We start from the raw sequence: 223,644 nt of genomic DNA on the forward strand, positions 1-223,644 counted from the left end.
GCGTAGCAAAACGATTTTCTGAGATTTTTTTTGTGGTGCTTGGAACAAAATGTTGTTGTGCTACGTGACACTGTTTATTTTTGTGCTGCACTGCACACATTTCTGCTGAGCTTCTTGGAAGGAATGGCGGTTACCTGAATGATAATAAAGAGTTTGCTTTGAAAACAGCACGTTGCATATCCTATTGCCAAAGCATTGCATAATACAGACATGATAATCTTTTATCAGATAAAGACATATTTTAGACCTCAAAGGCCATTTGCGTGATAAAAAGATTGAAATTGCTGCTGGAAAGTTTGTTTTGATCTCTACTGTACACTTTCCCTTCATTCTTTTACAGTGGAGATCAGAAGAAACTTTCAAAAGTCAATTTCAAACTTTTTTTTTTAATTTCAACCTTTTTTTAATCTTTTTTTTTTTTTTATTTGAACAAATAATCTTTGATTTGGCCTATGCTATTTTCCTTAATTGCTAAAATATTTTTGTTCCCAGCTGCTTATGAGGCGATAAATCCTGCTGACATACATCGATTTTCAATTCTTTCCAAGCAGCTCAACACAAATATATTGTCATGCAGCACAAAAAAATTTGTGCCCAGCAGCACGCAAAAAATTGTTCCCTACAGCACAAATGAAAGCGATAACTTTTGTCATTTTTGTGACAGTTTCATAAACCCTGTGAGACTGGGTGGATAATCAGTTGCTTAGTTTTTTTCTTCTTTTGGCCTGTTGATAATGTGCAAAGAGAGAAAACTTAATAAAGTCAGTCAGACAATAATGACCACAGAGTTCCGTGAGTTCACTTTCCCAAGATGTTAAACATTAACTTCTAAAGTTCACCCATGTGTGGCAGAAGGAAGTGTACGCTCACGTGAAAGTAAACACAGTGGTGTTGTATCTAAAGCTGCAAATAAACAACTGCTTTCCTTATATGTCAGTATGTTTAGTAAATAGGTTAACAACACTAGCCATAGCTAAACTAATGCTGAGCTGTGACTGTACAGAGTTGGACTTTGAACAATGAGTAAGTCACCTACAACATGACCACAACACACCTGTGTGCCAACACACACACACACACAAATTGTCCCTGCGATAGCAATAATTAACTAGGAATGCAAAGTCTAAGTGTTAATCATCTTTGTTTTTCAAGGGGAAATCTAATGTGGAAACTGTCAGAAGAAATTACATTTGAAATGTAAAAAAAGAAAGAAAAGAGTTTGGCTGTAATCAAAATGGCATACTCCGTACTATGCAATACAAACTCAATGACTATATACTGTCTACTATAAGTATGGTTAGGATAATTATGATGAAGACTGTTCCCACTGAAGTATACTGTACTTCCATGTTTCCCAAGAGGCATTTCAAACCTACGACAAAAACCTGAAGCACAATGAAACAAAATATCTCTTGATATCTTGATTCGCCACTTTCGAAATTTTTTAAAGCGTTTTAAGTGAGAAAGTGACCAAGCAGAATATCAACATCTGGTCATTTGATCTATGAAACTCACGGAAACACATTTCATGCAGACATTTTGGAGCATTTCGTGCTAATGACAAAACTTCTGGTTAACTTCAAAAACAAGAGCCCTTTTTACAAAAGCGTTAAAAAACTAATGGGAAACAAGAATAGATGCTTTTGTTTTGAAAAGGAATGTTTGACTTTCAGCTTGAAGTCTGTACCAGGATGATTTTACGTTCCGCTCGCAATGTATGATGGGGTGGTTGAGTATGTGCCCACCATGCATACTTCAAAAATGTTCGATTTAGTATACATCCGGGTATTTCTCGCATAATCAATCTTTACATGCTATCTAATGTGAATGCACTACATACTAACTTTGATGTCAGACTTAGTATGAGTAGTACTCCATCATAGGAATGGGATCCACACAAGGTTCCTGCTGCTTAACAGAAGGTTTTCCTTGCCTCCATGATGAATTAATGCTGGGTGTGGGATACATATGTATGTGTATATACGTATATATGCATATGTGTGTATCCATAAAATGAAGAGTCCGTCCTTAAGACTGCTCTACTGTAAAGTGTCTTGAGATACCATTGGTTATGATTTGGCGCTATACAAATAAAAGATTGATTGATTGATTGATGCTATTTCAAACATCCTTTTGGTTCCTTCACAAGACGTGGAAAAAAGAAGAGTAAAGTTCAGAGGAACTAATCTCACCTGCAGAGCTCTCTCTCTTGTGCAGGACTCACTGTCACCTTCGCTTTCTGTCTCTAAGTCTTCGTCCTCTCCAGAGTTCAGTGACGACACACCTGAATAAGATGCACCATCGCATTCAGACAGACCTGCTCCTTTTCCTGAACATTCCTGTTGTTCTCGATCTTTTAAAAACGGACAGGTGTTTCTTGAGGTGCTGAAGTTGTTGTGCAGCTTCGGGCCTTCCTGAGAGGAGTCTGCATCTAGAGCTGGCTCCTTGTTTTGATCCTGGGGGAGTTCATTTTTCATTGTGTTTCTTTCTTTGGTTTTATCTTCGGATATTGCCATTATCTCTGTTTTGCCTTTTCGGCAGGTCTTTGCAAACCTTTTTTCTTGTGTTTCTGCCACTTTGTCTGTTTTTGGATGAATAGGGACAGGGACTGGTTCACCAGGGTCACATGATTTTTTGTCTTCTTCAAAGTCTGTGACAAATATTTCCTGCCCAGGTGACCTGGTGAGAGCAGGACTCTCATATTGGTGGGATATTAACTGTGCAGACATGTCACCAAGCATTGGCTTTGGGGAGACATTGCATTGGTCCATGTCCTTCTCAATCTTTATCCAGTTGACCCCTGTGTCCTGATTCATGTTATCTCCATCTGCAATTTCTTGATGTGTCATAATCATCTCAACATCTCCCTGTGTGGTTATATTCTCTGTTTTCATGTCATTTATCTCAGCCTGATCATTACTGGCTTTGCTTTTGTGGCTAGTCCATGAGTTCATATTTTCCGATGTATGAGTGTTGTTGGTGGATGTTGAACAGGACAGAAGGCAGTAATGACTGATAGCTGCCATGCTCTCTTTTCCACACGCTAGCTGAAACTTGCGATACTTCGGGCACTGCATAAATGTGGCGTGTGTTGTCGTTTCAAGTAAAGGTGTGAGCGATTCCGCATTGCTTTGAATTCCACTTGTTTCCTTCTGCTTTTTTTCACAGTCCCAATTCACATCCGGCTGAAACGATGAGTCAGAAACAGGTTTTACTTCTTCTTCATCCAATATCACGTCATGAGCGTCTGGACCGCTGTGTTTCTCCCACAGCTTTCTGTGGCATTTCTTCTTACAGTGCTTCCTTTTTTGAACAAAATCCTTGCTTTCGGACATGAATTTAGGAAGAAGGAACTCAAAGCAGGCATCGTCAAGATCTCTGAAACCAAGGATGGAAGCTGCATTTCGTATTTCGTGGATATTGTCTTTTCCACAGAGCAGTTTGGAAGTGTAGGCAAAGTTCAGCAACTGCTCAAAGCCATTAACTGTTATCTGTAAAAGAAGATCAATGACACACAGAGTTATTATCTGTGTTTTGCTGCACTTTTTAATTAAAACTAGTTAAAACCTTGCCCTACACATTCTGAATACCTCCTACATGATTACTCAAAATTACTGAAACCTGTGTGACTTAGTTTTGAGCTACATTTTTTAATAGGGATTTGCAAAATTGTGACTTTTCCATAAGAAAAAAAACAACTAAACATTGACAACAAACTGGTAAAGCTTTCTGTCCCTAATCTAAATTTGTTCCAATATCAAAAAAAGATAACCAGGCAAAATATTAGCCAATTTTATAATTGTTTATAGGGTCCACTAAAAAATACCCACCAATAATAACAGAACATAAGAAAACATCAATTACAAATTACAACTGTTTACGATTGTCCATACAAATACAAATATGTATACGGTTTATGGACAAATGAATGGCTATATAATAATGAACCATATTAAACTGTCTATCATACTGTTCTTTTACACCTTATTGACACCGGCCTATTTCTGGAGATTGTAGATGGGTCGGACTTCCATTTACGGAGGTTTGGTTTAGCCTTCCTGTCCACTACTGGTAGTACATCCTGGTAGTGTTCCTCGTCTTTGGATGCCATGACTTTTCAGTCATTGACAACAAACTGGTAAAGCATTGAATTAACCAACAATACCCACCAGTCTGTTTTTAGATTTCTGTCAATGTCAGAAAAAAAACCCAGCATATTTGTACCTACAGGGACATTATACTGTATGTCATGTTTTCTTTGTTGTGATTTTGCCATCTCGTACAGGGGAAGTACAGTGTACTCTCCATATCTCACTTCACTTTTTGCTGTCATGTGTTCCCATTTTCTATCTCATGAAGTGACATATCTCACCTGTTCGGGCAGGACGATGACGGCTCCCTGCTGTGTGAGGTTAGAGAGCCTGTGTGTGAAATACTCGCTGCATGAAGCCAGCACTGAACAATGAGCTCTGAAACTCTGACCTTCCACAAGCACGGTAACATCACACAACATGTCTCTGCGACGCTGCTCGTCCAGACACTGCAGCACATGGAGGGAATGCACTGTCGACTCAAATGTAAACACAGACGACCGGGGAGCAGCCATGGTCCATCAGAAGCGTCTGTTTACACACAAGACATTAATCATTTACAACATTCTTAAACTGTAAATAAAAAAAATAACCAACACAAAGTTATGCCTACCTTATAAATCTAATTGTGTACGTCCACATATCTCAGAGTGCTAACAAAAGTCCCAGCAGTAGAGATGACATGGCTATTTGTATATGGAATGTTGTTGAACAAGGCTGTTTCCCAGAAAGCCAGATCTCAACCAGGCAACAAACTAAAAACTGAGCTTGACTCAGTCTTAAGGCTCGTGTGTGAGCATGAGAGCGAAGGAGAGACACAGTGTGACTGACGTGTGTTTTTGTCTGACGTGTATGTGTGTGTGTGTGTCTGTCTGTGTGTGTGTGTGTGTGTGTGTGTTGGAACAGCTCAGATTGTAACTAAGTGACGCTGACTCATGCACTCTTGCTGATAAAGGATGAGCAAGCATGTATTCCACACTAATCCCACCCCTGGATGTTTCTGGTAAACTAACAAGCCCTTACCATAAAATCCCTGTAAAGATTCACCGTGAACCCATTTCTGGGATTGAGGTAAAGTCTTACTTTTTGTCTCTTGTGTGTCTTTAGCTTTAAAAACTGAAAACCATAGAGAAGACTTTTGTTTTTCTTGTGTCTGCATTTGTCATTATATGTAAAAATAAATAAATACATAAACTCATATGTTCATTATATTGCATAATTGTGAAAGTCACCAGCCCTCCCCTGAGAAAAGGTTGAAACTTGTGTTATACCTGAGTGATGATGGGCAGAATTACAAGGGTAAAAAAAAGGTCAGTAAAACTGCTATTGTGAAGAGGAGTGGAATCAGCTGTAATGATATTAGGGGAAAATTTCCCTTTGCTCAGATACTGTGAATATAAGAGTGAACAGAGGGAGTGAGTGTGTGCTTACAAGTGTGGCAGAGCTGTTTGTTGAGGAAAGTGTTTCTAAGTTATTTATTTCTTTTATTTTTTTTATGAATTCTTGTGCATTTAAAATCTGTGTGGTTTACTTGTGTTCTTACTGATGCTCATAGCTTTAGCCAGTCTGTTGATCTTGTAAAGCAACCTAGAAGACTAGTTATCCCCCCCCCCCCCCCCTCCAAAAAAAAGCAGATGAAAAATGGAGCAGAACTAGTTAAAGTATTGCATGCACAGTTCCTAACTGAAGCTACTACTCCTGACAAAATTTTACTAGATGAAACATATGCCTCATAGGTCAATGAATCACTAAATTTCACTATACTTGTATTATATTTTCCTGGAGGTGTGCACTTATTATATTTAATTAACAGTTTTTTATTTACTTATGTATATTTTCTTTTCTATATTTTAGTGTTTCTTCTTTTCATTCAAAATAATTCTGGAGCATTTGTAAAAAAAAAAAAAAAAAAAAAAAAAAAAAGAAAGAAAATTTCCCCCTGGGACAAATACAGTATTTCTGATTGTGAATCAAAATCAAAAAGTAGTAAGAATGAAGTTAAAACACTTCTATGTATCTGTTTATGGGACTCCACATCCCACAATGCAATGTATGAAAATGTCAAACAAGAGTGTTTAGGGTGAAAATGAAAACATTTTGACGTCTTTCATTTCTTTTTAGAATAAATTATGTTTGAGTCACTGATCAATGAGGCATACACTATTATTTTACCTTTAAAAAATGCATCAGGATACCTTTAATGACACCTTATTTCTGCTTATTTGTTACTCTTTTTTGTTCATTATTGGCCAATTGGACTTTCATTTTCTAAGAAATTCATGTTTGTTTTTAAAGTAACTCTAGCTTGTGTCACATGATTTGTAAAAAGACAGAAGTCTGCTCTTGGCAGACCGTTCAATCAGGTGACGAACATCTCATATTTCCGGGATGAAGTAATCCTGCAGTTAATAGAAAGGCTTTAGTTCCTCTTCTTCTTTCTGTGTAAATCCAGCAGCGAGGAGGCCATACAGCACATGAAAACACCAACAAAACCACAGGCTTTAAAAAAAATGAAACAGAGGAGGGCGCGCTTGTGTTACACTTGGACACAATTTATTACGAGATAATAATAATAAACATCACTTATGTTGCTTTTTTTCCTAAACAAAAACATGCTAGCTAGCGAAACAAAATGTACACCTCTTAAAATGTCATGATGCAGCTACTGGTAAATGGTTAATTGTGTTTTTCAGACACACTCATAGAGCAAGTCATACACTCTTCCTGAAATACACATGGACCACATGGAAGCATTTTTTTTTAGCTTCCTCATATAAGAGTTTAGTCTCTACGGGACCTGAGGCCGATATCAGCGTATCTGTTCACATTCACAGCAGATGGCACGATAACATTTACCACCGGGTGTTGCAACTGCAGCCGAAAGTGTGGTAACATGTTGTATCTCTGTTGAATCACCATGACACCATCACTGTGATTACTCAGCATGCACCTTCCTGTGCACTAAGCATTCACACACAGTGACATTGTGCAGCATTAGCTGGTTTAGCTGACCCCATTATTTCTGCTTCCAGGCCCGGTGTCCGATAATGTCATGATGTGGTCTCAGGTACCGGCGGAGTCCAGAGGTCACGAGGAGTCTTGCCTCGTCCGATTGGTCAGGTAGAGCGTCTCCAGCTGCTGAGAGCGCTCGCTGTGGACCGTCACCAAGGTGCGGTTCTCGTCTGTTAGACGTCGGAACTCGTCCTCGAGACGGGCGATTTCCATGGCAACCTTTTCATCCTCTACCAGCTCAGCCAATAACTTACGCCTGGATGAATGAGATTTAAAAACCAGTGCGTCGGTTAGTTTTAATTTTGTACTTTTTGTAATGTAACTTTTAAAAAAGGGATCCTCCACTATGTTCACAAATGTGGCCTAAAATCTTTGAAATAAATAGAAGATATATGTTTAACAAAATGCATTATGCACCATATTCGTTTTATTAACTTTTAAAAGATGGGACTACTTTAACGTTTTAAAAACTGTGTTCCACCAATCATGTGATTGAAGACGTCACATACTGTACACCCAGTTGCCTGTAAACATCCTATTGTTTTCTATTGGAGTGAAGCATTCAGCCTGCTTTTTCAGGTTATTTAACAGCTTTTTCAATCAAAATAATTTGTGCTGCTTCTGGTTGCCCTAAAAATCAGGAAAAGTTAAAGATTTTGATGTAAACCTCTGTTGTTTACCGAAAGAGGATAAAAACAGTTTTGACCCGAAACATAATCTATGATTGCAGGGGATGACAGTTCCAACTGTGGTTTGGTAGTAGACAATGAAGCAGAGAAGAAGAGCTCTCCAAAGGGACTTTTAAAGGCTTGTTATACTTTGCAGACAGCGCGCGCACTCCACAGGAGCGCATTGGTGTTTATACTTGGTGCATTCACCATTGAAATACCGGCAGCCAAGACAGGGGGCGGTAGAGAAAATTCTACAGGAAGTAGTAGCAGTACAGGACTGTACTAAAGAAGAAAAGCCCGCGAAAGGAAGTAAAACATCAACGATGGCGGCAGCAAGTCAGGCTCGTAGAAGGGAGCAGGAATTGCTATGTTTGTGGTTGTTGGCTGCTCTTGCAGTGAGACATGACCTGAAATCTTATTTCATGACAGGTCTTGTGCCCTGGCAGGACACAGTGATTAGGAGATGGTGTTTGAACTAATGTGAAATAAATAATAAAATAAATAAATAATAAATAATAAAATCACCAAACTTGAGTACACTGTTTCCATTGATTTTTTTTATTTATTTATTTTTATAAAATACAAACACACAAATAAGAAACAAGCAAAGTCAATAAAAAATAAAGCAATAAAATAAACAAGCATAATGTTACAAACAGAATACACAACTGCTGTTTAGGAGTTCTTTGGAAGTGTTTTGAGTGCCTCTAAAAGCACCCTGTGCACTTGAAATTGCACCTCAGTTTTCCTTTAATGGTGTCCATTTTGAAATAAGTGAGAACCGCGCACGACAAGTTTGAAATAGTGGAGGAACACAACCAGGTGCTTAAAGTGTGGGGTGCGCGGTGACGTCATTTTTGGCGCAGGCATCCCGCACAGTCCCGCGCCCGTCAAGCATCAACCAGGCTTTACGCCCCCTTAAACAGTGCACGGCTGACACTGGTGGCTGAAGTTAGAGTGTACATCACAGACTGTTGAAGGACTCCCACCCAAAAGCACTTCTGTCCTCAGGGTTTGTGCGTCTTCAATCACGTGATTTCAAGATGGCGGAATACAGGTTTTAAAATGGTAAAGTAGACTCATTGCAAAATAAAACATTTTGTTAGGGATAGACCCTCTAAGAATGACTTTTGAAAGATTTTAGGCCACATTTGTAAAGACAGTGGAGCCGTCACAAGGACAATGCACTGGGTACTTTGCAGACAGGATATCTGAATAGGAAACTTTCAACAGGACTCAACAGATACACTTTTACTACTAAACCAATCACTGTAAAGTTGTGGTTTTTTGTTGAGCTGTGAATTTTGTTGATGTATGGTGACAAAAGAAAAAACTGAAACAATTTAATATTAAGTTTAAAAATTCAATAAATGTTTATGTAGATATGTACCTTCTTGTGTCCCCAAGAGTACAACTTTGAAAACCAGAAATAGCAAAAACATTGAAAACATTTCAAATTAGAAGTTTCTGAACTGTAAATAAAATTTAAAAACACATGTTATTATAAACATAACAGATTGTATATCTATAATTAAATAGATAAACACTTCCAAAATGGTACAGGTAAGTTTACTGTTGGAAAAAAAAAAGGTGTGTTCCGCATTTGTTACGAAATGAACAAAGGCTCACAAAACACTGTAATTATTTGCCGGTGATACTTAAAACATTGAAACTTGTTTATTCGTCATGCAGAATTTCTAGAAAAACCTCTTTGTTTCTCCAACCATTTTCTTACTTCTATGTTGGTCACGTGCACCAATGATGCATTTAACTTTGTGTGAGGATCAGTGGATCATAGCACAACTGCAAGTATTAAATACCAAGATTTACTTCCACACTGACTCATCGTGTTCTCATTCAAGGCTGCACTAATCAATGTGCCTCGCTGCTCCTTATTTAGAGTCTGTGTATGTGTGTGTATGTGTGTTAGCGTGTGAGTACATGATTGTGTGTGTGTAGTGGGGAAACAGCAAGGCTGCAAGGGCCTCCAAAATCCCACTGCTAAGACTAGTCACAGCTGCCGAGGGCACAGGGGACGTGTGTGTGTGTGTGTGTTTCATATTGTCCTTTACTTAGTTTTGTTAAGAGAATAATTCACACAAACGAGTGAAAAAAAACCTGAATGATTGACATTCTGCTCGACTGTGATTATGTGGGCGGATATAGTGTAAGCACAAGTATTAGCTATTAAAAATGTGCCATCTGGTGGATATTTTAATCCAATACGCTTTACATTCTGCTACATCTAAGTATGTCAGTCAATAGTATACCATTATCTATAAAAAGATCAGCTAATGTTCTGCATATATGAGCTAATATGTGTTTATTTTCAGCCCAGCTTCAAGAAATTCATGACAGTCACTAAATGAACTTTCACTAATTCTTTGCGTGCAACAACACATTTTTCCCATATTTTACGCACTGCAGGGAATGATATAAATATATTTGTGTCACGCAGCACATAGAGTACATGTTTTTTGTTCAGGCTGCGCATCATGTTAGTGCTTCCTGGTGGGGATTGCAAAGTGATGCAATTTAATCACAACCATAACCATAACCCTGACTGAAGTGTTGTAAGGAAGCGGATTAGTGCCAATTATGATGAAGAAAATAATTTTGAGAATAAAGTTGAAATGTAAAAATGTAGGTCAAAAAATGATATTAAAATCAACTGTCTGCTAATGAAGTCAAAGCTATGGAAGCTGACAAGGGCCAATTCACCATATATTACAACAAACAGCAGAGCGTGGTGTCTACAAAATTGTCATAGGGTGAATTGGCCCTAGTCCGCTTCCGTAGATTTTGACTTTAATAGCAATCTTTCATCTTTTGTCAAAATATTGTATTTTGAGTTTATTTTCTAAATTTAGACTTTAATCTAATTTTTCCGACTTTAATCTAGACATTATATTTAAACTTTATTCTCAAATTTTTAACTTTGTTCTTGATTTGGCCAAAATAATTTTATCCATCAAAATTGGCCCTAATCCGCTTCTGTAGTGTTGTAATAATTCATTACAGCCCAAAAAAACTTCCAATCGAACACATTGACTTGAAAAGTTGTGTTTGCAAAAAGAGAAATTATTATTTTCGTGACAGTGTCACATTTCCCTGTGAGATTGTGTTGTTATTTTATGTTTATATGCAACACAGTGTATGGTAATGAATGCACTGGTTTGAAATCCAATCTGTTTTAATGGCATCTCTACGTTTTTGTGAGACTATGCCATTTTCACGATGCGGGTGTTTTCTTAGGACCTTACTTTTGATCTTCCAGCACAGCGATCTCATGTTTGACCTGGTGGAACTCCCGTGCCATCCTGCAGTGTTCCTTGTAGACCTGAACGCTCTCCCTCATAGACACACAAGGAGGCACTGGCTGTAATTTGTCAAACAAGAAAAATACTTCTGACTCATCAAAGACAGTATGGGTTTTTGATCTGTTGAACATGTTCTGATGCTAAGCAACTGTATTATTGTATTTTTTCAGGAAATTTACTTTGATCTCCTGACTTGTTTCGACTGTCAACTGTCAGTCTTCCTCAGAGGCATCTGCTGATCACTTTGATGCGTCCTTATGAGTAATTTTTGGGCATGGCCAACTTGACAGTTCTGTCAGGCTGGCCACGCCCACTGTCGCCCGATGGTCTCTGGAGAAGAGAGTCCGAGGTGTGGGAGAGTGAAAATGTTCCCTCATAAGGACACATCAAAGCGATCAGTAGACACCTTTGAGGAAGACTGGCAGTTGACAAACGAAACATGTCAGGAGATCAAAGTAAATTTCCTGAAAAAAGTTGTCTGAATAAATGAAACCTTAACATTTTATTCAAAAAGACGACAAAATTAACTTGCTGGAATTATATTATTGTAATTCTCTCTTTACAGTAGCCATATGATCTTCTAATCAGTGCACAGATTGAGTTTAAGACATTATTTTAATGTGCAAACATCATTTTAAAAGCAGTATTGTTCTTATTTACAATAAACATTAAACATTTGCAACAGTCTGTGATTATACAGTGAGTGTAGAAGGATGTACTTTATGTACCTGCAAGCGATGCTCAAGATCTGGGAAAGTCTGTGAGAGGTCCTCCACATCATTTACATCTGTACGAACAAAATACACAACAACAGTCCGCGCTTTAATTTGAATGCACTCGATTTTATACAAACAAGTGCACATCAATGAATGAGCTCATTTCTTTTTATTAATCCATTATGCTGCTGACTAGTAGGTTTGTTTTTTTGTGCTGATAAATGTTGATGGATTTTGTTTATTGTTGTTTTATAATTTTATAGTTTGACCCGCTTATAGTTAGAAAGGTAATTTTGATATTAAATCATTGCGCAACAAACACAATCAAAAGATAATCAAGTGGAAAAAGTTCACAGTTTTAAGTTAAGCAGTTCTTTTAGTTGTATGTTGTCCTATGAAAGCATAGGAAATTAACAGGAATTATTGCATACATTTGAATTAATTTTACTTGTGTTAACAAAAATTAAAAAAGCATAATGAATAATTTCAGCTGAAAAAAAAATAAAAAAAATTGAAAGACTAAAGCCAGGGTAGAGCTTTTACTGACTGTAATTCTCTCACATTAAAAACACGTAAATGTTCTATTATTACCAACTATTTTTCAGTGTAAGGTTACAGCGTGTTGCCATTGGGGAGGAGTTAATTTACAGCATGTTATTTTCTATAAAAAGACTGACTGTTTTAGAGAAAAAATGTGTTATTCTTTTGAAACGTGTTGCAAAAATGTTTCCATGGAAAATAAAATGTACTCAAATAATACAGTGAGTTTTGTTTACTGTATGACTAGTCAATAAGCGCATCAGACAGCTGTTTTAATACTTTTCTCTGCCTCATAAAATGTCCCCGAATGAAATTCAATCGGGGTGCTTGTGTGACACCGCTGCATAGTAACACAGTGTGACACTTATAAGACATGTCGTCCTACTGAACAGAACAGCAGCAGCGATCTGTTGGCTTTGAAAGACACGCAGGGTAAAGAGTGAGAATAAAGATGGACAACTATGCAGCAGACACACAAACAAAGAGTGCAGAATGCGACTCAGACAGACATGCAGCCATGCAGACACAAACACACACTGGGCTCTGCCTCGACAGCAATGCCCCCCTGGAGTTGTGGAACACATGTGGAGAATCCTGGGGTGATGCAACTTTCTAAAAGTGGGAGTATTAGTGGCTCAGCCTTCAGTCGAGGGGCCAATTATAATGTTGGATAAATACAGTTCTCATGCTTGGGATTGACACAGTGTGTGGTTATGACAGGCATGAAGTCATGAAGCTGGAGCAGGATGAAGAACCCCGGATGGAGCACAGAGCCCCCCCTTCCTGTTGAGAAACATTAAAGGAGACTAAACTAAAAGTTTGCTTAATAATCTAAACTCATTTTAGTTCAGGGGCCAAATATGGACCAGTTTGACCTCAAGTGGGCCGTAGATTTTACGTGATAAGGTGAACTTTTACATTATTGTGCTAGAGGAGTTTTGTCCAATTGTTCGTGAGAAATTGCGCAATTTTTGGAAAATTTTGGTAAAGCTTGAACTTTTATAAATAAGGCTGACATTACGCTGTTAACCAAACCCTAACCCTACCAAACACAATAGATCCCTCCACCTAGCCCAAAAAATGCTAACATAGCTCCAAAGGTGTCATAATTTAGCGAACAACACTTAATGACTTATTTGGTCATTCAAACAACAATTCATGTTTTCTGTCATTTTTACTTTCTCCTGAGGGTTGAATTGGATGCTCTAAAGCTCCAGATTTGGCCCTCGGGTCTTGAATTTGACACGTGCTATAGATGGTGAGATTCAGATGTGCATTAAAGGCTCTGAATGTGAAACCAAAATTAAAACATGAAAATCCTGCAGGGACTACAGTGATCCTTGGGCTTTAGGGTTAATATGATGAAAGGATAAAAAAAGGAGAAACTTTTATACAGTAAAGAGGAGGGATTAAAAGATGTAAAATAATCAGAGGTGAAAGTAAAGAATTACAAATGCTCATTTTACTGTAATTGCTTTTATGGGTACTTGTACTTTTTGAGTATATTACTTAAGTACATGTTAAAAGTAGTAAAGTCATGTGTTACATTACATTGTTACACTAAATGATCAACAGACATTGTGAAACTACAAAACATTACATCAAATGCATCACATCATAGCCGACCAACCAGATTAAACATAATGCACCGTGCCAAAACAGCATTGAATGGAGGTTATTTCCTCAGTTTTAGAGTTCATAAATGTAGCTATACTTGATAATTATTTTTTTTATTTGGAATTGAATTAATTGGTGTTATTTTATTCTTAAAATCATTTTATACAGATGTCTTTGTGGAAAATAAATTCAGTTCCATTTGTGCAAGATTAGGTCTTTTCCTTTTTAAGTTTATACATGAAATGTTTACTGTATGTAAGGGAACCGCGGAAATATTTTATTACCAAAAAACATGGGGGTGTAAAAGTAACTCGTAACTTTTAATTTGAGTATTATTTATTGAGCTACTTTTTAACTTGTACTTGAGTGTTTTATGTATGACTTTCGTGTACTTGTACTTGAGTACAATTTCAATCAAGTAACAGTACTTCTACTTGAGTAGAATGTAGCACCTCTGAAAATAATAAATATGTATACTGTATTTCCAGGCCTTTTTCTTAATGCACTATTAGAGTTGAGTGTGTCCTTTATCTCACTTCCTGGGAGAAATATGGCAGTAAGGGCATGAGGTCAGAGCTGGGTGGAGAAGGACTGGAAGTGTTAACTGCTTATATATATAGGCCAGTGTTCTAAAAGTTGAACGGTGAATCAGGCAGCAGGACAGTGTTAGTATTAGAAAGGAAACCTGAATCTTCCATTGCAATGAGGCAGCTGCTCTCCCACTGCTTGGCCCCTCTGCAGTAAAACATCCTGACAGACGTAGCTGCCATGCATCAATGATGTGTGTGATGACGCGGGTGCTTTTAATTGAAAGTAACGTGAAATATTAAGCAGGAGCGTGCAATAATGTGCATTTTGCATGAGCGCAGCTGTGCATACACATTACGCACACATGCTGTGCTTTGTTTATTCTTACAGAAATAGAGAAAGCAGCACAGCGAGGTTAAAGTGATATGGTGTGAGGCAGCAGGGGTGATTGTGTCAACTGGTCTGTACTGGTGGGAAGAATGTCGAACACGTTTTGCATACTGGGAACGCAGAGAGAGTAGAAATCCAGACTTCATGCGGCGTTACATGATCTGTTGCTGCAACTAATCTGAAAATAAACTGCATTATTTTTAATACCCAAAGAAAAAAAAAAAAAGAACAAGTTGTCAGTGAGTGTGTGATACTACCTGATGTGTCGCCAAGGCTGAAGGCAATTCTTACTTCAGATTTATCAGGGGACACTCTTCTGGTTGAGGTGATCATTTATCCCTTCATGGGGCCACAGGGACGAAACACAGGCATTAACACAGTGGAGTGAAGAAACTCAAGACAGTAACAATCATTTTTACAAAGCCCCAGGCATGACATGGTAGAAAAAAACGTAATATGGGGATGAATTATAGCTTCGACGTTCACACGAAAGTTGTACCTATGAAACCATACTCACAATAACGATACAAAACCATATTTTTGGAAAGGGGGAATAAAAAAAACGCCAAAAAAGTTTGAAAAATAACCATGCTTTATTTGACTAATTCTAGGCATATTTGCATTTTATACTGGAAGGGTGTAAAAAAAAAAATCGATTCTGCGATACTTCACGATATTTCACCGCAATTATCATATCAATGCAAAAAAACGTAGAATTTGATTTTTTAAAATCATTTTTTAAACGAAAAAAAAAAAAAAACATTTAATTGCGCTAACATATGCATAGCACGTAAACACCCGGTCACTAGGTGTCAGTGAACCACATCAGACCTTGTTAAAACAACCTCACTCCTCAATGCATTTTAGCTTGAAAGTTGATTTATTTTCATAAAACATGTATGTGGTTACTTTGGTTAAGAAATTAAGAACTTAACATTATCAGAATCTGTTGTAGAAGCAAAAATGTCACTTTTTTGAAAAATGTAAATTAACAGTTTGATAAACACATCACTTGTTTTTGATATTGGTATGTGAATTACAGTTAGCTACCATTTACTTTAATTTAAAGAAATGAAATAAATTGTATTTCATACCACTTTGTACTTGTAAAAGGTGAAATTTGTAATTACTGATCACAATGTATATTGTATTGTTAGAGTCAGGATAGATCGGGATATATCTTATTGTAACATGCAAATTGTATCGTATCGTCAGAATCGTGGCAATGCACACCCTTATTATACTCTGAGAATATAGAATACAAAATAAACAATAATTTAAATAGGACAATTTTTTCCACTTTAACGTGCAAAAAGTTTCACTACGTAAATAAATGCAAAATATCACAGTATTGTACTTGCAATATTGCAATAGTGTGGCATCACAATATTGCAATATTACACTTACAAACAACTTATACGTTTTAATATCGTTATAGCTTGTCGCACGATATATCGTCCCAAACTTGTTTATTGCAACACTTTTCAGAATGTCACATTTTTTGTAGCTCAACACCAACATAAAGTTCCGTCATACTATCCCTGTCCATATTATTATGATAATATCACTATAGTGTTTTGTGTGCATGGTCTCACTAATTCTTGGCCACAATTTAATTTTTGACTTTGACCATGTCATTTCTGGACACCTCTTTAAAGCTCTTTCCATATTTGGAGTGTATTGTTTTATATCTTACCTAAATATACAATCATCTGTCAGTCACACTTTGTCCTATAAAGTTAATGAAATAAATAAATAGGATCAAGTTTTCCAGGAACACTTCACACACTGTTAATTTCACTAAACCTTGATCTTGATCAGCTGCTAAAACCAGAGTTCCATTCCCTGATTAGATCTTTATTCGTTTTCCAACCCACTTAAGTGTTTATTCCTTAGGGGAGCACGATATTTGATTTCAATCAGCGATAACTAAATACTGAGCTCAGCAGTTGATGTGTTGGTTTGGAATGAAAGCCGACAGACTCTTTGATATAAAGCATGTGATGAAATGCTCCATGGATGCGCACAGACACCAGTTTAATCACGCGTTTAGAGCAGCAGTGGGTTTAAATAATTATAGAATTATAAAGCAGACAAAGACTCTAGGTTTTCTCTAAGCTTTTTTTTTTTATATATTAGAGCATTTGCCATGGTAACACATTCTGTGATCTTCTGGTATAAATTCAATATTTTCCCCAAAATAGATTTGTATTTGGATCAAGGACACCTACATTTAATAGATCCCTCACCGAAACATACATTAGATATTTTAATAACTATACCAACGTGAAGTTACAACAATAATAAATCAATACATGACAGATGGAAGTGTTGAATCAAGCACTTTTTTTTTTAAACAGTCGTAAAGCAGACGCGTGTGGCAACAGGACAGTGTTTGTTACCTAAAGCAGAACGATCTCCGTCTTGAAAAAAAAAAAAATCCTTGAAGTGAAGTTCAAACTCAGGCTGCGGTTTGTCCTCAGTTTGAGTCTTTGTTCGTTTCACCGTCAGAACAAAGTTGAAGTCTCCCCGGAGAAGTGCGCTTGGGTCTCAGCCGCCGCGCCTTTGCGCAAATCCGGCCAAAATGGCACAGCTACAGGTAGACTTTCTATATCATGAGAATATATACAGACACTTAAAAATAATCTGGATTCTTGTCAGGGGAAAAAAAAGACGTTTTCTCTGAGAATAAAAACAAAGGTGAGTCAGCTTTGCGTGGATTTAACGGCCTCCAGGTTTACGCACGGAGCGCAGCCATGTGGAGAGGAGCAGCAGACAGAGCGCAATCGGCGCAGGAATGCTGTCCTCTGTCCCCCACCGCGGCCCGGGCCCAATTAAATGTCTCAGATGACATGACTTTAGGCCGAAAAAATGCCCACAGCCACTGCGCGCGCGCGCACGCGCACACACACACACACACACACACACACACACACACACACACACACACACACACACACACACACACACACACACACACACACACACACACACACACACACACACACACACACACACACACACACACACACACACACACACACACACACACACACTAATCTGTAGCTTGTGATATGATACCCTCAACAGTCTGATATTGTTCCGCAATATATCAGAAAAATGTTATTTAAAAAAGAAACAAAAAAAAAAAAACGAATCATTTTTGGTCTCCAAAAATTCTGAAATTTCAACCAATTGTTTCTTAGTTATTCAGTTGGCACACTGCAGATTTTTAATTTGATCAGATGAACACTTTCTGAGATATGGCCAATTTAGTGAGGGGGGCATGTGTTTATTTTCACTTGTCCTTATTTTTCTTCCATTTTCAGCTTCCAATATCTCAGGAACTACATCACATTGGAAACTGAAATTTGGTACAGGAATACAGCCTCACCTACTCTCTCAGGTACATTTAGGGACAAAAATGCACTATCCTATCTGGACATGCCAGCTCCTCTAAATTGGAAAAAAAATTTGTTGGGGTTTTGGAACGCAAAAATTGACACATTCCCCTAAATTGGCCATATCTCAACAAGTATGAATACAATCAAATGAAAATAAAAAATAAAAAATACAGTCTGCCTATTGAATAATTAAGGAACAATCGGTCAACGTTTCAGAATTATTTGAATCCAAAGTGCGTGGGATGTCCTGAGAATTTATTTATGAAATGACTCATGACTGAAATATCTACATTTTCTGGCAGCATTTGAGACCTTAGGACATTGACAATCTTCTGCAGTTGAAAAGACATCTGGGGGTGTTTTCCCCTAATATTCTTACATGTCACTAACTGGAGCAACACACTTGTCTTTCTTTGTACTGTCCTCCCTAATTCCTTTACCCCTCACTCAGGTGCAACATTGCCCTCTATTTTATATCTTTCCCCATATTAAAGTAGAATCTATTCCTTTGGGAGGGCTGGTCACAATCATGCAATAGAACACATGTACAGTATATTATCTTACTTTTTTGCTAGAATGAAAAAATGTAAAAATATTGCACTGACGACATACAGTATGTAGACGGGGATGTGGGAGAGGTTTGGAGATCTTTATCCCCAGTGGACCACTTCACATGTACACCAGCAGATGACAGCATCCACCCTGAATTAACAGCAGCCAAGGCATCAGATGGATGAGAGAGAAGGCACATCAGGGAAATACATGGTTAGACAGAGATAAATGATCAAGCTTTGCACTTAATCCTCCGTGTGGGAACGACATTGTAATAAAGCATATTTTCCTTTCTGCTTTAGGCGACCTTTACTCACGACCTCTGAATCATAACCTATATGTGGCCAGAGGAGCAGACCTGAACCCAGCTTCATCCAGCAGTGTTCGGAGTCCTCCCTCCTCGTTTATCTTCACTGACAGGCTGTTGACACAGACAGCACTTACCAGCCTCAAAGGCTGCTCATTTCATTTTGATGGATGGTGCAAACTCAAAGTCTGCCACCAGATATTCACCCTATGTACAGCTGAGAACCTATACATCAGGATCTAGGCTTTGACAATGTGGAATTACTTATGCAAGTAAGCTTTTAGTAATAAATGGAATCCTTTGAGTATCTGTTTTTCTTCTTTGTTTTCTGACAAGACAAGTACAAATAGTGGTCTATATCACACGTGTCAAACTCGAGGCCCGGCGGCCGAATACGGCCATTCAGAGCATCCGATTCGGCCCACAGCAGAAAGTGATAAATGACAGAGAAAACATGAATCATTGTGTAAATTACCAAATAATTCAATTGTAAGAAGTCAAAAATTTTCCGAAAGCGTGAAATTTTTCTCGAATTATTTCACAAAATCTCCCCATTTTAAAGAAAAATTTGTCAAAGAATCAAAGAACTATATAAGTATATATCACTGAGATATTGTTGATGCCTTACATACTCAATGTCTAATTTATAATTGGAAGTGCAAAGTTGGGCACATTAATGGGGAAATTGTTAATTTTTCCGCTTAAAACCTGTGGCCTACTTTTGATCCGTATTTGGTCCTTGAACTAAAATGAGTTTGACACTCCAGCAAATTCGGCCTGCAGCAGAATGCAAAAAGAGTCAGAAACCATGAATCCTTGTGCAAATTACCAACTAATTCATCTAGATATCTCCAAATCAATACACAAATTGAATGAAACTCCACAATATTAGCAGAGCTCATGCTTATATTTACATGGTGACATTTTTAATCTCAAATTTTTAAAACAAAAACATTTAAAATTATTCCACAAAAGCTCCCCCAATTACATAAAAATGGGTCACAAAATCATCTAAATTAAAAGTGAAGAACCTGCAGGGAGTGATATCGTCACTTATTGCTTTGATAATATCAGTACCGTACATATTTTATAATTTATTTACACACTGAAGTGAAAACTAGAGCATAATAATGAATAAATTACTAATTTTCTCACCTACACTGTTCTGTATTTGGCCCCTGAACTAAAATGAGTGACACCCCCGTTCTAAATATTCTTTAGTCATTCATTTGGATCTCTATAAAGTTGTTGTCTGAGTGACCATTGGGAAAATTAAACACAGATGACTCCAGTAACACGATAAAACCTCAGTGTCAAGGCTATCATAGACTAGCATGCCAGACAGGAGTCCTGAATGCCAAGGTCAGAGATGTAATCCATGGCCTCATTCATGATGGATTAGAAGAAAAAAAAGGAAAAACTGTCTTCATTTTTGATTAAGATTTATGGGGTTAGGGGGATTAAATACAACCAAACAGTATTACATTGGACTGAGCTCAATCCCAGAATTAATCTAAATACTAAAAACGGTAGAAGGGGGAAAAAAGGAGAGAAATCATTACATGAGATTATGAAAAGCTTAGCTATATTGGGCACTCAGACCATCCGACACAGTCCACTGAGGAAAACCTTTAGTTGTGTTCTTTATGGACTCTATAAATTATTTGACGCCCTTTCCTTTAAAGTGTCATTAGCTGGATAATCTAAAACCGTTCAAATAAATTGCAGAAGATTGCCCATGTTCTGTTATATGTACCAACATGTTACTTTTGTACTCGATGCTCTATTTTGAAGAGTAGATTACTAAAGTCAGAGTTTGAGATTTTTAAAGTTGAGGGCAGTTTCAAAGTTAGAAGAAAGGTGTCAGAATAAAGAGAACTTTGAGATATCAGAGATAAGCATACAGTATTGTAAATAGAGTGTTTTGGTATGCGTCAACAAAGTTGATTTATGCATGTTTAGATGGTGGAGGAAACCAGAGTGTCCAGAGGAAAACTTCATTCGGAGAAGATGAATCGTAACAGCCAGGTCAAACCTTTTTGGAGTCAGGCAAGTTTAACCACTAAAGCAGGCGTGCGAAACTCATTTCAGTTCAAAGGCCAGATATGGAGCAGTTTGATCTCAAGAGGGACACATATTTGATGCTAGAAAATACATTATCGTGCACTAGTATGTACATAAAATACAAAATATATAAGAAACTGACAATAAGTAATACTGTAAGTGACAGATATCAGTCCCAACAGGGTCTTTACTTTAAATTTCCTAGATTTGTGACCAATTTCTATATAATTAAGGGAACATGTTGTGTACTATTGTAAAGAAAAATTTAAATATTTTGTAAGAATTTTGGAAATTGAACATTAAAAATGACTGCAATCATGCGATATAACCACCGGGAAAACAATGAGCCGCTGCAAATGTTGAGTTTCATTTAACAATAATTTGTTCATCATTACTTTCTCCTGGGGCCAAATTGGATGCCTCAAAGGGCCGGATTTGACCCCTGGGCCTTGAGTTTGACATGTACTCTAAAACAATATCTCGCCAAGGATGAATTGGATTACTGACTGAATACATTTGATCCTAAAGGATTACAAAACAAACAGAAAGTACACAATTGCCTGCATGTGTCTATTGTTTATTACCTTTTTTCCATACGCTGTATGTTTACCTATAAAATATTAAATATGATAACGTCTTTGAATAATAAAAGATTATTCATGAGTTGGCAGGTTTAAATAATATATTATCAATTATAAATGTTATGTGAATAAATTCTACAGCCTTTTTCCTTTCTTTGATTTACATATTTGAATTTAACAGCAGCAGCAGCAACACTTTTATACAATGGCCAAACTTTTGACATGACTTACATTCTGATGTGAAAACATCCATCCAAAATATGAATGACAGGAAGAAATGACCTCCCCGAGCACATTATCTGTGAATAAAATATTTCCATTTCAATCCCTTAAGTTATCATTAGAAAATTCCTTTCAAACCTTTTTTTTTTTGTGGCAGAGTAGCATCTTATTGTTTCTACAATATATTGTAATTGAAGAAATATTTTGTATTTCAAAATAAAAGGGTAGATGTTAAATAGGTTTTTGTCTAGATTGTTATTGTCCCAAGCTTTCACAGATTAATGAGGAAAGATGTGCAACGTGAAGTTTGCAAAGGTTCTTTTCAAATACATTCATCAACATGAGATCCACTGTCACCACTAGGAGACAAGATCTCCCTTCAGGGCATAATATTTCACAAATATAAGCGGATTAAAAAAAAAAAAAAAAAAAATCACTGCTACTCTTGATAGCATAAGAAAATTCAATTTTTGTCTTAAAATCCTTTCCTCATTCGGTCGTTCCCTTCCATAGAATCTATTTATTGATGCACAAACAGCAATAGTTTAGGATCCAAATCATTCATGAATCATCATGCTGCATGTTCCCAGAGTGTCTCGTCATGTGTTTGTACAGATTGAGGCCTATTCTTTTTATGTATTTATCTTTTTTCTAGTTATAGCACGAGGAAGAAGAAAAAAAAAAAAACAGCAACACAACAGCTTACAAAAAATGCAAAAAAAGAACAAATTTATTCTGAAAATTTGTCAAGTTGTTCAACATTTACACAACAGGAAAATCTGTGAACACAGCCAGCTAAAGTACAATAACAAGAAGAGCTATAGATGTGTGGCCAAGGGAGTGATGCTCACCTCTGGAATCTGATTGGACACCACAGTTGATTGACACAACCAAGTTTCTGTCACGCATGGAATGAAAGACTACAGGCAGCTGAGAAAGGGGGGATATCATTTACAACATTTAACAATTTGATATTTTTTATTTTGTAGGGATTTTCCTGCATTTTTGTAGTCTAATTTCCCCTACTCACATCCTCCTGTGTCTACCAATGTAGAACATATTTAAGTACATCATTTGGAAGTAGGTTTCATGTTTGCTGTTGTTGTAAAACTTATAATTCAACTGCAGGTGTAGAAGAAATCAGATTTTTTATCTAAAGTGCAATATAATATTCACCTTGCATTAAAATCAAGTTCTACCAGTGAACACGAATGGATTACGATATAAAGTGTTGATAACTGTTGTTATTTTAACATACATTTTGCCTATGCAAGGTTAAGATGCTGTAAACTAGACTTTTAGGGCCTGTACTACGAGGCTGGATAAGTTTATCTGGGATATCTCTCAGTTAGCAGGCTTCACCTAACCAAACACAGAGCAGCTGTGCTACAAAGCGGGATATGAACATGTTCACTTAACCCAGGTGATTTCAGCCTGGCTAGGGTTAGGGTTAGCGTGGAGAAAGTGTGTAGAGCAACATACATCACAGTTAAATAATTATTTCAAAAATATAACAAAAAAACAACAGTGTTGCTGCAGAAAAAGCAGAAAGGAACACAGGCAGGAAGCTGCCGACACTGTTAACGCGTAAAAGCATGAGATTATACAATACATTATTAATCCATGGGATGATAAACTCACAGCACTTTGATCAGTTTCACTTTCCAGATGTAAATCTATACCTTTCCTAAGGGATGCCATGGTTAAATGAAATGATTGCATTTACCCATTAACATTCTTTATTTCTTTCCTAAACACAGCTGTCAGATCTGCACCAACCAGGGTCTTCTAACAATGAGCAGGTGGTTTTCCAAGAGAACTGACTGGTCAGGAGGCGGGGCTTTTGTACTCGCTCCCATCTGATCCGGAACAGAAGCTACTTCCGACCAGATTAGGTGTCAGCCTAAGTTACCACGGTGATTTAGCCTGATAAGAAGTTAGCCAGCGTCGTAGTACACACACCAAATAAATCCCGGAAGTTAGCGTGATAAGAGGAAATCCAGCTTCGTAGTACAGGCCCCTAATGTTGTGTTTATCATCCTATCTAATTTAAAAACAGGGTCAATGAGAAAATATAATTTCAACTGGTGTTGTATTTAAAAAATAATAATAATAATACAGGGTTCAAGTGCCGGAGTCTCGTCGCTCTCCCACCTTCTTTGCAACAGTTCTCGGTTGACACAAGACGCACGGTGACCTCGCTCCTGGTGGTGGTGGTGGTCTGGACCTTCTCCGGGCACCTTTGTAACACTGCATGGAAAGGCCCAGCTCCTCCATCACAGCACTAAACGACACACACTGTCAAAAGATTAAAAAAAATTAAAAAACAATGTAAATAAAGGTCACCTTAAACAAATTATATGCATTTCAGGCAGGCTATGAATATAAAGACTGTTTACCAAGTAATTCAACTTCATGAACAAAATAGTATCTTCTAGCAGAAAAACATGACAAGAAAGTCAGCTGACCAGAAACTAAGTGACAAACTGTTTAAAGCCTGTTGTCTTTGTCCTCAAATCTAATCTTAATCATTGTACTCAACACCAGAGATGCTACAAAAGGGTTTGTGTGTTTTAAAGTCATTTTGTAATTTTTCTCTCATTTTCTTTTATTGTTGTCATTCTGTATATTGTTTGGCTATTTGTGTTTAGTATTGTGTTTTGCTCTGCACCGTATTTTTCGGACTATAAGGCGCACTTAAAATCCTTTAATTTTCTCAAAAATCAACAGTGCGCCTTATAATCAGGTGCGCCTTATGTATGACATTAACTACTGTGCTTCAACATACTGAACTGAAAAAGTGAGTGTATTGTTCTGTATTTTATGTGTTAAACCTGAACAATGTTGAGAGTTATTGTTAATGAGTTGAATAAAGTTTGACTTATCTGACTATTTTATTTCGCTTAATGCGTCTTTATAATAATAATAATAATAATAATAACAACAACAAACCGGTGCGCCTTATAGTCCGGTGCGCCTTATGTATGAAAATAGACCCAGTCAGACCCATTCATTTATAGTGCGCCTTATAATCCGGTGCACCTTATAGTCCGAAAAATACGGTAATTTTGTATGTTTTATGGAGTCATTTTGATTTTCACTCGTGTTTGTGTCGACATTGTTTTTTTTTATTGTTTTGTAGTTTTGTGTAATTTTCTGCATAATTTAGCATCTGTCTGATCATGCAAGTTTGATAAGTTTTTCTTAACACCTGTCAGGGTTTAATAAAAGAGATGCTGTAACTAATGTTATTTATGAGACTTGTGAGTGTTTGATGAATAGTTTGTTGAACTCAGCACTAAATGTTAAAGTCAAATAAACAGAGGAGCAGCTCAGCGGTGCTATGTGCGCTGCTGAAGGTCACGTTTAACACTGCAGACGCTTCAGGTGCAGCTGAGCACTGAGCACATCCCCAAAAGCAATAGTGTATTTTTGTCCCTAAACAGCCTCTCTCTCTCTCTGTATTCAAAGCGTTCTCATTATTAATCCTTGATCAATAAATAAATGGACCTTTGTACCATGAGGTAAATGGAGGCGATGGATTTGATTCTATCGTGATTTAAAATCATATTTAAACATTTACCATGATATCTCTGTTTATTTCCTTTAAAAATACCGTATTAAAGCAGTATTTGAAAAAAAAAGTTTTTTTGACTCCTTTTTCCTTTTGTAGATATTGGTTGAGTATTTTAAAGCATCACTAAATGACTTCTTTAATAATGATGACGTGGTTTCATGAGAGTGCGTCTGCAGCTTAAGCCAAGCCTGCTGCTTAAACCTGGTCAGGAGCAGGTTTGACCCACGGTCTGTGTTACTATGGTAACTAAGGTGTCTTTGATGAAACCGCCGTTCCTGTTAGAACCTGGCTTAACGGAGCCAGACTCTCAGGTTAAACCTGGATTTAACACTGAGCTGGGTTTGATGAAATATCCCTCAGGGGTCCATGTGGGGGTCTTCTGATTTTTCTCCTCTAAGTTTAATAACAGAGCCTTTTATTTTCTGCATAAAAGTTTCAAATCACAAAACCAATGCTGTTTTTGTAGTCATTTACATGTTCTCCAAAAGGTTTAAGTACAGCATCAAAATGAAATTGGGTTAGGGTGGTTATGAAAATAAATAAAAAGCTTAAGTCTCACAACTACTCACCTATAAACCTTAAAATTAAAATCCTATTTAAGCAAAAACACAATTAACTTTTTACAGGGAAGTGCTGGGACCAGGTTTGAGGGTCACAGTGGTTCCAGTGAACAGGTTTAGTTACTGGTATGGACTCGGAGGATTCTGACTGGGACACAGAGGGAGGGGCACTCGGTTACACACCCAGTGTGAAGTGTGAAGCTATTCTGTGTCATCCCCAAGAAGCTTGCCACTCTCCAGATCTGTAGATAGAGAGGTGCCTGAGGAGGAGGTGGAGCCGCGTCGCTGAGACTGGCGGGACTGCACCCCGTAAAAGAAACAAAACGCCTGATGCAAAAAAAACAAAGCGAAAAAAAAGGGTGTGGTGGGGAAAACATCAAAACAAATGGATGAACAACTAGAATGTTAAAATAAGAAGGAAATAAGTAGAAAAACTTAAAAAAATAAGGCAAAAATAAATAATGAGTGACTTTGAATGCACATAAAATGAAAGCGTCAAATGCTAAATAAATATATTACGTTTGTATTGAAAGCCATTGTAACCAAAAAGTAAGTAAAACTTTTCTTTTCTATTTGTCAGACACTGAGTGGTTATGAATTTTCATAATGAAACTGCTTGTTTAAACATCCAACATAATAACAAGTATTAATCAATTTAAATAAATTCAGTGAGAAAGCAAATAATTAACGTGAATAAAATGTATAGACAGAAACAATCTGAATTCATTCCAAACAGTACAGTCAGAGTAGTGAGCCTCCATCATCCCTCACTCACCTCCTCTATGTCAGCATTCCTGCGGGCCTTGTAGATAAACTCTCCAATGGCCACGAACACAGAGAGAACCAGCCCTGCAGCCAAAACAATGAAAATGCCCCCGATGTTCTCCACACCCAGGGCGTTGGCCTCTTTGTTGTCCTCCTCTGGACAACCGTTTCCTCTCCACCACTTCTCTTTCATCATGTGAAGCTTTCCCTCCTCCTGCAGCTGGAGGATGGCGATGGTCACTTTATCCCTGTACGGTGAGCCTGGTAGGATAGGATGGAGAAAAGAGACGAACATCGCTGAGCAAGTATCGTGTCTGAGAAACGTTATAATGATAGAATAAGAGATGACGACAGTCTTCCTTAAACATTTCCTTAAGTCAACATCCTTCACCAGAATCAACACTATTGACGAGAACCATTAATGCATTTGATTTTTAAAATGCAGTGCAAGTAACTTGATCAGTTTAAAGCTGCGAGAGCCAATTAATTTTTTTAGATAAAGATAGTCAAGGCCAGGGGTTCTCACCCTGGGACTCACATTTTGCCACGATCATTAAATGGAATTAAAGCAACCAAATTCAGTTTTTCAAAAATATCTGTTGAAAACACATATAGTCTATATATAGTCTATATATATTCCTGTGCCACATGCATTTCACAGCATGCCTGTCCAACATGAGAGTATTTAATTATTTTTTTACCAACTGTCCGTGACCTGCCCAGTATAGGTCCGTACCCACTTTTGGTTCCTGACCCACCACCTGAGAATCGTTGGTTTAGATTAATAAATCCAAGATTATTTGGTCAAAGAAAAGATTAAAAAGGTTTGAACTGCTGCTCAAAAGTTTGTTTTAACATCTACTGTAAATACTCTTAATAATGATAAACTTTATTTAAAAAACACTTAAATATGAGACAAACCGAGAGACATAGCCAAATTATAACAAAACATTTAAGACAATAAGAGTGAAAATAAAGAATAAAGATAAAGAGTTGATTAGTGGGATGTGGAGTCCTGTAGAAGTGTTTTTAACGGTACATCCTTTTTCCCTCGTCTTTATCTGATAAAATATTTTTTGTCTCCAGCAGCTTTAAACAGTCACTTTTCAGCTCTATCAAAGCAAAGCTGCATCTGCCCATTACTGGTCAGAGAGGATTAGCCTTAGCTAGCTAAAGCAGTGTGTGGCTCAGCAGAGTTCACGTTGTTAAATACAATTAAAGCCTCAAACTTTAGTTCTACAAACATTCTGTCAAACATAAAGTACCGAGCAGCAAAATGATCCACACACATCACGCCAGAGGTTTCTATCTTTCCTGTTCATTTCCTGCAGGTGTTCACTTTTTTAAACTGACAGATGATAATCTGTATTTCATGGTTGGGTCAGCCTGTGATATTTCAGTATCCAAAAGGTAGGAAACCCCCTAAAGGGTCGAAGGACATATCCAGCAAGGACTGTGACATTTCTAGCTTAATAGACTTTATAAAATAATAAATTTCACATCCTCACAAACATTAAATACGGAATAACATCATAGTTCAGCAAACATTAAGATACCATATTATAGTGTAACAGGTATGATTGTGAATTGCAGTGGTAATACCTATTTTGGCTTCAAATTTGACTGAAATATTGTATATTAAAATAGAATGTATGGTGGATTTTTAAGCAAATAAAATACAACGAGTCGAGCAATACGTTAAACGTAGCCATAGCCCACGGGACTATGGTTACGGCCGATGACGTTATTTCTGGGTTAAGGTTAGGGTTAGGTTTAGAAATAGGGTTAGGATTAGAATAAAAGGGTTAACGGGGTAGCTAAAAATAAATATGAGCTAAAATACAACTGACAGAACATTAAGTCACATGGTGCACTTGACGTGACCTAAACTGGCCAATGAGGGGCGCTGTGTATGCATAGAGTGGCAGTCTATGGATACATTTAATGGCCAATAAAATACATGTAGCATTGGAATTAGCTAGTAAAGTAGAGGTATGTTTATGTAATAAATTAGTAAAGTCACTCCACACACTGTGCATTGAACAGACTTAAAATAGAATAGTTTGTACGGTATTGTTTGATTAGCTGTATGTGTATGAAAACAAAGAAAGTCATGCACAATTTTGAGAATTTAAAAAAAGTGCCAAAGTGGACTAGGCTGTCTGCACTATAAAAACAAAATATGTAACTATAAAATATAATTGTTTATAAAATAAAAATGAAGAGTCAAATGGACTTTCCTCGACTGACCATTGGTGTTTGTTTTGTTGTTTTTTTAAAATCCACCTCCTCCATCTGTTGGGTATTAAATAACGTAATCTTTATCAAGCCCACAGTAACCTTACACACCCTTAAATGCCTTTAGCTCAGTTTTGTGCTTTCATTTCACAGCTTTATCAAATACATTTACTAAACCTTTCTGCCATTTTCCTCGTACCATTGAACTAATCACAGAAAGAGTATGTTAACATGACTCTAGGGGAAAGTTGTAGTTTAGTGCTGTTATATGGGCTATAAACTTTTTCTATTTATTAAAATCCTTGGGCAGTGAGTACATTCAGTGAAAAAGATGTGAAAAAAGCTTAAACACTTTATAAACATTCAATGCTTGCCTTGCCTTCCAAGTAACCTTGGAGCAAGTTGAAATTGCGACTCATCTGTTTAACTATTCTACAGTTCCGGTTGTTGCGTTTGCACATTCTTGATCTAAGCAAACCCAACTTTAAGCGACTTTTGCAGGCATACAGTGTGTTTTTGACATACACAGATGGTGTTCACCAAAGTAACAGTGATATAAAAAAGGCAGACATGGGAATTCAACGGTACTGTCTAATTTAGTTTCCATATTAGTGAAACAGCTGAACATGCACGGCACTTGATGATTAAACAAATGAGTATAATTTTTCTTTTAATTTGAATACATTTAAGGGTAACAGTTTGATTTAATTAAAACACATGATCTTCATAGTAGGGTTTGTAAAGCCTTGTCTGTTGTCGGTGTAAGATTGTGTAATGCTCAACAGAATTATTTGAAGGTTTGTACAAATATGTCAATTCAAAAAAATGTATAGGGAAAAATAAATCTGCCAACATGCTTTAGATAGTTGACTTGTGAGGTGATTTGTAAATTTTGATTGGTCATTTTTAAGTTATTTGAGAATAGTGAAAATTGTGTGGACTGTTTATGTTGGTGGGGTCATCAATTATGTATTAAGTTAACTTTATTATCCTTACTGCTCCTTTCCAATCATGAAAATGTTTAATTTGGACTGTGATATTATTTAATGTCAATAAGGAATCTATGTTGGTTTGCATTTTCATAAAAGGAACAAATAGATAAATAAAGTCTTCAGTGTGCACATGTCTGTTTTTTAACTGAAAAATTGAGAAAGTCAAATGAATTAATAATGAACAAGAGCACTCAGTAAAACGTCCGCCAAGCATCAACTATCCTCTTTGCCAGATATTGGTAGAAATTTCCATCCCTGTTAACAATGATGCAGTAGATCCAAATGTACGGGCCCCAACATTTTATTTGGGAAAATTACGATAAAATGCACAATCTGGATCTGATCTGGATAAAACTCTGTGGGGTAATTGAGGAACCAACTTTACATAATCGAGTCAAATTTCATAAAAATCGGTCAATTGCAAACCAAGATATGAATGAATGAATGTTGAGATTTTTTGATTTTTCAAACTGATCCAAAATCCTTATATTAATTCTGGTCCCCTCCAAAATATAATGGAATCTTCCATTGCGTAAGGTTCCATAATGCTGCTAACAGACAAACAAATAAACACCCGGAAATAATTCTCCGTGGCGGAAGTAATAAATACAATAACTGAACCAACAGCTGTGATATGATTGATTAAGTGATCTGTCTGTTTCTGTGCGATCCTTCTTACCAATAGGTGTTCCTACTCCGTAGCCCTTAGAGTCGATAAGACCCCCAATCTGTGTGAGGTTGCAGTTCCTCTGGCTGATGTACTCAATGCTGGTGGACTCCATCAGCATGGCGTAGTCAGTCGTCAGAACTCGAGTGATGCCCTCACGATTATTCTTAACCAATGCTGTGTTTTTCCTGCTGCTCATGAAGGCCCACATCTTCTCATAGGTGGAGATTTTGGATTTCTGTGAAAACAAAATGAAAAACAAATTAAGATGATATGTAATGTGCTTATGAACACACTTCACACAAATGTTACTTAAGTTAAGCTACATTTCAAATGTTATCATCAACATGGGTGTACCAGCAGCATGTGTGGTAGCGTGTGTTCTCTTTGTTTGTGTTTGAATGTGCGACTTCTTTCTCAGTCAGAAATAGGGACAGCTGTGCACTAAATCTGTTCCATCTGATTCAATTTGTTGAAGCCATCAACATGGCTTGCTTCTTCCTATTCAGTCAGTCATAATCACCGGCTGCAATCTGGGAGGATAAAGCCCCGTGCAGATCAACTCGCACTGAGACAAAGGACGCATGGAGAATTGAAAGTTATGAGGCAAGGAAAACCAGGACACCTTTCAATAGAGAGATCATGTTATATGAACTAGCTCACAACAAATGCTTGATCCATCACTTTAGCTCTCTACCAACATAGATATCTAAAAGAGTGATGTACCAAAATTCCTGCCACCGAAAATTTTCGGCCTAAAATGTCCCAAAAGTGCATTTTCGGTTTTCAGAAATGCACTTTTGAAGCACTTAGCGATGCACATGCTCTGTTACTTCAATGGACTTTGTGTTTTAATGAGAGAACATATTTAATTTGACTCTCTTTCAACAGCCCAGTCAGTTATAGGCATGTAGATTATTATTTAATGTATGAGTGGTAGTGTTGTGGTAGTCGAGACCGGTCTTGGTCTCGAGACCAAATTTTGAAGGTCTCGGTCTCGTCTCGGACACTGAAGCATTTTGACTTGGTCTTGTCTCGGACTCGGGATTTTCTTTCAAGACCGTTCGAGACCAGCACTAATTCCTGCCATTTTAAAACTTTTTTATAATGTGATAATAACACGGAGAAGAACGGGATAAGACAATCCTTTATTCATTATTTAATCCACCCTGTATAATGACCGAAACCTTCCTTAATGTGACTGAGTGATGTGTGTGACACACTCGTGTGTGTGTGTGTGTGTGTGTGTGTGTGTGTGTGTGTGTGTGTGTGTGTCTGGCAACGGTGTCAGTTTGGACCGTTTGGAGTGCAAGGGAGATATAAACTAATCACCGGTAAAAAAATCCCAGTAAAACTCCAGAAAACAATCACCATGAATAAATATCATCTCCCTGGTAAAGACAGTAGCACTAATAACAGGTAAAATGATTAACTGATGATATTACAGCCTGTGAATGCAGGACAGGAGACGCATTTGATCCGCCTCTGGGTCCTCGTGCCAGCCGTCCGGTGCAGCCTGTTCCGTTTACCGTGTTTACCTAGGTCCGTGTGTGTTTAATAAGTCTGTGTGTGTCTGTGTGAAAGTTTGCATGTTTATGTGTCTGTCCATCCACTCTTCATTATATCCATATCTTTTAAGGCTTTTATTACATAGCGTTGGCTGTCGTCCGGGCCGCCGCCATCTTGGATTATGTCGTCACCAGCGCGTAATCACCGCAAGCCTCATAGCGCAGAATGACTCAAATAACTGTAAAGAGGTCTTATTAGTCTATTTTCTTTTTTAAGTGGTGTTTTTTTGTGTCTTTAGACTCCAATTATATTTATGTATATAATATGTTCCCTACAATATAAACAGGTTCACAATATGACTATTTTTTATAGTTTCTGTTTCCACTGTATCCAGAATAATAATTCTCAACAAGAACTATAAATTGATTTGTTACATGACTGTTCCAGGGTTTGAGTTTGTTTTATTTAGTTTCACATCTACCTGTAGCTCTTTGTTTTTTAGACTGATGACAACTTGTTGGTAGTTTTATTTCAGAAAGTTTCGCTTTTACAGTTACAGCTGGAAACCTTTGTTAATTGAATATCCTAGTTACATTACATTGTCATAAGTTTATTTATTTATAGATTTTTTTTTAAATTGAAAAAAAAAAATGTTTAGGGTCTTGATTCGGTCTCGGCTCCCGAAAGTCTTGGTCTTGTCTTGGTCTCGGTGCATTCTGGTCTCGGGCAAGTCTTGGTCTTGGATAGTGTGGTCTTGAACACAACACTAATGAGTGGGGACAAGTTGAACATTTTATTTTATATTGTGCATTGTTGAAATGTCAGTGCTTAATGCTTTGGAGCATTAATATTATTTTATACAATTGCAATGTTTTGGATTTAGTGAAGTTAGTAGACATTTCGAGCTATAAATGCAATGGGACTTGCATCATTTATTTTGGTGTTTTGGTTTTTGACCTTGGTTTTCTCAAGAATTTTCATTTCGGTGCATCCCTAATCTAAACTTTTTTTGGTTACAGTTGGAAATGTCCAACAACTTCAAGCAAAATCCCTTAACCATTGCGACAACATAAGCAGTTATGCTCTTTGACAGAAATTTACTAACCTTTTGATAATAGATATAAACGCCATCATTCAGCACTGTAGTTTTGATATACAATTCAACAAGATATTTTTCAGACCAGATTGGATTAACCTTAAAAAACGTCATGGTGGATCCATCGCGCACTGCCCCGTATTCAATCCTCGTCTGTTTGGCCAAGTCATCGGCCGAGTCGATGGGTGCGTCCATTCGTTCCACAGTGAGGAAAGCAGCCAAGTTGGCCGTGTAGGAAGAGATGATGATTAGGGTAAAGAACCACCAAATCCCTCCAACTATACGTGTGGACAAAGCCTTTGGCATCAACTCGGATCCTGAAAGAGTGACAGACAAAAGAGACTGACTGAGGACTTCTAAGAGTTTTCTCGTCACAGCTCTGTATCATGTTCCATTTCATCCCTGCTGACCACCAGAGACGGTGCTTAAAGCACTGAATGTTCCCCTCGCGCATGCGCAGTTTGAGTATGCATACCAACGATGTCACCTATAACCCATGGGTGACCCAAGAAAGGTAATAAGTTCCAGTGTCACCCGAGGATTTTTTTTCCTTCTCGTATGCCACGCATACCGCTGTGTAGATAGCAACAGTAGAAGCTCAAAGGAATAGTCTACCTGTGGTGGAGGGCGTAAACGAGGGACAGCAAAGGGACCTTTGGGCCGGCCGTTGGTTCTTTTTCCTCCCAGCAGCTCAGTCACTGGGCTGCTCATGCTTCGGTCCCATGGGTGGCCTCCACCTTGACTCGTGTACGAGCTTCAGTTCTGATACCGGAGCTACTCAAAGCTACTGTCATCAGCGACCTGGAAAAGCCTTAGCACTGGACCAGGAGCTGTCCGCCGTCTTGGCCCAGAAGGCAATAGAGGAGGTAGATCCTCTGTCACACTCCGGAGGCTTCTACTCCACGTACTTCCTCGTGAGTAAAAAAAAAAAAAAAAAACAGGGATTACCTGTTGAGAGGCGTCTCATTGGGTGTAGCCCCAGGCCGCCGCAAAACCAACACCACCGATGCCAACCTCTGCCGTCTGGCAGCAGAGGACAGTTAAAGGACAGTGGTCTGAGCAGAAAAGCACCGATCACATCAATGTGCTGGAACTGCGAGCAGTGCACCTGGCTCTCAAGAACTTTTTGCCATACCTGAGGGGAAGACACATACTCGTGCGGTCAGACAACACCTCAACTGTCTTCCACATAAACCACCAAGGGGGGACCAGGTCTTCCCAACTGTTGCAAGTCTCATCATCTTCTCAGGTGGGCTACTCCCGTCTGGTCAGTCTGCGGGTCATGTGTATCTACCGGGGAGCTGAACCAGCTTGCCGATTCCCTCTCCTGCCAAAAGCCTGCACCAGGAGAGTGGTGACTGCACCCAGAGGGGGTGCGCATGATTTTGAATCTTAGCCTTGAAGGAATCTTAGCCTTGAAGGAATCACCCCACTGTTTCCTCTGGTTTTCCCTGAGGGAAACCACCAGTACTCTGGGCCAAGATGCGCTGCCGCAGCCTTGGCCAAAGGGCCTCCTTTACACTTTTTCACCACTACCTCTGATTTTGCAGACACTTCAGAGAGTTCTTCAGGAGGGCCACATGTTGTTGTTGGTGGCCCCCTTCCGGCCAGCTCGGACATGATTCCTCCTGCTGCAAAAACTCTGTTTCAGCGATCCATGTTGTCTCCCCAACAGTAAAGATCTGTTGTCCCAGCAGGGGGGTCAGGTTTGGCATCCCAATCCTCACCGCCTTCGCATTGGGTATTTGGTCACTGAAAGGCCCGAATCAATACTGAGCAAATCTGCGGAACCTGTCAGGCAAACCATCCTCAATGCCAGAGCGCAGTCCACTCGGCTACAGTATGCCAACAGGCAGAAGTTGTTTGTAGAGTGGTGCGAAAACCATGCAGAGGACCCAGTACGTTGCTCAGTACTTAAGGTTCTGGAGTTCTTGCAGTCTCTCCTGGATAAGGGTCGGGCTCCATCCACCTTAAAAGTCAATGTGGCTGCAATATCGGACCAACATGCTAGAATCGACAATAGCAAAGTGGAGGGCCACAACCTTGTGGCTTTGTTTCTCAAGAGGGCTCCGAGACTTCACCCCCTCGAGAGCCCCACGAGCCCCTGCACTTAGTGCTGAAATGCCTGTGTCAGCCTCCCTTTGAGCCCCTGGCAAGGGCAGAGCCACAGTGGGTGTCGCGTAAAACTGTGTTTTTACTCGCCATCATCTTGGCAAAACATGTCAGTGAGTTGCATGCATTGTCGGTCAGCTCATTGTGTCTGAAGTGGCACCCAGAGGGTGCAGGTGTCACGTTATGGCTGAACACTGCATTTATTCCCAAGGTGCTGTCCAGTTCAAATTTTAATCAGCCTACAGTATAAGGCTTGCGCGATGTGATCGCCCATTGGGAGAAGATGGGACCAGATCAAAGCTCTTGTGTCCGGGTGTGCGCTGTCATTATACCAGGAGTGTGTCTACATCTTGGGCTGCCCTTAAGAGAGTGCCCCTGGGGGGAAATATGTGCTGATGCCCCATGGATGACCCACTGCACATTCTCCAGGTTCTACAATGTGGATGCCGCTACTCTTCATCCACTGGGCGTGGTTGTTCAATCTTCGGAGGCTTCTCAGTAAGGTTGGTAATCTGGATTTCTCGTGACTACTCTAACATAAGTCATTCAGTGCTCTAAGCACTGCCTCTGGCGGTTAGCAGGGATGAAACAGAACGAAAGTCGCGAATGTAATTATGGTTCTATGAATCCTGAATGACCACCAGAGCGTCATGTCACTGGGAATCCTTGTGTTCCCGCGAGAACATTCTGTAGGAAACAAACCTCGGGTGACACCGGAACTTATTACTTTTCTTGGGTCACAGGTAACATCGTTGGTGTGCATACTCAAACTGCGCATGCGTGAAGGGAACATTCAGTGCTTTAAGCAGTGCCTCTGGCGGTCATTTGGGATTCATAGAACCGTAGTTACATTTGTAACTTTTGTTTTAAAAAAGATGAATAGAGACAAGCCAATTAGACAAAATATCAGCACAATGCAGTTTGTGTATTCTTGTCCTTTTTGTTTACAATTTTCTTCTTTTAGTGACTTATATAAAAAGTGTCGCTTGTGGCTATCTGCCATTTATTTGTGGAATGGTGTTGTCAGATTTTTTTATCTGGTCATTCAATCAGCTTTGTCAGTTTTAGATGGACAAAATCTGCTGTCTTAAGACTCAAGCCTCCATGAAGTGCAACCTTAATCTTACATCAGGGATTGGTTGATGCTCGTAAAAACTGGATTCTAGCTCCATGGAGTGCTGGAACAATTTGGATTAAGGACAAAATTTGGGTTACTGGTTTGATTCAATCCTCCAACTCAATATTATAGCCTTTTGTTTTAACTTAAACAAGTTTTTTGTTCAGCTGATACGTAGAGTCTTTGTAAAGCTGGTTTTATCTCTGACAAACTGAAACCTGAATCTGAAACCCAATGACACTAATTTCCTTTCAAATGATGATGGCGTTTTGCAGAAAAAGTAATTAAAGCAATATCAAAAGAGGGTGATGACACGAAATAATAGTCAAAAAAGAGCACTCAAAGAGCAAGGGAAAAAAGAGAAAAATCTGGATCAGTGATCCTCATCATGGCACCATGATCAGTCACACTTTAATTTATGAAATTTCACCAATTATGAAAAAAAGGGATTTTGGTAACAATTCAGAATCAGTATATTGACTCTAATCCCCTCCAAATTTGAATGGAATCTTCAATGGCATAAGGTCTATCTTTGGTTCAAAAAACCATCCACAATTGACCACAATTTTGTCATTAATGAGAATTTTTTGAGTAACAAAAACAGAACAAAAACAACATGGAGCTCTTTGATAGGCTCAAACAGACAATAAATTTGTATCAGGAAAAAGGTGTTTTAATGAGTGGGGTCAGATTGATGTGTCAAAGTTAGGTGTAGTGGATTATACACCGCTTATTAGGACGACATTTACGTGCAAAAAACAAAACACAAAACAAGCTAAATACCTTGTCGCATTAGAGCTCCGATGCCAAACCAGAAACTGTTGAGTAAAGTGAAATTGTTCTGTATTAAAGTCGAGGAGGGGTTACATGGATGTGGGTTGTACCACTCATAGGGAGTAAACCTGCAGAGAAATAAAACCAGAAGGAGTGAGAGATTAAAGAGGATTCAAACACCTCAGATTCTATTCATAACATTAATCTTATTGTCACAAGCATCAGTTCAAACTCCATCTTCCATCTTCTTACCGGGCGATGACAAACAGCACACAACTGACGCCTGTGCAGGCCAGCAGCACATACATCCAGATGTCCGGCGACAGTGGATTAAGGAAGGAAAACACGCCTGGATTGGTGCCGTTGGGTTTACGGTACAGGATACTGATGCCTAAGGTCATAAAGGGCTTTGAAAAGTCAATGACTTTCTCTCTTACGTAGGTAATGGTCAGTGGTGCCACAGCAAGATCTGCAACCTGAAAAAGGAGAATTAAATCTATAAATCTATAAAACAAGCACGTATAGTAAGAAAAACAGCAAGTTCAAAGCAAAATTACATGCTTTTAATGGGTTTCTTTTTGCGAGATGTTTCAAAAAAAAAAAAAAGAAAAAAAATTGGAAGTATCCCAATCTGCATGAAGATCTTTTGTTTCATTTTGTAAAGTTTTAAATCTGTCAGTATTATTCTTAATAAACAGACAATACCTTGCATCCTGAGGCAGAAGAATGGTTGACTGTACAGTATATTGTCGTTGCTTTTATTTATTCAATAACTCACATGGTCAATTAGCTCTCGGACCATTCCATTCCACTCTCCTTTGTCATTTTGAGCTCCATATTTCCCATCAGCCACCAGTCTGACTTCATACGTAAAACCGAGGATGTTGGACAGTTCTTTCAACAGATCCAGACAGTAGCCTTCGTAGCGATCATTCCCAACAAGCTCCTTATCTGACTTTTTTACCATAACGTATGGATTTTCCTAAACAAGAAAAACACCTGGTTTAAATCAGAAGGAAACATGTTCAAATAAAATGACGCTCATCTGACTTTATATATTCCACTCTGTAATTTGCCCCTCTGTCCCCTCAGGTTGCCCACTACTTGACCCTCCTGCTTCTTACTCACCTGTATGGTAGTGACTATAAGAGTCCTGTTAGCCAGAGAGTCGGTTACATTGTTATTCTTCTCTCGGTGGGACTCGGTGAGATTCATGCCCCTGTACGAGTTCCACACAGCGATCTGCAAAGGCAAACATGGCTTCAGACTTAAACACATTTGCTGATTTTATTGAAGGGAAGAACAAAAAGACCTCATGTGCTTCCAAGATCTTCTTAGAGAAAAATACAGTAATACATCAAACTGACGGAACATACACAGTAAAGTCGAGTGTTGCCCATTTTACTATGTTTAGGTTGCTTGTGATTACATGGTGCTACAGGTTAAAGGTGGATTAAGTCCAAAAATCTAAACAGAGAAGAAGTCAATTGTGTCATGAAAATAATGTTTCACTCCTATACAGTAACAGCTAGCTCATTTTCAGTCAGTGTCAATCTTTTTTGACTAAAAGATTTACGTTTCACTATCTTTTTAAAAAAAAAAAAAAAAAAAAAACAAAAAAAAAACAATGATGAGACTGACTACTTAAAAAATGTGTGTGAACAAAATTTATATCAAAATATATTGATTGATACTTTCGTTATCTAATAAAAACCAAACTATAATGTTCACATAAATCCAATCAGATCAGAGTTCCTTGTTTTAAAAGGTATGGCTCATGTAGATTTTCCGATTCTATCAAATCAAATCCGTCTCTATATATGTACAAACAATATCATCCAATATCAGGCTGATCAATGGTATGTAAATATTGTTTGAAATGCATAAACTTGTATTTACATTTTTGTCGACTATATCTATAACAGTTGACTTAAACGATACACTATAACGGAAATAGTCCTGATGAATATACACTGTGACTCAAACGATGTTGCATTTCAGTCAAAAGACCATGACTAAATCTAAATCAAAATATGCTCTCAAAACACTGTTTTCAGGCCTCCCTCATTCACCAATAAAACCATATTTGAACGCTTACTTTTGCTCAAATTTAATCAAACAATTCTTTGCAAAGTGCTGAGAACTTCACTACATGCAGAAGTAAATTCAAAGTTTTCTCCAGAGTGAGTGACAGCGTGGGTATGACAATAAATCACATCATTGGGAACAGTTTGAATAGAAGAGGGTGGGATCAGAGACGGACGGCTGGGGAATAGACAGCAGCGTGGTGTTTGTTAGTCATCAAAGCTGTCACAGTTACTGTGAATGGGATTGTCCGGTTTGTCAGTCCCAGCGCTATAATCCAGACACTTATCAGATTATAGCAGACGCCTGGCAGCTGGACTCTGACCACTTCAAATCCAATAACTGTTAAAGGGTCTAGCAAAGGCCAATGAGCTTAGACATGGACACAATGAAGTTAAGAGCATTAATCAATACTTCAAATCAATATAAAATACAATTTTTTTTCAGTTTTATTCATTAGAGCTTTAAAGAGTATCACTGATGTAATTCTAGTTGGTAAGAATGCTCTGCTCATTTATTTTCAGTGTACATGTGATAGTTTTTAACATCTTGGGATTTTGTCAAGTATAAGGCAACATTGGAGTACCTGCTTCAAAAAGAAGACTAATGAACTTGCTGGATTTATGAATACTTCCTTTTTTTTTTTTAATAGTAGGTTATAGTTTTCTTTTATTCAGACAACTTTTTTCAGGTAATTTACTTTAAACCTTTGACATGTTTTGACTGTCAGCTGCCAGTCTTCCTCAGAGGCATTTGCTGATCGCTTTGATGTGTCTGAAACACCTGACTGAACTGTCAAGTTAGACACGCCGAGAAAAAAAAGACACATCAAAGCGATCAGCAGACGCCTCTGAGGAAGACTGGCAGTGTACAGTCAAAACATGTCAGGAGATGAAAGTACATTTTTGCAATAAAGTTAACTGAATAAAAGAAAACCTTAACATATTAGGAAGCATTCAACTCTCTACAGGTAAAAATTGATCAAATTGTTATATCACTGCAGTTTCCTATCTACAGTGTTCAAATACAATTAATTTCAAATTAGGGCACATCTAAGTCTTAAAGCAGAAGTAACTTTTTCACCTTAATAAATCCTTCTCGTAGTCCATCTGAGGTTAATACAAGTGTTTATGGGGTGATCGGGGGTCTTTCATCCCCTCTGCTGTCTCTGGCCAGAAAACAGCACTTGCAACTTTCCCTGTCGCCGACCCAGTGGCAGTCTCGCAGCTCTGTTCTCGCAACAACACGTACTGCTTAACGACAGCCCAATACACACTAAAGGTGCGTTTACACCGAACGCGACTGTAGCCGCTTCAATCGCCCGTGATGTGTGGCTAGAACACAGTGGTGCTTTCTGGTCACTCCATCTCTTCATCGTACCAGTGACGTCATTACCAGGGAACTTGTGTGTGTGTGTCTGCGCAGCAGGGTGACAGGGGACACAACTGGCTGATTACTTCCCTCATCATAAACAGTGCTGTTTTTAACGGAATAAATAGTAAACTTACTGAGTTACTAGAGGATGAATTCACTCAGAATGTAGGCTTATTCAGGATTAACTGCTTTAATTTTGCCCTGGTACGTTTAGGAGGCCTCCCGCTGTTCATCTCACTGAAGCGGGAGGGAGGAGCTGCTGCCTTGGGGGGCTGCAAAAAATTCAGAAAAACTATGAATCCTTGTGTCAACTAGTCTGCGACACTCGGATGGTCTATCTCTCTATCCTGTTCCCAACCAGTCGAGGCAGATGGCTGCCACCTCTGAACCTGGTTCTGCTGGAGATTTCTTCCTGTTAAAAGAAAAGCTGTTAGAGTTGAGTTTTTTCCTCCCACTGTCGCTTATACTTGTTCATGGACTGAATCATAACATAACCTAACCCCTAGAGCCAACATGGGCTCGTCTGTAAACGGTCGCATTTACTGGTTCAATAAACAGGAAGAGATTCAAATTCTGATGTAGCTGGTTATGATTTACAGTCCCCATAAACAGGACTGAATCATAACATAACCTAACCACTAGAGTGAACACGGGCTTGTCTGTGAACGGTCGCATTTACAGACCTTGGAGTCGCTGTTAGCTTACGGGAAGAGATTCGTCACCTATATCATAAATGCTGACTAGACCACTAAGAGTGAGGCCCAAGGCCAAGGCAGGCTGACTTGATAATATTGTATCATGTTTTTCTGCAGTCAGTGCCTTCTCCTCACCCTCCTCTCTCTGCTCTGTTTCAGGTGTTGTGAAGCTGATGATGGCAGTTCCTGATCTGTGGTTCACGGCTCAACTAGTCTGTGACACTCTGATGTTATATCTCTCTATCCTGTTCTGTTGATCCTTCTGTCCACTAACCCCAACCACTAAAAAAATAAAGTTGAATTTAATTGAAATTGTTCATGTAGATTTGTTGGGTTTTTCCTTTTTATTACACATTTTATATTTTGAAAGTGCTTTGAGATGACAACTAAATTACCAACTAATTCAATTGAAGATATCTCAAAATCAATACACATATTCAATGAAACTCCACAATATTAGCAGGGTTCACATTTTCCCCACGCTTATCTCACATGACAGTCATTTTTAATCTACATTTTTTCAATAACTAAATTATTTTCCAAATTGTCCAATTGTCTTAAAATTATTCCACAAAATCTCCCCAAATTACATACAAATGGGCCACAAAATCATCTAAATTAAAAGTGAAGATCCTGCAGGCACTATCTGTCACTTATTGCTTTGATATACAAGTGTCATACATATTTTATAATTTATTTATACATTGACGTGCAAACTAGAGCACAATAATGATTAAATTAATTAATCTGCAGCCCACTTAAGATACATTTCTCCATATTTGGCCCCTGAACAAAAATTAGTTTGACACAGGTTTTAGCTGGTGATTAATTTTGGAACCAATTCCAATTTGTCTTCTCTATACAGCTGCTGTGTTTGATAATATTACACAAGTCAACTGGAATATGTTTCGTCAAACACATCAGGGAAGCTAACAATCCAAAAGTGTGCCGTACAAACTAAGAGGAAAGCTATCCGATATGCAAAAATCTAATGAATCCTCAAGATCATTCTCATCCAAGACCAAATCACACAGGAGCTCTTTTTTCCACCGATCAGACACAGTTAATCAGCCAACCGGTGCAAAGGGAGTATTTCTCAACTATTCTAGGAAAAACCTGTTCTATCTTCAGGGACTTTGTCACTTTGTTTAGTCTCAACTTGCTCATTAGAGTTCTTTATACTCCAGCGCCCAAAAGCTGCATTTAGCTGATAATTTCACAACCGCATTATCAGCCATTTCATATTGATGTGTACCAACTATTAAGTATGATTCCTCTGAGAAGGAAGCTTTTGATAGCTAAATGTGCCATGTAGAATTAAAAGTGCTGCATAAATTACTGTCTCTACTCCCACACAGAGGCTACAGGCTGCGAATTCTGTTAAAAAAAAAACGAGGCAGTGAGAACAAAGTTTTGAAGCTACTAATGATATGAAAATAAATTAATGAAGGTTTGTAATAGGTACGCAAGGATACAAAGCAGATGAAATACTCAATGTTGCCTTAGCTGACCAGTGACAGTTAATCTCTATGGGGATTTGTCATTTCAGAATGCAATCAACAGTGGATGATTGCTACAAGATATTGCAATGGATAATTTAATACTTTCTAATACAAATTGTGAAAATTTGAGTTGATAGTGTATCTGGATGTAAATTTTGACTTTTTATTTTAAAATACACATTTCACTAAATGCACAAATGTGACATTTACTCTGAGTTTGGTAAACGGAATGGCAAAGTGCATGACTGATTTTTGTATTTTTATAATTGAAGAGCCTTTCTCTCTAATAGAGATTATTCACCCTTTTATGCACTCATTACTTATCTTTCTTAAATGTGAAAAAGTAAGTACCTCAGATATAGAAACATAATTTTTTCCTATATTTTTATTACTAAATGTGTTTGTCATTGCTATCATTATTGCAATTAAATAAATACATGTATTTTATTGCATAATTGTGACCACCACTAGCCATCCATAAGGAAGGGTGAAAAACCCTATTAAAGGGAGAATATACAAAGAGAGGGCAGAATTACACTTTGGTGAGGGTGAAGAGAACAGGGCAAATGGTGTCAAGGTAGGACAATTGAAAGTCTGGTGACAAGTGCAGAGAAAGTTTTCTTTTTAACTCTTCTAAACAATCTGACAAGCAATGTGATGTCAACATTGTTGTACACAAAATCATTGAAGAGGAACAAGGTTGACAGGGCAGAGTGCGAACACAGGGAGGATGGGAAACAATACACAAGTGCCCTGCGATGCCACAAACCTTGATCCACCTTTTTGTGAGGCGACTTCCACCCGACATGACTCCCTTTTGAAAAAGTGAAGAGGGCAAACAAAGAAGCACAGACAGCATGAAGAGAAATGAAAATCAGAAGTTGCAAGCTTCTTAAAGGAAGACAAATATGAACCGGGGGAGTGTGCGGATGGATCAAACTAGCCAAGTCTTTTCTCGGCTTCTCTTTCGCAACCAATGTTCCCCACACACATTACGCACAGTCCTCTATGGAATAAATCAGTGAGCATGGAGGAATGAGCATGGGAATGGTATAATTGGCTGTTTCAAGCCTCTCAGCTCACCCTGGCAGTGCCATCCTCTTTGAGGCTGATGATGTCCAAATCAAAGTCTTTCCTCAAGCCATCTGTCTTATTCAGAACAATGTGACCTGTCAGTCCGTCCCACTGAGCCTGGCGAAAAAAAAAAGAAGAGAAGCAGAGAGGAACAGAGAAATGAGAGACCATCGGAGTTCTTTAAAACTCCTCCTCTGGAGGAGAAGAATTCCACCAGGAAGTGGAGACAGAACGGTATTGAATGACCCACAGGGAGATACAACAGAAACTACAATCTGTTCAATGGTATAATCTTAAAAGACATTGCATTTTATAATCAGCCTAGACAAGACATTAATATGCATATTTTAGGAACAGTCATTCATCAGATAAAGACATAGTGTAGGACTCACAGATCAATACTTCAAAGATAATTTGCTTGTGGAAAAAAAAAAAAAAGATTTAAAAAAATGTTGAAATTGCAGCTTTTGTTTGTTATGATCTCAACTGTAAATACTGTTTTACAAACAAAAAGTTTCACGCACTGCATTGTGGGATGTGGAGTGTATGCATCTGTGTAAAATGTAAAGAGCAGAGATGCTTGAGCAGTTGTCCTGCATGCTTTAGGTACCGCCCTATCCCTACACACCTAAATTTAATGATTGTATCATCATACAGCTAGACATTGGCTTTTAAAACACAAGTATACTAGTGTAAATTCATATGCTTAAGATATTTCATTTTTTTACTATGTTATCCCATCATGTTCATAAAAAACAAAAATAATCCAGAAATGCAGTTTGCTGCATCACAGTGAAGTTAGTTAAATTAGCCTAAATGCTATATTTATTTTTGTCTTTGCAAAAAAATACAAATAATCAAATAAATGTTTACAAAACATTATGAAAATCTGCAACTGAATTTATTCACTACTGTTTAACATTTTAGCTTCAAAAGCCATTTCTTAATAAAAAAAATATAAATGTGCTTTTGCAAGTCACAGCTAATACAGACTGGAGCACCGGCTTCTTTTAGGGAGCAAACTCAAAATCTTATTAGCGAAAAGAAAAAAGTTTCATCTCTAGTTCTTTTAGAAAACAGAAGCTCACATTGCATTGCTGATGGTGGTTGGACCATTGTAAGAAAAAAATACTTTTTCCCTTTTGTTGATGCACCGTTTCAATTCCAAACAATGTCTTTAAACAAAAGTGTAGAGTTGGCAACATGTGCACGTGGTACACCACTTTGCATCCTGTGTGAGATGAGTCTATTGTCCTGCGATCTCAAACATGTACAACAACAGAACAATGGATGCTAGAATGGGTGAAAGAAAACTAATCAAATAACTGCAGAATGAACAAACTTAAAACCCCTTTGAAACACTAGATCTTACAAACCATCTCCAAATATATCAGTAGATATTTCATCAAGGAGTTTAACTATAAATTAGGCTTTTCTATTGATCGCATTGTGTTCTGCTTCATTATTTACCAACTATTTAAAACACCCTTCTGTCTGGGTTTTTCATTGTTTGGTAATGTATACTTGAAAATATGTCCTTTAATGCTAAACCTGGTCCACTGATACGCTAATGAAAAGCACAACTGAACAAAACATGCAGAATGAAGTGGACCACTGCAATATCGGCCACTAAAATGAAGAACGTGTGCTTATATTCTGAACTCTGTCAGAAAGGGTTTTTTAATTGAGTGTTGCCAGAGACAGATTACTGCCTCACGCAATCAAAAAGGCTTTTATGGTGATGAATGGCTCAGGAGGACAGATGTTTCCAAGGTAAGGCAGCAGCAAATGGAATGACGAGGAGGAAACAGAAAGAAAGTGTGAGGGAGACACAGATGCAAAACAAAAGAGAAAGATGGAGGAGCTAAGTGGGAGCGAGGGTTGCTAATGTTCCCTCTGTAGAGCAGACGAGAGCACTTGGTTATACTCCAGACAATTTCTGTATCAAAGACCTCTTTTCTGTGGATCACATGCTGGTAAATGTTTCATTCGTGTGCCTAAGGAAATTATAATTAACAGAACCGAACAGTAAATAACCTCTAGTTTGTAAAAAAATAAAATGTCTTTAAGCCACTACAAGAACATCGGTGCTGTGAATTAGCACAAGCTATGCATCTGATTTCTCCAATGTAATTGGGATGTAAACATTAAAAAATAAGTAAATAACTGTTATGCATTGTTGTTGAACAAAGAAGAAATGACAGTTTTAACTTACCTCTTTGAAAAGGTTCATGAAGCGAGGTCCAAATCGCCAGGGTTTATGGCGATGACACTGCAGGGAGCTGACGGTCATCTGAGTCGCTCGCTGGGACGCAACAGCCACCATGAACACAGCGTCGTACATTAAAGCTGCGTCGGTCTAAAAAAGAAACATTTGACACTGTGGACCATAACATTTTGTTGCACAGATTGCAAATGTGGGTTGGACTAAATGGAAAAGTAATGCAATGGTTTAAATCCTACTTGGAGGATCGAATTTATTTTTTTTTAAGTATTAGAAACATTGAATCTGACAGATTAAAAATGTCCAGTGAGGTTCCTCGGGCTCTGTTATTGGAGCCCTTCTGGTTAGCCTTTATAGGATTCCTTTAGGACAAATTCTACAGAACTGTATGGGTGATTATCAGAGCTATGCAGACAACAACTATATCTATCACTGAACCCTGATGACTATGGTCCCATTGAGGTGTTGTGTGACTGCTTATAAAAATAAACTGCTGGATGAGTGAAAACTTCCTTCAACTAAATCATGACAAGATGGTGGTGATTGTCTTTGGTAACAAGGAAAAGAGGACTGCTGTCAGCGAGTACTTTGAGTCTCGATCTTTAAAAGTTAAAGACCAAGTCAAAAACCTTGGTGTTCTGATTGACTCTGATCTGACATTCAGCAGTCAGATCTCCAGAATGAAAGGTTTAATGACTCAGAAAGATCAGGAGAAACTGGTCCATGCTTTTATATCCAGCAGACTGGACTATTGTAATGGTCTTCTGACAGGAATCCCCCAAAAGAGCATCAAACATCTACAGCTGGTTCAGAACGCTGCAGCTCAGGTCTTTTTCTCTACTGCGTATAACTGAGGGGGAGATTTTTAATGTTCAATTTAATACTTTTACTGCTGATTTGAATGTTTTCTGTTGTACTTTTTAAAATCATGTAAAGCACATTGAATTGCCCTGTGTGTGAAATACGCAATACAAATAAATGTCTTTAGTATTTTTTTTAATATTTCTTCTTCTGTGCACACAAAAAAATATGTAAACGTTTCAAAGGATCACTCTAGTTTTGGTGTATAAATTAACTTTTTTTTTTAAGTTAAAAGTTTTGTTTGAGTATGTTCAATACTAGGTAACCAAAGATGATACACGAACATAACTTACAGTCATGACTCCATCCATCAGACCACTCTCTGGTTTGGGACCCTGCAGTCTCTCCATGGCCCATTTGTCCATCGTGGAAGAAACAAATGGGTCATCAATGTTCAGCAGACGGAAACCCGTCATGTTGACCCCACTGTAGCGATATGGCTCCAAATCCAGAGCAAACAAATCCTACATTGAGAGAGTAGGGGTGGCAGATTATGAGTCGCTAGAAGAAAAAGTATTAAATGTATCTGAAAATTAATCACTGGCTCAAGTGAGGCAAAAGCTTTACTCACCAACGTTGTGAAGAAGAAATGGTAATACTCAGTCATCATTCCCATTGATGAAAGCTGCAACATCACAGAAAGAAATGTAAATGAAATCTGATTAATTATCTTTTTACTGACATGAAACAAACAATGAGAACACATTTTGGATGATACATTACCTACAAAATAATTAAAAAATCTGAATTTATTGGAGACAGTTTTATTGATTGAGATTCTTTGCAGAAAATGACAAAAAAACAAGCAGCCTTTCATTGAATTGCTCTTCTTGCATTATCCGATCTAATCCCCTCTTAATTCTCTCATTAAGTCTTGTGCAATGGATTAATCTGTTGCATAACACTAATCAAAATATAAACCAATTACTTTTTTTTTTTTTTACGTCAGAGACTTTTGAAGTCGTGCTTGGGTTGTTGCTAGTTTAATGATACATTCTTGAAGCACAGCAGCTTGTATAAGAAAACGAGCACCTTTTCACTGTACTGACTGATTTTTCTTTAAAAGGTAAGATGAAAGGTAAAAAAAAAAAAATTGTGTTTTGATAATGAGGCCATCTTGTGTTGACACCTTGCATGGTCGAAACCAAGCATTTTACAAGCTGAAAGTTGTCATCCTAACTTTTCACTTTTTTGCCCCCCTACTTTAAAGCTTTGCTTTAATGGCACACTAGCACTTTCTCAATCATGTTCGACCATAGAATATATCTAGGTCTTAATAAGCGACTTAGTCTCTCACAAAGTTTTACACCTGTGTGATCTGAATCTAAATGGGCCTGGAACCTAATCCAGTTTATTTATGAGATGGAAAAGAAGTAGATCAATGACTCCTCCAGAAATTGAAATGAAGCATTTTTAAATTTCCATATAGAGCTGTATATTTTAACAGTTGTCATTCAAACACAAGAAAATTTGATTTTTGACAAAACAGATGTTTTCTGCATGTGTTGTGCAGTTTGTGGATCAAACCTGCTTCAGGAGCTCTGCAGCCATGCGGTAGGAGCAGTCAAAGAGGATGAAAAACTCCTTGTCTTTCTTCAGCTCCTTAAGAAGCGGGCGAGCGTCCTGGTTACCCGGAATCAGCTGGCGGATCTTGATTTTCAAGTTGAACTTTGCCGGTGCCTTGATCAACTCCTGCATCCGCATTAGACCTAAGAACATGACATATGACATATACAACATAACCCTTTCGCCTCCTCAGCTGTCGGAAAATCGTTGGTCCAAGTCAGCTGTGAAATACATGTTACACAGGAAAATACATATATTTATGTTTTTAAAAAGATTATATATATGTGTGTGTGTTTTCAATAGCTATTTTTGAAAAAAAATGTAATTTGGTTGGTTGAATTTTCCTGATTTAATGACCGTGGCAAAATGTGGGTCCCAGGGTGAGACCAGTTGAGAACCCCTGGTTTAAGTGATATTACTCAAACAGAAAACTCAGCAACAGCAACAAAAACTGACCCATTTGTTATTAACCAATGGGTTACGTACATTTTAACCTGAAACATGAGAATATTCCACAATTATATAAAAAATGAAATATAAATATGAAATACAATCAATAATAAATAAGACCACCATGAAAAATAACTTCAACAAACTCAATAAGAACAATATTTATTAGATCAGAGATTTTAGATTCCATATTGGACCAATATAAAATACATTGCATTCCTGAAATGAGAAGTCTGTAATGTCCTGAGCCCCATAAGACCACCTTTTGTTATAAGTTTTGTTCGTCCGTGTACAATATATGGGGTCACAATATTGTGCATCATCTGTGCAGGTATGACTTCATGTGACATTTCAGAAAAAGTATTTTGTTTCTGACAAAAAAAGGTGAAAGAAAATCTATAAACTTGACATTTTAATGGCAGAACTTCATATTCTAAAGGTCGTGGAGTGGGATTCACACGGTGGACCACTAAATCTGAGGCCATGTGTTTCTGTTTGGCTCTCCGATGTATGGACACAGAGGGATATTGGCAGCTGCTTGATACCAGGCACTGGTGCCCCGTCACAGATTGGGTTCACTGGGCAGCATGGAAGACGAGACCCAGCTCAGCAGAGTAGAAAAATGTAATTATAACCATGACATATGAACAGAATCTACACTGTTTCAGCAGTAACCCAAAGTTCTGAGTGAGTTTCATTTAGATTTCGGTTTTAATAAAGGCAATCTACATTTGTGGAGTTTATGAACTTGGAATTATACTGTATGTTGTTCCAGCAGTACAAGAAAATTATAATAGAAGAAATATCAGTCAAAAAAGATAATCTGATTTTGAATTTTGTTTTATATCTTCAGTCAACTTAAACTTGTAATCTTACAAACTGAAATTTGTTGCGCCAGGAAGGGCATCAGATGTAAAAACCTATGACAAACTAATTAAACAGTATCAGGTTAGAAAGGAGCAGAATTTTACTTTTAGGTTCTACAAATTGAGTTGGAATAACTAAAAACTTTAAGTTCAGTTGTCTTCGTTTGAGTATTCCCAATGCAAAACATTTGAGAACACTTAAATTACTGAGTACATGTGAAATCAATTGTTTTAATTTAACTTATTAACTTCATTTAAAGCAGAACTAAGTAAATTTTTCACCTTAATAAAGCCTTCTCATAGTCCCTGTGAGGGAAATGCAACTGTTTATGGGGTGATTGGGGGGGGTCTTGCTGTCTCTGGCCAGAAAACCGCACTTGCAACTTTCCCTGCCTCCGACCCGGTGGCAAGGCGTACTGTTTCATGGCTGCCCAATGCAAGCTAATACTAGATTATGACCAGCCTCGTGGCTGCACACGGTTGTCTACAAATTCACTTTTCTCAAACTTATATAATGGCAGAGCCAGAAAAAAAAGCCAGAGAAGGTCTTTGTCCGAGGAACAGAGAAACTACATGCAGTGACAGCTCAGCAGCAACACACACATTCGCAACCCAGCGCTACATCAGGCAGCGCACACACAAATATCCATCCATCTATCATCAGAGCCGCTTTGCCAGCACACAAACATACATCACACACATTTCCACACTCCCTTCCGTATTACTCCCACATCATTCATTTATTTTACTTGTCTCTCTTCCTCATACTGTTCACATGATCACATGGGATTATGTGTGAAAACACCCTTAGTGTCACTGTTGTATTAGCATTTTATTTTTCAAAGATCGGTTGCTATTGTCTTGGGAGAGCATGTAGCTTTGGGGCGAGGCAGGCGGCTGGGGGTGCAGTGTTTACGACAGTGACATAACCAAAAGGGACCTTTAGGGGGAGCGCTAAGCACAAGTTACTTAGTTCTGCTTTAATAGAAGTTCATTCATTTAGGTGATACCAACTGAAACGTTTCAATTAAAATGGTACAGGATACACAAAATGACAGTTGGGATTATTCCTTCCTCAGATTAAATATATTAACTTTAAATGTTACAACCAGCATAACAAAAATAACAATCAATGAATATATATATATATATATATATATATATATATATATATATATATATATATATATATATATATATATTCATTGATATAGTTCATCTATTACTCAATAAAATGATGTATTTACTGTGCGGCTGAAGAGTTGCACCACAAGAGTTGTCTCTTAATTTGGTTGTACCTTGAGTATAATAACAATTAAAAGTATTTGGTTCAATTCTATTCTGAGAAGAACATACCTGTGCTGTCTTCATAGACCACGGTTAACTTTCGCCACTTAAAGAACGTCACTACGTCGAGGATAGCCCTGGCGATAGCCGTGTACTCAGGGTACAGGTTGATGAAGAAGGTGTCTTTGTTATCGACTGACGGATGTTTCCAGCGAGTTTGGATGTGAGGGACTTCCAGAGCGTTGCAGATGGACTGAACGGCGCTGACAGAGGAGCTGTGAGACGGACCAAAGACTGCAACCACTCCAAGAGCCAGCTGGTCACATACTGGGAGGATGGGACATCGGAGAAAAAGTTTAGTTTATTTTATTAATTTTATATGGGGAACAACATCTATGAGCCATTTGATGTCTACGCACACCTTAGTTTAAACAACTCAAATGTTTTAAAGACAAAACCGTTGGCTTCGGAATCACAATTTGGCAAAAGGAAGTACGAAAGACAATCAATTTAAGTAACTGAGAGAAAGAAAATAACACTAACCTCTCCTTGAAGCCTCAAAGCCATCATAGAGGTTGATTCTCTGAATATCGTAGGTAAGGGTCGTGTTGGGCATCAGCGTCTTGTTGCGGTTTATGTTGTTCACAGCAAATTTAAAAGCCAGTTCATCCATACTCACTAACTCACTTTCCCGGGTCTCGAAAATCCCACCTGGACACAGACATGGAGGAGAACCAGGAAGTTCATATCGTATAATTATCCAAATAAAAGTTTCATGTTCACTTCATAAAAAGCTTGCACCGTTTGTTTCCAATTTGTAATGTGAGAGAAGTGAGATCAAATATAGAGGCCTCAAGGAAATAAAGTAAATTATCAGTATTATAGTTTAAACACTTATTTAATCAGGTGGGAATTATGTGTATAATTTAAATTAGGGGTGTCCCGATCCGATAGATATTGTCGATTTTTTGCAATTTATTTTTTATTTATTTTATTCAATTGTAGAATACTGTAGATCTGTCGAAGGTTAAAATATATATATAAATAAAAGGGTTAGTTTTTCTCATACCTACTGTTGCTGACTATTGTTCTCTGAGTAACATCACTTGATCAAGCCTTTTCTCACATTCCACACTACAAAACCAGTAATTATTTTTTTATTAAAAAAAAGAAAAATGTATGATTCATGCCGATATTAGATCAATGTCGGCCGATATGCAAGGCTGCACAATCTGTATCATATCGGAAATGAAAAAGTTGCATCGGGACATCCCTAATTTAAATTTATTTCAAAGGGACGTTATAAAACACTACACCCTGCAACATGGGACTACGGATGGAAATGAGCTTTTAGCTAAATCTGATGTATCTACAACTTCGGCTGTACATTAATACATACTGTCCCACTCAAATAAACAATAAAATAAATAAACAGAGTTTTCAACAATCACATTTATTGAATTGACATCAAGAAAAGCGTAGAAACAAAAGAAGAAAATAGGTCATAAATACACGTATGATTAAAAAAATAACTGTATTTCCCTTTGGAATAGTTGTACAAAGCTCATGATATGACGATACTGCGATTATCGATATATTCGTCAGAAATCAATCGACAATAATCTATGACATAAAGAAAAAAAAAAGATTAAGTGAAAAAATTAAATTTTTATTTTTATATCTCTGAAAGACAATAAATTGAAAAAGTGTCCTATGAACAGTGACACTATTATAGTGCAACATTTCTGTAAATAAATGTAAACGCATAAGTATCTCCAATAGTGCTTTCTGTAAACAAAAAGTAGGGTATTTCTTACCAGTGACACCATTATAGTGTAATATTCCAGTAAACAATATATTGTTCCTTCAACAACAGTGACAACATTTCTGTGAAGACCTACCTGCACATTTCAGTGAAAAAGCAGAAAAGGTTTTGAAATTTTTAAAAAAAATTTAAAAAAAAAAAAAAAAAAAAAAAAAAAAAAAAACGATACTTAGCGGTAGCATATCGATAGTGCGAAAAAATATTGCGATACATCGCCGTATCAAGATATCGTCACACTCCTACCTCTGGCTGTGTATTATGTATAATTTTTTTTTTTAAATCACACATTCTTCATTTTGAAATTTAAATAGGCTAAACACATATGGAAAAAAAAAAATAAAGCCAAAAAAATAATTTTAGTTTCTTCTGCTTAACACTCTAGAATGCTCATATGAGATGGATGTCACTCCTTCTAGAGTTTTCTATAAGGTGTCAAACTGGTAGACGATATAAACACTATTGTCAGCTCCTTGCTTCAGATGCAACTGTTGTATTTCTTCCATTGTTCTGTGGTGTGGATCCAATACTAGAGGGACCAAAGCTTCACAGAGCAGCTGTTGACTGTTGAGACAGGACTTCAAAAAAACGTCTTTTCTACATTCTGACATTTTTGTGCAGAAGACGTGAAGTTTATATTCAACAGCCAGATGTAATATAATTGGTTTCAATGTGCCAAAGATTGTTTGATGGCTTGAAAAATGGCTTCTGTAAAGCACATGGGTTTTTTTTTTTAAGTAATTACATGGTATCAGGCTCTGATTTTGGTACGTGTTTTTATGGAATTGACAGCATATAATAGTTCTTTTTCAGTCCTTATTGCTTTAAAAATGTCAATATTTTAGTGTGAAAAAGTGGAAATTTTTTATTGCTTTAACAGTAAGTTGATGACAAAAAATAATTTCTTGCATTAAGAATTTCCTTTGTGCATAATAGTTTGTATTTTTTTTAAAATCATGCCAATGGAAGTAAAACAGGTTGTGAGTTTGTTAGTCAAATAATTAAAAAGACATTCAATTGTTACGGAAACTGCTTCTTGTCAAGTAGAAAAGACAGCAAAGAGTGTCATGTAAATATCAAGATATACCATTTTAATGTAACATCTGTCTTCGGTGTGTTTCATGGCGTTTGAATTTGACAGAAAATCTGACCAACAAATATCAAATCAGTGTCTTGCAGTACTACGTTTCACACAGTAGAAATTTTCAAGTTTCTTTTTTTTTTTTTTTTAATCACATAAAAACACCGATGTGATCTCTTGCTCAACATGTAAAAGAAATTTCTGCTTGATCATGTTACTGAAATTCAAAAAGGGGAACTACTAACAGGAAATTACTTTAAAGGATTCCTGAATATGATAAACCTCAGCAGCCCTTTTTCCAATCCGATAGAAAAACTAACATTTTGAAGCAGCCAAAAAACCCTTAGTGGACCATCTTTACACACTACATTCACCTCAGTACTACAAAACCGGACGCTATAGTCACTTCTTTTACTTCCACCAAGTACGTTATATGTTTATCAGTGTTTTTTCATTTCTTTGTTATCACAGGATTACGTCCAAGTATTTTTGCCAAAATTTGCCAACTATAAATGTTTCCGACAACTCAGTTGTGTGCTGCATTGTGGGCTTGTTATAAGAGATTAGAGATCTTAATAATTTTATGCACTGGAGCATACCATTGCTTGAAGAATTTTTCAAAGAAAATGGGTTGACATTTAATGGCAAGTGAAAGGATGAACTTGTAGCACTTTGATGTGCAGCCGGAGACCAAAAGTGGTCAATTTAATTTAATTTTTAGCAGTTTGAAAGTGACATCTGTGCAGAAAGAGGATTTAACAGAAGGGAATGCAACAGAATCTGTCGCTAACAAGACTGCTGACCGCCGACGTCCGTATTGATTGTATTTCTCCAGTTTTTATTTCCAGAGAGCAGAAATACTAGTACAGTCCGTAATGGCAATGTTTGCCAGGCATGATGGTTTACAGCAGGGGTCACCAACCTTTCTGAAACTACGAGCAACTTCAAAGTTTACTGAATAATCCGAAGGGCTACTGGTTTGATATCTTAAAGGGGACATATCATGCTAAATCTACTTTTTCAGCCCTTAAATGCATTTTGTTGTATATTTAGAGTGTTTAGAAGTACATAAAAAAAATCAAATTAGTCTCTTCAGGTGCTCCGTAGATATCTTTATATTCTGTTTTGCTCATATTTTTCAATCTGTTTCGATTTTTCTATTCTCTATCACGTTTTTTGAACTATTACATCACAGTATTTGCAGCGGAACTGCCAAATTAGTACATCAACTCCAGGCCCAACACTTCAAGCAATCCGCCATTTTTATTTCTCGCTTTTATTTTGTTGTCCAAGCTCCAGGATGCCGAAGTTACGAGAGGATAAGTCAAAATGTTGGGTTGTTGGATGTAGTAACCCACACGCTTCATTACACCGTTTCCCAGCATCAGAACCTTTTCAAAGTGCCTGGTTGAGTTTTATTTTTCACAGAAATGTACCCACATCTGTGGGTAAGGTCATTTTTGTGTGCGCGCAGCACTTCAAGGATGACTGCTTCTGCAACCTCCGCCAGTATAAAGAAGTTTTTGCTGAAAGACTTTGTCTGATTGAGGGTTCAAATCCTTCTATCTTTGGAGACGACGAACAGAGCACTTTGGTAAGCTGTAAATAACGCTAAAAAGTGTGACGATAAGACGTCCCTGTCATTGTTTTGTTAGCATTAGCAGTTGCACCATCTTCAGACTTCATATGTTAGCGCTGTGTGCTCGTTTTAGATCCTTGATAATATGGCCTACGTGATTTAATTTAAGTCATAAGTTTTCATTAGTCATTTCATTTTGCCGTTTTTGTCTCTGAAAAGACTGTATTAAAATGCATTTTGTGACGTTAGCTTGGCGCTAGCGTTAGCTCGGTGCTTGTGTTAGCTCACTTGTTAGGGTTCTGCAGGTTCATCATCTTCATTTTCATCTCGCTCCGCTGGGTCAGACTCTGGCTCGAACATGTAAGGCTGGATGGACAAGTCTTCTGTTGTTGACATTTTCTAAATAACCTCTGAATAAAAAGTTTCTGCGCCGCTACATAGCCGTATCTCTTCTATCAAACTACAAAAATGGCCGAGCAGGATAGAGTTGAACCTGGAGAGGGGGCGGGGTATGAAGTGTCTCATTTGCATTTAAAGAGACAGCAATAAAACGAGTTGCTCTCAGAAGCACATCAGAAAAGTGGTAGAAAAGGGGTGGAGCTATAATAATGAGGAATTCAGACCCAAGCATTGCAGTTCCGCATTATATAGACCACAACTGTATGATTTATATGTAAAAAGGAAGGATTTAAAACCATGATATGTCCCCTTTAAATACTAAAATTAAAAGATAAGGAAAACTAGCCTAAATTGTACAATTCTACACATATGTAGTTACCAGTTATTAAAATATGTTTCATACCTAGCTTTCCCACATTTAAAAAAAAATTATTGAGTGGTACACTGAAACAAAAAAGGCTTAGATACCCACACCAAAAAATATTAGAACCAGGTCCTATATGTTCATTGATTAGGAAGCCTAACAATAGATAGGATAGAAAATAGATGATAGTTTTTTGCGTATTTTACAGCTGATTTAGGACCTGTTATCGTAAGAGATGCTAACAGAAAGCTAACACAAGAGGAAGGGTAACTTTTATTAGGTTATTTATTTCAGGCTCAGAAATTGTGATCAATTGAATTTTAGTAATTGAGAAAGTAAATGTAATTGACATACTGAGGATGAAAAATAATCATAATTGAATTGTAAAAATGCTGGTCACTGTTACTGTAATTGAACATGGGTTATTGAAAACGTAATTCAAATCACCACTGGTAGGACTGATTGACTAGTGTGAATGAATAGTACAGTATGTTTTGAGGGTACACGAAAAAAGCGCTATATAAAGCTAAGCCATTATCATTAAATGTACAATTTAAATATCACAAAGATCCAATGCTAATAGCTTTACCATTGATGTGGATAAACAATTAGTAACTTTTCCAAAGAGGGATTGTACAGCAGGTTCTCTGAGGAATAGAACTCTGTTTTATTCCTAGCGCGTTATGACTTTGCACAGGAATCCTGTGGTTTGTAATAACTGGCTCTGCAGTCGGCTATACTTCAGTTTCTCACTTCCACACAGAGTGATAAAAATCCAGGGAGTCGCTTAAAATATCCTGAACTACTGAGCTGTTCAAACAAAAAGTGCGTTAGACCTTTATTTTCTTGTGGCTTTAAAGACAAAACACTGGGAGGGAAGACGTTAGGATTGTTGTGCAAACAGCTGCTGTTTGACATTTACTCAGTGACCATAAACAGAACATGAATGAATCTGCATCTTAACTTAGCCTTTATGTTTGTAAATAATTTAATCAAATAGCTAATAAATGGAATTATTAGATAACACCATGAGCTTTATCTAATTAGTATGATTTGCATGTTTCACACCATCTATCCTTCACGTCATTGTTTAATTACAAATAATTATGTTTAATATCAGTCATTTGTCATTCTTGGAGCAGCTTAAACAGAGAGAGAGGATTGTAAATGCACGAGTCATAGAAAAGGTTGTTATTCCATGAAAGTTTTTTTTCTTTTTTCTCTTCTGTGCAGGTGAATTAATGCACCTCAGCACTAAAAGCCTTCATTTAGCTCTGAAATTATGGGCAACGATTCGCCACGGGAACGCTTGTCCATCTGCCACAAAAGACCTGAACGATGACGTTAAAATGCACCAAAGAACCCTCAAAATTCTGCAAGTGCACTTTAACAGGTGGTGTTTAAAGGTAGATTTAATCAGCAAATAATAAAAGACACTCAAAATTAACCAAAGAAGCCTAAAACGGACTGTGGTTAAACAGAGGATGGAAATGTTTTTCATTTCTTCTTAATTGCTGCTTTTTAAATTTGATGGTGAATAAAGCTTCTAAACATAAAGTAGCTAAAAGAAAAATAAATAAATACATTTGTTTTGTGTTCATTTGTCCTTTAAAAGCAGAAGAGTTCAGTGTTTTGCATAATGCTTTCTACCTCTATCATACGTCTGTAAAAGTGTTGAAAATTCATAATCACTTTTTCAAAGAATCACTTCACTTTTTTCCGGCCAAAAGATTTCAATGAACACCAAGCTCAAGCAACGCAGATTCAAAATCTGATCAATTATTAAAGATGAAGCCTAAGGTACATTAGCATGCAGGTTTTCGCTTTCCTAAATATTCCATCGCTGTGTTAAGCTGAGACTTGTTCTTAACTTTAGCTGACCTCTTCTTGGCGATCAACACGCCGAGTCATCTTTTATTTAACGCCGCGGGTCACATATGAAAAAAAAAACCTATGCAAAACAGTAAAAGAAATCTACATTTGTGACAGAACGAGACAGAAGAGTGTGAAAAACATTTCAAAAGTGGTCCCCCAGTGTCAAACATGTCACTGCGCCTCGTTTTTCTGGCCTCAGACAACACAGGGGAAGTATTTTTTTATTTTTTTATTTTTTTTCCACCAAAACTGCAAACCAAGGGAGCGACACAGATGGAAAAACAGGGCAATAAAACGATCAAGAGAGCGACGAAAAGTAGAGAGAGACAGACAAAAATAACTGAGAATGACGTCAAAGGCCCAAACAGACAAGAGGTACCTGAATGTAATCATGTGCTCACTCCAAAAACAATTGGAAAAGTAAAGAAAAAATAATAATAAAAAGTTATTGTGACTAAGTTTTGACTACTTTTTATTACCTTGAGTTTTGCAATTTTGTAAAAAAAAAAAAAACAAAAATAAATATTCTGAAAAACTAATATCAGCGATAAACCCCATGTGAGAAAACCAAAAGAGGCTCCGACTCACCACTTCTGACGCCGACAGAAAATCACTATAGATACAAATGAAGGTGTGTTTTTAATCAATTTAGTGCTTAATTTGTATAATCTGGCTCCTTTGTACTCAAGTCCCTAGTTTCAGCCACTATGATAAATGGTCACAAACGCACACAAAGTGACTTTCCCCAAAATCAAGCTGTTTGGCAACAACATGAACTAATGCATAAAATTAAGGAGGTACTTCTCTAAATGTAGATTATAGCTCTAGCGTTAGTTAGCTAAGTATGGCGCAGCGCTGACTGAAAGCCAAACTTTGCAGGTCTGGGACACATTTATCTTGTGTGCGCTCCATTGCAAACACATTTTGAGGCCTGAGTTCATTGAGAGTCCTAATGAAGCTGAATATATTTGGTTTTCAAGCCAGAGAACTGCCTTAAAGAAGAAAGACTGCAGAAAAAAAACAGACTGTATAATATTAAGACTCAGAAGGCCATGTTTTTTCTTCTTTACAGTCATGTTTCCTTGTCACAGAAACTGACACATAAATCATTTCTTCCAGTTACTTTAAAATAAACTTACTCAATTGTATTTCATTTTTATTGTTTTTCTTTTTATTAATTACTCTTGAACTGTTATATGCATTGAGGTTTTTTGGTATACAAAAGTGGTTTAATGCCATTTCAAATGAAGAAAAAAAAAAAAAAAAAAAAAACACCCCATAAATGAGTATCAATTGATTCAAAGTAAATATGTATAGAGATATTTACCTGCATGTCATTTACTGTAATCCTTGATTTAAAAGAAAATGCTATTTACTTTAGGTTTAAAGTTGTTTTTACATACCTAATTACTAAGGCTGAATGATTAATTGCATTTGTGACATAAAACGCAATTTTCTAATCGCAAAGGCTGCAATTTTTATTTTATTTTATTTTTTCCCTTTGTCTGCACATGCTGTCAAAGGTCGTTGGGAGTTTGACTTACCTAAGAAATGTCTAATTGGTTAAAGCAAATATTAGTTCTTACTTTTCCTGCACTTTGTGTGATGTTACTGACTGGATATTAGTAAGTTTATATATGCTGTATATATATATATATATATATAATATGTTTAATTTATTTATAGACTGTCCTGTTAAGTTCAGAGATTGTTTAATAAGCGCAGTCCACATGTTTCATGACACGTGAAGTTAGATATGTTGAAGAGGTAAAGCCACAGATTTGTTTGCTTTATTGTTGTAATCTGTGCTTTAAAATGTTTATTTTTTATTTATTTTAAGTTTAAATACATCTGAAATTGTTTATTATAAAACAGATTGATGATACATGACAAGAGGCCCTTGAAAAAATAATTGCATATTAAATCGCAATTGCAATATTGAGGAAAAAAGAAATCGCAATTAGATTATTTTCCAAAATCATTCAACCCTACTAATTACACACAAACCCACCATAACGTGACGACAACCTGCCAAATATTGTGTTGGCGCTGCTAATTAAGAATCAGTTGATGGTTCCTGTTTACACGTTTGTGGACGAGACCCAACAGATGAGATTACACTCACTGTTACACTTCATTGATTCCCTCAATCATTAGTCAGAGGGTGATCTGCTCCTTTCTTACTGCAGGGTGAGCCCAAACGCCTCACTCCAATTTGATGACGAATTTGACGCGGCACTGAGCTGGAGAAGCCACGCCTCCAGGAAGCTCTCTGCCGTGATTGACATGTAAACAGACACGCCCACGAAGGTGAGCATTTCAGCGTCCGTCGAGCAGTGCTATGTATGTATTTTCTACAGTCTATATGTACCAGTGAACGCCCCGCCCCCACGCTCTGTCTCGTGTTTATAAAGCAGCATGAGCTCGGCTACGGAGTGGGTGGGCCCACTCATGAATATGCATCAGTGGGACACAAATTAGCCCGTTTGGGTAGAGGTGCTCAGAAAGTGACTTTTCAGAGGCTAAAACTCTGGAAAACAGGCGAGTTTGGGATTAAAAAAATAAATAAATGAAATACTATGTTTTTGGGGTTCTTAGAACAAATGGAGATGGGTGAAAAATAGCATGACATGGGACCTTTAAAGCATCTATAGTACTGTAGGGGTGTCCCAATCCTAATACAACTTTTTCACTTTCAATATGATATCAATACCGATATTGGCCCCATATGATATCAGCACAAATCATACATACTTTTCTTACTCATTTTTTTGTGTGAAACGTTAGAAAATGCTAAATTTTAACCTTTAAACAGAACATTCTTCAAATGAATACAATAAATAAGAAATAATATAGAAGACACAGATAAATAACCTTAATAAATCTAATAAAAAAATATATTGAATATTTTAGATGCAGGTTGATATAATCTAATGCTCATCTTTTTTTTTCTGTAAACACTCTATACAAAACCCATGACTATTTTCAACTAAACAGTGTCCAAAACACAAATAAACTGTATATGCTGTGAAAATTAAATATAGGTAGCAGCAGTGGTAGAAGTACTATATGATATACATCCCAAATCCTACGCCCACTGCTAAACAAACGTGTGACACGTTTTAGAACATTTATAATATATTGCCTGTAGCTTAATGTTCAGTCTAATATAAAGAATTATCTGAATGTCCTATACTTTTTAAAGAGCCAAGAACAGATTGCTGTGCAATAGATAAATTCCTGCTAAATTCAAAGCCCTCAGGGAGAGAGTGATAATGACCAAAGCCCTCAGAGCTCAGCAGCCTTTTTCTAATCAAATCAGAACTAATCAGTCTGACTCTTTTTACCTCTGCTAAAGGCTGGTGGAGAATATTTAAAAATGGGGGAAAAAAGAGGAAAGGAATGGACCAAAATACAATATATGAAAGAATCAGCCTAAGACTTTTGGATTCTATATAAAAATGTGCTATAACAGACTCAAATATGGGTACAGATACAAAATGGGTCTTTAAATACCAAATTTGCAATTTTTTAAACCTATTTTGACACATTTTTTGATGAAATAGAACACTTCCATATGAGGAGGTTAATACTTTACAGAAGCTGGACTGTTGTCAGAATGCAAACTGAATATATTAATTCAAAAGCTAAATTATGTCATAAAGTCACGTCATATATTTCCTAAAACCTTAAAAAGGGAAATAAAGAAAAAAAAAAACAGTTAAAGGAATGAGGATATAGGTTAAGTTTAGAATCATACACACAATTCAGACAAAAAAGATATCTGATCAACACACAAATACTTGATATTCTGTCTGAAATCGACTCACGCCTTTAACGCATCCGTGCGTAAAAACACTCACTCACCTATTCTGAGGACTTGCGTGGAGCTCCCAGAAAGCTGCAACAGAAAGACAAAGACACAGAAAAGTCTCTTTCTTTCCTCCATGGTGCTCTGGGCGAACTTAGGGCGAGTATTTGGACCACAGCAGAAAGAAACATCCTCCATCCTCCGAACACGGAGACGAGTGACGCGCCATGCCAGCATAGACGCGCAACGCAACTTTCACAACCAGCGATGTCTGATCACTCTGCATCATTACAGCGGGAAGAAATGGGAACTAATAGGCGTCTAAATTATACAAATAAAAGCAAAGTCACGTATTATCCACAAAGAGGTGAGCCAGGACGGAACGGTCCACCTGTCTGAGCGCCTCAAGGGGATGAAACCTCGAACCAAACCAACAGGGGCTCCAGAGCGGCTGTCAAGTAAGAAAAAAGACACTCAGCTTCCTGTAATCTTTTCAGAATAAAAGCAAATTCAAAAAGCTGTAGACTACAGCTACTGGGGAGAGAACTCCTAATTGGTTGGATTGAGTGAGTAATTTGAAAAACCATACTGATGATGTATTGTTAAAATAATAGTCTAATTATAGTATAGTAGTATTATCGTCAAACAAGGCTAATTAGATCACCTCTCCACATAATTGGCTTCAGGTTGTCCAATTAGGCTAATGTCCACTGCAGGTGTGTAACAAGAGACGATGAGGGATGTTATACCAAAGAAAATATCAATTCAAATTCACCTACATTGTTTGCATTTTTACCTCACCATATTTATATCATTCATTGAATAACTCAGGATGGATTAAGATTTGAAATAATAATTAAAAAATAAGATAAAATAAAAACATTGACCGGAGATGGAACTCACAACCCTGAGCATACAAACTGAAAATAATAAGCTTCTATGGGGCGCCGATTGTAAAGTTGTGCATGCTAAAATAAACAGCAACGTTTTGTATAATATAGCTACAAACCACATTTTTAAAAAATGAATGTGAATTATTTTGTATTACTTTTGACCAGATATACAGCAATATTGATGAAAGTTGTGATTTTTTTTTTTCAATTGTAAAAATATAGTCAGTGTTAACATTTATTTTTAAATTTAACATTAAAATTTTTATTTAATATTTAACATTTAGATTTAACATTTCAATTTAACACGTAGATTTAACATTGACATGTTTTTACGAGAGAAAAAAAAACATCACAAATTTCACAAATATTGCTGTTAATATGATCAAAAATAACGTTTAAAAAATCACGATCATTTTTTAAAACGTGGTTTGTTACCAAACGTTGCGAATCGGCACCCCATAAGCGTCCCCTTTTTGTAGTTTTATTTTGAAAGGAATACAATCTTGCAACAATGACTTTACACTTGTAACAAACAGTAAGTGAAGGTAAATTGGGACTTCTTTTTAAAATAATAATAATAATAATAATAATAAAACATTTGGAATTAATTATCAACTGATAATAATCAGAAGTCATTTTGTGTAGTTTTTTATGCACTTTTTTCCCCCAACTTGTCTACTTTTTTATTATAAGGACAGCGAACACATTTCCCTTTGTTGCTGTACCACCTGCAAATGTAATGAGTTATGCTATTTATTTTTTCAATAATGCTTCTCTACTCTATTATCTCTGTGGGGATAATCGAGTTCTGCTCCATCTCCATCTGAGTTTATAATGACACTTCAGCAAAAGTGAACAGTAAAGACAATTTGAGGTTGTTGTGCCTGCAAATGCATATGCAGGATGTCTGGGAAGTCATTAAAAATCTAGCAATTACAATACATTTGTTTTACTTAGGAGATGGTTTTGTCTTGTAAACACTCTCATAAAGGAACGGAGTTGCAGATATTTGGATTACAATTTAAGATTTAGTTGTTTGTTGTGATAATTCAGGGGAAAAAAACTCATTTAAGTTAAATTATACTGATCAAATAAGGTTTATTCATTTGAAAACAAATGATTTGTGTCAAATTTCTACACTTGAATGAGGTTTAAATCTGGTGGTATTGTTTGTATATAGGATGCAGGGATATATTGGTCATGATTTTCTCTCCTGGTCCTGATGAGAGAATAATCTTCAGGTTAAAGGGCAGATGTCAGATTATCTGCAAACAGAGGATGGGTTTATGTCACAGGATCGAAGGAGGATGGCAACACAACTTCATCTCATTTGAACAGGTTTTATTACCACCATGCTATAAATTACTTTACACATTCAACGTCTAAAGTAGGGGTTTTCAAACTTAGGATCAGGACCCCGTTTGGGGTCACGAGACACTGGTAGGGGGTCGCCACACATGCCTTGACGAAACTAGAAATATTTTCTGAACAATTTGATTGTTGCTTCTTTCTTTTAATCTTTTTCTGCAACTACACCAAACTTGCCATATTACAACTTATTTTCATCACCCTTTCTTGACATATTTTTGCTTTTAATGTGTTTTTGCTCCATTACTACCACTTCTCCATCCATTTTTTTTCACTTTCAAGACATGTTCAGCACCTATAAACCCTTTCCCACCTAATGTTGCATATGTTGTCACTTTTAACCTATTTTCACCACATTTTCTGTTTATTTTGGCCATTTAACAACATTCACAATTTATAATAGCCATTATTTGCCAGTTTAAACTAACTTTTCCAACATTTTTAAATTCTATTACCCACAATTTGCAACTTTCAACCAATTTCTGTGGTTTTTAAAATCCCATTTCAAAATATTTGCCATCATTTTTGGTCACTTTAAACCTATTTAATTTGTGATTAAAAATAGGATTTACATATTTGAGATGACTATGGCCCATATAAAAGTAAACTTCTGGGATTACAGTGGACATTATTCATATAAATAAGTAAATGTGGTTGAAACAAATGATTTTTGCACAATTGTGTAGGAACTCTTTAGTTTTGGATACACAATGTAAAAAAAAAAGTGACAATTTGACACAAAACTAAATTTAGAAAATTTATTTAACATACAAAACGGCAAAACTGCACAGGTATTTGTACCAAGACGTGTTTGTTTCTTTTTTTAAGTACATTGTAAATATAAAAAGGGCTCTAACAGGATTTGCCTCAATGTATAACTGAGCACAGTGACAGTAAGCTAAAATATAAATCATTGGCGTTTGAAAAATGTAACAATAATCCACATTGTGACGTAATTTAAACACACAGCACTCGGAATAAAAGTCAAAAACATGAGGTGTGCGTTTAACAGGCTACAACCATTCATTTGTGCGCGCCTGTGATGAAGACTGGTTGATATAATGGAGTGAAACAGTACAACCTGGTGGACAGATGTGATAATGCAGGAGAGGTTTAAGCAAACAAACCTGGGGAAGCAGATGTTTGGATGGCTGACAAATCTATTCTATTTCACCATCCTTAAAAACTAGGGGGAAATTCAAGTAAACAGGACTGAGTGATTTTTATTCAAACTGTGAGGTACGGAAGGGGATTAGGCCCAATTTTGAAAGAGGAAATAATTTTGGGCAAATTAAGAATAAAGTCAAAACGTGGAGAATAAAGTATAATGTTGACATTAAAATCCAAATTTCAAAAATGAGCTCAAAATACAATATTGTGATAAAAGTCAAAGATTTGCAATGAATGCGTTAAACCAGTGTTTCTCAAATTGGGGTATGTGTACCCCTAGGGATACGCAATTGCACTACAGGTGGTACTTGAAAGAGAAAGAGTGGAAAATCAACAAATAAAATGTCAGTCTTGGTCCCACCTTAGGTGTGATATGACTGGAAATTATAAAAACTATAGAATTAAATCTATTCAGGAGCCACTAAATCAGTGTTTTTCAACCTTGGGGTCGGTACCCCATGTGGAGTCGCCTGGAGTTTAAATGGGTTTGCCTAAAATTTGCGAAAAAATTAAAATAGAATTTGGAATTTTTATAATTATTCTCAAATTACTGTATTTCGATACTTTCACTTTGTGAATATAGTTCAACTAAAATGCAGCAAAAAAGCTCAAACATGATCAAAAACTAATTCTAGAAAAAAAAATGTCTTTGGGGTCGCCAGAAATTCAAAAATGTTGGGAACCACTGCACTAAATACTGCTTCTTTCCACTTATTTACAAAATGAAATTCTTTCAAATGTGCTTTATCACTCATTCATTGCCTCATTATCCTCTATAGTTGATTTTAAATAGTTTTTTAAGCAAAATGTTGTCGTAACAAAGATTCTTTCTTTTTTTAGCTCATATACAGCATTGTAATCTCTTTCAGAAGGGAAAACCAGTCAAGTTTGAACGAGGTGGAGCATTCAGTCCGTCTGTGGCTATTGAGGAACTACGGAAACAGATTAGGGCCAGTTTTGATGGAGACTGTTGTGATATGGTGAATTTGAGTTCATTCTAGACATTTTGACTTCATTCTCGATTTGCTCAAAATTATTTTCCTTCTCAAAATTGGCCCTAATCAGCTTCCGTAGTGAGGAAAGCCATGTTTTGGTATCTTATCAGTCTTTGACTAAAATTCACAAGTAACAAAGTGAAAAAATATTATGGGACATCGAATGAAAAAGGGCAAACATTCATGCGGAGTGGTTGCTTTCTTTAACACCACTCACACTGATGGTTTAAAGTGGTATTTAACATTTAAAAAAAGGATCGTATATAAACTGTAATGGTTAAAAACAACAACGAATGCTGTCTAAACTACATATTTATCTGTAAACGATTTGAGAGAAATAAAACTGGACTGTAAAATGTTTATACAAGCACATTATCGTACACCGAGAACATACAGCAAATGTGCAGCTCATATTAAGTTATTTTGTTTCTCAAAAAATTCAAATAAAATAAAAGCACAATAATAAAGCTGAATCGATCTCCGTCATCTTTTACTCAACGATCATGAAGACAAAAGCCCCTGAAGTGGAATTCAGTAACTCGCAGCCCTTACGTGATCCATTACACACACAGTCTGAAAGTTGGAAAAATAAAGCGCTCACATTCCCGTGTTGGAAAAATAGACAATATAGGCAGAAATATCACATTTTAGCATTTGTGTTTTGTTTTTTTCAATACAATGAGTGTAGTTTTACAAAAGCTGCCATAAAAATCACTGTGCCTGTGTTTATAGTATACCAATTTACACACACACACACACACACACATTTGTTTGTATACTTGCACGTACAGTACATGCAGTGATGTTTAGTTCCTATAGCTTCACATGTGTGTATTTGTGTGTGTTTCTGTGTTTGTCAAATACTAAGGACCCTCTTTATTTTTGTTAATAATTGTTGTACTTTGGGGATTGTCACTCGGAGGCAGAAACAGGTGAAGAAGGAACGAAGGACTTCTGAGAGGTTCATGAGGTTAAACACTTTCTCCACACATATTAAAAATGTTAGTTATTTAAAGCTTTTATCGTACTTTCACCCCCTCCTCCTCCTCTTGTTCTCTCATGTTTAGTAAAGGTTGGAATAATCTACCATTGTTCCCACTTTTCTTCATTTCTTTTTCCCGTTCAGAAGACGTCGCTGTTGCAGCCGTTAGCGAAGTCGTCCCGCCGTACCCAAACCACGTCGTTGTCATTGTTTGTCACCTCCTCCACGGCGCATTGTTTCAAAGGGGGGAGTTTCAGGGGTACTGCGCGGGATGGAAAAGTGTTCTCCAGTGATGATGTTTCCTCGTGGTTCGTTGGATCGTTGCCGAGCTCTCGCGTCCCACCTGTTCCTCCTTCATTCAGTTGCATGTGTTTACCCTGTAGATGAAGTCCTTCCATTTCCCCTTCCAGACTATTCGACTGCGCTGACTTGGCACGAACGGATTTGCAGTATTCGTCATCATCGCTGAGGATGTCCGTTTCCTTCAACAGCCCGATGGGAATGCCCTGGCACTGGCCCACGTAGCAGCCGAGGTTGAACTGCTCCTCCACCCAGCGGTCCGTGTCCTCTCCTGGAGCTTTGAAGGTTTGAAGTTGAGCGTCTTGGTCGGGCGTCGTGTTTGATGAAGGGTACGACTGATGGTCAAGTCCATTACTGCTGTTGTTGTTGCCGTGGAAAATCAGGTCCGTGTCGATGGTGATGCGGTTCCTCACTAGTTTCCGGCGAGGTAATGTTCGAGATGGAGCTGAAACTGAAGAAGAATTATTTTTCTTTTTTTTTAAAACATGGATATATCAAATAGTTTTAAAGCTGCTACCCACAATCATTTTTAATCCAATAACATTATTTACTCCAAAAAGAAATGAAAAATTGCCACTTGAAAGTTTTTTTCCAACTCCCACCATAAACACTCCGTTTGTTGATATTTTCTGCTTGCTTTGTGGGATATCACAGCGAACAAACTAGAGCTGGGGTCTGCAACCTGCGGCTCTGGAGCCTCATGTGGCTCTTTGAGTCCTTTGCCATGGCTCCATATAGCTTTAAAAAAATACTGAAATAAAGAGTTATTTTCTTACACAGGCTATTAATGATTAATGACAAATAAAATCATGATATAACAATTTGTTAACTTAAAAATAAATCACGTTGTGCACCTTCCTGCTTCATCTCCTGCAACATCTACAGACCATCAACTTTCCTGCACCTGTGGTTAACCTTAAGTTTTAAATCCCTGGTAAGATAATTAAACCAACAAAAACACTATTCTGGAAGAAAACAGAGATTTTAATTGTGTGGGAACAGATTCTTTTAACTACCAATGTGCAGGTTAAATATGTATGCTTTATGTGAGGCAAGAAATTAGCAATCAGCATGTGTTAACCACATGATCATGCATTAATACATTAAATACATTAACATAAAAAATATTATTTAAATAAATTGTGTTCATGTAAACTGAAATGCGTAAGAATTTGAAGATGCAAGACACGGTTTTGTTGTTATTTTTTTATGTCAATTCATTTTATTTTATTTTAAACTGTTTTTAAGTTGCCATTTACTTGATCAAATCAAATTAAATCAAACATTATTCTATATAATTTTAACTGTATAGAATTTAATACACTGTATTGTATACATTGAGGCGGTATTTTTCCGGCTCCAGGAGGACTTTATTCGGGGGGAGATGAGGTTAAATGGCTCCTTTGAGAGTAAAGGTTGCAGACCCCTGAACTAGAGGATACCCGACAGGTTGGGTTGGGTACCGTACAGCTGAAGCAGCAGCAGCAGCAGTACGCACAGCTTCAGCACTGCAGGCAGGACCATCTACTTTTGATACATTCATTTTTCTGCATAAGAGCATGGATTATCCTCAGTTTTGATACCTGGATCATGTAAATAGATCCACGGGGTCTCCTGTGCTTGTGTTTGATGTTCGCTTGTTGCCCCATGCACTGATCTGTTCTGTGGACATTAACAGTTGTTTGTTAATAAAAAGCGGGCTTACCACTGGAAAAAAAAACTGGTTTTAACTGTGGGGTTCGAATATAAATATTTGAATGTCTGTCGGGTTCGGTTTTGCTCTGTATTATGCATACACTATCATTTTATCAAATAAAAACTTATCATGGGTTGCCTTAAAGCTGCAGTTTGTAGAATCCTCTTTCTGCTCCGTTTTGAAACCGAAACCAAAACTCAACCTCCCTTGCCAGTGTCTTTGTTAGCGCTCTTAGCGACTTTTTTCTCCCTGGAAACTCGTCACAAATGTATGGACGTTATGTTGTGTTAGTGGAACTATTTCTAGTGTTTTAGAGACTCTGACATGAATGCACGTATTACTCTGTAGTTACTGTGCTGACCAGCGGCTGCTGCAGTTGGCTCGTCCCCTCCACAAGAACACACAGACAACTGTGATCTTACACCAGTGTGTGTGTGTGTGTGTGTGTGTGTGCGGCGGACCCTCCGCAGTCATGGAGGTCCGCGATGATGCAAAGCAAAAGCGATCCGTTCCTCCTCAGTGTTTGTGACTTTATTCTGTTGCTTCTCCACCTCGGTCTGCCTTTTCCCACTTGATTTGCTGTGTAGCTAGTTGTGCTTTACGCTGTTATGGGGACTTCTGCTGGAACGTTGGTCATTCCAATTTTACTACCGATGATACCTGAACACGCCTCACTTCAGTCAAACCGCCAATAGAAATGCCCAAAACAGCTCATGGAGCATACGTGTTTGTAGAGAGATTTCTGATTGGCTGACATCCAGATTCCAGGAGCATCATGTTCCTAGATTTATAAACTTAATTTACAGAGCCAAGAGAAGGAGATGAGATTCACTGTCACTGTTCAAAGATGATTGTGGATTTTTGACCAAATAATGCCAAAAAAAGTTACAAACTGCAGCTTTAAGTAATGCAAATATGGGCTGGAAAATGTCCTCCATGTGTTTTACCTGCTCTGTCCATGGATGGCCGTGCCCCTTTGAGGGCGTACAGGCGTTTTCCTCCAAACGGGACATACTGTTGGTTGAGAGGCAGAGACTCTGTCTTTAGGAGCTGCCGACGCTGCTTCTCCCTCAGGATGGAGTGAACTGCTTTCAGGAAGTCCTTTTTACTGTCTGGAGAGCTGAAAAAACACACCATATGTCTTTCAGTTTGCATTATATTCTTTTTTACATATAAAATGGGGATGGGAGGATACCTGCAGCACAACTGGAAAGTTCTTTCTGGTCTTCCCTCTGATTCAGACTTGTTGTGGACTATTTCACACACAGCTGTGCCATCAGAGTCTAGGATTGGGGCAAGGGGAAATTATCATTAACAACATTTTTTTCTAACAGGCCTAATTTTAGGTGCATTAGCCATTTTTTCAATAGACCTACTTGGAAGGGAACGGACTTGCAGAGAGTCTGTTGCGATCATGTATCGAAAAAGAAAAGGATCTTTGTCGTCACTGACAGAAGTGCGATGATGTGCACCCTGCAGAAGACAGGAATGGGAACCATTGCAATGCATCAACTTGACAACAGAGGGCGCAATAGTGTAGCTACAACTATTTGAATGCTCTGACCCATATTGGATAAAGCAATTAAAATGATTCATCCGTGAGTCTGCAGAAAAACAGTCCTTTGTCAGCATCTTGATCAGTAACTTATGGATTCTAAGTCTAATTAAAAAAAAAACATGGCACGCAGAAAATTTAAGTAAAGTTTGGGGAAAAAAGAATCAAAACTAGAGAAGATATTAACCGATAATAATAGTAGGATATTTGCCATAAAATGTAGTATTGGTCGACCTCGGTATCAGTTTTTCCACCAATATTGAAAAAGACACGTGCTGTTGTTTGAATAAGTATTGTTATTTTGGCACAGATAATGTTTATTGCCATTAAAAGTATGAGGTTAGCCTGTCATTCCATGAATTTGTATATGTGCGTGGCTACAATTGTAGCTTACCACCACTAGTGTGGCGTGAAAGAATAATGTCTTAATTCTGTAAAGCGCTTTGAGTGTCTGAATGAATGAATGCATTATTATTATATGACAATTAGGTGGAAGGGGAGGGGGTCTGTGTATTTTTTGGTATTGGTTAATATTGAAAATAAGCTAAAATCGATCAAACGTAATCAAAACAATACTTACAATTTTCTTTCTGTGCTTGGAGCCTCCTTTGTAGACAAACACAACTCCAGTTTTAAACACTGAAAGAAAGAGAAAACAGAACATATTTACCAAATTAAGACATTAATGACATTTCTATATACATATTTGAGAAAAACAAGAAAATGCATTCAGGACAAATATCTTAATTAAAATATTTTTTATCCAGTATTTTCAATATAGAGTTTAAAAAAAAAAAAAGGACAAACTGAATTTTTTCAAATAAACTCACCTGTAACAAAATAAAAACAACATTTTCTTTAGGTTTTGATTTAGAATACAATGTGGGTGGTTTTCAAATTATTTACACATGTAGAAATACAAGCCATTTTTGTTTTCCTACTTCTTAAATATATAATAATTTTAATGTCAGAAAAACGTGAACAGTTTAAATACACTAGATTCCAAAGCATCAATATTCACATCAGAAATATATTAATAACTCCTGTTAAGGTTTCTCATGTACCATGACATTATTTCTGCAGCAGATGAAATATAAGCACACACAGCCTGTACGGTAAAGAGCCACATCACTTCTCCTTTTTCGCTATTTTTGCAATAAAATTGTGATTTTTGAAACATGTTTTGGATCCAACCTTCCTCTGGAAATGGTTACAATAAAACTATTGGATTTACATAAGCTACAGTACTAAGCTTCACTAAGTTTTTTAGCATAGCATTATTCAGCTAAAGTTAGCTTTATCTTTTGTTCCATATAAGCCATGGCTGGGTTTCTGAAATGCAATTTACGAGGAAAAATGACCAAAAAGTATGTACTGTTGGGAAGTAGAAAACCATAATTCTGTACAGAAAATGTAATATTTAGTGATTATTTTATTTTATTTTTATTGATGTCAGCTATGTATTATGTAATCTGTAATCCTTCTGATTCCTCACCAAAAGCAACTAAATCAGGGTCCTTTTTGTTTTTGACCAAAGAGGGCGGAGCATTGATCCACACCACAGCAGAGTGAAGCAAAAGGTCTCCCATGGAGAGGTCCGCCACCTTACATGAATAAAAACCATAAGTAAATGTTAGAAAAAGAGAGAACTTGTTGAAAACAATCAGGTTTATGGTGAATAAAGAAGTTTGTACCTCTTTTTTCTCTGCAGCTTGTTCATTGATCAGCTGGTCAAAAACTGCTCCGTACTCTTCGTGAAGCTTCTGCATCTCGTTGATGTGGCTCGCCACTTTGTTCATGGCATTCATTGCAACTGCATTAAACAGACTCATCATCAAAAACAGCCTTAAGCTCCAAGTGTATCAATTATTTTTAGTAAAACCGTGACATCAAAAAGTTAGTTTGGATGACTTACCATCCAGGTGGTAGTGCTCCTCACTTTCAGGATCAGTGAGAGAATAGAGCTCTCTAAGTAGCAGTGGATACTTCAGGACTCTCTGGATGGGTTTGATCAGGTACGACTCCAGAGTGGATGAATGTTGCTGTCTGGGGTTCCTCTCAGCAAGGAAAGCCTTAAAATCTGGGTCCGTCTTAGCTGGGAAGCAAAAAAACAAGGGATTGTTCAGTTTTTCATTTCACATGTGAGGTTCTCAGACATGGTTTACACTATGTTTGCTAAGATTAGTGATCGAAACTGGACTTGTTTTTCAGTTCTTCAAAATAAAAAAGATATTGCACGTAACAAAACCACCATCTTCAAGAAAAAGTCTTGGGAAACAAGTTTATTTGCTCTAATGCAGGGATGTCAAACTCATAGTTCAAGGGCCAAATACGAAGGAGTTTGATCTTAAGTGGGCTGCAGATTTTAGGCGGCAAAACGAGCTATTTCAACATTAACGTCCCCAAGTTTGCTCTTTACAAGAAGTATAAATCCCGCTCTGTCATTGTTGTTGTGTCCTTGGGCAAGGCACTTTACGCACATTGCCTAGTATATATGGTTATGGATTGTGGATGAAATTTGGTGGTGGTCAGAGGGGCCGTAGGCACAAAATGGAAGCCACACTTCTGTCAGTATGTCCCAGGGCAGCTGTGGCTATATTGTAGCTTACCGCCCCTGATATGACTGATGAGTGACTGGTATGAATGAATGATGGTTTCTGTACGCGCTTTGAGTCTCGAAAAAAGCACGATATAAATCTAAGCCATTGTCATTATTATAAATGATACATTAAAGTATGTAAGGTGTTTAAAATATCCAGTAAAATAAGTGTATTTAGATTTCATCAATTTTGTGACCAATTGTTATTTTATTTGGGGAAATAATGTGAAAACATTTCAGGAAAATGTAGTTCTTTGAACAATTTGAGACTTAAACTGACTGCAGTCATGTGATAAAAGCCTGGGAAAATTGCTATCCTCCAAATATTGTGGGGTTTCATTGAATTGGTTACATTAATACAACAATTATTTAGTCATTTAGACAATAATTAAATTTTTTTTCTGTCTTTTAACTTTCTCCTGCGGGTCAAATTGGAATTGGTCTATGGGCCGGATTTGGCCCCCGGGCCCTTGAGTTGACACATATGCTTGAATGTAGCAGAAAAAAAATAAACAAAGTACTTTTAATGCAAACAAGGAAGATATATATATATATATAATATATATATATATATATATATATATATATATATATATATATATATATATCCAGTTGGTCAACAAACAAAATAACAGCACATAAAGAAAGAAAACAGTATTTAGAGATGAGTGAATTTATTTGGTGGGAATTTTTATTTTTCGTTCGTACCTTTTGCCAGGACTTTTGGGACCTTCGTGTGGCTGGCGCAGAAAGCACTGTAGATCTTGAATCGGTCGGCGTAATAAAGAAACGAGCCACCCAAAGAGAATAGCACCTTCTGTAGAAACAGAGACATTCTGCTGTTAACATGAAACACTTCTTGCTTTTGATCACAACTATGGAATTACAATAAAACGATCGACTTGCCTTAAACTGCTCCACTCTCTCCAGTCGTTCCAGATCGGGCACGAGTCGGATTCCGTCCTCCAGCGTTCGCAGAAACTCCACCTGAAACTCCACCATCTCCCCGAGGTTACCGAACAGAATGTCCAGCTGCAACATAACTTATGCAAATGCAACGTTTCAGTAACTCGCACCGTCGACAGATGACTTATGTCCTTAGAGCTCGTGAACTACTAAAACTAAAATTCACAAAACTTACCTCATCCTGCGTGAGGAAGCTCTCCTTCTGCAAAGGTGTTAAGTAGCCGCTCTATGAGGAAGCTCAGGTCCTTCAAAACAAAGATATACATTACAGATTAAAACAAACCTGAGATTGAATCATATTAAGTGGCTCACAGCTGGGTCATTCATGTCATTTAACAAATTTCCCATGCACTTCAGTTTTTTACATTTTTACCAATTGTTCTCTGATTCAATAGGCACACTACATGTTTAGTTATATCGGATGAATACTTTTTGAGATATGGTCAATAGGTTTTTCTTCCATTTTCAGCTTCAATATCTCAGGAAATGCATCACAAATGAAAAACTGAAATTTGGTATAGTAATACAGCTCTACATACTCTCTCAGAATATACAAACAGATCTGCTATAAACAACTTTACATATGCATCAGCTTTGAGCTATGTACATAGACTGTTCACATCACTAATTATTAGTCACATACATGCATTGGTTCTTGGGTGACAAGTCTCCTGAAATCCGAAAAATACTTTTTTTTCTTACTATTTTCATTGGCCCATAACTGCATGTGGGAATGTAAGAAAAAAAAATCTGATCTCTGTATTAATTCATAATATAAAGAGACTCTTTCTTGGGATATAAAACAATTATTTTTGTATTGTATTTTGTATTTGTATTGTATTTTGGACCCCAACTTTGGGTTATTTCACAACTCACGAATATTGAAAATCCTTTACATGAGGCCATTGTAGCTTTCCTACAATGACTAGTTTTTCACCCGTAACATAAAACTAAAAAAATACAGTGTGCCTATATAATAACCATGAAACAATTGGTAAAAAAAAAAAATGTCCACATCTCTTTGAGACAGAAGTGCATGGGATGTCCTGAAAATGTGTTGAAATGACAAGGAATGACCCCTGCAGCTGTTAAAAAACAAAGGCAGAGAGAGGCATAACGTACATTGACGTAGGTCTTCTCCGTCTCCACTAGTTCATTGATGACTTTGCGTAGTTTGTCTGCGTGGGACAGCTGCCTCTGAGCAGCTGCGCCTACAGTGGGAGGCAAAGCCGACACGGGGCTCGGCGATAGGGATGATGAAGATGACGAAGAGGAGGAAGACATTGGACACTCGCTGGGGTTCATGTCATGGAGACTTCGGCAGAATGCAGTCACCTGCTCCGTGTTCTAAAAGAAAGAAAAAAGACCCAGTGTGTCACTTTATATGCTTATTTATCATTCAAAAAATAATAGTGGACAATTTTTTTTTTTGCTTCATACTTTAGGACTTTTCCTAATTTGATGGGCACAACTGATTAAGCATAAAAACGTCAATCACTATGGTTCATTCTGTCTGAGTCATGAATGTGTCCCCTAAATATTTATGTATTCAACAAATAAACAAAGTGCCTGATACAAAAACTTGATCTAACATTTTCTAAAAATCATTTTCTGGAGGCAAATATCCCTGGATCAAAATGACCCAAGGGTAAAATGTGTTTGAGGATAATAGGAAAGTTAAGATATTAATAAATACAAAGGTAAATCTCAGTCATACACAGACTCGTTAAAAGAAGGAGGAGAAACCTGCATCTACAACAACACGCACAGAACATTCTTCCTAAACCTGCCATGACAACACCCTCCATCATCTCTCGTATAATAAAAAATACCAAGCATGAGCAGACGTGTCGGACTAAATTAGTAGTAGTGATGGGAAGAGGGAGGGGCTTCTTTATACTAATGTGGTTGTATTGCTGGCACAGGTAAACTATCATCAAGTTGTGTATTCATGGATGAACAAATAAGCAACAATGGATGAAGAGTGAAGGTTACCGGAACTGACACATATTACCCAACACACACACACACACACTGACTGACGTGTTGCAGCAGTGAGAGAATAAAACACAGGAACACATTCAACAGGTTCTGCCCACCTGAAGTATATTATGCATGCAGCACTGATTCCTCTCACCTTGGCTATAAATATAGATGCTTATTCAGCCCTATGTTTGATATTGGCTTTGTGCCGTATCACATATTAAACACAAAATTTCCGATTTCTGGTATTAACAGATACACACACAAACCACATCTGATTTGAAGTCACATGTTACTGGATGTATTCCACAAATAACATCATCTGTGCAAAATAAGAATATTTGTTTATTTTCCGTTATGGAAAAAGTGTTTATGTTTTTAATATGTTGTCTCAAAAAAAACTGATTTTCAACATTGCTGGAAAAAAATACAGTATATTTATCACAACCAACATTTTATTGCCAGTATCAATAATATCAACCATCTCTATTTGTAGGCCAGTGTTAATTTGGACAGCACATTTTGATTTAGTTTTAGTCATGGTCTTTAGACCAAAATGCAACTTAGATTTATTAAAAAAATGTAGTCATCAGGACTATTTCAGTTATAGTCCAGTTTTAGTCGACTAAACAACATTAAGATTTTAGTTGACAGAATCTGTTACAGATTTAGTAACATACAGGATAAGAGTTTATGTATTTTCTTAAAGATTTGATTAACATTGACCAACCTGATATGGATGGTATTAATGTTTGACCACATGATCACAAGTTCTGATTGGATTTCATCCCGTGACAAAATTATAGTTTCGTTTTTTTCCAGTCGACAAAAATATAAATATATTTTGATGTAGTTTTATTCAAAATGTACTTTTTTAAAATATGTCATAATCAAGTTATTGTCACTTAAAAAAGTCGATGAAAACTATGCCACATTTTTTTTTGTCAACAACATGAACACTGTTGCGGGTCAATTACAAGTATCACCATTGCCCGTCCTACTATAAGTGAGCAACTTATATTGATTTCACTCCTGGACTTTAGTGACAAATGATGCTTAATGTAATTCAATGATTTCCTTTCCTGCTCCATCACAGTTTCAATGCAGCTCAGAGAGACATGCGGGGGGGTAATCACAATAGAAACATTAAAGCAGTTGGTACTGTGTTTTATCTTAAATGTATAAATAAAAAACCCTTCATTTTTAAACAATGGGGTATGTGTTTATTCTCTGGCGTGTCTGTTTATACAGCAACATCAATGTATGTATAAGCAGAGAAACCCATACCGATGTACATTTTAATGGCAGATATCAGCAGATAGTATCAGTGAATAAGCTCAGCCTAGAAAGTAATATTGTTACTTCAGGGACTTATGACACTAAAGCTCCAGAATGTAATCAACATGTCCTTGTTTTTGTCTTATAGCTAAACAAGCTGCAATATAAAACATTAGTAAAGTAACTTGGTCAGACGCTGAATTGCATTAAACCAAATAGTTCTGCACAATGAATCAGGCAGAGTATAAATACTGATGCGATTGTGCTTTTAATCCCATTTTAATTGTGTTTCACTACCGTTTCTCTCTATAGTCAGGTATTGTGCTCAGTATTTGTGATCTCATGTTGCACCTGTTTTGTGTTTTGAGTAAATTTCACAGCACAGGATCAGCTGAAATGCTGGCCTGTCTTTGCTGATTGCATGGCTTGTCCCCCCCTGTGAAATGATGACAAAGACAATTTTCCATTGTGGCGTTCAAACCAGTTTTGCAACACATGCCATATTAACACGCGCACGCTCACAAGCACAGTTTTTCAAAGGACTGACATTAATAATGCCTTCAGGGATTCAGAATTACCTCTGAAAGCTGCAAATAATGTATTTAAACACCAAAAGACGCCATTTAAAATAAAAAAGAAACTAGGGAGAAAAACATCAAAGCACTCAAGAAAAAGATCAAAGCACTCGAGCAAAACACCATAAGTCACTCGTGGGTGAGGTCGTGCCCTTGACAGCCAGTGGAATTTTTTGACAGATGGGACAGTAACGGAGTCGGAAGATTGGATAAAAGAGACTGTTGAAGATCATAACCTAATGGTTAAATATATAACATGTATGAATGATTTTATATAGTTATGCAGTAGCTGATTGAGAGAGTTACGCCTCTTGGTAGCTTTCTTTGGCATAAACATCAACATAAACAACAATGTCAAACCAAACCCAAAGCCGCACTTTTCTCAACATGTGCTAACACGTTAATATTGAACTGCTACCTGAACTTAAGCCGTATAGCTTAGCGATACTGGCTCAGTAGCATGAAATAACCAGTGACCTTTTAGAGGGAACAAATCCAGCAAAACAAGCCTTTGCAGACACACAAGCACTCACACGCAGAGCAGAGTAGAGCATGTACAAGACTCACCAGCTGCAGCACCTCATAGATGGAGGATGAATTCCTGCTCCTCCTAAAACCAGACATGTCCGCTGCTAAAATAGGTTTTCAGAAAAAGTCCAGTGTTTTATGCTTGCTTTGTCCTGCATGAAGTTTTACCAAGTTAAAACAAAAAGCTGCTATTTACTGTTCAGGGTCTTTCATGGCTGCAGTTGACTAAACATGTCATTAAACTGAGTGCAATAAAAATAAATGCTTGCTCTTATGTCATCTTTATCCTACAGAATCTATCCAATCACAATCTGCCTTTCAATCCCCTGTTGCTGATGGTCTGTGTCTCAGCTCAGCAGCTCTACACTCTCCTCCTGTGCTCCATTCCTGTCACAGCGTCCTAAATCTCTCTGCCCTGGTGTCTGACGAGCACACCAGTAAAAACCCATAAGATATAACACCACACCATCATCAACAGAGGTGGAGGGCGGGAAAAAATGGGAGGACTGATGAGAGAATGAGAAGGACGAAGCAGTAGGTGGTGAAAGGCCAACAACTCAGAAAGACAACAGACAGATCCCTCTCTCTCTTTCACTTACTCACTCCATCAGTATGGGGAGCCAATTGTAATATTGCTTATGCTAAAATAAACAGCAGCTTTTTGCAACATTTAGCAACAAAACACGTTTAAAAAAACTTACTTTTTAGCAGATTTTCAGCAATATTTGTGAAATGTGGTATTTTTTTTCTCGTAAAACTGTAACGTCAATGTTAAATGTAAATGTTAAAAATAAATATAAATGTTAAATCTAAATGATAAACGTTAAATCTAAATCTTAAATCAAACTTTACATGAGGTGGAGTTTAAACAAACATTTACATCCAAGTAAAATGTCACCTTTGAAACCAGTAGTAGCATATCTAATCTGAGAGCATAGATAAGACAGATGTTACAGCTGTCATAAAGGAATGAATGAGATACAGCGTGTACCTGCAGTGTGGTTCAAACTATCTACTCTAAGCCAAAAGTAAAAAGAAATTAAGGAAAATAGAAAATTTAATATTAACTTTTAGAGACACAAAGTGAAAAAAAGTACAGTAAAGTAAAAAAATACCTTTCCTCTGGTGAGTCCAACCCATAAAACACCTAAAGCCAGAGGCATTTGCCTCTTTGCTAAAAGCAGGTCATCCCAAATCCATGCTTTAGATTCACGAGGGGAGAGAAAGAAGTACAGCAGGAGGGAGGAGCAGCAAGACAAGCACAAGCCTGCTCACTCGCATCACACCAGGCAGCAGGATAAACACAGATTACTCATATCCACATACCTGCATATAGACACTGCATGCATTCATTTATAAACAGTTATGTAATGCAATATTGACCTGCAGAAGAGAACCAGTGCTATCGTATATAGACACATTAGACATGTTACACTATCACCCCCCACCCCCCTCCAGGACTCTGGTTTTTGGAACAGGCAAGCATGGACTTGTTAATGTCAGGGAGGATCGAACATAAAGTTTCGTTGAACTGGAAATTTGGAAAACTTTAAGTTATTTACATAACCCCGGTTCTATATGAGTAATACGAGTGAGATGTCTCACTATGGGATGCACTCTACAGCCCTTAGAAGCATTTTTCTCAATCTGCCAATCCTAATTGGCTGGTGAAACGTCTCCGTCCGCCAGGGACACTCCCACCTCCTATAAGAGGCGGCAGGAGTTAGTGTTGTGGTAGTCGAGACCGGTCTTGGTCTCAAGACCAAATTTAATTCTCGTCTCGGAGCCTGTTCCGTTTACCGTGTTTACCAAGGTCCGTGTGTGTTTAATAAGTCTGTGTGTGTCCGTGTGAAAGTTTGCATGTTTATGTCTCTGTCCATCCACTATTTTCATTATATCCATGTCTTAAGGCTTTATTACATAATGTCGGCTGTAGTCCGGGCCGCCGCCATCTTGGATTATGTTGTCACCAGCGCGTCATCGCCGCAGAGTTGCACCAGCACAGAATGACCCAAATAACTGTAAAGAGGTCTTATATTAGTCTATTATCTTTTTAAAGTGGTTTTTTTTGTGTCTTTAGACTCCAATTACATTTATGTATATAATATGTTCCCTACAATATAAACAGGTTCACAATATAATTATTTTTTACAGTTTCTGTTTTCACTGTATCCAAAATAATAATAATAATTCTCAACAAGAACTATTGATTGATTTGTCACACGACTGTTCCAGGGTTTGAGTTTGTTTTATTTAGTTTCACATCTACCTGTAGCTCTATGTTTTTTACACTGATGACAACTTGTTTGTAGTTTTATTTCAGCAAGTTTCACTTTTACAGTTACAGTTGGAGACCTTTGTAATTGAATATCCTAGTTACATTACAGCAACCAAATTAAAATAAATCAACTAAGTGAATTAATAAAAATGGCTTGTGTAAAGGCTTTTTCAAACTAAAAAATTATCTTGTGAAGTCTGTGACCTGTTGACCTGCACAACTCAAAGAATCTGAATCGAGAATCATTATTTATTGGCAGAAATGCTTTTAAACACTTGCTGTACATTCAGCTGACATAAAAAAAAATTTGCAGGCACCTTCTTTGTCCGTCAAATGTATTTAAAATAAACTAAAATTAAAGAGAGAATAGTATTTAACTGTCGAACCTTGTCATAATTTTATTTATTTATAATTTTTTTTAAATTGAAAAAAAAATGTTTATGGTCTTGACTCGGTCTCGGCTCCCGGAAGTCTTGGTCTTGTCTTGGTCTCGATGCATTCTGGTCTTGGGCAAGTTTTGGTCTCGGATAGTGTGGCCTTGAACACAACACTAGCGGGAGTGCACCTTTTCTCACTCGCCCAAGTAAGATGGGTTGTCTGGTGAGACATCTCACTCATATTGCTCATAGAACCAGAATTATGTAAATAACCTAAAATTCTATTTCATAATATTTTGTGAGATGTCTCACTATGGGATGTGGTAGCTACCGTACTGCAGACATGCAGGGCAGAAGTCTGTACACTTCAGGACAGCAAAACCGGCCCTGCCATGCACGGAGCGGAGACGTCCAGCATGTAAAAGTGGACAAACGTGAGAGGCGAGGTCCAACTCACCACCGCACAAATGTCCTGAACAGACACTCTTCTGAACAAAGCCCAGGATGTGGCAAGACCCTGAGTCGAGTGTGCACACAGACCCTCAGGCGGCTGCATACCCTGACTCGTATAAGCCAAAGCAATAGCCTCCACAACCCAGTGTGACAGGCGTTCCTTAGTAATAGGCTTCCCAGGAGACGAACAGCTGATCACTCCTCCTGAGGCTCCTCGTCATGTCCATGTAAACGCGTACCGCACAAACTGACAAAAGACCAACAGGTCAATGGGAGGACATGAGCCCACCACCTTCGGCACAAAAGCCAGGTTGGGCGTCAAAGTCATCCTCACATCGCCCAGGAAGAGCTGATCGCATGACGGGTGCACCGAGAGCACATGGATGTCACTGACCCGCTTAGCTGATGCCAGAGCCAGTAACAAACAGCACGCCTTCAGAGAGGCAAACTTCAGGCTCATCTTGCTTTGAAAGGAGGAAGGTGTCATTTGCGCTTGTCAATCAGGGCCTGCGGGAATGACAAAATCACTCCCACTGCAAGGGGATGTGTCTCCTCTGGAGACACCATCCCTCAATACCCTCCACTTGCAGTCATAAAGAGATCTAGTGGAGGGGGCTTGAGCACTCTATAGTGGAAATCACACTGTGAGAGTCCCAAGGCTGACAGATTGAGCCACTCAGGGGCCAAGCCCACAGCACCAGGCGCTCTGGGTGTGAGGGGAAATTTGAGCCCCCCGCCTGCGACAGCAGGTCCCTGTGCAGCGGGAGCTGCCAGAAACGAGCACTCAGGTAAATCTCCAAAGTGGAGCCACTAGGATCAGTGCATGGCTGTGCTCCCTCACCCTGGACAGAGTGGGGGGTGTCAGGGCCACCGGGGGAATGCTTAAAGAAGTGCTGCGCAGGGAGAAAAACATTGCACACTGCGCATTTTCCCCCACGGCAAACACGTCCACCTCGGCCCATTCGTAACAGGCCCACAACTGTTGCACCACCTCCGGGTGTAACATCTATTCCCCGTATACCGGCGCGTCCCTGGACAAAAGGGCTTCGCCCATGTTCAGGACTATTGCCGCCTCTGTGCATCGCACAAACATCCTTGGGCTCAGAGAGAGGCCGAAAGAGAGCACACGGTATTCGTAACATATCCCCCGGAAAGGAAACCTCAGACACTTTCTGTGGGGAGGATATATCGGAATGTGGAAAAACGCGTCCTTGAGGTCAACAGATGTGAACCAATCGCCCTGTCGCACCAGGGAGGCATGCGTGAACCTGTATTTCCTGAGATATCTGTTTAGTGCACGTAAATCCAGAATAGTGCAAACCACCCCCCCACCTTATAGGAGGTGGGAGTCCCTGGCAGACGGACACGTTTCACCAGCCAATCAAGACTGGCAGATTGTAAAAAAATGCTTCTAGTGGCTGCAGATGGGAGTGTACCCCATTGTGAGACATCTCACAAAATATTATGAAATAGAACATGGAAAACATTAAAAGCTCTTGTAATAAAAATACAATATTGCAACTTTTTTGTAATGTAATTTGTATATGGTAAAAATAAAAGTCTGTATATGAGCAAATAATCTGTAGCTTAAAAACAAAAATACATGGATTTATTGATTTTATTTATTAAATTATTAATTTATTTAAATTAAAATGACGTATTAGTCTATACATTATGCCCAGTATGGAGGTAGCTTTGTGTATTTATTATTCAATAATAATTAAAAAAAAATGAAAAACTTTCAAAAAAGTGTTCAAATGCAAAATAAAAAAATGAGACCCAAATAATTGCATTTGAACACTTTTTCTTTGATTGAAAATGTTTATAATTATTATTATTGTTATTGAAATAAACTTTAACGATTGAAAAGATTTTTTTTTTTTTTTTCATTGGGATAAACTTTTTTTTATGATTGAAAAAGTTTTTTGTTTTGTTTTTTGTTTTTGTTTTTTTTTTAATAATAAAGACACCAATCTACCACCATAGCCCAGCAAAGATTAGTATGTGTTTTTAAATGAGTAAATCTTATTCCATTCTTGATGTTAAACCATGTTGTGCTCTCTGGTGGAAAAACCTAAAATGACATTCATGGCCGACAGAGGGCAGATGTTGCCTTATTATTCAGCAGCCAGATGTCGTTAAATAAATGAACAGAAGAAAAAAAAAAAAAAAAAAAAGGGAGCGAAAACCTTTTTGATTTTGATTGAGTAACTCCATTAACCACATTAATAAAACTACTTGGAATCATACAGGATTTGCTCAATAAAAACAATATACCTAAAAAAATAAAAATAAAAAAACACACTGCAGAGGGGGGGTCGCCAGTGGTTTATGTATTTTCCATTTCAAATGCCCTGAAGTCCAATTGACAGACATTTGTAAATTATAACCAGCTCTTTGGAGGCGAGACTGACAACACCTTGGAGACCACGAGCAATCATTTTCATCTCCATTTATCCAACCCCCACCCCTTTCCCCACCTGCCTCTCATTGGTTTATCACATTGAGGAGGCGGGTCTGTGCTTTGTCTAAAATAATGAGTATTCTTCTTCCCTGTGGCTAAGCAGACATTCGTTTATCTCCACTAAATGATGTGAAACACTGTGGAAAATGGAGTAATTAGAATTTGGGGATAATTAAAATTGTCCCATTTCGCTCCCTTTTCCCCTCACTCTTAAGTCAATGTGTGGATGAAGATTCAGGGTGAAATTATAGCAACGACAGCAGAAAAAAAATACACCCAAAGACATTCATTAGATTTCAAAACTCACTGTTTCTCTTGAATCTCATGCAGGTAAGGGTTTTTTTTTTTCCCTAAAAGAAGCTTTCTCATGTTCAAGGTGAGTGCAGGCCTCCCAGGCAGCAGGAGAGCTGGAAAAGCTGCTGGAAGCTACGTCGTGTCGTTTATGCAAATGAACGAACCACAGAGGAAACTACAGGGTTTTTACTCATGAAGAACTGCAAATGTGGACACTATAGAAGAGCGAGGAGAGATCATCAAACAATATGAAAAAGACGTCAATGACTGATAGGAGACACTCGGAAAGTAATGAAATAAAACATGTACAGTAGGTGGTGATATGCACCTATTCAAGTTGGTTGCAACACGCCAATAACCAAAGAAGAAGAAGAAGAAGATAGAAAACAAGTTGTAGCTACTAGTTGAAGGATAGTGTCAAGTTGTGTCAACATCTAAAAAGCTATAGAATAAAATAAAAAAAATACATTTAGCTATAGAAAGGTAAAATAAATATGATTTAATGAGATTAAGATCTTTGTAGTTGGTGCTGATCCCATTATAAGGCAGAGGTGTTACTCATTTTGGGGCCAAATATGAACCAGGTTGATCTCAAGTGGGCCAAAGATTTTAGGCAGGAAAACCAGCAATTTCATCATTATTGTGCCCAAAATTATATGCACATGAAGACCGTGCGACCGTGGCTCAGGTGGTAGAGGATCGTCTTCTGATCGAGAGGTTGGGGGTTCAATCCCAGTACCTGACTATGTGTCTAAGTGTCCTTGGGCAAGACACTGAACCCTAAGTTGCTCCCAGTGGTCGATTAGTGCCTTCATGGCAGTCCTGTCCCACTGGTGTGTGAATGTGAGAGTGATTGGGTGAATGAGCTGATGTGTAAAGCGCTTTGAGACTGCTTCAGTGTGGGGATAAAGCGCTATATAAATCAAGTCCATTTACCATTTATAATATCCAAGCAATAAATAACAGACCTGTAGGAATCTCACTTTAAATTTCCGTGATTTTGTGAAAATCTTTTACTTTCATTTGGAGACATTTTGTGAAATAATTTGAGTAAAATGCTTAATTTTGGAAAAAAAATGTAGTTTTTTTCAACAATTTATAGACTAAAAATGACTGCCATTGTGTAATATAAGCATAGGAAAACTATTGTGAAGTTTCAATAAATGTATCTTTTTATTTGAGGGACTGAGATGATTCATGTTTTCCCTCTGATTTTTAATCCTTGGGGCCAAATCAGAAGCTTTAAAGGGCCAGATTTGGCCCCCGGACCTTGAGTTTAACACATGTGCATCAGTAGCAGCGAGAAGAACATTAAAGTGATTGGATGAGTTCCATGACTTCCAATGGATTTGTTGAACAGTTCTTCCTACTCTGCATAAAAGTGGCTGAAAAGTATTTCACAACCTAATTCCACATCTGCACTTGGGATGTAGTCGGACACATCTGGAGATAAAATGTAGCTTTTAAAGTTTATCCAACAAGTTAATCCAAACTGCCTTCTTTTTCCTTTTTCTGTCAGACTTTTTAGGCAACAAGCCATAAATTGTAAAATCTAACATAGTGGATCCATTAATAATTGGTCACCCATCATTGAAGGATTTGAAAACTAATTCAAAACACATTACACATGAATGTACTTGACAAAAGTTCTATGAAATTATTTGAATAAATTAAATGTTTTTTGTTGAAAATATTGGGAAATATTTTATCCAACGTGATCTTAAAATCCCAGTGGCCTTTAAACGTTGCATAATGACTTTTTAAAAAGTTGAACAACTAACCGACCATTTCTAACAACTCAAACAAATCAATGAGACTTAAACAGGCCTCCCGTTCCCATGAAGCCAGTGTGGCTGCCCTCGCTGTCTGTACCGCTCTCATCTTGTGCTTCCAACTAATGAAACACATCCCAGTTACAGAACCAAAACCCAGTCTAGACTGGAGTCAAACCATAGTCTGTCCTCCTTTACAGCCTAAAGTTCACTGACACACATTTATATATGAGAAAGCCCATTGCCTCCATCTCCCTCTTTGGTTCACATCAGGACCATCAAGCAGAGGTCCACGGAATGTTTCCGGTGGTTATTGGCTATCAGACATCGCCATGGTAATGGCCGTGACAACCGTATCCAAGGGAGGGGAGGAGGGGACGCAGAGTCTCCCAGCAATCACAGCGGCAACCTTGATCCCACTCGACATGATCTTAATTAGAAAGTGATGCCGCTCACTCACTCTTTCAATCACCTGTCTATCTGTCTCGCATCCTACACACACATGTGCACATCCACAACATGCACGACACACACACACCTGATAGACCCCGTGTGCAGACCTAATAGTCCCACACATCGCACAATCCAGCTGAAAATATCACAGTTTGGCAACAGGAAATCCGCATTTTATGAAAAAACAGAAATATACGTTAGATGTAGCCATTTAATTGAAGGAGAAAATGTGTGTTTTTATTCAGAATGAGGAATCAACTGAGCATCCTCAACCATTTTATTTTTCTTTACACTTTAAAGTGTAATTACACACTAAAACCACTTCATTCTGCTCAATACATATATGATTAGGTATAAAGTAATGGACGAAGTATTTAAAATTAGTGTTTCTAGTTGTAAAATGTCGCAGTGACTGCCCTCTATGGGTTGAATGCCGCTAATGCAATTTAATTTTGCTATTGGCTGAGATTAGATCAGTGAGATCACTAACCGTCACTGTTGGCCCTAGGGCTGGGCAATAAAGACCAAAACTCATATCTCAATATTTTTTCCTCAAAATGGTGATATACGATATATTTATATATTTTGATACTTTTAAATCAAATGAAGTCTGACCAGAAAGACAATTTAGGGTTAAATTTGCAGATGCAAAATGCCACATTTATTAACAAACAGCTGCACAATATGTACCACTTTTGGCTTTTTCTCCTCTAAGGGACAGCACGTGTGAGTGAGTTCCGTAGTGTGGCTTGTTTAGGGGAAGGTCTGAGTTAGGACGCACTCAATGATCTAACTGTGCGTTAAATGCTGTTCTGAGAAGTAGTAAAAGCAGCGACTCCAGAAACAAACAAAAAAAAAAATATATATATATATATATCGATATAGGCAACATTGTCTATACTGCCAAAATATAAAACTCGATATATTTTGAATCTTGATATATCGCCTAGCCCTAGCTGGCTTCGCCCCTTCTATAAAAGATCTCACAGCCCTCATACTGTGATTTAGCCCATAATCAAGGTATTTTTTAAATTTTTATTTTCCCCCCTAGTGGCAGGTCAGCCACTAGGGGGGGAAAACTCACATAAACTGCTCTCCTCCCAATATCCTATCAGTCTATTTACATCCGATAGCCTCTGTCTGCATGAGTGCATGAATTTATAGGGTGCTCAATCCAAGGTTGTTGCGTTTTTAATTTAATGTGTTTCCAATTATTCCAATAAGTTACTTTAATTACATTTTACTGCAATAATTTTAAAACAATGAAAACAATCAACACATCTGCTTTAGTAGGTTTTTTTGGTTTATTTGTTGACATTTTTCTTCATAATGAGAGATTTACTCACTTTTGGTATGATATATTACCAAAGTACTTCTCTAAAAATGGTATAACTTGTCTTTAATAAGACTTACTTTGGGGATTTTCCCCCTAGTGGCAGATCAGTAAAAACCTTGGGGTGTACTTACACTAACAATTTCTTAGTTTCTATCTAAACATAAAATGCTGTATCTTTTCCCTCAACGACAAACTGTGGTTTAACAATAGAAAGAATTCACACCCCACGCGCTGGTCTGTGTTTTACTGTCATGACGCATCCGAGTGGGTGTGTTCCAAACTTCTTTCTCAGAATAAAGAAACTGTTAATCCTTTAATCTTTTGCTTGCACGCGTCTCTCTGAGCATGTGTCTACAGTACATATCAATAATGTATTTATTTGCGACGTCCTACCTTCAGTCTGGGGCTGAGCAAGGTTTTATCCTCGGGATGATCTCCTGGGCTTTGTGGGGTCAGCAGCATTTCTTCCACCATAGTGACATCAGGGCTGTCCAGTGTCAACCCAGGTACTTCATCAAGGATGTCCTCTACAAATTGAGTAAAATACAGATTAAAACCGTCAATGGTGCACAAAAGGAATTGGCTATGCACACAATTTTTTGTCTCATAACTAATAATTCTGAGCCTCGGAAATTCTTTGGACAACCTTGGTGTTGAATTTGCATCCCTCGTCCCTGCATTAAAAAGAAAAAAAACTTCCTTTTTTATACTCTTTTGATAAATATACGGTTAATTTGCTCATGACATCATCCGTAACCTCATCTGTCTGCTGAATAATTTGATTCTCTCTGACCCTTTGCATATGGCTCTCCTTCCAATGATGACAGCCCCCCACACAGCTCAAGGATTCATATTAATATTCATGCACTTCACAGTCCCAGAGTAAACAATCCCAGCTTGTCATCCTGTGCTCTGCGAGCCTCAGATCACTGGGAATACAAATTGTGCCCTTGCACGAATAAAAAAAAAAAAGTGCAGGTCAGAGGAAGGCTGGCAGCTCCCTGCAGGTTAAGCAACAGACAGCAAACCGTGCATAATTAGTAGCTTTCACCCTATAGGTTACTGCACAACTCTGCGGTTAATGCATTTTATTGAAACTCGTAACAAGAAATAGGCTGTGATGATTATACAAAGACAGCAGAAAAACAACAGAGACATTTGTTGCGCGTTAAGGAAAATATATCTGTTGCGCAACAGCTCGAAGTATAAGAACTGGCTGCTTTCGTAGCTCAGTTTTGTGATGCATGATGCATTGTAATTTAGCTGGGGTTTGCCCGAGCCAACATCAACACCTCATGAAGCAAAACATTTATTTTGATCTTGAAATGAAACTGGAAACAGAGCCGACATTATTTTAGAGTAGGTGAGAATATTTTGTGCTTACTTGCTCAATACACAATGGGGTCATTGCTTGTCATTTTACAAATAGCCCAAGCACTTCGCCTCAAAACATTCTGAAATTTGAACCAATTGTTCCATGGTTATCCATTAGGCACACTGTAGAGATATGGACAATTTAGTGAGAGGGGTTGGTGTCCATTTTCGCTCGTCCATATTTTTCTTCCATTTTCAGGTTCCAATATCTCAGGCACTACATCACATTGGAAACTGAAATTTGGCATAGTAATACAGCTCTACCTGCTTTCGCAGAATATACAAAAATATATGCTATACATCCTATATGATGGACATGCCAGCCCCCACAAAACTGGAAAAAAGTTAATGTGGTTTGGGTCTGGAACATGTTTGTGCCTTCAGTAAACAACTTTGCATATGCCTCAGCTCCCTGTAATTTAATCGTCTTTGAATTACGTACATAGACTGTTCACGTCACTAATGATTAGTCACAGATACGCATTGGTTCTTGGGTGACAGTCTCCTGAAATCCGAAAAAAAAAAAACTTTTTCTTTTATTATTTTCATTGGCCCACAACTGCATGTGGGAATGTAAGAACAAATCTGATCTCTGTTTTAATTTAATGTATAAAAATGACTCTTTCTTGGGAAATAAAACACTTTTTTTTTTTGGACCCCAACTTTGGGTTATTTCACCACTCGCGGATATTGAAAATCCTTTACATGAGGCCATTGTAGCTTTCCCTCTGTGTCTTACAATCATTTATTAGGTAATTTTTTTACATTCCCACTTATTTATATTGCATGGGATGTCCTGAAAATGTGTTGATGGAATGACCCAATGATTACTTTACTTATCAGGGACCTTAGGTCTTACCTTGGCTCTGTGAGAATACATCTGTGCTGTGGTTCTGATCCCCATCAGTGCGTCGGGGTGGAAGAGAGCACAGCACCCGAGGGTCCAGCTGGGGCACAGAGCTCACACTCAAGGTCAAGGCTTGGTTCACAAATGCAGCTTTCATGTCGTCGACTTGGAGAGCAGATGCAGGTTTACCGTTGAGAAGCAGGACCTCGTCCCCTTCTTTCAGACCTGGTGGAGAATGAAATGAAACCTAATTAATGCCTATGAGAAGAAACTGTTTCTCCTTCAAGTAAAATGGATTCGGAGGGAAGTGTACGGCAACAGAATGAACCGACCTGAATAAACGAAACCTCAACTTAACATAGAAGACTAAATTAATCACGCTGGAACTAGAATGAATCAATAAAACATGATGTTATTTTGTTATTTGCACAAATGATGTGAAAAAAACAAACTTTAACAGCATACTTCACAACAGCAGCTTAGTGAGACTTGATACACACACACACACATACACACTTGTGTGCACAAAGACATTAAAAATGCATCATTGATCGCTTGAGGCAAACACCAATGTTGGATGGTTTCCTTTCTATTCCCACCCTGTCATGGCGAATTTGATCAGTGTGGATCTACGTGGATAAAAACACACAGCTTCACCCTCTCTTCACCCACTTGTGCCAGACAGGTGGCGCTCAATCAACCAATCAATTAGCAGCCTTTCCTCATGAATAAGCCTGAGTGGCTGTGACAGCTGCTTAGTTTAACCTGCCCCTTCAGTCAGTGCGGCATCATTTCAACGCTGTCACAGGCGTTTTTAGCTCCTTTTTCCTCTCCTGTTGTGCCACTTCATAACGCCTCCGTCCTTGTTATCCAAACAGTAGACCTTCTGTGTTATATATAGCTTACATAAACAGACACACACACACACTGACATACAAGCTTACATAAATACACAAAAGGCAGTTAGCCGTAAGTGATGACCTAGTTTAGTTGTCTGGGATGTGAAATGTCAGCTGTGGCAGAAATCTTTATAGGACGAGAGAAATAACCCTCCAGCAAAACACTTTGTGTGTGTATAACTGTATGTGTGCGTGTGTGTTTCATGTGTGTGTGGCTGCTGAGAAAAGGAGGGGGGGGGGAAATTGCAGCGGGAGACGGAAAAAGCCCCTTTAGGGCTCCTTGTCCGGGGCTGGCCTGCTTCTACCTTGTAGAAACTGAAGCGTAATCTCTTTCATTCCCTATTGTCCTCATGCTTATTAAAGCACACATGCACAGGCTCCGAGCAGTGTGCACGCACGCAGGCCTGCTACAGCCATTCTCATATCTACTGATACTGTGATTTAGCAAAATATGGTCTAATATTGTAAAACAAGGAGTCATTTATTAGCTTTTACTTTCCATATGGACATGAATTGACTAAAGCTCAATCACACACATGAATTCCCTCTGCCATGTTAATTTCTTGACATTTCTATTGAATCCAGGGTTTAGTAAAATACAAAGATCAGGGACTGGAGGTTTGGTCTCTAGAGGCTCAGATATTCAAAGCAAAGAAAAAAGATAAAAGCCTTAAAATAAAATAAAAATTATAGTAACTGAGAGGAATCTGGCTTTTACAATAACATGGAGTAATATTTAAGGCTCTAAAAGTGTGCAATGGTATCTGGCAGCAAGACCTAAACAGCCATTTTTATTTCTTGTTGATTTTAAGGTCCAGTCTTATTGAGTAACTTGTTCATCTATCCATGAAAATGTATTTGAATCTGGATAATTTCAAGATTAAGTCAATATTTTGATTCACTATTGTCGGGATGTGTGTATATCTCTACTTCTGAACAACTGCAGCTTTGTTGTATTACACCATATGAAGCAGTACAAAGGGGCTGTAGTAGTACTTTATGCAAAATCATAAATTCAAACATAGGAGTTGCAGTTTAACACGCACATTTAAAGTGTAAGTACACCCCCACGTTTTTGCTGACCTGCCACTAGGGGGAAATTCAAAAAATGCCTGGATTATGGGTGTTGCTCCTCAAGTATTTAAAGGGGACATATCATGGTTTTAAATCCTTCCTTTTTACATATAAATCATACAGTTGTGGTCTATATAATGCGGAACTGCAATGCTTGGGTCTGAATTCCTCATTATTATAGCTCCACCCCTTTTCTACCCCTTTTCTGATGTGCTTCTAAGAGCAACTCGTTTTGGTGCGGTCTCTTTAAATGCAAATGAGACACTTCATACCCCGCCCCCTCTCGGTTCAACTCCACCCTGCTCGACCATTTTTGTAGTTTGATAGAAGAGATACGGCTATGTAGCGGCGCATAAACTTTTTATTCAGAGGTTATTTACAAAATGTCAACAACAGAAGACTTGTCCATCCAGCCTTACATGTTTGAGCCAGAGTCTGACCCAGCGGAGCGAGATGAAAATGAAGATGATGAACCTGCAGAACCCTAACAAGTGAGCTAACACAAGCACCGAGCTAACGCTAGGGCCAAGCTAACGTCACAAAATGCATTTTAATACAGTCTTTTCAAAGACAAAAACGGCAAAATGAAATGACTAATGAAAACTTTAGACTTAAATTAAATCACGTAGGCCATATCATCAAGAATCTAAAACGAGCACACAGCGCTAACATATGAAGACGGTGCAACTGCTAATGCTAACAAAACAATGACAGGGACGTCTTATCATCACACTTTTTAGCGTTATTTACAGCTTACCGAAGTGCTCTGTTCGTTGTCTCCAAAGATAGAAGGAATTGAACCCTCAATCAGACAAAGTCTTTGGCAAATCCTTCTTTATACTGGCGGAGGTTGCAGTAGCAGTCATCCTTGAAGTGCTTCGCGCACACAAAAATGACCTTACCCACAGATGTGGGTACATTTCCGTGAAAAATAAAACTCAACCAGGCACTTTGAAAAGGTTCTGATGCTGGGAGACGGTGTAAAGAAGCGTGTGGGTTACTACATCCAACAACCCAACATTTTGACTTATCCTCTCGTAACTTCGGCATCCTTGAGCTTGGACTACAAAATAAAAGCGAGAAATAAAAATGGCGGATTGCTCGAAGTGTTGGACCTGGAGTTGATGTACTAATTTGGCAGTTTCGCTGCAAATACTGTGATGTAATAGTTCAAAAAATGTAATAGAGAATAGAAAAATCAAAACAGATTGAAAAATATGAGTAAAACAGAATATGAAGATATCTACGGAGCACCTGAAGAGACTAATTTGATTTTTTCTGTACTTCTAAGCACTCTAAATATACAACAAAATGCATTTAAGGGCTAAAAAAGTGGATTTAGCATGATATGTCCCCTTTAAGACACACCCAGTTACAGCAGCTCTGCCCGCACAGCACTGCACAGTTCCACGTGGAGCTGTCAATCAATGCTCACTGAGGGCTGTGACAGGAGGAAAGGAGTCCCTCCTCCCATCTTTTTGTTCAAATCTCAATCGTACTTTGTCGAAATTTAGAAATATTGCTTTTATTTTGCGAAAATCTGTAATGGAAACCCAGGTACTGACAGTTAGAGGACAGTCGCTGACATTTTATAACTAAAATCAATAAACTACATTACTTCATACCTAATCATATATGTATTCAGCAGAAAGAAATGGTTTTAAGGTGTGCTTACATTTTAATAGTTTAAGTTGTACAATGTCATGCACATGTCAGCTAAATGTATCTAGTTATCAAAAGATTTAAAAAATCAATTTGTATTATTTTTCTCCCATTTCTGTGATATCAGTTTCGCGAGTACAAATTTTCTGAAATATATATATATATATTGTTTTTTATTTTTTTTATTTTTAAGCCTTTGTACCTTTAGCTGAAGCCATTCCTTCTGCTTTCACATCCGCGATGTGAAGATGCTGCGTCCCATCCTCATCTATGACAACCACAGAGAAACCTACACATATGGAATATCAAGGCAAGGCAAATGTATTTGTATAGTGTATTTCAGACTCAAGGCAATGCAATGTGCTTTACATGATGAAAAAGTTACAATCAGCAGTAAAAACATTTAATATCAGACACACATTTTTTTTTCCATCCTCCTTGAAGTATTTTTGACTGCAGCAGAAAAAAAACAGCACAAAAAACATCAATTAAATGCACATTAGCTCACCCTCGGTCATCCCATTCCAGTCATTAACACAGCGTGACTCGATAAAGTCCCTTATAAAATCAATTGGATATAGAATTGAAAAGTGTGTCAGTAACAGAGTGCTATTAAGAGAGAAAAGTGCGTACCGTATCCAACAGTGCAGGACTCGGCTTTGTCAAACTGGATCCTTTTAGTGGCTTTGGGGCAAATCTCAATTTCTTTGTAAATCTGGACACAAAAAAAGGGAACAACATAAATTTTTTTGGGATAGACTTTAAAACCTCTTAAGCCCCAGCCACTTTGCTCCGAAAAATCACATACCCATAACAAATAACGTTTTTCTAAGCTTCTATATGACCTACATAGCTATTTTTTGTTCAGATTGAATTAGGACCCTTAGTGGTTACATATGATGTGACATTTTAGAAATAGATGATAATGAGTGACAATGAATCATATTTTAAATACAGAAATCTGTAGTCTGGCCTAAAAAAACCTAAAGATTTACATCAAATATAAAGCCAATTCTCATTAGGGAAGGCTAAAAAATAAGCTGAAAAAATTGAACTAATGTATGGACATCAACTGCAACAAGTTTGGTGATAATAATAAACAATAGGCCAAAGATACACATATTTTGTACAAAAAAGTTCAGGCGGAAGCTCACTTTGCCACAACTGTGCAAAAGTTTTCCACGAGTTTGGAAACAAGTGTATAACTGTAATATGTCAGTCAAATTGATTCTGGAGAGGTATAGATTGTGTGATTTCATTCATTCTTTACAACATTAAGACCCGTGAGAGTCAATGAAGCTGGAGCTGCCCCCGCCGGCGGGTCCATTGAAGCTGAAGAGGTTAAAAAAGGAAGTTTTTTTTCTTTTTGAAGGATAAGGTCAAGGTACTGCTAGTGGTTGTAATAAAGAATGAATGGCCTCATGTATTATTCTCTGCTACTTAGCAGAGTGATTGCAAGTGAAGGCCGTGGGGGTCAAAATCTAGGTCAGGTCGGCAAAGCGAGTGCGCACTGCGACATGGCTTTGACCTCGCGACATAGACACAGCAGTGTGTATGTAAACGTCCACAGTGTGTAATAGACTTCAGTGAAGGAGCCATAATATTGTAATATTATAGGCTGAGGATGAAAGAGAGAGTGAAAAGAGACGCTGATCAAAGCGAGGAGATAAAACAGCTTTCGAGGAGGCGAAGCCAGTTACACAATGATGCTTTGAGAGAGATTTCAGTGTCACCTTCAAAAGCATCATCTCAAAGAGAATTTCATCAGGGGAGGGGGGGGTGGGGGGGAGGGGGGTGTCACTGCAGTTGAATAATGTAAAGGTGAACAGTGACTGTGATTGTGTATATGAATAATAAGGAAAGTCCAAACGGAGACAGAAACATAAACATACACACGTACGGGTAGTTAGCATCGCACAACAATAAAAAGGTTACATTATTCATTGCATTTGTAATAGTGTTTCTTTTGGGATTTTGTAACTAGAGTAAATTAAATTAGCAGCCAAGTCACAAAACATAAAGAAGCTCACATCTATATCGTCTGATGAAGAAACTGAAATGAATAAATAATAGGGTGACGACCTAACAATCCAGATGGGACAGCTAGCCAAACAAAAGTGCAGAAAAACATTAAAAAACTCTGAATGACTCCTGCAGTGGATTGTTTAGTATAATGGTTCTCAAACTTTTTTGCCTCCAGTATGACTTTTCTCTTATTTCTGAATCCAAGTACCCCCTTAGTCCGACTACAACATTTTGCTTAGAAAACTATTTGAAAACAACTATAGAGCAAAATGATGGAATGAATGAGTGAAAACACACACTTTAAAGAATCTCATTCTGTAAATAAGTGGAAAGAAACAGGATCTAGTTCCCAACCTTTTTTGGATTGTGACCCCATTTTAATATCAAGAATTTCTGGCGACGCCAAAGACAATTCTTTTCTAGAATTAGTTTTTGATGTTGAGCTCAGATTTTTTTTTTTTTTACTGCATTTTAGTTTAACTAGATTCATATTTCACAAAGTGAAAGTATAGAAATAATTATTTAAGAATGTGTGTTGTTTTAACTTTTTTTTTTAAAAACAAATAATCATTAAAAAATTTCAAAAGTCTATTTACATTTTTCAGAAATTTCAATCTGTGCATTAGTACAGGAAAAAAACAGAGGGTTTCTGTGAATGTGTTGTCATTTTTGTTGTTCTATGTATGTTGTATTGTAGTTTTGTGTATTTCTCTGGTCCTTTTGTATATTTCGCTGTAGTATTGGGTACTTTTTGTAGTCATTTTGCATATTTTTGTTGTCCTTTTTGTATATATTTTTTTGCGCTGTTATTTTTGTATGTATCTTGGACTAAAATTAGATTCTAGTACATGTAAGAACAGAAAAAAATTCAGACAGTTAAAAATATACAGAAACATGACATAAAAAGGTCCATCAAATGTTTTCTTTAGATCAATAAATAGATTAAAAAAAAACAAAAAACAAAATGTATACATTATTTAAGATTGGTAAAAAAAAAAAAAAAATAATGTATATTTCCAAGGTCTATCACTGATTACTGATTGGTTAAAGTGGAACCAGCTGATACTAAATAACAAGAGCGAAAACCTCTGCCAAGCAAGCACCAATGATCCTCTTTTCCAGATGTTTGCAGTTATCTGGATCATTGATCCCGATCATAGTACTGATTATTCACACTAGAAACTTCTATCCACATTAATAATAACGATATGTTGAAAAGTGGAATCTGGATCTGATCCTGATGAAACTCAGTGCGGTTATTGTGGAACCGACCTGATGTAACTGAGTCAAACTTCATAAAGATCAGTCAATTACGAACAGAGATCTGAACTATCATTATTAGCTATCGCCAATGATGAGAGATTTAAACTGATACAGAATCACTATATTGGTCTGGATCCACTCCAAACTCATTTTAATTCAAGGGCCAAATACGAAGCAGTTTAATCTCAAGCGGGCCACAGATTTTATACAAAAAAATTAGTAATTTCAACATTACTGTGCCATAGTTAGCGCTTCTACGTATACATAAAATAGTAAATGTTAAAAAAAAGACCATATCCAAGCAATAAGTGACAGATATCGGTCCCAAATTTACTAGATTTTGTGACCAATTTCTATAACATCATAATTTGAGTAAAATTGAAGGATTTTGTAAGAATTTTGAGTTTTTTCCATTGTTTAACATTAATAAAATAACTATAATCATGTGATATAAGCACTGTTTCAATTACACAATGATCCATGTTTTCTCTGACATTTTTACTTTCTCCTGTGGGCCGAATTAGTTGCTGAAAAGGGCTGGATTTCTATCTCTCTATCTTTGGTTTAAATGTTGTCAAAATCAGCTAAATACTTCAAACAGACCAAAAAACACATACACTAATGCCAGTTAAAATATACCTCCTTTAAAAAAATAACTGGCTTTATAATGGGTTTTTATTATGTAATTGAACTATTCTAGACAACATTGCTTATAGAAGATATGACAAGATGGGAAACTTTATTAAGAAACACTGTGAAACTAGTAGAACATTGTGCGTTAGGTGCTGCCTGTGATTGGTTATTGGATTGATGGATGGATGAATGAATTCAACGTTTCCTCACCAGGTCGGCGATGTCTTCTTCCAGTTTTGGAACGTAGTAAAGCATTTGGTCATCAACCCACACCTTCAAACGCAGGTAGTGTCCCGACGGCTCTAAGTTATGTGTCTGGGAGCACAAGGACAACACAGTAAGAAAACAACAGTTTAAACAACATACATTGCTGTTGAAAAATATGGTAAACAGCTTACATGTTTTACACACATTTTAAAGACTCTCATTTTGTAAATAAGTGAAATGAAACAGTATTTAGTGCCTCCAGAATAGATGTATTTCTATAGGTTTTTTTTTTTTAAATCATTTACGGTCATCTTCCTCCTGATGTGGGACCAAGACTGACCTTTGTATTTTCAGTTTATATTCTAATCAAGATCATTTATATCATCACTTTGTGTGTTTTTGATGTCATTTTTGTGTATTGCTGGTGTTAAATTATTCTCTCCCTCAGTGTGTGTGTTTTTGGTGTCGTTTGGTTGTATCTTATGTCGTTTTGTATGTTTCTCTGTTATTTTTATGTATTTTGTAGTGATCTTGTGTGCTTTTCTCTTATTTAGTGTGTCTTTGTTGTCGCTTTGTGTGTTGCTGGCAATAGTAAGTATTTTACGCTCTTAGTGCGTGTGTTTTTGGTGTCATTTTGTGTATTTTGCTGTTGTTTATCTGTTCTTTTTATTATTCAGTATATTTTCTCTTATTTTGGGTGTTTTTGTTGTCGTTTTGTGAGTTGCTGGTAATATTATTTATTATATAAACCACCATATTTTCAATACTTTCATTTGGTAATTTCTCTCTCACTCTCTCATGTACCCCCTGTAGTGCCATCGCATACCCCTGTTTGAGAAACACTGCAGTCCAGGCATCCCCTGCCCTATAGAGCTCAAACAACATAGACATGAAGCTATGTGAGTGTACCACATCTCTCGTCATGTACACACGTCAGACATGGACACTTTGAATTACACGCTCCAGCTCCTCATGACATATTTATGGCATGCATATGCGCCTGGTTTTATATATACAACACAACAGATCCCCTCGGTGACATAAAGATGGATCATTAGGCATCACCGCACTCATGTATCTTTGACTGAGACCAATTAGGGAGAGGAGGAGATCAGGAGCGGTGGTAGTTGACAAGCCTACGAACGAGGGATTGGATGTTTCAACATACCACACATAAAGTATAGAGGTTGTATGCCACAGAGGGAAAGGAAGATAAAGACTGTCTTTATCCACCATTATAAAGATAAATCTCTGAAGGAGAGTGTTTTGAAAAAAATGTAAAGGACAAACTCTACAATCACATTCTAACACGTTTCCTTTTGGGTAGCTGTTAGCGGGCCGTAAATTATGGAGCATAAATAAACGTTATCTAACTACTTGTAATGTTCTTTCTAAACTAGTTAAAGGCAGGCTTTCCAAGGTCGTGTATATATGCGCAATCCAGATCTGATCTGAATGAACCTTGGTGGGGTAATTGAGGAACCAACTCAACATAACTGAGTCAAATTTCATAAAGATCGGTCAATTACAAACCAAGATGTGAATTTTTGAAATTTTGCCAATGATGAGAAATTTGGATTTTTAGATTATTTGAACTGATCCAGAATCAGTTTATTCATCCAGATCCACGTCCAAAATTAAATGGAATCTTTCATGCTGTAAGGTCAATCAATGGTTGAAATTTTATCATTTTGATGAAATCCTGCTAACATACAAACAACAAATAATAACAAAAAAATGCCATAAAGTAGGGGTGTCAAACTCATTTTAGTTCAGGGGCCAAATATGGAATATTTTGATCATAAGTACGCCCCGGATTTTAAGCGGGAAAATAAACAATTTCAACATTAATGTGCCCAAGATTGCATTTCCAGTTTTAAATTAGATATTAAGCAATAAGTGACAATGTCCTTTGATTTATTTGTTTTCTGACCAATTTTTATTTAATTTGGGGAAAATTTTGTGGAATAATTTGAGAAAAAATGCAGGATTTTGGAAGAATGTAGAGTTCTTTCAACACCAATTTACAACTGAATGAGTCGGTAATTTACACAATGATTAATGATTTCTCTGTAATTTTTCAGTTTCTCCAGCAGGCCAAATTGGATGTTCTGAAGAGCCAGATTTGGCTCCCGGGCCTCGAGTTTGACACATATGCCATAAAGTTTTACCTCTTTGGTGGTGGTAATAATAGATGTGAACTCTTTGCATTTGTTATATATACAGACAATGGAGATAATGGAGTTACATACAAAGGGAAACAAATACACAACAGGTTTGCTCTTATATTGTGGTGTATTAAAGTACAATGACATGATGTCCCACCTTGCAGACAGAGCTCATGACTTCCAGTGGGGTCTCCCCTGGCTGCACAATGGCCAGAACGGGACGATTATTTGGCAGACACACCCATGATGGTGTTAGGTATTCTGGAGCCCAAATATCACTTTCTACATTTTGCTGAGGAACACTTTTTACAGAGCTTTCTCTCTCCGTCTGAAAAGTCAACAGCACAGGGTACAAGAATAATAAATCATACACGTAGAAAAAAACAAAAAAACAACATATTTGGTTTGCAATATTGTTTTTCTCTGCATGTACTGTACGCACCCATCACTCTTCTATTTGACCTCCTGCTGTCTGTAACACAGCCCCTCCGTATCAAATAACAGAATCTACTTCTTTATTCTTTCATTCCTCCATTGTGTGCTCCTCCCATTAATCACTGCCTTTCCTTCTGGTGCCCTTTACCCTATCAGTATATCACCCCATCTTTCATTCTCGCCACACAATCTGCTGGCAGTTAACAATCAGATCTGGCAGTCCCTGCAGAAATCACCTGAGATTGTCAGATTTGGTGTCATGTGTCTGTGTATGTGTGGGAAATTCAATAAGAAAATAAATCAGGAAGCATCAACTTAATTATTATAGACATATTTGCAATCCATAACAAATCAGTAAACAAAGCACACAATACCGACACACATGCTGAAATAAATATAGATAGACAGACGTTTTTTCAGACACACGACAGACTGGGGGGCCCGTAGCCAGTACCTCCCCCAGCTCCCTAAACTCCCTGCCCCACTTTGCACCATCTGGCTCCCCTCCTGGTCCATCTAGGATTCCTCTGCTGTTGGTGGGGGTGGAAGCTGTTCTGTAAAGATGCTGAACTCTTACGTTCTCATATTCTTGTTCATGCCAAAAAAAATGTAAACCCCATAACAAAGTAAAAGGCGAGGGACAAGAATCCCACTCATCCTTCTACTCTTATCTTGCTTGTTTTGCCTAATCATGTGCAGTATTTACAGCCCTAAAGCCGATATGATACACTATATATATCCTGTCAGATCAATGTGTAGGTGTAGGTGTGTAGGTGAAAAGAAGAGCAGGATATTCACTTATATTATGCTTGTTTCTTTCCATCAGCTGAGGTTAGATAGAGGCCTGTCTTTCCTCTCTCCCTGATACAATTTCTTATAAATAAAGCACAAACCATAAGTAATTGAATACTTTTCTTTTAGAATTTATAAATTCGAGCAATAATCAAATTATATGAACATTTCTTACGGGTTTCTCACTGGTGGAATCTTCAAATGCTTTCTCCAGAGGTTTTCTCGCAGACTGAAGACTATCCGCAAACACCTGCAACCACACAGAGCTCAGTGTGAGTTCACAACTATAACGCTCAGAAATAATCAATCAGGCAGCCATAAAGAGTAACTAAACTGCCAAAACCACTTATTTCTGCTGAAAACCAAATGTATTTAGGTGTGAAGTAGTGTTGTTGATCGATTCTGGTCCCACTCTTGACATTTTAGTCAAAGTAGTTCAATTAGGCATATTTTTTTGTAAAAATATAAGAGTGACTCCCCTCTATGGGTTAAAATCCAGCTATTACAATCAAATTTAGCTTTTTCTGTGACTTCTTATGTCCCAAACTACCAATGTTAAAGCCCGAAATATAACAAGACCCAAATCATTATAAAAACTGTAATAAAACCCAAAATGTAAAAATTATTTGTGTCTATGTTTTATATATATATATATATATATATATATATATATATATATATATATATATATATATATATAACACACACACATATTTACGCATACGCATTTGTGTATAATACTACACTGTACATTGAAGCAATAAGACCTAATCCAAAAATCATAATAATGTATCGCCAAAACTTTTTGCATTTTGGAGTTTGTTTTTTTTTAATAACAATTTGGGTCTTGTTACATTTCAGTTCGTTGTTACATATTGGGCTCTAATCTATCACGGTAAGCCCCGCCTCTCTTATGAAAACTGCATAATAAAGGCATTTTTCTAAATTTCCATCTTAGACATAAGTCAGCCCAAACCTCTGGGTTTAGTAACTCTTTAAACTCAGAGCTAATGTGAACCTAGCATAAACATGTCGACCTGTTCGACTGAAGGATATCCTTTAATCTTCCTTTTAGAAACTGTGTCCAGGCCCCAGAGAGAGGAGAAGCGGCTGCGGCGTTTACTGAAAGTACGATGCACGGCCTGGCTCCGCCTCCTGATGCTGCTCTCGGTGCGGGCTGACACCTGTGACACAGTACAGGTAAAAGTAAAGCTTTTAAAGAGACTGAGTGGATTGAAACAAAATTACAGTTTCTGAAGAACAGGTTAAAACCACTGCAACTGATTGTGCTTATTTTAATTATGACTAATATCTCTACCATGCATGGACGCAGACTTGTGAAAACACCCACTTGTGTAAAAACCACATTTTCAGCCTTATGGGATAACTATCATCACATACTAAAACCACATGAGCAAAAGACAACATCTTCTGGCATTCTAGGCAAATTCACACCCAGTTAGTGAACTATGAGCAGCTCAAACATCATTATACATTACCCCAGCACACACATGAGATGCACATACCTCAGATGCAATAGGTCAAACTGTCTTTATCGCAATTATTACATCATGTGTGCAAAAAAGCTTCGTTTTTTTCTTTATAAAACTGCCTCTTTCATTATCGCCTAACTCCAAACCATGAATCATTATAAGCCATGGCGGCGGAAGGAATTTGTTTTAATAATACATTGAGCGGGGGGGTATTAATATTTATTTTCTGACACAGTGAAAATTGCCAAGACTAGAAAGCGACGGCTCACATTTCCCAGAGGCAAGAGGAGTTACTTAAATGGATGTTTCTGAATTTCCCTCATTAAATAATTTCTAGGCTACGCTCATGAGAATTTAATTTCATTGGGTTGTTGTTGTTGTTAATGACGTACCAGAATAAAATTTAAAAAATGGCAGCAAACTGACTTCATTAAGGAACATAGAGGTAAAGAAGATGAGGTGGGAAAGAAATCCAACTGGAGACATGAGAAACTAACTGAAGATATGGAAGAAGAAGAAGAAGAAGAAGAAGAAGAAGAAGAAGAAGAAGAAGAAGAAGAAGAAGAAGAAGAAGAAGAAGAAGAAGAAGAAGAAAGAAGAAGAAGAAGAAGAAGAATAACAGAAGAAGGAAGCGATGTGGAGATACAACCCCAAGTAATGTTAGGTTAAGTGTGATTTAGGTATAAAGGGAAAGCCGGGGGTTGGTGGTTGGGATGGTTTAGGGGCAGAGAGTGTTAAGCCTGTTTGTGGGAAAGCGCCTCAGGAATGGCAGCTTACTAACCGAGTTTATATCGATCCACCAATCAGAAAAATAGAAAACACTGTCAAAGCATGATGTGTGCGCGCGTGCACGTGTATGTGCATGTGTGTCTGTGCAAATTACAGCTTGATGATACAATGCATCGTGTACATCGTTCCATCTGTGCTGGCATTTCGTTCTGTACATTGCTGCTGTGCACTCAGGATGACGGTGAATACAGTGTGAAGCACTGAGATAATCAGTTGGCTTTCAGCCAGAAGGGTACACACACACGATCACGGAATCTCAGACTGATGAATTGACAGAGTGCTTTGTTTTTAGCTTTTCTTCAGTTAAAAGAACATTGTGTATAAGAGTGAGTGTTATGAAAGAGGCTGACAGCTACATCTTCACAGTAAATGGTCTTTTAAGTAGGAAAAATTGGAGAGATTTGTTATCTCTATCCATTTTATCAAGTCATGGTTCAGCCAATGTTACATTTATATGTTAAAGCTGTGAGAAGAAACAATGAGCTATTGTTTAGATTTCCGGTCTGAATGGTTTAGGATGAGCATCAGCTTCCCATGACACCACTAACAATCATTTAGGACTATTGTCTGCACTTAAAATCAAACACAAATGGTAATCTATTTATGGTGCACAGAATTCCAGTCTTGCACTTCTTTGTCTGCTTCTCACAGATTTGCTTGAGAAGGCTATCACTAGTGTTTTTCTTAAGACTACACTGTACGAAAACAAGACTTACCCGAGTCCAGAATGCACCGAGACCATGACAAGACGAAGAATTTTGGAAGTCGAGACAGAGTCAAGACCAAGACTTTTGGGATTCGAGATCGAGTCAAGACCAAGACTTTTGGGATTCAAGATCGAGTCAAGACCAAGACTTTTGGGAGTCGACACCAAGTCAAGACCAAAAATTTTGGAGGTCGAGGCCGAGTCAAGACCAAGAATTTTGGGAATCAAGACCGAGTCAAGACCAAGACCACAAAAATCAATTATAAAAAGAGTGACAAGGTTAAACAGTTAAAGATAATTCTCTCTTAATTTTTGTTTATACAATATTTTGACAAAAACAAGGTGTCCGCAACTCTTTCAAAGTACAACAAGCAAGAGTATCTGAAAATAAGTTTATATGTTTATTCATTAGGTGAATGAGGCCTAAAATACTTTTTTTCTGACAAGAAATAAGATGGACTAATGTCTGACTTTCTGCATGTGTTTGACAGAGCAATTAATGAGCAAACAATAAATGTTTGAAGTCAGATTACAACATTCAATAATCAGGAACAGTTTCAAGTGCTTCTCCCTATTATCATTTATGAAGTTGAAGATTAGCAGCTCAAGGCTGGTCTCGAGTAGTATGGGCCAGTCCGAGACTAAGATAAGACAGAGTAAAAAATGATCCAAGACCTTCAAAATGTGGTCTTGAGACCAAGGCTGTACTCAAGTACTACAACACCAGCTATCACCAGGTTGTACAAATGTCTTTGATGGGAATGATTCCCTGTTTTTGCTTGATAACTGCAAATATGACCCTTCCTGTTCTTCAACTCCCTCTACCTGCAAAACCCATTCTTCTCAATATTTGGGGGGTGAAAACAAGTACATTTTCAGAGGTGTGCAGGGAAGGAATAAGATATGTTCAAGTTTGTTCACGAAATGCATGAAATTATGAAAACTAGCTAGTGTTAATGAATGAGAGGGACATTTCCCTGAAGTCCTTACCAGTGCATGGATGAAGAACCAGAGAAGATTCCCAGTCGTCCCATAGCCAGCTTAGTAGGACGAGATGCAAAGCCCAGGAGGCGTTTGGGATTGGGGGGTTCACTGCCCTGAAGGCTGGCCAGGTAGCAACGACACCGGAAGAGATCCATGTGGAACTGCTCCAAGTTCGTTCCCACAAGAAGATCTGACAGTGAAACAGATAAACAGTTAAGATTATGAATTTCATAACTTTTCTAATGATTTTTCAATCAAATCATGGAAGTCTTGATATTCGGCAACAGGCGAAACATTGATAAAGGAGAAGGTGGATATAATGCTTTGAAGATGACTTTGTATCAGATCATTCGGGCGAGATGAGAGATATGTAGGAGTACCACAACCTCCGTGATATGACTCAGCTTACACGTCTCCCACCAGCTGCTAACCTGCTATGTTTTGCTATGTGCAATGCATCACTGAAACCGTGGGAGGTGGCAAATAATGACACACACTCAAAAGAAAACACAAACTGGACATAACACACAGTAGGTGCTGTCTTCATCAATTTGCAAAGACTAAAATGTTTTTAGAGCTTCAGAGTCCTTCATGATTGAGTCATATAATAATAATGCATTTTAATTATTTCATTTATTTCATTATCATGATACAGCCAAAACAAGGCTATTTTATTTAAATATACATTAAAAACATTCAATTTAGATAGATAGATAGATAGATAGATAGATAGATAGATAGATAGATAGATAGATAGATAGATAGATAGATTTTTATTGTCATTGTATAAAGTAGTACAACTAAATTTGTAGCAGCTATGTATCTATAAGTATTCATTTATTTAAAATCAAAATAATTAATTTTAAAATGTTATAATAACCACATGTGACCTAAGTAATGTCCTCTATCCAAACTGCTGTTGATTGTGCAACAAGTCAAGTCCACCAGGTTCAGAAATGAATTCTTGTGTGCGTTTAGGCACATGTTCAAGATGTCTTGTACTATAGTGGAACTGCACGTTGCATTTGATGAGCGCCAGTTACAGTATTTGAAAACGAGTTGGAAAGACAAGTTTGGGAAGTGTAGCATGGGAACATTTTTGTTAGAACCTGATATTTGAAGAGACATCTCTTCATCAAAATCTTAGATTCAAGTCATGGAGTGAACACTTAGGTCCTTTCTGTGTGGAGTTTGCAAGTTGTTTGCATGTTCTCCCCTTGCTTGCGTAGGTATTTCTCTGAGTTATACTGGGTTTGAACTGCTCCACCATCTCTCCTTTGCTTTGATTATTAGAAAAACTTGATTGTATCCATACCTGCTCAAGTATAGTCTTCCTCTTCTTGCTGTCAGTGACGGTGAACAGCTGCATGTCTCCCATTTTCTTCATTTTCTCGTCCATGTCGATCTTCTGCTCCAGTTTGCGGATCTCGGTGCGCAGTAGTCGCACCGTGTCGTCCCTGTGGTGCTGTCGAGCGAGAGCGGCAGCGCACGCGGAGTGAATCGCTGTGATCCAGTTCTCCAGTTCAGTCTGGCCCGACGTCTGAGGAAAAAAAGGAGAGAAAAAGATAAGGATGCTAAATTCTCTGTCAGTTTTAACACAGCAGTGGACGCGAGTGACCAGATAAGGGTGGGATTGACAGCTGGAAGAATGAAAGCAAGAGTCGATGAAACAGCTTCAGAGACACACCGCTCAAAGTAATCCCATCATGATTTTTATCACTTTCATGGTCTGCGTGTCTCCGCTGGGAGTCGTTATGAATATAAATAGAGAGAATTAAGCATTACACAATGGCCACTGTGGTGGATCACTGTCATTATACGACTGTGTGGCCTTTAAACATGTCAAACATAAAGCAAACAGATGAATGCTGAACTGTCTTATCTCCCATGAAATGGCTAAAGGTCATTTCTAGAGTGACACACACACATGCACACACACACACATAGTCCCATTTGTCCATTGTCTTTGTCTTCAGTCTTAATACAGTTTTTAGCGACAACTTGGTGACTCTCATTATGGTTCTATGTGTCAGTCCTTGTTTTGAATAACATGTTCAATCTATGCCTGGGCAATATATCGAGAGTCAAGATATATCACAAGTTCTGTTTTGGCGAAATATAAAATTACAATATTGCCTACATCAATACATTTTTATTTTATAGCTTGTTTTTTATTAAAATACTCATTTTAGGTGTCGCTGCTTTTGCTACTTCTCAGAACAGCATGAAAAGCACAGTTTCAGGATTGCCGAGTGCATCCTAACCCAGACCTTCCCCTAAACAAGCCACACTACAGAACTCACTCACACGTGCTGTCCCTTATAGGAAAAAAAGCCAAAAGTGGCACATTTTGCGTAGCTATTTGTTAATAAATGTAGCATCAGCAAATTTAATCTAGAATTGTTTTTCTGGTCACACTATGAGTTAAAAATAACAAGATTTACATCACATATTGCTACTTTGAGAAGAAATATTGAGATATGAGTTTTGGTCCATATCGCCCAGCCCTAGTTACATCATAGAAACGCTTTAAATTCCACTGCTTTGTTTACCTGAAAAAGGAAAGCATCGCCCACAGAGTTGCTGATGCAGAAAACAAAGTCTTTCTTGGGATGTTCAGGTACAGCCTGGACGATGCTGTTTTCCACCCAGAGTGCATGTTTAGGAACGCTGTTGTGGTCGATTCCTGAACGGCAGTCCGATTCGTACAAAAACAGAGTACAGCCTGGAAGAACAGAGAGGATAAAAGAGGAGGGGTCAATTCACAAATGTGAAAAACTAAAAAACAATACATGATTATAAGACACAGAGGCAAGCTACAATGGCCTCATGTAAAGGATTTTCTAAATCTGCGAAAAATGAAGAAGTTGCATAAAGACAAATTGTTTCATATCCCAAGAAAGAACAATCTTTACACTATGAATTAAAACAGAGATCAGATATTTCTCTTACATTCCCACATGCAGTTATGGGCCAATGCAAATAGTAAAATCTTATTTTTTCAGATATCAAGAGACTGTCACCCAAGACCCAATGCATATACAGTATGTGACTAATAATCATTAGTGATTTGTACATAGCTCAAAGCTGATCAAATTTCAGGTACCTGAGGCACACGCAAGTTTTCTACTGAAAGCCCAAACATGTTTGAGCCCAAAACCCCGACAAACTTTTTTCCAATTTTGAAGAGCTGGCATGTCCATCAAATAGGATGTATAGCAGATATTTTTAAATGTTCAGAGAGAGTAGGTGGAGCTGTATTACTATACCAAATTTCAGTTTCCTATGTGATATAGTTCCTGAGATATTGGAAGCCGAAAATGGAAGAAAAATAAGGATGCACGAAAATCTCCCCTCACTCAATTGTCCATATCTCAAAAAGTATTAATCCGATCAAACAAAAAAATTACAGTGTGCTAATTGAATTACATGTAATGACCCGAAGGAAACAGTGAGTTTTCAGCTAATAATATTTGGATTTTATATAAAGAAAGAACAATAAACAACATGTACCAATAGAACTGAACAAAATAAAATTAAATGCTTCTAATATTTTTCTAATTAAATGGCTAAGGCAACATGTGCCAAAAGGCCAAGATGGTTTAATATACTTTGTGGGTGTTGGACAGCGGAGAAAGGACATGATTGCATTTGTAGATGCTGTGACTTGTGCATTTGGAAAAGGATGAGATTGGATTAGACACAGATCTCTGAGGGAAATTAAATTGTGATGAGACTCAGGACAGAAAATGTGAGGCCACACAGAGCACTGTGACAGAAAATGGTACGGTGACAACCAAGGGGGATGTGATTAGAGTCTAACAGCCGACACAACGGAAGAATGGGACAGCGGGAGAAGGTTAGTCAGGTACAGATGCTTATCTCAATGTCACATTTCAAGTTGTTGTTTTTGATGGAAGATTTAATCATATTTCTACTTCATGCTGGGCAAAGAAGGTGGCATATTTTACCATGTAAATTAATACATATATTTTCATTCTGAGACTAATTTTGGGCATTGAATTGAAACCTGTATCTCCAGGGTCAAAAAGGATATTTAAAGAGATCCTCTACTGCAGACATGGGCAACTGGTGGCCCGGGGGCCACATGCGGCCCTCAAGACAAATTCACAAAAAAATGTAATTCAAGAAATTGGAAGCAATATGAAGCCCAACATAATGCAAAAAATAACTCAGAAAACACACAAGACCATAGCAAAATGCACAAAATGTCAACAAAAATACATAAAGCAACAACAAAAACACAAAGGTTTCCAAAAATGAACAAAAATGAATCATAAAACATACAAAGGGAGATCAGAAACACAAAACAACCACCTAAACACACAAAACGACAACAACACATGCAACATGCAAACAAAATGATTGTAGAGACGCACACAATGCAACACAATTACACAAATTGTGCACAGATTTGGAACAAACATTCTGAAAGATAAACACAATGCAAACACAACACACAAGAAATAACAAAAAGACATATGACTCGTAAAATACTCAAAATGCCAGGGGAAATAACAGATATACACAAAATTACTACAAGAACACACAAGATGACTAAAAACTCAGTAAACAACAACAAAATTACACAAAAAAGTGAACAAACAATGATAAAACCCTTCTTTCCTGTGTTGATGCTCAGATTATTATTGTAAATACTGACACGAATGTTGATAATGTGACAATCAGATCAGACAATCACATTTTTGTGGCCCCAGCTATGATGAAAGTTGCCCATCTCTGCTCTACTGTTTTTACAAATGTGGCCTAAAACCTTTGACATATCCTTATTAGAAGATTTATGCCTAACAAAATGCATTATTTTGCACCATATTCATTTTATTGCCTTTTAAAAATGGGACTACTTTACCAGTTTAGAACCTGTATTCCACTATCTTGAAATCAAGTGATTGAAGATGTCACACAGTCCCATTTGCCTGTAAAAATCTGATTGTTTTCTATTAGAGTGAAGCATTCAGCCTGCTTTTTTTTAGATCACTTAAGCTTTTTTGGTTAAAATGCCAATTTGTGCTGCTTTTGGTTGCTCTAAATCAGGGATTCTCAAATGGTGGGTCGGGACCGAAAAGGGGGTCACAGAACAGTACTGGGTGGGTCGCGGACAGCTGGTCAAAAATAAATAAATACATAATGTCGGACTTGTGCTTTATTTTGAAAGAAAATGGCATGCTGTGAAATACATATTGCACACGAAAATGTATAGATTTATCTATTTTTGAAAAACTAAATTTGGTCTGAAGAATTCTAAAAAAAAAGTGGGCCGCGAATAATGTGGTTCCCAGGGTGAAACCAGTTGAGAACCCCTGCTCTAAATAATCCAGAAAAGTCAAAAATTTTGATGTAAACCTCTTTTGTTTACAAAAAGAGAATAAAAACAGATTATACCTCAAAAAAAATCTATGACCGCAGTGGTTGACAATTCATACTCTGCAGTTTGGTAGAAAACAATGAAGCAGAGAAGAAGAGCTCTCCTAAGGAACCTTTACTCTCCCTTAAACAATGCACAGCTGACGCTCTGGTGGCTGAAGTTAGCGAGTAACTCACGCACAAACCCTGAGGATAGAAATCTTTTTGGGTTGGAGTAATAAAGTAGTCCCATTTTTAAAAGTTAATAAAAACAAATATTGTGCAAAATAACATGTTTGTTAGGCGTAGATCTTCTAATAAGGACATTTCAAAGGTTTTAGGCCACATTTGTAAAAACAGTGTAGGATCCCTTTGATAGAAATAAATGAAAAGTATCCTTTTCTGAACAGAAAAACATACGCTGAACTTCCAGGTTGTTGTTATTTGTTTTTATAATCAGTAAAATAAAGACCGCCGCACCTTTCAGAGAAACCCAGTACTGCTTCCACTTGCGCTTTGTCGCAGGTTCCACCTTCTTGTTCTTCTTATGCACTAAGAAGTTCTTCACCGCCAGTGCCCCCGCCTTCCTGACCGTGCCCTGTGCACAGCCAATCACTGTGTCCGATGGATACGCACTACTGAGCGTACCGCTGCTCTGCTCGTCGCTGACGGCAGAGAAAGCCTCTTCCGTAAAGTAACACCCCTGATTATTCTGAGGGATCGAAAATAAAAAAAAACAACTACAATTACAAACCAACAAAAAATGATGGAACTTTTTGTATTTTTTTATACTCAAGTAAGAAATTTGCCAACCCATGCTTGATTGTTGAGCTCCTTTCGGAAGTTTTCGTACACGCCCCCCCGGCCTCCTTCTCCTCCTCTTCCGTCCCCTCCTCCAGCGCTGCTGCTCCCGCTGTCGCTGCCATTGAAAACACTGCTCTCAGTGGCAGAGTACACTGAGAAGGAGGCCGACATGGCCTTACAACGCCGAGACACCAACTCTCCATCCACGTCTATTTCCGTGGCAACGCCATCGATCCCACTGTCACCGAACTCACTGCCCTCACCCAGAACACCTGAGATGTCCTGTCAGGCAGAAAACAGGGAAATAAAGCAGAAGCTGTTTCATTTGCAACATACGTACAGTATGGAGTGATATGTTTGTACGGAGACAACATCAGTTATTTTTACTTATTTCTAATAAATAAGCATAAATGCTTTGGCCACAAGTAAGATTTTAGAGTTAAGTGGATGATTGTTCATCAAAATCAATCTTTTCTTCTGCTCTTCTTAAGGGCTAGGTAATATATAGAGATTCAACATATATCGAGTTTTCCATTTTGACGACATAATAATGTCAATATCAATTGTTTTTTTTAACAGCTTACTTTCTATTAAAATACTTGTTTTATGAGTTGCTGCTTTTGCTACTTCTCAGAACATTTCTGATTGTGTTCTAACCCAGACCTTCCCCTAAACAAGCCACACTACAGAACTCACTCACACATGCTGTCCCATATAGTGGAAAAAGTCATAAGTGACACATATCGTGCAGCTGTTTGTTAATAAATGTGAGGGTGTGACATTTTTCATCAGCAAATTTAACCCAGAATTGTATTTCTGGTGAGAATTTATTAGGTTAAATATATCGCAATTTATGTTGTATATCGCCATTTTTAAAAAAAAATATCGAGATATGAATTTTGATTCATATCGCCCAGCCCTACTCTTCTTATGACATTTTATCAGACCTTTTATATCCAATATCCTCTGTGTGCATGAGTGCATGAATTTATTCTTGGGTGCTCCGTTCAAGGACACAGAGATCTAGAGATTGAAAAAAGTTGTTTCCAATTATTCCAATAAGTTACTTTATCTTTGATAATAACCTTTTAATTGAAACTATTCTAAACCTATGAAAACAATCAGAAGTTTTTCTTTATAATGGGGGCTGGCTTTGCTTTGTGTTTACCAACGTTTTATATGATCTACCCCAAATTACTTCTCTAAAAATGGTAATACTTGTGTTTAACAAGACTTATTTATATCCTTAACAAATGTGGGGAACGGGAAGTCTTGCAGCTAACCTTTGACCCCTCACATACTGCTCCATACATCCACAATGCATGCTTCTCACACAACTGTAGAACATAAGGACATTGAGGAAATGTGTCATGCTGTCACGAACAGGGTAATTACTGAGCTGACTGACTCATATCTTCTGTGTGACCTTCCTTTACATTCTGGACACTTTCTGGTAAACAACTTCTGTCTGTGTTCATGTGGCCCCAAAGAAATGTTCCACTCTGACCATCTGGTGATGTGTTGTCTTGTCCCTAAATCTTGACATAGTTTTGACAGAATGTGATCAAACCTGCGTAGTCTGAGCACGTCGGCCCTGGAAGGCCGGGCACGGCGCCGCTGGGATCCCGAGCATCGCCAAACCCTCAGAGAGACAGTGTGATCTTCGACAGGGAAGCGTGAACGCTCCGTAGCCGCCGCTGTCCTCCTCCGTAGGAGACATGAGCCCCTCCTCCACTTCTGTATCACCATCACACTCAGTTTGTCTGCGAGTTTTAGAGTAGCGGTTCCTCTGCCCCCTGAGGCCAGGACCCTGCTGGCTGCACAGATGGTCCAGAGACGATGCCCTTTCCGCTGAGGCTGGAGCATAAACAGGTAGTTAATGATGGGCAGTGTGTGAGCATTTAGTATGTCAACATGGCAAATTTAGCCTATTCTGATTCAGCAGCTTATTTTAGGAGATGTTTCATATTTTAAGACAACAAGTATCGGCAATTAGACATACTTTCTATTAGGTGTGTCTCAATCGGATATTGATATAGATTACGAAAGAGGATCAGGGCCAAATTTGATTGAGAAAATCAAGAATAAAATCAAAATTTTGAGAATAAAGTCAAAAAGTTGATATAAAATGTCGTGATTAAAGTAAAAAATTTGTAAAAAATAAACTCAGAATACAATATTGTGATAAAAGTCGAAGGTCAAATCTACTGTTGTGGTCTCCATTCAAACTGGCCCTAATCTGCTTCCGTAGCTCCTTTATAGCCACAGACAGACTGAATGCTCCACCTCTTGACAGTCAAACTTATCTGTTTTTTCTTTCTGAACAGATTAAGTTTTTGGCAATATCGCTTCAAAGTGCTTAAAGAGATCACAACGCTGTGTTTATGAGCTAAAACGAAAGAATCTCTTTGTTATTAAACCCAACTTTGAATTATTCTCTATCTATCCTTTATTTATCCCTCATCCTTTATATTTATCATTATTATTATTATTATTATTATTATTGTTGCTGGGTTGTTCTTTGTTTTTTGTTTTTTTTATTTTTTATTTTTTTTGTTGTTTGTTTTTGTGCACCAACTACCAAGACAAATTCCTTGTACTGTCCTTAAAACTGTACATGGCCATTAAAAACATTTCTGATTCTGATTCTGATTCTAAATCTCTAGAAAACTGACAGTAAAAAAAATAACGGAAATTACCTATTTTTTTTTTTTTTTTTGCACTTTAAACGAAAAATTTGTCTTTATAGTTTTTATTGATTTCAAGGTTATTTTTCAAGGTTTTCTTATTTATTTATTTATTTTGATTCATTCTATTTAATTGTAGAATATTATTATATGTAAGTGGTTATTTTGCAGTAATATCACTTAATCAAGCCCTTTCTAACATATCACACTGCTGATATCGTATCAGACTGACATCGATATCGGGTAATACGTAACACTGCAATATCGGTATCGTATCGGAAGTGAAAAAGTTAGATTAGGACACCCCTACTTTCTTTCTCCTTTTCAGGGACTCAAACCAGCATCTATGTACCTGCTGTATATGCAGTTGTTTTTCACTATTAGTATTTTAGAAATAAATATCCAAATTCATAGGCTTTGTCCATTATCATTAAGTCTGTTTTTCTAATATTAATGCTAGTTTAATAAGAGAACTTTGAAAACCTTTGTTTCCCATCCTTACCTGCACTGCTTCGCTGGCACGAGAACTGCTCTTCCTCCTCCTCTTCTTCCTCTCCTCCATCCACCATCTCCTCAGTGCTGGTCAGATGATCTTGGCTCAGGTCGGACAGTGAGAACTCCAGGCTGTCCTCTCTCCACATGTCGGCTGATTTCGACCTTTTCTTTTTAAAACTCCCTCCATCTCTGGAGCCCTCAGTCATGCGCTGGAGGTAGCGTTCCTCCCTGAAAACATCTCCCTCTCCCTGGGATTCCTCTCCTCCATCCTGAGCGATTGTATCCGCCTCTGAGGTTTCTGGGGTCGGCGTGGCCAAAGGGTCGTCATCGTTCTGGTAGGACTCTGGCCTCATTGTCATGGCAACGCGTTGCGTCCAGTGGGGATTGATGCTGAACTCTCCGAACTCATCGGCTGTAGTGAAAAGCTCCAAGCCGCTCTCTGCTAAGGATTGCGGGATACTGGGGGTGCTGGAGGAGCGGGTGGAGGCTTCAGAGTTCCTGTGTTCCTGTTTCACTGAAGAAGAAGAGAGGCGTGAACGGCGCGTGATTGGCTGCTTGCTGGAGACACGGAGTGAGCGCGATGTATGCTTGCGGGAAATGTGTCCCGTTACGTCGCCGTAGATTCCACTGTCTCCATTTTGACTCTCCACGTTTCCCATGATTCAACTGCGGAAAAGGAAATAATTTTAAATATATTTGAGGTTTATTTTCCCAAACTCGCCTGTTTCCTGGAGTCTGAAAAGTCACTTTCAGAGCGCTCCTAAAAACAGGCTGTTTTTTGGGCCTTCATGCATATGCATGAGTAGGCGTAAACACACGCTGCTTCACAGCAGCAGTAAATCATTAACAGTCTTCCTTCTCCTCCTGACCTCTACTGACGACAGAAATAGTCCATTTAAAATGACAGTCCATAGTTCTGTCCAACCGCTGCGTTGCATTGGGTCACAAACACATCAGATCATCCCATAAAGGCGACACATGGTGGTATAACTGCTACATGTGAAACTGATTGTGAGTGCTATATAATGAATTATCATATACTGAAAGTAAAAATATTAACTGTTATATCAACCTGACTATGCTATGTTTGTTTTACCTGTGAGGTAGGATTATCAGGAGGAGGAGTTTCCGCATTATGACTTCACAACTCGAGAAAAATCCAACTCGTCTGTTTGGAGTTGACTTTTTACAAAATGTGGAATAACAAGGGAGGGAGGGAACATAATTTTTTCAACTTTGACCCTCTGAATGAGGCTAAAGGAATGTATTTCACTGTAGCAAAACCATTAGAAAGTGCATTTTTAATAATACTGCCCCTTTAAAATCTTATTGAATAATGACATTCACACGTTTGACACAGAGGTGTTTATCAGTCACACACCTGTATGTTTGATACAACTCTCACACAATTTACTAACAGCACAAATGGAAGTAGGAAACATTGGGTATTTATGTCTTCCTGCCCTTCTGTTATGATTTTTTCAATAATACATTTGTAAATTATTATATATATATATATTTTTTTTTTCAAAACTCTTTTTAATAAGTTTTTTTTTTTTACATTTGGTACAGTAATTATATGCATAAAAAACAGCATCAGGGATAAACCAAAACAAAATAAAATTGTCAATATAACAGTAGAAATGATAGTAATTGTAGGAATAATAGCAACAATAGTGTAAAACAAATAGTCAAGCTCAATAAAGTAATAGATATCGGATAGCCATAGGATTAAAAATTAGAATGTACACACACACACATATATATATATATATATATATATATATATATATATATATATATATATAGAGAGAGAGAGAGAGAGAGAGAGAGAGAGAGAGAGAGAGAGACACACACACACATCTACCCATAGATATATGCACATATACACGTACAAATGAAATTCACAAAATAAATTGAAACTAAATAAATAAAATCAATAATAATAATACATTTATAGATTATTATATAGTAAGGGTGTTGACAAAAATTGATTCTGCAAAATATCGCAATATTACGTCGCTTTTTTAATTATATATATATATATATATTTGTTTTTTTGCACTGAAACCTGGGCATGTTGATTAGCTTGTGTTTTTTCAATAAAATCTAAAAAGAAAGTAGTAACTTTCAGCATTTATTTGTTGTTCTAGGCATATAGCTCAGTTAAGTTCCACTAAAGCCATGTTGCACTAAAGTCAAAGTTGGTTTAAAAGCCACAGGCAGATTGTATGTTATTTATTTATTTGAAGTTGTTGGCACAAGGCATGTTAAAGTCAATGTTTTCAGTGTAAAATATGCCATTAAAATATATTTCATACATAATGTTCTCATGAAGGTGTACACATTTACAGATTAGTTGTTTCTTAAGTCATATATTTTTTTTAAAAATCGCAATAATTGCCTTATGCTTTAATATCGGGATACTGTATATCGTATTGTATCATGACCTATGTATCGCCAGATGCACACCCCTATTATATAGTAATATGATGTGTTATATAATATGAAATGTTTTACAAGTGCTGATTCAACTCTTGTCAGATCCCTCCTGTAAGTCAGACAACAACAAACCCACACGATCATTCTTTCTTTCCTTTACAGAGCAAAAAAACAAATAATGCATAAACTTGTCAAGCTCTGACAAGTTTATGCATTATTTGTTTTTTTGCCCAGTAAAAGTACCAGTCAATCTAACATTCTTAATGCGTTAAATATTAAAGGCTAAATTGATGTGTGTTTGTGAATAGCTGTGGTTACCTCAGATCAAGCAGCCGCATCAACGACTTTCCTAAATTGTTGCAGTGTCATCTTTCACCGCCTTAGGTCCTCAAAGTGAAACGTTGTGTATCCTGCGAGTAAAAAAAAAACAAAAAAGGAAAGAAGAAAGAGACATTTTATAAAAGTTCTTACAACTTCAATCAGACCTCATGTGTCTAAAGTGCAGAAAAGAGAAGAAAGGGGAGAATATCAGAGGAAAAGGCCTGTCTGAAACTGCTTCAGCACAATTCCAATGTGAGTTAAAAGGGAAGCTTTGAAACATAATTTCTTTTTTGTTTTGTTTTTTTTCCATGTAAAAATATTTTACACAATAAAACTTAAACTGGCTTATAACAGAAACACAGCGGTCTGACTTTGGCAGTCACACACATCGATCATCAGAACTATTGTCTCAGCTTGAAGGCGGGGAGGGTGTGGGGGGCTGCGAGGGGGCGGTGCATGATGTCTCCCAAGTACCAACCAATCACTGTTTCTCTGAGCACTGCCTTTGAAGCTCATTGCCCACCTGAAGCCATGCAGGCATGCACGGGCATGTGCACGACAACAATTTGGAAGAGTATTTATTTTCCCTCCGAAAAAACAAAGAGCCACACACACACACACACACACACACACACAAACTAGTGCAGTGACCGTAGGAAACATGTATTGCTATAGAAATGTGGGAGGTTTAATATTTAGCACTGTAATATAGCCTAGCATACATTGTCCTATCTGACGAAATCATATTGAAGAAAATAGCAATATAATCTTTTTATCTTATTGTCACACATTTTTGTCATAGTTTACGTCAACTACATTCTTTGTCGAGTAAATTAACATCAAGAATTAACATCAAGTCCAACACAAAACAAAGAAATTGGTCATCATCACAATCAGAATCAACTTTAATGGCCATGTAATGTATGTTATACACACAAGGAATTTGTTAGCAGAAAGATTAGCTTTGCTCCCTGAAGCAAAAGACGTACACTTAATTAATACATTTCATTGTCTAATATGCACAGATTACTAAATAACGTCTTCCGTCTAATATTGAAATCTGAAACACGCACTGGTGCACACACACTCTAATCCGACATAACACAAGGGAAATTAAAAATGTTGCTTTTCCTCTGGCTGTTTGCAGTCTGAAATGCTTCGTCTCTTCACTTTTCCTTCTTGTGTGCCCTGCAGCAAGGCACAGATGTGGAACGAGGTACCAAGAAAATGAGCTAAACCCACATGAAGCTGGGAGGGCTGAGGGTGAAACACACGAGGAGGGTGATCGCTGAGGTGGAGGCCATTGGGGTGCTTTGGTATGAACAATAGTTTAACGGGACGTAGCAATAACGAAATAAAGAATGAGATAGTGGGAGATAAAGAGGAAGAAACAGGGAGGTCTCATTGTTGCAGCACTTAAAGTGGATAAGTAGACATGTGTTCCGTCTGCAGCTCTGCAGCCTAATTGAGGGAGCAGAGACAAAAGGGGAAACCTAATTATTCACTCTCATTCTCTCCAACGCTAGTGCTCGCTCGTGCTCTCGCAGTGTATTAACACATGGGGAAAGTGTGTTAACACAATGGCCTACACAACAGCAGTGGCAGCAACATTAGCGCACACACTTGCCCACTCAACAGACACAGCACACACACACGTGAAAGAAGAGGAGACAAAGGACAGTGTTGGGTAGCGATGGAAAAAACTGCTTTATTTTTATAAGCATGTTTAATGGCACATTTCCAGTTTCTTAGAGCACGGGTTCTCAACCTTGGGGTCACGAGACACTGGGAGGGGGTCGCCAGATGCCTTCAAGAAACTAAGAATATAGATTTTTTTAACAATATGAGCCCATTTTTGCTTATTTTGTCTTACATTTTTTCTGCAACTACACCAAACTTACCTGATTTTAACCTATTTTCATCACTTTTTCTTGACATATTTTTCCTCCCTTTAATTTGTTTTTGCTCCATTACTCACATTTCTGTCACCCATCAAATTTCAATGCCTTTCCTGCACATTTTTTCCACTTTCAAGACATTTTCGGTACTTTATAAACCCTTTTTACCACTTTTCCACCTAATGTTGCATATGTTGACACATTATTTGTCATGCCCATTATTTGCCAGTATAAACTAATTGTTCCTACTTTTTCTGCGGTTTTTAAATTCCCATTTCACCACATTTTCCACCATTTTTGGTCACTTTTAACCCCTTTTATTTCAGATTAAAACAATGATTCACATCTTTAAACTGATTATATACTATGGCCCAAACAACGATAAACTTCCTGGATAACAGTGGATATTATTCAGATAAATAAAGAAAGGTAGTTATCACAGATTCATAGAACAATGGACCATCATTTTGCTGACTTTATGAATGGGCCCCAAAAATCTCTCCCCTTTATTCCCCCTTATAGATCGTCCTGTCTCTACATGACTGTTCTTCAATGTTCATGTCTGTGTTCAACCACCTTCAGGTACAGTGGGGGTCCCCGGTCTCTGGAACCTTTATTTTGAAGGTTGCGGGCTGAAAAGGTTGAGAACCACTGCCTTAGAGAACAGCCATCCAAATAAATACTGCAATACCTGAGAGAGACACAAGCAAACCTAGCCATTTCACTGATAATGGATCTACCATTTAACAACAGTGTGGGAAACAAGTTCACTGAAGCGTCAAACTCATATGACAGGTTGCAATGGAAGGATGCTCAACAGCTATAACCTCTGACGTCTATCACCTCACACATGAAGAACGAGCAACATGCAAGCCGGTTCTGTAGCATGCACTGAAGTACAATGGCACACACGCACACACCTGGCTGCACGGTCCCTGGAGTAATGTGAGCCGCGCGCTTTACACTCACGTATTTACTCATGCACACTGAAAAAAAAAACAAAAAAACCACAAGCCTGTCAGAACAGCTACGGAGCAGACGCGCCCTGCCAGTCTTTTCATCTTTGCACCTGTCTCCCAGCTCCACCCATGTACTGTACAGCAATGACAGAGTTGGCTGAACTTTTAAAAAATGCTGTCAAAGTCTAGACCACATTCTGGAGTGGCTCTGCAAGTAAGACACAAAACAAAGCTCTGCCATTCAAGGCTTTTTATAACTTAATTAGATACGCAGACTGCAAATTCAGCCTTATGGGTTAAAGGGGCACCATATAGAATTTTGACTAGATTTCCATTTTTAGGAGGTGCATTTTTGCACTCCTGGAAGTCCACATATGGCCTATAGTACGGTTGATGCTGCATTCACATAACTTCCTAACGTCTGCATTTCCAAGTTAACAATTTTGATCTCCATCTTTAAAGCGTTCCATGTCAAAATGTTTCCAAAACATGGCTGACAGAGATAGAATTTACAAGAAAGACATTATTGTTTGTCTGACTTGAGGCCTTCCAAAGGACTGTTTCAAGTAAGAGATCAGAAAACCCAAAGTTCCAAGTTGCCTCCACACAATGAAACGTCCCCCACGCCAAAATTGCGGTCTCAATTTCAGCCTGTCAGCATCCTATATAGATAATGTATCTTCTAAATAACAACATGTATTTGATTGTAAAACCTGTTTATTATTATTTTTAAGAGGAAGAATAATTGGTTGTACTCACAGATGTACTGTAGTTTCGTTTTGGTAACTAAACTAGAAATAATTGATTGTTGTCTGATAAACAAATTTGTCCAATTTTACTGACCAGGGTACCCCAGTGTAAAGAATACTAAGGACACTCCTACTATCTTCTGGCTTTATTGTAATTTTAATGGTTATTGATTAATAAAATTACATTAAAATATTCCAGTTTATTGTATTAATAATAATACTGACTCCGAGGGGTAATTCTGACTCCAGGAGATTATTTTGACTACAAGAAGTTATACTGATTCCGAGGGGTTCAGCTTATACATCCTCACTTGCATTTTCTTTGGGAAACGCAGTTTGTCTTGTTACTTGTTACTTAGTAGGTTTTAAGACTAGTGTAAAAAATGTGTAAATATAATCTTCTCTTCTCCAAGACATCCCATAAAGATGGATATTTCAAGAAAGACAGAGCAACAGCCAAATCTTCCTTCAACCTGTTGGTGGTCAAGACACTTTCTTCACCAAATAAGTCAATGGCTTGACCTGCCTCTCTGACCTTTAGTAGGAAACACCTTAAATCACAGCCACCCCCATCAAGCTTCCAAACACAATGACACAGTGGATGGAATCACCCATTCCTCAGGCTATTTCCCACACCTTTAACATTCCTTAAATTGTTACCCCTATACTGGCACGTAGGGAGTGAAGTCATTGAGTGTTGTGCTGTGTTTAAGGGGTAAACAATAGGGTTTGTGGTGAAAATATAAGGCAACAAAAGGCCACCCTGAAACTGTGGCAAATGGTTCTCTAGCTCTAGAAATACACACCAACACAGCAGCTGTTGTGCAAAAAACGCAAAGGGAAAGCAATGTCTTGAGTTCTTACAAAAAGAAAGACTGTGACTCGATCTAGAACTTTAAGGATTGGTAGCTTTGCCAATTTTGTTGTAAAAGAAGCGCATGTTAAAGAAGGATCTGCAACATCCATTGCAAACACAAGACTCAGCTATGCTCCGAAAACATCTGACTGTAGAGATGGGAACGCACACTCCTCAGAACTCCCATCGTTCCACTGAGACACGACTGTCTGAGACATCACCAGTAGAATTCCCTGGAAAAGGAAGATTAGCTTGTTATTCATCCCTTCGAGTTCTGACAAGGCTTGTGCCACCTCCTCCCCCCTCCTTTTCTTGGGCTAAACACACTCACACACACCCTCTCACACACACACACACGAACAGAATGAACCTCTGCTGGTTGTTTAAATCAACCATTTTTCAAGAGAGCGTGATATTTAAACATTATTAATCCTTTCTGAGGAGCTCTTTTATTCTGAGACCACTGCGGCTGGTGGATTGACTTTCGTTTAGCAAGGCTCCCTAATTTTGCACAATGAAATTGTGGTACGCTTTACATAACATGAAATTAGGAATGATTAATAAACTGTAGAACATTGACACATGAAATTTTCTTGGTCAACATGACTACTTAGGATTAACTAAGTAAAGGAAAATGAGAAATCATCTCAATTTACTGTGAACGAGTCCACTTCACTCCTCAAGTGTCACTAACCTCATTAGAATACGCGCCTCTATCTTTCCAGGGCTTTACGCAGTAGGCTCTTTAACTCAGACTTCAGCTGACTGTCTCTGCAGCATGGAGCAAGCAGGGATTACCATATTTTAAAGAATCAAGAAGTCCTCTATTGAGCGAGAAGCCCAAGAGACTCCATGAATGAGAGTAGCTTTTTAGAGAATTTCTCAGCAGCCCCTTGCTTCAGTGCCAAGGTGCAATCTTAATAATCAGCGGTTCTTTTCACGGATTTAAAGACAGACGACCCCATACTTTAGTCATTCCTTTATGATTGGAGCTTTTTGAACTCTTTACCGCACTTTGAGGTCAAGACGATGCATGTCAGACGTAGTTAAATTCATCATGAAATTCTCTTGTGGGTTTCAACCCACTGCTTGAAATCGTCATAATTGAAAAATAAAACCATGCGGTGCAGTGGGTTTGTGGCCAATGGGAACCTCTGTTTGACTATTAAAGACACACAAACTGTGTCCTTTGTCGCAGTTTGTTAATAAATAATTAGTCCTCTCTCTTATTTACTCCATCTCAATCAGCCCTCACTTGTTTTTCCTAATGAAACTGTGATTGCGAAGCCGAGTCATCAAAACCAATCAGGTAAATATTCATGCAGTGAAGGTAGAAGATAACAAAAAAGTGCTGTCTTTAAATATTCAGTTGGTATCAACAAAGAGCCTGCCTAGCATTGTGGATACAATGAGAAAACAATACTATGATATAAGAAACTAAAGGTAAACATGGAGGTCTATTGGGTATTATAAGGTAATAGTACGTAGAAAATAAATTTCAAGTAGTAGTAGAAGTACTGTTACTTGATTGAAATTGTACTCCAGTACAAGAATAAATACGTCATACATAAAATACCACAGGAAAAGTTAAAAGTAGCTCAATTAAATAGTATTCAATGTAAAAGTTACTAGTTAATTTCACCCCCCACGTTTTTTTTTTGGTAATAAATATTGCCACGGTTCCCTTGCATACAGTAAACATCTCATGTATGAACTGAAAAATTATTATTTTCCACAAAGGCATCTGTATAAAATAAAAGGTTTGTCAAAATGTACAATTATTTATTAAATAAAACAACACCAACGAATTCAGATCTAAATTAAAAAATAAAAAGCCAGGCTCTAAGTTAAGCTATACATTTATAAACTGAGAATATTTTGTAGCTTCACAATGTCCACTGGTCATTTTAAAACAAAAAATTATGATTTACTCAGTTAAAGATGGGTGTACAAATGTAATAAATCACTTTACTTCTTTTAAAATGTACTTTTGTACAAGTAAAATTACTGATTTTGAAAAATACTATTAAAAAAAAGTACAAGTACCCATAAAAGTAACTCAATTACAGTAATATGAGTACTTGTAATCCATTACTTTCACCTCTGGTTACTGCTCAGTCCATGTCCCTCATAAGATGATTCAGACATGGAATTTCATACAATAATATAGTTTAACCTCCAACAAAGGGGGTAATATTTACACCTGTGTTTATTTATTTTTGTTCGTCTGTTTGCAGGATTACGTCAAAGGTCCTTAACAGTAACCAACGATAGACCTTACCCCATGGACGACTTCATTACATTTTTGGAGGATATCCGGAACAATGTACAGATTCTGGATCAGTTTGGGAAAATTGAAAAAAAATATCCCTATATTTCATTATTGGCAAAAATTTAAAAAAATTTGATACATCTGTTTGTCGTTGATCAGTATTTATGAAATTTGACTTCCCACCGAGCTTAGTCCTGATCAGATTTGGGCTGCACAATTAATCAAATTTGAATCGTGATCACAATTTTGGTTGCCACGATTAAATTAACCTGATCGTTGGCAATATTTACATTTAAAATATGGGTTCTGCACTATGTAATAGTGTATACTTACTTATTTATTCAGTTAGCCTATGGTACATTTTAAATGATTGGGTAAATTTTAAAAAGATTTAAAGCTTAATTTAAAGCCTGAAAACTGATTTTTCCTTAATATGATTAATAATTGTGATCATAATCGTGATTACAATATTGATAAAAATGTATCTTGGTTATAATTTTTGCCATTATCGTCCAGCCCTAGATCAGATCTAGATTATGCGTTTCAGCAAGAAAAAAAATGGGATTGTCCATACATTTGAACCTACTATATGGTTATTAATGTGGATTGGAATTTCTTCCAAGCTTTTAAAGTGTGAATGATCATGGTACCATTATCAGATCACTGATATCTGACAAAGAGGATATTTAATACTTGGTGGTGGTTGAGGCTTTAGGAATTCTCTTGTAAAACATACGTTTATTAATCCATTCACTCAAACTCTCAAAATATCTAAACTAGGCATAAAAATAAATAAAGTATAGTTTGGGCAGTTTTGTAAATACATTTGAAGACTGAGGTATAAATAGAAAAGACTTAAGTGTACAAAACTATATTGCTAAAACTTGCTTAGTGTGGACCAAAAACTGAGAATTAAGCCGATAATAGGTTTAAATGTTTTCATTAATTCGGGAAACATGAGAATGATACCTTAAAGGAAGAGCAGGGTTGTACTCTTGCTTGAGTCACACAAAGGCATGAAGCCAGACAGAAACATATATACAAACATCTGCAGACAAACACACACTGAAGGGAGACAAATTGGCAGGAATGTTTCTTCTCTTTCAATGTCCACACACACTGAATGTCGTACAGGGGAAATATGAGGCTCAGTGTGTAGGAGAGAGGGATGAGAGGGTTTTAGGTAAAGGTAGGCTCACTGAGGTGGGAGGTTAATACAAAGGGGGAGGATATGAGAGCAGCTCAACAATGTGAAAAGGGGATGATAGTTGGAGAACGGGGGATGAGAGGTTGGTAATTCAAACAGGAGCTGCTGGGAATTGAGTGTTGGACCACTGGTAGGAAGATGAAGGATGTGTGCTGAGGTGGAAGATGACATGAGAGGTATAGAATGATCACTTTTAATGTGCTTATAGCTGTGAATAGACTAGAAGAAATTAAAAGTCTTTACCAGAAAATAAAATGCCTGGGTGCTGGTTTGATAACTCTTTTTGGTTTTTTCAAAAGTAAATTAAAATAAAATAAAATAAAATAAAATATCAAATTAAATTAGATACATACAGTAAATTAAATAAATAAATTAGGAAGCAATGTCTCATTTGAAGCTTGACCACCTGAGATGTGGCAACTATTCCCTCTTTATTTTGAAGTCTTAATTTAATGTATAATTGTTGTTGACATTGATGTTTTAAACAATGTTTGAGTTTATAAATGCTTAAAATTAATAATAATAATAATAATAATAAAGATTTGAACAACAATAAAAAAAAAAAAATGAACAAAATGTTCTGTTACCACTGTTTTATTATTGTATTTATTTTGTTGTTGTTGTTGTTGTTGTTGTTGTTGTAGGTTGGAGGGTTGTCATTTTTAATTTGTTTTTATTTTTGCTCTATTAATTCCTATTGCAGCCCTGTAGTGTGAGAATTATTTTAACCAGTGTTAATCAGTGATAGCTAAAATCTATCCGATTATTCGGCCACAGCGACTGTTGTTGAATAAAGACTTTTGTCCAAAACCTTGGATTCCTACTTGATAAAAATGCAATAATGTGAGTTCACACATTCACAGCATAAATGTTCCTGCAGGTAAACATGTTAGCAGCAGGTGAGTGGGCAGGGTATCTGGAGAATGGTGGGGGGATGGGGAATAGCAGGATGTGGTGGTGGGGGGTTGCCTGAGTGCATCCCTGCACCTGAATCAACAGCGGTGCATGCAAACAGAGACAGAGTGGCCCTTGAAGGAGACACAGAAGACAATGTTCTGAAGTCAGCCGTGGGGGCAGGAAACGCTCAGCAAGAATGTGACAAACAAACGTCAGGTCAGTGCACTGTGTAGGACACGGAACAGAAATATGATACGACTCTGGGATATGAAACAGACTCACAGCAGGGAGAACACACTGAAACCGTTTTTGATACAAGACATGAAGTGTGAAAAACATGTAGACATGGCAGATAGTGACAGCTTCACATCCATCAGCTTCAGAGATGAACATTCAAACAAAACCAAGTTCAAGTCAAAGATCTGGATGCATTAATTAGCATCAGAAACTGAAGTTTCTGTCTGATCTCATTTTTCCGTGGGCTGATTCCATTCATGTGAATTATAAAACAACCCCTTTATACTGCTTTTTATTGCAAGTAATAGAAGCAGGGAAATAATCGGTCTTAAATAGATCCTCATTAGTCGCGTTGCATCCAATGATTGAGTTTTCAAGAATATATTTGGTTGTTACCTTCAAAGATTGACATAACAACCGCAGTGTTTGGTGTTGTCCCAAATGGACATGGATTGACTACATACCAGACCAGTGCCATTGCCCTTTCATCACTTTTGGCCCCCAGACTCATTTTAACAAAGTGGAAGGACGTACAACCTCCTTCCTTTATTCAGTGGGTACGAGAGTTGATGATGTGTTTGCAAATTGAATATCTAAGGTACAGCTTACGTGGGTCAATAAATAAATATCAGAGGACATGGTCGCCCTTCAATGCATATGTTGAAGGTTTGCCTTTTACTTGAGTGGGATGTGTAATGCAAAATTCAATCATTGAGGAGTTGGGTTGTGCAGCCTATTGTATTGTATTGTATTGAATTGTATGTTTGTTTGTTTTGTTTTTTTCCTTTTGTTTTTGTGTGTTTAGTTTAATTTTATGGATATCTTTTCACAAGTTGAGGGCTCATGTGCCGCTGGTTGACATTGTGGTGTAAATCTCTGTAAAATAAATTTGAACAAGCCCTGATTCCTGAAATGTTTGTCTGTATAAAACTGAAAAATCTTTAAATAAAGTGTTCAAAAAAAAAAAAGATTGACATAACAAAAAAATAAAGCCTATATGAGTAATGATAAATAAAGTTATATAACTAGTAAGAGTTTGTCTTACTGTTTGTCTTTGTACTTTGTAGGATGTCAGCCAGTCATTACGTAATGTCTAGTGACAAACGCAACACTGGCCACATTTACATGAGAGCTTTAATTCCCCTTTAATTCAGAATGAAACTTAAATCCTCTATAAACTGACCTTGTAAACACGTAATTCCGAAAGAAAATGGCCATTCTGAATTAAACTTAAATCCGATTATGATTTTAAATCAGAATGGAATCATTCCTCGATCTTGTATATGTTTAATTCTGGCCGTTATGCGCATGTTCGTCTTAACGCGATGATGCGCTGGTGACGACATAATCCAAGATGGCCGCCAAAGCATTATTATACAGACATTCATGGACACATGGACATATTACACACACAGACATCAGCAAATGAAATAGGCTTCATCGGGGGGACGTGAAAGCCTTGCACCACGACATAGAGCTTCACTAATGACGCACTGGTCATCTGAAAGTTCTCCTGTCACTCAAAATCCTGTATAGTGGAGGCAGAGCAGCCGTTGCATTACCCGCTGGCTTTGATTGGCCAAATACAGTCTTCTATCTCTTTTCTCCTGCTCAGCGGATGAAAGTGAAACAGTATGTTATTGTCAAGCTGTTGCTTTAAAACTACAATCAAAATAAAAGTGAAAATAATGTAATGTAACCATGGCTAATGATTGAGTTTCCAAGAATATATTTGGTTGTCACCTAAAAAGTTTGACAAAACAAAATAATAAAGTAATGATTTGAATACTCAAGGCTGCAATATCGATATCGTATCAGAAGTGAAAAAGTTGTATCGGGACATCCCTAGTTAGATTCTATCCCGCGTAGACGTTCCAAAGGAGCATCCTGCTTACTTTTGAGTTTGTTTATTACATGAGTCTGAGTGTTAAGAGCCCTGCACAATCCATCAGAAATGACTGGCAGAATTCCCAAAACAGCTGCCAATGTAATCCGGACTTTGCGATAGGTCAGAAAACTGCCTGCTCCAATCAGCAGCATACCTGCTGTCATAATTCCAATTATGTAGACGTCTTCGCGTCCTCAACGGAAAGAATAGACAGACACACAATCCTCCACTTGTCCCAGGAGTTCATCGTGTATCCCGCCGCAAGCATTTCGCCGGGACAGGCGGGCTCACCTCAGCCCCTTCTTTTGGTCGAAAAAAACTGGTCGATTGTATTGAGGGACCAGCTGATCAATTCCAATCAAAATAAAAGTGAAAATAGTACTGAAAAAGAAGGTTTGTTGTGCAAAGCGGAATACTTTAATTAGGAATAATTCATTTTGAATTAAAAAAAAAAATGTTGAGTTCTCAAGAATATATTTGGTTGTTACCTTAAAAGTTTGACAAAACAAAATAATAAAGTGCATGTGAAATGATAAAAATTTGATGATGGGAAAGAATGAAAAAAAAAGTTCTATGACGAGTAAGAGTTTGTCATACTGTTTGTCTTGGTGACTTGTAGGACTTCAGCCAGTCATTACGTGATGTCTAGTGACAAACGCAACACCATCTGTAAGATGAGCATGTCAAACTCATGTCAGTTTTGTGTCATCCCTTCAGCAGCCAGGCCTGGATCTCTGATCTAGGTCAATGGGTCCACTTCCTGTGAGCTGATCTCTGTGGGTTATCATTTGGGCTCTGAGTGGCTGCAGTGAAATGAGTGAATAGAGGCTCTTTCCTCTCACTACATTAATGACCTGTATGTGCTCCACACGACTCGCTGATATCTGAGTGCAGGCCTGAGGGGAGAGGACAAAGACAACCTGACCCCCACCCACCCCCCAACCACCACCCCACAACCCTGCACCGTTCATACACACACTCACATAAACACCCACGTGCCTAAAAGCTAATGCACTCCAAGACAATAACAAAAACACACAATCAACAGAAAGCCTACGCTGCACTCAACACGCTTCTTTTATTATTCCCAAAGAAACTCAATCCACGCAACAACAAGAAAAAATAAATAAATAAATAAAAACCCTCATGCAGTCTCAGCTGTAAGGCTTTATTCTTTCATTATACACTCGACCACTCACACACACACATGCACGGACATATTCACGTACACGCTGAGAAATGCACACGCAGGCTTTTGAGACATGCCATGTAATATCCACCTGAATAAGTTCCAGGTCAACAAGCAGGATTGTGAAGTGTGAGTATTTGATGAGCACAGAGTCATCAGCCAGGGGCTCCTTTTTTATTTTCCAGCCAACTTGGGGCTGAAGCACTGGTTCCCAACCTTTTTTGGGTCATGACCCCATTTTTATATCACAAATTTTGACTTTTTTTTCTCTAAAATTTGTTTTTTGATGATATTTGTTATACTGTGTCACAAATAGAGAGTATAGCCAGTATTTGAGCACAAAGTGACAATATGTGCCAGCTCAGATACTGTATATTTATACTGCATTTTATTTGAACTACATTTATGTTTGAGAAAGTGAAAATAAATATGGTTTACAGTTGTTTGAGATTGTGTGTAGTGTTCTATGTTGAGAAAGAACAATAATTATTTAATCCTGCACTCTATGTCTATTTCTGTGAAATTGTGTGCAAAATATATGTAAATATATAACCTTAATCAGTAAATTGTTTTAATTCTATTATTACTGGACATTTCAGGTGACTGTTTTATTTCCAGGCGACCCCAAGGTTGAAAACCTATGGGCCAAAAAGTTAAAAATAATAATAATAATAATAATATTAATAATAATAATAAAAATATCTCAGTGCACACAAAGCATGAACACAATATTTAAATAATTTAGTGTGTCTTTTGTGTCTATCAAACACAAGAAATATAAAAGTTCTTGCTATTTATTAGTCGAAATACATAAAGGAACACACACAAACATTTGTCGATCTGGCCGATATGTGACATGGATTCCAACAATGATCAAAGATAATAGGCTGACATGAAAAAACATGATGACCTGAAAGTAAAAGTGAAATTGTTGAATCGAGCAAAATGCAAGTAACAGGAGAATAGTACATTGGGAAAAGTAAAAAGGAGGAAAGAAAGAAGCGGACGACTGTAATTATCAGTGAATAGATGAAGAGAAGAAAGACAAAAGGGAGGAAATGTATGAGGGCACATGCCAAATCATGTCAGCTCTCAGACACCCCTCCCCCCGCCTGCTTGGACCCCTTTTGCAAATTAAAGGCATCCCTTCTGCCTGCCTTTGCATCTTCTTTTTGCTCAATGGAGGCTGACGTTGACACAATGTTCTTCTTACCCTGGTGTTATTTACTCCCCAGCTTCAGTCGTCTTGCTCAACCAGATTAGTGACATTACAGATGTTACATTCAAATGGAAACGTCAGTGAGACGCCCACTTATTCACTTTCACGTCTTGCACAATTCCAGCACATGCTTGCCTGTAGCTAAAGCTAACTTTGATTCATGACCAAAATGTTGTTTAATGGACCCGAAGAGGTTGAAAACATGACAATACATATTTGTCAGCATTATTCTCCAGTCTTTTTAACTCTTCACAAATGCTCTGCTTTCTTGTTGACCTTCAGAATATTCTCATGATCCCCAGTTTGAAATTCTTCTGCCAATTAATGCATTTTCTGTCTGGAATAAATCAGAAACACTGACAGCTGACTGGTTTGTTTTTCTTGAACTCTGCCATGAATGGCAGCAGCAGAAAATCAATAAGTAATAAACGTGTATTTAGAGAACCAATGGTGAACCATCTTTCAATTGCAATTGGGGGACATGTTTAATGGGGACTGCACAAACCCCATTAAAGACCATATTTGATCAGATAAAGACAGTGTAGACCTCATAGATCAATGCAACTGAATAACTTGCTTGAAAATCAAATGTAAAGGGTGAAATTGTTGCTTGAAAGTTGTTTTTTTTTTTTTTGTGCACTGTAAACGCTGGGTTTATTGACATTGTTGGAACAGTGTTGTGCATTGCATTGTGGGATGTGATTTCCCAACACATTTCTGGTGTTTTCACTGAAAGTCGTGGCAAAACAATGGCGGACGTTTATTTTGGTGTTTTACACAGAAACACAACTTTTTTCAGGAAATTTACTTTGAAATTTCCTTTGATCTCCTGATGTTTCGACTGCCAAATGTCAGTCGTCTGCAGAGGCATCTACTGATTGCTTTGCTGTGTCCTTATGAGTTCTTTTTGGGCGTGGCCAACTTAAAGCGAGAGCTCGTAAATTTCTAAGTAAATTTACATTTGAACATATTATGACGTAAAAACACTTCTATGCATCAGTCCATGGGACTCCGATGTCTTTTCCAACAATGTCAATAAGAGAGTGTTCATAGTTGAGGTCAAAATAAACTTCCGAGCTAAATTCAACCTTTTATATCTTTTTTTTTTTTTTTCAAGTATATGGTCTTACATTTATTGATCTACGACTGAGGCCGACACTATGTCTGTATCTGATCAAAAAGAAAATCCATAATTATTGTCTCCAGCAGCTTTAATGCTTAGCACAAAAAATCAGAACAAAATGGCTTAAAAAAAGTAATGTACACTGGCAAAGATGAGTCTGGGTACAGCGAGGCGAGAGATTAACCTTCTCACTGTAATTACATCACCCTTTATACAGTATTATACCTGCACCATGTTCTTCAAAGTGCTTGGAATAATGTATTTTCTTGCTGTAATCATTGATTATTTATATTTTTCTATTCACCCCAAGATCAGAAAGGTAGTATGACTTGATTTGAAATAAAAAAAGTATAGATGAGGCATTAAACTAAAAATGATTATCAGTACATGTTGAAATAATGTCTCTGTAATGCATATTAATGACCTTTTGATGAACAGATCAAAGTGATTTATATTTATAGAAACAGAACACACTGTAGAATTACTTTTTTAGTTTTTTTTAAATAAGATTTTAGTCTTTAAGCTGCAGGACAAAGAGCCCAAAGTGTTTGTGAATGACTGTTTACACAAGAGTAAAAGTGTGTAGAGACAAATGTATAAATACAACCTACAGGTAGGTTGAACTAACATGGGAGCAGTGTACCAATCTGGGTCAGTACACACACACACACACACACACACACACACACACACACACGAGCACACACACACAGAGAGACATAAAAGGCTTACATTAGTGTGTCCCATCCCCCCCTTCACGCTTACCCACTATATTAGCTCACTGTACACATACTGCATGATCATAAGGGTGCACATATAGAGCCTATTTATCCCCTGCACACGTGCAGTTGCACATCGAGTAAATATACATCCAAAAAAAGGAAAGAAATGCACTAACTGCCTCACACACACACACACACACACACACACACACACACACACACACACACAGGTCTTATCTGCCACCATAAATCCTGTCACGGTTGACTTCCTCAAAATATCCCGCCAATACTCACTTCCTCGTGGCAGCAATGAAGCAGGGAATTGCAGCAGGAAAGATAAGAGTAAACAAAAAGAAAAAAAATAAATAAATCCAATGTTTATCTTCCTTTTTTTCAAAGTCGAATCCAAACTTGAAAGTCACTACCTGACAACTTAGACCACCTAAACAGTCCTGTTTTAAAGTTTTGAGTTTAAGTATGTATGACAGATCTTTTTTTTTAGTCTGGTAAGGATGCTCTGCAAGACGAGGCCACAAATTACTTGAGGTACTCAAGAAAAACTGGTTTTCAACCACATTTAACCTAAGTAAGGCCAAAAATAAATCTAGGGTCATCTATCTATCTATAATACAATGATCGTCTGTCTGTCTGTGTGTGTGTGTGTGTGTGTGTGTGTGTGTGTGTGCGCGTGCGTGCGTGCGTGCGTGCGTGCGTGCGTGCGTGCGTGTGTGTGTGTGTGTGTGTGGAGCGCATATCTCCCTGATGCAGTGTTTGGTCGACATGAAGCTTTTGTGACAGCTTTTTTCAAAACAACAACAGAAATGCACAAAATGACAACAAAAACCGACAAAATGACTGTAAATATAAACAAAAATTCTCCAAAAACACACAAAATGACTTAAAAAAACACACATTATAGAAAAAACGACAACAAAAGTATGAAAATGAGTCAAAAAAACACAAAATTAAATATTTATACAAAAAATACACAAAATTTCAACAGAAATGCACAAAACTACACCAAAAAACAAACAAAAACACACAAAATGATTCCAGAATCACACTACAATGATAACAAGAAAAACAATAATAATACAAAAAATGCACAAAAAGACAACAGAAAGATACAAAAACACACTGAAATTTGGTATAATAATACATCTCCACCAACTCTGTTAGAATATACAAAAATATCTGCTATACATCCTATCTGGTGGACATGCCAGCCCCTCGAATTTGGACAATTTGTCTGGGTTTGGGTCACTGACATGTTTGGACGTTCAGTAAACAGCTTTGCATACAGTATGTTTCAGCTCCTTGTATTTTCATGAGCTTTGAGCTATGTACATAGACTGTTCACATCGCTAATGATTCATCAGATATATGCATTGGTTCTTGGGTGACAGAACCAATGAAATCCAAAAAAATAAGCGTTTTACTGCAGAACTGATATAAAACAAATTTTCATTTTTATTTTGGACCCCAACTTTGGATTTTCACCTATATTGAAATCCTTTACATGAGGCCATTGTAGCTTGCCTCTGTGTCTTATAATCACTTCTTGTATATTAGTTGAATCAACTTTTCTTCAAGTGTAGGATTCATCACATGAATCACATCAGACATGTGGGTACACGTTGATGTTTGACCTTCTGCACAGCTGAGACCTTACACCTTCTCATCCTCTGACGCACACATTTCAGTGACAGATGGCACTTTATATACGCTGTATTCAGCCACCATTTAAGACGAAAAAAAAGTACATCTGTTCTCCTATACTTTGCTTTTTTGTCATTTGTTCCAACAGTTTTCCTCTGAACTGTTGGCTTTCCTGCCAAGCATTCAGTAGCACTCTCCTTTAACTGCTGTTAGCTCATGATTTTCAGTAGCTCTTAATGCTCCCTCATAATGCCCTCTCTATTCACTTTACTTTTTTTTTTTTTGCCGTTTCTGCTTTCCTCTCTTGTATCATTATTTCCACAGCACACATTTGTTGGCTAATGACTTTCAGGACCGAGTCGTTTTATAGAGGATCCCTTTTTTCCTTTCTGTTTTAAGGACTTTTTGAGGAACTGACTGCTTTCTCAGTTAGAGCTCCTGCTTACAGTAAAGGAGAATTGAAATGTCATCCATTTTCTTGTCATAAACAACCATTGAACTATTAATGATAAAGTTCACCATCAGAGACAGGCTGTGCAATGCAAGCATGGGTGTTAAACTCATTTTGGTTCAGGGGCCAAATACGGATAAGTGGGGAATCCAACAATTTCAACATTAGTGTGAAAGTATAATATAAATCATATAAAAGTATGAAGAATATGAGCCACTGACAACATGCAAGCAAAAGGGGACAGGTAGTAACTATGTTTATTTAATTTGGGGAAATTTTGGCAAATAATTAGAGGATTGAGCAGGATTTTGGAAAAAGTTTCTTTCAACAATTTGAAAGTAAAAATGACTTCCATCGTGTTATACAAGCATGGGAAAACTGTGAACCCCTGCAAATATTGTAGTTTCATTGAATTTGTGGCAAATTCAATGAAACTACTTGAATAATTGTAAGGTTCTCACAAAATTACTCAAAATTCCTGCTCCATTTCAATGAATAATTCCCATAAAAAGTTTCTTTTTTTTTTTTCTTAAGTTCCAGTGGAAATTTGCCAGATATTTTACGTCCCTTTGCAGCCCTACTGAGATATCCACAACTAAATGATTTGGTAATTCACAATGTTTTCTCAGTCATTTTTACTTTTCTTTGTGGGCCGATTTGGATGTTGTAAATGGGCCGGATTGGGCCCTCTGGCCTTGAGTTTGACACATGTGCTATAGCGAGTGAGGGCAGTTGGTTTGAAGCCAGTAAAACGTGAAGTGCAGAGGTTTTTGTTATCACACAGATTACCTTGTGTAGGAAACTAGAAAATGTGCATTAATGATTGATCCGACACACAATGGCAATGGCTGGATAGGTATTCATTTAAGGAAAGCATGTGCGTATCAGTGTGTGTGTGTGTGTCAGTGTGTGTGTAAGTGAGTGTGTGCTAATAAAAAAGAAGAACTCACACTTACACTGAAGGTACAGAGAGCCACATTGTGTGGGAAGACATGCAACACTAACACGTGTTAGAATGAAAATCTGTGCTCTTCATGTGCAAATTATATAAGGTTTCCCTCATGCAAAGGGTTTTGCTCACAAACTCCTATGAAAAATATTCAAATATTGGTCTGAAAGCTTTACAAAAAATTAAAAAAAATCATTTGTTTACCTTTACTTCAGCTCCCAGAATCCCCTCTGTGTGCATCAGTTTAGTCCCAGTGGTGGGTAAACACAGCAGTGTCCTCTCTTGGAGTAAACAGGGGGGAATCCCTGCACCAGTGTTGCATCTTCCTCCACACATACACACACACACTCACACACAGACACTCACACACACACACTCACACATGCTGCCTCTCCTGCATGCCCAGACCAGACTGAAGGCAGAGTAAAGGGTGTGTGTGCTCTGCCTGTGTGTGAGCCCGCCCTCTTTTCTGTTGGCTTTCCCCCTTTTCTCTCACTCATTCTCACACACACACACACACACACACACTCATGCTCCCAGCCAAAGCATCATCCTCCTCCTCCTTTCCTCTCTCACTCATGTCCTCTCTCCCTTTCTCTCTCTCGCTCTAATTCAACCTTTACTGGGCTGCTCCTCTAAAGTCTTCAGATGTACTCGTCCTTTTTGGAATGGTTCGCTCACTGATCTGAAGTTCTTTTGAAGAATATAAATGGATGCACTACACACACATGCTGCTGGACACCCAGGAAGTAACATCTGACTCACATCGACTCAAACTGTTAAAAAAAAAAAAAAGACCAGAACTGTTGTCTTATATAACATGAAAACATAAATGCCATTTGTTCTAGCTCACGTGTTTCAGTTTCAGTTTATTTGTTTGTTTCAGTTTAACATGAATCACGATTTAAAAATATATAGAAAGTTTTCACCGACGTCACTTTCTGGGCAGTAACCCAGATGGGCGGCCATGTTGGAGGTAAGCGGATGTAGACACTACACGTTGGAGGCTCACAGAGGTAAACTCTGTGATGGATTAATCACAGAAAAGCTCCTCAACATGCATTATAGATGTAAAGTCATACAGGGAAGGACTTGGTCAACAGGAAAGGGCACGATATTTGGAAAAAATATGGTTTATTGGTGGCGCAGATCCATACGAGTCGACTCCCTCGTCTTGGATCAATGACAACCCGGAGAGTCTATGTATCCTGATGTGGTCAGTTAACTGATTTCAACAAGCCCATACACAGAGGAAGACCTTAAATCTAATAGAAGTTTGGAGGTTGGCTGTGGCTGTAGAGGCTTGCGTTAGCAACGGTTATATATCTGCAGATAACTCAGTCAGTTCTAATAATTTCACAGTGACCCTGCAGCGTAGTTACTGTAAAATAGTATACGACCACCAGGCAATCTTAGATTTAGGCAAATCAAACAGTTATAGTCCGTTAGATGAGACTACACTGGATCTCGAGGCTCGGATTGCTGCGACCGGCTACATCCAACGGCCTGGGAAGCAGCGGAGTCTCGTACCAGCGGTGTCCGCCAGCGGAGGAGACGTAAGCGTTGTGATCGGAAGCAGGAGCGGAGCTAGCAAGCAAGCTAAAGGCTAATCCTCAGAGAACACCGCTTCCTTCCATCCTGTGTTCTAATGTCCACTCCCTGGAGAACAAACTGGACAACCTGAAGCTGGATTTAAATGCAAGACGAGAGATGATGGCGGCGGTGTTTGCATATACACCAATAACAACTGGTGCAACAACATTCGTCAGTCTATAAAACTTCACGTTTTTCACGGTCTGACCGATTATTACAGCCAAAAACATGGCAATAGTGCTGTTTGTAAACCTGCTGCTTATCTCCTAAATGGCGACTTCTGGGTTGATGACTCGGTTGATGACCCGCCGTGAAAACCCTCTGTAACAGGCAGAAGCAAAAATGATTATATGCTCAACACAAATCATTACATTCAACGTACATTTCTCAATAATACACACAAAAGAAATACAAACATTCAATACTTTTGAGTTGCCTTTTTATAAAATAATGCAAAAAATGTTATATATACACATATATATGTATATATATATATATACACATGTACTTTCTTTCATATACAACATTGAACAAAGAACCCAAACATATTTCTACTACTTCAAGTAATAATCTAAAATACATTGTGACATTTTCCCTTTGAAAATACAGTGTGTCACTCATTTTTTATTTATTTGTATTTATGTATTTATTATTCCACGTGTCACACTCAAGGCCCAGGGGGCCAAATCCGCCCCTTCAAAGCATTCCATTCAGCCCACAGGAGAAAGTGAAAATGACAGAAAAAACATGAATCACTGTGTAAATTACCAACTAATTCAGTTGTAAATTGTTGTTGAAGGAACTGCAATTTTTCCATAAAATCTCCCCAAATGAAATAGAAAATAGTCAAAAATGGACATTTGAGTATCTGTCACTTATTGCTTATAGATAGATATTGCTTAGACTAAAACAAGTTTGTTTTATTTGAAAAACCTAATTTATTAGACTGAAATAAAGGAAAATCCTTTAGTTACGTAAACAGAAATTCTATTGAATAATTGAAATGATTTATTCATGTGTTTTATTTTGACGTTCTAGAACAGGAAGTAAGTATTCTATTGTAAAAAAAAAAAAAAAAAAAAAGAGCTCTGTTGTCAATAAAGGATGTTTTGTGTTTCTCATTGTCACTGGTTAAAAAAACAAGTAAATCAGTGTTTTTCAATCTAAGGGTCGTGGCCCCATCTCTAAAATAAAATGCGGAATAGAAATATCTGAGCTGGTGCATCTTGTCACTTCACTACTTGTAGCACAGAATAGCAAACGTGATCAAAAATTAATTCTAGACAAATTTGTGGTATGAAAATGGGGTAACGATCCAAAAAAGGTTGGGAACCACTGAAGTAAATGATAAGTATAAAAGTATAAGACTTATTGAAGTGAGATACAAAATACAGTGAAAGATAAATGCTGTTTACTCTTAGAAAACATCCAGTGTTTTAGCGCTTTTACTGTTTTACTTCATTTTTACTCTTTAGGTTTCTAGCATCATCATAATCTTAAATTTTTAGTAACAGGAAATCTTCACCTGTTGGCTTAAAATTATGAGAGGAAAACCATATTCAAAGTTTTGGTGTTAAACATTTCTGGAGGCAAACGTGTCAAGACAAAAGTAGGGAGGGTAACAAGCAAAGAAAACCTGATTAACTTACCATTACCTTGCAAACTAGTGCTTCATTTAACTCACAAACAGACTGGTTTCCACCCTAGGGCACATGATGACCTTCTACCAGCTCGCTCAGACAATAGCGCTGCTGAGCTTCTTACCTATCGCACTATTTCCACGACTGTCGCCGAGCACCTGTCTCCTTGTCTGCACTCATTCTTCTCCTTTTTTTTCTCTGTCCTGTCTGTTTTGTGTCTTCCTTTGTGTCTTATCTAACAGCTGGGAAATGTCGGCTGAGGCAGGAAATGAGCGACTCTAAGAGGATGAACAGACTCCAGTTCCCTGACTCGTACCAAAACATGGAGTTATTGGGTTTTAATGAAATTAGATCGTCAACGTGCGACTCCAATCAACTGTAGGGATGGCATGTTTGAAATGGCAGACGACAGAGGAGGTAATTACAACAACTGCAAGAGGAGGATGTTATGTAAGACGAGAGGAAGATTGAATGTCAGCACATATTTTATTGAACGTGTCTATTCATACGGTTGCCGTACGGACAACCCCCGGTGCTATTGGTACGGTTAACAAAGTACATGTACGTAGCGTCATAGGGTTAGGGTTAGGTTATAACCTAAGGTTTCGTCTTAGTCACATGACCTAAGCTGGCCAATGACTGACTTTATAACGTGACCTAAACTGGCCAATGAGGGGCTCTGCGTACGGATAGAATGTCGGTATATTGATACGGCAACCGTACGAATAGCCACTGCCTATTTTATTTGTTGTCAACTGCAGTCTGTAGGTTTAGTATTGGGTAAATAAATATCAAAAAACATTGAATGTTGTGTTATTTCTGTTAAATTAACAGATTGTTTGGCAGCAAAGGTGGACACGCCTGAGCTGATGTGATGGACCAGGGGTCACTAGATGCCTTTAAAAAAAAATATATATATATATATATATATATATATATATATATATTTACAATTTTAGCTTATTTTTACCATTTTTTGCAACTACACAAAGCCTGCCATATTTTAACCTATTTTAATCACTTTTTCTAGCCATATTTTTTCTCCGTATAATGCATACATTACTTCCATTTCTGCCACTTCTCCATCAAATTGCGATGCCTTTGCTGCACATTTTCTTCCATTTTTAAGACATTTTCAGCACTTATATACCCTTTCCACCACTTTTTCCACCATTATTGTCACTTTTAATCTCTTTTCATCATATTTCATGCTTATTTTTGCCAATTTAACCACATTCACGATTTGTCATGCCCATCATTTGCCAGTATAAACTAATTGTTCCAATATTTACACTTTGAACCCTTTTTACCTTTTTTTCCGTCTGATTTTGGTCACTTTAATTTGCTACTTTTAACCAATTTCTGTGGTTTTTTACCAACTTTTCCACCATTTTTGGTCACTTTTCACCCATTTTTTTCTGATTAAAACAAGGATTTACATCTTTAAGATGACTATATACTATGGCGCAAATAATAATAAAGTTCCATGATGATAACGGTGGATATTATTCACATAAATAAGTGAATAAATAAATGTGGTTATCGCAGAGTCATAGAACATTAGACCATCATTTTGCTGACTTTATGGATGGGCCCCAAAAAACTCTCCCCTCCTCCACATGTTCTTCAATGTTCATGTCTGTGTTCAACCACCTTCAGGTACAGTGGGCGGTACACGGTTACTGGCACCTTCATTTTGGGGGTGACGGGCTGAAAAGGTTGAGAACCACTGTGACACCGTGTGTCAGTGTAGGGAGCCATTATCGTGGGATGAGATTTCCCATTTCATACGACCTGTACTCTCTATTGCTCAACACATTCTATTGAAATTCATGAAGATATTGTATTGAAAAAATGACACAAACACCCTCACCCAAAAAAAAGCACAGATGCACTCAGGATGGACCAACATGCCAGATTTGATAAAATCATCATCACCAGCCATGCGAGTAGAGGGGATGAATAATGGATGCACAGCTGGGTCACATTTGCATTCCTGTTTTATTTCTCTTAGAGTTACATTAGCTACTGGTTACTCTTTCTACTGCTGAGGGTCACGACCACTAATCCCTGTGTAACACTATTACACTTTCCATTAGCATAGATTGGCACAGTTTATGCACATGCACTAAAATGTGGGCCCAACTGATAGTTGGTACGAGTATACACACGGATACAGGGGACACCCTTTTGGGGGCTAGGATGATAAATGGAACAGATATACAAGCATACGTTCCACAGAGGGATGACATTATGGGATTGACGGACTGTAAAAATGAGCAGGCATCAGGTGTTAGGCTCCATCATCAGGATTGGTAGATTAGGTTGGACCCAATATTTGAGCAGTCAGGTTTTTCCATCAGTCGAACATTCCAGATTTACTAGTGAGAATGTTTAGAATTATTTTTATTTTTTTTTATCATAAAAGAATAGATTTTTGTTCGATAACATAGGGCAGAGAATACTAAGGACAGCTCTGCTATTGTCTGACGTTTTCTTAAACTTCACGGTTATAGATTAAATGCCAAAATGTAATTGAAATTTTTCATTCAAACCTATTGAGACAGTGAGCAAAGCGCCCCCTGCTGTTAGTAATTACAATACAGTTTACTGGACTGTATTAATAATACTGATTTATGAAGGGATTATACTGATTCCGAGGAGTTTATACTGACTCTGAAGACCTCATACTAACTCCAAGGACCTTATACTGACTCCGAGGGATTATACTGACTCTGAGGGAGTTATAATGACTACAAGGAGATTATACTGACTCCGAGGACCTTATACTGACTCCGAGGGGTTATACTGACTCTGAGGGAGTAATAATGACTACAAGGAGATTATACTGACTCCGAGGACCTTTTACTGACTCCGAGGGATTATACTGACTCTGAGGGAGTTATAATGACTACAAGGAGATTATACTGACTCCGAGGACCTTATACTGACTCCGAGGGATCATACTGACTCTGAGGGAGTTATAATGACTACAAGGAGATTATTCTGACTCCGAGGACCTTATACTGACTCCGAGGGATCATACTGACTCTGAGGGAGTTATAATGACTACAAGGAGATTATTCTGACTGCGAGGGATTATACTGACTCCGAGGGGTTGAACTTACTCTGAGTGGTTATACTGACTCCGAGGGGTTAATCTGACTCCGAGGAGGTTATCCTGACTCTGGGGGGTTAAACTAACTTTGAGGGGTTATAATGGCTCTGAGGGATTATACTGACTCCGAGGGGTATACTGACTCCTGTGTGGCGCATACCCCTGTAATATCAAAGGAATGCATTTTCTTTGGGAAATGCGGTTAATTTAGTTTATTTTTGGATTCACAAAATTGTTGACAAAAAGCAGCAATTTTTATTACTATTATAAAATACATTTTTGTCCAATAAATTGTCCCTCAAATTTAGTCAGATTTTACTGAACAGTACACAAAATACTAAGGATGCCTGCTATCTCTGGCGTTTTTGTTAGTAAAATGCTTTGGTCATTATTAATTCACTCCAATGGGGCATACTGACTCCGAGGGGTTCAGTTCATGCATCCACTCAATAATTTTCTTATGGAAATGCAGTAAGTTTAGTTTGATACTGTATATGTTCAAAACAATTTGAATATGATGCCTTTGATCCCTGTCATCAGTTTGTCCTCATCCTCCTCTAAACAAAATGCTGCCATCTTTTTCAACATTCAGAATGAAAATAGAAAGAATATTTAACAATAACTAGCATTAAAAAACACTGGATTGAATAAATGTAGGTTTATATTATCAGTTTCCTAAGAGAAGACAAACCTAAAATGCAAACAGTCAAGTTGATATTGTTTTTCTTTTGAGTGCAAGGTCACAGCCTACAGCAAAAGCCCAAAGGGATGACTAGAATAAATATTCATCGGGTACAGGTTTACTCATTACCTGCGGTGTCATTACCAAACACAAACACCCCTTGTTTGGTTTATTTGGGTCAAGATCTAACCAGTGTTTTTAACCCACTTTGACTCTGGGTGATTATATTTTCCTCAGTCTGCGGCATCTAGTCTTGGAGATAAGCACCAGTATTATTGGATATTTATATTAGAAATTAGTCCAACGGCAAAATAATTGCAATTCCTTCATGGCTGCTGCTCTGCATGTTTTTAATGTTTTACAGCAAAAATAAAATAAAAAATGCAATTAAATGCAATTGCATATTATCAACATTAAAGTCTTTGTCGTTCATACGTGAAGGTACATTTGGAGATATTTGGAGCAATTTGTTGATGTCTTACTTACAACTCATCCTCTGTTTACTATGAACAGGGAAATGTGTTAATGAAGTCGCTTGATGATTGTCAATGATTCTCTGGAAAACACACATAAGCTCACGTGTCCAACGTACGGCCCAGAGGCCAAATCGTTGTGTAACTTACCAACTAATTCTGTTGTAGATATATCTCAGCCGCTCCAAATACACACATTTAATGAAACTCCACAATATTTGCAAGGCTCACAGTTTTCCCATGCTTATATCTCATGATGGTAGACATCTCAAATTGATGTAATAACTCTAGATTTTTTCATATGTCATGCACTATTCCCCGAATTATTGCATAAAATTCCCCCAAATTAAATAAAAACGTATCACACAATCAAGGAAATTTAAAGTTAAAATGCTGTAAAAACTAACTTCTGTCACTTGTTGATGCCTTACATACTTTACTTACAATGTATTCATGGAAGTGCAACCTGGGACATATTAATGTTAAAATTGTGGTTCTTGCACAACCATTGGTCATGGATGCACTGGCATGCCTTGAGCTAGGGGATAGGCTCGTACTGGGCTTAACTTAACCTTGTACACGTTGATCCCAAATACAAGTTTTAGATTTAACCACTCACTCCTTCCCTCTGTTCACGGCCACCATCATTATACTTAAACTGGGTGCTGTGTAACTCGCCTCAATGTGTGCACACTTGTCACCAGACTGTCTGAACTGATTACACAATAAGCCACCCCTTCAATTCCCTACCCTGACTCCCTCTTCCCTGTTCCCTTCCCTCTCACCTAGGTGTAACACTGCCCTCTTTATACTCTCCCTTTAATAACCTGTTTCTTACCCTTTCTTATGGAGGGCTGGTGATGGTCACAATTATGCAATAAAATAAATTAATTTATTTAATTGCAATAGCAAAACATGCATTGCTGTCCTAAAAAGATTGCACTTCTTGTAGTGTTGACCTTTGACAGCATGTGCAGACAAAGTAGGAAAATTAAAACAAAATTATTATTTGGCTCTTGAGCCAAAATGAGTTGGACACCCCTGCATCAGCTTTATTAGATTTATACGAAGGATGGATGGTCAACAGAATGCTGAAATGGTTGCACACAGAACACAAACAACCCTGTGACCTTTTTCCACAAACACACCTAAGTGCAATTTTGCAGTTACATTGCATGCAAGCACACACACACCTGCTCAATTGTTACCAAAGCACGTTCAGACGCATCCAACACATAAGCCTAAGCCCTTATAGCCTGGAACATGAGAAGAATTCATTGCTTACCAGAGACAGTTAAAAAAAAAAAAAGGACTACTGAGAGCCTAAAAGCTTGGATATCTCCTGAGACAATAGTCAGTAAGCAAACAGGATCACTACATCATTATTTTTATGTGCAACCAGTGGACAGACATATTGATTATGATTATACATCTACTGTAGTGTCAATGTCACACAGTGTGACAGCATATGTTACAGTGTGAGAGCACAGAGCTGTCCGTACTACAGGACAGAACACAGATTACAACCCAGGACTGTTTAACTACGCTGTCACCTTCTTTCTCTGGCTGAAACTTCCTGTGAGTTAATGAATACATAAAATACAAATATGGAATAAGTTGCATGAGGTTTAATAGATGAGTAAATGATCCTTTGTGCCATATGATACACACAAACCTTTCACACCAAACTGGTCAAATAACCAAGAGAAGTGACTAATTACATTAGATTGCCAACAAGAAAGCACAAACCTCCACCAAGCCAATATCCTCTATGCCATAATGTTTACAGTTACAGTATCTGGATCAGTGATCATGGTACTATGATTGATCATTATTCACACTTTCAAGGCTTGAAAGAAGTTTCCATCCCCATTAATAACAATACAGTAGGTCCAAATGTATGGACATCTCCATTTTTTCAAAAACTTGCGCTGAAATGAACAATACAGATCTGAACCAGATTAGGTTTGTTGGAGTAATTGAAGAACCAACCTGACATAATTTAGTGATCAATTACAGACTGAGATGCAATTTTTTTTAAATGTGCCAATGATGAGCAACAGGGATTTTCAGATTACTTTTTCAAACCGATCCAGAATAAGTAGATTAATCCTGATCCCCTCCAAAATCTTCCATGACCCATCTTTGTTCAAATTTGGTCCAAATCTGTAAAGAACAATTGGAGTAATCCTGTTAAAAGACAAACAAGAAATAAAGAAACACCAGTGAAAATATTAGTCTCCTTGGCGCAGGTAATAATACACTTATTCATTGCCTAATAGTCATAATTGTAACACTGTAGCAATATGAAACGTTATCATTTCAGAGTAAAAGTATACTAGTGGTAGCGGTCACAGCCTCGAGCACGATTAAAGGCTGTTGGTCTTATCCATCAACTTCATGAACTCGACACAGGAAACACCCAAACTGAGTTTTTTTCCCTCGCTCTGTTTAAAATTTGTCCTAAGTGTGTATAGTTTCCAGGTCAAACCACACACTGCTATGCACTCATCTCATTACATCGGTGTCATGCTGCCATCTCCAATCCACATCTTCTAGCCCCAGTTAGATGCTGTGTTTCCTGCTTTTCCACTGCCACTGTAAAATATAGCCTAATTAAAGCAATTCAAATATCGCTTGAAGTCAGTTTTAGGGAGTTTTTCTTTGATAAGCTTTGTTTAAAAGCTAACATTTGGGTTAAAGAGGATGAATACGACCACCACTGATGCTGCGCTTCAACACTAAAGCTTTTTATTGCATCTCTGGAGTTTTAGCCATTTCAGCTAAAAATTTGACACAGGAAGAAGAGCAAGAGCTTTGGAGATGGGGTGAAGAGGTCGAGTGTGGAGAAGACATGAAAAATAGGATTTTAGAATCAAAACTTTAACATTTATATCTGAAAACAGGCAAACTGAAGAGTTTATCTGACACACCCAGGCACAAACACAAAGTCAATGCTGCAAAGACGGCTGTACACAATGAAAACACACAACAGACGCAAACCTAGACACATGCATGATGTGGCTCAATAGACACACACAGTCTAGAAAATGTTGTTGAAGCAAGATACTACAGTTTTGGATTAAAATCATTTCCAGACCCATAGTGCTAAGATGAAAATTGTAGACATTTGTACTCATACATCGACACACAAGTTCTCCCGAAAGCTCCCAAATTTGCCCAATGCCTCACCAAGCTGGGAAACCCTTCAGACTGCATCAGTGGAAGATATTGTGCATTTGATGTCAGATTCAGGACTAACTGACCCTGTAACGTGGAAGCTTTCTTTCTGCTCCCATCAGAAAAACTAAAACCCATTGTGCTCTACTGTTGGATAAATGATTAGACAAAATAAAACGGACTCAGTGTTTCGCTGTCCATCCGTGTCTCTGGCAGATCTGGACTTCCAGCAGCACATCAGTGGCTTGGCATGCTATAAAGGACACTATGTGACAGAACTAAACACCAGTTCTAAATATCTGTCCAAACCCGACCCGTCCGGTGCCGTAGGATTCCCGTCAGCGTTAGGTCAGGTATCCATCCTCTATTCATAGTATCAGCTCCGGTAATAAACAAACATTCGATGTGCACCCCCGCGGCGGCTCGGCTGACGGCTGGAGTTATCCTAACCACCGTGATGTCACGATGGAGTCTGATTTCTAGATCCTGTCCTATGCTCCTTTGAAGAAATGAGCTCAACCACAGCTAGAGCAAAAAAAACAGATTCAAGGTCTTTGTTAATGAGCAGTAATCGATCTTGATGAGGTGGAACACGAAGCTCAATATTAATCTGCAATAACTATTTTAAATGGTAAATGGTAACTGGACTTGATTTATATAGCGCTTTATCACCACACTGAAGCAGTCTCAAAGCGCTTTACATATCAGCTCATTCACCCAATCACTCTCACATTCACACACCAGCGGGACAGGACTGCCATGCAAGGCGCTAGTCGACCACTGAGAGCAACTTAGGGTTCAGTGTCTTGCCCACGGACACTTCGACACATAGTCAGGTACTGGGATCGAACCCCAACCTTCTCGATCAGAAGACGACCCTCTACCACCTGAGCCATGGTCGCCCCTCTGGCTTAATCTGGCTGGTTGATTTTGTAGATTTCAGTTTATCCTTTATGAAAAAAATGATTTTCTTAGAGCGTTGATGCTGTGTACGTATACTCTAGTCAGTTTAGATATGAAGAGTGGGTAACTATTTGAGCTGGATACCTTCAGTGTAAGGTAACAGGGAGCTGAGGTCTGCTGACACATGCAGGTAATTGGCAGTTTGTATCCACAACCATCCACATATGGCCAATTTAGAGCCCCAATTAGGTTATTATTGATGGCTGTGGCCACCAGAGGGAACAAAGAAACAATAAAGGTCCCAATGAAACTGTTTCCCGAGAAAATAACCATGGCTCAAGAAAATACAGGGAAAACATTTATTATTACAAGACACAAACCTCCGCCAAGCACCAAACGTGATCCTGATCATGGTACCATGGTCATTCATACCTTAAAGCTGATATACGGAGTTTCTGAGAAATCTACATTTATGTATGATTCTTTTGAAATGCGAAAAAAAATACCTAACTAGTCATTCATATACATTCATGTATATAAGTCCCTCCTTCGTCCTATAGACCCCTATCCAAATGGAAACGATCGCCAATGGACTTTGACTTGGTGTTTTTGAGTCTGTCAATCAAAGGTAACAACAAGTAAATATGATTTTGGCTCTTACCTGACCCATAGACCTTTATCAATGTGACCCAATGAGACCTTGTTATGTTACACGATGCAAGTGCAAAACAGTAGAGGTGTGGCTTCTGGTAGATTACAGAGGCAGGGGGAGGAAGTGGAGTTGTTGAGGGCGGGACATCGAGACGTTTCTCAGAAACTCCGGATATCAGCTTTAATGGCTTGGAAGGAATTTCTATCCCCGTAAATAACAATATATCAGGTCAAGATTGGAACAATCCAGATCTGATTTGGATGAAACTCTGTGGGGTAATTGAGGAACCAATGCAAGGTGTCGAGTCAAATTTCATAAAGATCGCTCGATTACAATTACAAACCAAAATTATTTTTTTTTGTCGTTGGTGCAAAATTGGGATTTTTTTTTCTTCTCATCCACAATCATTATATTGATCCGGATACCCTTGTAAATGTAATGGAATCTTTCATTACGTAAGGTCTATTTTCAGTTCAAATGTACTTTAGATGTAATCCCGCTAACAGACAAACATGAATAAACACCGATGAAAATATTATCCTTATCCTTAGTAGAGATAAATATATATATACCTACTGTACATACTATAAAAAAACCATTAGTTAATCTTTCTCTGTATTTCGGTACAGAATAAACATGCGTTTTTAAATTTGTTCATCCATTCTTGTGGCCATATTTACTAATACATTCTAACATTTTCATTACCAGATAAATCAATGTGTTCCTCCTCTGCATGGTTGAGTTGCTCTATTTTTACAGATAATAGCCAGTAATGAAGGGCTTGGCATTCCTATTAAACTGGAGGCTTGTTGAACCCTTAATAATCGGTGCTGTGAAGGGCATCCACATATCTGGCAAACACACGTGTTCCTCAGGAGTCAAGGTGAATCTGTTTGCCCAGCAGTTAAAGCTTTACTAAAAAGGCTGCATCAGCAAAACACCAATTCCCCACAGCTTGTATGGACATGAGTTAATCATGGGAAAAGGGACTGATAGCGAAGAAAATACAACTCAGCTGATGTAGCAGACTTTTGTAAGGATGGACAATAACTTTGACTTTCCCCTCCACTCTGTAGCTGCAGGTGTGTTTATGTACCATGTATTCTGGTTCAAAATATCCAGTCAAAAGCATTTACAGTTGATTGATATACTGAGCACATCGGCAGGAGTACGTTTGGATCCCGTTTGCTTATAAAAGCAATAGTGAGAGACACTATTACGTTTTCAATTATCCATGTTCAATTACAATTCGATTATGATTACAGTCACCAGCATTTTTTCCCAATTACTATTTTTTTTTTTTTTGTTAATCCTCAGAAAGTCAATTACTAATAACGAAAGCTCGGTTACAATGAATCACAATTACTGAGCCTGAAAAAAATAACCTAAAAGAGCTAACCTTCCTCTTGTGTTAGCTTTCTGTTAGCATCTCTTATGATAACAGGTCCTAAATCAGCTGTAAAATACACTAAAAAATAATTTCTATCATTTATTTTCTTTCCTATCTATTGGTTACCTTGTTACAATTCCTAATAAATATATATATATATAAATATATATATATATATATATATATATATATATATAGGTATAAATATTTTTGCTGTGGGCGTCAGAGCCTTTTTTGTGTCCGTATACGCCTCAAATTTATTTATTTTCTTTAAATGGTAAAATGTGGGAAAATTTTATATGAAACATATTTTAATAATTGTTAACTACACATGTGTAGAACTGTAACATGGTCCTCCAGTTTTTGCTTTAATTTATAATTGACAATTTTTGTTGAATTGTCATGGCAATTACAATTACAAGGTAAATTAGATGTTTTATAATTTATCACCGTATCTAATTAAAATTAATTAAATTAAATTAAATTAATCTGGTAACACTTTATATTAGGGAACACCTATTAATCAATAATTAGTTGCTTATTAGCATTAGTAACATATTGGCTTTTAAACAGTCATTATTAAGTACTTATTAATGCCTAAGTCTCACAGTCCATACAGGGTTAGGGTTAAAACTCTTAGTTAATGACTTACTGGTTGTATGATAAGGCCATGCAGAATAAGGCATTAATAAGTACTTAATAATGACTTTTTAAGAGTCACTTGTGTTGCTAATATGCACCTGCACCTTACCTTTTGTTGTACTTGTTGCAATGACAATAAAGCAAATCTGAATCAGAATCTGAATTTAAATCTAAATCTGAATCTGATTTGCATGCTAATAAACAATTATTCATTAATGGTTAATAGGTGTTCCCTAATGTAAATGTTTGATCTTTGGGTCATGTATTCTCATCAAACTTAATCACAGATGTTTAATTATTGTGTAAAACAGGCTTCATCCCCATCCTCCTCCTGCTCAAAACAACGCTACTTTTCCAATTTATTTCAGAAGTCGATGAATAATTAAGCCAAATGTGGGGGTGAAGTGTTCAACTTCAATCTGAATATATCAAATGAAGTCCAAATATGCGCATATTAGCAACTTAAATTTCCTGCTTCATCTCAAAGAGCATTGAGGTCAGAGCCGAGCATCCGTTCATTAATGGTCAGGAAAAGAAATTCTGTGACAAAAGCAGCTCCAGGCTGGATTTTTTTTATCATGTGATCCTGTTTTTGTCTCCTCTGCAGAGAGTATTGGTGATCCTTCTCTTTTTCATTTTTTTTTTTTTTTGCATTGATTCTCTCACTTTGGCTTCAAAAAGAAGAGGATACTGGTCTACACTTCACACTGGGTGAGCAAATCTCACACACACACACGAGTCTAAAGTGGAAGCAGCACAAACACTACACACTGTTCGTTGCCACAAAGGGAATAATTGAAGACGCACTGAATGGCTGCGGTGTGTCTTATCGAAGGTCACCTTGACGGCAGCAAACATGGTCGCTGTCACAATAATGAGAGTAAAGACTGATTTGTTATTCCGATCAGAACACCAAAGAAAACACTGAGAGTCACGGAGCGATGAAAGCTCTTCTTCTTCTGCTCTGTGATTGAAGATAAGAGTCCCTGACAAACTGGCTTTTTTTTTGTAACTGTCAACTAAACACTTGCTTTGACAGGAGCTGGATTTACAGAACACAATCCAGAGTGTGAACGAATGTGAATGATCTATTTGATATAAATACTGTTGATGGGCTCTATACAGTTAGTTCCACACAGTAGACCAGAGCAAGTTATATTCATCAACATGTACAAATGCAGTGTTTGTAGACACATTAATAATAGAGGTTGAACAAACGATGATGAGTTCACGACACATTAGGCCAGTCGACGTCATGGTGACCTTGAAAAATAGAAGAAAAAAATGTATTTGAGCTCAAACAACTTTATTATTACTGTTCTAAAATGTGTGATTGAAATATTTGGTTATCTTTTATGTTTTTTGAAGTATAGTCAAAATTTTTTACCTTTTTCTAATAAAGGTTACATTTATTTTTATGCATTTTATTGAAATTTGGTTGCGATGGTGGGGGGGGGCTGAAAATGTTTGGGAACTACTGCAATGAACAACAATGGGCCGATGATAATGATACAATATTTTTAGAATAGAAAAAAGACTAAATTGTACAAATAATCATGCTTTTAATTTACTTTAAATCTGTAAATATATACTTAAATACTCTTTTCATCATGTTTTACCTACCAAAAATAACTTTTTTAATTATACTTTGATACTCACAACTGGTCATATCTAATAGTGAAGTATGTATGACTTATTTACTCTGATGTTGCATTGTTTTACTGTGATGAGCACAGACCTCTCAATCGTCTGGGATGGCACTGAATGTGTCCAATCTAGTTTCTTTCACCCTGTTGTTCACTAACTGGTTGGTTAAGTCACCAAAGACAGACATTTTCAAGTGCTGATAATCATGAACACATTCTAGAATAAATTAGAGCTCCGTGGACACGTAAAGTTAGCACCTCTCTGAGTTCAAAGGTCAAACTCCCACACTGCCTTTTGACCATGGATGAGAGAAAAACCGCAATGTGTTAAGTAGGCCTGTGAGGAGTCATTCTCACATACGTTAAACACACTACGGCCTTCTTCTTACATCCAGGCCAATGACAACGGGTCAAAGAGTGTACGATATCTGCTGTTTCTCATATGTATCTAAAATGAGCAGCGATGATGGAAAACGTTGGGAAAGACAAGCGTAGTGGCTGTTTGTAGCCATGGGAGCACCTTTGGGACCCCACTTTCATGATCCCATGACTAAGGCTTCTTCAGGGTTCAAAGGTTAGGTCACAGGGGCATTTTAATTAGACTGTCTACCAAAGCAGCCATGTCTCAGAGTATGGGCACCATTTCTGGCATCTCACCCTTGACCTGTGGCTCCCGCTCTCTAAAATAGTCCCCACAGTCTCCCTCGTATTAGACAGCGGAGCAGGAGATGAACTTTCACCCTTAAAGGATGGAAACATGTCACGTAGCCGTGACTCCTTGGTCCTCAACTGTAAAAAAACCAAAAACATTTCTATATTTGCCTCAGAAAACAGATCAATATTCTGCATGCACAGAGAAAGGATAACTAACATTCAAACTCATTGATGATGGGAATAGCTCAGTGCTAAGGCGAGGGCAACCGTCGACTCCCAATTTAGTTTATTAAATTAATTTACTAAAACCATGATGAAGCTGTTTTTAAGTCAGTGATTCGCAACATGTGGCTCTTTGTCTTAATTTGAATTATTATTCCCCCAGAAAACCTTAAAAGGCCATTTGGCAACTTCCTTTGTCCCTTTTTTGCCCCTTTTCCAAAAAATGTGACCCTTTTTTTTTTTTTTAGATTTTTTTCTGCCTTTTGCCAATAAATATCACTTTTTCCTCATTTTTGTCCAGTTTTGCAAGTTTTTTTTGACACTTTTATCCAATTTTTGTCAATTCTTCAACCATTTTTTGCCACTTTTCATCCAAATCAGCTATCTTTTGTCCAATAAATAACACTTGTTTCCTTTTTTTCTACATGTTGCCTCTTATTGTTCCACACTTTTACCCTTTTTCGCTATTATTTGCTACATTTTGCTCATTTAAGCTACCCTTTACCATTACATATCACCTGTTTTCTCTATTTTGTCAATTTTTTGGGCACTCTTGACTGTTTTTAGTCACTTTTCATTTTTTACTTGCCCTGTTTTTTCATTTTTTGCCACCTGTTACTAATTTTTTGTCACGGCAGAGCTACTGCCGTTAAGTCTCTGTTTACCTTCTCGGAACGGCGGCTTTGTCAAATGGCTGGCTGTGATTGGCTTGATCACCATTCAGTCAATCTAACTGGACCAATACGTTTTCAACAATGAATCCCTCTGTAAAAAGTGTGGGGGAATAATTTTTTTCGCCATATTTTGCCAGCTCGCTTCTTGCCTTGTTCACATTGACATTGTAAGCATCTGTATCAAAAATGGAGTCACAGTGTTGAAGTTTTTTCTGTTTTCAGGTATGGTGTTTGAACTGTTCTAATGTTCTTACTCATTTAGTATAAATACAGGCAGAAACTATTAATGATACTTACCTTTATATCGTTTAAGTTTCTGATATCTGTGAAAGCTAGGCATTCTTTGGTTGAGCAATAAAAAATTGTGAGAAAGTGTGCCACCCTTCACGGACGTTATATTGGCTCAATTTTTGGTACAGATGTTCAAAATATCAATAGGAACAAGGCAAAATGTGATCTGGCAAACTTTGGGAAATTTTTGTTTGTACCATTATATTGTGATCCACCTTGATGAACACGTTAACACGCAGAGGTGCTTGTGCTGTTTAGACTCATGTGTGCAGCTGTTACACAACTAAAATCATTCCACGCTGCTCAGCAGAAGACAGAGATGCACTCCGGCAACCCCGGGGGGGGGGAGGTGAAGAACGGGAAGATACCTCCTCCAGAAATGTGACCACACTGGTTTATGTCAGCTGTCCTTCAGAGCGCAAAGCCGGATGCTCACAGAGAAGAGAACTCCACTGTCCTCCTATACTTACGTAACACCACACAACACAAAAACCAACTCTGAGTCATAATTCTATGAACTTCAGTGGAACGAGTAACCACATTCTTCTGTGGCTTTGTAGATGTGGGTGTGGGGGTATTAGTCAACAACAGCCAAACTGTTTTTTGTTTTGTGTATAATATCTCAGACATACAGAAACTACATTATCAACAGCAGCAGCACTGAATCCTGCAAGACAGGTTCCTCAATACTGCAGCTGTGCAGCATGCGTGCACTGAGGTAACGGCTGCTAAAGGAAGAATACACCTCTCACCCCTAAACAGGTTGTTAACATGCACAGAGGATCAGAAAACGTGAAAGAAACTGACAACCCACGATTTACTGTAAAGGTAAAGGCCAGTATTGTAGTTTGTTGTGCCGATACATTGCAGAATAATATGCATGAGTAATATAGTCTGATCTTTACCACCCACAGAGAGCATGAGAAGAAAATATAGAGCTGTCCACAGCTAAAGGTACGTCTGAGTACAGGCTGGAGTATTAAAAAAGCTTTATGGTGATAATAAAAGACCGCTGGGAGGAACACCTGTTTCAAAGTGTTAAATATGATAATTGGCTGAACGCTAATTGTTTTTAACAAATGAGGCATGCTAAAGGTGGGAATTCACTGTGCAACTTTTGGCCCATTTTGAGCCTATTTTTGTCCCGTGTGTCTATTTTTGGGATCGGGCTGTATCTCTGCTAAATTGTGTATCATGCATTGTGTAGTATACATGGTGTAGTATACATTGTGTAGTATACATTGTGTAGTATACTTGGGGTAGTAAACATTGTGTAGTATTCGTGGAGTAGTATACATGGTGTAGTATACATTGTGTAGTATATGTGGGGTAGTATACATGGTGTGGTATACATTGTGTAGTATACGTGGGGTAGTATACATGGTGTAGTATACATTGTGTAGTATATGTGGGGTAGTATACATGGTGTGGTATACATTGTGTAGTATATGTGGAGTAGTATACGTGGAGTAGTATACATTGTGTAGTATACTTGGGGTAGTATACATGGTGTAGTATACATTGTGTAGTATAAGTGGAGTAGTATACGTGGAGTAGTATACATGGGGTAGTATACATGGTGTAGTATACATGGTGTAGTATACGTGGAGTAGTATACATGGTGTAGTATACATTGTGTAGTATACGTGGGGTAGTATACATGGGGTAGTATACGTGGTGTAGTATACGTGGGGTAGTATACATGGTGTAGTATACATTGTGTAGTATACGTGGAGTAGTATACATGTGCAGTATACATTGTGTAGTATACGTGGGGTAGTATACATGATGTAGTATACATTGTGTAGTATACGTGGGGTAGTATACATGGTGTAGTATACATTGTGTAGTATACGTGGAGTAGTATACATGGTGTAGTATACATTGTGTAGTATACGTGGGGTAGTATACATGGGGTAGTATACATGGTGTAGTATACGTGGAGTAGTATACGTGGGGTAGTATTCATGGTGTAGTATACATTGTGTAGTATACGTGGAGTAGTATACATTGTGTAGTATACGTGGGGTAGTATACATGGTGTAGTATACATTGTGTAGTATACGTGGAGTAGTATACAATGTGTAGTATACTTCGGGTAGTATACATGGTGTAGTATACATTGTGTAGTATACGTGGAGTAGTATACATTGTGTAGTATACGTGGGGTAGTATACATGGTGTAGTATACATTGTGTAGTATACGTGGAGTAGTATAGGTGGGGTAGTATACGTGGAGTTGTATATGTGGAGTAGTATACGTGGAGTAGTATACTTGGGGTAGTATACATGGTGTAGTATACGTGGGGTAGTATACATGGTGTAGTATACGTGGAGTAGTATACGTGGTGTAGTATACATGGGGTAGTATAGATGGTGTAGTATACATTGTGTAGTATACGTGGTGTAGTATATGTGGTGTAGTAAACATGGTGTAATATACATTATGTAGTATACGTGGAGTAGTATACGTGGTGTAGTAAATGTGGTGTAGTATACATGGTGTAGTATACATGGTGTAGTATAAATGGTGTAGTATACACGGTGTAGTATACATGGTGTAGTATACATGGTGTAGCATACGTGGTGTAGTATACATGGTGTAGTATACATGGTGTAGTATACATGGTGTAGTATGCATGGTGTGGCATACGTGGTGTAGTATACATGGTGTAGTATACATGGTGTAGCATACACGGTGTAGTATACGAGGTGTAGTATACACGGTGTAGTGTACGTGGTGTAGTATACACAGTGTAGTGTACGTGGTGTAGTATACACGGTGTAGTGTACGTGGTGTAGTATACACGGTGTAGTGTACGTGGTGTAGTATACATGGGGTCACAAGAAGCGATGAACACCTCACGACCAGCTCCCGATCAGCCATCGTATGGTCATAAGAAAATCAATTCGTACGTTGCATTTCCGGAAACAAGACCTTGACACGTCGTGTATGGACGTACAGTTTGAGCAGTCAGATTGTGTCAGAGTGTCGGTTCATACGGTGTGAGAACATGAATCGTGAGCTGCAGACATTCGGACTCTGCAATTGAGTCGCACAGTTTGAGCTGGAGCTGAGTACAATGATCGCACAGTGTCTGCCTGCCTTAAAACTCAGACAATTGCTAATTGATACAAACTGTGCAGCTGATCACTGACATAAATTCAAGCCAGTGACAAAAAACATAACTTTGGAATGTTAAAAGTTATTTAAGGTTTTACGTAGCATTTTTATAACACCATCATTATACTTAAGCCGGATGCAGCGTCTCCCGCTTCAATTCATCCACATTCGTCACTAAAAATGGCTTCATCAACTACACCCCACAACACAATATGCACAATTGTATCATCACATTATACTCTCAGCACAATCAAAATAGTTGATCCTTACCCACCCCTTGTCCTACCCTGACCTCCCCACCCCCCCCGTTCCTTTCCCCCTCACCAAGGTGTAACACTGCCCTTTAATAAAGTGTTTGTTAGCCTTTCTTAGGTAAAGCTGGTGACGGTCACAATTATGCAATAAAATAATTGTATTTATTTAATTGCAATAATACAACTTGGATAGCTAACGTGAAAAGATTGCACTAGATCTAGCATGTGCAGACAAGGTAAAAATAAATAAAAAGCTAAACACTGGTCTTGCATGCAGGACAGCTGAGTTAGAAAATACAAAATTAAATATCACAAGGCCTTTAGTTGAATACTGGACTCCAGTGTGCACCAGTTCAATTCCAGCAATGACTATTCAGTGGGAAATGTTACTTAGTGCTGCTAAATTTTACTATTACCATCTTCTCTGACTGGATAGAGTTAATGCTGCAGTTAATGCTTTCATACTTTGTAATTAAAGTCGGTACATCAAAGTAATTCATATGTTAGTGCACACAAAGCACCCAAGGAAAAAAAAAAAAAAAACATCAGTACTGCTAAATCTATCACCGGCTTGACGTTAAGACAAAATATTCACATTTTGGCTTTTTGATAGAAATGCAAATATTTCCTAGTTGCCGTTACAGTTACTTTAATACATTTATTATTCAAAGCATTCCAGGACTTTCTTGTTGTAAAAGCCCTTCTCCCTCACTGTCAGCTGCCTCTGTAGTCTTCATTATTCATCTCCCCCTCCTCAGAGCTATTTATATCAGCTTTTACTGGCAGTCTGTCATTCTGCCTTAATGGATGCATCCGTCTACCCCAATACAACTACTTTATCTTGTACTTTTAAACTACGTTTGAGTCTTTGGCCTTAAACTGCAGCACTGATGGAAAATCATGCACAACATAATATAATGCATTTAAACCTACAAAGAGAGTCGCACTTTCTGCCATCAGTGAAGAAGGGCTCACATTGGAGGTACATTTCAAAGGGAATAATTTCCCATTGATGAACAGTAAATAAAAATACAATTAGACATTCACAGATTTCTAATATTACATTTAAAATGAGTAAAAGTTCTTTTTATGCCACAAGCTGTGTAATATCTGTGATTGTTGCATGCAAGCAAACCCATACTTATCTGTAATTTTATTTAATTAATGATTCCAATACTTCAGTTGCCTTTACTTGTTCAATAGGCTAAAGATCTCTTGTGCTTAATGAAACAGGGTATTGACTTTGATTTGCAATCATGCTCCAATAATTCAGCCTTGAAAACAAAATATGTGTTATGTAGTGGAAATGCTATCTAATCTAGAATGGTTCTCATGTGGAAAGTTACACTGCCCTCTACAGGAGGACAGAGTTTAACACAGGCAGTATAATAGATGTATGTTGTTGTAAAACCAAGATCCTTGACTGACGAGTTAAAGATTCCATATTTACAGGTCCTTTTAAGTTTTTTTATTTTGATATCTACATTTTCAGTTGCCTAAACCACCTTTATATGAGCCAGCATTGTTCACCTTTTAATACCTTACTGAACAAATGTCTTTACATTTTTCTCCTCCTTTAGGGTTCTATTCCCCCATGTGTGTAAGTCCAAAAAGCTGCACAGCGGCACTGTTTTTGGCTGTGTGCTATTCTCCCCCTGTACTTAAGTCAGTCACTGAACGCCTTCATCCCAGTTATGCACTCTGGGTGGAGCAGCCCTGAAATGTAGGTGTTCCCATTTAAATCTGCCCTTGCGCGCATTCTCCGGTGTGCGTAAGTCCTTTTCCTCTTACGCACTTCTAACCCTGGAATAAGTGCAGTGCCCCTATAAGGTGAAACATATTGCACTAGAAATATGGACTTCGTTACATTTGAAGCCACACAGACTTGAGCGTCATGCAGCAGCAGCTGTGATCACTCAGCTGCTGCTGCACGATTAATTCAAACCTTGACAGACGCAGACTTCTGTCCACATTGGTCACATGATTCAACTATTTTCATACTATGTCCAACATAAAGTCAGTTTGATCCACTACAGAGTGAAACAAGCTGTCATATGCAGATGAGGATGGAACAGAAACTGTTCCCACATATTTTAATGAGGCTCAGGTCGCTTTAAACTATTTATATTTAAAACTGCGTATTATGGAAGCCAATAGTTCTGTTTCACTGCAAACATCCCTCTGTATTAAAGCAGGACACTATTTCCTCTTATCTCCTGCACATCTAACTCTGTCACGCTTTACAGCAATGATGATCAAGGAGAGAGATTTTAACTGCGACTCGGACAGAATGCGGCTGATCCTCAGTCACACTGCAATAATCTTATCCAATCAACCTGTTCTATTGTTTATCAATGAAGGCATTTCAAATTAAAAATGAACTTTTTCATTTTCACAGATTTCAATGGCATTTACAAGCGTTCGGGAAACTCCAGGTTCTGTAATTTCTAGACAGCCCCAAAAAAAAGACATCACCGCCTCCTTTCACATGTACGCGCTTTTTGGCTCCTTACGCGCGATGGGCGTGTCAGCAGCCTGGACCAGAGAATACACATAGGAGGGAAGTGCATAACTGCAGGCGTGCAAAAAAGCGCTTAAGTCCAGACGGGAGAACAGACCCCTTAGTGGATTAACCCAATGTTTAAAAATGGCCAATAATACCTTACTGCAGATTTCAGCAGTTCAAAGTGTGCCTTAAAGGGTTTAAATTCAAATCGCACCTCTCTTTGCGTTGAAAAAAACAAAACAGTAGTGGCATTTCATCAGATTAGGTAACTCATGAATCAAATCATCCATTTAAATTTATTTATTGTGCGTGAACAAATTATTTGGACAAAGACTTCTATGCAAAAATATAAACCTTTCCAACATTCTCAGCAAAAAGAAGCCCATATGGAAGAACATGGCTTTTCTACTCTCCTGACTTGTAAGGAAAAAGCTCAGAGCATCAAGGGAAAGAACAGAGGCACGGCACAAAGCTAAGTTGGTCTAAACGCTTCAATGAAAAGCTGCTTCCACCGTCTCCTGTTACTGGGTGATGCCGATGACGCCACAGGCTAAACGTCCGCCAGCGTTGCCCGTCTTCAGACTCTCATCATTTCCTCCTTTTCCCAAGTCGTCAGCCTTCTCATGGATCTAAAACACACGAAATAAAGCGGTGTTCATTCACCTGTAATCCAAACACTGTAGGTCAGATTTATTTATGTTTTAATGACTTACCACCATGGTCCTGCCGATAATAGAGTACGGGCCTGTGAGACTGATCATCTGGTCCTTGATGTCGATTTTAGCAACATTATCATCTCCTGCAGTCACATTTCCCAGATCTCCAACATGCCTAAGATGTAAAATGACAAATACTAAACATTAAAACATTTTAATCTAGGGCTAGGAGACTACTTTTTGCTATTTAAAAATAAAGGAAAATAGGGCAGTATCAAGAAATAATATTGAATAGTAACGACGGCTGTTAGGGGAAACTGCAGCCATTAGCCAAGCCATATTTATTCTTTAATACTCCTGTCCGCTCAGCTCTGGAACAGTAACCACGTAATAGATTTCTCCTATCCGTTGCAGTGACTGTTCACTTCATGGTTATGGTTTGCAGCTCTGTTAGATTTAATGTGTAAATCATCCCTTACTACAACGGTGGTTAAACTTCTCTAAGCTTTCAGATATTCTTCTGAACATCATGATGGAGTGTTCGTCAAGAATATGAAGCATAAAGTGAACACAACTATGGTTACAGAAACGATAGCAATCAAACTCACAAGGTGCCTGTTAATGTGTTACTGATGAAAATCAACATATTTTCTTTTCACAATTTCACACAAAAAAAACAAAAATCACACCAGATTTCACCATGCAAAGCATTGTACATCTCATGGTGAGTTGACAAACAAAACAAGTGACATTAAATATTAAACTACAGATTTGAAACAATTTGTGGCTTTGTAATTCAAGTGATTTTACTAGATCCCCCACTGAAAAGCAGACAAAACATATTACAATAATGTTTTGCTACCTTTAATTATTCACTTCAAAAGAAAATTTGTCTTTCATTTTCCTTGGAGGGGGTGGGTGGTAGCAGTGGGCTGCCATGTTGCAGGTGCCTGGCAAGCAAGTTGTGGTGTGCCATGTTTATTCTCTGCTTTTGTTTTGAACATGCATCCACCAATCAGTCCTCTTCTGACCACACAAACATTATCTAATCCAATAATAACCTACAATTACACCTCACCTGTCAGCATCAGTGGGACCTGCATGGGTCTTGTTGTGTGGATTGTAATGGGGACCAGCACTGATGCATCCTGGGAAAAGTACACAGATTAAAACATCCTTTTAAATAAGCAATTCCCAAAATTAATAAGTGGCAGTTTGCAACTTTAGAAAACTGATTCAAGGGGAAAACTATAGACAAAAAAAAAGTATTGGCAGATATTTACCATTTGTGTTGTCTCCGAATGCATGAACATGGAATCCGTGGAGGCCAGGGGTCAACCCCTTGATTTCTCCAGTTATTGTGACTGGAGCTGAATCAGCCTGGATACAAGTCACAAAAAGGACACAACAACAGAAAAGAGTTGCTGTCACAAACAGGCGGTTGTCATGACTGCAGTGCTCTTGTCTTTTCAAACACATTGGTTTCACAAGTAATCCATAATATTACAGTCAGCTGGACTCACAAATAAGAGTAACCAGAAACTTTATAACATATCACATCATAACGCGTTAGCTGTTCTGGTGCAACACATGATGCATTTTTATTCCTGTATTTGAACGAGCAAAAACAATGTCTGCATTCATCCAGTCACATGTTTCCATTCCTTAGGACTTTGAGACATTATCAACACTTCACAGTGAACTAGAACTAACTTTAATGCATGATCTAATAATAAAAATGTCAGCTGTTCTTTGTAGACAAAACAGTTTAACCCAGCAAACCAAATCATCTTGAATTGGGGGAAACAGTGACATGTCTGCATAAACTGTGCAGGACACAACACTTCAGATGTAGGTTGTTCTATTTTGTTATAGTAGTTAGAACTAAAACGGGAAAACAGTGATTAAAAGCTGGGTAAAACAATCTAATTTGCAGTACAGGCAAATAATCATTTTTTATTTTTGACGAGCGAGCAGGGGCAGACATGATGCGTTGGTGCAAAAGTGTCAAAAACGTGGCAAGAAAAGATTGAAAACTGACTAAAATGGGGCATAAGCAGTCAAGAGTGGCCAAAAAAAAAAAAAAAAAATTAACAAATAAAGAGGAACCAAGTGGTACATAGCAAAGGGTAGCTTAAATGGGCAAAATGTAGGGGGGAAAGTTAGCTTATTTGGATGAAGAGTGGCCAAAAACATTTAAGAAAACAAAAATTGGATAAAAGAGTCAAAGAATGTACAAAACTGGACAAAAAAAAAATGAAAAAAAAGGGATATTTATTGGCAAAAGGAGCAAAAGTCTGGGAAAAAAAACTGGGACAAAGGAAGTTGCAAAATGGCCAAAGGATTAAACATTGCCCCTTTTAAGGTTTTCTGGGGAATAATAATCAAAATTAAGAGAAAGAAAAAGCCACATGTTGACTGTTGAGCACTTTAGTGTATTGTAGTATGGTCACGTGTTGGTGAAGTTACATAGCTCGCCCCGCCCTTAATAAAAAAAAGATAAGGAAAATTACATTTTCGACAGTGACTCAGCAAATCGGTGTTTGCTGTGCAGATTGGTGTTTAATGAAAAGTGTGTACCTAGCTGTTATCTGATCAACCTCTGTAAACACGCAGACACTACAATAACTTACACACTTTAGCTCATCAATGGTGACCATCATTGACCTCACATTGAACATACGCAACAAGCGTTACGCAACACAATAACTAAACCAATAGCTGGCAATCATCAACAAATCCCAGGCATTGAGTGAACACGTGAACACATGAAAAACACTGATCTCTGCAGTGAATTATGCTTTAAGGGATTGTTTAAGGTAAACTGCAAGAGGATAGACACGAGTTTTGCACAACTAAGAACCAATATATAAATACATTTCAACAAAATGTATTGCGCATACATTAACGAGCCATCTGGGTTTGAACCATACGTTATAACCGTAGTTGACACCTTGGCTAGCCTAGTTTCTAGCGCCCGGCTGCTAAGCTAGCTAACTGAACACGGTGAATTTCATCGTAACAATGACCAAAACATGTTTTTTCACTTCAAACAGGGAGTCGTGACGCACCTCTTGCTCGAAAAACACTGGTCCCCGCCGGTCTCTCTGCTCCTTTCAGCACACAACAACAGCTTTCAGCACCATGTTTGCTCCCACTTAACGACGACGTGTAGCTGTTCAGACACACACCAGGCAACCGAACTTATAACTTAGAGCGGGACTAGACTGCAGACGGAGCCAATTAGCGTCAACACACCGGCAAACGCACCCGTATGATTGGTCAGTTGTTTTTATTGAACTTTCTCATAGTTTTTTAAGGGATATGAATGAAGTTCAACGACCTCAAGGATATAATTTTTAAAAGTATGATTATACAGTAACTATTGTATGCAAATTAGTAAAGATTACGTTTTTATTTATTCTTATACAACTTTAAGATTATCCGTCATACTGTGTGGTAATTTCTGGTACCACAGCAGCAAGAGTAAATAAAATAGCACTTCACACATTGGGACTAAATCATAAAACATGGATTAAAAGTAGGGATGTTCGATATTAGCTTTTAGCCGATATTTCAGTGGTTCCCGACCTTTTTTGGATTGTGACTCCATTTTTATTTCACACAATTTCTGGCGACCCCAAAGAATATTTTTCGAGTGTTATTTTTTTTAATCACGTTTGTTATACTGAGTATGTTTTTTCTTCTTTTATTCCTTTTTCTCTTTATACGCATTTTATTTTAACTAAATTTATATTTTAAAAAGTGGTGGTAAAGCATACAGTTTAGGATTGTCCACGATCCCAAGGTTGAAAAAACACCGCATTATGCCAATGTTGTCCAACACTAAATTTCCAATTTTTGATATTTACCAACACTGTTATATACATAGACCACCTATGTATGAACCAAAGCACAACATTATGTTAGTAAATCTAAGGGATCATAAAATACATTTGCCTTTATTTAAAAAATTGTGTGTGCCATTAGACACCAGTGCATAAGCTTAAAGTTGCCAAATGGAGTGAATTAAAATGTAGATTAAGTGCTAAATCAACTGTCATTGCAGTTTCATACTCAAGGTCTGTTGTAATTTGAGTTTAAATCTTAATATTTATCATTTTATATTACTTAACACCTTAAATGCAAGCACTATTAGAAATACATTTAAACAAAAGTAGCAAACAATGTGACACTTTATGAAAAAACAGGTTAAAAATAAAACAGAAGGCAAACATTTTTTGATACAAAAATAGTTTATTAAAAACAATTCCCTATGGCGGAAATCTTATACTTCTATGTCCATGCCATTTGTTGTTTAACCAAGTCATAGAAACGTTGATCTTCACACCATTAGGGAAATAAAAATGCCAAAGCAAAGAGCCTTAGTCGTCTTTTTTTCTTCCATGACAACATTTACGTCTCAGATAAAGAACGAACAGATTTTTGACGAGAGTTACCACTCCTTTACAATCGTCAGTATAACAAGCATATTTACAGCAGTGCCACAAGTAGTACTCTTCATTTTTTATTTTTTTTTCCAATCTTATGTCCCCTTCAATGCCTGCATGTTTGGAATTAACTCACAACCAGAGCTGCACGTGTAGAATCTAGGCTTCGGTTTTTTCCTACTCAATATCAAGCACAGGAAACAATTTCTTTAATTAATTTCAAAGTCTGTCAGACAATATAATAATAAAAAAGGTAAAAAAAAAATAAAAATAAAAACCTGCACAGGAATACCTTTTGTGAATTGACAAGTTTAGATCAGATTTACTTTTTTGCACATTGTAACGTAAAATCCACTTGTCTACAAACTTAAAAGAATCCTACAATGTTGTGGGTAAACAGAACCTTTAATTATCCGAGATTTGCATCCTGGTCAGCATAGACACCATTGTTAAAAAAAATTCCTGTCACGTTTGTTGTCGTTGTTGGTCATTTTACATACACAGAAATTTTTGCATTTGTGGACCATTATAAAGTTGTGATATCGTTGAAACACACAACGACAGTGAGTTTAACACATAACTGATAAAAATGTACTTTCCTTTTAAGATGTCAACACCTTTGGAAATGTTGATTCAGTTCATGAAAAACATATACAAAGAAATTCCTTCCCAATCTTAGCTTCGCTTTCCAAGTGAATACATTTGCCTTCTTGTTTTACTCTGAGCTTTAAATATTACTTAGTAATCGAATGATTAAGTCACAGGCCAGAAAACACAGTTTGAACTGGTAGTAGTTGAAGTTGGTAATTTTAACACAGCAACAGCTTTTTCATCAAAGCCCCTTGCAACCAAAATAATATTATTATTTTGATTTTAATATTAAAGGCTGTCAATAGCAAATAAAGTGTCGCGTGATCAAGCCCCGCCAGCATTCTTAATTTAGCATTTGTGAAAAGCAATCAAAGGCTAAAAAAAATGGGGTTAAAATGTAAATTAGGGAAAACTATGAATATCAAATTAATAGTCAAATAAAAAGATCCGTATTTTTCTGTGTTTAAAGCCTTTTTGGCTTTGCAAAATTTTCTGCATTCCTCGATGTAAAAAACCATTGCAAAAAGGACGAAATAAAATATTGGAAATAGCAAAATATATTTTCACCTTTTCGCTTTAATAATTCTCTATAGAGACTTATACCAACAAGGGGCGGTTTTAGCAGACGTTTACATGGGACTGATGGCAGGTCCATAACTTAGTTTTTAGACACACACACACATAAATTCATGTAAAATTAGAATTAAAAGGCAGATTTTTCTAAAACATTTTAAAATCAAAAGGGTCCATCAATAGTTTTTTTCAGCATTAAGTAGAACAAATAAAAAATAAAATATGGACAAAGCACTGTTATGAGACTATTCTATAAAACAGTCATTTGATGTTTGGATTTTAACGTGAAGGTAGATTAAATGTTAACCAATTCTTTCATTTTTCCCCCCAATCTGTCAATGCATGTGTAGGAGATACTGTAACTGAACTTGGAAGAAATGCGCTTTAGCCCAGAAACTGTCATACCAACTCACAAACAGTGATTCCAGACATTTTGTTTTACTTGGAGCGACAACGTCTTAGTTTTTGTCCATTGGCTCAATTTCAGCAGCCGGGGGGGGCTTGGAGGGGGTTGGTTCTCCTGCAGCAGGAGGAGTAGTTTCCTCAGCAGGTGGAGCTAAAGGTTCAGACTCCACCTTCTTCTCAGAGGGTTCAGCTGCTGGTTGTTTACTGGTTTCCAGTTGCACAGTATCTTTGGGATTCATACCAGGCTGCTCTGAGCTGTTAGCAGGCGTCTGAAATTTGTCCATGTTTTCTATTTCGGCCAGGCGGTCGTCCCGGTCCCAGCGGGTGGTCCTCTCTCGACGCTCTGACCGTCTCGGCCTGTCCTCTTTCACTTCAGCTCCTCTACCTTTTTCACGATTGGCTCCATCGCCCCGATCTCCTTTTCCTCTTTCTCGCTCATTGTCATCACGACTCCCTCGATCCCGGTCCCCATCCAGACTGGTTCTCCTCTCCCTCCAGTCCCGTTTGTCTCTCTCACGGTCACGGTCTCTCTCCCGTTCTCTGCCTCTCTCCCATACTCCACCTCGCTGATCGCCTCCACCATCCTGCCAGCCCCCCAGCCTATCCCGTCCATCCATCTTATCGCTAGCCCCACCCCTTCCTCCGTCGCCAAATGGACGCCTTCCGCCTCCAAAACTGCGGTCCCTCTCTCTTTCCCGATCCCAATCTCGGTCTCGATCTCTATCCAGGTCTCTGAATCCAGGCCGGTCTCCCCTGAACGGTCGGCTTTCCGTGTCTTCGGGCACCTCGGGGCCCCGGGGGGCACCCGGTCTGATGAAAGGAGGTGGAGCACCCTGAGGAGGAGGACCGTGTCCTTGAGGAAAAGGAGCTCTCATATTGTGTGGAGGAGGCATCCCGAAACCTGCCTTAGGAGGTTCGTGGTGCATCATCTGAGGGTGTGGCCCCCGCGTCATCATCTGTGGGGGCAACGATGACATGTGGGGGTGAGGCGGCCTGGCTGCGTGGGGGGGAGGGAAGCGCTGCATGTGAGGAGGCGGGGGACCGGGGGGGCGCTGGAGTGGGATTATACCAGGACGTGCACCGAGCAGACCGCCAGGGATGTTTCCCATGTGCACACCTGGAGGGCCACCTGGAGGGCCACCTGGAGGACCACCTGGATGACCACCTGGAGGACCACCTGGAGGACCAACCTGATTGCCTGATTACAAACAATAACAAACAACCTTCAGTTCTGCAATTTTTTTGTACGAAACAAGAGGTGTTTTAAACAGCTATTTAACAGAAAAGAACTATTCCCAAAAAACTCAAACATACAAGATATGACACTATGTCATACAAAAAAAGTTAGCAAACAAAACGAGACTGACCTAAAGGACCCATCTGGTTGTTAAAGATATTGGGTCTCTCTTCGTTGTTCCTGTTGCTCAGAATTGATGGATCCAGCGGTGGATCATCAACTTTGGAGGGCGGCGGGGGGCCGATGGGCATAGGACCACGGAGAGGAAACCCTGGGATGGGGAAAATGTGGTGTGTCAGGTTAACTCAACTGTCAATATATTCCAATTTGTGTGATTTGGAATTATGGCACTCATGTGGAAACTTTCAATAAACTGTTTCATTGTACGATCCTAAGCTTTTCCATCACAGGACTTATTTTTTTCATCAACTCATTGTGACAACAAAAAAAAAAATTCATTATCATGTCTAACTGTAAAAAAAAAAGGGGCAAATTCCAACAGTGAGTAGGATTGAGGATAATCCAGAGCATCAGACAGATGATCTTACCTGGATGTAATTGCAGAGGGTTGAAACCAGGTCTGATGAAAGGTGGAGGAGGGATGCCTGGAGGAAAGGAAGGTGGAGGCATTGCCATGGGACCACCGAACACTGGGGGCTGAATGGAGCCCACACCAACAATTGGCTGCTGCATGGGAGGAACCTAAAGAATAATGACAGGTTCTACGCTTAATCAACTATAAACAACAAAATCGAAGCCTTTAACCTCTTGAAAAAAACGAACCAGGTAACACGCAAGTTATACAAGGATGCTTTACTTTTCAGAAACAGATATTTTATATAAATACAACCAAAAACAGTCTCCTCTCTCACACAGAACTGCACAATAATTGAAATAACTCCGAAAAAAATCTCATCGTTGAACATTTTCTATAAAAAAAAAAAAATCATATTTACAGTTCAATATAAACTTTGTACTACTGAAATATGCTGATATTTTTTTAAAGCAAATACAAGAACTCACTGTATATAAATATAATAGTATTTTAAGGTTATTTTAGAGCCATTTACCTGTCCAGGAGGAGCAGCCATGGCTGCTACAGGTAGAACTGGGGCCTCCTCAGGCTGCTGCTCTGAGCGGCCATTGTGAGTGAGCTCCTGCGAAAGGTCTAGATTCTTCCTCACTCCACTCCACTCTGAAAATGACACACATTTACAAAAAACAAACAAATAAAATTGAGCACATAGCAAAACTAAAAAAATTTAAACTGTAAATCCAAAATGAGTAGTAGTACCTGGTGACAGTGTGTCAACATCTAAAGTTCCTCCTTCCTTCAGTTCCTCCAACTGGTCTTCCCTGACTTTGGACCAGGGTATGTAGGTGACACCGAGCTCCACATCCCAGTATTGTTTAAACTCAGCCTTTATACCTTTGTTTAAAGCCCATGCAATCTGTCCAAAAAGACATAAAAGCGGGTTAAAAAAGGACCCATTTATTGTGATCATTTGTTTGCGGTGCATTTGCAAAACCTCATAGTGGCTCACTTACCTTAATGGCTTTTTGGTTTACTTTGAAAGAGCCTCGACTGAGCTTCTGAAGAGCCCTGAATGCATCTTGTCGATGTATCATGACAATATAGGCACAACCCCGTGGTGGGATCATCTGAATAGGAAAACAAGACAGGCAGGTCATTTTTAATGGCTGTTGTTGAGACAAAACTGACAAGATTGTGGCCAAGGAACAAAAAACGTATTGAAATTGAACATTTCTATAATAAGGTGACAAATCAGAATTCAGTTCCACTCTGCTTACATTAATAGAGTCAATCTGTCCAAACTCTTCCAGTAAACAGGCAACATCTTGTTGTTGTGTCCTCTTATCCAACTGGCCAACCCACAAAGTCGTACTGCAAACTGAAAAATAGTCATATTGAAAAGTTGTACACAAAGTGAAACAAATCTTAATTAAAGCCAACAAATAAAAAAGCCCTTTTGTCATTTAGAAACAGTGACTCACTGCTTAGTGTGTCAGCCTTAGGTGGTGGAAGACCCTTCTGCCGCCGCTCCCTGTCCTTCTCCCTCTCCCTGCGCTCCAGCGAGCGTGCACGTGGAGAGTGGCGACGTCTGTCTCTGGAGCGCGAGCGGGATCGTCGGTGTCTTGGTCTACGTGTGCGTGAATTAGAACGCGACCTCCTCCGCTTTGGAGACCTACAGGGAAAATAAACACCACAGAAACGTTAGCATGCTAGACAAACATGTACATTTAGCAGTTTAACTATACGAGTGAAATGAAAAAAGAACAATATCCTATTTCAGATGTTTACCTGGAGCCCGAGTGTGATCGACGTCCTTGTCTGCCGTCTCTCATGGATGAAGGGTCCATGTTTATTGGTGGACCCTTGTAGAACATACAAAGACCATGTTAATTACAAAGCTTTAGCTCATAAAATGTTTCAAATCACAGCTTACAAATAGTTTATAATTCTAGCAAGTTCATTTGGACTTCTTTTTTGAAATAATATGTTATGGTTTCATTTATTCAGACAACTTTTTTCAGGAAATGCACTTGAAATTTCTGGAAAAATGTTCAAATTTCGCCGTGGCCTGCGTCTCAATGAGAGAACTCTCTAGTTGGCCACACCCAGAAAGAACTCATAAGGATACATGAAAGTAAAGTATATTCCTCTGAGGAAGACTGACAGTTCGCAGTCGAAACACATCAGGGAATTAAATTAAATTTCCTGAAAAAAACTGTCTGTTTAATGAAATCGCAACATATTATTACAAATGGGTTAGTTTTTATGCAGATTTTAAAAAAAAAAAAAAAAAAAAAAAAAAATCAATGCAATAGTTTGACCAGTTTTTTTTACAGCCACTTTAAAACAACAAATTAAATGCCTGTGCATACATAAATATTGCAGGCATTACACACTATCATCATAAATCAAGTGCATCAAGTAACCATTGCAACACATAGAAAGCATTGTAACTATAGAAAAAAAAAATCGTAATATATAATGAAATCAATTTTTTTTTTCACACCCCTAGTGCTAACACACTTGCATACATCTGGGTAACTAATATAATTTTGATGTCCACATAAAATAAACAAATACATAATTTAAAATTAAGATATTTATTTTCATTATTTTGAGCCAAAATAATAATAATAATTCAAGGGAACAACTCCACAACAAAGCATTTCATGTTTCTGAAAAGTAGCAGGAAGAAGCTAAAGTTTTTCCAGTCCTACCCTCACTTACTTTCCTTTTATAATAAAAACAATGTGCTGTTTACCCTAAACCCTCATCAGCCACAAAAAAAACATGATTCCACATGTGTACCATAATAAATGATGACTATTGTAATCCCCAACAGCTCAAAATAAATCATGAACTTGCTTTTTAAATAGCGCTACATTTATAGATAATCTTACCTGCTGCTGAGCTGCATTGGAAGGAGGGAAACCCCCTTGGAAGCCTGGTGCACCAGTTGGCATGTGCAGAGGCTGCCCAGGCAGAACGTGCCCCATGGGAGGCATCGGGCCGGGGAAGGTTTGTCCCGGAGGGAAACCACACATCTGGATTTGGCCGTTAGGAGGGAGAGAGACCTGGGAGGAAAATCTGCAATAAATACAGTGTGTACGGCACGCAACTATACACATTTATTAAAAATACATAATAAAGTAATAGAAGAAATCTGTGATAAGAATAGTTACTGAAGGGGGTTTGGAAAATGACAAAAGACACTTGAGTTTTCAGAAATGTTCAAACATAATATAGAAAAATGAAAAATGTAATATCAAATTATTTTTTCAAAGCCCATTCTAAATACCTGTTGAGAAAGGTCTTGGGACATGTTGCCACTCTGTGTATCAAAGTGCTCCATGTGCTGTTGAAAGGCAGGGGGTTGCTGCATACTGTGATGATAAACAAAAGAGAAAAAACTCAGCTTGGTAACTTCAATCAGCTCTTTTATATATATATAGAACTAAAACACAGCTTACAATGAGGGCTGGGAAGAGATTTCGTCCTTTTTTGTTTCTTCTCCAACTTCTGGTTCATCATCGTAGTCAAAACGCTCCAGCAACTTTTTAAACAAAACAAAAACATGATTAAGAGAATATAAATTACATGCATTCAAATTTACTCACTATCTTAATGTTATATTCTACATATGTTGGGTGCATCACCTTGTCAAAGGCTGATTTCTGCTGTAAGGGCTGTGGGGGCACTGGAGGCTGAGGCGGTGCCATACTCAGGCCCGCAGACATGTTTTGGCCTTGTGGTTGAATAACATTAAGCGGAGGCTGAGTGTTGATCTCAGACTTTACTTGATGCTGCTGAAAGTTCTGGAGCATCTGTTGAAGCTAAAAGTCAGAGACGAAAGTTTAGATTCAAGTTTTATCTTAGAACAGTGGGTGCGCTTTAGGAAATGAAAGGTTCTGAACCGACCTGCTGGCCCTGTGAGGACTGAAAGAGCTGAGCTACGGCAGCAAAGGCATCGGAGTTGTGCAGCTGTGCAGCGGATGGCATGGTGGAGTTTGCCGTTACCGCGGTAACTGGCTCTTTGGCTGGAGATGGGGGCGAACCTGGGTCAAAAAACACAAATATGTATTGTTGTAATAGATTTATATTAATCACAGCACACTCAATGCTTTTTAATCAAAGCTTGTTTTGTGAATTTCTGTAGAGTATATCTTTCTCCCTTCTTTCTGAATGTTAACTAGCCACACCCCCTTTCACAGGTGCAGATAGAAGTCTAAGGGCTTTCAGTATTTTTTCTACTTGTTTTTATAAAACATGTTCCTTCAGCATCCTGAATAAATTCACACAATGAAATTATCGTCCACTCGTTTTTATTTCATCAAAGAATTATTCCACAAAAGTCCGATCCCGTTTCTACCCGTGCACGTAGAGGTGAGTCAGCATCCATTTGCGCGTCTTTCTCGCTCTAATCGAAACGCATCACCTGATTTACAGGGCAACGACCAAACCTGACCTGAGCTTGTGGTACAACGATCAAAATTGAGCCCAAATCTGACAAAATCAAACTCTATAAGTTTGAAGTCAGAGCAGGTATGGCAGCATTTTGGATTTCTAGAATGCAAGTATTGCAAGAAAATACAGACACACACGCAGACATGATTCGATAAAAAAAAAAATGCAAAGTCCAAGCCTGATACATAAGCTAAAAAAAATAAAAGAAAGTCACCTCTATTTTTTCACTACATTTTTATTATTTTTATTGTATAATTTTAATTATTATTTTTCTGATTAATTTTGCATGGTAATAAATATTTTATTATGTTTATGAGTTCAAATGATTTGTAAGAATATTATAAGAAGAAAATATTAGTTAAAAAACTTATTGACAATTTAAATAAAAGAAGAAGAATCTCTTTTGACTAATCCGTCATTTTTTTCTCCAAAATATGATCTTTATGTATTTAAATTGAAAGAAGTTAAGTGCATCATCATTACATCCCAATCTTTGATATTTTATTTTATTTGGATTCGAATCCAACTAAAACTAACAAAAATCTAGAATTTCCTTTATTGGCTTTAAGCTTGTATTTCAACAACCTGTGCTCAGGTGTTGTGCACCTGAGTTAATGCAGAGTATATTAAACCTATATGAAAAAAGGGGTTAAATAGGCAGCGATACATTAATCTACCGGTGAAATGTTACACCAATTGTTTTGACACATTCTTTAAAAAGTGCAAACTTGCAATAATAGAATAACATTTTATAATTACCTGGCTCATCTGTGTCTTCAAAGGGCACAGCATCACTGCTGGAGCCAGCGGCCATGTCCAACAGAGGCTGAATAACTTCAATCTTAAACACGCCATTCTTCTGCCAAAGGTTCAACACCCGTACAATCTTACTCTGAAAGAGGAAATAAAGGACATTTTAAACAAAGTGAGGGGCTTGTATTAAAAGTGGACTTCTGAATGTTTTTTTATCATTTGCTCTTACCCTGTCCTCCACTGGGCAGAGACAAAGGTTCTCAAAAGTTCCAGTGATGTTTTTCGTGAACCTTGGACCGAACACATCCTTGTCTGTTCCAAACTGGTGTCTTGACTGTCGAACAATAGAATCCACCACATATAAGCCTGCCACCTTGTACTCAGGCTTACACTACAGAGAAATAAAAGAAAACAGGATTACCCAGATGTGAGTTTATTTGTATATCAAGTGATAACAAGTTGGTTTTGCATTATCCAGAGAACATTAACTCGCCTTTTTGATGAACTTTTCAACTATCTGGACCACATGTTTGTAAAGCTTAAAAAGAGAGAGAATCTGGTTAATGATCCCTTCAAATAACACCCATTTATAAGCTTTGTTTTGATTCTTACTTTCATAGCTTTGATGGCGGATTTGGTGATGGCTATCATCTTCGCCCGGGATATCGGCGGCTTGGTGTCCATCAAGGAGAACAACTAGGAAAGGAAATAATAGATGAAAAAAAAAATCATTATATTAAACTTGGGCTGGGCAATTTTGCATAAAAAATCTCAGACTTTTTAAAGAAAAATTCAAGTTTTTTTTCAATGCACTTAAAAATTACCGCAGACATCAGATATATTGTCAAAAGTGCAATTTTATTGCTGTGATTGTCCTCAAGAGTTAAAATGCAAAGAACAATCCCAAAATAAAAAGTTAATGAGGCTCTATCGTTCAACAATTTCAAGCTTTAACCCAAGTTTAAGCTAAAGTGAAACAGCAAGTTCACAGTAGCTTCAATTTTCTGATTAAGAAATAATTTTACAACATTAGAATTAAAAATAAACTCTTCCCATAGCATCTCAGCATAGTGCAAATAAAAAATTAAACATGTATGTGGCACACATATAGCCTACTCAAAGGGTAAACAAATGTGAACAAAGAGGGGACTAGCTCACATCATGCTACGGTAACCCACAAGAACAGAACGTGAAAAAGTCCGAAAAAACTGTAATAGGAAAAATAAATAAATGAAAAAATATCCCACTTTTTAAAAAAAAAAAAAAAACTCGAATTTGCAAAATAAATATTGTTTTTTTTCCTACAAATCCAATAAATTATTTTTTTTTTTTCAGGTTAGGGTTTAGGGTAGGGGTTCAGTTGCAAAATTCCCTAGGGTAAGGGTCAGGGTCATTTGAGTGGAGGCGGTAGCAGTTGAGTTTAGGGCCATTAGGTGGGGGCGAAAGCAGTTAGGTTTGGTATCAGGGTTTAGGGTATGGGCTAAGGTTAGGGATGGAGTTACTGTTAAGGTTAGAGTTAGGGCTAAAATAAAAGGGTTAGCTAAAAATAAATATGAGCTAAAATACAAATGATTGAACTTTAAGTCACGTGGTGCACCTATCACGTAATAAACTCTTGCAGGGTTTTTCATGAATGCACATGCTTTGTTTCGCAGTTGTATTTCAAATTCACAAATGCACACGATCTGTTTCGCAAATATTTATTTTATGCAAACTTGTAATATAAATTCTGAAATGCACAAGCTCTACTTCACAAATATTATTTTGAGGCACACTTGTAATATAAATCCACAGATAATGCAAATTGCTGAAGGGGCATTTACAAACTGCTTCTGTGCCGTGAAACCTCTGTGTATTTGTGAGAGAAATGTGTGCGGTGAATTTTGAGACTGCCCTGATGTCGCGGGTCAATGAACGTCACCATTGGCTGATAAAAGTGATTGACAGATTCATCAGCTAATCAGGTGTGTTTGCTTTCAGCCAATCATGTGGCTTCTTACATTTTCGCCACACTTTTAAACCAATTGCAGAGCTACTGATATGTGTGCATATGCAGTGTTCAAACAAGACTGTGGAGAAAATGTAAGAAGCCATATGATTGGCTGGAAGCAAACACACCTGATCGGTTGATAAATCTGTCAATCACTTTTATCAGCCAATGGTGACGTTCATTGACCCGCAACATCAGGGCAGTCTCAAAATTCACCACACAGGTTTCTCTCACAAATACACAGAGGTTTCACAGCACAGAAGTAGTTTGTAAATGCCCCTTCAGCAATTTGCATTATCTGTGGATTTATATTACAAGTGTGCCTCAAAATAATATTTGTGAAGTAGAGCGTGTGCATTTCAAAAATTATATTACAAGTTTGCATAAAATATAGATTTGCAAAACAGATTGTGTGCATTGGTGAATTTGAAATACATCTGCGAAACAAAGCATGTGCATTCGTGAAAAACCCTGCACGAGTTCATAATGATACTGTTCTGATTCCATATGGCTACGGCCTTTATTATTTTACTGTAATGAACACACACTATACAAATACACCTCATCTCGGAAAATGTTGTAATACTTAGGAGCAGTGATTTTAAAAGTACGTTTATTCATGAAAACTAAATCTTGCAACATGAATTTTGCAGGGCATTAATAAAAATGCGGCCTGTGCACATTTAAGTCTTCATAATTTTATAATTATCTAATCCAAAAACAAAAACCAAAAAAAAAACCTCTCCAATAAAAATGGTTTAGGAAATGGGAGCGTCTCTAATAAAATACTAAATAAAAGATCAAGAGTGTTACGCATCTTCTAGTTATCGTGTTACTTCGGACAACTTCCGTGTGATACGGCGGTTAAAAACATGTTAAACTTGCAGTTGATATTTATTAACTACAGAAAATAACTGAGTCATATTTACTATGTTGTTATTACATGTGAAACTGCTATGCCACTTGGAACAAAGTGGAGTTTAACATGAATACAGAATAAAACAAAACCAGGCACGATAGAAAGTGTAAACCAGCTTCAAACTCACGTGGAGTAGCATTTTACGAAATGTTGACATCTACCCATGAACGTAATTACATTTCTCCAAATTATTGTACACACGTGTGCAACCACCATCTATATTTAACATGTAGACTACAATTTCTCAGTATAAAAGGCACTACATGCATCCAGTCAGAAGCAGGTCACCAGCTAGCTAAGTTAACAAGGAGGTACAAAACACCGGTAGCAGTACCATAACAAACTACCACATGCTAACAGATCAGAGGGCATTCAAACCAAATGTAAATGCACATTTCGATATTTAACTAACGTAAAGCACAAAGCCTTGAGATGTTCAACAATCGCTCGTTTAAGTAAATAAACGTTGATTCGTGATGTGCAGTTAGCTAACCGAGCAGGCCTGGGCCCACTCTGCTCGGCTAGCCTCCGAGCAGCACCGTGTCAAACCTCTGGTTCACACTCTCACAGGAGACACACACACCGGCTTACCTCGTGGTTAAAAGCGTTGACGGCATCCATGATTGCCAGACACCTCAAACCACCTCCTCAGACCTCGAATCCCAGCTCAGAGTAATGTTTATTTAGGGTAGGGTCGGCACAACATGTCCGCCACTGGTCGCTAACAAGTTAGCCTCGCTTGGGTAGATTTCGGTTCGGCGGTACAGCAAAGCATGATGGGATACGGAGTTCTTGCTTCTTCTTCTTCTTCTAATGGTTTCCGGCAGGCTGTACACTAAAAACAGCGTAATGCTGCCCTCTTCTGTTCACTTAGAGTCACTCCATTTTAGATTCTCAAATAGAGGTTGGAAGATTGAAGATACCTCACGACTGCCTCATCTATTAAAATCGACTCTGTTCTTGGTGCAAATATTGACTTTATTGAAAACACTGTCAGCCCAAGAGTTGAAAGTTCTTTAAATAACGTTCCCCTTTCAACAGAATAACATCCACAGGCCAATAGAACATGGGAAATAGTCTCAAGTTGACCACACTGACATAATCCATCCGGATGTTTGCCTATTCGATTTAAATATGCGGCTAGTCCACAATGCCCCAGTCTTAATCTGGTTATCTTAACTTGATTTGATCGGCAAGTTGCCCACAGGAGTCTAGTGCCCTGCACACAAGGTTGACACTTAAAATAATGCCTCCCTCTAGACTCATTCTCCCACTCCCTTTGCCATTGCTGATACACAGTAGTACGGAGTTCTTTTTCTTGTCCTTCTTTTAGAATTTCCGGAGCATATTGCTGCCCTCCACAGGTCTTGTTTTTCCCCACATGTAATCCATAGTATCTGTCTTCAATTTACCCTTTGCTACTCCAGTTCTGTGCCTTGTGTTTAACTATATGCTCGCAATGAGCACTAGACTGGACACTCATCGCTCTTCCATGTAATAATTCCCCTATTTACAGTATTTCCACCCTAAACTTTTAATTCCCAGGATTTTTTCTGCGACTTTATGATGTTTTTGATCTTTTCAGTTTTCTTTTCAGGTTGAGCTGAACAGTTTATTACATCTACCATAAATAGAACGAAATTGTTCTTACCCACAATTAATGTTTCTTCCTTTATATGTTACCTTAGCCTTCCTCTACTTTCCTCACTGTTTTACTTGTAAGTTTTCCTCTTATTTTTCGAACAGCTTTGGCGTAGCTCAAGCTCTCATTTCGTTGGACCTTCTGAACCTCTGCTTCTCTTTTACTGACTTCACTTCCTCCATAAGCTGTGCTATGCTCTCCACCACAGTTAACAAACTTTGGTTTTACTCCATCCTCACATATTCCGTTTCCGGTGAGGGTTGGACTCCGCCAGGGCTGCCCTTTGTCACCGATTCTGTTCATAACTTTTATGGACAGAATTTCAAGGCGCAGTCAGGGCGTTGAGGGGGTCCGGTTCGGGGGCCTCAGTATTGCATCACTGCTTTTTGCAGATGATGTGGTCCTGTTGGCTCCAACATACCGTGACCTTCAACTCTCACTGGATCGGTTCGCAGCCGAGTGTGAAGCGGCCGGAATGAGAATCAGCACCTCCAAATCCGAGTCCATGGTTCTCGACCGGAAAAAGGTGGAGTGCCTTCTCCGGGTTGGAGATGAGGTTCTGCCCCAGGTGGAGGAGTTCAAGTACCTCGGGGTCTTGTTCACGAGTGAGGGAAGGATGGAGCGAGAGATCGACAGGCGGATTGGTGCGGCGTCTGCAGTGATGCAGAGTCTGCACCAGTCCGTCATTGTAAAAAGGGAGCTGAGCCAAAAAGCGAAGCTCTCTATTTACAGGTCGGTCTACGTTCCAACCCTCACCTATGGTCATGAACTTTGGGTCATGACCGAAAGAACAAGATCACGGGTACAAGCGGCCGAAATGAGTTTCCTCCGTAGGGTGGCTGGGCTCTCCCTTAGAGATAGGGTGAGAAGCTCAGTCATTCGGGAGGGGCTCAAAGTAGAGTCGCTGCTCCTCCGCATCGAGAAGAGCCAGATGAGGTGGCTCGGGCACCTAATTAGGATGCCCCCTGAACGCCTCCCTAGTGAGGCCTCCCTAGTGAGGCGTTCAGGGCACGTCCCGCCGGAAGGAGGCCCCGGGGAAGACCCAGGACACGCTGGAGAGACTATGTCTCTCGGCTGGCCTGGGAACGTCTCGGGGTCCCCCCGGAAGAGCTGGAGGAAGTGGCCGGGGAGAGGGAAGTCTGGGCCTCCCTACTGAGGATGCTGCCCCCGCGACCCGGAAACGGCTAAGCGGGAGAAGATGGATGGATGGATGGATGGATGAATTCAATATTTTATTTTTTTTTTAAAAATTGTACATTTTGACAAACCTTTAATTTTATACAGATGCCTTTGTGGAAAATAAATTAAGTTCCAACTGTGCAAGATTGGTCTCTTCCTAGTTTACGTTCATACATGAGATATTTACTGTATGCAAGGGAACCATGGTAAGATTTATTACTAAAAATATACGTGGGGTGAAAGTAACTAGTAAATTTTACGTTGAGTACTATTTAATTTAGCTACTTTTTACTTGTACCTAAGTATTTTATCTATGACTTACTTTGAGTAGGATATATTAATAGTCTTTACACCTCTGACTAAAACCATGATAAAGCTGTTATTAAGTCAGTGATACTCTCCATGTGGCTCTTTATGCATGTCTTAATTTTAATTGTTTTTCCTCCAGAAAACCTTAAAAGGGGGAACTTTTTAACCCCTTTTTACCTTTGTCTTTGGCCATTTTGCATCTTCCTTTGTCCCATTTTTTGCCCCTTTTCAGAAAAATGTGCCATCTTTTTTGTTTTGTTTTTTCAGATTTTAGCTTCTTTTTGCCGATAAATGTCCCTTTTTTTCTCAATTTTGTTCACATTTTTTGACACTTTTATCCATTTTTTGTCGATTATTTAACAATTTTTACCCCCACTTTTCATCCAAACAAGCTACCAATTGCCTGATAAATAATACTTGTTTCCTTTTTGTTCCACATTTTTGCCCTTTTTCACTAGTGTTTGCTACATTTTGCTATTTAAGCTGCCTTTTGCCATTACATATCACTTGTTTCCGTTAAGCTAATTACGTTGAATATACACATCCATCAAAGAAGTCACAAAATAATCTGGACAATGTTAAAAGCAGTTACCAAATTGTAAACAAATTATTGGAGTAGAAAAAGGTCAACATTATTTAATTAGTGAGGAAAAAATAAATAAAATTACAACAGCTTACAAAAAAGAAAGTGACTGAGTTTTACTGGGGCCCTGTGTGTATAGGTGATTTTTCCTAAGGGTTTTTGCATTGACACCTGTATATATTAATCATCATCATATATAAATGCTGAAGAATAAGGACTTCTGAATATAACATGAAAAATAAATACTCGACATTTAACTGCAATTTGTAATTGCAGTTCTAAAAAAACACCAGAAGATGGCGCACTTACACTTGTGGGTGTTTCTAGAAAGCGCATGGTCCAACATAACCTTATGTGGAGGTCTCATACAAATACCATAGTTGACATAACAGGACAAATAGAGCAATGGCACAAACTACTACAGTATCAGTGAGCTCAATCTACATTTAGTGTCACACAGCCATAAAAGATTATATGAATCACGCTTGTTTTAATTGAAAAAAACTATTTCATGTTTTTAATATTTTGTATGGACCTGTATGTAAAATTAAAAAAATAAAATAAAAACACAATCACACTCGATGACAACTTGAATTGAGTTTATAGTACAACATAAAATAAAATAAAATAAAATAAAACAGTTTCTGATGTAACCCCCACCTACAGTATATCAGAATCAGATATACTTTATGTATCCCAGGGGGAAATTGCTTCTTTTTGAGTATATCGAATGAAAAGAAGAAACACTAAGACTTATAAAATGAAATGAAATGAAATTAAATTAAATACAATAAAATAAAAACGTTCATAATTAAATAAAAGACTGTTAATTAAATATTGGTTGAACACAAGTGCACACCTCCAGGAAAATAAAATACAAATGTACAATATACAAATATAATACAGATAAATACAAGAGTAGTTCATTGAGTAAACTATAGTACGCGGTTCACACGCAGTCACAATGATTTAGTTAAATAGCACTGGTGATAAATTAATCTTATTGTGTTAAATCTATTTTCCACAAGTGCATTCTTTGTCCATGCTTGTTTACATCGAGTGCGGCATGAGGACATGCGCCATTCATCCCAAACGTAGGGGGCGTGGTCAACACTCCCACTAACTGAGTTGAAACACCTTTTTTTTTTTTTTTGCGTCTGTGAGCGAACTCCGCCCACCCTCTCTGATTGGCCAGAGACTAACCTCAGCTCCCACCTTACGTTTTTTTATTTTTTTTCCCAACTTTCAGATGAGAAACGCCCCCTTTAGAGGACCGGGAAAGTCACTTTAAAAGTGGAAACGCACGCCGTCGGGAACCAGTCACCTCAGCTTGGTTAAAGGTGGAGATCGGGACGCATGTTACTGTAGTCTACCTCAGATTTAGTATTTAAGTATTAGTACAGGATAGCCGTCAGTGCACGCCACAAAACCTCTCCATCATCCCCGAGTGTGAGATTTTCTGTCATTTTAATCTAAGCTGAGACATCTTTTGGAAACTGCTGAGTGTGCACAGTTGCGGATATGGTTGTGGATAAAAGCCGGGCGTCAAATGAGGGTAAAACCCCAAATAGTGCCGAAGATGAATGCACCCTCCCGGCTTCACTATGCAGTCCTGCCGCAGACATCCTTAATAACTTTTACCACACCAAACGGGTGGGAAACTACCTGATCGGGAGGAAACTGGGAGAAGGATCCTTCGCCAAAGTTAGAGAAGGTCTCCATGCTTTAACCGGAGAAAAGGTAAGACACCCGCAACACCGCAAAAATATCATATTATTTACATTGTGTGTGTTTTTTTTTTTTTTTGTTTTTTTTTTGGTCAGTCTGTTTTTGTATTGTTAATTCAATTGAATGAGGCTGTATCTGTGTTGACCAATTTTTGTATTTTTTTTTTGTATTTTTTATTTTTTTACAATGTGGTATATAATTGGAACACAATTAATTGTTTAAAAAATAAACTTTTAACAAGTATTTTTACTTCTGTGATCTTGAAATTGACATTTTGATTCATAAATCAAAAACAAAACAAAGTAACAATATTCTCAAAAGTGTACACATTTCACATGAAAGCACTCTATTTTGTTGAGATGTTGTTTTGTTCGTAAAATAGTCAATAAATGCACATATTTTCTTAATGTAATTGTAGTTCTGAAACAAAGGGAATACACCTATAATAGATCTGTTTTTATTCAAGTTGTATGTGGATGTATTTAGGTTGCATCAGGTCAAGCAAGTGTCGTTTCAAATTTTAATGTCAATTTTCTGTCAGTCAAACAAAAAAAAAAAAATCAATCAACCATTTTAGTTGTGAAACATCTCTTGTGATCAGCTGTTTTTGTAGTTGATATCCTCAGCATTAGCTCATTGGGCTGCAGCTGTTTGATCCATAGGCACAGTGCAGACAGCAATGCTGCTTCAATGGCAATATTTACCTAATGTGTTAGTGTTTGTGTGTGTGTGTGAGAGAGAGAGAGAGAGAGAGAGAGGAAAGGAAACACTGTGAGTTGAATGATGAGCTGTGAGCTGTGCACCATATGAACCTTTGTTTGCTTGAGGTGGTGAGCTCACCGCCTCCTCACCATCCCTGTGGTATGCATTCAGCTGATAGGGATAGGGACAGGGGCAGAAATTGGTGGATTGCTGCTTACATGCACTCATGTGGTTGATAAATAGACTTAACTTCATTACTATTCATCGGACAGTGCATTGCTTTGATATGGGCAATTGTTGGCCACTGGTTGCCTTTATCTTCTCAGGTTGTGTACCTTTGTGCATATGTGAAATATTTATTTTCTACTTTTTTTTAACATCAGTTAATTTAATCATGTACAGACAATAAAGGTACCGTATTTTCTACATATCTTTGTGTCAATCTTTATTACTGCTAAATGTCAGACTATATAATTAAGTTGATGCTTATGTCACAGGAATGAGGTTTGATCACAATTCAGGGGATTTGAAAATTAAAACACTCTCCGATCAATTGCCGTCTGTCATCACTGTCTTTGTTGAGGCTGATGCAAACACTGGCAATCTCACAACCATGCTCTCTCGCGCTCGCTCTCTCATTCTCTCTCTCTCATTCACTTGAATACACCCAACAGGCACTGAGAGGATAAAGGGCATTGAGTGTATTCAGGCAAAAGGGTAATAGGAATTGACAATAGAAGCGGGGGGGGGGGGGGGGGGTTTAAAATTCCCAGAAATGTAATGTAAAAGTAGGGTGTGGGTGGAGGCGTGGCGTGTGGGTTCAAAAGCAGAGGGTAAAAATGGTGAGTTGGGGTGATAAGGTAGTCAATTCAGGGGGCTGGTGAGGTCATGTGCTTGTTTTTGACGTCTGTAACCCACTTTCCCCTCCATACTCGCCATTCCCCCCCTTTGCCATGTCTGAGGGGTGCCTGAAAAACAACTGAATCCCCCCTACAAGCCCCCTGGCAGGGTGGGCACAACCCTCCCCCCTTGTACCCCACCCATCCCCATATAGACTGAGTTACTGTAAATGCGGTGTCCCATCCCCCCATGCATTCCCCACACCCCATTACATCCTTCATCCCTTCAGTCGTAAACATGAGCCATCTATCAGCGGCGTGCCCTCGCACACACATGAACACATGCAGCCAGGTTTAATTAGTATCCATAAAAAGGGTTGTGGAGGTGAATGAATTAATATCAGAGCCTAGAGGAGAATTGTAAAAAGGAAAGACAAGCTGAAGGGCAGAAGAAAAGGAAGACACACACATACAACCACTTTCATTTTGCTTAATGGAGATGGTGATTAGTTGCACTTGTCATGCCTTTCCATGTCTGTGGACTCTCCTTGGGATGATTTGCTATGTATGGTGGCCATGCTCTTGAACCTAGTCTAGACAGTGTGCAAGGAGACATGAGTGAGCAGTGAAATAAAATAGATGGATGTGTTATTGAATGTAATTATCTACAAAGAGAAGCAAAGTGTTTGTCATTGAATGAAAGGACATGTCCTGTTGCTTCCACGTGGAAAGAAGATACTGAGACGAGAACGTCTCTAAGAGAAACAATGACCCCTTTAGCCTTTCAGATCAGTTTTAGAACATTATCAGTTCTATTGTAATTGAGGTCACTTGAAGCTTCTTAAGTGTTTACCTCCATCTAAACTGTGGGGCAAATGGGGATATAAAGATGCCCATTTGGCTTTGACGCCTGCCCAATAGGGTGACATTGGTTTTCTTCTTCTTCTTGATGGTTCACTAACTCCAGAAGCTCACACCCCTCCTCCCTTAGCAGCCTCGGGCTTGTCCCACACTGGGAACAGCTGTGGGGAGGAGGTCAGTGTCGAGTTATGCACCCTGCAATGGAGATTGAGTCGCTATCACCTGTTACGCAGGAACTCAGTTAAATTCTTTAGTTGGGGTGCAGCAGTGCTCTGATACTGTATTCTCTAATATTAGTCATCTTGGTATGTCAGAATGCCAACTTTAGCCCACAAGTTGGTGCCTAATTAATTCTTAATTCTAATTCTTGTATTTCTTCAGGTAGCCGTAAAGGTAATTGACAAGCGAAAGGCCAAGAAGGACTCATATGTTACCAAGAACCTGAGGAGAGAGGGTAAGATCCAGCAGATGATCCGTCACCCCAACATCACGCAGCTTCTGGACATCTTAGAGACGGAGAACAGCTACTATCTAGTGATGGAGCTGTGTCCCGGTGGGAACCTCTTGAACCGCATCTATGACAAGAAACGCCTGGACGAACGAGAGACCCAGAAATACATTCGGCAGCTGGTGCTGGCCATTGAGCACCTGCACAGGGCGGGCGTGGTACACAGGTACATCAATTAAAAAAAAAAAAAAAACTTTTATTCATTAATCTTTTAGGTACATTACTTGTCGTCAAGCATTTAAAACCCGGAAGGGCTTTGTGTTTATAAATGGGTTCAAGCTGACCCGAAGATCTCATGAGTCAGATATGATCCTCTTTCTCTTAGTGTGGGTTAAGTCCTTCCGCACATCACTAATAATCCTTCAAAACAGAACTCTCTGTATGATAATGTCAGTGTTTTTAAGAGGTTTTTTTCTCATTGGGGTTGACTATTAATGTTTAGAGTAATCTAAGTAAGAAATGCTAACAAGGTTAGGGACTTCAATAGTCCCCTTTCTTGGAATATGAAAAGATTTCAAATGGAATACCTAGGAAGTAGTTTTCCTTTATTGTGAGATGCCCTATGTAGATAACTTAGTAATAGTTTTTTGGGAGTGGGAGTGTATTGTCAGGAAGACAATAAAGCCTGACAATCTGCATGACCCACTTTGGGAGGATAATGTGGGTATAAGTTCTTGTTGACCTCACCTTTGCATTGTATGTTGATGACAGCTTAGATAAGTTATCTAGTATAGAAACCACCTACACAGAAACTGACATTTATTTTGTGTCTTGGTCTCACAGAGATTTGAAGATAGAAAACCTCCTATTGGATGAGCAGGACAACATAAAGCTCATAGGTAACCTTTCATTTTTACTCACTTGCATGTAATCATTTTGTATATGTACTAAATCTATTTTAGTCTATTTTATTGGTAATAAATATAGAATATAACAAACATACTGACATTTTTTTCTGTTCTGTCACTTAGATTTTGGCCTAAGCAACTGCGCTGGTATCCTTGGATACTCAGACCCTTTCAGCACCCAGTGTGGAAGTCCAGCCTATGCTGCTCCTGAGCTGCTCTCCAGGAAAAAATATGGTCCAAAAGTAGATATCTGGTCCATGTGAGTCTCAGTTTCTTCATACAAATGTATGCCAGCATGTGTATAACAAATAAAAGTGCATTATGAGCTAATTAAATGATCATCTTGCCTTCCAGTGGCGTGAACATGTATGCCATGTTAACTGGGAGTCTCCCGTTCAGCGTGGAACCTTTCAGCCTGCGAGCCTTGCATCAGAAGATGGTGGACAAAGAGATGAGGCCACTACCTCCCTCACTATCTACAGGTAAGGCTGCTCCGGTCCCGTAGAATGCATAAATTTGTAGTGTCATTATGGCACATGAGATTTGTGCCACTATTTGCATAACTAGGTGCTTAGCTAAGAGGTAATCAAAATCACCTTGACATTCATTTTTGACACTGTAATAAATCAAAATCTGGTAAGATGTTATGTCTCTAACATGCTCAGCCAAATTGGCTACAAGGACTATACGTGTGTGTCTGTTGGGAGACTCGCCAGCACAAGCAGGGCATAACTAAGAAAGGTATAATTACCTCATTGTAAATTGTGGAGCTCAAACCTCCGTAGTCCCCATTGCACAAACAGAAGCTATAATAATAAAAATAAATCATAAGGACGTTGGGCACTGGATCAAAACATGCGATTGTAAAACATGCATTAGCCTGTTGTGTTTTTCCTTTGCATGTGAGTGAGAAAAGTAGCACCTTATAAACGTTTACTCTTCCTTTCCTGTTCCTAGCTGGCATCTGCCTTCTGAAGAAACTTCTTGAGCCCAACCCAAACAAGCGTCCAAATATCCATCAGGTGATGGCGGACTCATGGCTGCAACTGGCCAACAAGAACACAGGGGCACCGATCCTCAACAGGTAGCCACAAACTAAACTAAAAAGGTGTAAAACATTCACTCTAATAATTTTGAGTTTTTAGAATTTGGAATAATACTTTTTTTCTATGTCTCAAGGATTCATATAGAAGAAATAAACCCCACAGTGTTGCAACACATGACAGAGAAACTGGACTACAAGCACAGTGAAGTCCTAAGTGCTGTCCTCACCAATCGGGCCTGCCACACTCTGGCTGTCTACTTCCTTCTGAAGAAAAAAATGAAGAGACTTTCCAAGCAATACAGGGTGAGTCATCACTTTGGCGTTTTACAATTAAAAGTGTCACATGCCCTTAGGTGACATTTACTTGGAAAACAATAAAGCCTCGGGTGAATTATTTAGTAACAGATTCTGTGATGCGTTTACTCAGGAAATGCAGTTCCAAGAAAAAGAGAAGGGAGAAAAGCAAAAGAATGAATACTTTCAAACTCAGTGGAGGAAACATGTCGATAAGCTCACCATCCCCCCGAAACAGACTCCTGTCTACCTGGCTGTAAGCAAAGGACCAAACAAGGAGAAGAAACACAAAACAGGTGAGAGTTCAAAGCCTGTACTTTGAACCATTCATAGCCAATGTGTGTTTTTTGCCAAAATGTGACGGGTTTCTGTTTCATGTACCTTTATTCATACAGGGTATGAGCACGCATGTTCATGTACCACAACGACCTGTTTTATTCGCATGTAGTTTCCTAGTCTACCATCTATCCGTTCATCCTTCATCCATCCATCCATCCATCCACCTTCCAATCAATCAATCCATGTGAGAGGAAAGATTCTGGACAACAAGCCTGTCAATTGTGGGGCAAAGACACAAATGTTCATATTTATCTAAAATAACCAATGTACTGTGTAAATGTATAATATGTTTAAATTACCAGAGATTAATAAAATAAAACAGTACCTGTTTTTCTCTTCTTTTTTCTCTTACTTGGATAATGATTTTAGATGGTTTTTCGAGATAAAACATTGCTCTACTCTGAAACATAGATATACTGTTATCACTACACGTTGGATACTCTGTATGTGAGCAAAGATCGACAGTAAGCCAAACTCCATTTTTGTGAGCCGGGAAGCTGAGCGTCTTGCTCCTTTTATTACAGACAGCTTCAAGTTTTGCAGACTTGTAAAAAATGACGAGTGAAACTGAAATAACAAATAATATATATATTAGCATCTTGCTGCGTAAATAAATGCAAAAAAAGGCTTAGCCTCACACAAAGGCTAACTAGTGCTTTTTCACAATCTTTTCATATGCTAATTAGAAAAGACAGACAGAATACAGCTTCTGCTACCCATTTGCTTTGCAACAACATGCTGTGCCTTCAAAATAAAATACAGATGAACCAATGCTGACTAGAAATTATTTTAACCGTTTATGGATTAATATTACAGATGAATTATGACATTTTAATGACTACACTTTTTAAATACACCTTTACTATGGGCGGAACACTCCTCGCCTGGCATTACTGATGTCACTAACATCTTTTATCAGTTTTGTCGGCTTCCAAGAGCATAACAACATCTGAGATAGGACGCAAGTTAGTCTTTGAAACACAGATGATGTCTTCACTTCGATTGTCCTGACTATTCCATTGCTGCGCGGAAAGGTTGATGTGATGCTAGCCATTGTATATTTGTTTCTGGGTGCTTGATTTTGTTTCAACAGCATAACGTCTCCTTGCTGGAGGTTAAGGTGTGTTGTATGCCACTTATGCCTTGATTGGAAGGTGTTGAGATATTCGTTTCTCCAGCAGCTCCAGAATTTGTTTGCAAGTGTCTGCACTTGTTTTCACTGGCTTTTGAGCTTGTTTTTTCCGCAAAATTCTCTCGGCGGAGGAGGAGCGTGTGGTTTTTGGGTGAAAATCATTGCAGGACATAGTAGGAATGGTGAGGAAGGATCTGCAGAGATTGGAACTAACGGCCTTGCATTGATTATAGACGACACCTCAGCCATTAGTGTACAAAGCACTTCATGTGTCAGATGCGTGTGCTTGTTTTGCAGGAGTCCAGTATTCTGCAAGTTACTCTAATCATCCTTTCTCAAACACCCCCCATGTGTGATGCATGTAGGGGATTGAGCGTTCATGTGCAACCATTGGCATGAAGATAGTTGACATTGTTGGGAGGGTTCTTGTTTGGTTGTGCCATGTCTAGCTCCACGCTAGCTGCAATGAAATTAGTACCTCTTGTCAGATCACAGTTGCTTTGCTGGGCCTCGTATTTGCAAAGAATCTGCATATTGCATTTATGCAGCTGCAAGTGTCTATAGACTCAATGACTTCAATATATACGCCTCTTGTGGTCATACACGTAAAAAGTATTGCCCACCTTTTGCTTTGTGCTGCACCGCCTCAAGTACACTGAGTCACTACTGACCATGGGCCGAACACGTCTAATCCAACATATGAAAATGGAGGGCACGTTTGAAGGTTCTCGGATGGGAGGTCTGCCATTTTCTGAATCTCCAATTTCCCTCTGAGCTTCCTGCACATTACACAATGGTGGATGATGGACGAGACCAGTCTTTTGCAACCTATGATCCAGAGTCCAGCTTGTCTAATTGCACTTTCTGTGAACTCCCTCCCTTGATGCGCGACTTTTGCATGATAGTGTCGGACAAGCAGTTTGGTCACGTGATGCTTGCTTGGGAGAATGAATGGATTTTTGGATGCTGTGTTCAATGAAACATGTTTGAGGTGACCTCCAACTTTGATGAGGCCTTCACTCAGAAAGGGATCGAGAGCAACCATTGGACTCCAGCTGTGGACAGTTTGATTGTCATTGAGAGTGGCATGCTCGTTATGAAAAGCGTCCCTTGAACATACTGAAGAATGAGGCTACTGCTGGCAACCTGTTCCTCTGGGGTGCAAGGCTTGCTACACTGATGCCAGCCTCTCCATGAGTGTTTTGTTGAGTTGTTTTATGATTTAGGAGTGCAAAGGCATGTACCAGTGAAGCGTTCTGGCGAGAGTCAATTTTTCTGAATGTTTGTCACGAAAGTAACAACTTGTCTGATTTCAGTGTCTACTTCAGGCTTGATCAACTTGAAGGGTTCGTGTGTTTCAAGTTCAAGTAGTTTGTAAAGAAAATCTGTGGTTTAAGGGACTCTATTTTTCTATGGACTATTTTTTTGCTAAGCAATTTGAGATGACTTTGTTGTAATTTGCGCTATATAAATAAAGTTGAATTGAAATTAATTGAATAGTGTCCATGAGTTGTGATGCAGGTATTGACCTGGTAGCGAGATTGGCTGGGTTTTGCTCTAATCAATCAATCAATCTTTTATTTGTAGAGCGCCAAATCATAACCAATGGTATCTCAAGACACTTTACAGTAGAGCAGTCTTAAGGACGGACTCTTCATTTTATGGATGCACACATATGCATATATACGTATATACACATACATATGTATCCCACACCCAACATGAATTCATCATGGCGGCAAGGAAAACCTTCTGTTAAGCAGCAGGAACCTTGTGTGGATCCCATTCCTATGATGAACAGCCATCCACGTTATGCTGTGTTGGGTGTGTGCAGAGGAAAGGGTGGAGACAGAGTTGTTGTGACTCTGTAACTCCACACCGAGGATCCCACGGACCTGCAAGACAAAAGCCAGAAGGAGTACAGGAGCAAACACACAAGGGAAGAAGCAGACATAGAGGGAGTGTTTGAGAGAGGAATGGGACCCTCTCCGGTCCCTTTCTAACCTAAATGACCTCTCTCTTAACGCCCTCTCCAACCTCTCTCCAACCGAGCATGCCAGACCCCCCCACCGACAGTCTATGCCTATTGCATCTTAACTATGAGCTATGAGCTGGTTCCTAACTAAAAGCTTTACCAAAGAGGAATGTTTTGAGCCTAACCTTAAAGGTAGAGAGGGTGTCTGCCCCCCAAACCATGGTTGGTAGATGGTTCCAGAGAAGTGGGGCCTGATAACTGAAAGCTCTTCCTCCTATACTACTTTTAGAGACAAATGGAACAACGAGTAGTCCAGCATTTTGAGAGCGTAGTGTTCTGGGGGGATTGTATGGCACTACAAGCTCCTTGAGATAGACTGGTGCCTGTCCATTTAGGGCTTTATAAGTGAGAAGAAGAATCTTGAATTCTATTCTATATTTTATGCAGAGAGGCTAATACAGGAGTAATGTGATCTCTTCTCCTAGTTTTAGTCAGTACACGTGCTGCAGCATTTTGAACCAGCTGAAGTGTCTTAAGCGACTTGCTCGGGCAGCCTACTAAAAGAGAATTACAATAATCCAGTCGAGAGGTAACAAAAGCATGGACTAGCTTTTCGGCGTCGCCCTGAGACAGGATAGATCTGATTTTAGCAATGTTACGGAGATGAAAGAAGGCAGTTCTTGAAGTTTGTTTTATGTGAGAGTTGAAGGATAAATCCTGATCAAATAGAACCCCAAGGTTTCTAACAGTTGTGCTTCGTGCCAGAGTAATGCCATTTAGGGCAGTTAGGCTAGCATAGGTTTCTCTAAGGTGTCGTGGGCCCAGTACAATGACCTCAGTCTTGTCTGAGTTAAGAAGAAGAAAATTTTGGTCCATCCAGGCCCTAATGTCCTTTAGACAGGCCTCAAGTTTAGATGATTTGTCTCACCTGGCTTCATTGATACATACAGTTGGGTATCATCAGCATAGCAGTGAAAGTTAACAGAGTATTTTCTCATAACATTACCAAGGGGGATCATATAGATACAGAAGAGGATTGGACCTAGCACAGAGCCCTGAGGAACCCCGTAGCTTACTTTAGTGTACACAGAAGACTTATTATTCACGTGTACAAACTGGTACCTATCAGATAGGTAGGACTTACACCAGTTTAGGGCAGTCCCTGTGATTCCAAGTAATTCCTCTAATCTCTCTAGTAGAATATAGTGATCTATAGTGTCAAAAGCTGCACTAAGATCTAATAAAACCAGCACTGAGAGTCGTCCTTCATCTGAAGCCTAGAGTAGATCATTAGTTACTTTAACTACAGCAGTCTCTGTGCTGTGTTGAGCTCTAAAACCTGACTGGAAGTCCTCGAACAGGTTGTTGTTTTGAAGGAAGTCACAGAGCTGAGCCGCCACAACTTTCTCAAGAACCTTTGAAATAAAAGGAAGATTAGATATACATGTAGATCGACTATGTCGTAAGGCTGTCATGTATTTACTATGGCTTTCTTGCCAGAGTATTCGTGACTTCTCTGTTTTATTGGAGCGCCACATTCTCTCTAATTTACGGGTTGTTTGTTTGAGTGTGTGAGTTTCAGAGCTAAACCACGGAGCTTTCCTCTGACGTTTAATAGTTTTTTCCCTCAATGGGGCAATTGAGTCCAAGGTGGATTTTAGTAGACTAGCAGAGCTATCGACAAGCAGATCCAGTTGAGAGGGGTTATAATTAATGTCATAGTTATTTATTGGATGGTGCACTGAGTTTAAGGCAGCAGGAATGGCCTCTTTAAATTTAGCCACAGCACTATTGGACAGATTTCTACTCGTAACTATTTTATTGCACAGTGCGAGATCCTCTAGGATAATGTTAAAAGATATTAAAAAGTGATCTGATAGAAGATTTTCAGGGTAGACTTTTAGTTAATTAATATCAAGGCCATTTGTTAGAACAAGATCAAGAGTATGATTTAAACAATGAGTAGCTTCATTAATAGTTTGAAAAAAGCCAACTGAGTCTATTAGGGACATAAAGGCTGAGCTCAGGCTATCACTATCTTTGTCAACATGGATATTAAAATCTCCTACTATCAGTATTTTATCAGAACTGAGGACTAAGTTTGATATAAACTCAGAGAATTCTAATAGAAATTCAGAATAAGGGCCTGGAGGACGGTAAATTATCACAAAAAAGACTGGCTGGCAGGTTTTTCATTCGGTATGAGATAAATTTAGAGGCTTTCAAGGGAAGTGTAACTGGCCTTTGGTTTAGGATAGATTAGGAGAGAGGAATGATAAATAGCTGCTACACCACCTCCACAGCCTATGTCTCGTGGCATATGAGTATTTAAATGACTGGGAGGAGTGGCTTCATTTAAACTAACATATTCATCTTGATACAGCCATGTTTCAGTTAAACAGAATAAATCAAAGTTATTTTCTGAGATAAGGTCATTTACTAGTAGAGATTTGGATCTCAGTGATCTAATATTTAATAGAGCACATCTAATGGTTTTATGTTTTGGTGTTTCTAGATTTGAGATTTTAATTTTTTTCAGATTTTTATAATTGATACCAGTGATGACATGCGGCTATACATGTCATCACTGGTCAGATTTGGTAATGTGACGTAGTGCCACTGTTCAGGAGATGTGGACTGACGTATACAATGAACGCGGTTATGTACATTGATATAGAAGCGCCTGGAATCATTGCAAATGTACCCAAGGACCACTTTACTATTGCAGTAGAAGTTGACAGCATGTGAGTTTTATAGACATCGACAGTTGCCGTATGAGCACCGAGGCACACTTCCCCCACGATTACCCAGCCTAGGTCCAGGCTCTGCAAAGAGAGCATTATGGGGTCTGTTGACTTGTCGCCGTGCTTTGTGGACTTGTATAATGTCTCTGCCTGGTAAAACTGCTATCTGAGAGTCTGGATCGTACTTGGGAATGAGAGGAGCGAGATGTTTCAAGTGGGTGTGAATTCAGGAGTAGGTATTTCCTCTCTGTTGAACACTATCTCATTACATTCAATGAGAGGGGGGAGGTCTAGACGTGGACCTCCACCTACTGGCTCAATTTGGAAACTCAATGCTTTTCTGCCAAGCAGTTCATTTAAACCGGCACACGTTCTCATATGGTAAGTGAGAGGGCTAACTTTGATCCCAAATAGCTCAAAGAATTCGGGACGGGCCAGTGAGCTATTACTCTGATTGTCCAGGATTACGTACATCTTAACGGAACATTGTGTGAAAATTCAAACAAGACATACTTTTGAGCAAGAACGTGGAATACAGCCTTCACCGCAAATCTCGGTGCACGGTGACGTTACCTCAGGTGGCGTATATTGTCTTGGGGCTTGTTCAAAAAAGTAACTGCGTTAGTAACTAAATTACTCTATATCAAAAGTAACTCATTACCAAGGAAAGTAACTATTTGCGTTACTATTAAAAAAAAAAAAAAAAGTTGCTCTATGTCAAAGAATTCACATTTTTTAGATGCGTGTGTCGTGAGGTGCTTCATTAAATTTGAGTTGCTTACAACAGATGTGGACAAAGTCTTCTCTCCTGGATATAATGAACACCACATACACGTTCTTGCCTTTGACCACAATTAATTTAAAGTAGTGTTTGTATCGTCACCTTAAAAATGTCAACTTTTCATCAGACTGCGCCACGCTCACCATCTCTGCTGCTTCATCCAATTTGTAGTGTGTGTGTGTGTCGGGTGTGCTGGCACGTCGCCGTAGCCAATCATAATCGCTCACCTTGTTTTTAACCCGCCTCTTCTTGCTGGCACATGTGTAAAAACGCTGGCTCTGATTGGCTACCATGAAACATGATGCCGCCTAAGCCAATCATAATCGCTCACCTTGTTTTTAACCCGCCTCCTCACAAGTCGAGTCAGAAGCCGGGGATGCCTTCGGATAACATTTTATTTAATCAATGCATGTAACGCACCGCATTTAACGTTCAGTAACGATAACGGCGTTGTAACGGCGTAAAAAGTAATTAGTTAGATTACCCCGTTACTGAAAAACAAACGCCGTTACCTAACACCGTTACTTTAAACGCCGTAATTCCTAACACTGATAATCATGATGCAGAAATCATATATTTTTGTTTGTAATTCGAAAATTTGTGTGCAGCCATTTATCTTGCAAGCTTAGCGGCAGTTTCTCGACTATGGGATTACACCACGGGGTGTGTCGAGGTCGGCAAGACCTGGGATATAAGCAGCAACCTGCAGCTCTAAGAGCAAATCTCCAAACTCCCTGAGTTTTACATTGTCTCTGTTTGTAAGGAGAGGGAAGTTGTCTAGTCTTTCAATAAGGCATTTTCTACTACCTCTGGTGTAGCATAACATTTGTCTAACCTATCCCAAGACAACTGGAGGGCAGCCTTTGGGTTAGTAAAGTAGATGGCTCTGATTCTTTTAACGTGCTCTGAGGACTCTTTACCGAGCCATTTGACTAGGAGGTCTAACTTCTGGCTGTATGTGAGGTTGACATCTTCGGTTGCATTCAGGAATAACGACTGCCATGCTCTAAAGTTTTCGGGGGTGTCATCAAACTTAAAGAGCCCTGTTGTGATTAACTCTCTGCGAGCGAGGAATCTAGCGAAGTCTGCCATAGGTGGGTCACTATTGTGGGAAGCGTAGTAACTGTTCGGTTTGGCATAATCTTTCATTGTGTCAGGAGCTTCATTTTTCACATACACTTTCTTGGAACAGAGGGATACTCTTAGTTCGAATTCAGGTGTTTTTTTTGCACCTGTGACTTTAGCTGAGTTTGATGTTGCACATACTCCAAGGTTCTCTGCTCGACAACTTCTGATGAAACTCTGCTCTTTACACTTTGTCTTTCACCTTGTTCAGCAGCTGCAGCAGCTTCTAGGACTTCTGCTTTTGCTTTAGCTGCAGCTGCTTCTTTCTCTATCTCTAGCATCTCTAAATACAATTCTAGCTTTGCTTGTTGTTTTTTTTTATTTCTAACTTTCTCTTACTGTATGAGGCTTTAGCATTTGTGGCTTCTGCAGAGGCTCATGCTAAGATGGCTGCTTCTAGTACGCTGGACCTAGAAGATTTGATGATTGAGTGTTTGGAGCTGGAGCTAGCTTTGGATGGTGCTTTGGCTCCGGAGATGGCCTTTTATTCTGCCTTCTCCTCTTGTTCATTGTCCATTGCTGTGTTGTGAGTTTTATCTTTCACCAACTGCTGATATGACTTTTCACTATACTGTTATCACTACACATTGGATACTGTGTATGTGAACGAAGATCAACAGTAAGCCAAACTCGATTTTCGTGAGCCAGGAAGCTGAGCGTCTTGCTCCTTTTATTACAGACAGCTTTAAGTTTTGCGGACTCTTAAAAAATGACGAGTGAAACTGAAATAACAAATAAGATATAAATAAGCATCTTGCTGCATAAATAAATGCAAAGAAAAAAGGCTTAGCTTCACAAAACAAACAAAAAATGATCTCTGAATTGACTCTTAAAACACTAATAAAGCTGCACAAACACATAACTTGCAGGCATTGCTTACGAAGGTGTAGATAAAGAGTTAACACACAGGAGGAGCAGGTTGGTCATTCACAAGGAGGCTTAATAGCACCATGTTGTTCTCCAACAGAATATAGCTTCTGCTACCCATAATGCTTTGCAACGACAGGCTGCGCCTTCAAACCAAAATACAGATGAACCAATGCTGACTGTGTAGAAACTATTTTAACATGTTAACCGTTTATGCATTAATATTACAGATGAATTATGACATTTTAATGATTACTCTTGTCAAATACACCTTTACTATGGGCGGAACAATAGAAGTCTATAGGTTGTTCTGCTGTCAACATGCCAAAAGGGGCTTGATACAGGTTAGGTGAGGTGCAAAAAGTCAAATGCATTCAAACAAGTTCCTTTGTGAAAGGAAAATAACATGCCATTTTTAATGAGTGAAAATTTCGCATTTTCTCCGCAGGTCTTTTGCGTGCCATAACTGGTGGCCATCGTAATTCCCCTCTGGCACCACCTGGAACAGTTGCTTCGTCTTCTATGGAATATCTGGAAATCCATCCTCTATTTCCCAACTCCCCACCACAACGAAGGCGTTTGGCCACGCTACCACAAGTCAACACAAGTCCAGAACACAACATTCCCGCGCCACCAGCCCCATCCCCAATAGGCATGCACTCATTTGGCTCGCTTGCCAAAGCTGAGCAAATGGAAGACACACCATCCACACCCTGGTACAAGCTGACCAATGGGACTCTGTCCCCACCCCGCCACGTCTCTGCCTTCCAACCCGACTCCTCTTACTTGAAAAAAGCCACCATTCCCAGTCCTCCTGTTCTTATTGTTAACCCACAGCCCAAGAAGAGTCTCTCCTCAGATTGGTGTGGTTCATCTGACACCAGTGGAAGCCCTCCAAGCACTGTGGGAAGCCCCCCCGGAAGCTCAGCTTTCAGTCCTCCAAAGTCTGCATTCAGTGCTCTCAACCCATGTTCGGCATTCAGTCCACCTTCCAACAGCAGCAATAGCAGTGACCCTGAGAGCCCAACTCATCGTAGCAAGTACCCCTCGATGGGAGTGGGACAGATCCTGAAGAAGAAGGTTCAATTGCAGCCGTTCTCTTTTCGACCACAGCAAGTCGTTGAAGAATTGGTGTCGCCTCCACCTTACCCGATGCAAACCCTCCTCTGTGCATCAGGTGCACTAAAAACTCTTTGTTGAGAAGTCAAGACAGCAGATGATAGACGGACTGAACATAAGGCCCCTTCCAAACATTTTTCATCAAGTTGGAGAGGTCTTCCGGAGCGGCCTTTTGACTGTCCCTTTATTGCAACTGTGCCACTTTTTTTTTAAAAGGAAATGAGATATTTAGAAAAAAACTACTATTGAAGGGACGAGATTATCTCCTCACTTCCTCGGTTATGTAATAAGTGGCGGTGACATTAAGAAGATGAGACTAAGCGCTGACACCTAAGCAATGACTAAACTTCACCCTGTCCTAGATATAGACACATGTATCATGCCACGTTAGTGTTGCAAACAAATGTACCCACACACAGTCCTAGAAACACACTAAACATTGTAATATAGATGGAGTAAGTGATACTCACATGTGTAATTTGTCCTGTAACTGGTTACTAATTGAGCAGAATACTGATTCCCACCAGCTAACAGATCCCAACATATACCCTGACCCTGGTTACATGTCTAAATGTTTTGTCTCTGTGGGAAACTTTGTATGATAGCCACTGACTTCCAGTCAGCTGGCACTATTGTATATCCTAAATGCTGACTGGATGGACTTGCTCACTGCACTATTCTTAAAACCAAAACTGATAGTAACAATAGTGTTTACCATCTCTTACCTCACTGCATTATTCTCACGTAAATGAAGAGGATCGGGCAGTTGTAACATGCAGTATTGTTGCATTCAAAGCCTTGATAGTAGCATAAGAGACAGACGTAAGTGAAACAAGTAGAGCCATTCTCTCACTTTTTTAATATATGAAATTTGTAAACTAACTTTTTGAGAATGACACGACCTCTTAAGAGCCACAGAAAAACTGTGAAATCTTTGTTACACCAGGTCAGACCTGTTTGTAGTGAGTTTTTTGGAATAAAAAAAGATGAAAAAAAAACCTGATGAAAACAACATCAAAAGCCTTATTTAACGAATAACCTCACCAAAGGCAGAGGGCTTGAAAGGGGGTTAAGAACTGCTTCTGAGCTCATGCCACACCTTTGAAAACAATTCACTTCCTTATGTCTTAAAGTTGTAATTTGTGCAATAGTCTTTAGTGTTACCTGCAATGCTGAGTATTTTCCAAGAGCTCGCAGTGTGAAATGTGAAACCTGTTTTAAAAAAAATCTGTTGTTCCTGTCGCTTCTTGGGAATTCTGAAATGACTTCCTCAAGATAAGGCTTCCAAGGAACTCTGAGTCTGTTAAAAACAAACTTGTTGAAATCCATCCTGTACAAATAAAAAATTGCATGAGTCAGACTTTACTGTTAAATTTTGCAATTGTTGTCTGTGTAACTTTTTTTTTCCTACGTGATACTGAGTTTGTTACACACTTGGGGGAGGGGGTTCTTTTTATAACATTTTATAATGGACGGATTTGTTTGACTGTCAAAGAGATTTCTATGCTGTATAAAGTATTTTAAATATTTATATTGAATCTCTGGTGTGTCTGGTTTCCTTCACAACTTACACTCATTACTTTTTTTTTAAAACAACAGAAACACAAACTAAAACAAATTTGTGTTCCTGCCAAGAGACATTGGCTGTGATCTGGATCAGTGATCCTGATTATGGTACTATGATCAGTCGCACTTTAAATGTTTGGAAAAAAAATTAAATCGCCATTATAAAACATACAGTAGGTCCAAATGTATGTACATCACAATTAAAAAATAAAAAAAATCAATGAAATACGTATTCAGGATGAAACTCGGTGTGGTAAATGAGATCGAGCCAACTGACATAAACGACTCAAATTTCACAAAGATCAATTATGAACTGAGATATGAATTGTAGAAGACAAGAGATAAGGATTTTTCAATTTTGATCTAGAATCAGTAGCTATATTGATCCTGATCCCCCTAAAAATTTAATTGAATCTTCCATGGCAGAATGGCAAAAATCTTGTCAAAATCTGTCAAGTACCATTGATGAACTCCTAATAAACAATGAAATAAATTAACACTGGTGAAAATATTTCCTCCTTGGTGAAGGTAATCAACATTTTAAGAATAATTGTATGGTAAAAAAAGTAATTCCACGACAATTAACCAAGTCGACTTCTGTTGATTTACTAGAAAGGCTGTAACTCATACCTGACCCTTGGAGGAGGATCACAACCTTTATGGGCCATTTGTCTCATACCACTATAGGTTTCCCACACGACACCTGTGTCATTGAGAAAGAGGAAAAACACAGAGAAACAGCTGAATGACTCAGAAATATACAAGTGACACACGCACGCACGCACGCACGCACGCACGCACGCACGCACGCACGCACGCACGCACGCACGCACGCACGCACGCACGCACGCACACACACACACACACACACACACACACACACACACACACACACACACACACACACGTCACTCAGTCACATTAAGGAAGAATGTGGTCATTATACAAGGTGGATTAAAAAATGAATAAAGGATTGTTTTATCCCGTTCTTCTGCTTGTTATTATCACATTATAAAAAAGTTTAAGAATAGCAGGAATTAGTGCTGGTCTCGAACGGTCTTGAGGGAAAATCCCGAGACGAGACCGAGAACTTTAACATTTGGTCTGGAGACCAAGACCGGTCTGGACTACTACAGCACTACAATAAGGTGTCATGTGTCCATGATTATTAACAGCAACAACACAAGTTGAACAGCATGATGAAGAGGACACATAAACATATGTTTATTGAAATACAACAGCATCCCTTCAGTCACACACAGGAGGTCCTCGGTCCAAATTCAGAAGAATGGAATGACATCAGGACACGTAAGTTTGACACAAACATGCGCTGATATTCTGGTCGTACTGAGTTCCACAAGCAGTGTGATTACGGACGTGCACAGACCTCCAGCCTTAAGAGCATCTAGAATGATAAACACACATAACAAAATCAACATAGTGCCTTCATCTGGTGTACTTGTGCAAGCGTAGTTGAATCTAAGTAGCTTAGCAAAGGCTAACACTAACACGGTCATTGTTGAGAAATAAAAGCTCTTTGATAATTACCTGTGTTCCCAAACAATGTCACAGATTCCTGGGACTCCAATGAAGACGGGTAGAGTTGTTGGGCTGAATCTTTACGTAGGATAGGCAAATCCATGAGTGAAGTTGTGGAGACTTTCTGATTCATTCTTTTGGATCTTATCAGGTTTCTGAACCATTCCCTTAAAGGTTTGACTTTAGAAGCTGCCTTCTCCTTCTCCTTCTTTTGTTCATTCTCCTGCTTCTGCCCCCTCTCCTTCTCCATCCACAGCACCATCCTCATTTTCTTTTGGTTCTGAAAAGGTTTTTGAACCATTTCTTAAAAGGCTTGTCTTCAGAAGCTGCCTTCTTCTTTTTCTCCTTCCGCTTCTGCTCCTTCCCCTTTTCCTTCTTCTTCTCCTTCTTTTGCTCCTTCTCTTTCTTCTGCTCCTGAAATGTGGCTTTCAGGTTGTTGTAGGCTTCCTGTATTTCAGTGAGCGTGGCCTTCATGATGGACATAGTAATGGTGTGGTTGGACCGCTCCTCTTCCATTTCCATAAGTCTTTTCTCTGCTTCCTCCAGGGCGGTCTGTAGTTGGACCAGTGTTTGTTTGGACTGGTCCTCATTACTGTAGCGAGCTTCCATTTCTGTGAATGCTTTCACAACTTTTTCATTGTCCACCACCATTTGGTTCCATTGGTCTGTCCGACTTTTTAAGTGATCCTCCTTCATAATCAGAGTGGTCTCCAAATATAAAATCATTTTTTGTTGTTCATCTATTGTACAATTGTTCTGTTTTAAAACACTATTCATGTTGGAGATGTTATTCTCAGACTCAGTTTTCTGCTTTAAGAACATTTGTTCCTTGTTCTGAAGCTCGTTAGTAACGTCCAACAGAGCAGCCTTTTCTTCATCCAACTGCTTCTTCTGAGCCTGGACCTTCTCACGTACCTCACACATATTAAGTTCTAGGCTGTGCTCCCACTGACTACTTTTCAGGTCTAATTCAGTTTCAAACTCATCCAATAATAATGACAGGTAGGAGATTTCCTCTTCCTTTAAATCCAACATTAGGTCCTTTTTTTCCTTCTCTTTCTTCTGCTCCCGAAATGTGGCTTGCAGGTTGTTGTTGGCTTCCTGTGTTTCAGTGAGCGTGGCCTTCATGATGGACATAGTAATAGTGTGGTTGGACCGCTCCTCTTCCATTTCCATAAGTCTTTTCTCTGCTTCCTCCAGGGCGGTCTGTAGTTGGACCAGTGTTTGTTTGGACTGGTCCTCATTACTGTAGCGAGCTTCCATTTCTGTGAATGCTTTCACAACTTTTTCATTCTCCACCACCATTTGGTTCCATTGGTCTGTCCAACTTTTTAAGTCATGCTCCTTCATAATCAGAGTGGTCTCCAAATATAAAATCATTTTTTGTTGTTCATCTATTGTACAATTGTTCTGTTTTAAAACACTATTCATGTTGGAGATGTTATTCTCAGACTCAGTTTTCTGCTTTAAGAACATTTGTTCCTTGTTCTGAAGCTCGTTAGTAACGTCCAACAGAGCAGCCTTTTCTTCATCCAACTGCTTCTTCTGAGCCAGAACCTTCTCACGTACCTCACACATATTAAGTTCTAGGCTGTGCTCCCACTGACTACTTTTCAGGTCTAATTCAGTTTCAAACTCATCCAATAATAATGACAGGTAGGAGATTTCCTCTTCCTTTAAATCCAACATTAGGTCCTTTTTTTCCTTCTCTTTCTTCTGCTCCTGAAATGTGGCTTGCAGGTTGTTGTAGGCTTCCTGTGTTTCAGTGAGCGTGGTCTTCATGATGGACATAGTAATAGTGTGGTTGGACCGCTCCTCTTCCATTTCCATAAGTCTTTTCTCTGCTTCCTCCAGGGCGGTCTGTAGTTGGACCAGTGTTTGTTTGGACTGGTCCTCATTACTGTAGCGAGCTTCCATTTCTGTGAATGCTTTCACAGCTTTTTCATTGTCCACCACCATTTGGTTCCATTGGTCTGTCCAACTTTTTAAGTCATACTCCTTCATAATCAGAGTGGTCTCCAAATATAAAATCATTTTTTGTTGTTCATCTATTGTATTTTTGTTCTGTTTTAAAACACTATTCATGTTGGAGATGTTATTCTCATACTCAGTTTTCTGCTTTAAGAACATTTGTTCCTTGTTCTGAAGCTCGTTAGTAACGTCCAACAGAGCAGCCTTTTCTTCATCCAACTGCTTCTTCTGAGCCAGAACCTTCTCACGTACCTCACGCATATTAAGTTCTAGGCTGTCCTCCCACTGACTACTTTTCAGGTCTAATTCAGTTTCAAACTCATCCGGTAATGATGAGAGGTAGGAGATATCCTCTTCCTTTAGTTCCAACATTAGGTCATTTTTTTCCAATTTCATCTTCTGTTCCTGTTGTGCCTGATCCAGTGAAAGACGGAGATTTGCTATTTCATCGTTCTTCTTCTGAAGGATGGAATCCATTTCTTTTTCCCGATTCAGCATCTTTGTTTTCTCTTCTACCCACCTAAGTGTGTCGTCTGAACCATGATGTTTACCATGTTGAGTCTCACTCAGAGCCCCTGGAGCAGCAGCAGACTGATTTAGATCAGCTGGTTCCTCTGTCTTACACTTCTGAGGAGGCTTAGATGCATCATTTTCAGGTTCATTAAAACTATGACAGTCCTTCTTCTCCCAAGCTTGGTTTTTTTTACCGTTCTGGTGGAATGAAGCCTCATTGGCATTGTTGGATGAGATTTCATAACAAGATAATTTATCAGAAGAATCTTCTGTCTGTGCTGTGATGTTTTTCTCCATTTTTTAATTTCAGAAGCAAAATATGTGAACTTTCCCAAAAAGCTTCCAGTCTGTCAAACAGTAGAAGTCTGAATGTGGAGAAAAAAGAACCCACTGTGACCCATGATATCATTGCCTTTTGTCTTTGTTTTGTCATCGTTAGAGAACCCAGTGCAAGATTCTGAATGCTGATTGGCTGTTAGGAACCACTAGGGTTGAATATGAAATATTCTCAATATTATTATTTCTATTTCACTGATTTCCTTTTTTTCAAAAGATTTCCTTTAATTTCATTATTTATTTTATTTACAATATATCCATCATCAAATATTACATGTATTAATAATACCTGATGTATGTATATAATATCATCTACATCCTATTGTAATGTTAATAAGCTATACTGTATGTATACATATATAATTTTGTATCTAAAAATACAGTGAGAGAGAGGAAGATAGTTTAGTCCAGAGAGGGGGGAGGGGCTTCTGAGCAGCCGTGCCCACACTGATAAACTGGCAAAGCTCTCAAGTCTCACTGATTGGACCTGATGTGAGTCACTGATGTGCCAATGTTCGTCTTTGTTTACATGTGTTCTGCGTGTTGATTGTTATGTTATGTTTTTATTTTGATATATTTATGGGAATGTAAAGTTCATGCAATACTCAACTAAGGAGTAAGACATTTAAACAGATTAATGCAATTAAGATATCCTCAAATCAACCAATTCATTGAAACAAATGAAACAGCAGCAGTGGGTATAAAACAAATGTGGGTCAATAAGGTAGTGTTGTGTTCAAGACCACACTATCCAAGACCAAGACTTGCCCGAGACCAGAATGCATCGAGACCAAGACAAGACCAAGACTTCCGGGAGCCGAGACCGAGTCAAGACCATAAACATTTTTTTTTTTCAATTTAAAAAAAAATATATAAATAAATAAAATTATGACAAGGTTCGACAGTTAAATACTATTCTCTCTTTAATTTTAGTTTATTTTAAATACATTTGACGGACAAAGAAGGTGCCTGCAAAAAAATAACTAAAATATTAAAACTACTACTGCTACTGATAAATTCACAATTATTCTACATATTTGAAAACAAGATTTTTATGTCAGCTGAATGTACAGCAAGTGTTTAAAAGTATTTCTGCCAATAAATAATGATTCTCGATTCTGATTCTTTCAGTTGTGCAGGTCAACAGGTCACAGACTTCACATGATAATTTTTTAGTTTTAATAAAAATGGCCTGTGTAAAGGCTTTTTCATTTACTTAGTAGATACAGTTTAATTTGGTTGCTGTAATGTAACTAGGGTATTCAATTACAAAGGTCTCCAATTGTTACTGTAAAAGTGAAATTTGCTGAAATAAAACTACAAACAAGTTGTCATCAGTCAAAAAAAACAAAGAGCTACAGGTAGATGTGAAACTAAATAAAACAAACTCAAACCCTGGAACAGTCGTGTGACAAATCAATCAATAGTTCTTGTTGAGAATTATTATTATTATTTTGGATACAGTGGAAACAGAAACTAGTCACATTAAGGAAGAATGTGGTCATTATACAGGGTGGATTAAAAAATGAATAAAGGATTGTTTCATCCCGTTCTTCTGCTTGTTATCATCACATTATAAAAAAGTTTAAGAATAGCAGGAATTAGTGCTGGTCTCGAACGGTCTTGAGGGAAAATCCCGAGACGAGACCGAGAACTTTAACATTTGGTCTGGAGACCAAGACCGGTCTGGACTACTACAGCACTACAATAAGGTGTCATGTGTCCATGATTATTAACAGCAACAACACAAGTTGAACAGCATGATGAAGAGGACACATAAATGTATGTTTATTGAAATACAACAACATCCCTTCAGTCACACACAGGAGGTCCTCGGTCCAAATTCAGAAGAATGGAATGACATCAGGACACGTAAGTTTGACACAAACATGCGCTGATATTCTGGTCGTACTGAGTTCCACAAGCAGTGTGATTACGGACGTGCACAGACCTCCAGCCTTAAGAGCATCTAGAATGATAAACACACATAACAAAATCAACATAGTGCCTTCATCTGGTGTACTTGTGCAAGCGTAGTTGAATCTAACTAGCTTAGCAAAGGCTAACACTAACACGGTCATTGTTGAGAAATAAAAGCTCTTTGATAATTACCTGTGTTCCCAAACAATGTCACAGATTCCTGGGACTCCAATGAAGACGGGTAGAGTTGTTGGGCTGAATCTTTACGTAGGATAGGCAAATCCATGAGTGAAGTTGTGGAGACTTTCTGATTCATTCTTTTGGATCTTATCAGGTTTCTGAACCATTCCCTTAAAGGTTTGACTTTAGAAGTTGCCTTCTCCTTCTCCTTCTTTTGTTCATTCTCCTGCTTCTGCCCCCTCTCCTTCTCCATCCACAGCACCATCCTCATTTTCTTTTGGTTCTGAAAAGGTTTTTGAACCATTTCTTTAAAGGCTTGTCTTCAGAAGCTGCCTTCTTCTTTTTCTCCTTCTGCTTCTGCTCCTTCCTCTTCTCCTTCTTCTTCTCCTTCTTTTGCTCCTACTCCTCCTTCTCTTTCTTCTGCTCCTGAAATGTGGCTTTCAGGTTGTTGTAGGCTTCCTGTGTTTCAGTGAGCGTGGCCTTCATGATGGACATAGTAATAGTGTGGTTGGACCGCTCCTCTTCCATTTCCATAAGTCTTTTCTCTGCTTCCTCCAGGGCAGTTTGTAGTTGGACCAGTGTTTGTTTGGACTGGTCCTCATTACTGTAGCGAGCTTCCATTTCTGTGATTGCTTTCACAACTTTTTCATTGTCCACCACCATTTGGTTCCATTCGTCTTTCCGAGTTTTTAAGTCATGCTCCTTCATAATCAGAGTGGTCTCCAAATATAAAATCATTTTTTGTTGTTCATCTATTGTACAATTGTTCTGTTTTAAAACACTATTCATGTTGGAGATGTTATTCTCACACTCAGTTTTCTGCTTTAAGAACATTTGTTCCTTGTTCTGAAGCTCGTTAGTAACGTCCAACAGAGCAGCCTTTTCTTCATCCAACTGCTTCTTCTGAGCCAGAACCTTCTCACGTACCTCACACATATTAAGTTCTAGGCTGTCCTCCCACTGACTACTTTTCAGGTCTAATTCAGTTTCAAACTCATCCAATAATAATGACAGGTAGGAGATTTCCTCTTCCTTTAAATCCAACATTAGGTCCTTTTTTTCCTTCTCTTTCTTCTGCTCCTGAAATGTGGCTTTCAGGTTGTTGTAGGCTTCCTGTGTTTCAGTGAGCGTGGCCTTCATGATGGACATAGTAATAGTGTGGTTGGACCGCTCCTCTTCCATTTCCATAAGTCTTTTCTCTGCTTCCTCCAGGGCGGTCTGTAGTTGGACCAGTGTTTGTTTGGACTGGTCCTCATTACTGTAGCGAGCTTCCATTTCTGTGAATGCTTTCACAACTTTTTCATTGTCCACCACCATTTGGTTCCATTGGTCTGTCCAACTTTTTAAGTGATCCTCCTTCATAATCAGAGTGGTCTCCAAATATAAAATCATTTTTTGTTGTTCATCTATTGTACAATTGTTCTGTTTTAAAACACTATTCATGTTGGAGATGTTATTCTCAGACTCAGTTTTCTGCTTTAAGAACATTTGTTCCTTGTTCTGAAGCTCGTTAGTAACGTCCAACAGAGCAGCCTTTTCTTCATCCAACTGCTTCTTCTGAGCCAGAACCTTCTCACGTACCTCACACATATTAAGTTCTAGGCTGTGCTCCCACTGACTACTTTTCAGGTCTAATTCAGTTTCACACTCATCCAATAATAATGACAGATAGGAGATTTCCTCTTCCTTTAAATCCAACATTAGGTCCTTTTTTTCCTTCTCTTTCTTCTGCTCCTGAAATGTGGCTTGCAGGTTGTTGTAGGCTTCCTGTGTTTCAGTGAGCGTGGCCTTCATGATGGACGTAGTAGTGGTGTGGTTGGACCGCTCCTCTTCCATTTCCATAAGTCTTTTCTCTGCTTCCTCCAGGGCGGTCTGTAGTTGGACCAGTGTTTGTTTGGACTGGTCCTCATTACTGTAGCGAGCTTCCATTTCTGTGAATGCTTTCACAGCTTTTTCATTGTCCACCACCATTTGGTTCCATTGGTCTGTCCAGGTTTTTAAGTCATACTCCTTCATAATCAGAGTGGTCTCCAAATACAAAATCATTTTTTGTTGTTCATCTATTGTACAATTGTTCTGTTTTAAAACACTATTCATGTTGGAGATGTTATTCTCATACTCAGTTTTCTGCTTTAAGAACATTTGTTCCTTGTTCTGAAGCTCGTTAGTAACGTCCAACAGAGCAGCCTTTTCTTCATCAAACTGCTTCTTCTGAGCCAGAACCTTCTCACGTACCTCACACATATTAAGTTCTAGGCTGTCCTCCCACTGACTACTTTTCAGGTCTAATTCAGTTTCAAACTCATCCGGTAATGATGAGAGGTAGGAGATATCCTCTTCCTTTAGTTCCAACATTAGGTCATTTTTTTCCAATTTCATCTTCTGTTCCTGTTGTGCCTGATCCAGTGAAAGACGGAGATTTGCTATTTCATCGTTCTTCTTCTGAAGGATGGAATCCATTTCTTTTTCCCGATTCAGCATCTTTGTTTTCTCTTCTACCCACCTAAGTGTGTCGTCTGAACCATGATGTTTACCATGTTGAGTCTCACTCAGAGCCCCTGGAGCAGCAGCAGACTGATTTAGATCAGCTGGTTCCTCTGTCTTACACTTCTGAGGAGGCTTAGATGCATCATTTTCAGGTTCATTAAAACTATGACAGTCCTTCTTCTCCCAAGCTTGGTTTTTTTTACCGTTCTGGTGGAATGAAGCCTCATTGGCATTGTTGGATGAGATTTCATAACAAGATAATTTATCAGAAGAATCTTCTGTCTGTGCTGTGATGTTTGTTTTCTCCATTTTTTAATTTCAGAAGCAAAATATGTGAACTTTCCCAAAAAGCTTCCAGTCTGTCAAACAGTAGAAGTCTGAATGTGGAGAAAAAAGAACCCACTGTGACCCATGATATCATTGCCTTTCGTCTTTGTTTTGTCATCGTTAGAGAACCCAGTGCAAGATTCTGAATGCTGATTGGCTGTTAGGAACCACTAGGGTTGAATATGAAATATTCTCAATATTATTATTTCTATTTCACTGATTTCCTTTTTTTCAAAAGATTTCCTTTAATTTCATTATTTATTTTATTTACAATATATCCATCGTCAAATATTACATGTATTAATAATACCTGATGTATGTATATAATATCATCTACATCCTATTGTAATGTTAATAAGCTATACTGTATGTATACATATATAATTTTGTATCTAAAAATACAGTGAGAGAGAGGAAGATAGTTTAGTCCAGAGAGGGGGGAGGGGCTTCTGAGCAGCCGTGCCCACACTGATAAACTGGCAAAGCTCTCAAGTCTCACTGATTGGACCTGATGTGAGTCACTGATGTGCCAATGTTCGTCTTTGTTTACATGTGTTCTGCGTGTTGATTGTTATGTTATGTTTTTATTTTGATATATTTATGGGAATGTAAAGTTCATGCAATACTCAACTAAGGAGTAAGACATTTAAACAGAATAATGCAATTAAGATTTCCTCAAATCAACCAATTCATTGAAACAAATGAAACAGCAGCAGTGGGTATAAAACAAATGTGGGTCAATCAGGTAGTGTTGTGTTCAAGACCACACTATCCAAGACCAAGACTTGCCCGAGACCAGAATGCATCGAGACCAAGACAAGACCAAGACTTCCGGGATCCGAGACCGAGTCAAGACCATAAACATTTTTTTTTTTCAATTTAAAAAAAAAATATATAAATAAATAAAATTATGACAAGGTTCGACAGTTAAATACTATTCTCTCTTTAATTTTAGTTTATTTTAAATACATTTGACGGACAAAGAAGGTGCCTGCAAAAAAATAACTAAAATATTAAAACTACTACTGCTACTGATAAATTCACAATTATTTTACATATTTGAAAACAAGATTTTTATGTCAGCTGAATGTACAGCAAGTGTTTAAAAGTATTTCTGCCAATAAATAATGATTCTCGATTCTGATTCTTTCAGTTGTGCAGGTCAACAGGTCACAGACTTCACATGATAATTTTTTAGTTTTAATAAAAATGGCCTGTGTAAAGGCTTTTTCATTTACTTAGTAGATACAGTTTAATTTGGTTGCTGTAATGTAACTAGGGTATTCAATTACAAAGGTCTCCAATTGTTACTGTAAAAGTGAAATTTGCTGAAATAAAACTACAAACAAGTTGTCATCAGTCTAAAAAACAAAGAGCTACAGGTAGATGTGAAACTAAATAAAACAAACTCAAACCCTGGAACAGTCGTGTGACAAATCAATCAATAGTTCTTGTTGAGAATTATTATTATTATTTTGGATACAGTGGAAACAGAAACTATAAAAAAATAATTATATTGTGAACCTGTTTATATTGTAGGGAACATATTATATACATAAATGTAATTGGAGTCTAAAGACACACAAAAACACCACTTTAAAAAGAAAATAGACTAATATAAGACCTCCATCCATCCATCCATCTTCTCCCGCTTAGCCGTTTCCGGGTCGCGGGGGCAGCATCCTCAGTAGGGAGGCCCAGACTTCCCCCTCCCCGGCCACTTCCTCCAGCTCTTCCGGGGGGACCCCGAGACGTTCCCAGGCCAGCCGAGAGACATAGTCTCTCCAGCGTGTCCTGGATCTTCCCCGGGGCCTCCTTCCGGAGGGACGTGCCCTGAACGCCTCACTAGGGAGGCCTCACTAGGGAGGCGTTCAGGGGGCATCCTAATTAGGTGCCCGAGCCACCTCATCTGGCTCTTCTCGATGCGGAGGAGCAGCAACTCTACTTTGAGCCCCTCCCGAATGACTGAGCTTCTCACCCTATCTCTAAGGGAGAGCCCAGCCACCCTACGGAGGAAACTCATTTCGGCCGCTTGTACCCGTGATCTTGTTCTTTCGGTCATGACCCAAAGTTCATGACCATAGGTGAGGGTTGGAACGTAGACCGACCTGTAAATCGAGAGCTTTGCTTTTTGGCTCAGCTCCCTTTTCACAATGACGGACTGGTGCAGACTCTGCATCACTGCAGACGCCGCACCAATCCGCCTGTCGATCTCTCGCTCCATCCTTCCCTCACTCGTGAACAAGACCCCGAGGTACTTGAACTCCTCCACCTGGGGCAGAACCTCATCTCCAACCCGGAGAAGGCACTCCACCTTTTTCCGGTCGAGATTTGAGGATTTGGAGGTGCTGATTCTCATTCCGGCCGCTTCACACTCGGCTGCGAACCGATCCAGTGAGAGTTGAAGGTCACGGTATGTTGGAGCCAACAGGACCACATCATCTGCAAAAAGCAGTGATGCAATAATGAGGCCCCCGAACCGGACCCCCTCAACGCCCTGACTGCGCCTAGAAATTCTATAATATAAGACCTCTTTACAGTTATTTGGGTCATTCTGCGCTAGTGCAACTTGCAGCGATGACGCGCTGGTGACAACATAATCCAAGATGGCGGTGGCCCGTACTACAGCCGACACTATGTAATAAAAGCCTTAAAAGACATGGATATAATGAAAATAGTGGATGGACAGAGGCATAAACATGCAAACTTTCACACGGACACACACAGACTTATTAAACACACACGGACCTTGGTAAACACGGTAAACGGAACAGGCTTCACGGACGGCTGGCATTAGGACCCAGAGGTGGAGTAAATGCGTCTTCATACTGTATACACAGGCTGTAATATCACCAGTTTATCATTTTACCTGTTGTTAGAGCTACTGTCTTTACCAGGGAGCAACGATTTATTACTGGTGATTGTTTTCTGGAGTTTTACTGGGATTTTTACCAGTGATTAGTTTCTATCTCCATTCTGCTCCACGGTCCAAACTGAAACCATAGCCAGACACACACACGCACGCACACACACACACACACACACTGTAGTAGACACTAATCTACTCAGCTGTGTCCCTCCTCCCCATCCCCATAATAAACCTCTTTGGGTAACACACTGCCATGTCGAGACAAAAACGGGGGGATCACCAGAGCTATGATGAGAAAACACACACACACACACACACACACACAAAAGCATGAATGCCTGATTAAATCGGCATGGCTAAGCAGATAAATGTGGAGGGGCTAGAGTGGTCCTGAAATGCATTAGAGGCCTTTGATTATCAAAGACTAGGCCAACAGTTAGTCAAAATCCCTGGAAAATCTGAAGAGACAAACAGGCTTAACCAATGAAACAACTAAATAACATACACTAAATATCACAATTTTGGTAATATTATTAAATAAAGGCCATGAATGTGAAAGTAAATCATAAAAATGAACTGTAGATTATGCAATTGCAATCAGTGTTTGAAGGTTTGCCTTTAGACTGCAAGAGCGCTCATACTAGAAAACAGTTTTTTTCCCCTGTATGCAAAGTGACTTTAAATGCCAGAGGCAAACTTTCAAGAAGCCGCTCTTACGTGTTTTCTGTTATATCATCCATATGCTTACAGGCATATTAGATAACTTAACGGGTGATGTCAAATACTGTCAAAATTTGGATCTGTCTCAATATGTTTGAATATGTTGGGGGTTTCACTTGTGAAAAAATATTGTTTTGATGTTGTCCAAGTTGTTCATGTTTATTTTGGCAGATTTCCACTGCAGTCATTCATCATCTATAATAAAGAAACTCTAATAAAACCTACAGTGATGAAAGGAAGGAGGAACGACCTTTTCCATGACAAAAGGCTTATATTCAAATTAATCTCTGTGCAAACAGGCCAAGCAACAAAGACAAGTGTGTGAGAAACAAACACCACTCCCACTCCCCACTAAAGAGGGAACATGAGTTCTATTCTGATTTAATTATAATCTGAAAATCTTACAAAGACCAGAAAACATAACACTGCGATGGCCAGAACAGAATTTTAAAAGAAACAATGTTATCATCTATTTGACGCGAGTTGCCACATATTCATAAGAAAATGGGCTTGACGAGTCTTTTCCTTGAATACATATCTAATAAATTCCCTAAGCTCAATCAAGTTAGTGACACAATAATAATCCTAAGTCATTATCATAGGTTGAGGTTAAAAATAATAAATCAAGGTAGTCACCCAATCACATGGCAGCAGTTTAATGTATTTAGATATGAAGGCCTGGTTCAAAATACCAGTTGAAGCTAGAATTAAGGTTCAAAATAGGGAAGAATGACCATTTAAATACTTTGAACCAAAGCAGGTGACTTGCAGAACTGTGGCCCTTAAGAACAAGAGTTTAACAATATGTCATGTTTAGGCAGAATGACCCAAAAGAGGATAAACTATCAAGCCAATAACAGTTTTTTAAAAATCCTTTGTTGGTGTCTGAGTAATGGAAAGGAAAAGAGCAAAGTCCAAACCTCTGCCAAGCTTTGTCAGATATTGGCAGTTATCTGGTTCAGTGATCCCGATTATGGCACCACTATCATTCGCACTTCAGAAGCTTGGAGAAAATGTACAGTATATACCCATTAATAATGACGCAGTAGGTTGAAATGTATAGGCACCCACATTTCTTTTGGAAAAATCGTGATGAAATCTGGATCCAATTCAAATGAAACTCGGTTGAGTAACTCGTCATAACTGAGTAATTTTTCATAAATTAAAGATTGGTCAGTTACAAACTGAGATATTATCTTTTTTTAATTTAGGCAATAATGAGAGATAAGAAGTTATTTATTTTTTTGGATCCCCTCCTAAATGGACTCTTTCATGACAAAAGGCTGATCTTTGGTTAAAATTTCACCAAAATCTGTTAAGTACGGCATTTTTGACGTAATCCTATAAGAAAAACAAACAAACAAACAATAGCCAGTGAAAATCTTACCTCCTTGGTGGAGGTAATAAACACTTGTTACAATAAAAGCATGAAGAAGTCAGTCTCTGACAACTGTTTGAAGTTTAAAACCTGATCACATTTTAAAGAATTGACTCGTATTTTAAAGACAACACAAGCCTACAGTACATACGAGTAATCCCACCGTTATAATGTTACAGCTTGTGTGAAGAAAGAAAGAAACAAAGAAAAACGGTAATAACTTTATTTGAGAAACACTTAATCGTGAGATGATTTCCAAACAAATTGGTATAACATGATGGATTTTTGATTGAAATGTTCAGAAACTCACAAACACACACACACACTAGAACTTCACAAATTGTTCTAAAAATTCAGCACTAAAGAGCTGTCATCCTCCCTTATTGTATGACAGCCCATACATTTACAAAACCATCCAAATTGTGAAAATTTGTGTCCCATTCTCAGACGTGCAGCCACTAAATGACTCAGACAACATACTGCATCAGTCCAGCCAACCCCCAGCAGTTGGTATTTATGACTTTTCTGGGAAGTAAAAAAGAAAATGATTAACTTTCGAATGGAAATAAAGTTATTCGATTGATTGATGACACAGGTGCCACTTCTGTCAGCTAGGAAAAAGGAAATGGGAAAATTATCCCTGTTTCAATGTGAACAATTATACTTTAGTTTTATTTGATCACATCCTTTGTCAAAATGTTTGGACTTTTCTTTAAAAGTCTAAATATTTGAGGCTCAACTCATTGATCAGCCGTATCTTTGTTTAGGTTGTGGCCAAACTGACCACTTATTGTCCCACGGCAGGACTTGATTTCTATCAATATGTTCTGGCTCAGATGTTGATGACACTATTTCTGTTTTCAGGCCCCTCCTCGTCACACTTTGAAAACACTTCACTTCCTCTTGTCTTAAAGTTGTTGTTGTTGTGCAATAGCTTTAGTGTTAAATGCAATACTGAGTATTTGCCAAGATCTCGCAGATTGAAATGTTTAACCTGTGAGAGTCACTTAAGGGGAACTATGAAATGACTTCCTCAAGTAAAGGCTTCCAACGAAAACAAACTTGTTGAAATTCATCATGTTGCATTAGTCAGACTTTATTGTATTGGTATCCCCAGTTTACACTTGCAGTGTCATGTTTTCTCTGAGAGCAGTGGTCATGTGACCAGGTACGTCACATTCTGTGACGTGTATGTGCGGAAAAAGTGTTTCCATTGCGCTTTTGCAACACATTTCAATATCAAAACGTCTGAATAACCTCCTCATGAAAGTGTCAAAACATTTAAGCGACATTTGAGTGTTTCCTCAAAATTCACGTGTTTCCATTACCAGTGTTTATTACGTTATTTAGATTATTTATTTATTATTATTTAGATCCCTGCACTTAAATCGAGGCTTCTGACTACTGGTCTATTTATAATTCTAGTTTCCAATGTTGTCACAATGTTTTTTCCCTTTATTTTCACCTACTCCCTATGACAATTTGCGTACCCCACTTTGGGAACCTAGAGTAAAAAGTATTTTAAATATTCATATTGAATCTCTAGTGTGTCCGATTTTTAAATTGTCGTTGGTGTCTGCTCCCATTCCTTCACAACTTACACTCAATACTTTGTAAAACAGCAGGAACACAAACTAAAACAATAGCACTGAGAGCGTTAACCTCCAGAGATACTGGCAGTTATCTGGATCAGTGATCCTGGTTATGGTACATTGATCTTTCAAACTTTAAAGGGTTTTTAAAAAAAAAGAAAAAAAAAATCACAATGAAATACGCATTCCAGATTAAACTTGTTGCAGTAAATGAGAAAGCAGGTTGTTTTTATGACTTTTCCAGAAATAAAGAAAATGAATCAAATACCAGACCACATCAGGCAACTCGGTACATACACCTCCTTTTATGGGCAGCTAAAATTATTATCATTATTATAATTATAATAAATAAAACATGTAATTTATAAATTGTTAACTAACAGCTTGTAAGTCATCTATTGTCAGACTTTTCTTTAAAAGTCTAAATATTTGAGGCTCAACTCATTGATCAGCCGTATCTTTGTTTAGGTTGTGGCCAAACTGACCACTTATTGTCCCACGGCAGGACTTGATTTCTATCAATATGTTCTGGCTCAGATGTTGATGACACTATTTCTGTTTTCAGGCCCCTCCTCGTCACACTTTGAAAACACTTCACCTTCTTTTGTTGTTGTTGTGCAATAGTCTTAAAATGCAAATGAGAAATTACTGAGTATTTGCCAAACGCTCACAGAGTCCCTTAAGGTGAATAATGAAATTACTTCCTCAAGGAAAGGCTTCATGCAAATTCATCATGTTGCATGAGACACACTTTATTGAATTGTTGTCTGTGTAACGTTTTTTTTTTTTTCCCTGCGTGATACTGAGATTGCTTTGCAGTTCAAAGCAGTGGTTCCCAAACTTTTCACAGTCCCGTACCCCTTCAGACATTTAACCTGAAGCCATGTACCCCCGACTCCTGCACACTTAATAATAACATAATAACGTAATGCCAGATACAATATAGCCCGACAGTTAAATTTGTCTCTGAATTTGACCAATTCTGTTGAGGAATATTGTGTAAGCACAAAATAATAACCTGGCATTTTCAGTGAGAAACAACAAGAATCTCTTTTATTTTTGGAAAAAATAAATCTACCAAACATTTTGTTGATTGAACCTATACCAGTAATAAAACATATTCATCATCCTGAAACTGTGAAATAAAACACGGAACAACTTTAATGAGAGGGGTGAGGTTGAGAGGATGCACATGAAAACTCTGCAATGTTTGGCTGAATTTGAGAAAGTCAATAGCTGGGTTTTGAAAAGCTGTCCTCTGATTTAGACCCACAACAGTTGCTCTGTTGTTGATGGAATCCACGCTGTGACGGGAATGCTTAAAAAAACATATTTAATGAAGAAAAGAGCAAAGGATAAATACAATGACCCCCCTCCGAAGGAAGGGTGACACGCTGAACACTGAAAAGAGTAAAGCAATACATTTTATAGCATGAGGAGGAGGAAGGATTTTGATGGAAAACTACTGCTCTACAGAGCTCTACTTATTAGTCCTAGCTTTGTTACACGACCTTGAATCAAACCAGTTTCTGCTGGCACTGAAACACATGAAAATTGTACACATGAATACACATCGTAACTCCTGTGAAATCTCGTCCCGCGAGACTTTGCTGCAGAAAGATGGACGCTCAAAATCTCCTTATAACACTCTGTATTCCTGTGTTGTTTCACGTCTAATGTGGCAGTCATAAATAATGCTCAAAAAGGTCTCGGTCTCCTCTTCTATTTACACATACAGTGTCATGTTTTCTCTGAGAGCAGTGGTCATGTGACCAAGTACGTCGCATTATGTGACGTGTATTTGCGTAAAGTGTTTCGCGCATTTGCAACACATTTCAATATCGAAACGTCTGATAAACCTCCTCATGAAAGCGTCAAAGTTTTTATTGCGTTATTTAGATTTCGCGCATTTCTGAGGGTAATGGAAACCCAGCTTGTGTCTTAAATCGCAGTGCATGGAGGCTTCTGACTACTGGTCTATTTATAATTCTAGTTTCCAATGTTGTCACACTGTTGTTTTCCTTTATTTTCACCTACTCCCTACAATTTGCATACCACACTTTGGGAACCTAGAGTAAAAAGTATTTTAAATATTTATATTGAATCTCGTGTGTCTGATTTTCAAATTGTCGTCGGTGTCTGCTCCCATTCCTTCACAACTTACACTCAATACTTTGTAAAACAGCAGGAACACAAACTAAAACAATAGTACTGAGAGCGTTAACCTCCAGAGATACTGGCAGTTATCTGGATCAGTGATCCTGGTTATGGTACATTGATCTTTCAGACTTTAGAGGCTTGGAAGAAATTTATATCCCAGTAATATCCATACAGAAGGTCTAAATGTATGGGCATCCCCTTTTTTTAAAAAAAAAAAAAAAAGAAAAAATAACAATGAAATACGCATTCCGGATTAAACTTGTTGCGGTAAATGAGAAAGCAGGTTGTTTTTATGACTTTTCCAGAAAGAAAGAAAACGAATCAAATACCAGACCACATCAGGCAACTGGGCACATACACCTCCTTTTATGGACAGCTAAAAATATGGCTTCTTGACCATCAATTATGTTCACACCGACACCTTTTATTTTATTTTATATAGATTTTTGTACATTTTTTTGTTTCTCTTGTGTTTATGGGACAAGGAACAGCTGATTACATTTTGGTGATGTTCTGGCAACCAAAAGAAAATATATATATATATCCCATTCATCTTCCCATCCACACTGTGGAACTCCTGTTAAACATTGTACACGACAACTTGAAAATAGGGCTGGGATAAACGATTAATTTTTAAATGATTGATCTAGCAATTATTTTTTCGATGCATCGATTAATCAAACAATTCATTTATCCAGTTTGATTCAACTCCATTCGATTATCGATTATCTCCCCATTAATTGACTAAAAGTAATTTATACATGTTGATTTCCATATCTAAAATGGAAAAAAAAATGCAATTAATGTTTATTGCTTTTCAACTCAAAATTCCAAAATAAAGTTCAAGTAAGAATATAAAAGTACAAAATAATACATTCAGAGTCAGAGGTAGTATTCAATAAAAAAGAAAAAAAGCCTTTTTTGTATATTTTTGTGCATTTCTGTTGTCGTTTTTGTGTAAATATTTAGTTTTTGTTTTATTTTATTCATTTAGTGTATTTATATTATAAATACTGCGTGTGTGTGTGTGTGTGTGTGTGTGGTGCTGGTGCTGCTGCTGAATGATGTCATTGAGGTTGTTTCCTCCTTGTCCCGTCGTGTCACGCGCTGCCGTCCGGTCACGCCCGGGATAAAGGACAAGGGTTACGGAGAACAACTACCTTCGACGAAAGAGTGCGTGCCTTCACTGCCTTGAATTTTTGAAAATCGGAGGAGCCACTCGCGTTAGTTATTCTTAGGCGCCGCCATCTTTGTTTTGGTCAGACGACGCATCGGCGCGCTAATTTTGCGTCGACGAATTTTTTGCGTCGACGTCCCAGCCCTACTTGAAAAGTTACAATTGGATTTTGATGAAATCAGGAAATGTTGATAATGGGTCAAGGAACAGGTGATTACATTTTGGTGATGTTCTGGTTACCAAAATAAAACATAAATATATATATCCCATTTGATTTTCCCATCCACACTGTGGAACTCCTGTTAAACTATTGTTTTCACTGATGGTGTCATCAACAGTGATGTCATCATCAGTGTTCTATTCTATGCTAATGCTAAGCTAATGCAGTGAGACGCTGTCTGTATATACGATAACGTGAAAAGGTATGAACAGATTTTGATTCGTTCATAATCGCACACGCTATTTTACTTTGCACCCGCAAATAAAACCCCTTTATAACACTACAGAGTATGTACACCTTAGTACATCAAACCTTAAAACACATACTCATTTGGCCATAATTGACAACTATACTTAAGCTCCTCCCACTATATGAATACATACTTCTGACGTGAACTGTACTAGTCATCTATAAAGCCAAGGAATCTCTGTCTGTGTGTGTGTGTTCCTCAATATCTCTGCAAATCAGGCTCAGATTGACCTGAGACTTTCAACATGGCTGCTGCTTGGTTCAAAGGTGTGCAACGTTGGATTTGCTTCGATTGCAATGATACCGTTCATAAATTATTTCATTAAACTGTTCACCGGGAGCGGACAATTTTATCAAATTTTAGAACTGATGACATTATCACTGGGGAGTTGAGCATTTGCTGGCTTTGATCACGCGGAACAGTTGACCGTGTTAGAGGCAGCCTGTGGGCGCACCAGAGCCATTCACTCCGTGGACAGCGGGGCAGAGGGCGGACGGTGTACTACCGGGGGCAGCCTGCCCTGGGCAGAGGCGCCATGGCTGCATGGGGATGGGGCGCCGTCCGCGTGTTCGAGTGTCTGCAGAATTAAATTTGCATTAGGAATTAAGTGTTTACAAGGTCAGTTTAAAGATAATTTAACTTTTATTCTGAATTAAAGAGGAATGAAAACTCCCATGTAAACCATCCATGAAAAAACTACTTAATCATCCACTTTTCTATTGCAAGACATACTTCCTACGGCCACTGCACTAGTACGTTAGTAAATGAGGAATAGTTGCAACTCTAGAATAACATCTCAAAATATATAAAGTTTTAACTAATACTTAGTAAGTAGTTTACTACTAGCTTATTAATTATCTATTACTAATTTCTAAGGTATAGTTATGAGTCATCAACATACAGTTAACGTGTAATTTATAAATTGTTATCTAACAGCTTGTAAGTTATCTATTGGCTATTTATAAGACACAGTTATAACTAAGTTTATTAATGATCTATTAACTACTTTTATTATAAAGTGTTAAATTCTTCGATTGATTTGACACTGGTGCCACTTCTGTTTCAATGTTAAAAATAATATTTTTATTTGTTTTATTTGATCACAATCTTTTGTCCAAAATGTTCAGACATTTCTTTAAAAGTCTAAATATTTGAGGCTCAACTCTTTGATCAGTCGTATCTTTGTTTAGGTTGTGGCCAAACTGACCACTTATTGTCCCGCAGCAGGACTTTATGTCTATCAATCTGTTCCGGCTCAAATATTGATGACACTAATCCTGTTTTCCGGCCCCTCCTCGTCACACATACGCACACACACTCACCCCAGGGTGTAACTGGCAGCAGGGCGAGCCTTTGTGTCTGAGAAAAACAGCCGATTAACCCGCCTCACAGTGACAGACACCGGGGGATGTTCACACGCACGCACGCACACACATGTATATATAGACAACCTGAGCTTCATGTTTTCAGACTGCTAGAGCTGTTCCGCCTTCCTCAGCATCTTTTACACCAGAAGAGGACAAGAGGAAAAGAGGGAGGGAGGGAGAGGAGCATCGGCAGTACCTGATGGACTGAGTCGTAAACAGATAAACAAACAAGCAGATGTTTCTTATAAAGCACTTAGAAGGGATTTGGGTTACTGAGTCAGACGAGTCCGTTTCTGCCTGGCTACTCTGCTCCAATGCAAATGAAGGTGATTAATCACATGTGAAGGCTGTGGATTATCAGACAAATTCATGGTTTCACCAAAGAGAAAACAAAACACCATCTAGAATCACAATAAACCATGTAGATTTTGGTTCAGCTGATGTTAAAAGATACAATGAAAAGAGAAAAGAAAACCAAAGCAGGCATCAAGCTACTCAAAAGTCAATTTGATTGTCTTGATAACTTCCATTTGAATCCAATAAATTCTACACCAGTACAGAATTAAAAAAAACTGAGATTATTATGATTATAAAATACACTGATAATGATAAGAATGAGACCAAAAGTGATGATTGAACATCGCTGCACAGGGGATGTGGGTTTTAAAGAGTTAACCAAGGAGCGGGAGCTGGTCATAGAAGCCATGAGCAACTGGTGACGGTGAGGTGTGGTCCTTTGTCAGGAGAAAAACCCAGTACTGTGATAGGGAAACAGAACAATGGAAATAAAAACAAAAAAATATGACCGTTTGAGCATTTTTATTTTTAAACCTGATGCTTTTTTATTCACAGTTGTCATATTTTAGTTACCCATTTATAAACCAAACAACTAGATTCTTCAACAGAGGTTTCCCTGAATATAACATGTATTTTTTTTTGTAGTTTATTTAACAAGGGGGGAAAAATTTACATATTCTCTTGGTTGGCACACAGGTGGCACTCCTTGAGTTATTTTCTTCCTCTTTAAAAAAAAAACAAGATCCAGATTCCAATCAAAGAGCCCACCACAGCCAATAGGATCACAGCATCCGTGGCAATAACAGCATCGCTCTGTGCTGCCATTGGCCCGTTGGTTCACTCAGGGAAGATTGTAATTGGCTGCTGGCGTGTCGACGCTTCATTGCATCCATGGCAACATTGCTTCCTTATTGCTTAGGGAAGGTGAAAACAGAGAGAGAGAGAGAAGGGGAGGCGACTTTCACTCAGACATTACCTCTGCATTATTCATCCTTTGTCCCAGAGTGCTTGTAGAAAACGTGTAGATGCACCTACGGACGTCTCTGTGTGGGGTTGTGGTTTGGGTGCCAGGGCGTGAAGGGTGAACGGGGTGAGCTGCCCTCATCAGTCCAAAGCAGAGTTTAATTATGTGCAGATCTAGAACAGCCTAATGAGCACTAATAAATACAATATTTCTATGCACTTATGGCAGTCGATTATAATTGTTAATTGCGTAATTGATAATGAATTACAATTATGGTGAAATTGTAATTTAAAAAATCTGTAGCTGTCGTAATCATAATTAAATTGTAATTGAGTTCAGACAATTGACTTTGTAATTGTCATTAAATTCTATGAAACATTGTCAATTATAATTTAACGCAAAAACTGGGGAACCATGTTAGAGTATATATGTACAGTTCTACACATATGTAGTTAATTATTAAAATGTGTTTTATATCACATTTTACCATTTAAAAAAATTAAATCGAAGGGTGTACCGACACAAAAAAGACTCAGACGCCCATACATAAAATATTAAAACCTATATTTTCATTGATTGTGAAGATTAACAAGGTACAATAGAAAGAAATTAGATAATAGATATTTGGGTTTTAGTGTATTTTACTGCTGATTTAGGACCTGTTATCATTAGAAATGCTAACAGAAAGCTAACACAAGAGGAAGGGTAACTTTCATTAGGTTATTTATTACAGGCTCAGTAATTGTGATTAATTGTAATTTAACTTTAGTAATTGAGAATGTAATTGCAATTTAAATGTAATAGGGAAAAAATGCTGGTCACTGCGATTGTAATTGAACAAGGATAGTTAAAGACTTAATTGTAACTGAAAAATTGGGGATGCCTGAAATGTCTAGTTATGATCAAATTAAAATAAATTACTGATTAAGATTATACATTATAATACATTTATCTACTTTGCACAATTACAAAAACAATACACAATATCACAGAAATGGATATAGAGTGCAGGAAGAGGCGGAGAGCTGAAAGAGCTTCAATAACTATTATTCTTTTTTAAATTAATACACCACACACAAACATGTACTTTCACTTTCTTAAATTTAAATCTAGTTCAAATAAATTGCAGTGTAAAAATATCTGAGTTGGTAAATTTTGTGCACAAACCCTTACTACTCTGAATTTATAACACAGTATAACAAACAAATATGATCAAAATAACTAAGAAGAAAAAAATAAAAAGTGTCTGTGGTCGCCAGAACTTTATGATATAAAAGTGAAGTCAAGACGAGAAAAAGTTTGGGGGAACCACTGGATTATGGACTTCCTGTCCAGGGGCTTAAATGACAAAGAAATCTCTGGAGGAGTCATCATCCACTCACAGAAAGCATGTTAATGTCTCTCACAGTATTACTAACAACAACACACACCACGCGGTTTGTTGTTGTTGTTGTGACTTATTTACCCTGCTACATTTGAGGGAGTGGTAGCTAGAGAAGAGGGTGGAGCTAGGGAATGAGAAAAACATCACACAAAGATTAAGGATGGGAAAAGGGAGGGGGGCTTCTTTCCAAACTCCGCCCTAACGCATGTGTGCCAGCATGAGTAGTGGGAGGGGAGGGGAGGGGGATGTAGCGTCTGTTGACAGGCATGTGGGCCAGTGAGCTGGCTGGCTGCCTCTGTGGAAGCGAACATGGCGACGAGATGGCAACAGGCACTCAGCGTAGCACGTGCTCTTTCAGTTGCCGTGGCAACCTGCCCTTGGATACAGTGAGCTGGTTGGCCGTCTCCAACTGTTGTTGTTCTGTGCCGTGGCTGATGAAACCTCGTGGGTGAGGGAGGGCAAGCTAAGCTCTACAGCGTGGGGCGTTCTTTTCCCGCCTCGGTAGAAAGTGTTGCTGGGCACATTAGAGGTCAGATGGTAAACAAACAGTCGGACTATACCAACAACAACCCCCTCCAATTCAGAAACCCAAGGAATTTATACTCTGTAACCAAGTGATAGTCTTAATTACAGACAAAGCAGGATAAGAAGCTACTGATCCCCAATGATCCAAAAGACAAAGAAACCTTTAAGATTGCTTAGATCAGTGTTTCTCAAATGGGGGTACGTGAACCCCAAGAGGTACGCGATGGCACTACAGGGGGTACTTGAGAGAAAGGGACAGAGAGAGAGTAGAAAATGAACAAATAAAGGGTCAGTTTTGGTCCCCCACCCCAGGCGTGAGATGAACGCAAATGATAAAAACTATAAAATGAGTCTATTCAGGAGCCACTAAATTGTGTCTTTCAGCCTTGGGGTTGGGACTCCATGTGGGGTCGCCTAAAATTTCTAACAACTGTATTTCTATACTTTCACTTTGTGAAAATAGTTACCAAACTAAACTGCAGTTATATAAACATATACACACATAAATCTGAGCTTAAACTAATTCTGGAAAACAATTATTATTGATATCAAAATGGGGTCACGATCCAAAAACAAAGGGGCACTTGAGCCAAAAAAGTTAGATCATGGTGTCGATAAAGTAGAGCATCTTCATGTATTTTGTTGTTCATTC

General features: G+C 38.2%; 7 protein-coding genes and 1 long non-coding RNA gene across 10 annotated transcripts; 2 read left to right on the forward strand and 6 right to left on the reverse strand.

Moving 5' to 3' along the window:
• The first annotated feature begins 4,981 nt into the window (after window positions 1–4,981).
• Window positions 4,982–8,308, forward strand: LOC114475436 (uncharacterized). The gene is made up of 2 exons (XR_003675467.1): window positions 4,982–5,162; window positions 7,124–8,308. It is a non-coding gene; the product is annotated as an uncharacterized LOC114475436 (long non-coding RNA).
• On the reverse strand, window positions 6,622–17,749 carry map3k7cl (map3k7 C-terminal like). 2 transcript variants are annotated; one of them, XM_028466212.1, is made up of 6 exons: window positions 17,288–17,749; window positions 15,143–15,224; window positions 14,884–15,063; window positions 11,823–11,881; window positions 11,038–11,153; window positions 6,622–7,359 (listed from the first exon to the last, which is right to left on the reverse strand). In XM_028466212.1, the coding sequence occupies exons 3-6, from the start codon at window positions 15,029–15,031 to the stop codon at window positions 7,179–7,181; spliced, it is 504 nt and encodes a 167-aa protein (XP_028322013.1). In that variant the 5' UTR covers window positions 15,032–15,063; window positions 15,143–15,224; window positions 17,288–17,749; the 3' UTR covers window positions 6,622–7,178. The 2 variants fall into 2 exon arrangements, with proteins under 2 accessions (XP_028322013.1, XP_028322014.1); XM_028466213.1 differs by lacking the exon at window positions 14,884–15,063 and having other exon boundaries at window positions 6,627–7,359; window positions 17,288–17,736.
• Window positions 17,750–23,018: 5,269 nt separating this feature from the next.
• grik1a (glutamate receptor, ionotropic, kainate 1a) lies at window positions 23,019–62,735 on the reverse strand. 2 transcript variants are annotated; one of them, XM_028466725.1, is made up of 17 exons: window positions 62,394–62,735; window positions 51,950–52,117; window positions 51,476–51,733; window positions 48,765–48,946; window positions 47,809–47,862; window positions 47,531–47,701; window positions 46,368–46,511; window positions 44,162–44,269; window positions 43,848–43,892; window positions 38,551–38,664; window positions 38,201–38,404; window positions 37,675–37,898; window positions 37,432–37,550; window positions 33,519–33,736; window positions 30,827–31,052; window positions 26,928–27,178; window positions 23,019–24,313 (listed from the first exon to the last, which is right to left on the reverse strand). In XM_028466725.1, exons 1-17 carry the CDS (start codon window positions 62,572–62,574, stop codon window positions 24,140–24,142), a joined length of 2,841 nt encoding a protein of 946 aa, XP_028322526.1. In that variant the 5' UTR covers window positions 62,575–62,735; the 3' UTR covers window positions 23,019–24,139. The 2 variants fall into 2 exon arrangements, with proteins under 2 accessions (XP_028322526.1, XP_028322525.1); XM_028466724.1 differs by lacking the exon at window positions 43,848–43,892.
• A 2,607-nt stretch (window positions 62,736–65,342) lies between these two features.
• Window positions 65,343–136,877, reverse strand: LOC114475449 (T-lymphoma invasion and metastasis-inducing protein 1-like). Its single transcript, XM_028466235.1, is given in 32 exon segments — window positions 65,343–68,496; window positions 70,689–70,861; window positions 70,937–71,024; window positions 71,118–71,214; window positions 71,877–71,935; window positions 72,792–72,900; window positions 72,991–73,109; window positions 73,212–73,391; window positions 74,604–74,712; window positions 74,802–74,927; window positions 75,037–75,081; window positions 75,083–75,106; window positions 75,984–76,208; window positions 89,046–89,179; window positions 90,886–91,098; window positions 94,711–94,797; window positions 95,142–95,223; window positions 98,640–98,744; window positions 100,962–101,132; window positions 102,207–102,281; window positions 103,069–103,215; window positions 105,021–105,024; window positions 106,010–106,178; window positions 106,181–106,193; window positions 107,319–107,543; window positions 108,556–108,728; window positions 111,869–112,100; window positions 112,202–112,474; window positions 113,763–114,049; window positions 115,382–116,040; window positions 118,135–118,226; window positions 136,617–136,877. Coding segments are annotated over 30 exon segments (5,007 nt in total). The 5' UTR covers window positions 116,034–116,040; window positions 118,135–118,226; window positions 136,617–136,877; the 3' UTR covers window positions 65,343–67,885.
• Window positions 136,878–160,333: 23,456 nt separating this feature from the next.
• sod1 (superoxide dismutase 1, soluble) lies at window positions 160,334–163,873 on the reverse strand. The gene is given in 5 exon segments (XM_028466263.1): window positions 160,334–160,685; window positions 160,770–160,887; window positions 161,791–161,860; window positions 161,996–162,092; window positions 163,784–163,873. Coding segments are annotated over 5 exon segments (468 nt in total). The 5' UTR covers window positions 163,859–163,873; the 3' UTR covers window positions 160,334–160,577.
• A 1,370-nt stretch (window positions 163,874–165,243) lies between these two features.
• Window positions 165,244–177,384, reverse strand: scaf4a (SR-related CTD-associated factor 4a). The gene is made up of 19 exons (XM_028467275.1): window positions 177,222–177,384; window positions 174,334–174,417; window positions 174,215–174,259; window positions 173,951–174,112; window positions 173,728–173,860; window positions 172,423–172,559; window positions 172,161–172,337; window positions 171,975–172,057; window positions 171,803–171,887; window positions 171,405–171,578; window positions 170,293–170,366; window positions 169,986–170,176; window positions 169,782–169,882; window positions 169,518–169,631; window positions 169,264–169,420; window positions 169,040–169,164; window positions 168,518–168,671; window positions 168,100–168,240; window positions 165,244–167,930 (listed from the first exon to the last, which is right to left on the reverse strand). Exons 1-19 carry the CDS (start codon window positions 177,249–177,251, stop codon window positions 166,786–166,788), a joined length of 3,312 nt encoding a protein of 1,103 aa, XP_028323076.1. The 5' UTR covers window positions 177,252–177,384; the 3' UTR covers window positions 165,244–166,785.
• A 4,265-nt stretch (window positions 177,385–181,649) lies between these two features.
• Window positions 181,650–198,788, forward strand: hunk (hormonally up-regulated Neu-associated kinase). The gene is made up of 9 exons (XM_028467507.1): window positions 181,650–182,083; window positions 184,855–185,147; window positions 185,765–185,820; window positions 185,953–186,088; window positions 186,184–186,311; window positions 186,787–186,913; window positions 187,009–187,177; window positions 187,302–187,464; window positions 196,580–198,788. Exons 1-9 carry the CDS (start codon window positions 181,865–181,867, stop codon window positions 197,329–197,331), a joined length of 2,043 nt encoding a protein of 680 aa, XP_028323308.1. The 5' UTR covers window positions 181,650–181,864; the 3' UTR covers window positions 197,332–198,788.
• A 1,293-nt stretch (window positions 198,789–200,081) lies between these two features.
• Window positions 200,082–208,124, reverse strand: LOC114476014 (COP1-interactive protein 1-like). The gene is made up of 4 exons (XM_028467253.1): window positions 205,679–208,124; window positions 203,167–203,204; window positions 200,365–203,117; window positions 200,082–200,221 (listed from the first exon to the last, which is right to left on the reverse strand). Exons 1-3 carry the CDS (start codon window positions 208,069–208,071, stop codon window positions 200,620–200,622), a joined length of 4,929 nt encoding a protein of 1,642 aa, XP_028323054.1. The 5' UTR covers window positions 208,072–208,124; the 3' UTR covers window positions 200,082–200,221; window positions 200,365–200,619.
• Between the last annotated feature and the right edge of the window lie 15,520 nt (window positions 208,125–223,644).

Source organism: Gouania willdenowi, chromosome 14, assembly GCF_900634775.1.
Source record: "Gouania willdenowi chromosome 14, fGouWil2.1, whole genome shotgun sequence".
NCBI lineage: Eukaryota > Metazoa > Chordata > Actinopteri > Blenniiformes > Gobiesocidae > Gouania > Gouania willdenowi.

Excerpts from the sequence above, each read along its gene's own strand:
- map3k7cl (XM_028466212.1), bottom strand. The coding sequence starts at position 15,031 with ATGAAGTCTGGATTTCTACTCTCTCTGCGTTCCCAGTATGCAAAACGT. Across the intron at positions 11,882-14,883 it reads GTGCTGCTTTCTCTATTTCT|ATGTAAATGATGTGGAGGAC; the intron begins GTAAGAATAAAC and ends TTGTTCGTACAG. Across the intron at positions 11,154-11,822 it reads ATCTTGAGCATCGCTTGCAG|CCAGTGCCTCCTTGTGTGTC; the intron begins GTACATAAAGTA and ends GACAAATTACAG.
- grik1a (XM_028466725.1), bottom strand. The coding sequence starts at position 62,574 with ATGCTGGCATGGCGCGTCACTCGTCTCCGTGTTCGGAGGATGGAGGAT. Across the intron at positions 52,118-62,393 it reads CACGCAAGTCCTCAGAATAG|GTGGGATTTTCGAGACCCGG; the intron begins GTGAGTGAGTGT and ends GTCTGTGTCCAG. Across the intron at positions 44,270-46,367 it reads TCATGAACCTTTTCAAAGAG|GCTCAGTGGGACGGACTGAC; the intron begins GTAAGTTAAAAC and ends TTTTTTCGCCAG.
- scaf4a (XM_028467275.1), bottom strand. The coding sequence starts at position 177,251 with ATGGATGCCGTCAACGCTTTTAACCACGAG. Across the intron at positions 172,560-173,727 it reads TGAAGACACAGATGAGCCAG|GTTCGCCCCCATCTCCAGCC; the intron begins GTAATTATAAAA and ends TTTTTGACCCAG. Across the intron at positions 172,058-172,160 it reads AGAAATCAGCCTTTGACAAG|TTGCTGGAGCGTTTTGACTA; the intron begins GTGATGCACCCA and ends TTGTTTAAAAAG.
- hunk (XM_028467507.1), top strand. The coding sequence starts at position 181,865 with ATGGTTGTGGATAAAAGCCGGGCGTCAAATGAGGGTAAAACCCCAAAT. Across the intron at positions 185,148-185,764 it reads AGGGCGGGCGTGGTACACAG|AGATTTGAAGATAGAAAACC; the intron begins GTACATCAATTA and ends TTGGTCTCACAG. Across the intron at positions 186,914-187,008 it reads GGGGCACCGATCCTCAACAG|GATTCATATAGAAGAAATAA; the intron begins GTAGCCACAAAC and ends CTATGTCTCAAG.
- LOC114476014 (XM_028467253.1), bottom strand. The coding sequence starts at position 208,071 with ATGGAGAAAACAAACATCACAGCACAGACAGAAGATTCTTCTGATAAA. Across the intron at positions 203,205-205,678 it reads CAGAAGAAAGAGAAGGAGGA|ACTTCTACTGTTTGACAGAC; the intron begins GTAGGAGCAAAA and ends CTCCACATTCAG. Across the intron at positions 203,118-203,166 it reads ACTGGAAGCTTTTTGGGAAA|CACAGACAGAAGATTCTTCT; the intron begins GTTCACATATTT and ends AAAACATCACAG.